A 239,453-nucleotide genomic window follows, 5' to 3' on the forward strand; every position below is an offset into this window, starting at 1 on the left:
ATCACAGATTTGTGTCTCAATTGAGATCAGGTGTATAGATCTGGGCGTGGCCATTTACAGGGGGAGGGGTTATGTTCAAATACCTGTCTCTTGACCTTTTGAGCTGAAATCTGGTGGATGATTTCTATAATTATTGACTAAATCTAAATTCACACACACCCAAGCCCCCAGAGCTGTTATTTCTGATGAAGGATAAATCAGCACTGACAGCTCAAACTCCAGCATTTAGTGTAAAAAAAAAAATCAGCTCCTGTTCAGATGAAGTCTTTCTTTCCAAACTGTAATAAAGTGAGCGAACAGCGCCCCCTACAGGACACTCAGTCAGAGCTGATGCACTAATTAGTCTTCTACAGTCCGAATTTTGGGACAAAGCCGAAACCTGGGGGTTCATTAGTCATTAATGAGGCACTGATGGAGCTGGGGTTGCCAGGTCTGATATTTTCACTCGGATTCCGAGCAGCTGTCTGGTTGAGGTTCCAGTGAAGTGAAATGAAGAGGAAGGAGAGGATCAGGTCACTTCTCAGGAAACAGGGCTACAGCACTGTAGTGTTCCTGTCACAGGGGCGGGGCTACTGTCAGAGGGGCGGGGCCACCGTCACACACCTGTGGTACCTTTCTTTGACTGGGAGCAGTGCAGGTAGAGGACTGTTAAAGATAAACACTGTCAGTGTACAGAGCTTTAATTTATTTTAACGATAGAGATTAAAGGTACAGTCTGTTTGTCTTTTCATTCTACTTTATTTAATACTTTTAAAATCAATTTCTCTTCTTTCACCTGTTCATTAAATTTCCTTCCTTCTGTTCTCTCACTTCTTTTTTCCCAATTGTTTCCTTAATTCATTCCTTTTGCCTTCATCCTTTCTTTCTATCAATTGCTTCCTTACATTTTACTTCATTTTATTTATTTTCCTTAATTTTTTCCTGTTTTTATTCATTCTTTCCACCCACTTGCTTAATTTCCTACTTTTCTGTCTTCACTCCTCTTTTCCTTCCAGCTGCTCACTTGGTTTCTTACTTTCCTTCTTTCTATTCTCACTCTTTCCTTTTTCTTTCCCTTCCAATTGTTTCTTTTTGTTCTCTTTTCTTTTCACCCATTTACTTACTTTTTTTGTCTTCATTCCTCCTATTTTGATCAATCCCTTTCCTTCCTCTTTCCTGTAACTACAAACTGACTGGCTTGTTAGAATACCTGGCAACCCTGATTGAAATCCTGTCAGTTTCAGCTTTGCCTTTCGTCTGAAAACTGCAACACACACTCTCTCTCTCTCTCTCTCACACACACACACACACACACACACACTCTGTCTCTCTCTCTCTCACACACACACACACTCACTCTGTCTCTCTCTCTCACACACAAACACACCCACAGTCTCACTCACACACTCTCTCTCTCTCTCTCCCATTCTGACACACACTCTCTCATTCTGACACACACTCTCACACACACTCTCTCACTCATTCTCTCACTCACACCCACAGTCTCTCTCACACACTCAGTCTCTCACTCACTCACACACACACTCACTGTCACACTCTCTCACACCAGGTTGTGACATGCACGAAGATGATTAAGTGCACTAACACACACCGCCACCCCTCTCTCTGTCCCAGGCTGATCTCTCTCTCTCTCTCTCTCAGCCCTGCTGCACTCCGCCCTGCACACTGCTGGAGAGGAAGTCATACTGCCACGCGCATATAAGAAGGAAGGGCTGTGAAAGTGTGTGTGGGTGTTCGTGTGTGTGAGAGTTGAGTAGAGGAGTGAAGATGGCTGAGAGTAAAATGAGCTCCAACATCAGTGGAAATCTGGGAGCTGGAGCTGGGTTCCTGGCCAAGAAGTTCCAGAAATCCATGAACAGAGCACAAGAGAAGGTAAAGGTCCACAGCTGGGCTTCTAAACTTCATGATCTCTCTCTCTCTCTCTCTCTCTCACGTCCGAGAAAAGTGTGTAGATTTCAGGGTGGTGTCTTCATGTGTATCTGCGAACTTGTGGTCACGTTCCAAGTTCCTACTTAGGCTTGTGATGATGATAAATGTATTTTTCACTTTCATATCAAAGCTTTAGTGCCCTGATGGTTTAATACGGGACCTGTGACTGACCCTGGATCTGTGTAAAGGATTTCTAATGGATCTGTAGCAGTGTATTGGGGTCTGATGGTGTTTCACCAGTGATTGAGCTTCCAGGAGTAAATGGGTCTTTGATGGTGGGTTAATGGGGACTCAAAGGACCTGTTGGGTGTATTGGTTGCTGATGGTAGCTAAATATTGATCTAATGCACCTGTAGGGGTGTATTAGTGCTCTAAATGGCTTACTGGTGATTTAATGGACATGCAGGAGTGTACTGGTCTCTCATGGTGGTGTACTTTCACATTACATGGCATTTAGCAGACACTCTTCTCTAGAGCAACACACAAGTGTACTGGTCTCTGATGGAACTGGAATGGACCTGCAGGGGTGTACTGGTCTCTGATGGTGGTGTACTGGTCTCTGATGGAACTGGAATGGACCTGCAGGGGTGTACTGGTCTCTGATGGTGGTGTACTGGTCTCTGATGGAACTGGAATGGACCTGCAGGGGTGTACTGGTCTCTGATGGAACTGGAATGGACCTGCAGGGGTGTACTGGTCTCTCATGCTGGTGTACTTTACATTACATAGCATTTGGCAGACACTCTTCTCCAGAGCAACACACAAGTGTACTGGTCTCTGATGGAACTGGAATGGACCTGCAGGGGTGTGCTGGCCTCTGATGGAACTGGAATGGACCTGCAGGGGTGTGCTGGTCTCTGATGGTGGTGTACTGGCCTCTGATGGACCTGGAATGGACCTGCAGGGGTGTGCTGGTCTCTGATGGTGGTGTACTGGCCTCTGATGGGACTGTAATGGACCTGCAGGGGTGTACTGGTCTCTGATGGAACTGGAATGGACCTGCAGGGGTGTACTGGTCTCTCATGCTGGTGTACTTTACATTACATGGCATTTGGCAGACACTCTTCTCCAGAGCAACACACAAGTGTACTGGTCTCTGATGGAACTGGAATGGACCTGCAGGGGTGTGCTGGTCTCTGATGGTGGTGTACTGGCCTCTGATGGACCTGGAATGGACCTGCAGGGGTGTGCTGGTCTCTGATGGTGGTGTACTGGTCTCTGATGGGACTGGAATGGACCTGCAGGGGTGTGCTGGTCTCTGATGGGACTGGAATGGACCTGCAGGGGTGTGCTGGTCTCTGATGGGACTGGAATGGATGTATGATTTGTGCCTGTGTTTATGCTACAAAACAAATGGGGACTGAAGCGTCAGTGTTCACGGCTGTCTGGTCCGAGTCACTCAGTTACTGACACGCTGACTAGTTTCATTCTGAGTGCGGTGATTAATCAGTCAGTGAAACCTTCAGGTTTAGAGAGAAGTTTTTAATGTTTTCATCAGCAGGAAGGAAACATTGAAACACTGAAGTGTGAACTGGTTGGAAATTCAGAACTGGTGTTGGATTTTGTTGGGGAACAGAAATGTAGTTTCAGTGGAGGTGGTTTAGGACGTAGCTTTACTGTGTGCTTTTAAAAAAATGAAATGTTTACACAGTCATGAGTGTATTAGCAAGGTGTGTAGTTTAGCTACGTGAGTAATTGTGTGTGTGTGTGTGTGTTTGCTTGCTGCTTCCTGCCGTCACCAACTTCCTCTCTCAGTTCACTTCAGTCTGTGAAGTTCACTTACTTCGTTGGCGTGAATGAGCTGTACAATATGAAGCACATAGTTAAAAAAAAACAAAAAAACACCAAAAAATCCCAACCCAAATACAACAAAAATATCGTGAGGAAAAATGATGGAAAAAACCCCAGCCAGTCCTTCAAACTCTCTCAATTGGTGCATGGAAGTGTACTAATAAAGATTAGAACATGGACAAGATGGCGTTGACTTCACAACCCCAAAAAAAGCTAAAATAGGGGAGGAAAAAGTACACCACCCAAACCACAGTGAAAGCCACATTTCACTGTGAGATCGCCATGTTTCCCATTCTGATGTTTGAACGTTGTGAACATTTGATCGAAGCTCTTGATTTGTATCTGCGTGATTTGATGCATGAAGCGATCTGCTGATTAGAGAACTGCAGCCAACAGAACAGCAGGTGGATGTATGTACGGGTGTTCCTAATAAAGCGGCCGGTGAGTGTATGTGAGTAATGCTATATAGTTTGCTAATGAATTAATCGGATGTAAAACTTCCTGTAAATAACAGGATGCATCACATTTAGACTCTGACTCACGACCTCACTGGAGTTGATGCTCGTCTAAGGCCCGGTTAGTGAGGGCTCCAGGGAACGTTGGCAAAAAATTAGCGAAACTCCATCGGGACGTTCCTTTAGAAATTAGATGGAGTTGGGATGTAAAGGTGTTCAAATTCACTTATACTCAAGCAAAACATAAATACAAGTAGGACAGTTACTGAAGTATTTTCCACCTATGGGTATGATGTATATGGTGGAGTACAAAAGTTTGTGCCCCCTAGAAAAAGGGCAACACTGGTCCAAAAAAAAAAAATCAATATGATATCCTTCATAACCGTTCACCAGCCTCTTGGACACCTTGTCATAGAGAAACAACGATTTAATATAGTGGTGGTTTGTGATGCTAAATATAATTAGCATTATATTTTGGATTGTTGTGTAGCAGGACTTGCTCAGATGTGTATAATTTGTAAAATACTGTATATGATTTTATTTTTTTTAATTTTCAGCTGGAAGCCATGGGGATGCAAAGTGGTCTTTTTTTCCCTCTCTCTCGCTCTCTCAACAGCAGTAACTTCATAGCATTGTGTTTTCGTGGCCTTGTGTCTCCTGTCCCTGTGTGACCTTGATGTTTGTGTTTCAGGTCCTTCAGAAACTCGGGAAAGCCATGGAGACGAAAGACGAGCAGTTCGAGCAGTGTGCAGTAAATATGAACAAACAGCAGGTGAGGTGTGTGTGTGTGTGTGTGTGTGTGTGAGAGAGAGAGAGAGAGAGAGAATGCTATGAGGTCCAAGATGCACACAAAGAATGAGAGGTAACACAAATCCAGTCTATCGTCTGATTTACTGAGTAACAACGCCGTGCCAAAACACGTCATGCCGTCTTAAGAAAATCAGTGTAAACTCCTCCTTGGTCCTGAAGATATTGGAGCTTTTCCTCTGACTGTTACGAAGCACTGGCAGTGGAGACTCCTTCAGTAAACATCTCCTCACAGAGAACTTCCTCACCGTATCGGTGATATTTGATGCACCGGCTGTACAACTGAATGAGCTGTTGCTATAGAAACAGCACTACAATTAGTGCATGAATATAAACCTGTGATTTGCTGCTGCACAACTGTAGAAAATTTTAATCAACACCTTCTGACCAATCAGAATCCAGAATTCAACAACACTATGGTGCTGGAAGTGGAATAAATTATATAAACTATTACACACCCGGGTCGCTGGATGATGCGCGATGTAGAAGATCAGAGCCGTTAAACTTTTCTACAGTCAGGGATCACGTTTCATAGTGTTTTGTTTTTTATTTTTTAAATATATATTAACAAACACAAACCCTTTTTAGCACATTTATTTTTAGAATATTCCAGAAATTCCATTAACGTGTTGGAATTGTATGAGAAGCACTAATATTTTCTTGGTAATAGAGATTGTAGCTCAAAGACAGTGTTTACAGAATAATGTGCTGTTTTACTTAAACTGAGAATGAAATCCTCTTATTAAGGGTTTTTTTTTTTTTTTGCACTTTAGGCCTTAATGATCAAAATTAAAATAGAAAAATGCTTGAAACGTCTTAGTAGAAATTTCATGGTATTGCAAATGTTCATTACACTATATTTAAAAAAAAAAAAGGTTTATTTTCATTATAAATATGGACAATAATATCTGGGATATTTCTTCAAGGTATAACTTTCCATATCTAATTACCCTTTATTTATTTCTTTAAATTTAGATGCTCACAAATGCAACAAAACGCAGCTCCAAATTTGTATTTCACAGATGAAAACATTTGGCTGAGAATAAAGATTAAACTCTAATGGTGTGGATGTTTAATGACCTACGCTGATGATCTTGAGGATACACCTCGTATTTAACTGATCATGTAAATCATCATTCACTAATCACAATCATCTGACGTGATAATCGCTGATCGTGCCATCATTACGTCCCGGTGTATCAGGTGATTGTTGGTTTATGAGGTGGATTTAGGTCTTGGAGCTTTGTGTGAAGTCGTGAATTCCTGTTTCATCCCGTAAATGTCATGTTTCTATTCGCAGTGTCGAACATGTTGTATGACAGGAAACTCCACCCAGAGCACAGCGCCATCTCTGCATCGCTCTCACTTTCTCTTGAACTGTAATTGTTTTTGCATTGCAAGGAATAATATCCAATCATACACTTTAAATATGAAGCTCTACACTTCACCAACCACTTTAATAGAAACTTGTTGATCCCTGTTCTTGGCTGCAGGAGTGGAACCCAGTGTGGTGTTCTGCTGTTGCATGCTGAGATGCTTTTCTGCTCACCACGGTTGTAAAGAGTGATTGAGTTACTATATCCTTCCAATCTGTCCATTTCCCTCTGACCCTCTCTTATCAACAAGGCGTTTGTTTCCACCCACAGAAGTCACTCGATTGTTGTGGTTTTTTTTTTTTTCTGCACCATTCTGTGTAAACTCTAGAGACTGTCGTGTGTGAAAACCCCAGGAGATCAGCAGTTTCTGAAATACTCGAACCAGCACCACCATCTGGCTCAAACCACAGTGAAAGGTGGTCATGCTTCACTGTGAGATCACAATTTTTCCCATTCTGATGTTTGAACATTAACTGAAGCTCTTGATTTGAGGCATCAGATTACACTGCAAAGAAATGGCCTTTCAAAAATAAGAAATAAAAGATTAAAACAAAGCATATTTGCTTGAATCAGGTGAAAAATCTGCCAATGGAACTAGTCAAATTTGACTTGGTAAGATTTCTTAAAGTAAGATGAAAAATCTAACCTGTTTTTAGATGAAATAATTCCAAAATAAGATTGGGGAACCTATTATGCGAGATCTGATTAACTCAAAATAGTTCTTATAACAAGATCGTACTTCTTACATTTAGCCATTCAAGTCATTTTTATTTATTTCATTTTAAGGGTATTTCACTTAAATTCATGACAAAGTCTTAGCAGTAAAAACTGAATTTAAGATAAATATACTAATTAGTATTGTTAAATTCTACAACTAAGCATTGCTAGCTTAAAAGATTCTCCTTTTGTGACCTGTAATTAGTAAAATACTCTAGATATGAGACCAGAGACTATCTTGAATCAAGTTGACGACACGTGTAGCATTGCAACAAGTTTATTTTTTTTCCCATTTCAACATTCAAACATTAAAACATCTCTTAAGATTCCACTTCCCCAGGACCTCAGGCACCAAAATAATAATAATAAAAAAAAAAGTCTACGCATTTTGACTTGGTGCTTACACAACGCCAAAGCAACAGTGCATTTTGGGGGCACTGACTATTCATGTGTACGAGGGGTTTACAAGATCGGGCACAAAAAAAAAAAACCACACTGAACTTAACTCCCAGCATTCCAAAAAGCCCTCACTAAAACACCTCCACTCACTCATAGGCTTTTTGAAGGCACTTGTCTGGTCTCGAGTCTGTAGAGCATCTAGAAGGAGCTCACTCTGAATGACTGAGAAAACAGTCGCAGTAAACTGAGGATCTGTAAGGTGGAGTTGAATTGTAATGAAAGATTCAAAGATTTCAGTAAAGTTCATTTATTCCCAAAACAAGCATACTTTTTTTTTTTTCTTGAAACAAGATGAACCGCATTTGACAAATGTCCAAAATGTACTTACTTGTTTAAAAAAAAAAAAACTTGTTTTATTTTCAAAGGTGCTCCAAATAAGACTTTTTCAAGACGTTTTGTCTATACAAGATTTTCAAGATGGACTGTCTAAAAACTAGCCTTTCTAGCTAAATGAGGTTTTGCTTGTTGGGCAATTATGTCTTATAATAAGGGTGGCGAGATGTTTTGACTTGAAAATAGACAAACTTCCTAAGATTTTTATTTTTTGCAGTGTAGCGTTCTGTGTAAAACAGAACAGCACGTGCATGTCTGGGTGTTCCTGATAAAGTGGCCGGTGAGTGTATTGATGACACATACAGCTGAAGGATATGATGAGAGATCGCGACGTCAGCAGTTTTGTATTGGAAACTCGTACGCTACCTGGAGGTTAACCACAGTGGGAGAATGGGGAGGGGTGATGTGTGAGAACTGGTTGCACAAAGCAAAATAACATCAAAACATGCCATTACAGGCTGAACAGCCACGCCCTGTCCCCTTGCACTTACAGTTCTCTTTGTTGAAGCCTTTATTGGGTTTGTTTCTTCATCATGGCTTTAATTTGATAAGGAGGTTCTGGCCCTCTCCCCTGGCCCGGTGTTCCTCAGATCAGGGCGAGGAGGTTCCTTCAGGTGGTGAACTTTACCCACTGCGTTAGTCTCGTGTCTCACTTAGTGTTTGTTTCTATGAAAGTCTTAACTTTGTCCCAATTGTGGTGGAAAAATCTGACCCTCCTTGTGAAGAAAGCTTTTACTGTGATATGTACAGTCTTTATATGTCTCAGCTTGACAAGAAGTTGGGGTTGGAGCATCAGGTTGGTCATGGTTTAATGTCCCTTGGAGCAGGGAGAATGAAGGGTTCTGCTCAAGGCTCTGACTGGTAGCTTGGTGGTGTAGGGCAGGGGTGTCCAAACTGATCCATAAAGGGCCGTGTGGCTGCAGGTTTTCATTCCAGCCATGCAGCAGTACACCTGACTTGGCTCATTCAATCAACTGAACTGTCTTCACACAGTCAAATACTTGCAGCCACACCCACCCTTGATTAAAGGGTGGGTGTGTCAGTTGATTGAATAAGCCAAATCAGGGTGCTGCTGCATGGCTGGAATGAAAACCTGCAGCCACACGGCCCTTTATGGATCAGGTTTGACACCCCTGGTGTAGGGGCTTAAATTCATGACAGCCTGAGTAGAAGTGAGTAGGCCAGGGCCTGAACCAGTGAGCAAGCCAGAACTTGTGCTCACAAAACCGGTTCCTAGAGCTGCAGAAGTTGAGTAAGATGTTTTCTGATTTGATTTGGTCTTGGGTGGTGTTCTTGGGGAAATGTTTCCTTGGTCTCAAGTGAGAGCTTGCAAACAATGGTTGTGCTATCTTAGAAACTTTGAAATAAGTAACTCCTGATTCTGAAAAATGGCCTGATTATTGGTGCAGTGCATGAATGAAGCCAGTTAGTTGAAGTAAAGGTTTGACCTTGAAAAGGATTCTTTGGTCTCAGTCTAGTTTTCATTTGGCCTCAACCTCATTTAAAACTTGGGTCTTTATCTCCTGGATAGTCCTGGTCTCGGCAAGCTTGACTGTTCCCTCATTTTATTTTATACACTACCACCACCATTTCAATTGGGCGGAAATGGCAATAGCGGAGCCCCTCATGCATACTTTGACCATACAATATACATCTGTACGAAAGATGTCCGTGTCCCACCACAGGGAACCTGACTGTAACTGCAAGGCAACGCATCTCAAACATCTAACCACCAGGCAACATTATCAGCTGGCATGATTTAACAGTACACTACAGGTTCTTCTGTATAAACATGTCTGATTACTTTCACTATCAGAATCAGCATGCAGTCTGTGCAAGTGTGTGCGAGAGTCATGATGCAATGAAACGGCTGTGTCTGTTAAGAATTACAGATTTATTTATTTAAAATGACTGAGCTGTGCTGGACAGAAGAGTAAAACGTTCTGGGACGGGAAGTGACTTTCAGTGAAGTTCTGCATTTAATATTCTCCAGAAATTCGATGGAGATTCTTTTGAAAACCTTTTCTTGTCCAAGTCTCTTCAAAACAGTGGGGTTTATTCTTGTTGTGTAGAAGATGAACTATATCTGTTCTACAGATGGAAGGATTTGAAATTGTAATGTTTACTTGGCTACCTGTTTCGGTTTTGTAAACCAGCTCGCTCATTACGTGGTACTTTTTGTTCCTTAATTTCCAAAAGGGTCAATCAACCACTTTTATTAATGTGCCACAAGTAGCCTATTAATTGGGGATGGAGATATATAAAATAAAAAATCCAAAATGTATACTTCTATAACTTAAACATTCGCCAGCCAGAAAGCTGAGCTCTAGGTTTGTCTTCTGAACATCTGTAATTGGATTAACGTACACTGCTCAGCCACAGTTTATTAAAAGGTGACGAGCCACATGTGTCACTTTTGCAAGACGTGTGTTTTACTGTGCTGTTCTGGGCTGAACACCATGAGAACTTTTTTTTTTAAACTCGTAAGATACCGGGGGAGATGATTTTAAGAGGGTGCCACCACCAGAAGTGTTTTTCGGTCATGTGTGGGTGTTTTTAATATTTTATGTAATTGTGTTTTAACTATTTTATCAAGTATTTGTATTCAGCTAAAATTGTTTTTGCTATGATGTAGCCTCAGGTGCTGACATGCATTTAAAAAAAAAAATCTCTTGCTCACTCTGAACATCTGTATAATGATTATTTTTTTAAAGAGATATATTTTTTGGGCTTTTTTCACCTTTATTGGATAGGACAGTGTAGAGACAGGAAATGAGCTGGAGAGAGAGAGAGACTGGGAGGGATCGGGAAATGACCTCGGGTCGGAATCGAACCCGGGTCCCCGGATTTATGGTATGGCGTACTCACACCTACGTTGCTTGGTCCGGACCAAACAAACCAAATTTCCCTTGGTCTGGACCTTTTGGGTTGGTCTGAATACAAACCACCGAACTCTGATCCGGACCAAACAAGCGGACCGAGACCGAGCTGCAAGGTCGGACTCGGTCCGGACCAAAGGAACCCTGGTGCGGATCTTTTGGAGGTGTGAAAGCAGACCGGACCTAATCTGACAGTTTTGCTTTTTTGTACCTCGGGAGCTTCCGTCGTTTGTCGAGCATTATGAGAAACAAAGTGTTGACACTCCACCGCAAAGTGCAAACACTGTTTCGGTTGTCAAGGGAACCTTACAACAGTCGTTCAGTCGTTCAGACCAGTGGTAGGCTAGACTACAGAGTACAAAAAATGAGTAGGGGGCAAACGTGGGCCGAGGAAGAAACGCGTACCCTTGTGGATATATGGGCAGATGTCCACATATCTGAGCTTTTGGAGAGAACACACAACAATGCCGACGTGTTTGCTGTATTCAGTGAGAAAATGAAGGAGAAGGGGTTCACGCGCTCCCCAGAACAATGTCAGCTAAAAGTGAAGAAACTCCGTCAGACCTACATTAAAATCAGGGACATTCTTTCAAAAAGTGGCGGTACTAGCAACGCAAAAAAGAAATTCATCTATTGCGTGAAGAGCCAGAACTGTCACATGATGTGCGCTCATCAGCGCTATCCTCCGTAGCTGCCTTGCCCTTTGTCGTCGTCGTTGATAAATTACTTGTACAACAGCATAGTAATCGCACAATTGTGAAAACAGTAAAAACTGGAAAAAACATATAGCTTTGACATTAAAAAGAATAACAGCACGGAAAGCCTCCATGACTACTTTTGAACTTAACGCTTTGTGCGTGTGTCGTCTCTGACCAATAGCTGAATGACCTCAGGGCGCGTGGCTTTGTTGACAGATTTTGGTCCGCTTACTAAAATGTACAGTGTGAAAGGGCAATTCCATGTAAATGTCAACCTCACCATGCAAAAATAAACCAACATGTAATACATCAAAACCACTCCCAGAGATCTCACCTAGGCCTGTATTTTACAGATGTGAATAAGTTGAACCAATTTGTAACCAACCTAATATGTCACTGTCAGTCTTTCTTTCTTATAATGTAAAACCCAAGCTAAAATCAACTTTGATCATGTACAATTCTATATTATTGCCACAAGCCACAGAAATGTATGCTAAAATCCACAAAACAGCAAAACAATAGCCATCCTAAATATTATTTAAGAACTTTGATAGTTTTAGCTGATATTTAGAGAGTTTTTCAAAGGGTTATGGTGGTTAAATTGCTGATTTTCTAAACATATGCCATGTCTATTTCAGACGCGTCACATCCATAACGGAATTTCGTCACATCCATAACGCTGACTTTTCCTTCCGAAACTCTGCATGAAATACAAAATATTTTAAACAAAGATTTTTTAATATTCACCTTGGACCCCTCTATCAAACGGATATCTCCATTTCGACATTAGGTTTACAATTTCACAGAGTTTGATAAAAATGTACAGTCACCCAAGAAAAGTGATACTTTTTCTGTCACATCCATAACGCATCTTTTATTGGCATTTTCTGGCATGCCCTAGATGTACTATGGGAATTGTTTTTGTTCTATCACTTCTCCAGTATGGTACAGCCTTAAAATATGCAACACCTGTTTAAATACTGGGAGACAATAAAACATGCACTGGGTCATTTGTTGCCATTTTAAGTTCAAGTGTCACGTCCATAACGCTGGAATTGCTCGAAAGCGAACCGCACCAAAATGAAAAAATAAAAGAAACATTTGGTTCGGACCAAAGCAAGTGAACTATCCTGGTCTGAATACACCCTTAGTCGACTGAGCCACGACGCCCCCATCTGTATGATTTTAATATTAAGTCATGAACTTTTTTTTACTCGCAAAATACTGGGATGTCTTTCAAAAGGTGCCACCACCAAAAGGGGTGGGTGTGTTGTGTTTTTTTTTTTTTTTTAAATTTATTTTAAAATTTTTTAAAAGCAGCTCATTCATTCACTTTTTTTTTTTTAGCCAATTACAAATACTTAATAATAAACAGTTACACACACTACCGTTCAAAAGTTTGGGGTCACTTTGAAATGTCCTTATTTTTGAAAGAAAAGCACTGTTCTTTTCAATGAAGATCATGTTAAACTAATCAGAAATCCACTCTATACATTGCTAATGTGGTAAATGACTATTCTAGCTGCAAATGTCGTCTGGTTTTTGGTGCAATATCTCCATAGGTGTATAGTGTGTGCACATGACGTCACGAGGCCACATGATATTTGTTTATCCGCCATTTTGGATGGCAAAGTCGTGCATAGAACTTAGACGAGCCCGTTTTAATTATCAAGTGTGTGGGAGTAGATCTTTCGAGGTTGGTTGGTTGGTTATATCTTGTTCAGCATTTGGTAGGGCCAAAAGGAGGGCCTGTCATTTTATAGATTCCCCACAGACGAGGAGAGACGCGCAAAATGGGTGTCCGCTGTGTGAAGAGAAAACTGGAACCCCAGTTCTACCAGCCGAATTTGTAGTTAACACTTCATATCCGATAGGTGTAATCTTCTAATTCAATACTCCTAGTACATCCGTTAAGTTGATTTTCGGATTGAATGATAGCTGCATACTTAGAAACTAGACAGTCTCTAACGTTTAAAATGGCTAGGCCGAGCCCTACTACCCTGGCATAGTCTATGACAATGTTTTATCTTTTTGGCTCATATATGCCTTTGAAAGGCCAATCCATAGTAGGGATGGCGAAAACTAAAAAAAAAAAATCTTGACCGGCCACCGAGCCTCATTAGCCGGTTAAAGTCGGTTAACCTATAAGTTTTTAAACAGGGATGCAAAACAGCAGATGCGCCTTTTTCACGGCTGAATCGCGCAGATCCGTTTTTTTTTGGGGGGGGCGTTGGAGTGTCTGAATAATTTCATCAAAGTAAATTCTGTATTAAAATTACTAAATGAGCAAATGCTGTTACAGTCCATGAAACATAGGAAGTATTAGTATGAGAAGGCAGTTGGTTAGAAAGCTGCACACATTTGTGCAGCTTCCATGCAGGCGTGCGTGGCTGTTTTTCAGACAAAAACATACATATTTACAACCCTGTCATTATCTGGAACAGAGTTTAGATTTCAAACATTCTTAAGATAAAACGTCCTGCATAGTCTCTTTATGATAAACGTCTTAATGCCACTTACCCGTGAGGTTATCAAGTAGACATTCTTCTTCGGGACCTTCCAGAGGTATAGTTGAGATCCATCCCGCAACAAAATATTTATAAGCTTCCAGGCTCTTGTAAGCTTTGAGGGCTTTGCCAGTGTAACACGATTCACGATTAATGAGAAAATTGTAAATGTCGTGGTAGGCCAGATCGGGCAAATCGCCGGCACCGCAGCTCCGAATTTCCCTGAACAAGGATTGCAGCAAGTTGTACGGATCTGCAATTCCCAACCTGGAACACTTTTCCACGTAACGCTGCCTCACGTCACCTTCAAGATGCTGAACAAACTTGGACAAGTTATCGCGCGATGTAGATGGGGTATTTTCCGAATTTTCTTGGGGATTACTGCCTGGATCCATTACGCTCGCGCAAGGTGAACTATCCTGAAGCCGTCCAATGTGGTGGAGTGGGCGGAGTACACACGTGCGGGTCACGTGACTGCACATCCTCTATAGAGGCCCATTTCCAGCAACTCTCACTCCAGTGTTCTAATGGTACAATGTGTTTGCTCATTGCCTCAGAAGGCTAATGGATGATTAGAAAACCCTTGTACAATCATGTTAGCACAGCTGAAAACAGTTGAGCTCTTTAGAGAAGCTATAAAACTGACCTTCCTTTGAGCAGATTGAGTTTCTGGAGCATCACATTTGTGGGGTCGATTAAATGCTCAAAATGGCCAGAAAAATGTCTCGACTATTTTCTATTCATTTTACAACTTATGGTGGGAAATAAAAGTGTGACTTTTCATGGAAAACACAAAATTGTCTGGGTGACCCCAAACTTTTGAACGCTAGTGTATGTTTTAAAAAAAGTTTTCGCCATGGTATCGCCTCAAGGCAAAAACTCTGAACATCTGTATGATAGATCTTCACTGAATGACTCATCAGAGACAACGTCCCTGCACATCTGGGTGTGTGCGCGCAGCTGTAGGCCAACTGTAGATACATTTTGACGTTCTCTAAAGTAATGTTCTCTCTCCTTCTAATCAAATGCGATTGTTTAACAGTGCTCATACTTGCCCTTCTCAGCACTGGGAATGTTCCCCTTCTGACTGGTGTTCTGGTGTAAGGGCCGTGTTCTGGTGTAAGGGCCGTGAGAATGCGACATTGTCACCACCTGCAGGGTTTTTTTTTTTGGAAAAATGACGTTGCACTGGAAAGTCCAGTAATTTGTGCAATATCTTAATGAAAGGGAACTGAAAGGTGTGGCCTGAGTGGAAAACGAGTGGGCTAGCCAAAAACGTCTGACTCAACATTTTTACACACAGGGCCTGCCATTTCCATAACTACTGGCACCCCCTGTAGAGACTTAAAAAAAAAAATCTGTCTCCCTCCACATTTTGAAGTCACTTCATCTCACACTGGGGGGAGAACGAGGAGAATCCAACCTTGAATTGAAAAATTTATTCAGAGGAAAACAAATCCCTCATCAAGAAATAATTTTCAACAAAAACTACATGTGCCACTGTTATTGGCACCTCTACATTTAATACTTTTGTACAACCCAAAACAGCACTGAGTCTCTCCATTGGAGATCCAGAGCAGGGCATTGAGCCCATTCCTCTTTACACAATCTCTCCAGATGATCCGGGGTCCTCGACCCTCTCTTGTGCGCGCTCTCTCCTCTTCAGCTCAGCCTACAGGTTTTCACTGGAGTTCACCTCAGGGGACCGAGATGTTCAGGGCAGAAGCTCAATTCTGTGATTCTCAATGAACCATTTCTGTGTTGATTTGGACTTTGGATCATTGTCCTGCTGGAAGATCCAATGATGACCCGGTTTGAGTTTCCTGTCAGAGGAGCCAAATTCTGATTTTAAAATCTCCTGGTGTTTCATGGAGTCCATGATGCCATGGACCCTAACAAGGTTTCGGGGCCTTTGGAGGAAAAACAGCCCCAAAACATCACAGAACCTCCACCATATTTTACAGTTGGGATCAGGTTCTTTTCATTATAGTCATCCTTCTTTTTACTCCAAACCCACCGCGAGTGTTCCCTGGGGGGGGGGGGAGCTCCATTTTTGTTCCATCAGACCAGAGAACACGGTTGTAGTGTTTTTCACAAACTTCAGGTGTTTTATGTTTGTGGTTACCTGACAAAGGATTCCCCCCCCCCCCCCCCCCCCCAAAAAAAAAAAAAACTTTCCATATAATCTGTTGGCATGGAGGTGGAGTCTGATGGGGGTTTTGGAGACTTCAAAATACCAAGATTTTTCTTTCTTGTAATTCACAAATGGCTCTGTGGGGGGTGTTTATTTTATTTTTATAAATAAAATGGCCCCTTTACCCTCACTGTATGTGGGGGCAAAATAAACTCTGCTCCTCTTCCAGGTGAGTTTGCAACCGTTCCAGCTGGTGTCCACATTTTATTTTATTTATTTTTTAAATATACAGTGGTGCTTGAAAGTTTGTGAACCCTTTAGAATGAAACCTTCAGGTTTCTGGGCTCCACAATCTCCTGGGACCTGAAGTGGGAGACCAACACGGTCACCATCAAAAAGGCTCAGCAGAGGTTGTACTTTGTGCGCCAGCTCAGGAAGCTCAACCTGCCTAAGGAGCTGCTGACACAATTCTACTCTGCCATCATTCAGTCTGTTCTCTGCTCTTCCATCACTGTTTGGTTTGGATCAGTCACCAAGCAGGACAAGAACAGACTGCAACGGACAATAAGGTCTGCAGGGAAAATTATTGGTGTCAGCCTGCCCTCCATCCAAGACCTGTACCTGTCTAGAGTCATGAAACGGGCAGGTAACATCTCTGCAGACCCATCACACCCTGGTCACAAATTGTTTAAACTTGTCCCCTCTGGGAGACGCTACAGATCACTGTACACAAAAACAACCGGACACAAGAACAGTTTTTTTTTCCCTCAGGCTGTCTCTGTGATGAACAGCTAAAACCGGACTCAAATATCAGTAACATCAACTGTAAAATATCTGCACACTCATACTGTCATTCTGTGCACACTGTATATTTATATTTACCAAGTCATCCTTGCACTATGCACCATTTTGCACCAAAAGATTCTACATGTACATAGCTTTGTTTTTTGTCTACACTTTTTTTTTTTTTTTTTTTAATATATCTGTTTGTACTAAGAGAGCTAAGTGAAACCGGAGTCAAGTTCATGTGTTCACATACCTGGCAATAAAAGTGATTCTGAATTTTCTATATTTCTGCATAAATATGACCTAAAACATCAGATTTTCACAAGTCCTAAAAGTAGATAAAGAGAACCCAGTTAAACAAATGAGACAAAAATATTATACTTGGTCATTTATTTATTGAGGAAAATGATCCAATATTACATATCTGTGAGTGGCAAAAGTATGTGACCCTCTAGGATTAGCAGTTAATTTGAAGGTGAAATTAGAGTCGGGTGTTTTCAATCAATGGGATGACAATCAGGTGTGAGTGGGCACCCTGTTTTATTTAAAGAACAGGGATCTATCAAAGTCTGATCTTCACAACACGTGTTTGTGGAAGTGCATCATGGCACGAACAAAGGAGATTTCTGAGGACCTCAGAAAAAGCGTTGTTGAAGCTCATGAGGCTGGAAAAGGTTACAAAACCATCTCTAAAGAGTTTGGACTCCACCAATCCACAGTCAGACAGACTGTGTACAAATGGAGGAAATTCAAGACCATTGTTACCCTCCCCAGGAGTGGTCGACCAACAAAGATCACTCCAAGAGCAAGGTGTGTAATAGTCAGTGAGGTCACAAAGGACCCCAGGGTAACTTCTAAGCAACTGAAGGCCTCTCTCACACTGGCTAATGTTAAATGTTCATGAGTCCACCATCAGGAGAACACTGAACAACAATGGTGTGCATGGCAGGGTTGCAAGGAGAAAGCCACTGCTCTCCAAAAAGAACATTGCTGCTCATCTGCAGTTTGCCAAAGATAACGTGAACAAGCCAGGCTATTGGAAAAATGTTTTGTGGACGGATGAGACCAAAATAGAACTTTTTGGTTTAAATGAGAAGCGCAGGGGTGATGGCGTTCCGGCGCCGCGCCGGATTTCCGGCGTACCGTGGCTGGGGAAAAAAAAAATCTAGTTCGCCCATTGTCCTGTGTCATTCTGAGATGTGCAGATAGACAGTAAAGGGAATTCGCATGATATGGAACTAGTGGGAAAAAAGTGCCGTCACGGCACGAATTAGACCCTCCGAGGGTCTAATTCGTGCCGTGACGGCACTTTTTTCCCACTAGTTCCATATCATGCAAATTCCCTTTACTGTCTATCTGCACATCTCAGAATGACACAGGACAATGGGCGAACTAGATTTTTTTTTTCCCCAGCCACGGTACGCCGGAAATCCGGCGCGGCGCCGGAACGCCATCACCCCTGGAAGCGTTATGTTTGGAGAAAGGAAAACACTGCATTCCAGCATAAGACCCTTATCCCATCTGTGAAACATGGTGGTGGTGGTAGTATCATGGTTTGGGCCTGTTTTGCTGCATCTGGGCCAGGATGGCTTGCCATCATTGATGGAGCAATGAATTCTGAATTATACCAGCAAATTCTAAAGGAAAATGTCAGGACATCTGTTCATGAACTGAATCTCAAGAGAAGGTGGGTCATGCAGCAAGACAACGACCCTAAGCACACAAGTCATTCTACCAAGGAATGATTAAAGAAGAATAAAGTTAATGTTTTGGAATGGCCAAGTCAAAGTCCTGACCTTAATCCAATGGAAATGTTGTGGAAGGACCTGAAGCGAGCAGTTCATGTGAGGAAACCCACCAACATCCCAGAGTTGAAGCTGTTCTGTACGGAGGAACGGGCTAAAATTCCTCCAAGCCGGTGTGCAGGACTGATCAACAGTTACCGCAAACGTTTAGTTGCAGTTATTGCTGCACAAGGGGGTCACACCAGATACTGAAAGCAAAGGGTCACATACTTTTGCCACTCACAGATATATAATATTGGATCATTTTCCTCAATAAATAAATGACCAAGTATAATATTTTTGTCTCATTTGTTTAACTGGGTTCTCTTTATCTACTTTTAGGACTTGTGTGAAAATCTGATGATTTTATGTCATATTTATACAGAAATATAGAAAACTCTAAAGGGTTCACAAACTTTGTGTGTGTAATTATTATTATTATTTTTAAATCCCCATTCCCTGACTTATGAAGACCAACGCATTTCTCCCTCATGTGGTGTGTGTGTCTTATCTTTACTGTGGTGGTGGTGATGGAATTTGTTCTGTGTCGCCTCATATTTGTTCCCCAGTTAATCTGGAAGTCCTCGATTATAGCTTGAAAGTGGATTTATGGTCATTTTAGTAATTGCCCTTGTACAATCAGGCTACCTAATATTAGCTAGCTTGCTAGCAGATGTTATACTTCCAGTATAATAGTTAGCCTGATGTTGGCTAGCTTGTATGAAGTATTTTGTAATACTGTCATTAGCATGATAAAGAACCTTAATGTTAGCTTCTGGCATCAAACAATGCAAACTAGCAAACTTCTCTACTGTATGCAATTGCACAAACATCATGTATAATAGCTATAATGTTTGCTAACTTGCAAGGTTTTGGATTATTTGACCAGCTGCTGGCATAAACTCACTGACAAAACACTTATGATCGTGTAGAAAAGCCGCTGTTTCTCTGGTTCCACTCATGCAGTGCCATAAAAGGGAAGCAGGGGAACTAAATTCAGCTCTGGTACCTGGTTACAGTGGAAAAGCACCCCCCCCCCTTTTTTTTTTAAATGATATCACCTGCATTTTCTGCAGAATTTTATTCTTCATTTCTTAACGTTTCTATAAATATCCAGCTTTAATAGTACATATGAAGTGAATAAGTTGATGTTGAATTTTTCTCTTTCCTGCAGACGGATGGGTCCAGGTTGTACAAGGATGTGAAGGCATACTACCACGCAGTCAAAGGTACGGCACTTTTACTGAGAAACATTACCTTTATAGCTGCTCATAAATCAGTGTTGTATTTTATATAAATGAATAGTTTCAAGGGAAACTCCAGTGTTTTTGGTGCCAAGCTCGCCACTGTGTACGAACTTCTAATAAAAGAACTACAGAAACTACAAACTCTCTCAGAATGGAGACCTGAAGCCTGATTTATGATTATAGATGAGTGGCGTTGTTCAGACTCACCTGCACATCTTCTGTACGTCTGTATGATTTTAATAGCGGTACTTTGCTAGACGACACGCGTCAGAGTCAGAGCGTCGCTGTCCGTCTGGTTTCTAGATCTGTAACTGTAAAACATTTTGGCGATTGATAAAACTTGGATGAGCGCTCTGTCTCTCTTTAAAACTTTCTGCTGTTGTCGTGATTTGCTGTCATGAACCATGTCTCAAATCAAAACCTGTAAGGTTCCGGTTCCTCTACAGCTCACGATGCTTTGCAATGAAAATGAGGCGTTTTGGTGGCGAGGCTTCCCAGAGCTTTGGGAAGTGTTCCCAAACCCATCTGCAAGGCTTCGTTTGCTGACAAATCTCAGTTGGTAGCAATGCAACCATTCTTCAGCACAAAGTACTCGAAAACCCATCGCGAGCGGTCGTGGGACCGTAGGCTGGAACATAAAGCAGAGCTTTCGGTACATTTGAAGGTAACACGAGGTTTTTAAAACTCCAAACGCTAACTGTAACCGGAAAACCAGTTGTGTAACCGGAAAACAGCTGAGGTTGTGCACAAGCGACGTTCCAAACAACTATGGGATATGTGCGGCAGCCATCTTGCATACGTGTGCAAGTACAAGTGCGAATGTTGTGCTGTTAATTGTTTAAACTGTGAGACAAACACCTTCCTACCTTTTTTTTTAATATGCACTTCATCCAAAAAAGTCATCCCCCCCCCCTTTCTTAAACATTTATTAGTATGTTAGTTTGCGCAACAATTTGGCCACTGTTAATTACACAGTATAATATTAGCTAGGTAGCTAGCTATTAAACATGGCTATTTGTATCAGTTACGCAGGAATGCAACTGAGCTCACTAGCATGCGTGTCTACTCTGTGTAATTACATAGAACCTGTAATAGCTAAAGTAAAACAAGTATAATCCATGCCTTAAGTACTAATGTTCTGTTAAATGTTTTAATCACAGGATTGGAAAACCCCGCCCCACTTTTGCGTAAGATTTCCGCATTTTAACATCTGATCACTTCGCTATTCTGCGATCTGTTGGAATGACTGACTGTCATGGAGATGTTTTAAACTCTGATATGAACTGACCCCTGTTGGCCCCGCCCACTTCTCCACATTTTGCATTAGTAGTCTCTCGTCTCAACGTGGTTTTCCTGGTGAAAGTTGCGCTGATGCAGTGTCCTCGCTTTCTGTCGCAGTAAATGGAGAATGTGTTCATTAACATGAAACCTGAAGTTCTAGTTGGCTAATGCTAGCTAACTTATATCGCTAACATCATTAATCTTAAGAATTTTCAAAGTAAAACCTCAATAGAAAACACAGGCTGAATATTTTTGACTGACCTACAACAAAGTGTCAACTTGAACACTTTACAAACCGTATGAGTAAAACCGTCGTTACAACGCGATTAAAAATGCTGAAAGACAACGTGCGTGTAAAATTTACCACTGTTTACATCTGAAATGGATCAGACGACTGACTCATACGAACACAAGCTTCATGTACACTCTCACTCCTCCGGTTTCTACTTTAGAGAAGTGAGTTGTGAAAGGACGAGATCGCTGTCGTGTGCTGCTCACAAATCGTTTTGTGTTTTAAGATGTTCCTTCCTTTTTAATAGAAAGTGTAAAGCTGGCTGATGCTGCTCCGAGTGCTCATGAACATGATTTAAAAACGAGCGTGAATTAGTTACACCTCGATTCGAGAGAAAGAAGGGAGACTCTGGAAATGTGGCTCGGTGCTCAGTGCTCGCTGAACTGAATTACTCGCATGCTCCTGACCTTCTCTTTCTCTCTCTTTTTACTACACTTTTGATAATTTAAATATGACGTGTCCAGCTCGTGGTCATTAGTGCTACAACTTCCACTCCAGTCACGTCACCCTGGTATTGGTTTTCAGTATCGGATGAAGCGGGAATGATGAAGGTCCCATCACTAGTCGTGTTTGCGCATTAACCTGCTTAATGTGCAATTTAAAATTGTGAACTGAAAACGAATAAAGGAAACGCGTGCATTTTTAAAAGGTTTTATTTGATGAAGCAATACTTCACGAAATTGAAATAGAACACCCCCCCCCCCCCCCCCCCTTCGCATTTGAGTCCCATGACCTGAGCAAATGGAGACGGTACCTTTCTGAAAGAGGAGCTCTCTGTCAGAGACTAACTTGGCTTTAATCGTCGCTCAGTGGAGAAACGGAACGGTCACAACTGTTTTGTGTGTGTGGCTTTTTTTTTTCCTATTTATTAATTTTTTTTTTAAATTAAATCGCTTCAGTGTTTGTGCAACAGAATCCTGGATACTGTCACTGTCGAGGCATGTCTGATTTTAATCACTGGATAAACCTCACTTTTGATTTCTTGATGTGTTTTGAGTTTTAAACCGGTTTACCTTCAACTTTTTGTTTCCTGATTAATTTTCCATTTAATGACCCTAAGAAATTAGTAAGCGGTGAATTCTGTCTGTGTGTTTTTTTCTGTTTTGTTCTCAGTGAGTGGAGGTGGAAGCGAGAGTGAGTTAATAATAGTTTGTGGAATGGTGTTACCCATAAATGTCAGCGTTTTTCTGATCTCTAAGAGGAGGTGTGTAAAGTACAGCAGTGTTCGTGTCTGTGGTGAGGTTTTTGATTTGACAGGAAGTGTGTGTGTGTAGTTTTTATGCAGAAGAGATGCTCTGCTGCAAACTGAAGATAAAATTCAGCTAAAGAGTCACCAGATATTCCAGAATTCCCCATTGAACATTAACACCTTTTAAATAAGTCAGGACCTTTTTTATTTATTTTTACCAAATGTGGTCATCTAAAACTTGTTGCATTAATTATAAATAAATACTCAGAAATGTCGTCTGAATTTTATAGATGGTTGGGTTAAAGGCAAGACAGTTTATCAAGAGATTAAGGCCCACTTTACACGGGGACGGTCTGAAACAAAAACGCAAAAGTCCGTTTTCGTTCTCACTTTTCCGCGTCTACACGACCGTTTTCAAGGAGGAAATCTGCGTCTATACGGTGACGCATAAATGTGTGGAATTCAATTGGATGTGCATGCCAGGCGGCTAGGTGGTGCTGTGAAAGACCTCCGCTATGTCTGCACGCATGCGCAACGTCTTCCGTCTTGTCTGATCTGCACATCTGCGCCGCGAAAACTTTGACTACTCTGGCTATGGTAAGTAAGAAAGTAAGTAAAAAAGTAAGAGCATGCTATACCCGCCTCTGTTCATTAACGGTATATGTGCAGATTCGGTATAGATGTTCGAAGGACTCCTGGACGTTTATTAAAGCTGCCAGAGCAGCTTGAAGGTCCGTTGGATCGATGTGATCAGACATGCTCTTACTTTTTTACTTTCTTACTTCCCGGGCTGGCATGTACAGTATGATGCGTATGACGTAAACGCGTACCCGACGTGAGCAGATCCGAGCAGAGTTTTGCGTATTGGGTAGTTTAGACGGATATGCAACGGGGGCTGTTTTTAACTTATCCACTCTGGAAGGCGTTTTCAATTTTTTCCGTTTTTCAGCCTCGGAAACGCCGTCCCCGTGTAGACGAAAGGCACTTCCGATAAAATATTTAGTCGTTTTTACCCGACAGTGTCCTCGTGTAAACGGGCCCTTAAAAGACTTTTTTTTTTTTTTTTTTTCCCCCAAGCATTTCATAATCAAATGGTAAAAATAAAGTAAATAATTACAGAATAAATATGAATAGAATAGAATGCCTTTATTGTCACTATACCCATGTACAATGAGATTAAAGCATCTCAATAACAGCGCAAACAGCGTGTAGAGAGTGTGTGTAAGGGGGGTAAGGTGCACAGTCCTGAGGTGTATGTGTTGTGTTCCACATTATGGAGTGAGGTATTGCTCATTGCACATTATCAAGTATTGCACGAGAGTCACATTATAAAATAAAATATTACACATTATGAAGTATTGCAAGGTAAGGTAGGTGCACAGACTTGAGGTGTACAGTATGTGTAAGGTGCACAGTCCTGAGGTGTATGTGTTGCATTTCACATTATGGAGTGAGGTATTGCACATTATAAAAGTATTGCACAGAGAGTCACCTTATAAAGTACTGCACGTTATAAATTATTGCACAAAGTCACATAGTAAAAATAAATGGACTATAAAGTCAGAGCATATCCAAGTTCAGGGCGGTTATGGCTTTTGGAAAGAAGCTGTTTTTGAAACGATTTGTCTTTGTCCTGATGCACCTGTAGCGCCTCCCTGAGGGCAACAGGTCAAACAGATCAAAGCCAGGGTGGGAGCTGTCCTTGATAATGTTCTTAGCTCTGCTAAGGCAGCAGGAGGTGTAAATGTCCATCAGGGAGGGGAGAGGGCAGCCAATGATCTTCTGTGCTGCCTTAACTACCCTCTGGAGCCTCTCCCTGTCTACAGCAGTGCAGCTGCCGTACCATACTGTAATACAGTACGTCAGCAGGCTCTCGATGGATGAGCGGTAGAAGGTCAGCAGCAGGTTGGAGTTTAGGTTGTACTTCCTGAGGACTCTCAGGAAGTGTAGCCGCTGCTGAGCCTTCTTAATGACTGCTGTAATGTTTACTGACCAGGAGATGTCGGCGGAGATGAGGACGCCGAGAAACCGGAAGGTGTGGACCCTCTCCACATACTCGTTGTTGATGTAGAGGGGGGCTAGGTCAGTGCTGTGCTTCCTGAAGTCAACAATGAGCTCTTTGGTTTTCTTGGTGTTCAGAGTGAGGTTATTCTCTGAACATCAGGCTGCCAACTTCAGGACCTCCTCTCTGTAGGCTGCCTCGTCTCCCTTTGAGATGAGTCCGACCACTGTGGTGTCGTCAGCAAACTTAACGATAAGGTTGTTGTTGTGGGTCAAACTACAGTCGTGGGTGTAGATGCAGTACAGGAGGAGGCTCAGCACACAGTCCTGTGGAGAGCCGGTGCTCAATGTGCGGGTGGAGGAGAAGTGGGGGCCAAGTCTCACAGTCTGGGGCCAGTTTGTAAGAGAGTCCTTTAACCAGGCACATGTGAGAGGGGGGAGGCAGAGAGTGTCCAGTTTTCTGATAAGGATGTCCGGGATCATTGTGTTGAAAGCAGAACTGTAATCCACAGAGTATGTGGACGTAGCTCTGCTGCTGCTCCAGGTGGTTCAGTACACAGTGTAGAGTTACGGTGATGGCGTCCTCTGTGGATCTGTTCGCACGATATGTGAAGTGGTAGGGGTTGAAGTCTGGGGGGAGGTGGTCCTTGATGTGCTGAAGAACTAGTCTCTCGAAGCACTTCATGATTACCGGGGTGAGGGCCACAGGACGGTAATCATTCAGGCTGGTGACGGGAGACTTCTTCAGCACCGGGATTATTGTAGCTGATTTTAGGCAGGGCAGGATGACTGCCTGAGCCAGGGAGAGGTTAAAGATCCTGGTGAAGGTAGGGGCGAGCTGGTGGGCACATGCTCTGAGCACCTTACCAGGTACTCCATCTGGGCCGGCAGCTTTCTTGGGGTTCACTGCCAGGAGCACCCGTCTGACATGGTGCTCCTGTACAGTGAAAGGAGTGGTGTGGGAACTGTGTGGTGGTGGGGGCAGGGCTGGAGCAGATGAGTGCTGCTGAGATGTTTCAAAGCGAGCAAAGAAGCAATTTGGCTCCTCTGCCAGCGGTGCACTCCAGTCTCCTGTTGACGCATCAGTCTCTGAAGTTCGTGATGTCTTGTATACCCCGCCACACCTCCCGTGTGTTGTTGCTGGACAGGTGGGACTCTCTATACGCAGCCTATGGTCCGCCTTGGCTTTTTTAATTTCTCTTTTTAGATCAGCTCGAGCGGCTCTGTACAGAGCTCTGTCACCTGACGTGAAGGCAGCGTCGCGAGCCCTGAGGAGTGAGCGGACCTGGCTGGTCATCCAGGGTTTCTGGTTTGGGAAAACCCGGATGTTTTTATCCACAGTCACATTTCCGATACAGAACTTGATATAGTCCAGCACCGTTCCTGAGAATGTCTCCAGCTCCTGGTGTTCAAATAAGTCCCCGTCTGTCCGTTTAAAGCAGTCCTGTAGTTTGGAGAGTGCGTTCTCAGGCCGGGTTGTGATAGTCCTTGTGGTGGGTGTGGCTCTGCGTCTGAGGGGGGTGTAGACTGGGGAGAGCAGGAGGGAAAGATGGTCTGACTGGCCGAGGTGGGGGAGGGGTATGGCTCTGTACGCGTGCTTGATAGAATAAACCTGATCCAGCGTGTTCTCCCCTCTAGTGGAACACTTAACATGTTCGTAAAAATATGTAGTTAATGTATAGGCCTCAAATATTTTAAAGAGAATTTTCCAAAAAAAATTTTTTTTTAATTAAAATCCTCCACAAAGATTAGTTTTTACTTTTATTGTGGCTTTTTTGTTCTGTTTAAAGAATTAAAAAAAGATTCAGTGTTAAATCTGATCATTTTTGCAAATATTTTAATACAAATCTGAACCTGTTGTGCACTTGATGATTTTATACTAAAATTTTTTTCCTGTGAACAGAAAAGTGACAGTGATGTTAAATACAGTAATATTTCCGCAGGTTAAGAATTTATTCTGAAATAATACTTAACAATCCCGTAAGCGCTTTATATTGGTGTTATACAGAACTATTAGCACCCTTCATGGAAATGAACACACATTTTACAGAAAATATACTAAGTAACTTTAAAAACGCACAATGGAATTCAAAACACGATATCACTTTAGATCCATGCATGTATTTGAAATTTATGATGTTGTATGTAATGCACACATCTTGAAACATCGATAAAGGACATTTATTGTTAAACTCAAGAATTAATTCACAATAAAAAAAATTCAAAGTGACAGTTGGTCCATGTTCATGAAATTACAGGTTCAGTATCGTGTATGACCTCCGTTTGCTTGCAACAAAGCGTTCACTCTTCGTGGCATAGACCTTATCAGACCATTGATCTGCCTCTGTGGGATCGCCTGCCATGCTTCCTGGAGTGCTGTTTTATCAATGTGCGTTTTTAAAGTTACTTGGTGTATATAAAATGGAGGGTTTTTTTTCTCAGTACTTTAGGTGGAAAGTTTGCAGTATTGAGTTTTTATAAAAAAAATTTGTTTACTCTTCTGCTTTGTAGCGATGCACGAAACGTCAAAACGTCTGTCTCAGACGCTGAAGGATGTGTACGAGTCGGACTGGCAGGGTGTAGGAGATCTGTCGGTTATTATGGAGGTGAGATGTCTGTGTACGCACGCACGCGCATCATTTCTGTGATGAATGATATTAAAGTGCGTGTATTTCCATGTGTCAGAGTGAGGACCTGCTGTGGAACGATTATGAAGAGAAGTTGAGCGATCAGGTGGTTCGTACGATGGAGAACTACACCAGCCAGTTCCCCGAGGTCAAAGTGCGTATCTCACTGTGTTATATTTAAGATGCCTTATGGATGGAAAATGTTTCTGGATGTTTTATCAAATTTGTCATTTGGTCTCGGATAGAAATAAACATTCGTCCGTTCACCGTCACGTTTATTCTGAACATTTAATTTTTCTGTGTAATTTTCTTTTTTAAATTAATTGAAAGCAGCAGCGCTACACTGAGTGAGTGCTCATCACATAATTTCATCAAATATCAATTTGGTTTTCAAGGGCAAACCAAACTCTTGGACTGATTGACAGGACTGTGTAGTTTCACCCCAGATATAGAAGCTGGTGTGTGTGAGAAACCTGAGGCTACATATAAATTTTTTTTTTTTTAAGCAGGTAAAAAAAAATATCGCGTCCACATGGGCAACGGATCAGTAAAATATCAGGTACATATGGCAACGCTTGCTGAAAACGATGCAATACACATGCCACACCTCTACGTGCGCTGTAAGATGGTCCCATCGGAGACACCAGAACAATAGAAGTAGGACGCATGTGCATAAACCCCTTCTTCTACCCGGCGTGAATGAGTGAGTGCTGCTTGTTCTAGTCATGTGGTTGTGACGTCATCATAAACAAATCCGTTCTACTCATCCAGACGACTTTGCAACAGCGCCGTTGCCAGATTTTTCCACTCTGGAAACCGTTCTCAAAAAATATCGTTTCGGGGCACCCAAAACGCCGGTGCCGTGTGGACGCCAGGCCGAAACGATAAATTTTATCGGATTCACCTGAATCTGTTGCCGTGTGGACGGGGCCTGAGTTGGACCCCCAACTGGAGTATCGTCTGCCCATCAGTATGGGATCGTTATAGTACACAACTACACACACCTCAATTGGAGAGGGGTTGACGACACTCGGCCAGAGCCATCTTCAACAATAATCAGGAACCATTAGAACGCAGGAGGGCGGTTCAGAGGCTGACGGTCCTCTACAGATCAGTGAATAAATTAACGCCCTGAACAGAGACTCGTACCGCACTCCGCCATCTACACGAGGAGCATCACTGAGGAGAAACCCAGCCACCTGCTTTAACAAAATATCCGCCAGTAAGGATAGTTAGAAATATTCACTCTTCCCGCAGACACTGGTGCAGTGGAACCGCCTCCCAGCGCACGTTCGAGATGAAACTGGAGACTCCTTTAAATCCACACAGTTGATCTAGATGTCATCCAAAAACCCCCGCTCAAAAGTTAATATCCTGCTCTGTTGACTTGCTCCTGCAGGTTACAGCCCATCTGTGAAGTTTATGCAGGAGCCAACCAGAACCCTTTCCAGTTTTGGACTTTAGATTAGACTCGTCTATTTCTGTTTACACTGAAACCTGCTACAGAATCTCAAATCACTTCTTCTGCACTACATGTGCTCACTACCTAGTGTTTAATGGAATAATGGTGGCGTTAAACCCGACCTAGCACACGTCACACTGCGTGAGAATCTGCAGGACAACAGGCACTTTAGTTTCAGACAGACTCTTTAATAGCTTTTTAATACACTTCCTGTTGTTCTGTTACTGTTTGTTTAGAGACTGGATTCAGGATTTATTAAAATATGGAAACGGGGGGAAAAGTTATGAAATAAGCAGCAAGGGTTAGAAAATAAATAGGAAGAAACTTTAGAGAAAATCCATTTAAAAAAAAATAGTTATTTATGATTATCTAATGAGGGACATTTGTGATGGTCTGGGTTGGGGGGGTGGAGTTTTGTCCATGATGATAACATCTAAAATCAAGTGGTCATGGGGCCCCCAAAAAATCACCTTGTAGGTCATAAACTGTCTAAGATGGAGCTCTGTACAGTATCTGCCTGTGCAGTAATGTTGAGTTTAGCTTCACACTCCTGCATCTGTTCTAAAACTGTAAATTGTTTCCCTTTTGTGAGAAGTTTCTCTCTCTCTCTCTCTCTCTCTCTCTCTCTCTCTCTCTCTCTGTGTAGGAGCGAGTTGCTAAGCGAGGCCGTAAGCTGGTGGATTATGATTCGGCTCGTCATCACCTGGAGTCGCTGCACAGCGCCAAGAAGAGAGACGAAGCCAAAATATCTAAAGTGATCTAACGTTTGTTTTTCTCTGAGAGAGTGTTGGGTGTCGAGTGTGTTGGTTATTTTATGATGTTGATGTTCCTCAGGCAGAAGAAGAGTTCAGTCGAGCACAGTGTGTGTTTGAGGACATAAACAAGGAGCTGAGGGAGGAGCTGCCCGTCCTCTATCAAAGGTCAGGGGTTAAAGTGTGTGTGAATCTTTTTGAACATGTCTGTGAAGATTCTCAATCATCCAGGTCCTAGTAAACTGTGGGTGGTGGAAATGGGCAACTGGACTTGCTTGAAAATTCTTGAAAACGTTTCACCTCTCGAGGAAGCCTTTTGGACGAGAGGTGAAACGTTTTCAAGAATTTTCAAGCAAGTCCAGTTGCCCATTTCTACCACCCACAGAATCTTTTTGAACTGACCACGCTTTGCATACGTTGCATCTTCACCTTGTGTAGAATAGAATGCCTTTGTCACTATACCCATGGACAATGAGATTAAAAGCAACTCCAATAACAGTGCAAACAGCGTGTGGGGGGGGGGGGAGGTGAGGGTGTAAGGTGCACGGTCCTGAGGCGTATGTGTAAAGTATTGCACAGAGAGAGTCACATTATAAAATAAAATATTGCACATTTATGAAGTATTGCACAGGGGGTTAGACTATAAAGTCAGAGCATATCCGAGTTCAGGGCGGTTATGGCTTTTGGAAGGGAGCTGTTTCTGAATCGATTTGTTTTTGTCTTGATGCATCTGTAGCGCCTCCCTGAGTGCAACAGGTCAAAGCCAGGGTGGGAGCTGTCCTTGATGTTCTTAGCTCTGCTAAGGCAGCGGGAGGTGTATATGTCCATCAGGGAGGGGAGAGGGCAGCCGATGATCTTCTGTGCTGCCTTTACTACTCTCTGGAGCCTCTCCCTGTCTGCAGCAGTGCAGCTGCCGTACCATACTGTAATATAGTACGTCAGCAGGCTCTTGATGAATGAGCGGTAGAAGGTCAGCAGCAGGTTGGAGTTCAGGTTGTGCTTTCTGAGGACTCTCAGGAAGTGTAGCCGCTGCTGAGCCTTCTTAATGACTGCTGTAATGTTCTCTGACCAGGAGATGTCGGCGGAGATGTGGAAGGTGTGGACCCTCTCCACATACTCCTTGTTTATGTAAAGGGGGGCTAGGTTGGTGCTGTGATTCCTGAAGTCAGTGATGAGCTCTTTGGTTTTCTTGGTGTTCAGAGTGAGGTTATTCTCTGAACATCAGGCTGCCAACTTCAGGACCTCCTCTCTGTAGGCTGCCTCGTCTCCCTTTGAGATGAGTCCGACCACTGTGGTGTCGTCAGCAAACTTAACGATAACGTTGTTGTTGTGGGTCAAACTACAGTTGTGGGTGTAGATGCAGTACAGGAGGAGGCTCAGCACACAGCCCTGTGGAGAGCCAGTGCTCAACGTGCGGGTGGAGGAGAAGTGGGGGCCAAGTCTCACAGTCTGGGGCCGGTTTGTAAGAAAGTCCTTTAACCAGGCACATGTGAGAGGGGGGAGGCAGAGAGTGTCCAGTTTACTGATAAGGATATCCGGGATTGTGTTAAAAACTGAACTGTAATACACAGAGTATGCGGACATAGCTCTGCTGCTGCTCCAGGTGATTTAGCGCAGAGTGGAGAGCTACGGCGATGGCGTCCTCTGTGGATCTGTTCGCGTGATATGCGAACTGGTAGAGGTCGAAGTCTGGGGGGAGGTGGTCCTTGATGTGCTGAAGAACTAGTCTCTCGAAACACTTCATGATTACCAGAGTGAGGGCCACAGGACGGTAATCATTCAGGCTGGTGACGGGAGACTTCTTCAGCACCGGGGTTATTGTAGCTGATTTTAGGCAGGGCAGGATGACTGCCTGAGCCAGGGAGAGGTTAAAGATCCTGGTGAAGGTAGGGGTGAGCTGGTGGGCGCACGCTCTGAGCACCTTACCAGGTACACCATCTGGGCCGGCAGCTTTCTTGGGGTTCACTGCCAGGAGCACCCGTCTGACATCGTGCTCCTGTACAGTGAATGGAGTGGTATAGGAACTGTGTGGTGGTGGGGGCAGGGCTGGAGCAGATGAGTGCTGCTGAGATGTTTCAAAGCGAGCAATGAAGCAATTTAGCTCCTCTGCCAGCGGCGCACTCCAGTCTCCTGTTGACGCATCACAGTCTCTGAAGTTCGTGATGTCTTGTATACCCCGCCACACCTCCCGTGTGTTGTTGCTGGACAGGTGGGGCTCTATACGCAGCCTATGGTCCGCCTTGGCTTTTTTAATTTCTCTTTTTAGATCAGCTTGAGCGGCTCTGTACAGAGCTCTGTCACCTGACGTGAAGGCAGCGTCGCGAGCCCTGAGGAGTGAGCGGACCTGGCTGGTCATCCAGGGTTTCTGGTTTGGGAAAACCCGGATGTTTATCCAGTCACATTTCCGATACAGAACTTGATATAGTCCAGCACCGTTCCTGAGAATGTCTCCAGCTCCTGGTGTTCAAATAAGTCCCCGTCTGTCCGTTTAAAGGAACAGTCCACCGTATTTTCCATAATGAAATGTGCTCTTACCTGAATTGAGATGAGCTGCTCCGTACCTATCCGAGCTTTGCGCGACCTCCCAGTCAGTCAGACGCGCTGTCACTCCTGTTAGCAATGTAGCTAGGCTCAGTATGGCCAATGGTATTTTTTGGGGCTGTAGTTAGATGCGACCAAACTCTTCCGCGTTTTTCCTGTTTACACAGGTTTATATGACCAGTGACATGAAACAAGTTCAGTTACACAAATTGAAACGTAGCGATTTTCTATGCTATGGAAAGTGCGCACTATAATGACAGGTGTACTAACACCTTCTGCGCGCTTCGGCAGCGCATTGATATCTGAGCTCCGTATGAATGCGCTGCCGAAGCGCGCAGAAGGTGTTAGTACACCTGTCATTATAGTACCAGGGGTGATAGCGTTCCGGCGCCGCGCCGGATTTCCGGCACGCCGTGGCTGGGGAAGAAAAAAAAAAATCTAGTTCGCCCATTTTCCTGTGTCATTCTGAGATGCGCAGATAGACAGTAAAGGGAATTCCGAATTCCCTTTACTGTCTATCTGCGCATCTCAGAATGACACAGGACAATGGGCGAACTAGATTTTTTTTTTTTCTCCCCCCAGCCACGGCGCGCCGGAAATCCGGCGCGGCACGCCGGAATGCTATCACCCCTGCAGTGCGCACTTTCCATAGCATAGAAAATCGCTACGTTTCAATTTGTGTAACTGAACTTGTTTCATGTCACTGGTCATATAAACCTATGTAAACAGGAAAAACGCGGAAGAGTTTGGTCACATCTAACTACAGCCCCCAAAAATACCATTGGCCATACTGAGCCTAGCTACATTGCTAACAGGAGTGACAGCGCGTCTGACTGACTGGGAGGTCGCGCAAAGCTCGGAGAGGTACGGAGCAGCTCGTCTCAATTCAGGTAAGAGCATATTTCATTATGGAAATACGGTGGACTGTTCCTTTAAAGCAGTCCTGTAGTTTGGAGAATGCGTTTTCAGGCCAGGTTGTGATGGTCCTTGTGGTGGGCGTGGCTCTGCGTCTGAGGGGGGTGTAGGCTGGGGAGAGCAGGAGGGAAAGATTGTCTGACTGGCCGAGGTGGGGGAGGGGTATGGCTCTGTACGTGTGCTGAAACATGGTGGTAGTATCATGTTCACTTACTCTTGTATTTAATTTTTTTTTTTCCTCTGACTAATCCCCACTTTACTTCAGTCACTCATGGTTGGTGGACGGCATCTTTTAGGGCAGCGTCATGGTGGTCCTGTTTTAGTGAACTTTTTAATAACTGCTTAGACTTTTCTTAAATAGTGGATGCTTTTCAGATCAAACAGCTGTAGGAGCTTACTGAGCGGAACTAGCCCGAGAACGACACACCTTCAAGGACACCCCCCCCCCCGCCCTTGACATTCACACCGTCAGGAATGCTGAAATGACCGAAGCAGGAAATGCCAGATTGATGTATTTTGGATAGATTTTCATTTTACTTTATGCTGTACAGTGTGGGTTTTTTTTTCTTTTGCGTGTTTTACTTGCTGCTGGAACAAAATTCCACAACTTGGGATAAATAACTGTGTTGGGATCTCTCTCTCTCTCTCTCTCACACAGCTGGTTGGTCTTCTTGCTCTCACCGTGTGTGTGTCTCTCTCTCTCTCTCTCTCTCTCTCTCTCTCTCTGATCGTGTTGCATTTCCTCCATCACATCTGCACTCAGTAAAACCGGGACTTCTCTGTGGTTTGTTCCTTCATTTTTTAACACTAACCAGGAAAACAGCAGCTCTTAATGTTTTGCACAGATTTTTATTAAGTCTGCTGGTTCCCAGTGCTGCATTGGGCTCGTTTTAACCCCATCACATCACACATCACTCTTCGTTCCTCTTGTGCTGAGAGAACCTGCCCTCAACCAGGAGCTAAAGGAGTCCCTCAAAACGGTGTTCAGACCAACGATGGTCCTCAGTTCCTGCAGTGTGGAGACACAGAGTTTCCTCCAACAGATCAAAGAATGATAAGTTTCTCTGGTCCGGAGTCATCTAATGACAGTTTTCCAGAACATTATCCTGGCCTTGTTTTGATCGCTCTTTGGTCTTCCTGGGTCCCCCCCCCCCCCCCCCCCCCTTCAGTGGTGTGGGTTTTTTTTTTTAAACATAAAGCCCCAGTTGAGTGTGTTTAGTTCACACTACAAGTTCAAAGGGGGGTGTGAATACTTGTGCACATGGTATGTCATGGTTTTATTACTTTTGTGACCTTGCACACAAAAAGCTACTGTTTTAAAATCTACACACACTTTTACTGTACCACAGTTCACACACCATGTTAAACACAGGGATCAAAACAGAGGAAAAAATGAGGATGGAGAACGATTCATAGCTTTGTGTTTTTTTTTTTAAATTACTTTTTTTTTGTGTGTGTGTGTGTGTGTTTAGTAATGTACCTGTGTTGTGTTCCATGGCTGTTTTGTCTCTGTTCTGCTCACAGTCGTATCAGCTGCTACGTCACCGTCTTCCAGAACGTCTCGAACCTCAGGGACGTCTTCTACAAAGAGATGAGTGTGGTACGACACACTTTTTTTTTTTTTTTTTTTCCCCCTCTCCCTCCCCCCCCCCCCCTTCTCTCTCTTATTTCCTGGCATCATCAGAGGTCAAAGACATGCCACTAAATGGTTGTTTCTTCTTCCAGTTAAATCATGAGATCTATAACGTGATGAAGAAGCTGGAGACGCAGCACTCCACCAAACCCTTCATCATCAAAGGCCTGAACAGGTATCGGACCATCAAACAAGAGGTCTGAGTGTGACACTGGTGCAGGGTTCGATTAATGAGTTCACTCTCATACACTCGCACTTCTATAGTGATTTAAAAAAAATAAAATAAATTAAAATCGTTGATATGGAGATGTTTATGGAGCAGTCAGAGGTGAAGCTTGAAGTTTTCCGACATCCTCAGGACTGGAGTTTACACTTTATTGTCTCAGTATCATGATAGAACAAGTTGTTGTCGTCGTCGTCTTAACATCGAGAGCAAATGAGTGTGAGGGAAGGAGTATTTATTGCTGGGAAAACAGGAACTAACTCCTTTCACAAATATTAAATGTGACTATAAATGGTTAGCTATGACTTGTCATTTTTGTTAAAACAAAGAATAGTTGGCGAAATGCTGTAGTGTAAGAGAAATGCTGTAGCCCACAAGGCTACATCCTGTTCCAGGAAAACGATCAACTTTACAGAGATGAGTTTCCTGTAATGGCACCACATGCATGGTGTTTCATTGCTCACTCACTTTAATGATTAAACTTCTAAAATAAAAATGAAGTCTCTTGTTCCGTTGCTCTGGACACTAACCCCAGGCGTTTTGTATGAAATGGGTCTCAGATTGTGTTTTTGTTTCCTCAGTACGGCGTCGAAGAAGAGGAAATCTCTGACCATCTCGGCACCCATCCCCTGTAACACGGCATTTCCTCCTGATCATCCTGGGCTGAGTAAACTCAGCGTTCCTGAAGAACTCGCACACAAAGACGCAAACGCACGCTCTGGGAACACGCTGCCAGAAATATCCGATTCGGAAGACTCTGGCTCTCTAGGAAGCGTCCCGAGCACACCCAGTCGACAGTCCGTGTGCTCCGAGAGCGAGGGCATCAAACAGCACGGGACGGACGGGAGCGCGGCGGACGGGACGGAGCAGCCGGAGAGCGAACACAGGAGTGAAGAGGAAGACGTTTCTGTGTCCTCTCAATCGGATGACACGCACACGTCTGACACTCAAGCTGAGGAGGAAGATCATGAGGGTGGAACCGAGTCTGTGTCCATGATGGGGCGTGGCGAGAAAGAAGATGGAGGAGAGAGGGGACCAGAGGTCACGAGTCAGCAAACGGATGGTTCACAACCTCCTGGATTCCTTTACAAGGTGAGCACAAGGTTAAACACTCCAGTTCTCGTGTGTGGTGCTGTTACAGTAAAATGATCAACGACGGTGTGGTGGGATGAAATGGAGTCGCTCTCACCACACTGAAGTTCTCCCGTTCCTCTTAGCCAGCATTTTACCAACAATTAATGTCACTTTTTGTTTCTAGTTCCTGTTCTGTCCCGTTAAAGCAGCAGTAAACAGTTTTTCCCCTCACAGCCTCTCGTTATCCTCTCCTCTGTCGTGATGGAACAGATAAATAAATGTCTCCTTACAGAAAACTTCACCATAACATTTTAATCCATTTATAAATCGGAGCGTCTGTCGTACGAGTCCCTGTGAATGAGCCGTTGCTATAGAAACGATAATGTATCGGTGCGAGGGCGTTAATATAAACCTACACTACTCTCAGAGCTGCCGTTCTAGAAAATTAATCAACACCAACACTTGTGGACAGCAGTTTTGGGAGAAGAAAAATTGTTAGTTTAGGAGTAAGTTCGGTTCCACGTCCTCGACAGATTCGTGTAGAGAATAAGAATAATACCGGGCCGAGAGCAGAACCCTGTGGGACGCCGTGGTGTTTGATCAAACCCTGAGGAATAAATCTCCATTAATGCTAACAAACTGAAGTGAGATCTAAACTAGGCAGATTAACTTCGTTATTGAAACGAAATAAACCGTGTGTTCGTGAGTGTTGATCAGTTCTGCCTTCGAGTCCAACAGGATCAGAACAACGACTCCTTTTTGTTTTCCAGGCTGTCGCTTTGGAGACGCAGGACTCTGACGAAGGCATCCTTTTGCTCTTCTCTAAAGGAGATGTGCTCCTCGTATTTGTTGATGAGGAAGAAGAAGAAAAGGTAGGGTGTGCGTGTGCAGATTGCACCAATGTTAAAGGGGAACTGAAGGTAATTTTTTTTTTTTTTTTTTTTTAAATAAAAATTCTATTTCTCATTTTATTAAATATTGGAATGCATTTTTGATCGCTATTTTGTCGCTGCTATAGCAAGTTGAGTGTTTGAAATATGCTCTGTAATATCAGAATAATACCATATGTCAAAGCGATGGCCGTAAACGAGATTCGTTGAGACCTGTGCGAGACATCGTAGGACGGAAGTAAAACGTACAGCGGAAATCCAAGTGACCGACCTCTGCCAACGTTCCCTGTGTCTGAAATCACTCCCTTGTTCACTACTCCCTATATAGGGAATTACTATATCGTGAGCTCATTGGTAAAATGTAAAAACGCTTTTGGACACTCATCCGTCGCGCTGGTATTTTACGTCATTACTGTCGCACAATTAAAATGTGCCAGATCAGTCGGCTGGTGGTTTTCAAAATAATAAATACACGCATGTGTTTTTGTGATAAATCCATATTATACTGAGCGCATTTCCCACATTAATCAATACAAAGTTCCTGCAGCTTTCAGTTCTTTTAAATCAAGGCTGAACACTTTTTCTTCTTTGCTGCTGCCTTTTATTAAATCACATTTGAGACTTTTGATTTCTTTCAGCGCGACCGCAATGCATGATGGGATATATTGCTTTGGTTAGTCACCATCGTTGTACACTACTTTTTGTGATGCATTGTGGGATACTTTGAGTGCACTATATAGGGTGTAAATAATCCTCACCAAGGTTTCGGACAGCACTACAAAATGGCGTCCTCACTATTTAGTGCCCTATATAGTGAGTAGGGAACAGTTTTGGACACAGGGGTTGTCAAAAGACGCGCGCGCCCTCTTTCAAATGCTGACGTAATCAAGCCGGAAGTTTTGTTTTTGATAGCAATCAGGAAAGTTTGAAAAAAGTAGGCAGTAATCGTCATTTAAACTCGTTTTTGTGCAATACTTCGTTTGGAAAACAGTTTTCAAAATGGCGGCGCTGACACTTCACGTTTCGAAGTCTTGCACAAGTCTCGTGAAGATCGTGCGGATAAGCGACGCCTGCCGTGGACCAAACGAACTAAATTCAACATGGCTAAAAACCAAATAGGCTGATAAGTATAACATTTAATTGCAATTAGTTGCCAATACGAGCCACGATATAAGGTTACTAAAACCGAAAATGTAATTGAATAACACGTTAATTAAGAAATAAAGCGAGTTTAAAAATGACTTCAGTTCTCCTTTAAAGGTGTAATTGTTGTGGGTTTTTTTTTTTTTTTTACTAGTACAGTAAATATAGAAAAATGTGTAATAAACTAGTTTATTTTTTAAAAGGAATTTTCTGCCTCCACAAACCAAGACATCCAAATGTTGTTGAATATAAATTATAAGTCTGTTCACATCTATAGTTTGGTACTGTTTGAACAGTTTGTGTCTGTAACACAAGTGACATGAGGAATGTTCCTTGCACTGGCTCACTCGTCGAGTAGGAAGTGTTCTTGGAAAATAATCCACACTGGGAATTCCGTGTGCTCAGATCCAGCAGTAACGAGGGTTATTGGCTCATCCAGCTGTAGGCCAGACCAGATCAGCGTACGCAATCACATGTCTGTCACCAGTTTACAAAACTTGTTATTCCTACAGGATTGATCAGATTTTGATCAAACTCCCATACAATGTTCCCCAGGTGGGTGTAGAAAAGTTGTCCAGATGGTGGCGCCACCGGTCATTTACAATTTTTATGGGCGACTCGTCACATTAAACGCTACTGTTCGTAAGCTGCTAGGACGTTTTCACTGAAACTCACCCAGAAGACTCTAAAGACATGTTCCGACAAGAATTGTTCACCAGGTGGTGCCACCTACCATGGATGTGGCTACACAGGGGTCATATGCAATTTCATGAAAATCCCTACTCCTGGGCGGCACGGTGGTTAGCACTGTCGCCTCACAGCAAGAAGGTCCAGGTTCGAGCCCCGTGGCCGGCGAGGGCCTTTCTGTGCGGAGTTTGCATGTTCTCCCCGTGTCCGCGTGGGTTTCCTCCGGGTGCTCCGGTTTCCCCCACAGTCCAAAGACATGCAGGTTAGGTTAACTGGTGACTCTAAATTGAGCGTAGGTGTGAATGTGAGTGTGAATGGTTGTCTGTGTCTATGTGTCAGCCCTGTGATGACCTGGCGACTTGTCCAGGGTGTACCCCGCCTTTCGCCCGTAGTCAGCTGGGATAGGATCCAGCTCGCCTGCGACCCTGTAGAACAGGATAAAGCGGCTACAGATAATGAGATGAGATGAAATCCCTACTCCTCCTACAGGATTGATCAGATTTCAAACTCTCACACAACAGCAGTGACTGGTATGAGCTCCAGTCTCATTGAAGCCATTTTTATCATTCACACTCTTGCTGTCTCTCTTGTACACATCTGAAAGATGTAAAAGCACTGCTTGCTACCTGGATGTCACCTGTCCATCAGGTTTCCAGATCTAACTTGTTCTTTACTTGCGTTAAACACCATGAGGTGCTCTGTCGGTCTTAAAACTTTACGCTGTCATCATGATCTGCGATGATAAAAAAAAAAAAAAAAAACCTGACTTTGGGTTTAACAGTATTTTATTAATCTCATTCAGGAGGTTTGAAGGCGAGTTGAGACCTGGTTAGTGTTGGTGCTCAGGAACGTTCTAGAATGGCGTACAAGGATGTGATTTGATGCAGCACAGTGGTGTAGTGGCCATCAGTCACCTCACAGTAAGAAGGTTCTGGGTTTGAGCCCAGTAGCTGATGGAGGGCTTTTTTTTTTTTTTATTATAAAGTTTCTGGTTTCCTTCAACAGTCCAAAGATGTGGAGATTAGTTCAGTTGGCAACTCTACTGTAAGCTGCCCGTAGGTGTGAGTGTGTACCTGCCACCCGATGAGGGTTTGAGTCCCTCGGTGTGCTGTAATTATCCAAACGAATTCATGGAAGTTACTTGATGGCTTCCTGGCTCTCAGACCGTCAACTGTGAGGATGGTGGACAGACAGCTGTGATTTTAGGACACAACTACAGGATCTGTGGCAACCGTCTGACCTCCACGTGCAACTATGATCCTGACCCAAGTGTTTGAAATTGTGAAACGCTTTCCAACCTCGTGTTCTTCTCCTAAGGAATGATTTCTAAGGGTGAAGGACAAAAAGAACACGTACGCTCTTCACGTAAACGTGGCCGTGTCTGAATGTGACGTGCAACATTTCAAAATATCAGCACATGGACACACTTTTTTGATATTTAATATTATTGTGGAAACTAATTAAATTAGTGTACGCTTTGGTTTCTCTCATGACCCTGTTTTTGGAGCCTCTGGATTTATCTGAGACCTCATGACCTCCACACAGATGGATTACAATAACCTTTCTGGAGAACTGTTATGGTCCAGAGTGTTTGGATGTGCCTCCTGTCAGTCACTGTGTGGACACGCCCCCAATGTCTCTTCACCACACCCCATCTCGGTCTCAGATCAGTACGCTCCCAGCACAGCCAGGTTCTTCTCCTGCGAGCAAAAAAAAACACTAAGGCCCAATCCCAATTCTAATTTCTACCCCTTCCCCTTCCCCTTGGCCCTTCCCCTTGAAACTGAGCTACAAGGGATAGGGCTTGAAATTCAACCCCTACATATTGGGATAGCCCTTCAACGATCGCATACGTCATCGCGTACCTCCGTCAGCGTTTACGTTAGCAAAACGCGACCAAATGCGTCATTGGCTGCGACCAGCCGCTACAGTCAGAGCCAGAACCAGAAATCTCTGCTGGCAGGGTGTGATTTGTTAACTAACACCACTGAATGGGATATCTTTGGCGCTTCGTGCACCACATCCAACAGAATGAGGTGTCAGAACACTCATGTAAACAATAAAAGCGAGAATAACAGAACAAAACGTACGCAGTCAAGCAACCGAAAACAATACTCACTCCCAAAGCTTTTTAGCAGCAGCTTGGATTTCAGAAATGGCTGCTCATTCTCAGCTTGAAAGCGAATCAAGCGGCGTGTTTCCTCTGGATAACAACTTTAAAACACGTAAATAATGGAGAAAATACATTTATGACAATCTTTCGCCGCGGGAACCGCCATCTTTCTGAAATCCGCATGGCATTGTGGGAAATCACTCAAACCCCTTCGTTCGGAGTCAGCTCCAGGAAAATCTCCGTTTGGAGGGGTACAGAAGCCCTTCCCCTACCCCTCCGTGTTAACTGGGATTGGGATACCCCTTCACGTGAATGCACAAAATGGAGGGGAAGGGCCAAGGGGTTGGTCCAAGGGGTGAAATGGGATTCGGCTAAATACGCAGCACGTTACTGATTTCGGTATCCATGACGATAAGGAGCAAAATCCGTGCACTAGTGTTGAGTGTGAAAATATCTCTGACTCGTGATGCATCGTATGTGTGTTTTTGTTTGTTGTAGCCGGATGGTACCGTGTGGGCGATCAGAGAACCGGATTGGATCCAGTACAGAGACCTGACGCTCCTCTCGGGCATCGTCGCGGAGACTGTGATTCAGCGACTCTACTCTGAATCCTGAGTCACGACTCGTTTGACTCCGCAGTGTCGTGTGAACTCTGGGACTCAAACACCAACACACACACACTTTCAGTTCTGCAATCGGAGAACCAGAGTTCCTTCCTCAGCCTCGTCTTCACTTTCACTTACACATTCCGACAAACTGCACATTCTTCACACTTGGTGTGTGTGTGTGTGTAGGATTATGCTAATATGTTGTGTTCAGTATTTTCAGGACCATGTTCCAGCTGATGTGATTTCAGTGTTTCAAGTGCAATCGTCATATTTCTAAAATGATGTGTTTTCAGGTGTCCCCCCCCCCCCCCCCCCCCAAACTCTTGCCTTTCTCTCGCTTGCTCACAAACATCACAATTTAAAGTTACGTTAATTATAGAGTAACTGTGAAATATCCTGGACGTTTTATAAGCATTTTTAAAGAGTACAATTTACTAAATATTCAATAAAGATTTCATGTCCTATTGTTTTTGTTTATTCACTCATTAACTCAGTTTCTCATTTGGTGTAATAGCGCCACCTCCTGGAGAACTTCTTCTCCCAGATTGTCTTTGGATGTTCAGGGGAAATGAGATTACTTCATCTCTGATAAAACAGGTTTGAGAATTATTTCACATGTAGATCTGAGATCTTTAATGTTGATCTAAATACTGTAATATCCCTGATGTTCAGAACGGGTGCAGGTTCGAATGGTCATGGTGGAGAGGTGGAGAGAGGGAGAGGTGGATGTGCTGCACTGAGAAACAGCTGAGTGGTCTAGAAAATGATTGGTGATAAATGTCGGGTAATTTCAGAGATTTCGTTCAGTTCAAGTTTATTTGTATCGTGCTTTGAACAACAGACCTCGTTACGAAGCAGCTTTACAGAAAAAGATGTGTATGAACTTAATAAATTTATTCCTAAGTCAAGTCACTTTACTTTTACAGAACATTTTAAATTGGCGTTGATCCGAAGTGCTTCCCAGTCGAGGCAAAGACAATTCAATACAGGAGAGAAATAATGAGGCGAGAGTCAAGACAACACCAGAGTCATAAAAATCAAAAGACTGTAAAATTGATCGTACAGTTTCATGATCAATCATCAAATCAAAAGAGGATACAAAACCAATACAATTAATGTGCAGTATGATATGTACAGTGTCTTGCAAAAGTATTCATCCCCCTTGGTGTTTGTCCTGTTTTGTTACAAGCTGGAATTAAAATGGATTTTTGGAGGATTAGCAGGGTTTGATTTACACAACACGCTGACCACTTTTAAAGGTGAAAATTGTTTTAATGGCAATACAAACAAGATGAAAAAACAGAAATCTGGAGTGTGCAAAAGTATTCACCCCTTTTGTATGAAACCCCTGAATAAGAGCTGCTCCAACCAATTCACTTCATAAATCACATAATTAGTTGATTGCCCACAGGTGGATCTTAATCAAAGTGTCACATGACCCTTCACATGATGTCTGTATAAATCAGCCTGTTTTGGAAGGACCCTGACTCTGCAACACTACTAAGCAAGCAACATGAAAACCAAGGAGCCTCCAAACAGGTCAGAGACAAAGTTGTGGAGAAGTGTAGATCAGGGTTGGGTTATAAAAATATCCCAAACTTTTGAATATCCCACAGAGCTCCATTAAATCCATTCTAGCAAAATGGAAAGAATATGGCACCACTCCAAACCTGACAAGAGAAGGCCCCGCCCACCAAAACTCACTGACCGGGCAAGGAGGGCATTAATCAGAGATGCAACAAAGACACCAACGATAACACTGAAGGAGCTGCAAAGATCCACAGTGGAGATGGGAGTATCTGTCCATAGGACCACTTTAAGCCATACACTCCACAGAGTGGGCGGGGCTTTATGGAAGAGTGGCCAGAAAAAAGCCATTGCTTAAGAAAACACGTTTGGAGTTTGCCCAGCAGCATGTGGCAGACTCCCCAAACACATGGAAGAAGATTCTCTGGTCAAATGAGACTAAAATTGATCTTTTTGGCCATCATGGGAAACGCCATATGTGGCGCAAACCCAACACCCTGAGAACACCATTTCTACAGTGAAGCATGGTGGTGGCAGTATCATGCTGTGGGGATGTTTTTCATCTGCAGGGACAGGAAAGCTGGTCAGGACTGAAGGAAAGATGGATGGCACTAAATACAGGGCAATTCTGGAGGAAAACCTGTTTGAGTCGGCCAGAGGTTTGAGACTGGGATGAAGGTTCACGTTCCAGCAGGACAATCACCCTAAACATACTGCTAAAGCTCCACTGGAGTGGTTTAAATCTTGGAATGGCCTAATCAAAGCCCAGACCTCAATCCAATTGAGAATCTGTGGCATAACTTGATCGCTGTACACCAATGCAACCCATCTAACTTGAAGGAGTTGGAGCAGTTGTGCCTTGAGGAATGGGCAACAATCCCAGTGGCTAGATGTGCTAAGCTAATAGAGACATACCCCAAGAGACTTGCAGCTGGAATTGCAGCAAAAGGTGGCTCTACAAAGTATTGACTTTTTTGGGGTGGGGGGGGGATACTCCAGATTTCTGTGATTTTTTTTTTTTTTTCATCTTGTTTGTGTCACAGTAAAAAAAAAAAAAAAATGTGCATCTTTAAAGTGGTCGACATGTTGTGTAAATCAAATGGTGCTAACCCTCCAAAAATCCATTTTAATTCCAGCTTGTAATGCAACAAAACAGGACAAACACCAAGGGGGATGAATACTTTTGCAAGACACTGTAGCTAAATAAGGAATCAGTAATACACAGTTTAAAAAAAAAAAACACAAGAACTAAAATTACAATTAAGAGTGAGCTTGACCAAAAAAACACCGTGGAGCAACCTTAGACTGGATTTAAAGCAAAAGAAAAAGATGGGTCTTTAAATTTTACTTAAAATCATCAGTGGTGGAGCGCGACCTAATGTGGGGTGGGGGAGTGTTCCGAAGCCTGGGGGCAGCAACAGAGAAGGTTCGATCCCCTTTAGTTTTGAGATGTGTGAAGGGAAGTGTGAGGAGGTTCTGTGAGGAGGAATCACCTGAACGACCTGGGGGCAGATTATGGACTGAAGAGATCAGTGAGGCATTGAGGAGCTAAACCATTAAGAGCTTTAAAAACAAACAATAACATTTTAAAATCAATTCTATATTTTACTGGAAGCCAGTGCAGGTGAGCGAGGACAGGAGAAATGTGTTTTTTTTTTTTTTAATTATTCCAGGGGGCGGCACGGTGGTGTAGTGGATAGCGCTGTCGCCTCACAGCAAGAAGGTCCGGGTTCGAGCCCCGTGGCCGGCGAGGGCCTTTCTGTGCGGAGTTTGCATGTTCTCCCCGTGTCCACGTGGGTTTCCTCCGGGTGCTCCGGTTTCCCCCACAGTCCAAAGACATGCAGGTTAGGTTAACTGGTGACTCTAAATTGAGCGTAGGTGTGAATGTGAGTGTGAATGGTTGTCTGTGTCTATGTGTCAGCCCTGTGATGACCTGGCGACTTGTCCAGGGTAGACCCCGAAGCCGTTTGTTTTCAGGATAATGGCTGGCTGATGAAATTATTGGCTGGCTAGCTGACTCAGCCAAAACCTTAATGGCTGCTGCAGCCACCAAAATGTTTATGGCTACAAATGGCTGATACTGTTTCTTCACGCCTATGGTCTACGTTCAATTGATTATAAGATGCAGTGTACTGGTTACACAGATACATAGGCTATTTCCACAACACAGTTTGGTTAAAAAACTGATTGTACTACAACAAATGGTGTATTTATGATAGCATTTATTGATTATAAGTTATTTATTTATTACATTTATTTATTATAAGTACTTAGATGTATTATTATTATCTCTCTCACACACACACACACACACACACACACGGGTCATTTAACGTGAAATCATATTTACCACAGGTCCCCTGGTCTCTTACTTCATTGTAAATATAAATCTAGCAAGATTGTAGTTCAATGCTAATAATAAGCTAATCTGGATTGTTCGAGGAAGGCATCTAGCTATCTACTCTCACTAGCAATAACCAGTGAAGGACTGGCAGCTATCTTACTATGATGAAAGTAGAGTGGTGGAGTACTTTTTTTTTTTTTATCAATCTCGAAGTATGTGAAACAAACAAACAAACAAAATACCTTTACACTTTCCCTCAGCAGCGGCAAAGAATGCAGCCATCTCGTCGATATCGGAGTCGATTGATGCTCTGGGTGGGTTCCCGGGTTCCCCAGTGTATCGTGGTAACGGTGTGAGGGGCGGGAAGCCAGACAGGTAGTCACAACGGCAAGCTTGTGGTGGCTCTCTGTGCTGTGATATCAGTTCTAAATCTCTACAGTGTATGCCTATACGTCTCCATTGTGTTACTACTAGTGTGTACAGTTGATCATGTTTGTGTCACTTTTCTTGTAGCTCATGATGTGGATAAACCCATTATTTGATGTACACAATTCTTAGTGGCTCAGCCAAATTTTATTAGATAGCAGCTCAAATTGGCTTACAAAATTATTAGCTGGCGGCGGCTCAAATTCTAAATGGCGGTTTTAGCGGCGCCTGGCGGCGGCTTCGGGGTCTTGTCCAGGGTGAACCCCGCCTTTCGCCCGTAGTCAGCTGGGATAGGCTCCAGCTTGCCTGCAACCCTGTAGAAGGATAAAGCGGCTAGAGATAATTATTCCAGTTAAGTCTAGCAGCTGCGTTCTGGACTATCTGTAATCTCCCAGCGCTGGTGAGGGTTAATCCCAAACATAAAGAGTTACAGTGATCCAGCCGAGAGGTGATAAAAGCGTCAGTAACTCTTTCCAGATCTTTGTGATAAACCGCTTTAATTTGGTGCTGGTTCTTAGCTGATAAAAGCTGCCCTTCACAACACTACTGATCAGGGCTGGGTTTCCCCAAAAGCCTCTTAACACTAAGAGCATCTTAACTAGGAGAGAGTGAGTGTTCATTGTGCTGCTCGCTCTACCATTTAACGATGATCTTTGTGCTGCGATGCATTTGGGAAACTCAGCACTGTTTGTCAAAGAAGTTTCTAAAAACACAGCAAGATTTTTGATTACTCTGTGCAAGTTAGCAGCTAAAGGACCGCGTTTTTCTGAATGAGGAAGCCGGTGGTGACGACAAACTCCCTCAGACGACACAAGGAGAAAAACCAGACTCTAAATGGAACTCATCCTCATCTGGGTGATTACAGATAGCGTGATTTATAAGTAACTCACTTCTATAACTGTGCCCTATACAGTCACAAAGTACAACTGTGTAACCAGGAAATTCATTACAGTTTAACAGGAAGTCTGTTTTGTTGAAGTTATAAACTGTTCAGTGGTGTAGTGGTTAGCACGGTCACCTCACAGCAAGAAGGTCTGGGTTCGAGCCCCGTGGCCGGCGAGGGCCTTTCTGTGTGGAGTTTGCATGTTCTCCCCGTGTCTGCGTGGGTTTCCTCCAGGTGCTCCGGTTTCCCCCACAGTCCAAAGACATGCAGGTTAGGTTAACGTGGGCGGGCTTGAGCTGAGGTGCCCTTGAGCGAGGTACCGAACCCCTGACTGCTCCCCGGGCGCTGTAGTGTGGCTGCCCACTGCTCTGAGTGTGTGTGCGTGTTTTCACTGCTTCAGATGGGTTAAATGCAGAGGATGAATTTCACTGTGCTTGAAGTGTGCATGTGAAAAATAAAGGTTTCTACTTCATTGGTTGATGGAGACTCGAGTGTAAAACTGTTTATGATGACTGCAGTGCTGAAGTTATCCTGGTAATTGTGGTCCTAAACCACTACAGCAGGAACTGTAAGAGTCTGGAGCGTCTTCTCAATCCGTCCTTCGACTGTCCGCGTGCCGCCGTCCTCCCCAGGAGCGATGTGATGAGACTCCAGCCAGAGAAATATTTACATCTGTGTATTTTCCTACAAACAGCCCAAAATTACATTTATGCAAATTACAAACTAAAAATGTCGCTACATTATTTGAATAATATCTAGAAACGGTTTGCTGATTGATTTGATCCTTTTCACTAAAGCTGGGTAATTAACGATGACACCATGATATCGTGATCAACTGCGCCACGATGTGTTTTAGAGATCTCATGGATATCGTACAAAACAGCTGTTTTATTTTGTACTTAATCTTTTAAAGTTTTGTCTCCTTTCCAGTGTTGAAAGTCATCATAATAAATAAAATACATTTTATTTATATAAATAAATACCTTTTTCCCCCCTAAGAGATTAAACCAATGTTTCTGGACATTATTTCAATAAATGTGTTAAATCATTTTGCTCAAACTATTGATTTATATAAAATAAACCAAAATGTTCCAGATTAACTCTAAATTGTCCTCAAACCTCTAAGTTATTACAATTTTCACACTATTTCTTAAGGTTTCTGTTGTCAATGTAAATCGTTATACAGTGGTGCTTGAAAGTTTGTGAACCCTTTAGAATTTTCTATATTTCTGTATAAATATGACCTAAAACAACATCAGATTTTCACACAAGTCCTAAAAGTTGATAAAGAGAACCCAGTTAAACAAATGAGACAAAAATATTATACTTGGTCATTTATTTATTGAGGAAAATTATCCAATATTACATATCTGTGAGTGGCAAAAGTATGTGAACCTTTGCTTTCAGTATCTGGTGTGACCCCCTTGTGCAGCAATAACTGCAACTAAACGTTTGCGGTAACTGTTGATCAGTTCTGCACACCGACTTGGAGGAATTTTAGCCCATTCCTCCGTACAGAACAGCTTCAACTCTGGGATGTTGGTGGGTTTCCTCACATGAACTGCTCGCTTCAGGTCCTTCCACAACATTTCCATTGGATTAAGGTCAGGACTTTGACTTGGCCATTCCAAAACATTAACTTTATTCTTCTTTAACCATTCTTTGGTAGAACGACTTGTGTGCTTAGGGTCGTTGTCTTGCTGCATGACCCACTTTCTCTTGAGATTCAGTTCATGGACAGATGTCCTGACATCTTTCTTTAGAATTCACTGGTATAATTCACAATTCATTGCTCCATCAATGATGGCAAGCCGTCCTGGGCCAGATGCAGCAAAACAGGCCCAAACCATGATACTACCACCACCATGTTTCACAGATGGGATAAGGTTCTTATGCTGGAATGCAGTGTTTTCCTTTCTCCAAACATAACGCTTCTCATTTAAACCAAAAAGTTCTATTTTGGTCTCATCTGTCCACAAAACATTTTTCCAATAGCCTTCTGGCTTGTCCACGTGATCTTTAGCAAACTGCAGACGAGCAGCAATGTTCTTTTTGGAGAGCAGTGGCTTTCTCCTTGCAACCCTGCCATGCACACCATTGTTGTTCAGTGTTCTCCTGATGGTGGACTCATGAACCTTAACATTAGCCAATGTGAGAGAGGCCTTCAGTTGCTTAGAAGTTACCCTGGGGTCCTTTGTGACCTCGCCGACTATTACACGCCTTGCTCTTGGAGTGATCTTTGTTGGTCAACCACTCCTGGGGAGGGTAACAATGGTCTTGAATTTCCTCCATTTGTACACAATCTGTCTGACTGTGGATTGGTGGAGTCCAAACTCTTTAGAGATGGTTTTGTAACCTTTTCCAGCCTGATGAGCATCAACAACGCTTTTTCTGACGTCTTCAGAAATCTCCTTTGTTCGTGCCATGATACACTTCCACAAACATGTGTTGTGAAGATCAGACTTTGATAGATCCCTGTTCTTTAAATAAAACAGGGTGCCCACTCACACCTGATTGTCATCCCATTGATTGAAAACACCTGACTCTAATTTCACCTTCAAATTAACTGCTAATCCTAGAGGTTCACATACTTTTGCCACTCACAGATATGTAATATTGGATCATTTTCCTCAATAAATAAATGACCAAGTATAATATTTTTGTTTCATTTGTTTAACTGGGTTCTCTTCATCAACTTTTAGGACTTGTGTGAAAATCTGATGATGTTTTTGGTCATATTTATGCAGAAATATAGAAAATTCAAGCACCACTGTAAATTCTAATATTTTTATCCACATTATTACACTTTTATTTATTCTATTTGTTATAGATTTGCCATTCATTCATATTCATGTTTACACACAGCTTTCATGTAAATGAGTGTTAGCTTTTGAAACCCTGTGCCTAATAAAGATTATTATTATTTCCACCGGGTGTCTTGGACCGGCAGTTTTGGACCCCCAAGTTTGCGTCCGATCCAAGGACCTATGAATTTTGGAGGTACTTGTATAAGATGTGTGCAGTTCCTTGAAGTGCTGCTTTGTGAATTTGTTGTGGTGTGATCTCGTTGAGCTCCAGTGTCCTCAGATGTTTTTCAAGGTCATTGGGTACTGCACCCAGAGCTCTGACCACAACTGGCACTACCGCAGCTTTCTTTTCCAGAGTCTCTCAATCTCCACTCTCAGATTATTATTATTATTATTATTATTATCTCATCCGGCTGCCAGGTGATGAGTTTATCCCATCATGTGTTGTCCATCATTGTCCACATTTCACGAAAATCGCTGCTTCTCTCTCAATTCTTCACTGATTTTTATTCTTTCTGGCATGAAGGTTAGGGTATTTAGGATGCATATAACTTCTACCCAGATTTAAGCCGGAGTGAGCTACACCATCATTGACGGTCTCATTTATTATTATTATCATTACCAATCCGTCATCAGAGATTGAAAAAGAAATGCGACACTTCTGCTTCTTCACTGGACTTTGTTTTTTTTATTTAGTTATTTTGACAGAGCGGTCTTAAAACTTTACGCCATCGTTGATTGTTGTCATGATCTGAGATTCAAATAGAAAAATCTGACCTTACGTTTAACAGTATTCATTAATCTAAGCTGGGTGATTAACGATGATATCGATATCGTGATCAGTTGTGTTATGATACATCTTAGAGAGATCATGGATGTTGTACAAACTAATAAAACTTTTTTTTTGTACTTAATCTTTTGAGTCACAGTCAGGACAGAGAATGGAGTTTCTCCACGGTTTCCAGTTTGTAAGGGTGTGAAGTTTCTCAGGCTAACATGTTAACTAGTGCACAATATGCAAATGAAGTGGGTGGGATTATGACAATCCTGAAGCCTTATTGGTTTTGAACTGGAGAGCCAATAGGAATCCTCAATGCACGCTTCTTGGCCCGCCTCCTCATAGGATTCCATGTAATTAGTGTCACTAGTAAACATTTTGGCTTTCAACCAGTTCAACAAGTTCACTTTTAGCCTCACTCGTTAAAAATGCAGAGAATTCAAAACAGATTTAAACTGTTGCTTCATAAACTATTCGAAGGCCTTTGATTGTGTTAAGCATGGCAATCTCTGGAAGGCAATGAGTAGGTTTGGTTTACCAAAGCATCTTTGGAATGGTGTGCGACAAGGTTGTATTTTATCTCCATATTGGTTTAATATCTACACAGAAGAAATCATGAGGGAAGCCATGATTAGAAACCAAACAAGCCCTTTTGATGGGATTAAATGAAATGGAGTGGAATTTGCAGAGCTTAGATATCCTGATGACAGTACTTTTATCCACAACGGTGTCTGCTCGGCAGAATAATATTACAGCTGTTAAAGAGAGGAGTGAATCAGTGGGACTCTTTTTAAATGGAAAGAAGACAAACCTTATGACAATCAATGAGGGGACAGTACTACCCCATGGTACAGTCAGTGGGGAAGTATTGGAGAGGGTTCAATTGTACCGATACTTAGGAACCCTAATAACAGCTAATGGAGATACTGGCAAGGAAGTGAGGAAAAGGTTTGCTCAAGCAACAGCAAAATTAAACAAAATGAAGCATGTCTGGAAGAATTGTAGAAAATACACTAAACGACATCCTCAGAACCTGTATTTTTCTCGTTGCGACCTGTGTATGTGAAACGTGGACCATCATGAAAAGAAGCGGAGAAGAAAATCAGTGCCTTTGAGTTGAAATGCTACAGAAAGATATTCAAAATTCCTCGGACAGCTGAAAGAATGAACACATCGGTATTAGAAATATCAGAACATTTGGTGAGTGAATTTTGTAAAGGCACAAAAGATGAAGCACTTTGGACGTCTAAAGAGACACTCAAGCATAGAGTGTGTTATTCTTGAAGGAAGGATGGAAGCCACTAGGAGGCGGAGTAGACCCAGGCAACGATGGCATCAACACAACAGAGTGGTTGAACATGCCTGTAGGGGAGACGACCCATCTGACAGGAAACAATTCAGGGCAGCTGTCAAAGCGGCCACGTCACACTCAGTGATATACCGTACTACTACTACTAGTTAATCTTTTAAAATTTTGTCTCCTTTCCAGTGTTGAAAGTCGTTATCATAAATAAAATGAAATAAAGAAATTTGCTTTTTTTCCATAAGAGATTACACCAATCCATCATCAGAGTTTCAAAAGAAATGCGACACTTCTGCTTCTTCACTGGACCTTTTGTTTTTTAGTTATTTTGACAGAGCTCTATCTGTCTTAAAACTTTAAGCCATTGTTGTGATTGTCATGATCTGCGATTCAAATAGAAAAATCTGACCTTACGTTTAACAGTATTCATTAATCTCATAACAAACGGAGTTTCAGTAGGTTTTGAAGGTGATGTGAGTTGAGACCTGGTTAGTGTTGGTGCTCAGGAACGTTCTAGAATCGTGTAGGAGGATGTGATTTGAGGTGCGGTGATAGATGGTGTAATGGCTATCACTGTCACCTCACAAGAAGAAGAAACCTTTATTTTTGTCACATGTACACTCAAGCACAGCAAAATTCCTCCTCTGCATTTAATCCATCTGAAGCAGTCAACACATGCACACACACCCAGAGCAGGGGGTGGCTATACTACAGCACCCAGGGAGCAAGTGGGGGTTAGGTGCCTTGCTCAAGGGCACTTCAGCCATTCCTGCTGGTCCAGAGAATCAAACCAGCGATCTTTTAGTCCCAAAGCTGTTTCTCTAACCTTTAGGCCATGGCTTCTCCCAATGTTAAATGGTTAAGATGGGATTAGTTTTAGTTTTCACGAGAAGAAGGTTCTGGGTTTGAGCCCAGTGTCTGATGAGGGCCTTTCTGTGTGGAGTTTGCACGTTATCTTCATGATGATGTGGGTTTCCTCTGGGTGCTCTGGTTTCCTCCATAGTTCAGAGACATGCAGTAGGTTAACTGGCTACTTGAAATTACCTGTGTGAGTGTGTGGAAAGGAACCAGCCACTCTACTGCTGTAATTCTGACCAAGTTAACCAAAACGACTGGTGAGTGGCCTAGTGGTTAGTGTGTCTGCTTCTTGATTGTGAGTTCTAGTCAAGTCAAGTTTATTTGTATAGCGCTTTTAACAATAAAAATTATCACAAAGCAGCTTTACAGAATTTGAACAACTTTAAACATGAGCTAATTTTATCCCTAATCTATCCCCAATGATGAAGCCTGTGGCGACGGTGGCAAGGAAAAACTCCCTCAGATGACATGAGGAAGAAACCTCGAGAGGAACCAGACTCAAAAGGGAACCCATCCTCATTTGGGCGACAACAGACAACATGACTATAACATTAACAGTTTTAACATGAAGGCAGTTTCGTTGATGTTATAAACTCTTCATTGATGGAAACTTGAGTGCAAAACTGTTCATGACAACTGCAGTCCTAAAGTTAGCAAGTCAACTGTAGTCCTCAGCCATAAAAGCATTACTGTAAGAGTCCAGAGCGTCCTCCAGGTGTGACTTTCAACTGTCCATATGGGGCCGTCCTCCACAGGAGCCATGTGATTGGGTCATACCAAAGGCCATTATAAAAATGGTGCCTACTGGCAAGGCACACTGCAATACAGATGTGAGTAGGGAGTCAAACTCTTGTGGTTACCAGAGGACAGGCCCCCCACCCCACTGTAACCCTAGCTATGTAATATAGGTGAGAGTCTGAGGGCTATGAAATGGAGATTGGTGCTGCCAAATGTGCCATGAATGGTGCAGGAAGGACTTTGACTCTTTTTGACAACCAAAACGTAGTTTGCTTCAAGCCCAGATTGGGTTTGATGATTTTTTTTGGAGAGGACACACCCACATCATGATGCACATGTTTTGTTGAGATGCCTGATATTTTTTAGATTAGATTAGATAGAACTTTATTGATCCCTCTGGGAGGGTTCCTTCAGGGAAATTAAGATTCCAGCAGCATCATTACAGATAAACAGAGAATAGAAAATAGAGAAAACTTCTAGATAAATTAAATTAAGTATTTACATATACAAATATAAAAATAATAAGATATGGGGAACAGAGGAGGGGGGGAGGGGCCAGCAGGAGAGGTATTGCACTTTATATTGCACATTGTCCAGTATTGCTTTTTATCAGGCTAGGCTACTGCTCCTTCCCATCCTCTGTCCTCCTGTTACCCCTCCTCCCCCCCCAGAGAGGAGTTGTACAGTCCGATGGTGTGAGGGACAAAGGAGTTTTTGAGTCTGTTCGTCCTGCACTTGGGAAGGAGCATTCTGTCCCTGAACAGGCTCCTCTGGTTGCTGATGACGGTGTGCAGAGGGTGACTGGCATCGTCCATGATGTTCAATAGTTTGTCCATAGACCTCTTCTCTGCCACCGTCACCACAGAGTCCAGCTTCATGCCGACCACAGAGTCGGCCCGCCTGATCAGTTTGTCCAGCCTGGATGTGTCCTTCTTGGATGTGCTGCCCCCCCAACACACCATGGTGTAAAACAGGACACTGGCGACCACAAACTGATAGAACATCCACAGGAGTTTCCTGCAGATGTTAAAGGGCCGCAGCCTCCTCAGGAAGTACAGCCTGCTCTGTCCCTTCCTGCGTAAGTGATTGGTGTTGCAAGTCCAGTCCAGCTTGCTGTCCAGCCACAGCCCGAGGTACTTGTAGGAATCCACAGCCTCCACCTTTTTGTTGTATCACTCAGAACCATTTTTAATAAAACAGTGATTAATTTACATTATTTTAATATGTGTAATAAGTTTAATTCTGGAGCGGTGCGGTGGTGTAGTGGTTAGCACTGTCGACTTACAGCAAGAAGGTCCGGGTTTGAGCCCCGTGGCTGGCGAGGGCGCATGTTCTCCCTGTGTCTGCGTCGGGTGTTCACACGGCACATATTTGCATCGATGCTGCACCGATGTATTTTGTTGCGATATATCTTACACCGGTGTAAATTTTGTGCAGCGTTCACACGTCACAAACCTGCTTACTAGAGAGAAGCGTGTTAGCACCGGTGCAGCCCCACTTGCATTCACACGGCAGTTTTTGTGACCGTGCTATACGATAGTAATAATGCGGAAATGAAATATGCGCATGCGTGAAAATGTACTTCCTTTTCCCGGTTGTCATGGCATCACCAAGCGCCGGGAAAACAACGTGCATGAAGACACCAGTGTTGCCAGATACTGCTGACGTTTTCCAGCCCAAAATATGTTCAAATCCGCCAAAATGCACTTAAAACCGCCCAATCTGGCAACACTGGAAGACGCGCAGTTCTGTTGTTGTTGATATTCGCCATTTTGAAAGCGCAAAATACCAGGATGCAAATTATGCAATGCCCGTATGTAATCAACTCTCCTCACGCGTAGCGAGTCTACCCCTGTAGCGTTCAGACGTTCCGTTTTATATCGGTGCTGCCCCGCAAACTAGCATTTACTCCGGAGTAAATTTCTTAAACCACCTCCCGAGCAGGGTTAGATTTGCACCGGTTTAAGCAGCTTTCAGGGGCGACACCGGTATAACTTTGTACCGTGTGAACGCTCTACCGGGGCAGCCCCGGTGCTACACCGGAGTAAAAGTTGCCGTGTGAACACCCCTTATCTGTCAGCCCTGTGATGACCTGGCGACTTGTCCAGGGTGTACCCCGCCTTTCGCCCGTAGTCAGCTGGGATAGGCTCCAGCTCGCCTGCGACCCTGTAGAACAGGATAAAGTGGCTACAGATAATGAGATGAGATGAGCTCTCTGGATGTTCTACAGAGACTCCCAGAACCCTTTGTTTGTTGCTGCAGTATGTCTTCCGGTACAGCAGGTGGCGCTGTGGTTCCTCACTCAGCCCTGGATGGATGGATGGATGGATGATGGATAGATGATGGACCTCCCCTCGGCTGTGTGTTGCATAATAACCCGAGGTTATAACCCCATCATGAGCAGGTCCTGAGCTCCAGCAGGTGGCTTTGATTTCAGTGTGGGACCTCAGGAACCCACCGCAGCGGCATGTTTACAGCTGGAGCCCGGGTTACTGCAGTGCCGAGTGAGGTTTAGTGCTTTAATGCAGGAGCTGGAGGTGTAATGGCTCCCAGGAAGACGTACATCAGTGTGGGCTACTCCTGCGTGGGGATCCTGGTGGGCTTCTCCGCCTTCCTGCTGTGGAACACCGTGTACAGACAGCCGTGGACCTCCGCCATGGGAGGATTATCCGGTAACTCATTCCCTCTCCGCGCTCACTACAGCGGCGCACTAGCTAGGGGGCGACGGGCTGCAGCCGCACACACTACCGAGGGCCCGACACGGCCGTTTGGGACAAGACTTCTGGAAATCCCTCAGTTTTCCTTTTGCTTTTATTTATCACTGATCCTCAGCGCTTCATTAACCATTTATAGCACAGTTTATTTCTCTCTCTCTTTTTATTTTGCTTTATTTCTCACCAAGGTGTTTTTTTTTTTTTGTAAAGTCACATCAGAAATAGGAGATAAACACAACTTTATTTATTAATAGAGCTGCGGCTACAATTATCGACACCTTAATGATCTTTTTTTCTGTATAAAATACTTTCAGTATGTAAATTGTGCATGAATAATTAATTAATTACTCAAACTGACACTGGGGGGGAAATATGAGTTGATTCCTGATTGGTGTATCAGATCACGTGACACCGTTCCACAATTATCGACACCCAGGTGATTTATTTATTTATAAGAATAAGAATCAGTATGTGGTATTAAGTGAACAAAAGTTTTTATTTAAATTTTTTCCATAGACTTGTATTTAGTCCAAAATATATTTTTTTTTTGTGTATGTAAATGAGGAAGTAATTCTATTTGTAAACAAATGAAGTGATTATTTAACCTGCGTCAGAAAATCTTTTTGTTCCACTTTCTAAACATTTCCGTAGATCAGATTTTGTTCATGGGGCGGCACGGTGGTGTAGTGGTTAGCGCTGTCGCCTCACAGCAAGAAGGTCCGGGTTCGAGCCCCGTGGCCGGCGAGGGCCTTTCTGTGTGGAGTTTGCATGTTCTCCCCGTGTCCGCGTGGGTTTCCTCCGGGTGCTCCGGTTTCCCCCACAGTCCAAAGACATGCAGGTTAGGTTAACTGGTGACTCTAAATTGACCGTAGGTGTGAATGTGAGTGTGAATGGTTGTCTGTGTCTATGTGTCAGCCCTGTGATGACCTGGTGACTTGTCCAGGGTGAACCCCGCCTTTCGCCCGTAGTCAGCTGGGATAGGCTCCAGCTTGCCTGCGACCCTGTAGAACAGGATAAAGCGGCTACAGATAATGAGATGAGATTTTAATCCAGGTCAAAAAAAAAAAATCACCTAGGTTGAATTTATTTTTTTTTTACCTGTAACAAACACCAAAGACACAAAGTCCAAAGTTTTTTGCTTATGCTTCAAATCTCACAAAGTACACCATTTTTATTCTATTAGAGTCCTAAAGTTGTTTTAGTCCATTCACAGAAATGCTGCTGATGAAAATAATTTGTTTGTTTGTAATGTTGTCTTGCATCATCTGACCTTTTACATAAGGACTGTTTTTATAAAGTGTTTCTTCTTTTATGACAAAGTTTTAAAATGTCAAGTCAGATTAATTTATGAAACATTTTCAGCAGCAGAATGCGACCTCGACATGAGCTCTTTAATCCACTCAGACAAGCAGTGAGGTTCTCCGCTCGCCTGGACCAGGACCTTTTTATTCCTCTGTATTTGAGTTCAGTGAAAGGAAATAGTGATTAACAAAGTTTATCAAAAAGCATATGGTATAGTTCTGATCTGTAACAAAAACGATCCAAAGCCCCATTATGGTGTGTGTGTTCTAACCCATTACCTGAACTGCAGTTTTAAGAGTTCAACTCGCCCAAATTCAGAGCTTCTGGAGGAAATAAAGTTAAATCCTGATTAATCCAATAAAACCTGAAGTATAAATTAATTTAAAGAAAATGAGTTGGACATGATGAGGAGGACAGAATCGCGCTGTGAATGAAAACAAACCGTGAGTTTGCTTTTACTGTCGTAAAATTCCCCCGAAATATTATACCACATTTGTGATGGTTAATGTGGATCATACAAAAGAAAAACACAATAAGAAGTCTGAATGAAATGAAATGAAGATTCAGCACAGATATTTATTTTATTGAGGTATCTGATCACTATTTCTCCGATTTCAATGAGTCTAATAATCTATAATTGGAGATTACGCCGTGCTTATTTTTACACACACACCTGCTGTACTCAGCTTCCCTGGAATTTCGTAAACAACACACCGGCTCACTGAGGGGATTGAACTGGTTTTGTTGGAACTTTATTGATTGTAGCTCTTGAATAATTTCTATAAAAATGATTTTTTTTTTCAACAGATATTCACCTCGTCCTATCAGACAAGCACATGGGGATTTGACCAAACATTTAGTTGTCCCGGACAGTTGGACTACCGTTAACGTTGAGCCCTGATACACGAGGAACAGAAATGGGTCTTTAGACACGATTTAGAAATATTAACAGCAGGAGAAAACTGAATACAGACAGGAAGATAATTCCAACGACCGAGAGCCTCATCATCCCCGACTCCGACCCTGATCCTGGAATGATGTGTGACCAAAAAAAAACCATGAGCAATAAATCATGAGACATTTTCTGTTGATGTGAATTGATGAAATAAAAAGTGAATGGTGATTATGATCAGGCTGAGTAATGTTAGTTTTTCCTCACTGTAATTGTGGTGTTTAGACAGCAGAGGGCGCTCTGTATAACCTGCAGTAGTGGGAATGTGTGTGACTTCAGTGTAGGCGGAAGTAATGCAGCTCCGATGCTGCAAAAACGGATATAAAATGGAGTTGTTGTGTGATGTGTGCAAATAGATTTAAGAAGAACTTGTCTCTCTCTCTCCCCCACTACACTTGACTTACCGGAGCAGTTGGGGGTTTGGTGTGTTGCTCAAGGGCGTTTGAGCGAGTCCTGCAGGTTCAGGGAATCGACCCAGTGACCTTTTGGTCCTAAAGCTGTTTCTCTAACCATTAGTCCATGGCTTCCCCTGAAACTTGGTCATTTATTTATTCAGGCAAGTGCTGCAGTATTACAGATCAGTGCGTGATTGTTGTGTCTAAACAACGCCATTACAGCTCGGAAAAACTAAGATTACACGGTCTGATGATGATCGCCGTTCATTTTTTAAAAATTAATCGATCTGAATTGTCATAAATTTGTATCGTGATTTATCGTCACATGATTTCTCTGTTGAATATCTGCAGGGTTCTTTATCTACTTTTAGGAATCTGATGATGTTTATGGAGAAATACAGAAAATTCTGAAGGGTTCACAAACTTTCAGTCCCCACCATACATAATTCCATACAGTATTATAGGCTTTTTTTTAGTAAAACAAAATGTGATCTTTCATTAAAAACACGAGTGCTGTCTTTGTTTTCTTTACAGACTGGAGGGAAAACAGAACGGTTATTTACATTTGTCTTTTTGTGTTTTCAGCATTTGTTTTCTGCGAGTGTGTTATTTCTGTTTCGATGTGTTTTCCAAGTGTGTGTTGTGTAACCTGGATGTTGTCAATGCTGAACAAATATCGCTGAGCTGAACGGTTTTCCTCTGCAGAGTGAAATGTGCACCATCATGAAACCTAGACAGGAAGTGAGAGAGTGAGAATGACACAGCAAAAACAAACTCTCTCAAACAGTAAAACTTCACTCACAAGAAATGAGTTAACCAAAAAAGCCACAACATTGTGTTTCGTATTTCTGGAAGGAGCCTCCAGTGTCGGAGGTAAAGCTGTAACTTTTTCTGACATCTTCAGGATGGTTGAGTTTGCATTTCAACGTTTAGATGGAACTATAAATGCGTAAAACATGACAGATTGTTTTTAATAAATTAAATATCATTGACAAACTGCTGTGGTGTAAAAGGGAATAAAATACTCAGGATGTGCTTTTGTAGGAATATAATCAACTGTGGGGTTGTAACAGTAACTCTGCTTCATCACACCACATTGTGGTTGATTTATTTTCCTTTAAGAGCATGACACACAGTTTTATTTCTTGTGGTATTGGTTAAAGAAGCAAATGACCAAGTCAGAGTTCAGCAGTAACTCTTCAGTCGTTATTTACGTGTGTGTGTGTGTGTGTGTGTGTGTGTGTGTGTGTAGGGGTGTTGGCGCTCTGGTGTCTCGTCACTCACATCATGTACCTGCAGGATTTCTGGAGAACGTGGCTGAAGGGTCTGAAGTTCTTTCTGTTCGTGGGCGTGTTCTTCTCCGTGCTGTCCATTGTTGCCTTCATCTCCTTCCTGTCTGTGGCCATCTCGCGTAAAGAGTGTAAGTGCAATGTGATGCTAACAGTATACACGATCATGCTCCAATCTGGCAACCCTGAGTTTTTATTACAGGTTTGATGTTCTGTTTGTCTTATCGCACGTGAACTTTGAGATCGATGCTGCAGTTTAAACCACAAATTTTTAATTCTGTCCACATTTTAGCCACTGAGGTTGTAAATTTATGCTAACAAATACATTAGCTAATAAATTATGCTAATAAAAATCTGCTAATATATAACCAAGAATAAAATACTGCAAAAAAATCTGCTAATTTAGTATAAACATCACGGATTAAAAAAAAAAACCCCTCATTAAAAACAGATCAGGATTTAAAATTTATGACTTTTTTTAATGAACTAAACATTGACTTTTTTCATTTGTTGTGTCATTTGACATTTTATGAGCAATTTGGTTATTTATGTTGTATTTTATTTTTGTTTTTAAATATCAGAGGTGGACAAAGAACCCAACTTCATTACTGAAGTCAAAGTCCAGATCTCGCTGGTCAACTGTTACTCCGATACAAATGAAAGTTGTCCAGTCAAATTTTTACTTAAGTTAAAGTACTGAAGTACTCGCTTTTAAAAATACTTAAGTATTAAAAGTACATTTTCTGTCAACACATTGTTGTATTATTGCCACAACGCTTACAAACCCTAATGCCGTGACCAAGGACAGAAATGTGAATTCACAAAATGAACGCGTGCATCATGGTGGTTTAACGTTAAGCTAGCTAGTCATTGAAGCTCCACCTGACATGCTAGCAAACTCTTTTCAAACTCAAAATCATATTGGGTAGCTAACGTTACTAGAAATAAAGATTTCTACATTCTGTTTATTTGGCAAGATTATGCTAAAACATTTCTGAAACCACTTCAGATAAGTTAACGTTATTCGTGTTAGTATAACTCCGTTTTTACGTGCTAACTAAGTGTCCAAGTTAACTAGCTATGTATTAGCATTAGCTGTGGACAAGGCGACGGCAACTTGGTGGGAAAATCTGTAGAAAGTCATGTGACTAACCAGACTGCATAGCTATTGCAACATTATCGCTAGCTCTAAAAGCGCAGACAACTTCGTTGCAAACTTTTTCGCTTGGAATAAAACATTTACATCCCTCAATATGCTTCCGCAGGTTGGATGGTGAGTTCTTGCAGGCCATGATGTGGTTCATTTTAGGCAAACGTTTAAAACAAAACGACTCTTTAATCCTTTCAGAAAACTGAAACATGGGTTCTAGGTAAAGCCATGAGTGCGTTCGTTCCGCAGAAGAACCGCCTCCTTTCATTCTGCCGTCAACTGATCGTGTTAAATAACGCTGCTGAGAAATCACTGAACTTGATTTTATACAGTCGATGGACGTGACGTGACCCTAGCGATTACTGATCGGCTCTGTGTCACCTGCGGAAAAACCAATCACGTTTTAGAAAAGAAAAAACTTCCACTTTCAGAGCTGCTTCATAGTAACGAGGACCTTGATAGAAATGTAGTGGAGTGAAAAGTACCATATCTGTCTTTCAAATGTAATGAAGTTAAAGTCATAAGTTTCCAAAGAAAAAAATACTCAAAGTACAGATACTCAAAGTGTACTTAAGTCAGGCCTGGCGCCAGGAACAGTTTACTAAGGGGGCAATTAGAAATCGCAAGGGGGCAAATATTTTTCATATAGTGTGTAGTAGTGACGGCGGTCTGACAACGTGTTTCAAACAATTAACTGCGCCAACCACAAAACCACGGCCCCGAAGTTTGCTTTAGTCCGGGAAAATCATGTGATATATTACCAGGGCAGTTGCGCTTTATCAACCCCCGTGCCCACCTGTTACCCCTCCCCTCCGATTTTCTCACAGACACGCGTTACAACCGGAAAGATGCCAAACATAAAACAACACACACAAACCTACAGGCAAGTCCTTTACATTTAAAATACATACAAATAGCTCCGCGGCATGAAAACAAAACGTCAATGCAAGTCTAAGGTACTTGGCTCGGCGGCCAAAATCATAATTAAAAAAAAAATCAACAGACCCCGCGGCTGCACCAGTAATCCTGACTCGCACCGAGTCAACGCTAACCACTTAATCCGCGATCCCAGTTTAGGCGTGTAGGGGACTAAACACTCTCTGAAGTGATGAATTTTCACCCCCGCTGCATGGGGGGTGACGTCAACGACACATATTCTTACGCTATTTGCGCACAAAGCACCATATATGAACACATACACCAACATAAACGGAGATAAACTTAGCCTACAAAGAAAGAAAATGGATTCACAATATTGTGATTGAATTCATTTAATTCGGTGGGGGAAAGACTACTCCCGTAAACTGACTGCATATTGCAGGATATTGCAGAGACAGTGCACTTGTAAGTGTAGACTACATGTAAACCCCCCGCCCACCCGCACGACCCCGCCCCTTGTCCTTATCACAGGTGTGTGTGTGCGCGGCTGTGTCAGCATTTCACACACACACCCACAATAACTAGTCCCCAGTAGTTAGGATTGATACACATGTCTAAACAGGGTTAATATTAAATTCAGGCTTTTTGAAATAATCCTACCTTAATACAGTTGAATTCTACGATTGCAACGTAAGAATCATAACAACCAATCAGATTTGTTCTACCGTGCCAGTTTTAGTGGTGATTTATGTGAAATGTATTTTTGTGCAATGCGCAACCACTTAATATTTCGTATTTGAAAATGCAAATTATTAATACGTCTATAATACATTATATTTTCATAAGAAAACAATTAAGTGATCTGAGTCTCCCTTGAGGGGGCGGGGCTGTAGCCACGAGGGGGCGATGCCCCCTTTCGCCCCCCCATGGCGCCGGGCCTGACTTAAGTACAGAACTCAAGTAAATGTACTTCGTTACTGTTCACCTCTGTATGTTTTCTTTCTTTTACCCAATTGTTTTATTTAATTTCATTATCTTGATGTAATTAAATATTTAATAAACAAGCAGTAATTAATTCATTGTCTTTATTTTAATTCTTTCTTATTTTTATGGATGTATTTTTTTATTATATTTTCAGCTTTAACCAATTTTAATTTTTTTCTTATACATTTCTATAATTATAAATTATAATTGTGGTAATTTATTTTTAGTCTTGGGATTATTATTATTATTATTATTATTATTATTATTATTATTATTATTATTATCCTTTTAAAAACTAATAAAACACTTAAAGGGAGTTGAAATGGTAGAATTGAAAGTGTGTGAGGACCAAAAAGAACGGCATGAGCTCCCGGTAATCTGTTGGTCCTCACAAGACGGTGTGTTTCCCTTTCTAAAGAAAAGGAACTTTTTTTATTTAAAAAGAAAAAAGGACCTTATAATTGTGTGTGTGTGTGTGTAGCGCTGAAGGACCCTCGCAGCCTGTACCTGTCGTGTGTGTGGAGCTTCATGAGTCTGAAGTGGGCGTTCCTCCTGAGCTTGTACTCTCGCCGATATCACAGAGAGTTCGCCGACATCGCCATCCTCAGCGACTTCTAACACACACACGTTCTCTCTCGTACATGGACACGCCTATCTCACAGGCTGATATCAGTTACGCACTTCTAGCTTCTGTTTTAATAACTCTTTGAGGATGGAGTGGTTGTCATGGTGACAAAAACAGATTAAAGGAGAACTCTGGCTTTTTAATTTTTTTTTTAATTTTAAATCCTGATCTCTCTCCACCGTATCTGTAGTGTCTGTGGTTACAGCAGGTACGAGAACATCACGTTTCCCTGTGGTGAGGGATCAGAAACTGAAAGCGTCTTCACGGCGAAGTCATTTGTAATAGAAGTCAAGGGGCAGATGTTGAATTTTCTGTGCAGGTGTTTGAGTCAGAGTGATGGATGGAGTCCTCCTTTAGCACTTTGAGTCGAACCAGAAGGTTGTTGCATCATGGCTGGAACTCTCAGGAGGCGGGGCTGAAGGACTGATGGCGTCTTTTAAGGACGTTTGTTTCAAATGACCTTTTAGTACAACATTTATAGTAACGTGTGACGTCAGGATGCCGCGTAACGAAACCAAAGAGAAGCTCGTTGGCTGATGGACGCCTCACAGATCTCACGTTTTATTTTTTGGTTAGAAAGTCACAGGGTTAGAAGATACACAATGATTTCTTGCGAACTTTTCAAAAATGTACGAAAAAAATAAGCCCAAGAATTTATTTGTGTTCCAGATCACTTTTCTGTGAAGTTCAGTCCACCATTTTATTTTATTTTATTATTTGCTGTTGCTTGATGGAGCTGCAGCATCAAGAACACATTGACATCACCTGACAGGAAGTGAGATTTTGAATGAATGGTCCTGGATAAGGTAGGCGGTACTGTTCAAATCCCCCTGAGGCAGCAGCTTCCTGTTATGACTGCGCACTCCGTCTGGGTCACTGCACGAGTTGGAGACTAGCCAAAAATTCTGTGACCAAACCCGATTGAAAACGTTCCACTTTTCTACGACGCTTTGTTCCTCTTCGAGGTCGTCAGGTCCGTTTTGTGTAAAATTGGTGGCGGAGGGATACGACCCCATGTTCAGGAATGTGCGAAGTAATCGGAACTACTTTTTACTAAACTCGTGTAGTGGTGCAGTGTGTGAAAGCTCAAGATTAAGGTCTGTAAGAACAGACTGCTCTCGTCCTGTAGTTATTATACGCAGGTGTGCGTGTGTTTATTAATATAGTCACGGAACTTAAATATCTAACTGTTCATCACTGCAATTGGAGAGCTGCAGCTGCCCCTAGACTTCCATTATAACTGAATTGGGAGTAAACTTTGATATATGATGTCATAATTACACACAATGCTTTCAGATTAAAATAAAAAAAAAAAAAAACATGCTGGAGTTGTCCTTTTAATGCAGGTTGTGTGATGTTTGTTTGTTAGATTTTATTAGCGGGACGCTGCTGTGCTTTAATTTACTTTTATATAATTGTGTGATGAATCTTTGGGGCGTGTCTGAGCCTTTACCAGTTTAAAAATGTCAGAATATGAAATGAAGGTATGAGTTTTTTTTTTTTCCCTCTTTCTCTGTCCCCACATATTTTATGAAGGGCGTGGCTACAGAGCGTCGCTGGTGACATCACTACTTCACATCACATGTGACCGTGAGTTAGATCATTAAACATGCTGTGGTTTTGATAAAGCGTGATCAGTGTGTGCATGTGTATACACGAGGTTTTACGGTAACCATGGTGACGGTCGGATGTATATGATATGCATGTGATTGCGTAGTAATCGTAAATGTAGGCGTTTGTTAGAAAAGTTTAGGTTCTGATTTTATTTTAAATAATGTATATAATATTTATGTAGAATTTGTATTTGTTTTGCGTTCATTCCTTTAAAACAGTTTCCGAATTGTAACAGTAAACAGATTTCATATTGAAGAATGATTCGTTACATTGTAATCAGATAATTAATAATTCGTTTATCTAATTAGCATAAATTATAGAACTGGCTTTTGTATATTAGTGTACACCATTTCTATAAAAATGCTCAGAATCACCCACAGAACTGTCGCTCGCTCACTCGATGTTTTTTGTTTTCTGCACCATTCTGTGTAAACTCTAGAGACTGTCGTGTGTGAAAACCCCAGGAGGAGATCAGCAGCTTCTGAAATACTCAAACCTTCATGCTCCATCTGGCTCAAACCGACACCCATACCACAGTGACAGAGTCACACTTCACTGTGAGATCAGTGTTTCTCGTTCTGATGTTTGAATATTAACTGAAGCTCTTGATTTTGTATCTGTGTGACTTGATGCATCGAGCGATCGGCTGATTAGAGAACGGCAGAAAACGGAACAGGTGGATGGGTGTTCCTAATAAAGTGGCCAGTGAGTGTATTCTGATCGGAAAAGATCTGTGTGAACGTTTTTACGTACGAGCTAAATATAGTTAGCTTAACTGAAACAGACGAGCATCAGGGTTTTACTCCGTCCCACTCACCTGGTGGTTACCGTAAAACATTGTGTATACAGTACAGGAACTAAAACTACGATCACGGCTTATCAAGACGCGGCTACGATTAATGATCTTATCCATGTGTGTTAACACGTCGCGCGTTATTTATTACAGGTGTAATGAGCTGACGATTTGGATCGAGGTGTTGATTTGATTTTAAAAGGCAACAAACATAAATCGATTTATTATATAAAAAAACCCTTTATTTTTAAATTGAAATAATTTGATAAACTGAACAGCAGGTCGACTCCAGATCGAATCGAGACAGTTCTGACTTTTTTTTTTTATCCGTATGATTCGGTCACCAGCGCGGTTCTGTACGCGATGTATCCGGGATCATGGCATTACGATAAGGGACGTGGAGATGCGTAATAAATTTTACTGTTAAGTTTCTTTTAAATTTCCTGTGTATTTGTTCTTGCATTAATCTCACCAACTGATTAAAAAAACCATGACGAGGAAACGGTGCTGACTGTTTAAACTTTGTAAGCCATTAAACACGTTACCGTAGCGAATGATCCGAAGTGAGGATTTAGCGTGTGGCTCGTATCAGTCGTAAAGCGCCGCAGGTTTCAGTCACTCACGTTTGTTTTTCTGGTTTTACGAGGAGAGCAAATGTAAATGTTTTATTGTTATTTGAATTAATCCTGTGAATAATGTTCTTGTCTTTGTAAACGTTTCTGTCTGGAGATCATGTTAATAAAAGACTTTCTTTCAGATTACACATTTGTGTCGTCATGGTGTTTTTGTACAGTTTGTTAAAATGAAATTTACACAATATGAGAATTTTAATGCTGCAGTTGAAGATATTTTAATTCCACAAATCTGTACGCAACGTCTCAAAGTGAAAAGTAAACAAGTTTTTTACCACTGCAATTTCAAAAAAGTTGGGACGCTGTGTAAACTGTGAATAAAAACAATGTGGTGATTTGGCAAATCATGGAAACCCAATATTTCGTTGAAAATAGTACAAACACAACATATCAAATACTGAAACTGAGATTTTATTGGTTTTTAATTTTTTAAATATTTGCTCATGTTGAATTTGATGTCAGCAACAGGTTTCAGAAAAGTTGGGACAGAGACACGTTTAATCACTGTGTAGCATCTTCTCTCCTTTTAACAACACTGTAAACGTTTGGGAACTGAGAAAACCAATTGCTGTAGTTTTGAAAGAGAAATGTTCTCAATCTTGCCTGATGTACAATTTCAGTTGCTCAACAATTCGCGGTCTCACATCTTTGTCGTATTTTGCACTTCATAACGCACCAAATGTTTTAAATGGGAGACGGGTCTGGACTGCTGGCAGGCCAGTTTAGCACCTGGACTCTTTTCCTACAGAGCCATGAAGTAGTAATAGGTGCAGAAAGCGGTTTGGCGTTGTCTTGCTGAAAGAAGGAAGGCCTTCCCTAAAAAAGATTTGGTCTGGATGGCAGCATATTCTTCTGAAACATGTTTATATCATTCAGCATAAATGATGCCTTCCCAGATGTACAAGCTCCCCATGTCATGTGCACTAATGCACCCTCATACCATCGCAGATGCTGCTTTTGAACTGTGCACTGATAACAAGCCGGATGGTCCCTCTCCTCTTTAGCCTGGAGGACGTGGTGTCCATGATTTCTAAAAAGAATTTCTACTTTTGATTCGTCAGACCTCGGGACAGTTTTCCACTTCGCCTCAGTCCATCGTAAAAGAGCTCAGGCCCAGAGAAGGGGGCGGGGTTTCTGGATATTGTTTATATCTGGTTTTAACTTGCATTTGTGGATGCAGTAATGAAGTGTTTTCACAGACGATGGTTTTCTGAAGTGTTCCTGAGCCCATACACTGATTTCCACTAAAGACACGTATCTGCTTTTAATGCAGTGTCTCCTGAGGGCCTGAAGATCACAGGCATCCAATGTCAGTTTGCAGCCTTGTCTCTTGCATACAGAGATTTCTCCAGATTCTCTGAATCTTTTAATGATATTATGGACCACAGATGATGTGATCCACAAATTCTTTGCAGTTTTACACTGAGAATGTTGTGTGATTCTTAAATTGTTGCACTGTTTGCCCACACAGTCTTTCACAGAGTGGTGAACCCCGCCCCATCTTTACTTCTGAGAGACTCCGCCTCTCTGGGATGCTCTTTTTTTTATACCCAATCATTTTACTGACCTGTTATCAGTTAACCTTTATTATTTTAGCATTATACAACTTTTTCAGTCTTTTGTTGCTCCTGTCCCAACTTTTCTAAAAACATGTTGCTGACATCAAATTCAGAAAGAGAGCATATATTTTTCAAAAAACAAGAATTTCTGTTTCAACATTTATGTTGTTGTCTTTGTACTATTTTCAATGAAAATATAGGGTTTCCATGATTTGGAAGTTATCACATTCTGCAGTTTACACAGCGTCCCAACATTTTTGGAACTGGGGTTATAATGTTGCACTTTTCTGTAATAATAATAATAATGACTTTTTATTTATGGCCCCATTCCAGGCCTCTCAAGGTCACTTTACACCGCCAAGGTCAAAGCTAAAATATCGGTGTAAATCACAGCAGAGTTTTTCAGAATCCAGTTGACGGATGTTCCAGAAATCACGACGTAACGTCATGAAAATAAAGTGATGAATGAAGTGATTTAAATCTTTGCTGCCTTTCAGCTGAAACTTTCCTGAGGTTTTCGATCCGCTTCAGTCTCGGCTGCATCACCTGTGCAGCGTAAAAACATCACTTTACATTCTACAGGTTTACAAACTCACTCACAGAAGGTGATTAAAAAGGGAGCGAAAGGCGGAGAATAAAATTAAAATAAAATTCACATTTAATTAAAATTTCCTATGAGGAGGTTCGTCTGAATATAAAGTGAATTTGCTTTTTTTTAATAAAAAAAATCAAGTATATCAGGGCGGCACGGTGGTGTAGTGGTTAGCGCTGTCGCCTCACAGCAAGAAGGTCCTGGGTTCGAGCCCCGTGGCCGGCGAGGGCCTTTCTGTGCGGAGTTTGCATGTTCTCCCCGTGTCCGCGTGGGTTTCCTCCGGGTGCTCCGGTTTCCCCCACAGTCCAAAGACATGCAGGTTAGGTTAACTGGTGACTCTAAATTGAGCATAGGTGTGAATGTGAGTGTGAATGGTTGTCTGTGTCTATGTGTCAGCCCTGTGATGACCTGGCGACTTGTCCAGGGTGAACCCCGCCTTTCACCCGTAGTCAGCTGGGATAGGCTCCAGCTTGCCTGCGACCCTGTAGAACAGGATAAAGCAGCTACAGATAATGTGATGTGATGTGTGTGACAAGTATATCAAAGACTTGCATCTACAGCTGCACGTCACAAATTAATAAGAAATTTTTTTACTTTAGAAAGTTTTTATACATTATTTGTGTATACAATTATTTCTCAATAAATTATACAAGTAACAGTTAAAAGTCTGCACAAAGTTAATTATTTCACAAAACATTTAAAAATGAAATGGATAAATGAGATTAGATCCAAATCTGAAATACATTTAGAAATCTAAGCAAAAGTGCAGAAAATAATTAGAATTAGAAGTGAGGAGTTTATTTGGCTTAAAAAACAAGCAAACTGGCCTTATTTGCAAATCTGTACCAACTCAAATGACACTTATTCAAATTAAATGTGCAAAGGTGAAGCTTATGTTTAGTGGGCGGGGCTAATGCTTTATGCAAATGTATTGAATTGTATGAATTCGAACAGAATCGAACCACATCACTGTCGTTCCTTTAAATCCAAACACTTTCTAATGATCTTTTTTTTTTCCTAAGGATCTTTTTCTTAAACAAAAAATAAAGTATGAATATTTAATGAGTTAAAGTCATGTGCACTAAAATAATACTGAAGTGCAGTGATGTGTATTTTTATAAAAGGAGAAATAAAGTTCTAAAAAGTAAAACTGCGGTTCAGAGCAACATCCTGCATTATAACATCAACTAGAAATAATAATAATAATAAAGTAAATGAACATATTAATCTTTTTTTTAAATCATAAAATTTTATACAAATTAATCACTGAACATTTTTAGTTTTTATGTTTTTGTCTTTGACCCATAACCTGGATGGTGTTTCAGATAAAATTAATATTAAAAAGTCTACAAAAGTGAAAGAGAACACAGTAGGAATGCCTTTAGAATCACAAAATACAATGTTTTAAATTAAAATATTTTGGATTTTATGCACAGCAAATTGGAACAATTTTATTTAGTATTATATTTTTCTTCATTTTTAATGCACTGAATTTCTGTTAATGCCATGTACAATTAGTTTAGATCTTTACTTTGGAAAAAAAGTTGCATTCAAAACAAAGTATAAAGCAATAAAAGACAACATTTAACAGTTATTCTACAAAATCGAGTCGTACATGAGCTGATAGCCGACGAGGCGCGTAGCACTGAGTTGTCTATAATCCATGTACAATGAGATTGAGTGGAATAACTGTTTTATTCTCTTCACATTCACTGGACTTTGAGAAAAGTGTATTTAAAAATTTTTTATTTTTTACAAATTCAATAAATGAAAACTTTATACAAAACGTCTGACAAAATAATTTCTGCTTAGAATGTAAACAAACCGGCAAAATGACAGGAGCAATTTGTGAAAAATGCGATAATTCTTGAAAAATAAAAAAAGACATGTTTTTATCAAATACTTTCATTCCATATTTTGTTGCTTTTTTTTTTTGCATTTTTGGGGTTTTGTTTTTGAGTAGAGTTTTTATTTTGTCCTCGGTTGGTTCAGCAACACGCTCTGCCATTTTGTTTTTCTCTACTCACGGTATATGAGCTGATATCCTAGTAGTAGAGTGGCCAATCAGAGCACATGATTGCTCATATCCAGTGAATGTGGATAGAATAATTAATGTTTTATATATATATATATATATATATATATATATATATATATATATATATATGAGTGTGATTCTAAAATGCTATACATCCAATTCCATTGTTTTGAGAAAAATCACTTTTTCTGATTATGGTAAGTGATAAAAGGAAAACCACTGTATCCTGTTTTAAAATTTATTGACTAACTCCTTAATGATGATAAACTTCAAAAATGAAATCCAGAACTAATTAACAGCTTTTAACTGAACCAAGTAATTTTTTTTGTCAAGTTGCTACATATCCACACTACGGCATTTTCCCCAAAATGCTACAGATCCCTTTCTATTTAAAATCCATTTAACTGTGTTCTTTCATGACGGATATATCTGAAATTGGATATATAATGTGCTTTAGTATCCTGAAAAGTGGGCGATATCAGCCTGGCAAAACACATGTACGTGCTTTGTGTGCACACAACGTCTGGTATTTTCCCGGCACCCGAATGCTGTATTTTCTTAACGTGTTCTTGATTAAGATTTGCTTTTGATGGCCTACGTTTCTTCCCCACTGGTGAAACCATCATGGCCTCCTCCGTTCCATTGAAATTATTCATAATTCAGCGTGAAATTGTCCAATAAATGCGAGAAATGATGAAGCAATTTCCTACTTCATGGGTGCAGCCATCTTAGAAGACTTCACACCAATGCTGGCCTCTGATTGGCCAAATGGATATGTCTGGGTTTGAGAAAAATTGGTGATGGTGCTTGTTCTGTTTTGGAAGGAAAGGCCGTAATGCAGTGTGTAAGTCAATGGCAGATATCGCGTTTTGGCGAAAACTGAATATGGTATGAATAAGAGATAATAATTGCTGATGGTTTGGTGGCGGGAGTTTCAATTTTTCAAATTTGACGTTTATCGTGTTTTGGAACCAAACTCTTCACATATATATATATATATATAAATAAATAATGTGTGTGTACAAGGAAAGTTCCAGATTTCTGGTTTTATGCTGTCGTCTCGCCTTTGCTTGATAAGATCACTTCAAAATTTCATCTTCATCATGCTCCACCGGCTCGGTTCCACGATGACAGAATGCAAAGATCTTGGGGCTGAACATTCAGTGAACATCACAGACATCAGTAGTTACACTTTTAATAAATTCAGCAAGCAGTCTTAAATATAGTTTACTCATGAAAAGTTGAGTGGAAATATTTGTTCGTGTATTTAAAAAACCATATGAGTTAATTGTTAAAAAGTACAAAAAAATCTAATATTTACACAATAAGATCACCATTACATTAAATATTTTTTTCAACCACAAATCATAAGAAGTTGGGACGGCGTGTTGAAATTGAAATTCAAACTGAAAACAATGATTTGTAAATCATCTTTGACCTCAGAGCAATAAAACAGCACATTATTTGATGTTTTACCTCATGAAATTTATTTTGTTTGTTTTTTCAAAATAAACACATTTCAATTTGGATTCTTGCAACACATTTCAGAAAACATTTTGGATCAGTAAATCATTTCCCACTTTATAATGTGTATAATGTTCCCGTTCCTTCTCCCAACACTTAAAAGCTGTTTATGGACTGAAGACTCCAAGTGCTGAAGTGTTTCAGGTGTTATTTTTGTCCCGTTCTTCCTGTAAACAGGTCTTAAGGTGTGGAACAGTTCAGGGTCGTCACTGTCATATTTTTCATTTCTAAATTCTCCACACATTCTCTATTGGGGACCGAGTGGACACGCCCTCTTCTTCCACAGCCACGCCTTTGTAATGTGAGCAGAAGGTGGTTTTGCGTTGTCTTGTTGAAATCTCCCTGGAAAAGACGTCATCTTGAAGGCAGCAGATGTTGCTCCAAAATCTCAGTGGACTTTTCCGCATTAATGCTCCATCACAGAAGTGTAAGTTACCTTTACCAAGAGCACTGACCCAACCCCATACCATGACACACCCTGGCTTTTGGACTTGTTCCTGCTAACAGTCTGGATGGTCCTTTTCATCTCCAGAGAACACGGCGTCCATTTCTTCCAAAAAAGACTTGGAATACTGATCCATCTGACCACAATACCCGTTCCCACTGTGTGATGGTCCATCCCAGATGTGTCCGAGCCCAGAGAAGTCGATGGCACTTCTGGACACCGTTAACATAAGGCTTCCTTTTTACACAGTAAAGTTTTAACTGGTGTTTGTGGATGTAACTCCATATTGTAGCTTGATAAAGGTTTTCCAAAGTAATCCCGAGCCCATGTGGTTATATCAGCTGTAGATGAATGATGGTTCTTGATGCAGTGAGGGATCGGAGCTCACAGGGGTTCAGATTAGGCTTGTGCCCTTTACACACTGAAATTCCTCCAGATTCCTTGAATCGTTTAATGATATTATGCACCGTAGAGGGTGAAATACAGTAAATCCTCGAATACTGGCCTGTATTCCATTACTGGCCGGGACTCTAATATTGGCCTGTCTCGCTGTCGGAGGAGGTAAATAATGGCCGGACTCTAATACAGGCCGGGGCTATAACCAACGATGTTTCTGAGATCATAGTGGCCTTACACAATCGTTCCGATCTGAAAGACAATTGTGATCAGTGGCGCCGCCAGGCGTATGGCCGTACGCACTAGGCGTACATTGGGGAGAGAGATATTTTTTTAAAATTATAATTGTTACCTGAATGCTTTGACAATGCAACATAATTTGAGAGAGAGAGAGACGTGTGTGTGCCGGCGCATTTGTGTGCTTCAGGAGTGGGCGTGGTGTGCGTGACCAAGAAAGCTCATTGGTCAATGCAGATATACTTTTCTTGCACCACTGAGATTCTCTCCAGTTTTGAGAAACGGAGACAGACAATCGTCAGTAGTCAGAGCTTGTGCGAGAATTTATTGAGAAGCGAGTCAAAAATGAGTAAACGAACCCTGAAACAAACGAGCTTGTTTCAGACTTTTACGAAAAAGTCCAAAAGCAGTGATCCAGGGGTGTCATCTGCTTGCCAGTCCTCTCCAGTATCAGCTAGTAACACGGCACCGGCAGCTTCTACTCCTCCGCAACCTAGCAGCAGTACGCTGCAGCTGGATGCGAGCTCAGTTCCTTTGAGGGAATTGCCTTCATCTACCTCTGAGTTTGAAACTAGCCATACATCCAGTGAATTTCATATAAGAACACCTACATCTCCCCATGTCCCTTACGATCAGAAGTAGATGGTTGCTCCACCTTGCTGACAAATGAGCCATCAGATAGCTTTACTAATGAGCCACGAGTCAGCCCGCTATCACTGACATCAGATTTATCAGACATCGGTAAACTTCAACCAGATGCCTTAAAATGTGCACCGGACTCTGTAAAGCTCAATGTCCTACAGAACCGCTTCAAACCAGACAGAGGGTGGGTGGCTCCTTCTACTCTGATTTTCGGTAAACTCAGAAAAATACCCGAGGAGTTTTTCAGCGAGTCTCTGTACCCCACGTTGCGCTACAGTGTGTGTCAGAGTCGTGCGTGCGGTAGTGCTGAGCAAGTTCACTAGATTCTAATCGAGGCTATAAAGAGTTTATTGTTTATTGTCGTGTGTAGTTCACATATGTTGTTCAAATATCAGCCTGTGTTCATGGAAGGCTATTGTTCAATTTCAAGTTAAAGTTCTATCGTTGTTTTGTGTATAAGCCTATAGATCGACTCTTCATAGAAACTGCAGCACGCAAGCGTTTTTTTAAAATTTTTTTTTTGGGGGGGGGGGGGGATTACACCGATAGTGCGTACCTTACAGTTCAACCCTGCAGGCGCCCCTGATTGTGATTACCGGTAGGTCTGGTGGTAACCAGGCAACCAAGCATCAACCTATTTTATAGGTTCAAATAGACACAAAATCTCGTTTTTATTCATTCCACTGGTAGTCTGTTTTGCTCAAATAGAAATAGAGGCCTGCCTCTAATTCTGGCCTCCTTCCAATAATGGCCTGGACCAAGATGCACTTGAGTGAAATAAAGGCCCCGGCCTATATTAGAGGATTTACGGTATCCAAATCTCTTCATATCCTTCTTTGAGGAAGATTGGTTTGTAAACATTTCAGTATTTTTTCATGCATTTGTTGACAATCTGGAGCTCCTCAGCCCGTCTTTACTCCTCAAAGACTCGGCCTTTCCTGGATACTGATTTTGTACCGAATCATGATTACAGTCACCTGTTTCAAATTACATCATTATTTAATTGTTGTACCTCATTACTCACCCTAGATTTCCCCCGTCCCAACTTTTTTTGAAATGTGTTGCAGGACTGAAATGCAGGAATGGATGGATATTAACAAATGAAATGAAGTTGAGCAACGAAACATGAAATATATCAGGTTCATTCTGTCTGCAGTAGAATACAAGTCAAAGTAAATTTAGAAATCACTGCTTTCATTTTATTTCTTCTCATTTTCTGTTCCGTCCCAATGGTTTCTAATTCAGTGTTGCATAACTAATGCAGCATCAGCAATTTTTACCTGAAATCCAAATATTAATATGGTATAGAGTGGTGTTTGTTTTCATGTTTGGGTGTTCTGATGTTTTGGTGTTCTGGTTTGTGGGTGTTCTGGTGTTACCCGGTGTAGTTCGGGGTGGTCATGCTGAGCGAGGCGAGGGCTGAGGCTGTGTCAGCATGTGCTGAATGTTTCCCCTTGGCCTGTAACCATGACTCAGCCACGGTGTGTTTCAAAGTTTTCACAGATGTCCAGTACTGACCTGACACACACACACACACACACACACAGAGAGTTTTACATCCAACACAATGTCTGTTACAGAAATCATTACACTGTTCAATCACTTGGGTGCACAAACTTTTGCACTCTACTGTATATCCCCTGTGTGTAAGCTCAGAACACACACTCACTGTGGATCTGCAGAACTCTGCACAGAGACTGAACTGCTGCAGCACACGGCTTCTTCATCAGAACATCATCTGACAGAAACACAATCTACACACACACACACACACACTCAGGCACCTCTGGACACATTCTGTCTGATGGAGCAGTGTTTAAAGTGTCGTGTGTGTGTGTGACCTTCTTCTTTAACAGAGCATTAACACACGCCTTAGACGCCTCGCACACGGCTGGGACGTCATGACCTCGCTCTAACACCACGACAACACGACCTCCGGAGAGCTCCATCAGGTTCTGAGTGAGGAGTCCGAAACCTACAACACACACACACAAACCTTTGATTATTCATTTCTCTAATTAACGCTATCCTTCACCTCAATCTAACACTAAAGGGAAAGGAAACAGATCAGATCTTTTAATAAAAATAAAATTAAAGTAAAAATGCGGTTTTCCTCATGGGGACCTGACAGACGTCCCCACAAGATCTTTAACTAAAATATTCCTATCCTGTGGCATTTGGTTCCTACCAAGAAATGAAAACATGCCCAAAGGTAACACACGCCTTACAGGTGGCATATAGTAAATCAGATTTGCGTCACAGGAAATAAAAATCCTCATGAAATTTTATGCTGTATTTTGCTGTAAAGTTCAATTCAGTAAACTGAACATGTTTACAGTCATTTTAATTTCTATCAAGTCAAGAAAGGACCTGGTCTTCCCAGGCAGTCTCCCGTCCCAGTACTAACCAGGCCCTTAAGGCACATTGGGCGGCGCTGATCTCCGTTTCTGTAGCCCTTGGCTTCTTGCCTATTACATCGTTGGGGTAACAGTGGGGGGCGGGTCCTCTGGTAACCACGAAAATTTGACTCTCCACTCACATCTGTATTGCAGCGTGCCTCACCAGATGGCAGTAGGTACCATTTTTATGATGGTCTTCGGTGTGACCTGACCACGAGAGAACTTGCAATCTCCTGATAGAAATTAAAATGACTGTAAACATGTTCAGTTTACTGAATTGAACTTTACAGCAAAATACAGCATAAAATTTCATGAGGATTTTTATTTCCTGTGACGCAAATCTGATTTACCATATACCACCTGTAAGGCGTGTGTTACCTTTGGGCTTGTTTTCATTTCTTGGTAGGAACCAAATGTCACAGGATAGGAATATTTTAGTTAAAATTTGGACACGCTAGCCACGAGGCCAGCTTGTGGTCTAATTACTATCGGCATTTTTATTTTTTTTAATTCAGCTTAAAAATAATCAGATGTGCAAAATAAAAATAAAAATTTTGGCTATTTTTAAATTGTGTTTGTTAAATTTCAAAAGGTGGGCGGCACGGTGGTGTAGTGGTTAGTGCTGTCGCCTCACAGCAAGAAGGTCCAAGTTCGAGCCCTGTGGCCGGCGAGGGCCTTTCTGTGCGGAGTTTGCATGTTCTCCCCGTGTCCGCGTGGGTTTCCTCCGGGTGCTCCGGTTTCCCCCACAGTCCAAAGACATGCAGGTTAGGTTAACTGGTGACTCTAAATTGAGCGTAGGTGTGAATGTGAGTGTGAATGGTTGTCTGTGTCTATGTGTCAGCCCTGTGATGACCTGGCGACTTGTCCAGGGTGTACCCCGCCTTTCGCCCGTAGTCAGCTGGGATAGGCTCCAGCTTGCCTGCGACCCTATAGAAGGATAAAGCGGCTAGAGATAATGAGATGAGATGAGAAATTTCAAAAGGTCACAAATTTTAAATGCAGGTTTGATTTTGTCGTTGCCATTTTGTCCAATCAGGATTCAAGAAATAATCAGGCACCGCCCCTAGTGAGAAATCAGCACTTAAAACTGAATCAGGTTCAGGTATCAGTTTGATTTATTTTACTTTTATTAACTAGATATACGGTGGTGTCATGGTCATCACTGTTGCCTCACAGCCAGCAGGTTCTGGGTTTGAGCCTAGTGGCCAATGGAGGCCTTTCTGTGTGGAGTTTGCATGTTCTCCCCGTGCCTCTGGGTGCTCCGGTTTCCCCCACAGTTCAAAGACATGCAGATTTGGCAAAATACCCAGCCACTGGGGTCAGACAAGTCAGTGCATACTTAGTGCCGGTCCCAAGGTTGGATAGATTGGGGAGGGTTGCGTCAGGAAGGTCATCTGGTGTAAAACCTTTCATAAATTGGGAAGGAGGATCTGCGATGGTGACCCCTAATGGGAGCAGCTGAAAGAAGAAGAAGAAGAACTACATTACAGGTATTTAGCAGACACTCTGATCCAGAGTGACATACAGCATACCCTGGGGAGCAGCAGGGGGGTTAGGTGCCTTGCTCAAGGGTCACTTCAGCTGTTCCTGCTGGTCTAGGGAATTGAACCAGCAACCTTTTGGTCCCAAAGGCACAACTCTAACCATTAAGCCATGGCTCCCCCAAGATACACAATTTCAAGGATTTGTAAATACACCAGTTGACGGACATTCCAAAAATAATATCCCGTGAAACCGAGTCATGTCAGGCTGAGTCACGGTTCCTCTCCCCACGTGGTGCATCACACCGACGCCATGACTTTCTCTTCCCATTTTAAACAAAACATCTCTTTTTTTAAATCTTAATGCAACATAACAGCCCCAAAGGACACGAGTGTATCAACAAAACACTTTCCCAAGCATTTACACAACTTCCTGTCACGACAAAAGCTGACTGAGTGTTGTGAAACGCTTAATTAGCATTTATTATTAATATCATGTGCCAGGTAGTGAAAGTAAGCGAGTGTGAAATAAAGCGTGAAGTTACCCTGTCACGGTTTCAGACATGACTCAGGAATGATTCACAGTACGGCTGCTTTTATATGGAATAATTAAAGGACTGTCTAAAAAGGGCATTAAACTCTAATCTTCAGATGATTAACAGAGATTTGGATATAACGAGGTTAAAATGTTGAAACATAAAAGTGATTTTAAGTTTCATTTCTGTTTGATTGAAATGAATCTTATTTAAAATGTTCCTTTTCTAGTTTTCAGACGATCCCTAAATTATTCAACAAACAATATTTTGAAAACATCTCGCTTGGCGTTTGTTCTCCGTCCTCTCCAGTGTGTGAGGATGTAAACTTTCATTTGCTTCCTGTCTTATTTCACCGTGACGGATTTTTGCTGATTTCTCCTTTCTCCTAAAGGTGATGTGTGAGACACAGCTCAGCATTTGTTTGTTTTTGTTCCACTGTTTCATATTTTTGCTGCCTTAAGAGTGACATAATAAACAAAATGGCCGACATGTGATGATGTAACTCCGCCTCCTGGGACAGGTGGAACAGAGGCATTATTACCGATGTGTTACATCACCTTTCCTTTAATCACAATTTTTAATCGTATGGGATCTGAGGATGCTAATTGTTGCAGTTTTGCAATTTGAAGTTTTGTCCATTCTTTCTTGATACACGATTTCAGCTGATCCACAGTCTGTGGCAGTGGCGGCTGGTGGGCTTTGAAATAGGGGAAGCTCAGTTTTAGGTCTACATAATACAATTTTTCAATTATTTGTTATTTGTCATGAGTCAATTTGTTGTTATGTGGGTCCGTCTCAGAAACTGCGCTCTCATTTGGGACATTATGGTCAAAAAATAAATTTTCTAATTTTACTTTTTTTTTTTTGTATTTACCTAACACTCAATGTTTCTTTTATCATGTTTAATAAGAATAAAGATAGCGTCTTGCTTTATCTGGCCTCTGCTGTGGAATTTTTTTTTTTATTACAATTCAAATGTTTTTGTAATCTTTTTTGAAAATATTGAAAAAATTTCCTCTTTTTGATTGTTTGGGTTAAAAATGCCAAGTTATGATGACTGAATTGATTATTCACTTAAATATGAATAATACGATACCATTTTGGGTATTTGATATGGCAAAATAGGACACAATGGAAAAATCAAGAACACACCGGAAAGATGAGAACAACGGAGGTGGTAAAAGAACAGCGACTGTACCGGCTGAAGGTCGTGCGGGTCTCTGCTGCGGCGTGCGAGCAACGGGACATCACTACCGCACCGGATGGAGCGCGAGGCGGGGGCGGGGCAAAATGACTGGCCGTACTTTGCCATTATAGCAGATAGATACCAGCTGTTAGCAGCTAGCACTGCAGATCCCAATAAGGCTCAAGCTAGCCTACAACCACGTTGATTGAACTACTAATGAAATAAACGAGTGAATTCACGAATGATCAAACTGATAGAATGGATGAAAGTTAACGGAGCACAACGAGTAATATTTACATTTATTTACAGAGTAATGTACAGAGACATCAATGAGAAGAAATGTGAAAAGAAATTCGGACAGCACTTTGGCACATGACTACACTTTCTCGACATCCGCTAGGGACTGACTGATCATGCTTACCGTGTTCCTCGCCGACGCCGAAGTACAGCGACCGCCCTCCTCATGTCTTTCAAACACCACCTCCAATAATCCTTTATCAGCCCGGCTTCTTGGCCCTCCCATGTCCCGTTTACCCTCAGAGATACCCGGCTTCCCCGGAAGTGGCGATTTTGTCGATTTTAACCAATAACAACTAGCCGAAATTGGCTGTTCAGAGCCGTCTCATAGACTGCAACGGATACCCGGCTGCCAGTCCATAGAGCCCATTGAAATAAGAAAGGTTACAGCCTGGCAGCAAAGGTGATTCTCGTAGCGAACTGCAAGTTCATCAGACATCACTCAGATAAGTTACAGGATGACATAGGGATAGTTATGAACGTAAATACAATCTTGGGCATATATTATGTTATGCAAGTTATTGTTTTAATGAGAATTCAATGTTGTAGACGCCGCAGTTTGGGGAGAGAATTTTAGGGGAAGTTCGGCTTCCCTTGTTGTCTCTGAGAAATCGCCCCTGGTCTGTGGTCACCGTTGTCTGATTCTCCTCATCATACATTCTCAATAGGAGACAGATCTGGACTGGCAGCAGGCCAGTCAAGCACATATACTCTGTGTCTATGAAGCCATTGCTGTTGTAGCCCGTGCAGAATGAGGCATAGCATTGTCCTGCTCAAATAAGCATGGACTTCCTGGGAAAAGATATTGCCTTGACGAATGTCTCTCTAAAATCCAAATATATTAGTACCTTCACACACATGTAGCTCACCCATGCTGTGGGCACTGATCCCCCCCATACCATCACAGATGCTGCTTTCGCACCTTGCTCTGATAATAAACTGGATGGTCATGTTCACCTTTGGCACTGAGAATTCGACATCCGGTTTTCCTGAAAACGAGCTGAAATGTGACTCATCTGATCACAGAACGTTTCCACTGTCTTTAGGTCCATCTGAGATGAGTTCCGGCCCAGAGATATCGGTGGTGTTTCTGTATAGAATTGATGAATGGCTTCCTCCTTGTGTAATACAGCTTTAGGTTGTATTTCTGGATGCAGCGGTGCACTGTGTTAAGTGACGGCGGTTTTCTGAAGTCCTCCAGGGCCCATGTGGCTGTATTTGTCACATTAGCATGACGGTTTCTCAGGCAGTGCCACCTGAGAGCTCGAAGGTCACGCCCATTCAACAGTGGTTTCTGACCCCACTCTTTACGCACTGAGATGTCTCTGAATCCCCTGAATGTTTTCACAGTATTATGGACTATAGATTTTGAAAAACCTAAAATCTTGCATTGAGAAATATTCTTTTTGAATTGACGAACAATTCTCTCAGGAATTTTGGCACAAAGCAGTGAGCCACGCCCATCCTTACTTACACAGACTGAGCCTTTGGTGCGGCTCCTTTTAAACCTAATCATATGACCAATTAACCTGCTTATTGTGGAATCTTCCAGAATGGTGTCATTTGAATATCCGATAAACTTTTCAGTCTCATTTTGTCTCTGTCCCAACTTTTACTGAGTGTGTTACAGGCATCAAATTCTAACTTCATTTATGTTTACAAAATACAATTAAGTTGGTGATGTGTGATTGATGTATGTGCTCAGTTTGTGTGTTTGTGTGTTTGATGTCTACACTGGGCGGAGACTCTCGGTCCTCCCCGTGATGCTGGATGACCATCGACAGTGTCGAACTGTGTGGATATCAAGATGATGTCGGGTGAGAACTCCTGGGCAATCGGCTTGATCACGGTCCTGCACAAAGACAGCAGTGTTAGCACACTGGGGTGTTAGTGCAGCTCACACTGACCTCTGACCTGTGACCTCACACAGTCACACATGCACCTCTATGCACAAGCTGCAGATCGTTATCTTATACCTGAATGCTGCCAAGTATTCCGCGTCTCCTACGGGTGGGTCCAGATCATATAACCATTCCACATTAACGTTAAAACCTTCTCCATCATCCAAGCCCACCTACACACACACACACACATGCACATAAATAATGTATGATGTATAAAGATGAAGTATGATGACGAATGCATTAAAAACACAATGATGTGCGCTCAGCACTCACTTCATCAGGTCGTCCTGACGCAGCACTGTTGCCATAGCGATGTAAAGAGATGTGGAGAACATCCGGGTCTCTGTAGAACATTTCCTGAGTTATGTTACAATGATGAACGTCCTAAAAATGCACAAGAGTTCTGTTTAGACAGACAGCACCGACTCAGTGTGTGGCACCGTGTGATGGACTCCAGCCTGAATTAGCGTCTGATGTATGTTGATGTACGACAGATGAACAGCTTTAATGTTTGATGTGTTTGATGAACAGCTGATGAATGTTTGAGGAACATTTGCTGTACGTTTCATTAATGTTTGAAGTATTTTCTATTAACATTTGATGAACATTATTAATGATGAATAATGAATGATGAACAATAATTTGATGTACATTTCAATAATCTTTGATGTATTTCTATTAACATTTGATTAATTTGATTATCAATAATGATGAATGATGATTTTTATTAATGTTTGATGAATGTTTGATCAACATTTGATGTGTTTCATTCATGCTTGATGCATTTTCTTTTAACATTTGATGAACATTACTAATGATGAGTGTTTGATGAACGTTTGATTAATATTATTAATGATGAACATTTGATGAATGTTTGATTAACATTATTAATGATGATGAACGTTTGATTAACATTATTAATGATGGCTGTTTGATGAACGTTTGATTAACATTAATGATGAACATTTGATGAATGTTAGTTGTACATTTCATGAACGTTATGAATGTTTGATGAATGTTTATTGTTTGTTTGTTTGAGATGTATTTGATGAACATTATGTTTGATGAAAGCTACATTAATTTTTGATGAACATTTGATCAGTGTGTGTGTGTGTGTGTGTGTGTGTGTGTCACCCAGTCCAGAATGAGAATCTTTCTGTTCTTATGTTTTTTCTGGAGCTGTTTTGCAGCGATTGCTACTGGACTAAAAGTAGCCCTAAAGAGTAGAAGAGAGAAATAATTATAAACTGTAAGGGTATGAAAGTGTGTGTGTGTGTGTGTGTGTGTGTGTACTACAGTACTTACTCTGACTTAGAGGGTGATGATTGTGAGGCCTCATGTCCGTGTGGTTGTACTATTGCAAAGCCGTTCTGTTTTGAGACACAGACATTTACACAGTCACGTTCCTTCGATATTAGAAGTAATGTGGAGATTTACAAAACCTGAACCTGAAAGGAAAAGCTTCGTAAATATTCTCAAAGTGACCTTTTTGTACAGTTCTTTCCCACATGTTCACGCCTCATTACACTTGTGCATACGAGAAAGAGTGAACTATTACTCTGTAGTAGTGTGACACATGGATAAATAAATAAATAAATAAATAAATGCATACAGTCTGAAGTTAATGATAAAAAAAAAACTTTGAGGAAAACAAACAGAAAAATCCTGAAAACTCATTGAACAAAATGTTTGCCTTGAATATTAATTAACTCTTGATTAAGCTCGAGTTTAATATCCGTTTAACCTTCAGTGATCCATCCATCCATCCATCCATTATCTGTAGCCATTAATCCTGTGCAGGGTCACGAGCTGGATCCTATCCCAGCTGACTCTGGGTGAAAGGCGGGGTACACCCTGGACAAGTCACCAGATCATCACAGGGCTGACACACAGAGACAAACAACCATTCACACTCACATTCACACCTATGGTCAATTTAGAGTCACCAATTATCCTAACCTGCATGCCTTTGGACCCCTCCTTAATCATCACCTTAATGTGGTGGAGGGGTTTGAGTGCCTCAGGGATTCTAGGAGCTATGTTGTCAGGGTAATTGCCCCTGGTAGGGTCTCCCAAGGCAAACAGGTCCTAGATGAGAGGTCAGACGAAGAGCGGTTCAAAAAGGACCCTTATGAAAGAAAAACAGGTATCCGAGTACCCTTGCCCGGACCAGGTCCCCACCCTGGAGCCAGGCCTGGGGGAGGGGCTCATCAGGGAATGACTGGTGTTCAGGCCTATATCCGTGGGGCCCAGCAGGGCCCAGCCCGAATGAGCAACACGGAACCACTCTCCTGTGGACCCACCACCCGCAGGCGGTGCCGTAAGGGTCTGGTGCACTGTGGATTGTGTGGCAGTCAAAGGCGGAGGCCCTGGCATACTGATCCTTGGCTGACAAAACTGGCTTTTGGGACATGGAATGTCACCTCTCTGGTGGGAAAGGAGCCTGAGCTTGTGCGTGAGGTTGAGCGGTACCAACTAGATATAGTTGGGCTCACCTCAACGCATAGCTTGGGCTCTGGAACCAATTTCCTGGAGAGGAGTTGGACTCTCTTCTATGCTGGAGTTACAAAGGGTGAGTGGGTGAGCGGCGCCGGGCAGGGGTGGGGCTATTGGTAGGCCCCCAGTTTGGCACGCTAACATCGGAGTTCTCCCCAGTGAATGAGAGGGTCGTTTCCCTGCACCTTTGGGTCGGGGAACGGTTGCTGACTATCATTTGCGCTTATGCGCCAAATGGTAGTTCGGAGTACCTGGCCTTCTTGGAGTCCTTGAGTGGGGTGCTAGACAGTGCACCACAAGGGGACTCCATTGTTTTACTGGGGGACTTCAATCCTCACGTGGGCAATGACAATGAGACCTGGAGGGGTGTGATTGGGAGGAACTGACTTTTGTGCCATGCACGGTTTGGCCATAATGAACACCATGTTTGAGCATAAGGGTGTCCATAAGTGCACGTGGCATGAGGACACTCTAGGCCGCAGATCGATGATTGACTTTGTAGTCATTTCATCTGATCTACGACCGTATGTCTTGGACACTCGGGTGAAGAGAGGAGCAGAGCTGTCAACTGATCACTACCTGGTGGCAAGCTGGATCAGATGGTGGGGGAGGAGGCCGGACAGACTGGGCAGGCCCAAACAAGTAGTGAGGGTATGCTGGGAACGTCTGGCAGAGGCTCTCGTCCGTCAGATCTTCAACTATCACATCCGGCAGAGCTTCAACAGCATACCAGGGGAGGATGGGGACATTGAGTCTGAGTAGACCATGTTCCGCACCTCCATTGCTGAGGCGGCCATGCAGAGCTGTGGTTGCAAGGTTGTTGGTGCCTGTTGTGGTGGTAATCCCCAATCTCCTCAATCCCAACTTCATGTTGTCTGAGGAGGATGCAGAGTCTGAGGGTGCTTGGGAGGACTCGCCTATCACCAGAGGTGGAAAAACTGGATTGACAAAGTAAAAGTCCTGCTTAGGTTTTCCTTCTGCCTGTGCTCTCAACACAGGTGATTTCACCAATTAGCTCATCAACCTGGCTTAGGGGATGTGGTAATTAGGATCAGCTGGTTCATTGAATTGGCTGGAGCAAAAATGTGGCAGGGTTTTTACTTTCTGCACCCGGGTTTTTCCACCTCTGCCTATCACAGGGGCTGAGGTTGCCGAGGTAGTTAAAAAGCTGCTCGGTGGCTGGGCTCCGGGGGTGGATGAGATTCGTCCTGAGTTCCTGAAGGCACTGGATGTTGTTAGGCTGTCTTGGCTGACACGCCTCTTCAACACTGTGTGGAGGTCAGGGACAGTGCCTCTGGATTGGCAGACTGGGGTGGTGGTCCCCTTTTTAAAAAGGGAGACCGGAGAGTGTGTTCCAACTATAGGGGGATCACACTTCTCAGCCTCCCTGGGAAAGCCTATGCTGGGGTGCTGGAGAGGAGAGTCCGGTCGATAGTCGAACCTCAGATTCAGGAGGAACAATGTGGTTTTCGTCCTGGTCGTGGAACACTGGACCAGCTCTTTACCCTTGCAAGGGTACTGGAGGGTGCATGGGAGTTTGCCCAATCAGTCTACATGTGTTTTATGGACCTGGAGAAGGCTTATGACCATGTCCCTCATGGTGCCCTGTGGGGGGTGCTTCAGGAGTATGGGGCTCAGGGCCCACTACTGCAGGCCATTCGGTCCCTGTATGACCAGAGCAGGAGTTTGGTTTGCATTGCCGGCAGTAAGTCAGACTCGTTCCTGGTGCATGTTGGACTCCGCCAGGGCTGTTCTTTGTCACTGGTTCTGTTCATAACTTTTATCGACAGAATTTCTAGATGCAGCCAAGGGGCGGAGGGTGTCTGGTTTGGTGGCATCAGGATCATGTCTCTGCTTTTTACGGATGATGTGGTCCTGTTGGCTGCATCAATCTGTGACTTACAGCATGCGCTGGGACGGTTTGCAGCTGAGTGTGAAGAGGCTGGGATGAGGATCAGCACCTCCAAGTCCGTAGCCATGGTGCTCAGCTGGAAACAGGTGGAGTGCCTACTCCAGGTCAGGGGGGAGTCGCTACCTAAAGTGGAGGAGTTTAAGTATCTCGGGGTTTTGTTCATGAGTGAGGGTAAGGGGGAATGGGAGTTGGACAGAAGGATCAGGGCAGCATCAGCAGTGAGGCAGATGCTAAACTGGTCTGTTGTGGTAAAGAGAGAGCTGAGCTAAAAGGCAAAGCTCTCAATTTACTGGTCCATCTACATTCCCACTCTCACCTATGGTCATGAGCTATGGGTAGTGACCGAAAGAATGAGATCGCAGATACAAGCAGTAGAAATGAGTTTTCTCCACAGGGTGGCTGGGCTCTCCCTTAGAGACAGGGTGAGAAGCTTGGTAATTTGGAAGAGACTCGGAGTAGAACCGCTGCTCCTCCACATCGAAAGGAGTCAGTTGAGGTGGTTTGGGCACCTTGTTAGGATGCCCCCTGGACACCTCCCAAGGGAGGTTTTCTGGGCATGCCCCACTGGGAGGAGACCCCGGGGCAGACCCAGGACACGCTGGAGAGATTACATCTCTCGGCTGGCCTGGGAATGCCTCGGTATTCCCCCGGAAGAGCTGGTGGAGGTGACTGGGGAGAGGGAAGTCTGAGCTGCTCTGCTTAGGCTGCTACCCCCACGACCTGGAGCCGGATAAGCACTAGAAGATGGATGGATGGATGGATGGATGGATGGAGGGCATGTCTTTGGACTGTGGGGGAAACCGGAGCACCCGGAGGAAACCCACACAGACACGGGGAGAACATGCAAACTCTACACAGAAAGGCCCTCATCGGCCACTGGGCTCAAACCCAGAACCTTCTTGCTGTGAAGCGACAGTGCTAACCACTACACCACTGTGCTGCCCCCCTTCAGTGACCCACATTTGAGTCATTTGACAAATCTTACCTGATGCATCTTTAAGTTTAGGGAGGTTTCTATGTTGCCTGTGTCTCATTGTGTCTTACCCTTATTCGACCCTGAGCGACGAGCAGAACGAGCTCTGTCACACAGCCTGCTGCCATCTTCACTGCGGGAGGCTGCTGAGGACTCGGAGGACTCGATCCATAAGAAGCAAAAGAGCAGTTCTGATGAAGCACCTGTACAGCCTCCATACTGCACTGTTTGCCTTTGATCCACTGGAAAAAAATAATAGTAATAACAGCTTCAAGCAGCAATTTCTGGGGTCCAAGCACCTGCTGCTAATAGCAAATACTTCTTGCCAAGCTACCCTGAATGTCTGTAGATCACGTTTTGTGATTGCAACTCAACAATAACTGTGTGATTGGCTGATGGAAGGCATTTTTTTTGTAACCCGGTGATGAGTAGAAATCTGCTTACAGATTTGGACAGAGATCCAGCACCCCTAATTTCAGCTCAATCGGACTTACAGTGACTGAGAAACAGTTATTTCAACTTAGCCCCACCCCTTTTGTATGGCCGCACACCAAACTATGCAGAACCCTCAGACCTCCTAAGTCCTAAGTCTCATATAAATCCATGTAACCAATCATGACTTCCTGTTTGAGTAAATTAGGCTCCACCTCACAAGAGCTGATTAGATTGTGGCGGCCATATCGTTTACAAATCTCAATGTTTTAGATAATTATTGTGGTTCACACTCTTCTGAGTAATTGGACCCCAATTCTGTGAAGATATGGCAAATATCCTGGGACTAATTTGCAAGAGTAGGGTTTGTATATTATGCAAATTAGCTTTCTATCTAATTTGAAATACTTTGGACCATCAGGAAAAAAGGAATTTGGCAAAATGATTTCTGAAGGACTTATAGTTCATGAGATATGAGATTAATTGTAAATCCTGTACTACAGCACCACCATCAGGCTGATCAAACTCATCTCTCTTGCCTGAGTAGCAGGAGTATTACTTACTGACCAATACCCCATTCACACTCACACTGACAACTGTTTATTTATAGCCATCATCATCATCACTGTACTTGCGACCCTGTAGAAGGATAAAGCGGCTAGAGATAATGAGATGAGATTATCTCTAGCCACTTTATCCTGTTCTACAGGGTCGCAGGCAAGCTGGAGCCTATCCCAGCTGACTACGGGCGAAAGGCGGGGTACACCCTGGACAAGTCGCCAGGTCATCACAGGGCTGACACATAGACACAGACAACCATTCACACTCACACCTACAGTCAATTTAGAGTCACCAGTTAACCTAACCTGCATGCCTTTGGACTGTGGGGGAAACCAGAGCACCCAGAGGAAACCCACGCGGACACGGGGAGAACATGCAAACTCCACACAGAAAGGCCCTCACCGGCCACGGGGCTCGAACCCGGACCTTCTTGCTGTGAGGCGACAGCGCTAACCACTACACCACCGTGATGCCAATAATAATAATAATAATAATAATAATGATAATAATAATAATAAGTGTTGCCAGGCAAAACAAACCTCACCTGATAGCACTTATGATGAATATGAAGGAAGATATCACGAAAAAAATCGGTACCCTATGGGTCCATGTGGCTGCTGCTTATAAATAAAATAGTTTTCTGATCCCATGTCCATTACAGTAAATATAGCATATATATTTACTCTATGAGGCAGTAGCCACAAAAATGAAACGCAATCCAAAAATGAGCAATGTAAAAATCACAGAAGTAAAATATACCAAGTGCCTGTACTTTATATTATTCTACTCTTACCTCTTACAGTTTTCCAAACTGAAACCTCTGAACCGAGGCTGACATACACACGCTGTCGCCATGACCCAAACTGTCATGCTCCACCCCGGACATCCACTCTGGAGATTACGGATCTCTCACACCAGCGCCGATCCGGGACAGGAATTCCTTCTCCCCTGAACTTACTTCCTGGTTTTCACTGCTGCTTATTTAAAGGCCATTCTCAGACTCTGTTTTTGCCAGAATGTTTCGTTTGCTACTCTAGCCATTTCTGTGGTGCTCTTGCTTCTCATGTTTTTTTCTTTCTAGTTACTTTTCTTGTTCATGTTTTTTTGCACTAAGGGTTTTTTCTTGTTCATGGTTTTTTACACTAGCATTTTTGTCTTTGCCTGTCTCGTGTTTTTGTCAAGTTGTTTGCTTCTTTTTGCCCTGACTATTTTTGCCATTTGTTTATTGTCCTGTTTGTTTACCTTTTTGCCACGCCCTTTCTTCTCTGGATTAAATCATCTTATTTATTGGATTACTGTCTGTGTTCTGCTTTTGGATCCTAATTCCACCACACCTCCACCAATCCTAACAGTACGTTCTGGCCAACATGGATCCAGCAGAACTCGCCCATCTGAGAACGGCCATCCAGCAGCAAGGGACTCTCCTCGGGACCCACCAACAAGACCTACAACAAATTACCCAGAACCTCGCCACCCTGTTCAACGCACTCAACCTTCTCACCACGCAGATGCAGTGCTGTCAAGCTGTGCCTACCCCTGCTCAGCTTTCTCCTACTTCAGCTCCTGCCACCACCATTTTCCATGAACCGAGGCTTCCGACACCTCAGCCCTACAATGGAGAACCAGGTACTTGCAGATCGTTTTTGTCTCAATGTTCGTTGATTCTAGAACTGCAACCTCTGGCCTTCCCCACAGAATGCTCCCAGGTAGCATATACAATAACGCTCCTCACCGGCAAGGCCAGAGAGTGGAGAACTGCAGTCTGGGATGCCAATGCACCCTTTTGTTCCAGTTTCAAGGATTTCTCCGAGGAGATGAGGCAAACTTTCGACTGCTCTCTGTCCTGCCGGGAGGCGGCCAGAGAGCTCATGGAGCTGCGGCAGGGGTCCCGGTCTATCTCGGATTACGCCATTGAGTTCCGGACGTTGACGGCTTTGTGCAGTTGGAAGGAGAACACCCAGATCGACGCATTCCTGCACGGCTTGTCTGATGCCATCAAGGAAAGTTGGTATTGCAGGAACTGCCGTCAGACCTCTCCAGCCTCATGGACCTCGCCAACCACATCAACACTCGGATCCAGCAATGGAGGAGAGAGAAGAACCACCCCAGATTCACCTCCTCTCCACCTCCCGCCGTGTCCGTTGAACTCATGCAGGTAGACCGGGTTCGGGTGTCAGCGGAGGAACGACAATGCCGGCGGAGCACAGGGGCCTGCTTCTACTGTGGTCAGCTGGGACACATCTGCTGAGCCTGCCCGCTAAAAGGACGAGCCCACCAGTGAATCAAGGGGCCCTGGTGAGCAATGCTCGAAACCAGTCCCTCGCTAATCATCCATTACTTCCTGTCATCATTATCCGTGACAACCAGCATCACCACCTCCAGGCCCTTGTCGACTCAGGGGCGGACAGGAACTTGATCTGCTCCACCACTGCCAAGCGTCTGGGAATCCTGCTACTTGCTCTTGACGTCCCTCTCACTGTCCTGACACTCAGTGGCACTGGCTTGACCAGCATCACCCACCTTACCGCCCCACTCACCCTAAGGATTTCCGGTAACCACTCAGACCATCCAACTTCACGTCATGAACAATCCCCACGTACCCATTGTTCTAGGATTACCATGGTTAATGCAGCACAACCCCCACCTTAACTGGGCTGACAACACCATCCTAGGCTGGAGCCAGTCCTGCCTAACTTCCTGTCTGAACTCTGCTCTGCCTCCCGCCAAACCACTGCAGCCTTCAGCCAGCGAGTTCCCCGACCTCTCTCACGTGCCTTTGGCATATCTGGATCTCAAACTTGTTTTTAGCAAGACCTGAGCAGTGTCCCTCCCTCCTCACAGACCCTATGACTGTGGTATCGACCTCCTACCCAGGACAGCGCCACCCAAAGGATGACTCTACTCTCTCCCATCGAAAGGCAAGCCATGGAGAAGTACATCTCCGAATCTTTGGCAGCTGGGATCATCCGTCCTTCCTCTTCCCCAGCAGGGGCTGGATTCTTCTTTGTGGAAAAGGACAAGTTGCTCTGCCCCTGCATTGACTATCGGGGTCTCAATGCCTTCACGGTCAAGAACTGCTACCCACTACCACTCATGACCACAGCCTTTGAACTACTCCAGGGAGCCAAGTTATTCACCAAGCTAGATCAACGCAATGCATACCATCTCATCAGGATCAGGGAGGGGGATGAGTGGAAGATGGCCTTTAACGCCACCACTGGTCACTACGAGTACCTCGTGGTCCTTTTCGGCCTGACAATGCGCCCGCAGTCTTCCAGGCACTCGTTAACGACATCTTAAGGGACTTCCTAAGCATCTTCATTTTTGTGTATCTTCTCCCGCTCCCTGGAGGAACATCGGGGTCACGTCTGGCAGGTCCTCCAGCGCCTGCTAGAGAACAAGTTATTCATCAAGGCGGAAAAGAGCGAATTTCACCAGAGCTCTGTCTCATTTCTGGGATTCATCATCTCCCCGGCAAGGATCCAGATGGACCCCCTCAAGCTCGAGGCAGTTGCGGATTGGCCCACCCCATCTTTGAGATGAGAGCTCCAGTGCTTCCTAGGATTTGCTAGTTTCTGCAGGCGCTTCATTTGCAATTTCAGCATGGTGGCCGGACCTCTTTCAGCCCTGACCTCAACCAAGACCCAATTCAAGTGGGGGGAGGAAGCAGAGAAAGCCTTTTCCACACTCAAGCACAGGTTTACCACAGCACCCATTCTCGCCATACCCGATCCTACCAAGCAGTTTATTGTCAAGGTCGACACTTCCGAGTCAGGGGTCAGAGCTATACTATACCAGAGGGTCAGTGACGACAAGGTCCACCCATGCTCCTTCTTCTCCCACCGGCTATCCCCAGCCGAACGGAATTCCGACATCGGGGACCGAGAACTACTGGCTGTTAAACTAGCCTTGGGGGAGTGGAGGCACTGGCTCGAGGGGTCGGAGCTCCCCTTCCTAGTCTGGACCGACCATAAGAATCTGGAATACCTCAAGTCCGCCAAACGCCTGAATTCCTGTCAAGCCCGTTGGTCTCTCTCTTCTTCTTCCGGTTCAACTTCGCGCTTTCCTATTGCCCAGGCTCCAAGAACGATAAACCCGACGCCCTGTCCAGGATGTTTTCTTCCCACCAAGAGGAATCCAAGCCACCCGAGACCATCCTTCCTCCACACTGCCTGGTGGGAGCCGCCATTCTAGAGGTTGAGATGCTCATGCAGAAAGCCCTGGAGCAGGACCCCGGTGAAGGTAACCCCAACGATACTCCTCCTAACCATCTGTTTGTTCCCTGTCCTGTGCAAACCCAGGTGCTGCAGTGGGGTCATGGCTCCAAGCTGGCCTGTCATCCAGGAGCCGCCTGAACCCTGGCACTCATCCAGCAGCACTTTTGGTGGCCATCCATCAAAGAGGATGTCCAGGAGTTTGTAGCATCCTGTGACACATGCTCCCGGAACAAGACAGCCAATCGACCCCCTGCCGGCTTGCTAAGACCCTCCTGACTCCACATTGACCGTCTCACATCGCCCTGGACTTCGTCACTGGACTCCCCAATTCAGGTGGCAACACATGCATCCTCACTGTCATTGACTGTTTCTCCAAGACCATTCATTTCATTCCTCTGCCCAAGCTCCCCTCAGCCAAAGAAACCACAGAATTACTCATCCACCACATCTTCCACCTACATGGACTACCCACCGACATCGTTTCTGACAGGGGCCCTCAGTTCACTGCACAGTTCTGGAGGGCCTTCTGCAAACTCATCGGGGCCACCTGTAGTCTCACCTTAGGCTTCCACCCACAGACCAACGGCCAGGCAGAATGGGCAAACCAGGCTTTGGAGGTTGCACTCAGGTGCATGGTGTCCAGGGATGCCAGTTCTTGGAGTAAGTACCTACCCTGGATCGAGTACACTCATAACACTTTGCCTTCATCTGCCACAGGTCTCTCACCCTTCCAGTGCTCCCTAGGTTACCAACCACCACTCTTCCCCAACCAAGAGGAGGAGGTCGCTGTACCCTCAGCCCAGACCTTCATACACCGCTGCAGGAGGATGTGGGCATTGGCCTGGATAAAACTCATTCGCTCCGCCCTAGCATCCAAGAGACAGGCCGACAAATGCCGCTCTAAGGCACCCACTCTCTGGTGGGGCAACGAGTCTTGCTCTCCACACGCCATCTGCCACTCAGAACCATCTCCCACAAGCTGGCTCCCAGGTACCTAGGATCCTAGGATCAACCCATATTCCATCAGACTGGCACTACCACTCACCATGCGACGCATCCACCCCACATTCCATGTGTCACAGCTTAAACCTCTGGTCTCTAGTTCTTTGCACTAAGGGTTTTTTCTGGTTCATGTTTTTTTACATTTGCGTTTTTGTCTTTGCCTGTCTCATGTTTTGTCAAGTTGTTTCTCGTTTTGCCCTGACTATTTTTGCCATTTGTTTATTGTCCTGTTTGTTTACCTTTTTGCCACACCCGTTCTTCTCTGGATTAAATCATCTTATTTATTGGATTACTGTCTGTGTTCTACTTTTAGATTCTAATTCCACCACATTTCCACCAATCTTAACACAAACTCTTATTTCCTAGAAATGGCCCAGTGCTAGAGCTCAGTGGAACGCACTTTCCCTCTGTAATAAGCATAAACGTGTCTGAAAGCGATTTCTTTAGTCTAGTCCATTTATTTCGAACGGTATACACTCACTGGCCATTTTAATAGGAACACGTGTATGCATATGCGCAGTGCACAATAGTAACACTTACATTCTTACAGCATGATGACCTAGTGGCTAGCACCTCGATATGAGGCAGTAGACACAACAAAAATGATTTAGACCTTTTTGGTGACCTTTACCAGATGACCCTCAAAATGTTGGAGGTTCTATTTGAGGCCAATGCCCATCTATCCTTAAAGTTTCATGAAGATTGATCCAGCCATTTTCCCGTAATATCGTTAACAAAAAAAAGAAACGCGACTGAAAACTATACCTCGCCCCCGGTGGACTCTGTCCTGGGTGAGGTAGTGATGATGATGATGATGATGATAATAATAAAGTAGAAAGATCCTGAGTGATCATAACAATTTGGGCCAGCGCTGCTAAGCACAAATTAATAAGAAAACCTCAAGCAAAAACCACAGAGTTTGGCAACTTTAGTGCTTGGGCCCCTAGTAGTAGTAGTAGTAGTAGTAATAATAATAATAGGAGATTTGACAATGTACAAAATCAGTTATGATCAAGAGCTATGAACCAAAGCACATACATCTGCACCACAGCGCCCCCAAAAGGCCAAACACTTCTACTGCTTCAGGCCAATAAATTACACAATACTGCCCCCTATCAGTAAAGTGATGGCGGGGAGAGTGTAGCTAGACAGCATCAACTGGTCGTGTGCAGGATGAGCTTGAAAGTGAAAAAGAGGAAGTGTGAAATAGTGGAGCCGAAGATTAAGTGGTGGAAACTAAGAGGTTGAACATCAGAAGGAGTTTAGGGAAGAAATGAGATGAGCATTAAGTGGTCATGGAAGTCTGCTGGAAGACTGGAATACAACTGCTGTACTACTAAGATAGGCAGCAAGGAAGGTGCGAGGGTGGTCATCGGGAAGGAGGAAGGAAGACAAGGAGACATGGTGGTGGAACAAAGAAGTGCAGGAAATTCTAAAAGAGAAGAGGCTAGCAAAGAAGAATTGGGACGAGCAGAGAGATGAGGAAAGCAGGCGGTTATACAGAGAGATGAGGCAGAAGGCAAAAAGAGCGGTAGCGAAGGTGAAAGCAGATGCATACCAGGAGTTGTACGAAAGACTGGGGACCAAAGAAGGAGAGAAAGACCTGTACAGACTAGCTAGGCAGAGAAACAGGGAAGCGAGGGATGTACAGCAGGTAAGAGTGATGAAAGATGGAGATGGAAATGTGCTGACAAACAAAGAGAGTGTATTAAGAAGGTGGAAAGAGTACTTTGAGGATTTATTAAATGAGGAGAATCCAAGAGAGAAAAGGTCAGATTCATTGGAGACAGCAAATCAGGAAGCAGAGTTGGTTAGTAAGGATGAGGTGAGGGCAGCCGTAAAAAGAATGAAGACTGGGAAAGCAGTCAGACCAGCTGGTATCCCGATTGAGGCTTGGAGATGTTTGGGTGAGACGGCTGTGGAGTTCCTAACGAGATTATTTAATAAGGTCCTAGAGAATGAGAAAATGCCAAATGAATGGAGAAAGAGTGTGCTAGTCCCAATATACAAGAATAAGGGAGATGTACAGAGCTGCAGTAATTACAGAGGAATAAAATTGATGAGCCACACCATGAAGCTATGGGAAAGGGTATTGGAGGCGAGATTGAGAAGAGAGGTAGCAATCTGTGAACAACAATACGGGTTTATGCCAAGGAAGAGAAGTACAGAGAAGGCCAGAGAAAGCTACATTGTGTGTTTGTAGACCTGGAGAAGGCATACGGTAGAGTGCCGAGAGATGAGTTATGGTATTGTATGAGAAAGTGTGGAGTGAATGAGAAGTATATTAGAGTGGTGCAAGACATGTATGAGAACAATGAAACAGCAGTGAGGTGTGCAGTTGGAACGACTGAATGGTTCAAGGTGAAGGTGGGACTCCATCAAGGATCTGCTTTGAGTCCTTTCTTGTTTGCCATAGTGATGGATAGCTTGATGGATGAAGTGAGGCAAGAGTCACCATGGAACATGATGTTTGCAGAGGATATTGTGATATGTGGTGAAAGTAGAAAGGAGGTTGAGTTGGGTTTGGAGAGATGGAGGTATGCATTGGAATGAAGAGGAATGAAGGTGAGCAGGAGCAAAACAGAATACATGTGCATCAATGAGAATGGGGATGAGAGTGTAGTGAAGATGCAAGGAGTAGACGTAAAGAACGTTAGTGAAGTCAAGTACCTGGGGTCAACTGTGCAGGAAAATGGGGGCTGCGATAGTGAGGTGAGAAAGAGAGTGCAGGCAGGGTGGAGCAGTTGGAGAAGGATTTCGGGAGTCATTTGTGATAGGAAAGTCCCAGCAAAAGTGAAAGGTAAGATGTATAAGACAGTAGTGAGACCAGCTGTGATGTACGGATTGGAGACCGGACCCTTAACGAAGAGACAGGAGGCAAAGTTGGAGGTGGCGGAGTTGAGGATGTTAAGGTTTGTGATGGGAGGTTGGACAGGATAAGGAACGAGCACATCAGAGGGACAGCACATGTGGAGAGCTTGGGAATGAAGCTAGGAGAGATGAGACTGAGATGGTCTGGGCACATCCTGAGAAGAGATGCAGGGCATGTGGGAAGGAGAATGTTGAGAATGGAGCTGCCAGGCAAACGGAAACGAGGAAGGCCAAAGAGGAGATACATGGATGTGGTGAGAGAGGACATGAAAGTGGCAGGTGTGTTAGAGAAGGATGCGGAAGACAGGGGGCAATGGAGATGAAAGAGCCGCTGTGCTGACCCCTAATCGGGAGCAGCCAGAAGAAGAAGAAGAAGAAGAAGAAGGCCCTATCAGGCAAGGTGTGTATTTTTAATGCGGTTACAGTAGTTTCATGCCACGGCGCCTCCTATTGACAAAACTTCATCACAACTAATAATAATGAACAAAATCAGAGTTAAAACTAAAAGTGCGCTGAACTGAAATGAAACCTGTGTGTTCTTTACCTTACACTGATCACTGACTCCACATTCCTGCAGTCTGTCAAAGACCTTTGGAATTCTCCCAGCATGCTTCGCGTCACAGCTGCTGTCACCACAGATACACTGCTGTTTCAGCATCTGTGGATCATATACCAGCCCTGAACACACACACACACACACACACACACAGTAAAATTAATATGTTTACACCACAGCGCTGCTGAGTTCTGGACTCTGATTGGTCAGAAGATGTTGATTAATTCTCTCTAACAGCAGCTCTGACAGTAGCGCAGGTTTATATTAATGCCCTCGTTCTGATATATTATTGTTTCCATAGTAATGGCTCGTCTCATTCACAGGGACCTGTACGCCTGATGCTCCACTAATGAACACACATTAATAAGGTGTGTAAATGTTGATGTGGTGAGATGTGGCTTTCTGTAAGGAGATGTTTAACGTTTATGGGAGGAGTCACCAGTCTCATTATTCAAAAGACAAAAAGTTGCTATCAGATTGTTGTGGTGGAAGAGAAATGTTTGTTTAACTGGAATCAGTGTATAATATTTTTACACTCGTGAAGAACACTAACGCACTTAACAAACTAACTAACAAATGAGGAACTGAAAGAATAAGAATTAAAAAGAGAAGGAAGAAAGAAAGAAAGAAAGAAAGAAAGAAAGAAAGAAAGAAAGAAAGAAAGAAAGAAAGAAAGAAAATGTTAATTAAAGACTAAATAAAAGAGAGAAAATTTAAGTTGAAAAAACAAATAAATGAGGGACTAAGAAAAGATGGAATTAAAAAGAGAAAGAAAGAAAGGAAAAGTTAATTAAGGACTAAATAAAAGAGAGAAAAGTTAAGTAGGAAAAACAAACAAATGAGGGACTCAAAGAAGAAAGAATTAAAAAGAGAAAGAAAGAAAAATTTAATTAAGGACTAAAGAAAAGAGAGAAAATGTAAGTAGGAAAACAAAAAAGCAAATAGTATCAGAACTATAAAAACGCAGATTTGTTTTCTGTTTTCATGTATCCTGTTGTTACCTGTGCTGTGGGCGTGGTCTGGGGCGGAGTCAGCAGTGCCAGGCAGGTGGTATGCGGGAGGAGGGAAGAGGGTGTGTTTGACTGGCTGGTTGGGTCTGTTGTGTATTCTGAAAGCTGGTCTGTGCTGCCTTCTCTGAGGAGGAGATGGAGAGAGATGAAGGGATGCAGGGATGAGTGCAGATGGGACTAGGTGAAGGAGATGAGTTTTAAACCTCTGTGTTGGGAGATGGCTGTGATGAATAGCTCAACTCATCGCTGTCATCTTCTCCAACTACAAAGCTCGCTTTCCCTTTCCACGCCGCTGCTGTTCTCTTCTCCGCCTCTGGATGGCGCTGTTCACAGGGGATCCCGCACAGTCTCGGCGGGATCGTCTTACAGAGAAACAAGAAAACACAATTAAACAGCCACGGAGAAAACTTTGTTTTAGTTGCTCTGCAATATTTTTATTGAATGATCCAATCAGTCAGTGCAACATGTACAATCATGCAGATACAGCTCCAGAGCTTCAGGTAATGTTCACATCAAACATCTCAGATCATTGGTTTCAGTGTTTCAGAAACTGCTGATCTTCTGGGTTTTTCATCACACAGCAGTCTGTAGAGTTTATACAGAACGGTGCGGAAAACCAACACCTGCGGGTGGAAACACCCTGTTCAAGAGACAGGACAGAGGAGATGAGCAGACTGCTCTGAGCTATCTGGAAGGTTACAGGAACTCCAACACTTTACACCCATGATGAACAAAAAACATCTCAATACATCAACGCAGATGAGCTACAGCAGCAGAAGACCACAGCAGGTTTCAGTCCCACCAGCCAAGAACACAACTCTGAGGCTACAGTGGGCACAGACTCACAAACTGGACAGAGGAAGGTTAAAAAAGTGTGTGTGTGTGTGTGTGTGTGTGTGTGTGCGTGTACTTCTCTTACTTTGTATGTGTGTGAGGGTCTCTGTGGTGTTCTGAAGCTGTGACGCTCATGAAATCCACTTGGCTGTTCTCTCAGGAGCAGAGGCTGTGACTGACATCTATCTAACGGCCTGTGCTGCCTCACACTGGCATGTACTGCAGGGGAAAACACACGCACACATGCGTGCACACACACACACGCACGCACCAGTGATGTGTTGGTGTTTACAGCCAAGTGTTTAATTCTGCAGCGGTGGTTCAACCCTACAGCAAGGTGAATAACTTTTTTTTTAAAGATTTTTTTGGGGGGCTTTTTTTTCACCTTTATTGGATAGGACAGTGTAGAGACAGGACAGGAAATGAGTGGGAGAGAGAGACGGGGAGGGATCGGGAAATGACCTCGGGTCGGAATCGAACCCGGGTCCCTGAATTTATGGTATGCCACCCGAGCCACAACACCCCCAAGGTGAATAACTTGAAAGTGAGGTGTTTAACTCTACAGTGAGGTGTTTAACTCTACAGTGAGATGTTTTATTCTGCAATGAGATGTTTAAAGTGAGGTGTTTAAATCTGTAGTGAGGTTGTTTACAGTGATGTGTTTAACTCTCCAATGAGGTGTTTAATTCTACAGTGAGGTGTTTAACTCTACAGCGAGGTGTTTAATTCTACAGTGAGACGTTTAACTCTACAGCGAGGTGTTTAACTGGTGGCACGGTGGTGTAGTGGTTAGCGCTGTCACCTCACAGCAAGAAGGTCCGGGTTCGAGCCCCGTGGCCGGCGAGGGCCTTTCTGTGTGGAGTTTGCATGTTCTCCCCGTGTCCGCGTGGGTTTCCTCCGGGTGCTCCGGTTTCCCCCACAGTCCAAAGACATGCAGGTTAGGTTAACTGGTGACTCTAAATTGAGCGTAGGTGTGAATGTGAGTGTGAGTGGTTGTCTGTGTCTATGTGTCAGCCCTGTGATGACCTGGCGACTTGTCCAGGGTGTACCCCGCCTTTCACCCGTAGTCAGCTGGGATAGGCTCCAGCTTGCCTGCGACCCTGTAGAACAGGATAAAGCGGCTACAGATAATGAGATGAGGTGTTTAACTCTCCAACGAGGTGTTTAATTCTACAATGAGGTGTTTAACTCTACAGTGACATTGTTTACAGTGAGGTGTTTAATTCTACGATGAGTTGTTTAATTCTACAGTGAGGTGTTTAACTCTGCAGTGACGTTGTTTACAGTGAGGTGTTTAACTCTCCAATGAGGTGTTTAATTCTACAGTGAGGTGTTTAACTCTCCAACAAGGTGTTTAACTGTGCAGTGATGTTGTTTACAGTGAGGTATTTAATTCTACAGTGAGGTGTTTAACTCTACAGGGAGGTGTTTAATTCTCCCGTGAGGTGTTTAATTCTACAGTGAGGTGTTTAGTTCTACAGTGAGGTGTTTAACTCTGCAGTAACATTGTTTACAGTGATGTGTTTAATTCTTCAATGATATGTTTAATTCTACAGTGAGGTGTTTAACTCTACATTGAGGTGTTTAATTCTACAGCGAGGTGTTTAACTCTCCAGCAAGGTGTTTAATTCTACAGTTAGGTGTTTAATTCTACAGTGAGGTGTTTAGTTCTACAGTGACGTGTTTAACTCTGCAGTAACATTGTTTACAGTGATGTGTTTAATTCTTCAATGATATGTTTAATTCTACAGTGAGGTGTTTAACTCTACATTGAGGTGTTTAATTCTACAGCGAGGTGCTTAACTCTCCAGCAAGGTGTTTAATTCTACAGTTAGGTGTTTAATTCTACAGTGAGGTGTTTAGTTCTACAGTGACGTGTTTAACTCTGCAGTAACATTGTTTACAGTGATATGTTTAATTCTTCAATGATATGTTTAATTCTACAGTTAGGTGTTTAATTCTACAGTGAGGTGTTTAACTCTCCCGTGAGGTGTTTAATTCTACAGCGATGTGTTTAACTCTCCAGCAAGGTGTTTAATTCTACAGTGAGGTGTTTATTTCTACAGTGAGGTGTTTAACTCTGCAGTAACATTGTTTACAGTGATGTGTTTAATTCTTCAATGATATGTTTAATTCTACAGTGAGGTGTTTAACTCTACACAGGGGTGATAGCGTTCCGTCGCCGCGCCGGATTTCCGGCGTACCGCGGTGCCGGAAAAAAAAAAATCTAGTTCGCCCATTATCCTGTGTCATTCTGAGATGCGCAGATAGACAGTAAAGGGAATTCGGAATTCCCTTTACTGTCTATCTGCGCATCTCAGAATGACACAGGATAATGGGCGAACTAGATTTTTTTTTTTCCGGCGCCGCGGTACGCCGGAAATCCGACGCGGCGCCGGAACGCTATCACCCCTGCTCTACAGTGAGGTTCTTAATTCTACAGTGAGGTGTTTACAGTGAGGGGTTTAATTCTACGATGAGTTGTTTAATTCTACAGTGATGTGTTTAACTCTGCAGTGATGTTGTTTACAGTGAGGTGTTTAACTCTCCAATGAGGTGTTTAATTCTACAGTGAGGTGTTTAATTCTAAAGTGAGGTGTTTAACTCTCCAACAAGGTGTTTAACTGTGCAGTGATGTTGTTTACAGTGAGGTGTTTAATTCTACAGTGAGGTTTTTAATTCTAAAGTGAGGTGTTTAACTCTACAGGGAGGTGTTTAATTCTCCCGTGAGGTGTTTAATTCTACAGGGAGGTGTTTAATTCTCCAGCAAGGTGTGTAATTCTACAGTGAGGTGTTTAATTCTACAGTGAGGTGTTTAGTTCTACAGTGAGGTGTTTAACTCTGCAGTAACATTGTTTACAGTGATGTGTTTAATTCTTCAATGATATGTTTAATTCTACAGTGAGGTGTTTAACTCTACACAGGGGTGATAGCGTTCCGTCGCCGCGCCGGATTTCCGGCGTACCGCGGTGCCGGAAAAAAAAAAATCTAGTTCGCCCATTATCCTGTGTCATTCTGAGATGCGCAGATAGACAGTAAAGGGAATTCGGAATTCCCTTTACTGTCTATCTGCGCATCTCAGAATGACACAGGATAATGGGCGAACTAGATTTTTTTTTTTCCGGCGCCGCGGTACGCCGGAAATCCGACGCGGCGCCGGAACGCTATCACCCCTGCTCTACAGTGAGGTTCTTAATTCTACAGTGAGGTGTTTACAGTGAGGGGTTTAATTCTACGATGAGTTGTTTAATTCTACAGTGATGTGTTTAACTCTGCAGTGATGTTGTTTACAGTGAGGTGTTTAACTCTCCAATGAGGTGTTTAATTCTACAGTGAGGTGTTTAATTCTAAAGTGAGGTGTTTAACTCTCCAACAAGGTGTTTAACTGTGCAGTGATGTTGTTTACAGTGAGGTGTTTAATTCTACAGTGAGGTTTTTAATTCTAAAGTGAGGTGTTTAACTCTACAGGGAGGTGTTTAATTCTCCCGTGAGGTGTTTAATTCTACAGGGAGGTGTTTAATTCTCCAGCAAGGTGTGTAATTCTACAGTGAGGTGTTTAATTCTACAGTGAGGTGTTTAGTTCTACAGTGAGGTGTTTAACTCTGCAGTAACATTGTTTACAGTGATGTGTTTAATTCTTCAATGATATGTTTAATTCTACAGTGAGGTGTTTAACTCTACATTGAGGTGTTTAATTCTACAGCGAGGTGTTAAACTCTCCAGCAAGGTGTTTAATTCTACAGTTAGGTGTTTAATTCTACAGTGAGGTGTTTAGTTCTACAGTGACGTGTTTAACTCTGCAGTAACATTGTTTACAGTGATATGTTTAATTCTTCAATGATATGTTTAATTTTACAGTGAGGTGTTTAACTCTTCATGGAGGTGTTTAACTCTCCCGTGAGGTGTTTAATTCTACAGCGATGTGTTTAACTCTCCAGCAAGGTGTTTAATTCTACAGTGAGGTGTTTAGTTCTACAGTGAGGTGTTTAATTCTACAGCGAGGTGTTTAACTCTCCAGCAAGGTGTTTAATTCTACAGTTAGGTGTTTAATTCTACAGTGAGGTGTTTAGTTCTACAGTGAGGTGTTTAACTCTGCAGTAACATTGTTTACAGTGATGTGTTTAATTCTTCAATGATATGTTTAATTCTACAGTGAGGTGTTTAACTCCACAGTGAGGTTCTTAATTCTACAGTGAGGTGCTTACAGTGAGGGGTTTAACTGTGCATTGAGGTGTTTTATTCTGCTGTGAGGTGTTTTATTCTGCAATGAGATGTTTAGACTGAGGTGCTTAATTCTACAGGGAGGTGTTTAACTCTGCAATGTGGTGTTTCGCTCTACACTGAGGTGTTTAACTGACCTCCTGGGAGCACAGTCAGGTGCGGACTGGTGAAGACGCTTGTGTCCACATACACATGCTTCAGTAAGATGAAGTGGCTTAACATGTTTTCATGTGAGACAGTGACAGGAGACTGGATCCACATCTTCAACGGCCCAATGAAGCTCGGGTTCGCGTCCATCTGAAACATGAGAGGAAATAAACAAGCTGCAGAAATTTCCCAATATGTTCAAAGGTCTTGTCTTTTCATTGCATTAGAGGACAGATGTGTCTTAGTTTTCCTCCTGAGGTGCTAAAAGAGTTCTGGAACTTTCCATATAGAACTTCATATGGAACATAAAGACCTTCTGAAATGTCTCCACAGAATGACACGCCCACTGAGCTGCAGGAATGATAATATTCATGGAAAATAACAGAAGTAATATGAACTGTGGAACAGTGATAAGGTTTCGAAGTACAGAAACACCTCGAACATGCAGCAGAGTGAGTGTGAAGTTGTGGTAAAAGAAAGAAAGAAAGAAAGAAAGAAAGAAAGAAAGAATGTGGCAACAAACAAAAGAAAGAAAGAAAACAAACAAAAGGGAAAGAAAGTGTCATTCTGGATTTGCTGAAAAATACAGCGCTGTGGTACAGGAACTAAAAAGGCTCCTGGAACACTGGCAGAGGAACCAAGATCAGAAGAAAGACCTTACTGCTACGATTGTTGTTGTTGTTGTTTACTTGTGTGTAGAGACTGGATCAGGAATGATGGAGTAATAAACTGATAAGTGACAGGAATTGCAGAGTGAGATTTTCATTAAGAGGTTATCTGCAGTTTGTTTCTTGTCAGCTCTCTCACATCTGTACTGTTCATGAAGGATCTACATCAACATCTGGATTACATCTGGATAAAGCTGCGCTGTGATGGTGTTCATTGTTAAAGTGGTGTAGAGAGAAACCCAAGTTCCAGACGAGTGTGAGACAGAGAAAAGACGGAGAACAGACACAGAGTGAAGGTCAGACAGAGACCTGATGGAGCGGCTGGAGTCTGTAGTCCCACAGCGCTGGTGTGTGATAACACTGATCTGAAGGTGGAGAGCACTGACATGCAGGGGAGTTCCTGCTGCTACTGACCGAGTCTAACAGCACACACACACACACACACACACACACACACACACACACACACACACACACACACAATGCTTCAAACACTTGTAAGAATATTATCAATCTGCTGGTAACGATTAATTGTGATAACTACTGTCGTGTGTGTGTGTGTGTGTGTGTGTGTGTGTGTTGGGTTTTTACCCATAGAGGAAACACTTTGTGTACTGTGAAGAGGATCCTTCCTGCTGGATGATGAAGACCTCTCCGGTTTGTGCTTCCGAACAAGTTCAGAGGCTAGAAACCACACACACACACACACACACACACACTGCAGTAAACACTAAAGAACAAAACACATGAGTTCAATGGAAAATGATTCATGGAGACTGTGTGTGTTAGTGAATATTCCCAAAAGACACGTCTGATATGTGCAGAACTCACTGATAGCAACATCACACAATAATAATAATAATAATAATAATAATAATAATAATCAGAGAAAAAGATCCAGATTATTTATTGTGATTCAGGATCTCAAAATGATCAGAAAGTGTCTGTAAATGGTGACTTTTGTTGATACTGCAGTTCACACCACCAGTGACATCATCATTTAAATAAAGCCTGTGAAAACACGACACAGTAAAATAAAACACACACACACACACACACACACACACACACACACACACACACACACACACACACACACACACACATATGGCTTGCTGTATTTTACACCCAAACTGGATTTGGGGAATTTTTTTGCTGTGACATGAGAACAGTATACGATTATTATTTCATAATATTTGTATTATAGCCGAGCCTAACAATAAGCAATACCGGACAGTGTGCAATATAAAGTGCCGTGACCTAACTATCTCATTCCATTGCATGACTAAACTGTGGCTGTGACCTAACTATCTCATTCCGTCACATGACTAAATCGTGGCCGTGCTTTAACTATCTCATTCTGTCGCATGACTAAATCGTGGTCGTGACCTCTCATTCCATCACATGACTAAATCGTGGCTGTGACCTAACTATCTCATTCCGTCACATGACTAAATCGTGGCTGTGACCTAACTATCTCATTCCGTCGCATGACTAAATCGTGAACAAGATCCCGAGATACTTTGGGTAATGACAGAAAGAACAAGATCGCGGATACAAGCGGCCGAAATGAGTTTCCTTCGCAGGGTGGCTGGGTGCTCCCTTAGAGATAGGGTGAGAAGCGCAGTCACTCGGGAGGAGCTCGGAGTAGAGCCGCTGCTCCTCCACATCGAGAGGAACCAGCTGAGGTGGCTCGGGCATCTTTTTCGGATGCCTCCTGGACACCTCCCTGGGGAGGTGTTCCAGGCATGTCCCCCCGGGAGGAGGCCCCGGGGAAGACCCAGGACACGCTGGAGGGACTATGTCTCTCGGCTGGCCTGGGAACGCCTCGGTGTTCTTCCCGAGGAGCTGGCCGAGGTGTCTGGGGAAAGGGAAGTTTGGGCTTCCATGCTTAGACTGCTGCCTCCGCGACCCGGTCCCAGATAAGCGGAAGAAGACGAGACGAGACTAAATCGTGGCTGTGACCTAACTATCTCATTCCGTCGCATGACTAAATCGTGGCCGTGACCTCTCATTCCGTCACATGACTAAATCGTGGTTGTGATTTAACTGTCACATGACTAAATCGTGGTCGTGATTTAACTGTCACATGACTAAATCGTGGCTGTGACCTAACTATCTCATTCTGTCGCATGACTAAATCGTGGCCGTGACCTCTCATTCCGTCGCATGACTAAATCGTGGTTGTGACCTCTCATTCCGTCACATGACTAAATCGCGGTTGTGATTTAACTGTCACATGACTAAATCGTGGTCGTGATTTAACTGTCACATGACTAAATCGTGGTCGTGATTTAACTATCTCATTCCGTCACATGACTAAATCGTGGCCGTGACCTATCTCATTCCGTCACATGACTAAATCGTGGCCATGCTTTAACTATCTCATTCCGTCACATGACTAAATCGTGGTCGTGACCTAACTATCTCATTCTTCTGTGTTACTAAGTCATGGCCACTCTTTCACCCGCAGTTTTCCAAATATCCCACAAATGAATGATTTCAGATTATTGTAAATCAGGGTCTCAGTATTTTGCCACTTTTCATAGTGTGTGTGTGTGTTTTACCGGTTCTCCACAGCTGCTTCCCTCTGTACTGTGGAGACGGAGGTGTGTTCAGATCCTCATCCTGTCGGTCCAGCTCAGAGCCCTGGGCCGTGTCTCTAAACAACAACCACAAGGTTTATTATACAGAGTGTGAAGAGTTCACAGTTACACCGTGTTTAAACCAATTATTTTAACAACTTTAAAACGAATCACCGTTGAGTCTTGGCTTGATTAAAACGCCGACGAGATAAAATGTACCTCTGCAGCTTCTGCTTCACCTCGTCACTGGCCATTCCACCTGTCCATCAGAGTAAATCAACTCAACAACACAGACACATGGACGATCGAGAACTTCACACAGATGAGCAGGAACTGATGGGAACAACAAGGATTCTTCTCCTCGAACATCACGTCCACACTGATTACAGCTTTATTAATGAAAGGATGATGTGATGGATCGGAGGATGACAGGATGTTTGTCCTTTTTAAAAAAATGTCACAGAAAATGAATCGACAACATCAGAGCCAGGTGTTTCAGTGAGGCTGAATGCGGGTCAGAGAGGTCAATGATGTGATATTAATGATCCCAAAATGGGTCACATGTGCTAACTATAGCAAGGGGAAGTGAAGGATTCGGTTGTTTGTGAGATTAGCCGAGCGATGCAGTCCAGACTGAGTGGCATGGTTTCTGTGGGAAAGTGTGTGACGCCACACAGCAAAAATAATACCAATACTGACAAACACTGAAATTAAAAACTGCTTCAAAAAGAACAAAAAAAAGCTGAGAAAAGATTAAAAAATTTGGTGATTTTTTTTTAATTGAAGTTTAATGTTTTTCAGTCAGTGTTGCCCACTGTCAAATTTTACTTCTGAAGGGACAAAAATTCGCAATATATTTTAAATGATATGGGAAAAAAATAAACACACACACAAAAATCATATCTAGAATCTCTGGAACTTATCGAAAACTTCCATTTTCTCAGTGTCATTATAATCTACAACCCCAATTCCAAAAAAGTTGGGACGCTGTGTAAACCGTAAATAGAAATAAAATGTGAAGATTTGTAAATCACGGAAACCCGATATTTCATTGAAAATAGTACAAAGACATCATAACAAATGTTGAAATGGAGAAATTTTCTTGTTTTTTGAAAAATATATGCTCAGTGTTCTGGATGATGCTCTTCCTCCCTGACCTAGTGAACTCGCATGAGGATGGGTTTATGATCGAGACTCTAAAGTGAGTCTATCAGTCTCTCTGGATAAGGGCGTTGGCTAAACGCGGTAAACGTAATAAATATAAACTCTACAGTATATTCCAGACATTACAGTGCAGCAATCCATACCGATTCTCTGATCTGAAGTCGGTTTAGTCGAGCTTTACATTAGATACTGATGTGTAAATTTAAGGACACCCTCAGGATCACGAGTCAGACGAATTCACAGGATTTTCTTTAACACCAAATGTCTTGTGTCAAAGCTTGTACGATTGATTTACGAATAAATCTCTTCGTATCCAGATTGATAAATGAGGCCCGATGTTACAGAATGACCCAGAGGTCATTTTTAACTAGTGAGAAGTAATAATTAGCAATTATTCCACGAAATCGAGGCGTACATGAGCTGATAGGTGACGAGGCGCGTAGCAGTGAGTTGTCTATAATCCATGTACGATGAGATTGAGTGGAATAACTGTTTTATTCTCTCCACATTCACTGGATTTTGAGAAACAGAGCATTTTTATTTTTTGCAAATTCAATAAATCTCATCTCATTATCTCTAGCCGCTTTATCCTGTTCTACAGGGTCGCAGGCGAGCTGGAGCCTATCCCAGCTGACTACGGGCGAAAGGCGGGGTACACCCTGGACAAGTCGCCAGGTCATCACAGGGCTGACACATAGACACAGACAACCATTCACACTCACATTCACACCTACGCTCAATTTAGAGTCACCAGTTAACCTAACCTGCATGTCTTTGGACTGTGGGGGAAACCGGAGCACCCGGAGGAAACCCACGCGGACACGGGGAGAACATGCAAACTCTGCACAGAAAGGCCCTCGCCGGCCACGGGGCTCGAACCCGGACCTTCTTGCTGTGAGGCGACAGCGCTAACCACTACACCACCGTGCCACCGCAAATTCAATAAATAAAAACTTTATACCAAACGTCCAACAAAATCTTTTCCGCTTAGAATGTAAACAAACTGGTGAAATGACAGAAGCAATTTGTGAAAAATGCGATAATAATAATAATAATAATAATTGAAAAAAATGTGTTCTTACCATCAACTACTTTCATTCCATATTTTGTTGCTTTTTTGTATTTTCTGGGGTTTTGTTTTCGAGTAAAGTTTTTATTTTGTTGGTTCAGCAACACACTCCGTCATTTTGTTTTTCTCTACTCATGGTATATGAGCTGATTGGCTACTCTACTACTAGGCTATCAGAGCACATGATTGCTCATATCCAGTGAATGTGGAGAGAATAATAATAGCTATGCGGAAAATTAGGATACACAATGTTAACTGTGAATATAGTTATATAAGCATTCAATCTAATTTTTAAAACTTTCTCACAAAAATACAGGCAGTAATTTGTGTCATTCATCCTTAGTTTCTGCTCAAATGACTTAAACGAAAGCCAGCATACTTTCTTCAGCAGGCTAACATTACTGTCAAGCTAAAGTACATACTAAAACGGGTTTACATAATAATAATAATAATAATAATAATAATAATAATAATAATATCAAAAGGTTTAACTAAATTATAAATTAGTTAAATGTGAATGTAAAGTTGTAGCTAATTTTTGTCTATTTTTAAATTTTCTGGTTGCTGCTTGTCTCGACAGGCACATTTACTGGAAAATTCCAGAAAATTAATCTTTATGCAACAATGAGCCTGTTTTCTTTCAGGTCCAGCATGCTGAGATCCCCCTGATCTTCTCATTATCCTCCTGAATATCTGCCCCATCGGGCTCAACGCTGCGACCGAGCTGTAAAATTAACACGCAGTTTTTGTTACACTGTAATTAACACTTCTGGAAAATCCATTAAATAAACAACACTTTCATTTGTAATGAAGTACAACTGATACATTATACATTTTATATACATACAGTACTAGTCAAAAATTTGTGCACCCCATTCTACTCATTCACAGGTTTGTTCTTTACTGTCAAGTTTATTTGTATAGCGCTTTTAACAAGAGACATTGTCGCAAAGCAGCTTTACAGAATTTGAACCACTTTAAATATGAGCTAATTTTATCCCTAATCTATCCCCAATGATGAAGCCTGCAGCGACGGTGGCAAGGAAAAACTCCCTCAGACGACATGAGGAAGAAACCTCGAGAGGAACCAGACTCAAAAGGGAACCCATCCTCATTTGGGCAACAACAGACAACATGATAATTGTTGTGATGATTTTCTACAAGACTGAAGACATCAAAACTATGAAATAACATCTGGAACACGTAGAGAATGATGTGTTAAACAAAAAAAAGTGTTAAAAAACCCAAAATGTTTTATATTTTAGATTCTTCAGCGTATGCAGCGTTTCCCTTGGTGATGCTTTTGGTATTATCTTAACCAGCTTCATGAGGTCGTCACCTGGATGCTTTTCAATTAACACGTGCCTCGTCAAAAGGTCATTAGTGGACGAGTTTCTTGCCTTCTTAATGCGTTTGAAATCAAACAGTAAATAATAAAAATATAAATAATAAAATAGCCCAATTCCATCCACAACTGTAGTAATTCATACGTTACATCAAGAACCGAACAACTAATTAAAGAGAAACGACATCCATCATGACTTTAAGACATGAAGTGACTTTTAATTAATAAAAATAAAGAAAAACTATTAAATTAGAAGGTGTTTTTTTTAATCCTCAAAAATTCTCACAACATGAATGACAGAATTTATTCACCAGGAAACTTCCTCATCCTTAAACTTTCAACAATTTTAGCCAGAACTTTAACTTAAGAGCTTTTCAAAAGTAAATGTACCCTCTTAAGTCTATGTTTGGGGGAAGTCGTGGCCTAATGGTTAGAGAAGCAGCATTGGGACCAAACGGTCTCTGGTTTGAGTCCCTGTACCAGCAGGAATGGCTGATGTGCCCTTGAGGAAGGCACCGAACCCCCAACTGCTCTCCAGGCTGCTGTGGATATGGTATACATCACTCTGGATAACAGTGTCTGCTAAATGCATGCATGCATGCATGCATGTAATGTAATGATCTCATTTCAGTTTTATTTATATTGAAGTTCCAACACGAGACGGTTCCCCTTCCAGGTTCTTTCAATTTGTTCCAACAGTTCTTGTGTTTATCAACATTTTTGCAGAGAAATAACTCAGCAAGTAATTTTGCTTCTGTTTAGAAATAAAATGAGCTTAATGTGAGCAAAATTATCTGCTAATTGAACCTGAAATTAGTAAAAATGCCCCATAAATAAGCTCAAAATCATCTATGCATTTAGAATGGGGCTCAAACTGTTTGTAAAAAAAAACATTAAAAATAAATAAAGAGGGAAAAAGTCAGAAATAAAATAATAAAATTAGCTAATAATAATAATTTAAACAGAGTAAAACTGAAGTAACAGTAATATGGCAGTAATAGTAAAGCTTGTTTGTGATGTTTAACAGCGCAGGCTCATGTTTTTGCCCCACAGTTCCATTCTCAGGTCGTATTTCTTACCTTTCACTGAGTTACTTCTTCACTCCGTCACAATCAGGACTGACAGCAGGAGGAAATAATGTGAGCTGAGAGATTTGTTGAAATACGAACAAAAACACGCCTCTCTGAGTCTCTCTCACACACACACACACACACCACATTTACAGACCACAGCGAAGGTGTTTGGTGTGTATTCCAGTAAACATCACCTCGGGCCTCGCTGACACACTGACATTTTTACTTCCTGCTCATTTTCACATGAACACATGATCATTTCTCATTTTGTTTATGTATCCTGAGAACTGTGCCTTTTTTCTTTTACTTCATTAATATTGTTTGACAATGTTACACACTCACCGGCTACCTTATTAGGAACACCCATCCATCCACCTGCTGTTCTGTTTTCTGCAGTTCTCTAATCAGCTGATTCCTCAATGCGTAAAATCACGCAGATACAAATCAAGAGCTTCAGTTCATGTTCAAACATCAGAACGGGAAACACTGATCTCACAGTGAAGTGTGACTCTCTGTCACTGTGGTATGGGTGTTGGTTTGAGCCAGATGGAGCATGAAGGTTTGAGTATTTCAGAAGCTGCTGATCTCCTCCTGGGGTTTTCACACACGACAGTCTCTAGAGTTTACACAGAATGGTGCAGAAAACAAAAAACACTGAGTGAGTGAGCGACAGTTCTGTAGGTGGAAACAAACGCCTTGTTGATCAGAGAGGGTCAGAGGGAAATGGACAGATTGGAAGGGATATAATAACTCATATAATCACTCTTTACAACCGCGGTGAGCAGAAAAGCATCTCAGCATGCAACAGAACACAGAAGAACACACCAGGTTCCACTCCTGCAGCCAAGAACAGGGAGCTTAGAACCACCAACAAGTTCCTATTAAAGTGGCCGGTGAGGTGAGTGCAGTCAGTAATTCTTAAAGACACTCACAAATATGAAAGTCTCTGAAACAAACCAGCTGCCGGAATTGTGTTTGTGTGTGTAATAATTCTGATCGATTCATATAAGGATAAGTGATCACTGAATTCACATCATTTTGCCACGCCCACTTTCAAAAGATTGTTTCTGTCGCCTCTGGTTTTACGGGGAAAGGTTATGTTGATGTGCACAGTTCACTGACAGTCAGACAGCGATACTCTCAGGTAATCCTCCGAGTTTATCTGTTGTTGTCTATTAACCGCATCTGATGTTAGCTCGCATTGCCTCGTACTTTTCTGCTATAACATGCTACGCAGAAGGTAGAAGCTAGCTGTGTTTTCAGAAGTAAATATGCACAATTCAATGTCAGAGAGTTTTCGACGTATAGATGTCGGTCCTGTACTTTGTAATGCAAGTTGTACGGTGCCCTGTGACACTCTGATCGCTTTGTGTTGTGTTCGTAACACTGCTGTTCAACCAAAATACGTAATCCTCTTCGTCCAGTGAACTGAGGATGATATACTTCTCGTACTGGATGTGTATTATTGCTGTGGTCACTGACACAAAGTAAACAAAGATGGCCGCTTCCTTGTTGTCATGGAAAATAAGGTGAATAAATCACACTTGACAAAAAGTGCTATCTACCCTCTTCTGCATACACAAGCTCATTGCAGCTTGAGATTGGCTAATGTCTCTGTGTTTGACAGGGGAGACAGAGTATGCCCCTCCCACCCAGCACAACCAGTTTTGCTCTATTGGATCCCAGCCACGGATAGCAAAAATAAATAAATAAATAAATAATCACCCTACCACGTGTACATTTTAGTAGAAACTAAAATTGTACTAAAATTGATACCTTTCTGTTTTATCCAGCATTAACTTTTTCAGCAGTTTGTGCTCCAGATGCTCTTCTGTTCTTCTGGATTAGACCATATGTTCTAGCCTTCGTGCCCTATGTAAATCAATGAGCCTTCAACACCCATGACCCTGTCGCCAGTTCACCGGTTGTCCTTTGGATCCTTGGACCCCTTTTGTTCGGTACTAACCACTGCATACCGGGAACACCCCACAAGATGTGCCATTTTGGAGATGTTCAGACTCAGTCATATCACCATCACTATTTTGTCAAAGTCACTCAGATCCTTACACTCGCCCATTTTTCCTGCTTCCAACTCATCAACTTCTTCAAGAACTGACTCTTCTCTTTCTTGTTGTCTAATAAGCCCCACCCCTCGACAGGTGCCACTGTAATGAGATAATCAACGTTATTCACTTCTTCACCTGTCATTGCTCAAAATGTGATGGCTGATCGGTGTAGATTATATAACCTGGAGTTCCGAGGCATGTTGTCCATGTAACGTTTCCTTTCAGGTGTAGATATTAACCCTGTTAGTGAATGGCAGAAATTCTAAAGTACTATAATTACTTCAGAGTAAAATAATAAATAAGACAATTTAAATAAAGTTCTCTGGTAAGTTCCAGATACTGAGAAAAAAGGACCATATTCAAACAGGACGTGAATTACAAACACACTCACTCGGTTTATCAATATTATTTCATATTTCTAAATCTCCTGATGTTACAGGAAGTGAGCGGCTCATGTAACTGAGGCCTGGTTAGAAATAACCTATTTCACAATTTAGGACACAGATCTGTTTTAGCAGGTGGCTCAGTGAACATTTCATGAAAAGTGTTTGGGCCCCTAATCGAACCTCAGCATAGCAGCTGTCTGTAACACGGGACCTTTTCATATTCATACTATTATTGTAGGGCGGCACGGTGGTGTAGTGGTTAGCGCTGTCGCCTCACAGCAAGAAGGTCCTGGGTTCGAGCCCCGTGGCCGGCGAGGGCCTTTCTGTGCGGAGTTTGCATGTTCTCCCCGTGTCCGCGTGGGTTTCCTCCGGGTGCTCCGGTTTCCCCCACAGTCCAAAGACATGCAGGTTAGGTTAACTGGTGACTCTAAATTGAGCGTAGGTGTGAATGTGAGTGTGAATGGTTGTCTGTGTCTATGTGTCAGCCCTGTGATGACCTGGCGACTTGTCCAGGGTGAACCCCGCCTTTCGCCCGTAGTCAGCTGGGATAGGCTCCAGCTTGCCTGCGACCCTGTAGAACAGGATAAAGCGGCTACAGATAATGAGAGATGAGATGAGATGAGATAAATATGGAGCTGAAGTGGTGGGAAATTTTGAGAAAAAAAAAAACCCTCAGAGTTTCCAAGATTAAAATTGTAAATTTATTAGAAAAAACCCTCAGATATTCTCAGATATCATAAAGTCATTCATTTTTTTTTAAAATGGCAGGCACAAAATTTTAGCTGGTCTTGTTGGTCACAATAATCCCGCCCCCAGTCCCTGGCGTAAGTGGTTCTTGGTTCTAGACCAGTAAAGTGCTGGTGTCGCTCTGGGAGCAGTTTTCTGGGTTCTTTGGCTGTTGAAATGCTGTTGAGATTTGGCACCGGCTCCAAACCGGCTCTGGAAATGTTTGCGATGTTCAGCTTCTCAGAAATGTTTAAAGGGCGTGTCATGTGTGAGGTCATGTGTGCACTTAGGACACACACACAGACAAATGGACAGACGGATGGACGGACAGACAGACAGACAAACAAATGGACAGATGGAGGGACAGACAGACAAAAGGACAGAAAGTCAGACAAACAGACAGGGGGCAATGCAGGAGCTGCAGCTGGTCCCTTCCAGCCATGGCTGTCAATCACTTAATTCCCAGGTGTAGCCACGCCTTCTTACGATAATTAACAATTATCCGCCTCCGGCTCAGTGAATATCGGTGAGTAATAACTGAGATGAAGTCGAGGTTGTTATTCACTGAGCCTGAGGCAGATCATTGTTTTAGTTTAAATACACAGGTAATTATTTCAAATAAATAAAAATAATTTATTTCAAACTTCAAAAGCAAAAATGGTTTACGAATTAATTTCTGAAGGAAAATAAAATATATCAGTATAGTGAAAACTATGTCCCAACAGCTAGCCGCTGTGTTCGGGGATCAGGTTGTCGAGGCCCCTGCCTTCGACTGCCGCCCAATCCACACTGCACCGGACCCCTACGGCTACCTCTGTGGGTGGGGAACCCTGGGGAGGTGTTCCAGGCATGTCCCCCCGGGAGGAGGCCCCGGGGAAGACCCAGGACACGCTGGAGGGACCATGTCTCTCGGCTGGCCTGGGAACGCCTCGGTGTTCTTCCTGAGGAGCTGCCCGAGGTGTCTGGGGAGAGGGAAGTTTGGGCTTCCATGCTCAGACTGCTGCCTCTGCGACCCGGCCCCGGATAAGCGGATGAAGACGAGACGAGTGAAAACTAACTGTTCGAATTAGACGCTGCAGATGGAAAGACAGACTAGTGACATCAAAAAATTGTTTTGTCATTGAAACACATGGAGATGGGCGGAGCTACATGTTACACTGCAGCCAGCCAGCAGGGGCGCTAGACCTGTAACGCCTTCAGTTTTTAGAGACGTCACACTGGTCGTGTTTCCCCCAGTCACTGATGTTAACTTTAATAATTCTCAAAAAAAAAAAAATCACTGACTGCAGCTTTAATCTACAAACAGCACACACACACACAGTTGTAATCATAAATGTTGTTATTTATTGTTTGATTTGTAAAACATTAGACAAAACATGACATAAAATCAATATCTAATGAAAGAAAAAAGTAAATAACAACCTTTTAATATCTGATTTACAGTTTGATTTATAAAGATAAACTGAGGTCCTGGTGTGAAGGCATGCGACTGTTTAACCTGGAAACACAGACAGCGTCCCTACGGCGTCCCGTAAGCGTCAAAAATAAAACATCAGAAAACCAACGCAGAGTGAGTCTGTTTTTCCCTTTTAAGAGTGACCCTGTCGTTATAACGTGACCTGCAGCGCGGCACGGGCACGTCAGCAGCGGTGTGTGCGAGTGTACGAGTGTGTCCAGTATAAATGCAAAGACAGGACAGGTTGAGGTGTTTGCGTTGATACTGAACGAGTTTCTCAGTGAAAGGTTGACGACAGGATCGCGGCTAAAAGGGGAAATGAGTGCGACTCGTGAGGTGATCATGTGTGTGTTTATTTTCTCGTAAATGTTTCTGTAAAGCAGCAATAAATCCAACTTACAATCAGAATTGAGAGGGGGCGGGGCCTGAGGAGGGGCCAACCAATCCCAGCAGCTATTGAACACTGTCAATCAGAGGAGTGACCACGCCCATTACAGCTTTCTCTTTCTGTGTTTGAGTGTGTGGGTCAAAGACGAAAAAACAAAACACAGAAATAAAATTTAAAAAAAGCAAAAAAAAATAAATTTACTTTTGTATTTTAAAATATGTGATATTTAAGTTATTTTAATAATGACACACACAAAAATAAATATATAAAATGATATTTAAAAGAAATTCAATAACTAAAGTGTAATAAACACCACACTTTTAAAAATCTGCCACAAATATTAATTTGTAATTTAATTGTAAATTTGATTCTTTTTTATTTTTGATATCTTGTATTTCGTGATTCTAATACTTAACCTATAAATTAAAATAAGCATTTTTAATTTGTTTATGTAATGCTTTTAAAATGCATTATTCTCCTGATTATCATTTATATTTAATTTTTTAACCTTAAACAGCCCCAGGGATACATTTGTAATTTTTCTTCCATATTGATGTTTATTATTATTTAAATCCTTTCACTGATCTCACTCATACGTACATCATTTTAGTATTAATTATTACAATGATAACGTGGGCTGTTATTTTTATTCTCGATTCATTTGTTCTGATACGTACGTATACACCGTCGTGAGAAAACTAGCGACTCCGATTAAAGTGGAATGAGGTGGAAATACGGTCGATGTGTTCATCTTTGACCCACACATCTGTAGTTATGAGTCTTGTGTCTGACTGGAGAGAAAGCTGAAGATAGAAAAACAAAAAAAAAAAGTTGAGAAATATAATAATAATAATAATAATAATAATAATAGTAGCTGTAATATTGTGTTAAGGCGAGTCTGCTGCGCTGTGGGAAACACGTTAAAGTCTGAGGTACTCGAGTCGCCCGTGTGTGAGCCACGGCAATAAATACAAACACCAATCATAAAAAATACAAAAAAAAAAAAAATCACATGCGTCTGTAGCCGAGTGAGGTAGTTCATTATGGTTACGCTTTGGACTCAAAAAAAAAGAAAAGAAATAATAATAATAATAATAATAATAATAATAGAGAACAACATCGATATAAAAATCATCCTCATTTCCATCATCATCATGATAGATTTTGCGCAGTAGCCTGGTGTTTATGAGCAGATGCTGGTGTAGTGTTGTTTGATTTGTTTCTTTGTTTGTTTGTGTTTTTTTTTTTTTTACTGTAAAACCCAAAACAAGATTATGCAAAAAAAAAAAAAAAATCTGCTGAAATTTTTTTCAACTGAAAGGTTTCCAGTTCGAGTGATAAACAAAAAACTACACACAGAAACGAGCAGCGTTTAGACGATGATGAGACACGAGAAAGAAAATACGAGTTAAAGGAACATTCCAGAGTTATTTATTTATTTATTATTTTAAATCCTAATCCCTCTCTCGGCCGTGTTTGTAGGATAGGTTTGTGTTTGAGATTAAAAAAAATTAAATAAAATAAAACCCTGTTTACGGCAAACACATTTAGAAAAACACGTCCCGTATCTGCGTAGACTCGCTCCCGTCAGAGACGGAACTATTTTTTATGGCGTATGGATACGACAACAACAAAAAAAAGAAAAGAAGGAAAGTAACTTGTCCGGGACGCTACTGTTTACTGCGCTACTCCAGCATGTGAAAGTTAAAGATAACAGATGAAAGATCAGAAGAGATTTGGGAAGAATTTCTTTCACATCTGAAGAATTTTACGGTTAAACAGACATTCGGCAGCTGCCCTCAGTGAATTTGGTGTAAACAGGATTTACATTCTTCTCTCACTGTGGTCCAATTACAATTATTTTAATTATAAATCTCTCACTCAGACGCACGACAGAGACGGCTCTACTCCCAGCGGTTTCTATGGTTACAGTTAGCTAGCTAACATAGTGCAATCTAAAAGATTAATAAAATCCGATCCTGTGTTTACACTCAGTGAGGTAACATCGCGCAATGAGATTAGATCATGGATTACTGCGGTTTAAAGAGACTAGGATTAAAAAAACAACAACACTGGACTGTTCCTTTAATGTCTGTTAGGTTAAAGGGGGCAATTATTAATAAACTAGTCCCCTAAACACACACACACACACACACACACACACACACACACCTTCCAATCTACCAGAAAGTGAGGCGTGGGCTACAGCGAGGGCTGCACAGTAAAGGGTTAAATTGATCATTATGATTGTTTTTGGCTTAACGCTGATCACTGATCAATAATTATTCTGATAATTTAATCACAACTTTATTTTTATTTATTTTTTTGCATACTTCACTATTCTGTGTAGAACCTCTTCAGAAAACTAGAACCTGGAGGAAGAACCTGTTTTTTTTCTTAATTAAAGTATAAATACACTGCCCTCTGGTGGACAACACAGTCATGACACATTCGGTTCTTTATTGCATCGAAATTCATTTCTGCTGAATATTTAAAAAAAAAAAAAAGTGTCAAATTTGGTTTTAAAAATTCAGTTTAAAAATATTTTTCTGAAATGTTTCTTTTCCTGAAATATAAACTCTTACAAAAAGATTTCTGTAAAGAGTCTTCACTTTGTTGCACGTAAACCTTTAAAGGTTCGACGCAGCAGATCAGATTCAGGAACAAACCCTTTTCCTGACTGCGGATTGGCTGAAACGGCGACCAATCAAATGTGTGCTGAAGCGCTGCGGCTGTGGAATCTTGTAAATCGAGATTGGATCAATTCAGTGCAAAATGCTGTTTGAAAAATAATAATAATTTTGCAGGTTGGATTGTTGTACTGACACGTTTTTAAAGCCTGATGAGCAAATTTCACTTTAATTCAACTTCAAAAACAAAATAACGCGTCAACAATTCCTAAAACTAATCCTTATGATAGGAATATCACTCCGTAAAATTTCCTTCCTATGTTTATTCGCATTATTTAGTCGCATTATTAATCTATTAAATAGCTGATTAAAGATCTGATCTGACGCTCTTTAGTATTGTGTAACGAGTGAAAGAGCTCGCTGTCCACAGACGCACTCTGATTGGTCGATATGTTAAAAACGCATTTAAAATCAGGGGAACTTTTGATTAATGCTGCATTCAAGAATTAGTGTAAATTAGTGAGTTTGTGATTTAATGACTGAACTGGAACATCAGGTTTGGTTTTAATTACAGAAAGAAGCATCATGAATAATTAGATGAATACTTACTGCACCTGACACGGAGTCAGCGGGGCCGGGATTAGAATCAGTGCAGTTTGTTTGTTTGTTAACAATCTAGCGTCTAGACGGTTGCACCAATTGACTTCAAATTTTCAGAGTAGGTGGGCAATGGTCCATAGATTACCTGGTTAAATTTTGGGGGTAATCAGGTCAAGGTGAGCGTATAGGAACTCCCATGTGTCCTTTCATTTGGCACCATGATCTTTGACTTTGACTGACCTTGAAAGGTCAAACTCAAGGTAATGGGTTTTCAAAGGGCTATAACTTTAAAATGGTTCATGATAGCCAGATGTTTACCATTATCATCATATAAGAAGTGCCATATGGGCTTTCAGTTGCCACCATGATCTTTGACCTTGAATAACTTTGAAATGGCAAACTCAAGGTCATGGGTTTTCATAGGACGATAACCTGACAACTGATGATTGAGAAATATTACCATTATCAGCATATAGGTATAAAATAAGTGCTGCCGGGTGAGGTTTGTTTTGCCTGGAAACATTTGTTGTCCTTAAATCATTGCTGTTTATGTTACAGATATGATTAGACAGTTAGACCATCACACAAACATATTTACATTAGTTTTGAGTTTGAAAGATACCAAAATAGAAACTAGATCCAGCTTTCCAAACGCAAAAACTTTAAACAGTAAATCACAAACAATTGAGAAGCGAGTGAACGCAGCATTAATGCACAGAGTCTGGAGGAAGCGAAACGTTTCTCTGTCGCGCGCGCGAACATCACTGCTGTTTATCTTTAATACAGCCAGGAAACAATCTGTAAACAAGATTAAAATATAAATGATCTGTGCAGCCCTACGTTTAAATGACAAATATGAATAAATGAGGAGAATACGTTTAAAAATAATCATAAAAATAATCAAGGTTCATTCATTTTAACCGACATTCAGGGATCAGATTTTCAAAGTTAAATGTTTACGTGCCTGGACTAAATTATATTTTGCAAATAGCTCTGGACTGGGTTATAAAATATCACTTTTTATATCTCTATCTCTCACACACACACACACACACACACACACACACACACACACACACACACACACACACACACATCCGAGTTTGCCACGCCCACACAGAAATATCAATATACATAGTGAATAGATAAGTGCTTAACAGTCCTGCTATATACAGCACACACACACACACACACACACACACACACAGGTAGTTTTTGTTTTCCTTATGCGCTGAGCAATCTTAATATGTTTCTAATAAAAAAGCGATGAAACATTCTGCCATCGACCCTGAGCCTAGGCGACCGAGCAGCTTCAGCCTGCCATTACCATGGTGACCCGACCACACCCTCTTTCCTTCACACACACACACACACACACACACACACACACACACACGACGTCCTCCTGCAGCGGGTGTCGGAACAGAAACGCGTCCACGAGCCATAAACAGACAAAACATTGAATCTGAAGAACTGGAGAATAAAATTTGTCTCTGAACGCATCACAGATCCTCGAGTGCCTCGTCTGGGGTTGTTCTCGTCAACTACCTCATTATCTTGAAACAATGAGCGTGTTAAAACGTGTTAACTCTGAAAGCAAGGATAACAGTTTTATAACATTCAATAACAAAACAGAAGAGAAACTCGGGTGCGATACGAGGCGTAATAACGTTATAGAGCTTCATTTAGCAACGACAGAGCAGCAAATCCATTAAAGTTGATTAAAGGGAAACTCCAGCGTTTTCACTCATCACTCTCATCTCACGCCACTGTGTCTCGTGTGTGTGTGTGTGTGTGTCCTCAGACTGAGCAAAAACATAAATAAATAAAATGTTCGCATCAAACTCACTTATAATACAAGTCAAGGGGCAGATTTTTTTTTTTGTCTCACTGAACATATTCATGAACAGCGTGGATAGAAATGAAGCGGTAAACACGCTCACTCATCAAATCACGCACATACAAATCAACAGCTTCAGTTCACTTAGGCTACGTTTACATTACGTCGAATCAGCGGATCATCAGATTAACGTTCTTAAAACGATTCGCGTTTACACTAAAACCGTTAGCCGTGCACACAGCAACACCAATACGCGGATACGCTCGGCTCCACAGGCATCCTGCGCTCCAAATCACTCCGCCCTGAACAGCGAGTGCCCTCTGGAGGGTGCGCACTCCGGCCCTGTGCAGCTCACACAGCGCACGAGTGAAGTGAACAAGCCACGATTCGGGACTGAGCCGCTGTGTGTGTGTGATCCCAGCGCATATCACTTATTACTTGCAAGTGGAAGGATGGCAAGCCTAAAGACAATCATAACTACACAATGGGCAGTATTTGCATCAGTATTTGCAGTATTTTCATACTTTTATACTCTTTAATGAAAGGTGATACAAGGCGGAAGTCTGCGCCGTTTTTCAGCAGTCGCGTCACATGACCAACGCCAGCGAATCAGGAAGGTGGATGTCACAGTGATGTTGTCCAATGAGACGCCAGCTAGAGCTCAGCACAGCGTATTCGCGTATTCTCAATGTTTACACAGCACCGGAGCTGATACGATCTAGATTGAATACGTGGACGCTGGCGGATTCCCGTTTCCCCGCTTTTTCAGGGGGGTTAATGTAAACGGACAGTGCATCCGCGAAGAAAACGAGACAGATACGGTCTAGTGTAAACGTAGCCTTAATGTTCACTTGAAACATCAGAACGGGAAACACTGTGATCTCAAAGTGTGACTCTCTTTCACTGTGGTATGGGTGTTGGTTTGAGTCAGATGGACTGGTTTGAGTATTTCAGAAGCTGCTGATCTCCTGGGGTTTTCACACACAGCAGTCTCTAGCGTTTACACAGAATGGTGCGGAAAACAAAAAACATTTTTTGAGTGAGTGAGCGACAGTTCTGTGGGTGGAAAAAACAAACGCCTTGTTGATAAGAGAGGGTCAGAGGGAAATGGCCAGATTGGAAGGATATAGTAACTCATATAATCACTCTTTACAACCGTGGTGAGCAGAAAAGCATCTCAGCATGCGACAGAACACAGAAGAACACACCGGGTTCCACTCCTGCAGCCAAGAACAGGGATCTTACACTCAACGAGTTCCTATTAAAGTGGCCACTGAGTGTATTTCAGACATGGAATGATTTTTTTAAAGGTTCTGATGGGATATGAACACCACAAACACTTGATTTTGGTTTTAACCCTGAACATTTTTTTACACAGGAAGTGAGATATCAATACGTGTTTTTTTAAACTTTGTTTGTGTACAGTATGTTGATGCTACAAATTAAAATATAAAGTAATACGCTTTTTTGTGCACCTGGCGGCCGGAGGTTCAACAGCCAGAAGTGTTTCCATGGTTACGTTTAGCTAGTTAATATAACACAATGTGACAGGTTAATTAATTACCATAGGCTGTTTCCATGGTTACATTTCAACAACCAATTGATGTACTCCCATCTGACAGGATCTGACATCATCGATCGTTCCCACGGTGTCAGTGGATAACCTGAATATTTCATGGATTCACAAAAGTCGCTCCCGTAAGAACACTATCGATGGGAAGAACACTGAGAGGTATTACAGAACATCATCGACGTATTTATACGTATATTTATATAGCGTTAAACTAACGGGTTTTCAATTTACAACAAGTTCTTTTCCTGGTTTTATTTAAACAGCCAACGTAAAGCAACCTGATAGTATCATACATACATCATCAAATGTTGTTCCCATGGTTACAATTAGCTAGCTAATGCTAAATGAGCTGACAGATCTGTAAGCTAGTTAGCAGTAAGGGTTGATTCGGATATTTACAGTTCGCTTGCTAGTTTTTAAAATCAAATATGATAAGAAAAAACAAAAAACATTTAGCCAACTAACATGTCACATTTTGAGAGGTTTGTAGATCACCGGGGCGGGTGCCATGGCAACATTTAGTGAGCTATTTGACAGATATCGCTGCCATGGTGAAATTTAACCAACAATACGATCTGACAAGTTCGAAGGACATCAGAAGTCGTTCCTGTGGCTAGTTAGCTGGAGACAGCTCGCTATTTTACTCAAAATACGATAGAGGAACCTATCAGACAACCAACTTCAATTTTTTTAAATCGCAAAAGTTGTTTATTGTGTTTATTGAGAACTAAATATAAACACATTACGGCTGCCATCAGGGTGTGATTTTTTTATTGTAGCAGTGTAATGAGGCAGGCTATCATTTTTAATATACGTTTTAAACGGTTTTTTTGCGAACATCTGCCCTTAGACTTCTATTCTAAATGAGATCAATACATCTAAATTGTTGTGTTATTATCACACACACACACACACACACACACACACACACACACACACACACACACACACACAGATCCAGTGGCGAGAGATTTAGCGTAAAAACAAACAAAAAAACAATAAACGCTGGAGGAAAACTTTCCAAAGCAGCGTCATGGCGATGTTCTCCATGTTTGGCCGGAGCTTCTACAGCAATAACGAGCGAATTAATGACGATGGTCAGGAAAATGAAATACGCGCCATGAAGCATGACAGTACACTGTTCCGAAGCTTATAATGCATCACTGTTAGCTACAACAGTGTCATAAAAAAACTATAGTCAAACCTTAAAACCCCCGAGAGGTCACACACTGATCAGAGCTTCAATTCAGCTTAAAGAGGAACTCTGTTCTATAAACACATCCTAGGTCAGAGGTAAAGATTACACGTGTAGGATCTAAGAATATAACGTTAAAGTATATATAGTCATATTTACACGTTTTTAAGTTTGAAGCACTGAGCAGTCCACACAGACCTCATCACATCATTCGGTTTCTACACGGAGGAAAAAAAAGAGGAAAGAAATCCAAAAGGCATCTTTTGTCTTTTTCACTCGGGACTGAAATTTTTAGACCTGATTCCTGATTTGATTCAGTGAGTCGGAGTGTGAGCAGAAATCGATTCTTTACGCATCTCACTGACAGATTGTGTTTTTCCACTGAGGCTTTCTGCTTTTAAAACACAATATCATGAATATACGTCATAGAAACGCAAACTCCCATCATATTTTTAATATTTGAAGCTAAATCTGACTAAACGACTCTGAGACTCTGAGTCATTTAGGGAAATTTGATTCAGCGAGTCATAACATGATTAGAAATAAATTCCTAATTCCTATTTTTTTTACTATAACTTCCTGCTTTTAAAACATATCAATTTATCAATAAAAAATATCCCCACAAAGTTTTCTAAAATATCTAGAAATATGAAGGTAAATTTGAGAAAATGACTGAATCATTTATTCAGATTTGATTCGTGTTATTAGAACCCGATTCTTCGAGCATCTTGATTATGTTTTTACACTGTGGTTTACTGCTTACCTTTAAAGCATTTTGTTGATGATTAAAAAAAAAATTATATTATGCAAATATTTGAAAGTAAATCTGAGTAAATGATTCGGAGTCGTTTAGCAAATTTGATTAAATGACTCACGTGTTGTTTGATACAGGATAAGCACGAAATAATTTCATTTATGACAATATGTATTTATGAAAGCATTCTGTACGCTCTGTGTAGCGTCTATAACAACAACAACAACAACGGCATGTTATAGCCGATGTGAACAAGAAGCCATTTTGGATTTTAATTCATTGGGAACCTGTTATGCAAAAGTAATGTCGTATAGTTAAAAAAAATTACACTGGTGAGGGTAAATAGTATGAGGTGAAAAAATATGAAAGAAACTGGAAGACTTTTACTTTAGTCTTTGTCCATAGAGAGGTGGGGATTTCTTGAGACTTCCTGATTCTATTGCATTTGATTCAGTGAGTCAAAGTGTGATTTGAAATCGATTCTTTAGGCATTGTGTGTATCTTCTTTTAAAAATATTTTAAAATATTAATACATATCATAAAAAACACAAATTTTCATAATGTGTAAATATCTGAAGGTAAATCTGACTAAATGATTCCGAGTCAATTATTAAATTTGACCAAAAGACTCCGAGTCACTTATTAAATTTGACTAAATGACTCGTGTGTTGTTTGATGTTTACGACATTCTATGTGACGTGCACGAGTACAACCCCATTATAATACGCTATGCACACGAGCACACGTCACGCACGTGAATCCATTAGTGATTCATATTAGTGTGGAATATACTATTCCAGTATAAAGGCGGATTCTTATATAAAACAAATCTGCGATGTTTGAGTAGCGTAGTATAATTAGAGAATCATTAATATTCAAATGTATTCGATTTTCTAGATATTTAAGTGAAGTAAAATTTTCTGAAACATAAACCTTTATCAGTACTCTTGACATTTTCTCTCTCTCTCTCTTTTTTTACATAAAGAATAATTTATGAATTATGCACAAACCTGATTTTGTGCATTTTTTCAGCAGCCAATCAGAGTTCTTTGGGGAGGAGCCTAAGGGTGAAGCGATGCGTTGTGATTGGTCAAGTGGCCAGACTGTGTGGACTGTGTGCATTTTAAAGGTAGGAGGTGAAGAGACAGCAGCAGCGAACCAAGCAGAGCTATTACACACACACACACACACACACACACACACACACACACACACACACACACACACACACACAGAGGTACACGTAGTGTAATACTGCAAGTTCATGATTCTGGAATAAATGCACATTGCAATCTTTAAAAACACCCTTCTGATCTGGAACTGATGATGAAGGAATGAACACACACACACACACACACACACACACACACACTCATATAAGCGCGCGCACGCGCACACACACAGCACTCCCAGGCTCTGTGTGTGTGTTTCATTGTGAATGTCCACGCCCTACACGCCCCCCTGACCTCTAGGTGACCTGCCCGCCGAACACCTCGAGGACGAGTGGTGTGAGCTGCATGCTGTGCTCGGGCTGGAAGGACAGCGTGCGGTACTGCTTCGAGTGTTCCTCACTCAGACTGCGCAGCTCCGCCAGCTTTTGGATCATTTTGGCGTAATGCAGACGGCCGCGGTGATGCACTCGGATGTACGCCTGGAGGACCTCAGAGAGACGCTCCTGTAGAGCCTCCACACGCTCGTGATCCTGCACGCCAGGGCGGTCTGCAACACACACACACACACACACTCTTAATGCACGACTATCATCTGTCGAATCAGAACAATAAATGATATCACTGTCACAGAAACGCAATTAAAGACGCGTATTAAAGGCACGTCAGTCTCTGGAAATTTTGAAAATTTCCCAAACACTTCTTGATGGTGTGACGTCTATAAAAACAAATGTGTGTGTTTATTCAACTATTTAATTCTTTCATCTAAAGTTTTTCACAATCAGATTAACAACTGTGATTAGGGAAGGTGTAATAAACATGTAATAAGTGTTAACTATTAGGTAGTTAGTAGAACAGCCAGGTTCTACAACAGCTTTTTCCCACAAGACTGTTGAACTGAATTAATCCCCCCCACCTAGGCAATATACTTCATATTCAGGCAATACACTTTATATTGTATATAGAACTTTATACACAGTTTTCTTTTATATACAGTACATATATACTTATTTATATATATTTTTTCAGGTAATTACAACCCCGATTCTAAAAAAGTTGGGACAAAGTACAAATTGTAAATAAAAACGGAATGCAATAATTTACAAATCTCAAAAACTGATATTGTATTCACAATAGAACATAGACAACATATCAAATGTCGAAAGTGAGACATTTTGAAATTTCATGCCAAATATTGTCTCATTTGAAATTTCATGACAGCAACACATCTCAAAAAAGTTGGGACAGGGGCAATAAGAGGCTGGAAAAGTTAAAGGCACAAAAAAGGAACAGCTGGAGGACCAAATTGCAACTCATTAGGTCAATTGGCAATAGGTCATTAACATGACTGGGTATAAAAAGAGCATCTTGGAGTGGCAGCGGCTCTCAGAAGTAAAGATGGGAAGAGGATCACCAATCCCCCTAATTCTGCGCCGACAAATAGTGGAGCAATATCAGAAAGGAGTTCGACAGTGTAAAATTGCAAAGAGTTTGAACATATCATCATCTACAGTGTATAATATCATCAAAAGATTCAGAGACTCTGGAAGAATCTCTGTGCGTAAGGGTCAAGGCCGGAAAACCATACTGGGTGCCCGTGATCTTCGGGCCCTTAGACGGCACTGCATCACATACAGGCATGCTTCTGTATTGGAAATCACAAAATGGCCTCAGGAATATTTCCAGAGAACATTATCTGTGAACACAATTCACCGTGCCATCCGCCGTTGCCAGCTAAAACTCTATAGTTCAAAGAAGAAGCCGTATCTAAACATGATCCAGAAGCGCAGACGTCTTCTCTGGGCCAAGGCTCATTTAAAATGGACTGTGGCAAAGTGGAAAACTGTTCTGTGGTCAGACGAATCAAAATTTGAAGTTCTTTATGGAAATCAGGGACGCCGTGTCATTTGGACTAAAGAGGAGAAGGACGACCCGAGTTGTTATCGGCGCTCAGTTCAGAAGCCTGCATCTCTGATGGTATGGGGTTGCATTAGTGCGTGTGGCATGGGCAGCTTACACATCTGGAAAGACACCATCAATGCTGAAAGGTATATCCAGGTTCTAGAGCAACATATGCTCCCATCCAGACGACGTCTCTTTCAGGGAAGACCTTGCATTTTCCAACATGACAATGCCAAACCACATACTGCATCAATTACAGCATCATGGCTGCGTAGAAGAAGGGTCCGGGTACTGAACTGGCCAGCCTGCAGTCCAGATCTTTCACCCATAGAAAACATTTGGCGCATCATAAAACGGAAGATACGACAAAAAAGACCTAAGACAGTTGAGCAACTAGAATCCTACATTAGACAAGAATGGGTTAACATTCCTATCCCTAAACTTGAGCAACTTGTCTCCTCAGTCCCCAGACGTTTACAGACTGTTGTAAAGAGAAAAGGGGATGTCTCACAGTGGGAGACATGGCCTTGTCCCAACTTTTTTGAGATGTGTTGTTGTCATGAAATTTAAAATCACCTAATTTTTCTCTTTAAATGATACATTTTCTCAGTTTAAACATTTAATATGTCATCTATGTTCTATTCTTAGTTTTTTTTTTTCTTTTTTATCAGACATCTAGTTTTTGGGTTTATTTACCTGACATGTTTCGACGTACGACTGTCGTCTTCCTCAGAGTGTCACCGGATGTTAATTGGTGACGCATCTTTTATCAGCTGATGTTTCTGAAGGCGTGGCCTTCCTGTCTGGATTGACAGGTCGGTCACGCCTTCTACTGTCTGTTTGTCCCCTGCAAGATGGCACTCCAGGTGTGGGAGAGCATGTATGCTCCCTCATCCCGGTTGATGGTCCTCGGGCTTCGCTTACGGATCTCCATGGCCTCCCTGATCCAGCGTTGATGTTTGTTATCTTCTGTGATACATGCTCTCCCACACCTGGAGTGCCATCTTGCAGGGGACAAACAGACAGTAGAAGGCGTGACCGACCTGTCAATCCGGACAGGAAGGCCACGCCTTCAGAAACATCAGCTGATAAAAGATGCGTCACCAATTAACATCCGGTGACACTCTGAGGAAGACGACAGTCGTATGTCGAAACATGTCAGGTAAACAAACCCAAAAACTAGATGTCTGATAAAAAAGAAAAAAAAAACTAACTATATTTAATATAAGACATAATGAACGTAATCGAAATATGTTCTATTCTGAATAAAATATGGAATTTTGAATCTTCCACATCATTGCATTCCATTTTTATTTACAATTTGTACTTTGTCCCTCTGGAGGGACTATGTCTCTCGGCTGGCCTGGGAACGCCTCGGTGTTCTTCCCAAGGAGCTGGCCGAGGTGTCTGGGGAAAGGGAAGTTTGGGCTTCCATGCTCAGACTGCTGCCTCCGCGACCCGGCCCCGGATAAGCGGATGAAGAAGAGACGAGACTTTGTCCCAACTTTTTTGGAATCGGGGTTGTACTTGCTGTTGTTTTGTTCTGCACTACACTGAGCCAAAGCAACGAAATCTCGTTCTGATGTGTATTGTTTGATGCAAATCTGAATGACACTAAAGAAAGTCTAAGTGTAAGGTAACTAATTGCTTAATTAACTTAAAATGTCATCATGTATTGACCCTAATTCAGCACTACACGTCCTTCCTTTCTTTCTACAAATTTCATACAGTGTTCGACTACTGAAGCTAAATAATTAATATATATTAATGTACATTATAATATACACATTGTATGTATCACTTTTAACAATTATATAAATTACAATTATATCCATACAAAATTATATATAAAGCATAAGACCTGTATAACAGTGCTTCACATTCAAGCACAACTTTATCACAAATTTAAAATATATATTTTATGAATAAAAAATGATTCAGTATATGCAGTCCTCGAAAAAAAATCTCCCAGTCTTACTGGCCCAATGGGCGAGCAGCTCACAAAACATACTCACCTGAAAAACAGTTCTACTTGCCCAGAGCTTTATTTTATTTTGGAGAGGACAGAATGCAGTTGATTTATTATTATTTTTTTTAAATAGGTGAAGCAGCATCTCATCTCATTATCTGTAGCCACTTTATCCTGTTCTACAGGGTCGCAGGCGAGCTGGAGCCTATCCCAGCTGACTACGGGCAAAAGGCGGGGTACACCCTGGACAAGTCGCCAGGTCATCACAGGGCTGACACAGACACAGACAACCATTCACACTCACATTCACACCTACGCTCAATTTAGAGTCACCAGTTAACCTAACCTGCATGTCTTTGGACTGTGGGGGAAACCGGAGCACCCGGAGGAAACCCACGCGGACACGGGGAGAACATGCAAACTCCGCACAGAAAGGCCCTCGCCGGCCACGGGGCTCGAACCTGGACCTTCTTGCTGTGAGGCGACAGCGCTAACCACTACACCACCGTGCCGCTGCAGGAAAAACTATTTTGGATAAAATAGTTACTGTCCATTACACACTGATCAACCTGTATGACTCAGCTGTGCCTTTGAATAGAGAATACATGAAAAGGGAACTGAACATTAACCGTTTACTGAAATTATCATTACAGGGGTGATTATAGTTACTATAGCTACAACTGGAATGTGCTGATTCTGTTAGAGTTTGTAATTACTGTACCATCCACTATTAGATAAAATATAAAATCTTACAACATGCTTTGAAAGTCTAGAGCAAGATATTTTGTTATGTTACAAATAATAACACTTCAGATATTGTTTTAACAATAATGAGCGTCACTGTATAAATGATCGAGTGCAGATAGCTGTGTAACTACATGTCCTTGGGGTTGATGAGACATGGAGGGTCAGGATTTAGGTCAAAGCTCTTTGAAAGTAAATGCTTTGGCTTTTACTCTCTGTTCTTCCATGTCGGGACTCTTCGGGAAAAAGAATGTATATTCCAAAATGTAGCTAATGCTGACGCTAGGCCACAAATGTGCACCGTCACTCCAGTCATTTCGAGGAATTTTGTACAGATCATAACCGCTAATAAACTCTAATTTCCGTGTATATCTATCCTTCACTTCTTTCTGACTAAGATTGTCCAAGTAATCCGGTAGTAGAGCTTTTTTAGCTGATATATCACGATTGGAGTTAATAATAAACAATATTACTGAATAATGTTCCAAGTTTGACACCTGCCCGCTTCAGCCGCGCTGCTGGAAGACGATGTCCTTGACCCTCGCTGCCCTTATCCAATCGGTATAATTACGTCATTACGTGGACCCCTCTGAGCTGAGCTTTTCCAGTACACTCGAACACACACATACTTCAACAAATTATAACCAAAAACAAGGAAATTTGAATGATTTCCTCAAAATATTTCTGTACTTGTGTATATTGTGTTGTTGAATAAAACTTTTTAATGCATTTCCTGTGAAACAAGACGAGCTACTTTAGATTGGTTCCCTGCTCTCTTAGCGCCTGTGTTGTTTAGGTTGCCGGCACCAACTTTTGTCTTCCGATCGGATGATTACCATTAAAGTTTTACTCGTCCTTGCACAGACTTTAGTCGTCTGGGACGATCGGACATGAGGTTTTTCGAGCAGTGATATGTATAATCTGTAAACTGTAATTTTTTTAGGTTTAAATATCTTTTTTGTATTTGAATTTTTTTATATACACATGAGAAGACATGAAATAATGAGAAGCAGGTTACTATGACAACCCTGCAGTAAACATGGTGTGGGGTAGTGATGGTGGTCATGGTGGTGTTGGTGATAATGATGATGGTAATGATGGTGAAGATGGTGGTGTTGGTGATGATGGTGGTGGTAATAGGGGTGATGATGATGTTGCCGGTGATGGTGGTGAGGTTGGTGATGATGGTGATGGTAATGGGGTGATGATGATGTTGCGATGGTGGTGGTGAGGTTGGTGATGGTAATAGGGGTGATGATGATGTTGCCGGTGATGGTGATGATGGTGGTGAGGTTGGTGATGATGGTGGTGGTAATAGGGGTGATGATGATGTTGCCGGTGATGGTGTTGGTGATGGTGGTGAGGATGGTGATGGTAATAGGGGTGATGATGATGTTGCTGGTGATGGTGATGATGGTGGTGTTGGTGAGGTTGGTGATGATGGTGATGGTAATGGGGTGATGATGATGTTGCCGGTGATGGTGATGATGGTGGTGTTGGTGATGACGGTGATGGTAATGGGATGGTGATGATGTGGGTGTGTGTATATTATTGCACAGGGCGTTTGACGTGTCAGTGCAGTAGTACTGGGGTAGTAGTGCTTGTAGCTAGTGCATGCTGCTTGCTACTTTCTGCTTCCAGCTACTGCTGCCGGCTAGCGCCCTTGGGGGTGAAAAGAGGAGCCGAGTGTGTAAGTCTCCTCCTGCCGGTACATAGCCTCTCTTCCGCCAAGACTCCTGCAGTGCCTCCAAGCGGCCACACACGGAAACTGGGTACCTCACGGTCTCAGGCTAAACTGTAGGGGATTTTTGGAGCTACAGTGGTCCCCAGAGGTCAAATGCACAGGCTCACATGGAGTGACACACCCTGCATTGGCCAACCACTGTCCCGCTGCCTTGTGGATAAATCGAGGATGACAAAGGCTAGGGGAGCACACCCTGAGAGAAAAGCAACGTGTGTGGCAGCGTACGACGGGTTCTCCGAAAGACTGGAGTTCCGGCAGCCTCCTGCAGCTGTGGAAGAGTGCTGGTCGTCTTGGGCTTTTCCTTGCCACCAGGTTCCACCCTCTCACAGTGAAGAAGTGCTGCTGGGACATGCGCACCCCCAACGACACTCTAAATAATGTCTCTGCGCAGGTATCCACCTCTGCCTCGGTGAGACCAGCAACCGGAAACGGAAAGTCTGGCAGCGATAGGGTGTCTGGTGACGAGAGCAAGTTTAAATGCACTGGGAGCTCCTAGTCAGATCCCTGCACGCCAGCGGCACAGGACTATTTAGAATAGAATAGCGCAGGTATTCACCTCTGCCTTGGTGAGACCAGCAACCGGAAACGGAAAGTCTGGCAGCGATAGGGTGTCTGGTGACGGGAGCAAGTTTAAATGCACTTGGCTTGTCTTGTCTTTACCATAAAAACACAAAAAAAACAGATACTTTGCGCACGACACTTAACACATAAAACCAATGTTATCACAGGGATTTAGTGCACTTGTTCTGTGACAAAAACAGCTGATCAAATTTTCCAGGAATCCTCATACAGTTCTCATCTCATCTCATTATCTGTAGCCACTTTATCCTGTTCTACAGGGTCGCAGGCAAGCCGGAGCCTATCCCAGCTGACTATGGGTGAAAGGCGGGGTACACCCTGGACAAGTCGCCAGGTCATCACAGGGCCCTCATACAGTTAAAAAAAATTACCTTTTCAGGTGTTTATTTAAAAAAGTAATTGCTTGAGGTATGTATGATTGCCTAGTTCTATTTTTTGAAAGGGCAGGGTAGCGGTACCGGCTCTGTGAAGGCAACAATTCGAAGGCCTTTGACACAGTCAACAGGGAGATCCTGTGGAAAATCCTTCTGAAGTTTGGCTGCCCACGAAGGTTTGTTAACATCCTCCAGCAGTTTCATGAAGGCATGATGGCATGTGTGACCATCGGAGGCCAGGAATCCGAGCCATTTAGGGTGTGCACTGGTGTACATCAGGGGCGCATCCTTGCTCCAGTTCTTTTTAACATTTTCTTCCTGTGTGTGACACTACTGCTCCACAAGGACATCGAGAGAGACAGTGGAATTACCTTGGACTTCAGACTTGACAGGAATCTGTTTAACATCCGAAGGCTCCAAGTGGCCACAAAAACAACATCTGAGCACATCACTGAGCTACAGTATGCCGATGACTGTGTAGTCATGGCCCATACACCAGAAGCACTGCAAGTCACCCTTGCAACTACTGCAAAGGTGTATGGCAGGATGGGGCTTTCCATAAACGTAGCCAAGACTGAAGTAATATGCCAGTGGGCCTATACTCCTCCACTCCGCTCACCAACCTTCACCGTCTCCGACAAACCACTTACAATAGTGGAATCCTTCAAATACCTGGGCAGTTTCCTCTCTGACGACTCCAGCATTGAGAGAGAGATACAAAACCGGATTAAAGATGCATCATCTTCCTTTGGCAGACTCAGAAAAAGGGTCTTCCAAAATAAAGACCTCAAACTCCACACCAAAATATCAGTCTATCTGGCAGTCGTCATCACAACTCTCCTCTACACCTGTGAGGCGTGGACCCTGTACAGTTGCCACCTCAAGATGCCTGAGGCTTTCCATATCAGATGCCTCCAATGCATCCTGGGAATTACCTGGAGTGACCGAGTGCCCAATACTGAAATTCTCCACAAGACCAACTGCGTCAGTATGGAGGCCATCATCACCGAGCACCAACTTCGCTGGCTTGGTCACGTCATCAGGATGTCGAAGGAATGCCTACCTCACAAGGTGCTGTATGGCCAGCTACATGTTGGCCACCACCTGGCAGGGGGCCAGAAAAAACGTTACAAAGACCAACTGAAGATGACTATGAAAAAGTGTGGTCTGAAACCAAGCCAGCTGGAGGACATTGCCACCCAACGCTCCATCTGGTGGCAGCTCTATCAGCAAGGGGTGCAGAAGCTCGAGGAGGACTGAGGAGACAGACGGACCAGGAGACGCTTGAAGAGACATGAAGCCAGCTCCACACCCATACCCCCAGTCAGTGCCCTTAACTGTTCTGTCTGCAGCAGGCAGTGTGGCTCATGGATTGGACTTTATAGTCACATGAGAACTCACAAGTAGCAGAGACAGGATTGTCATCATCGGATACGACGGACATCCTTAAGATAAGGTGATGATGGTGTTGGTGATGATAGTGTTGGTGATGGTGTTGATGTTGGTGATAGTGATGTTGGTGATGGTGGTGTTGGTGATGGTGGTGTTTGTGATGTTGGTGATGATGGTGTTGGTATTGGTGGTGTTGATGATGGTGATGTTGGTTATGTTGGTGTTGATGATATTGGTGATGATGGTGTTGGTGGTGATGATGTTGGTGATGATGGTGTTGGTGGTGCTGATGTTGATGATGGTGGTGTTGGTGATCATGATGATGGTGGTGTTGTTGATGTGATGTTGGTGATGATGGTGTTGGTGATGGTGTTGGTGATGATAGTGTTGGTGATGGTGATGTTGGTGATAATGATGTTGGTGATGGTGGAATTGGTGATGGTGGTGTTGATGATGCTGAGGTTGGTGTTGGTGATGTTGGTGGTGGCAGTGTTGATGATGGTGGTGTTGGTGATGATGGTGTTGGTGATGGTGGTGTTGATGGTGAGAGTGATGTTGGTGTTGGTGATGGTGGTGGTGATGGTGGTGTTGATGTTGGTGATGGTGGTATTGGCGATGATGATGGTGCTGATGGTGGTGATGATGGTGTTGGTGGTGCTGATGGTGCTGATGGTGGTGTTGTTGATGTGATGGCAGTGATGATGGTGTTGATGTGATGACAGTGATGATGGTGTTGATGTGATGGCAGTGATGATGGTGTTGATGTGATGGCAGTGCTGATGGTGTTGGTGATGGCAATGGTGGTGTTGGTGATAGTGTTGGTGATGGTGTTATGTTTAAGTAGCTGTTGTGTTGAAGCTTTATATAAAGTTAAAAAAACTAATTTAATGATTAGATTTAAATAATAACAGACAACAAAATGGGCGTCTGATGAAGCGCTACATGACTTTATATCTGATCTACGTCTGTCTCTTCTCTTACACTGATCCTGATCTTCACCACATCCAATCACACACACACACACACACACACACCCTCCTCAGGGGTAAATAAAGTGAATAAAGTGTACTGTGTGGAATATGATTGGATTTGGATATGATTAGATGCTGCAGAGGCGAGTGATGGGCAGCAGCAGTGACGCACCGGGGGACAGCAGGCAGATGGCCATCAGCAGCACGTGTTCCTCCTCATGCAGATTCAGCTTCTTCAACCCCACCTGGAACTTCACCAGTGGCTCCAGCAGCTCCAGAGAGTGGCCAGCTACACACACACACACACACACACACACGTACAGGTTTAATTCAGCATGATTAATAACAAAACTGTGGCTAAGACACTCATGACTCACATACCACTGAATAAAAAAATCTGTCTAATTAATTAATATAATATAATATAAAACAATAAATTTAATCTTGTTAAAAATACAATCATAGAATTTTATTGACTCAAATATAAAAGCAGAATGAACACACATACATGAAAAACAAACCTGAAAATATTTCAAATTAAATTCAGGTTCTTACAAGGACAAATAAAAATACAAATTTAAATAAAATAAATTTAATAGATCAATTAAATGGCTTGCTGTTCACTTCATAGCCAAATAAAATAAAGAATAAACAATAAAAATATATCAAATAAAAAAAATCTTCCTGTTCCTGTATATAACTCCTGAAATTAAATAATAAAATAAAATAAAATAAAATAAAATAAAATAAAATGGCTTTGTGCTTACATTACACCTGTATAGTGCACACGACAGAATTCACTATTATTAAGAATCCAAAACAGTTGAGCTGCTGTGCAGGACGTAAATAAAAACAGAAAGCAATGAATGAATACAGTACAAAACCAAAATATTTAATGTTTAAACTGATAAACTACTGTTTTTTTTTGTAAATGTACACTCACTGTGAATTTGATGCCTGCAACACGTTCCAAAAAAATTGGGAGATAAGCAATAAGGGACTGGGAAAGTTGTGGAATGATATTTAAAAAAAAAAAACACCAAAAAAACTCGTGTGGAACATTCTACAGGTAAACAGGGTCATTAGTAATCGGACAAGCTCAGTCATTCACAAGTAAGGGCGGGGCGAGGTTCACTAGTTTGTGTGCAAAGACTCCAAGAGTTTAAAAACGTTTCTCAGCATGCAGTTGTATTCAACTGAATATCGGGTTGAAAAGGATTTGCAAATCATTACATTCTGTTTTTATTTATGTTCTACACAGCATCCTAACTGTTTTTGGAATTAATTATAAAATCAACATCTCATCTCATCTCATTATCTCTCGCCGCTTTAATCTGTTCTACAGGGTCGCAGGCGAGCTGGATCCTATCCCAGCTGACTACAGGCGAAAGGCGGGGTTCACCCTGGACAAGTCGCCAGGTCATCACAGGGCTGACACATAGACACAGACAACCATTCACACTCACATTCACACCTACGCTCAATTTAGAGTCACCAGTTAACCTAACCTGCATGTCTTTGGACTGTGGGGGAAACCGGAGCACCCGGAGGAAACCCACGCGGACACGGGGAGAACATGCAAACTCCACACAGAAAGGCCCTCGCTGGCCACGGGGCTCGAACCCGGACCTTCTTTAAAATCAACATGTTATTTCATAATAATATATGAAAATAAATTCTGCAGGGTTCCTGCTGGGGCTCGTCACACTGGTCTTTGACAAACATAATCCATCAGTGACGAAGAGAAAATTACTAGCAGTCGTCACGGTGATTAATGTATTTGTCATCATTATCATAAGTCATGTTTTCTACTAATCCCTTCACAAATCCCTCCGTTTGCTGAAATCCAGCCCCAGTGAAGAGATGGCGGGCAGCAGGAGTGTAAACATTGAGCACGCGCTTGTGACCAATAAAAACTGACTACACATATAGACCAAATGAGCGCCAAGCTTTTGACTAATCACAGTGCATCTTAATCAGCCTGGTGTGGTGGTGTAATTATCTCTGTGTGAAATAAACAACAGTGCAGTCGAAGCTGATGAAGTTTTTTGGGCGGGGCTTCTTCAAGCACTGAAGAGGACTTAAGGGCTGAAACAGGCACAGGAGGGCACACTCAGGGCCCCGACCGTCCCTGAGCACATCAGACAGTGTCACTAATACAGGAGTCGGTTAAAAACACTCAGAGCCCTGACCGTCCCCGAGCACATCAGACAGCGTCAGTAATACAAGGGTCGGTTAAAAACACTCAGGGCCCCAACCATCCCTGAGCACATTGGACAGCTTCAGTAATACAGGGGTCGGTTAAAAACACTTAGGGCCCTGACCGTCCCCGAGCACATCAGACAGCTTCAGTAATACAGGGGTCGGTTAAAAATACTTAGGACCCTGACCATCCCCGAGCACAACAGACACCATTAGTAATACAGGGGTCAGTTAAAAACACTCAGGGCCCCAATCATCCCCGAGCACATCGGACAGCATCATTAATACAGGGGTCGGTTAAAAACACTCAGAGCCCCGACTGTCCCTGAGCACATCAGACAGTATCAGTAATACAGGGGTTGGTAAAACACACTCAGGGCCCTGACCGTCCCCGAGCACATCGGACAGCATCAGTAATACAAGAGTCGGTAAAACACACTCAGGGCCCTGACCGTCCCCGAGCACATTGGACAGCGTCGGTAATACAGGGGCCAGTTAAAAACAAAACAAAAAACACTAAAGTGAAAGTGCTGCAAGCCGGCAAGCAACTGAAGGGAGCTCTGTTTCAGGGGGCGTGGTGTGTTGAGTTACCGTGGCGAACGTATGATGTAAAACGTAGCGTTGTTCTGTGTTCGGTTTGTAAATTGACGGGAAATTCGAATTCCTTCACTGTTTTTTGTTCCAAGACCCTTCTCGACTCTGTTCAATCGTAACTCAAGTGTTGTGTTTAAATAAAGTCTAAAGGGAGTCCTAATACCGCTTTAGAATAAGTCCCTGCTAAAATAACCTTCAGGAAGCTCAAACTAAAGAGCCTTATTTTCGCTGGATGGTGCACAGGGGCCCAAAGTCAACTCTTTCTTATTAGAGTCTGGAGTGGAGCCCTAATTTTATATGGAATGGAGAGACCTCGCCGTATCTGTACAAATCTTTGAATTGTGCCAGTTTGGTTGGTATAAACCTGTATTAAGTCCACTTTGATAAGTCGGTAACGAAGGACAAATACAGACTGAAGAAAAAAAAAGAAAATGTGAAGAATATTTCTTTGACTTGATTTTTCAAGGCAAAAAGTAGAGAATATTTTTTAGACTCCAGGGGGAACGCTGATTCTGATGTAAATCAGCATGTGTTTATTCTCTGTCATCATTTCACCAAAATATTTCAGAAACAGGTCTCAGTAGATGCAACTAAAAGTAAAATGCTGGACCCTGAACACTTCCCTCAAAAACATTGTAAATAACTCAATAACTGTAAAATAAAGCGTGTTTTTGTGTTGAGTTTTTACAGTCTGATTTTGTATGTTGTAAATAATTATTTATGATTTCAAGAGTATTTTAACATTACATGCTCTCAGTGATTTTTTTGCACTTGTCATATTGTATCACATCATGATCACAAGCTTCTTCAACTACATTAACCACTCTTAGTTCAATTTATAAGCAGACAATAAAAGTCATGGACCGGAAACCTATGAGATGGCATCACTGTAATTCATCCATTATCTGTAGCCGCTTTATCCTGTTCTACAGGCAAGCTGGAGCCTATCCCAGCTGACTACGGGTGAAAGGCGGGGTACACCCTGGACAAGTCGCCAGGTCATCACAGGGCTGACACATAGACACAGACAACCATTCACACTCACATTCACACCTACGCTCAATTTAGAGTCACCAGTTAACCTAACCTGCATGTCTTTGGACTGTGGGGGAAACCGGAGCACCCGGAGGAAACCCATGCGGACACGGGGAGAACATGCAAACTCCACACAGAAAGGCCCTCACCGGCCACGGGGCTCGAACCCAGAACCTTCTTGCTATGAGGCAACAGCGCTAACCACTACACCACCGTGCCGCCGCATCACTGTGATATTATAAGAAAACATAACCTTTTTAGTTTTGAGAATTTTGTAAATTTTTGTAATATTAAAATGTTTTTTAAATGTCTAAACAATCATGTGTCACCACTGTTTTCTGAACTAGACACTAGGCGGGGCGGCACGGTGGTGTAGTGGTTAGCGCTGTCGCCTCACAGCAAGAAGGTCCTGGGTTCGAGCCCCGGGGCCGGCGAGGGCCTTTCTGTGTGGAGTTTGCATGTTCTCCCCGTGTCCGCGTGGGTTTCCTCCGGGTGCTCCGGTTTCCCCCACAGTCCAAAGACATGCAGGTTAGGTTAACTGGTGACTCTAAATTGACCGTAGGTGTGAATGTGAGTGTGAATGGTTGTCTGTGTCTATGTGTCAGCCCTGTGATGACCTGGAGACTTGTCCAGGGTGTACCCCGCCTTTCGCCCGTAGTCAGCTGGGATAGGCTCCAGCTTGCCTGCGACCCTGTAGAAGGATAAAGCGGCTACAGATAATGAGATGAATGAATGAGACACTAGGCGTCGGAGTGCTCAGAGGACGATCACACGAGCCCACAGTAAGGGTGATTGTTTCATCCCAATGTACAGGACCTCTTTCGGTCAGTCTGCTTTCTCCGCTAAGAGGGCAAAACTTTGGAACTCCCTACCAATTAATTTAAAACTAGAAACCAATAGTAATCTTTTCGACGGAGGACTCAAGAAACGGCTAAAATCTAAACAACAGTGTTCACATCAATAGCCGATCACTGTTTTACTGTCTGGTCATGTTGCCTTTGCTCAATAGTTTACACGTATTTAATTCTGAATAGACCTTTTTTTTTTCTTTTTTCTCTGTTCTTTGTAATATTTTATATTTTATTGTCCCCTTTTCTTTTACTATCATGTTTTTATTGTTATTAATATTATTATTGTCATTAATATTACAGTTATTATTCTTTATTTAAAGCTTCCCGTGGACAAGTGTTGAAAATTAGCATGTAAGCTAACACACTCAAGCAATGCATGTGGTTCGTCCAATGTAATTGTGATGTCCATATCAAATAAAATAATAATAATAATAATTATTATTATTGAAGAAAACCATTTAACAGTTATTCCATGAAATCGAGTCGTACATGAGCTGATAGGTGACGAGGCGCGTAGCACTGAGTTGTCTATAATCCATGTACGATGAGATTGAGTGGAATAACTGTTTTATTCTCTCCACATTCACTGGATTTTGAGAAACAGAGCATTTTTATTTTTTGCAAGTTTGATAAATATAAACTTTATACAAAATATCCAACAAAATCATTTCCGCTTAGCATGTAAACAAACTGGCGAAATGACAGGAGCAATTTATGAAAAATGCAATAATAATTCATGGAAAATAAAAAAAAGATACGTTCTTACCATCAAATACTTTCATTCCACATTTTGTTGCTTTTTTTTTGTATTTTTTAGGATTTTCTTCTTCTTCTTCTTCTTCTTTAGGGTTTTTTGGCGGTTGGCAAACCAACTTCAAGCTGCGTTACCGCCACCGATTGGGCTGGAGTGTGGAACAGGAGGTATTTGGGGGGAAAACAAACAAACAAAAACCTATATTCTTTCAGCTATTTCTATTTATTTTAAATACTTGATAATTTTTGGTGTTTTGTTTTCGAGTTTTTATTTCTTCCTCGGTTGGTTCAGTAACATGCTCCGCCATTTTGTTTTTCTCTGCTCACGGTATATGAGCTGATATCCTTGTAACAGTGTAGCCAATCAGCGTGTGCAATTGCTGATATCCAGTGAACGTGGAGAGAATAATCAGGAAATATTTCAATGCCAAAGATGAAGTATAAAGCCATGAAACTAATTTTATTATTATTTTCTTGTGACAAAAAATGTGCTGAGCTCCTACGTAGCTCCGCCCACTGATCAGTGTTCTATAAAAGCACAGAGAATGTTTGTACCCTTAGTGACATCACTGATGCAGTACTTGAACTCGGGTCCCCCGCAGCACCAGCTCATATCCTCCAGACTGAAGGACTGATTGGACCTCAGCATGATCACCTCAATGGCACTGGACTTCAGCAGAGCGATCTGATCTTCAGCTGTTAACTCTCTGTTACACACACACACACACACACACACACACAATATCATCCACATCGCTGTAACAGTCTACTCCAGTTTAAATCTGCACCGCTATCCCTTTCCTCACTTCTCACACAGCGCTGCTCAATTCTGGACTCTGATTGGTCAGGAGGTGATGATTCATGTTCTCTAACGGCAGCGCAGGTTTATATTAATGCGCTCATTTTATATCCGTCAGTACCAGTCAGACGTTTGTATCATTACTGACGTTTGTACACCCCTACTTTACTCATTCATAAGTTTTTCTGTATTGTGACTATTATTGTATTGAAAAACAAAATATAAAAAAATACTATCCAGCGTTTCCCTTGATGATGCTTTACACACTGCTGGCATTATCTTAACCAGCTTCACGAGGGAGTCACCTGGAATGCTTTTCAATTAACACGTGTGCCTCATCAAAACTTAATTAGTGGACGAGTTTCTTGCCTTCTTAATGTGTTTAAGATCAAACAGTAAATAGTAAATAATTTAAAAAAAATACAGTAAATAGCCAAAAAAAAAACCCTATGGAGAAAAAATCCAGGACCGTGACGTCGCCCGGTAGGACGCAGCCGGGGCCCCACCCTGGAGCCAGGCCCGGGGTTGGGGCTCGTATGCGAGCGCTTGGTGGCCGGGCCTTTGCCCATGGGGCCCGGCCGGGCTCAGCCCGAAGAGGTGACGTGGGCCCGACCTCCTGTGGGTTCACCACCCACAGAGGTAGCAGTAGGGGTTTGGTGCAATGTGGATTGGGTGGCAGTCGAAGGCAGGGGCCTCGACGACCTGATCCCCGGACACAGCGGCTGGCTGTTGGGACATGGAATGTCACTTCGCTGGGGGGAAAGGAGCCTGAGCTTGTGCGGGAGGTTGAGAGGTACCGGCTAGAGATAGTCGGGCTCACCTCCACGCATAGCTTGGGCTCTGGAACCCAGCTCCTCGAGAGGGGCTGGACTTTCCACTTCTCTGGAGTCGCCCGTGGTGAGCGGCGGCGGGCTGGTGTGGGCTTGCTTATAGCTCCCCAGCTCAGCCGCCATGTGTTGGAGTTTACCCCAGTGAACGAGAGGGTCGCCTCTCTGCGCCTTCGGATTGGGGAGAGGGCTCTTGCTGTTGTTTGTGCCTACGGGCCAAATAGCAGTATAGAGTATCCGGCCTTCTTGGAGTCCCTGGGAGAGGTACTGAGGGGTGCTCAGACTGGGGACTCCATTGTGCTACTGGGGGACTTCAATGCTCACGTGGGCGACGACAGTGACACCTGGAGGGGCGTGGTTGGGAGGAACGGCCTCCCCGATCTGAACCTGAGTGGTGTTTTGTTATTGGACTTCTGTGCTAGTCACGGTTTGTCCATAACGAACACCATGTTCGAGCATAGGGGTGTCCATAAGTGCACGTGGCACCAGGACACCTTAGGTCGGAGGTCGATGATCGACTTTGTAGTCGTTTCATCTGATCTCCGGCCCTATGTCTTGGACACTCGGGTGAAGAGAGGGGCTGAGCTGTCAACTGATCACCACCTGGTGGTGAGTTGGATCCGCTGGCGGAGGAGGAAGCTGGACAGACCTGGCAGGCCTAAACGTATGGTGAGGGTCTGCTGGGAACGTCTGGCCGAGCACTCTGTTGGGGAGGTCTTTAACTCCCACCTCCGGGAGAGCTTTTCCCAGCTTCCGAGGGAGGCGGGGGACATTGAGTCTGAGTGGACCATGTTCTCTACCTCCATTGTGGACGCAGCTGTTCGGAGCTGTGGCCGCAAGGTCTCCGGTGCCTGTCGTGGCGGCAATCCCCGAACCCGGTGGTGGACACCGGAAGTAAGGGATGCCGTCAAGCTGAAGAAGGAGTCCTATCGGGCCATGTTGACCTCCGGGACTCCTGAGGCAGCCGACGGGTATCGGCAGGCCAGGCGTGCTGCAGCACGGGCAGTTGCGGAGGCAAAAACTCGGAACTGGGAGGAGTTCGGGGAGGCCATGGAGAAGGACTATCGGTCGGCCTCGAAGAAATTCTGGCAAACCGTCCGGCGCCTCAGGAGGGGGAAGCAGTACTCTGCCAACACTGTTTACAGTGCGGGTGGGGAGCTGTTGACCTCGACTGGGGACATTGTCGGGCGGTGGAAGGAATACTTTGAGGATCTCCTCAATCCCACCGTCATGTCTTCCACTGAGGAGACTGAGGCTGATGACTCAGAGGTGGACTCGTCCATTACCCAAGCCGAAGTCACTGAGGTGGTTTGCAAGCTCCTCGGTGGCAAGGCACCGGGGGTGGATGAGATCCGCCCTGAGTATCTCAAGTCTCTGGATGTTGTGGGGCTGTCTTGGTTGACACGCCTCTGCAACATCGCGTGGCGGTCGGGGACAGTGCCTCTGGAGTGGCAGGCTGGGGTGGTGGTCCCTCTTTTTAAGAAAGGGGACCAGAGAGTGTGCTCCAATTATAGGGGAATCACACTTCTCAGCCTCCCAGGGAAAGTTTACTCCAGGGTACTGGAGATGAGAATTCGACCAATAGTCGAACCTCGGATCCAGGAGGAACAATGCGGTTTTCGTCCTGGTCGCGGAACACTGGACCAGCTCTATACCCTTCATAGGGTGCTCGAGGGTTCATGGGAGTTTGCCCAACCAGTCCACATGTGCTTTGTGGATCTGGAGAAGGCATTCGACCGTGTCCCCCGTGGTATTCTGTGGGGGGTGCTTCGGGAGTATGGGGTTCGGGGCTCTTTGCTAAGGGCTGTCCGGTCCCTGTACGAACGGAGCAGGAGTCTGGTTCGCATTGCCGGCAGTAAGTCAGACCTGTTCCCAGTGCATGTTGGACTCCGTCAGGGCTGCCCTTTGTCACCGGTTCTGTTCATAATTTTTATGGACAGAATTTCTAGGCGCAGCCAGGGGCCGGAAGGAATCCTGTTTGGGAACCACAGGATTTCATCTCTGCTTTTTGCGGATGATGTTGTCCTGTTGGCTTCTTCAAACCAGGACCTTCAGCATGCACTGGGGCGGTTTGCAGTCGAGTGTGAAGCGGCTGGGATGAGAATCAGCACCTCCAAGTCCGAGGCCATGGTTCTCGACCGGAAAAGGGTGGCTTGCCCTCTCCAGGTTGGTGGAGAAGTCCTGCCTCAAGTGGAGGAGTTTAAGTATCTCGGGATCTTGTTCACGAGTGAGGGAAGGATGGAGCGTGAGATCGACAGGCGGATCGGTGCAGCCTCCGCAGTGATACGGTCGCTTTACCGGTCCGTCGTGGTGAAGAAGGAGCTGAGCCAAAAGGCGAAGCTCTCAATTTACCGGTCGATCTACATTCCGACTCTCACCTATGGTCATGAGCTTTGGGTAATGACAGAAAGAACAAGATCGCGGATACAAGCGGCTGAAATGAGTTTCCTTCGCAGGGTGGCTGGGCGCTCCCTTAGAGATAGGGTGAGAAGCACAGTCACTCGGGAGGAGCTCGGAGTAGAGCCGCTGCTCCTCCACATCGAGAGGAACCAGCTGAGGTGGCTCGGGCATCTTTTTCGGATGCCTCCTGGACGCCTCCCTGGGGAGGTGTTCCAGGCATGTCCCCCCGGGAGGAGGCCCCGGGGAAGACCCAGGACACGCTGGAGGGACTATGTCTCTCGGCTGGCCTGGGAACGCCTCGGTGTTCTTCCCGAGGAGCTGGCCGAGGTGTCTGGGGAAAGGGAAGTTTGGGCTTCCATGCTTAGACTGCTGCCTCCGCGACCCGGTCCCGGATAAGCGGAAGAAGACGAGACGAGACAGTAAATAGCCCTATCCCATCCACAACCATAGTAATCCGTATTTGTCAAGAACCGAACAACTAAGTAAACAGAAACGACATCCATCATGACTTTAAGACCTCGTCCACACGTAGCCGGGTATCTGCTAAATCGAAGATATTTTTCTACGTTTTGGCCTGTCATCCACATGAAAACACATCAAAAACGAATATTTAAAAAAACTCCGGGCAAAGTGAAGATTTTTGAAAACTCCGTGTATGCTTTTTCGTGTAGACAGAGATAACCGGAGGTTTGCGTTTTAGAACGTCACAATCTGCGCCAAAAAAATGACAACAAATCTGCCCTGACGTCAAACGTGCAACCTTTGTTTACTGCAGAGGCCAGATTAAGCATGGACTTAAGCTAGCCGCACACTACGGCGATCCACGCGGTACCGAACCGACCCATTTCAGAGCCGACTTCCGACAGGGCACACACATATCCCCCGACTGTTGACGAGTGCAGTCGCGATTGAAGCGACACGTGACAATAGCTTTGTGATTGGCTATTGGATATAGTTACTGTTAAATCCAACACTTGAAGATGCTACAGGCTGAATTACAAATGACACAACACGGAATATGTAGCGCACTATCTAGGCTGCATGAGCTATTATTCCCAACCTTAAATAGTGCACTTATATAGGGGAGTTAAAGCGATTTGGAATTCAGCCACACAACTTGAGCAGAGTGGCTTTCCAGCCCACTGTGTCTATGGATAAAGCTTCAGTCTATGGAATTACAGTATATACCTGCATTAGGTGCTACCAACATGTATTTCTCACGCTAGAAATTGTGTTTAATGATGTCACGTGTTATATGCGAAAGATATGATTGGCTATTGCTAGCGACTCTCGCCGATCAGTCTGGCTCCCGATTAGTTTTTCGAATCGGCTGTGAGATGAGTCGGTACCATCGAAAACTAGTCTTTACGCCTGACTTGCGACTTCAGTTGGCTCGGTACGCTGAAAATCGGCGTAGTGTGCGGCTAGCTAAAGAGTAATGGATTGGAGTAGTGCCTTGAAAGCGTTAATTATTGTGCAGGTGCTATTTACATGTTTAATTTTAGAAGCCCAACTACTGCTCCAAGAGCACAGGCGATGTGATTAGGGGGTAGGATTTGGGGAAATAACCATCTACAGGTTTGGAATGCTTATGAATGTGATTGAAAACGCAGATGTTCGGTTATGTGTGGAAGGGATTTTTTTCGAAGACGAGGTGGTGTGGATAAAACATTTTTATAAACGGAGGGGGGGAAAATGTTCGGTTTTAAAAATACCCGGCTACGTGTGTACATGGCATAAGACATGAAGATCAGTAAATCTGGAAAATTGCAAGAACGTTGACTGTATCTTCAAGTGCAGTTACAAAAAACATCAAACGCTCTGATGAAACTGGCTCTCATGAGGAGCGTCCCAGGAAAGGAAGAGCAAGAAGAGTTCATTAGAGTCATCAGCGTCAGGAATCACCAATTAACATCACCTCAGATGAGAGCCGACATGAATGTTTAACAGCATTCTAGTAGGAGACACATCTCAACATCAGCTGTTTGGAGGAGACTGAGTGAATCAGACCTTCACAGTCGAACTGCTGCAAAGAAACCACAGCTGAGGGAGAACAATAATAATAAGAAGAGAATTTCTTGGGCCAAGAAACACAAGGAAGTGGATCTGTACTTTAGTCTGATGAGTCCAGATTTCAGTTTTTTGGTACAACTGGTATCTGCATGTGTGGTTCCCACCGTGACGCATGGAGGAGGAGGAGGAGGAGGAGGTGGAGGAGGTGTGATGGTGTGGAGATGCTTTACTGGTGACTCTGTTGGTGATTTATTCAAAATTGAATTTGCATTTAACCAACATCACGGCCACAGCGTTCTGCAGTGACATCATGCCATCCCAATCTGTTTTACAGTCAGTGGGACCATCATCTGTTTTTCCAACAGGACAACGACCCGAAACACACCTCCAGGGTATGTAAAGGTTATTTAACTGAGAAGGACAGTGAAGGAGAGCTGCATCAGATGACCTGGCCTCCACAATCACCTGAATTAAACCCAACAGAGATGGTCTGGGATGAAATGGACTGCAGAGAGAAAGAAAAGCAGACGACAAAGTGCTCAATGTACAGGGGAACTCCTTCAGAACTGTTGGAAAACCAGTCCATGTGACTGCCTCATGAAGCTGGGTGAGAGAATGACGAGAGGGCGCAAAAATTCACTGCTCGGGTGGAGTTCTCTGTAAAAAAAGATGTTTGTCATGTAACATTTACATCGGGCTGTATGATTTCCGTGATGTGGAGAACACAGATGGAATTATGGAATTAAGAGAGAAATATGAATTTTAAATATATACATGGAATTTCACAGAATCTGGAGATCTGGTGGAGATTATAAAAATATTTAACATATTTTGACTAATTTGTTATACCATTCAAATATGTTTACATTAGTCGTTCTTTTAACGAATATCATTCACACAACATCTGTTATCCTTCCTTGTGTACATAGGATTACATCACACGGTGAAGGGTGTCAATTGGTAGAAACACATCAGTCATGACATGTCAGGAAAGACACTTCAATAAAGACACGTCTTTACTGACCTGTCATTACTGATGCATCATTACTGATGTCTTTGATACATTGTCTGAAGATACATCAGTGAAGACGTGTCAGTGAAGATGTGCCAGTAATGATACATCAGTAAAGATGTGCCAGTAATGATACATCAGTAAAGACGTGCCAGTGAAGATGTGTCAGTAAAGACGTGTCAGTAATGATACATCAGTGAAGACGTGCCAGTAATGATACGTCAGTAAAGACGTGCCAGTAATGATACGTCAGTGAAGACGTGTCAGTAATGATACGTCAGTAAAGGCGTGTCAGTAATGATACGTCAGTAAAGGCGTGTCAGTAATGATACGTCAGTAAAGGCGTGTCAGTAATGATACGTCAGTAAAGGCGTGTCAGTAATGATACGTCAGTAAAGGCGTGTCAGTAATGATACGTCAGTAAAGGCGTGTCAGTAATGATACGTCAGTAAAGACGTGCCAGTTATGATACATCAGTGAAGACGTGTCAGGTAAGATGTGTCAGTAAAGACGTGTCAGTAATGATACATCAGTAAAGACGTGTCAGTAATGATAAATCAGTGAAGACGTGTCAGTAATGATACGTCAGTAAAGGCATGTCAGTAATGATACGTCAGTAAAGGCGTGTCAGTAATGATACGTCAGTAAAGGCGTGTCAGTAATGATACGTCAGTAAAGGCGTGTCAGTAATGATACGTCAGTGAAGACGTGTCAGTGAAGATGTGTCAGTAAAGACGTGTCAGTAATGATACATCAGTAAAGACGTGTCAGTAATGATAAATCAGTGAAGACGTGTCAGTAATGATGCATCAGTAAAGACGTGTCAGTAATGATAAATCAGTGAAGACGTGTCAGTAATGATGCATCAGTAAACGTGTCGGTGAAGATGTGTCAGTAAAGACGTGTCAGTAATGATACATCAGTAAAGACGTGTCAGTGAAGACATGAAAGTCGTCAGTAAAAATGCATCAGTAAAGACACAAGGCTTTGCGAGGTACACCTATGTAAATGATAGTAAAGCGATTAGCGTCAGTGACCCAAACAACATTTTAACTGCAAAATTCAGAATCCAACAGAATCTCAATGAAATTTATAATTTGGCACAAAACCTTTTCTGCATATTTTAGCGACACACTGATTAGTGGACAGGAAAAGACCCTGATCATGTCAAATCCAAGACTCAAGGACAAATTGGCTCCAGATAACAACACCGGGAACAAGAAAACTGTCTCATCCAAGATGTGGGCTTATGGAGGATTCTGTGGCTCTGAGTTAAAGCTGTAACTTTCGCTCTACCTGAATCCGGGGATCATCTTGGCAAATCCGATGACCTTCTGGATGCTGTAGCTGACCAGATCGGCCAGGTGAGGCAGCATGGACAAGCGAGAACCATCGTCATCCTTTGAGTCAGGACTAGAACCCTGATCCTGATACATCATCAACATACTGCTCAGATTGAGCTTACCGTCACCCGACTCTGCAGAAAGACAGGAGAGAGAGAGAGAGAGAGAGAGACAGGAGAGAGAGAGAGGGGAGAGAGAGCGGGAGGAGAGAGAGAGAAACAGGAGGGGGAGAGACAGGAGAGAGAGAGAGACAGGAGAGAGGGGGAGGAGAGAGACAGGAGAGGGGGGGAGGAAAGAAAGAGAGATGGAAGAGAGGGGGGAGGAGAGAAAGAGAGATGGGGAGGAGAGAGAGAGAGACACAGGAGAGAGAGGGGGAGGAGAGAGACGGGAGGAGAGAGAGACAGAAGAGTGAGAGAGAGACAGGAGAGAGAGGGAGGAGACAGAGAGAGAAAGGAGAGAGAGAGAGGGAGCAGACAGAGGACGGGAAGAAGAGAGGGGAGAGAGTGAGACAGGAGAGAGAGAGAAAGAGAGAGAGAAGACAGAGACAGAGGCGAGAGAGAGAGGCAGAGAAAGAGAGAGAGAGAGACAGGTGAGAGAGGCAGAGAAAGAGAGAGACAGGAGAGAGAGAGAGGACAGAGAGACAGAAGCAAGAGAGAGAGGTGGAGAGAAAGAGAGAGAACAGACAGAAAGTAGAAAGAGAGCACACAAAACAGAACAGAGAGACAGTGAAAGAGAAAGGACAGAGAGACAGAGAGATGAGACGGAGGCAATCAGGACAGAGTAACAGGAGTGAGAGAAGGGAGATTAGCTCATAAATTTAATCTCATCTCATTATCTGTAGCCGCTTTATCCTGTTCTACAGGGTCACAGGCAAGCTGGAGCCTATCCCAGCTGACTACGGGTGAAAGGCGGGGTTCACCCTGGACAAGTCGCCAGGTCATCACAGGGCTGACACATAGACACAGACAACCATTCACACTCACATTCACACCTACGCTCAATTTAGAGTCACCAGTTAACCTAACCTGCATGTCTTTGGACTGTGGGGGAAACCGGAGCACCCGGAGGAAACCCACGCGGACACGGGGAGAACATGCAAACTCCACACAGAAAGGCCCTCGCCGGCCACGGGGCTCGAACCCGGACCTTCTTGCTGTGAGGCGACAGCGCTAACCACTACACCACCGTGCCGCCCTTTAGAGACATTATAAAATAAAATAAAGCTCTGAAGGAAGTAACACGAAGTGCGTAAACTGACTCACACAACAGACTTTCACGCTGATTAGTGCATTATTTAATTTGTGTTTAAATAAGTAGTTAGTGGTATATATATGTTATTTACCAGCTGGGAGGTCCGTATCATGAAATACCGTGACCAAGGTCTTGAAAGTACTGAGCGAGACCCTCTGGGCCGAGGTCAGTATTCAAGGCCGAGGTCACGGTATTTCACCATATTGACCGACCTTAAGCTGGTAAATAATATATTTATTTTTTTCTTTACCAAATTCTAACAGAAAACGAGAGCACCCGAAAGGGAAAACCGAGCTGAGCCGCCATTTTGAATCCTCATTCACGGCTGTAATGCAAATGGCTTCCTCCTCGGTATGCAAGTGCACTTCCATGGCAGGAAAAAAACTACATTTTGCCGCCTATGTAGTCCCCTATTTATACAAATAGGAGTCATTCAGGATTCAGCCATGTTTTTGCTCAGCGTTAGCAAGTTAGGTTTTTAACTTTCTCCTGAAATGTTTTCTTTTGTTTCTTCTTCATCAGGGTAGTAAAACTCGCTTTCGCTGTGAAGACTGTCGTTATCGCTATCCATGCTGTAAAATTAATGCTATTCTCCTGAGAAATGCGAAAATAAATGTTGACAAAAAATGCTACTATGTTTGTTGTTGTTGTGAACGAGCGAGTCGCCAGAGGTCCGTAACCGGGGTCCGTAACCGGGGTCCGTACCATAGGATACGGACCCACTCGCCAGCCAATCACAGCGCAGGATTTGGACCGTGAAAAAAATTAAGCTACTTATTTAAACACAGCTGGACTCTGTGGTGATGGTGGCAGAGAAGAGGTCTATGGACAAACTACTGAACATCATAGACGATGCCAGTCACCCTCTGCACACCGCCATCAGCAACCAGAGGAGCCTGTTCAGTGACAGAATGCTCCGTCCCAAGTGCAGGACGAACAGACTCAAAAACTCCTTTGTCCCTCACGCCATCAGACTGTACAACTCCTCTCTGGGGGCAGGAGGGGTAACAGGAGGACAGAGGACGGGAAGGAGCAGTAGCCTAGCCTGACAATAAGAAATACTGGACATTGTGCAATATAATGTGCAATACCCCTCCTGCTGGACCACCCCCCCCCCCCCCCCCATATCTTATTCTTTTTTATATTTGTATATGTAAATACTTAATTTAATTTATCTAGAAGTTTTCTCTATTTTCTATTCTCTGTTTATCTGTAATGATGCTGCTAGAATTTTAATTTCCCTGAGGGAACCCTCCCAGAGGGATCAATAAAGTTCTATCTAATCTAATCTAATCTAATCTAATCTAATCTAATCTAATCTAATCTAATCTACAGCCTCTTTTTCTCATCAGAACTAAAAAAAAAACCTTGTCAGGCCACACCCACAAATGACAACCTACAAATAAAATAAACACCCCCTCAACCTGAAACTCCGGCTCGTGAAGTCAGGTAGGTGTCCTGGAGATCTCAGAGTTCAAACAAAAAATAATAATACTAACGCTGAAGTTCAGCTCCAACAACCTATCAGTGCTGCGGACTCTGTGTGTGTGTGTGTTGCCTGTTTGGAATAAAGATCACTTACTATATTAAAGGTACTTTACCTAATCAAGTGAAAGAGACAACCAAAGAGTAGATAGTGTGTGTGTGTGTGTGTGTGTGTGTGTGTGTGTGTGTGTGTGTGTGTGTGTGTGTGTGTTACCAGGTGAGTGGCGAAAGGAGTCGCAAGAAGCATCAGACAGCGAGTGCAGAGAAGCAGCTCGACTGGCACTGCGTGTAACAGGACCCTCTCTCACTGGAGGCTGCAACACACACACACACACACACACACACACATACACACACACACACACACACACCACACACACACAGGGAGAAGAAGCACTAATTGAAGCGAATGAAGCAGCAATGGATATCAGAGAGAACAGCAGGAGAATGATGAATGTGGAGGATTTACTCGGAAGCGGGAGAAGTCAGAGTACGAGTCGTCGTAGGTTTTGTGATGTGCCTCCACCAGCGTGGAGATGACAGTGCTCTGCTCCTCAGAGAGGCGGGGCTTCTGCGCTTCTCTCTGCGCCTCCTCATCCTTCCTCTTCTGGATTAGATCTTTCTTCCTCTGCACCTCCTCATCAGTCAGAATAACTGTCACATGGAAAGTGGGATGAGAACAATGAAAAAGAGACAGGAAGTAAAGCTCCAAAAACAGCACAGCCAAACCAATCAGTGAAGACTCTGACCATGCCCAACCAGACCTTGACCATGCCCAACCAGACCTTGACCATGCCAAACCAGACCTTGACCATGCCTAATCACTCTGACATACCCTACAGCACTCAACAGCTATCACGCCCAACTGCTTCCACTTAATCTGACCACATCCACCCAGTCCTACCAACCCTAACCCACCTTTACCTACACCCACACATCCTGACCACATTCAACCACTCCCACACACTGTGATCATACCTAAATACTCCTGTACACCCTGACCACACTCAATTACTCCTCACACACCCTGGCCACACTCATCGACTCCTGTACATCCTGAACACATTCAACCACTCCTCACACCCTGACCACACTCAACCACTCCCCACACACCCCGACCACACTCAACCACTCCCCACACACCCCGACCACACTCAACAACTCCCGTACACCCTGACCACACTCAAACACTAGTCACACACCCTGACCACACTCATTCACTCCCATACATCACGACCACACTCAACCACTCCCCACACACCCCGACCACACTCAACAACCACACTCAACCACTCCCCACACACCCCAACCACACTCAACAACTCCCGTACACCCTGACCACACTCAAACGCTAGTCACACACCCTGACCACACTCATTCACTCCCATACATCACGACCACACTCAACCACTCCCCACACACCCCAACCACACTCAACCACTCCCCATACACCCTGATCACACTCACCAACTCCCGTACATCCTGACCACATTCAACCACTCCCCACACACCCCAACCACACTCAACCACTCCCCATACACCCTGATCACACTCACCAACTCCCGTACATCCTGACCACATTCAACCACTCCCCACACACCCCAACCACACTCAACCACTCCCCATACACCCTGATCACACTCACCAACTCCCGTACAACCTGACAACATTCAATCACTCCCACATACCCTGACCACACTCATTGACTCCCATACATCCTGACCACATTCAACCACTACTCACACACCTTGACCACACTCAACCACTCCCGTACACCCTGACTACACTCAACCACTCCCCACACACCCCCACCACACTCAGTGACTCCCCACACACCCTGACCACAATCATCAACTCCCGTACATCCTGACCACATTCAACCACTCCTCACATACCCTGACCACACTCAACCACTCCCCATACACCCTGACCACACTCACCGACTCCCATACATCCTGACAACATTCAATCACTCCCACATACCCTGACCACACTCATTGACTCCCGTACATCCTGACAACATTCAATCACTCCCACATACCCTGACCACACTCATTGACTCCCGTACATCCTGACCACATTCAACCACTACTCACACACCCTGACCACACTCAACCACTCCCCACACACCCCGACCACACTCAACCACTCCCCACACACCCCGACCACACTCAACCACTCCCCACACACCCCGACCACACTCAACCACTCCCCACACACCCCGACCACACTCAACCACTCCCCACACACCCTGACCACACTCAACCACTCCCCACATACCCCAACCACACTCAACCACTCCCCACACACCCTGACCACACTCAATGACTCCTCACACACCCTGACCACACTCACCGACTCCCATACATACTGATGACATTCAAATCACTCCCACATACCCTGACCACACTCATCGACTCCGGTACATCCTGACCACATTCAACCACTATTCACACATCCTGACCACACTCAACCACTCCCGTACACCCTGATCACACTCAACCACTCCCCACACACCCCCACCACACTCACTGACTCCCCACACACCCTGACCACACTCATCAACTCCCGTACATCCTGACCACATTCAACCACTCCCCACACACCCTGACCACACTCATCAACTCCCATACATCCTGACCACATTCAACCACTCCTCACACACCCCACCCACACTCGAGCACTCCCCACACACTCCAACCACACTCAACCACTCCCCACACACCCTGACCACACTCAACCACATCCCATACACCCCAAACTCACTCAACCGCTCTCCACACACCCTGACCACACTCAACCACTCCCCACACACCCTGACCACACTCAACCACATCCCATACACCCCAAACTCACTCAACCGCTCTCCACACACCCTGACCACACTCAACCACTCCCCACACACCCTGACGACACTCATCAACTCCCGTACATCCTGACCACATTCAACCACTCCTCACACACCCCAACCTCACTCAACCGCTCTCCACACATCCCGACCACACTCAACCACTCCCCACACCCTGACCACACTCATCAACTCCCGTACATCCTGACCACATTCAACCACTCCTCACACACCCCACCCACACTCTAGCACTCCCCACAAACTCCAACCACACTCATCCACTCCCCACACACCCTGACCACACTCAACCATTCCCCACATCCTGACCACACTCAACCATTCCCCACACCCTGACCACACTCAACTTCTCCCCACACACCCTGACCACACTCAACCATTCCCCACACCCTGACCACACTCAACCACCCCCACACACCCCAACCACACTCAACCACTCTCCACACACCCTGACCACACTCAACCACCCCCACACACCCTGACCACAGTCAACCACTCCCCACACACCCTGACCACACTCAACCACTCCCCACACACCCTGACCACACTCAACCACCCCCACACACCCTGATCACACTCAAGCACTCCACACACACCCTGACCACACTCAACCACCCCCACACGCCCTGACCACACTCAACCACCCCCACACACCCTGACCACACTCGAGCACTCCCACACACCCTGACCACACTCAACCACTCGCCACACACCCTGACCACACTTAACCACTCGCCACATGCCCTGACCACACTCAACCACTCGCCACACGCCCTGACCACACTCAACCACTCCCCACACATCCCGACCACACTCAACTACCCCCGCACACCCTGACCACACTCAACCACCCCCGCACACCCTGACCACACTCAACCACCCCCGCACACCCTGACCACACTCAACCACCCCCGCACACCCTGACCACACTCAACCACCCCCGCACACCCTGATCACACTCAAGCACTCCCAACACACCCTGACCACATTCCACCACTCTCAACACACCCTGACCACACTCAACCACCCCCGCACACCCTGACCACACTCAACCACCCCCGCACACCCTGACCACACTCAACCACCCCCGCACACCCTGATCACACTCAAGCACTCCCAACACACCCTGACCACATTCCACCACTCTCAACACACCCTGACCACACTCAACCACCCCCGCACACCCTGACCATACTCAACCACCCCCACACACCCTGACCACACTTGAGCACTCCCCACACACCCTGACCACACTCATCCACTCCCCACACCCTGACCACACTCAAACACTCCCAAAAACTCTGTATACCAACAAACATTTCTCATATACTCAGACACTGTGCTGCCTCTCCCCCACACTTTCACTATGGCCAAAAGTTACAGCCTATTCTGACTACGTCCAATTGCTCCCACATCCAGACACTCCTCGACCACGTCCAACACACCTTGGACACTCCTGACTGTTCCCATGTCTAACAACACCCTGATCATTACGCTAATGGCATTTAGTAGATGCTCTTATCCAGAGCAATGCACAATATACAAAGAGCAGCCTGGGGAGCAGGTGGGGGTTAGGTGCTTTGCTCAAGGGCACCTCAGCCATTCCTGCTGTTCCAGGGAATTGAACTTGCAATCTTTTGGTCCCAAAGCTGCTTCTCGAACCATTAGGCCAACTTCCACATACTCTAGCCACACCCTCCCACTCCTGCAGATTCTTCGACCCTACCCACCCAATCCCACAGATTTAAAGTTTTGACTTAATTCCTTAATTTATATTCAGCTGTTTAATCTAACTATTGTGCTTTGCTTTCTGAGAAACAGAGCAGTTTTTAGCCACAGCATTTTTGGTTATCGCTTTTAGGCTACAAGTCAGGACATAATGGTAAAGGTCAAAAGATTTGCTTTTGCTCATGCTTAATTTCATCCAGGTGAACTTTAACCACCTGAAAATTTCTAACCTTGTAAGCATGAGCTGTTAGAAAACAGGATATGGCTTATGGAGGCAGTGGTATTTATTAACAGCAGCTCTGCACTATATCTGTCCTCGTTTCTGAAGCCCCTCCCCCTCTCAGCATGAGAGTAAAAATGACCCACAGATTTTCTGCGGCAAGTCACATGGGATTCCAGTTTTGACACACACATCGAGTGTACCATGCATGGGAGACGACAGTGGTGGAAGGTGTGAAATGCCAGCTGTGTTCTTACTCACACTCCTTCATCATGCCAATATCCAGACAGCGTTTGAGTCTGCAGGCCTGGCAGTGTCGCCGGTTGTCTTTAGTGATGCTGCAGCTCCCACTGAAAGGGCATGTAAAGCTGGCCTTACGCTTCATGCTGCGTCTGACACACACACACACACACACACACACCAAATATCAGTGGTTTGGGGAATCTTACTATACTACAAGACATTATAAATGTGTTCCCCCTGTAGCGTAAATTATAAATGTGTTATTTATGCTATACCAGTTTGTTTATTTATGACTTTTTACATCTAAAAATTTACAGAAAGAATCCCTGACCCTTATATGCTGTATTTTAATGTACTTTACACAGTTTTTCTAATTTAGACACTCACTGGCCACTTTATTAGGAACACCCATCCACCTGTTCTTCTGTTTTCTGCAGTTCTCTAATCAGCCAATCGCTTGATGCAATTCATCTCATCTCATTATCTGTAGCCGCTTTATCCTGTTCTACAGGGTCGCAGGTGAGCTGGAGCCTATCCCAGCTGACTACGGGTGAAAGGCGGGGTTCACCCTGGACAAGTCGCCAGGTCATCACAGGGCTGACACATAGACACAGACAACCATTCACACTCACATTCACACCTACGCTCAATTTAGAATCACCAGTTAACCTAACCTGCATGTCTTTGGACTGTGGAGGAAACCCACGCGGACACGGGGAGAACATGCAAACTCTGCACAGAAAGGCCCTCGCCGGCCACGGGGCTCGAACCCAGACCTTCTTGCTGTGAGGCGACAGCACTAACCACTACACCACCGTGCCGCCCCGCATCAAATCCCACAGATACAAATCAAGAGCTTCAGTTAATGTTCACAATGTTCAAACATCAGAATGGGAAAAATTGTGATCTCAAAGTGTGACTCTCTTTCACTGTGGTATGGGTGTTGGTTTGAGCTAGATGAGGATGAGATTTGAGTATTTCAGAAGCTGCTGATCTCCTGGGGTTTTCACACACAACAGTCTCTAGAGTTTACACAGAATGGTGCGGAAAACAAAAAACACTGAGTGAGTGAGCGACAGTTCTGTGGGTGGAAAAAACAAACGCCTTGTTGATAAGAGAGGGTCAGAGGGAAATGGACAGATTGGAAGGATATAGTAACTCATATAATCACTCTTTACAACCGCGGTGAGCAGAAAAGCATCTCAGCATGCAAGAGAACACAGAAGAACACATTAGGTTCCACTCCTGCAGCCAAGAACAGGGAGCTTACAATCAACAACAAGTTCCTATTAAAGTGGCCGCTGAGTGTATATAATATATATATATATATATATGTGTGTGTGTGTGTTTGTAGATACGTTTAGGCACAGGGAATGTGTCAGAATTCCTGTATTTACATTTACACTAAATTTACCAGTCAGGAACACAGAATCCAGAAATTTCTGACCAAATAAACCTCAGCTGCTTATATAGTTAAAGTTATTTCGGTGTGTTCAGCTGGACTTACATGTTTGTTTTAGTGTTGAGCACATTATAAATAACACAGAGAGTGGGTGGTCATCAAAAAAGCAGTAAACAAGACAAAGGTATGTGGGGGGGGGTCTGGGGGTATCCCCAGGAAAATTTTGAAAAATAAGGCCTTACAAACCACTTTTCCTGCAATCTGAGCTGTAGTAGATAAAAAATCTGTTGTCTTTTTTAGATATTTACATGAAAATATGTTTCAAATCAATAGGAGTATTGTCTGAATTCAAAATAAAATGACATTCAAGGGTATGGTTATAATTCATGATCAACAAAAATGACAAACTAAATTCACATTAAAATTAAGTTCTATTAATTATCAAAATGTTCATATATTAAATAAAATTTCTTAGGGTGACTGACCTTTTCTCCCCATGTCCTCATTAGTTGCATATGATTTCTTCAAAAAGTCTTTTGAAATATTTAAGTTTTCAAAACTGTCAGCGTGGCTCTCAAAGGCTTTCAGTCCTCTTGATCAGTAGTTAACCACATCATCACACACAGTACACAGTGCTTTTCCCGCAATGTCGAGTTTCTTAACGAAATCGCCGATGGTAACAGACACGGGTTTATGCTTGCCATCTACTGAAGTTATCGTAACTTTACGATCCAACCAATCCCACCTAAACTTGTTTTTTTAACCAGCATCGATTTCACGTACCTTCGCTTCGTCTCGCTTGTCAATTGTATTCGGCATTTTGAGTAAAAAAGCTGATATGAGGGCGGCACGGTGGTGTAGTGGTTAGCGCTGTCGCCTCACAGCGAGAAGGTCCGGGTTCGAGCCCCGTGGCCGGCGAGGGCCTTTCTGTACGGAGTTTGCATGTTCTCCCCGTGTCCACGTGGGTTTCCTCCGGGTGCTCCGGTTTCCCCCACAGTCCAAAGACATGCAGGTTAGGTTAACTGGTGACTCTAAATTGAGCGTAGGTGTGAATGTGAGTGTGAATGGTTGTCTGTGTCTATGTGTCAGCCCTGTGATGACCTGGCGACTTGTCCAGGGTGTACCCCGCCTTTCGCCCGTAGTCAGCTGGGATAGGATCCAGCTTGCCTGCGACCCTGTAGAACAGGATAAAGCAGCTACAGATAATGAGATGAGATGAGAGCTGATACGAAAGAGAAACGTATTTTTGAACAGCAGCGACGATGAACATGTGCAAGTTGCAAGTTTTGATAAAATAGAACGGATGTGGGTACTTTTGTAAGAACTGTTATGATTGGCTATCATGCTCTCGCCATCGATGTTTTGGCCAATTACATTGTAGATAACACGTATTCTACCGCGAGACTTAGCGAGACTAAAGATGGCGAAAACGTAAACATGTAACATCGTTGTAGGAATGAATTACGCTTGAGTATCATGAACATACCCCAACCCCCCTCAATAAATGAAAAAAAATTTCTCAACGGATTTGGCATAATATAAAAAGGTCGATTTTTACTCAGAAAAAGCGGAAATCCGCCGAAAAGCGGAAAACTCATCCCTGATAACATGTGATTCCTTAGAAATCATGACTGCTTCGAGTCGAATCCCTGGGCTCTCATTACGCCATTTCAGCATGATGTGAACATTTTATAATCAGTTGTTGATATATTTACTCTATATTCAAAGTAGCAGGTGACAAGTTTCTTGTCTCTTGTGGGTGTGTAGCAACTGCTGCTTTTGTCACAATACGTTACATTACAGGTGTTTTTCAGATGCTTTTATCCAGAGCGACGTACAACACACCTGGGGAGCAGCCGGGGGTTCGGTAGCCTGGGCCCGCCCATCCTAAGCGTGACGCAACACGAGGGCCTGTTGCGAGCTTAGTCTGGCCAGACAAGCTATCTACAGCTCTTCCAAGCTCCCGAAAAATCGGGAACCAATCAACTTTGAGCATCTCCAACGGCCCTGGGTAGAGGCGTGTTCAAGGCACTGACGTAGTAGAACTGCGACCGGAAGCCATAGATTGTTTACAGAATCTATGCCGGAAGCGCTTCATTCACGCTTCCGCATCTATTATGCATAGATGCTGTATTGAAAGCATTCAACGGGAAGTTCTCATTGAAACCGGAGCAAAGAGCAGCCCTGGAGGTATTTATTGAAAGGAAGGCCGTTTTCGCCTTGCTCCCGACCGGCTTCGGTAAGAGTTTAATCTACCAGTTAGCCCCGTCGCGTCACATACGTCAGAGGAAAGAGTGATGTGATTGGTTTAAGCTTTGTCACAGGCTTTTCTGGCTTCGACCAGTAGCAAACTGAGGCATTTCAAGGAGGCGGGTCAACCACGGGCTCTGGGAAACGGTTTGGCTTAATATCTTGGCCAGACCAATAGCTCGGAGAGCTTTGTCGCGTTAGCCAGACTAGGGGTTCGGTGCCTTGCTCAAGGGCACTTCAGCCATTCCTGCTGGTCCAGGGAATCAACCCGGTGACATTTTGATCCCAAAGCTGCTTCTCTAACCATTAGGCCATGTCACCTGTGGGCGTGGCCTGTCCTGCATTACTTGTATCTCCAATAAGAAATCGTAGTAGCCAAAATGTCCAGCCTACAGCCCACTATACAAGTTATTGACACCACTTTTATTTAAAAGGCACAAAGGTTTGATTGGGCACTTCAGCCCAACCTCAGGCCGCCCCATGTTAACCTAACCAGCTAAAGTTCTTGATTTCCTGAATAGGGTTCTGAAGGAGGTTTCTTGGTTCCTGAACAGGTTCCTCAACATGTCGTGTGGTGGAAACACAGAACACGACGCCTGCCGACGGTCCCTTTTAGTTTAATTCTCTTTAATAAGACGGATGCAGTTACTGAGGCAATGAAATTGAACTTGGCTGGAGCATGAAACTTTTCTGAGCTGTGTTTTAAATAATGTGTGCGCGCGCGTGTGTGTGTGTTTGTGGTTTGGTGTGTACCTGAAGAAGCCCTTGCAGCCCTCACAGGTCATGGCATTAAAGTGGAAGCCGGTAGCTTTGTCTCCACACACACCGCAGATCCGCGGAACGTTCCGGTCGTATTCATCAGGCACCTGCGTGGACGTGCTAACTGTGGACTCCATCACTACAGAGAAGAACAGATGGAGAGAGAGAGAAAGAGAGAGAGAGAGAGAAAGGGTGTTGAACATCGGGTTTACTGATTTACAGAAGCAGACTGAGGGGGCGGAGCCGACTGAGAAATTGACTGTATATAATGGGCTGAGCAGCTGGAAATCTCCTCGTCCTTCAACATGAACCAAAATCAAAACAGAACCACAAATCATAAGTGACGTGGCTTTTGCACTGTGCTGAATAATTAAAATGACTTTAATAGAATTGTAAATCACTTGAACTGAGATACACAATCACCCACGACAGCGTTCCGTACGCCGAACAAACATCAGGTGAGGGGAAAAAAACAGGACATTTTACATAATCGCGGTTATAAAACCTGGGAACATGTCACAAAACAGCTCTGTGAACACTCCGAGACCACGTGCAAACACAAGCAGCTCCGGCTAAATAAACACTCCTGGGGTGCAGGGAGCGAGTGATGTCACAGCATTCCTGCTCTCAGGGAGGAGGGAAAAAAGCCGAATTTCTTAAATGGCAGTTATTCCTGGAAATGCAGCATTAACTCCAACAGTGATCCTGTAGAAAAACTGTTACAGATATTCATGAAAATGCACACACACACACACACACACACACACACACACACACACACACACACACATCCATCAGTATGGCAGTGAGCAAGGAAAACTCATTTGCTTTGATTATCCGCGCTCCTGAATGATTGACCCGCACTTTCAACAGCCGGTGGAGAAAACTCTTAAATAATAAACCAAGCTATTAGCGTCAAACCAGGAACCGCAATCACCAACACAGAGCCGAGGCCAACGTTCAGAATTTGTCCGTTTGGAGGCTGGAAGCACTGAAATGACGAGTCTTACAGCGGTTTGCATGTGCGATTAAAAATGTCTCGCATGAGCGAAGCTGACTGAGAACATTTGGACGGACAAAGACAGATGAGTTTTTCATCATGAAGCTGTTTTTGAGCAGCTGGAAGGAGCTTGTTTGTTGGTTTATTTTATTAATGAGTCGACAGGAAAAGTCTGGAAAGTTTTGCACCTGCCAAAACGTTGCGTCTGTACAAAAAACCAACCAACCAAACAAACAAACAAACATACAAACAAACAAAAAACCCCACCCATATTAAAGCTGTACTGCCTTTCAGATTTTTCAAGTGTACATCATAAAAAGAATTTTCCCCGACACCCAATTATTTTTGTTTAGTGACCAAAAGCTACTGAATTCGAATCACAGACTTCCAATTTTATTAGTTTTTTTTTAAACAGAACAATTAATGAATTTATCTCCACGTGGCCCTAAATTCTCCGCTATTTTTTCCTGCTTCACCATGAGATACAAGATACTACATCATGCATGACGTGGTGGGTTTCCCCCGTTCACGCAAGGCATTGTGGGATACAAATTTGAAACAGGAGAGAAAAATGGAGGGCGTGAGTGTGCGAATGAAACGTGAAAGAGCGACTACAGTAACGGAAAGAAAGCGAGAAGAAAAGACGTTATGTTCTATACGAAGGAAAGGAAACACAGGACCAAACTAATAAATATCGGCGGTCGGCGAGCACCTCGGTGTGATCAGCTGTTCGTTTAGCGACAGAATGATGGAACTGTCAGTGCACGCTCAAAGGGAAACCTGTAGATGGCAGTAATGCAACACTGTGGATGCCAGCTGCCGTAAAACCCAAAAGAAGAAGAAGAAGGTAAACCTGCGCATGCGCACACGGACTTCCTCTGTCTGCTTGACTGCGCGAAGCGAGCGATTTCATGCACATTATTTGCTTTAATCCCCTCAAATTAAATAACTTCCCAGCCACAGAATGGCCTGATATTTTGTGAGATATTACAGAAATAAACAGATATCACAATCACCACATTTCAGAGCGAACTAAATTTCACCGATTTTATGAAATCAAAAGGCCGTCTCGCTTTAAAGCTGACTTTATACTGTAAGATTTTCAGTCTAAATTTGCTGCAGTAGGGAAAACACACACACACACACACACACACACACACACACACACACACACACACACACACACACTATCTACTCTTTGTTTGTCTCTTTCACTTGATTAGGTAAAGTACCTCTAATGTAGTGAGTGATCTTTGTTCCAAACAGGCAACACACACACACACACACACACACACACACACACACAGTAAAACAATTTTTCGGTTGTCTTATAACATATTTACAAAGTCCCACCCATTTCTATTTTTTTCCATTTTAATTTATTACACTTTTTGTTCAATTGTTCATGTTTTTTTTCATTTCAGTTCATTTCATTTCATTATTGTGCCCTGGTCAGAAGGTTAGTTCCCTCAGTAGGCAGCATGATTAGATCATGTGTCCGAATTACAGCATTTATGTTTACGTTGATTCTGAGGAAACGCTGGACCACCCCGGTGCCACACGGCTCTGATGGATCATGGACTTGTGGCTTTATCACGTCATACATAATTTGCAAAGAATTAAAAAAAATCTCGATTCAAACGTTGCTGAAATCGTGGCAACATGTTGCACATGTTTGTAGAAAATGAACCCTCGCATATCACTTATCATTTAGTCTCCTGCTAGTTTTGGCATGAAGGAGGAGATGAAACATGCGACTGACCAATCGGAAACGTTCATTAATCAGCAGTTGCCAAGCTTCACCCCTTAATAAAGTACTGACTCTGGAGCAGGAACTAAAACTTTTCCTGAAACGAAACTCTCGGTGGAAACTCGGCTCAAGTTCTTGATTTCCTGAAGGAGTTTTCTTGGTTCCTCAACACGTTCCTGTGGTGGAAACACAGATCCCGACGCATGCCAAAATTCCTTTTTGGTTAAATTCTCCATAATTACAGCATTATGGAATTACAGGGTTTATGTTTATGTTGAACTTGTTAATACCAGATGGGAGCTTGGACCTTTCTGACGAAGGCGGGGGGGAAATGGAAACTGATTCCATCCAGGGCAACGCCAGGATTTCACTCGATACGAGTTTATTTCAGTGTTGAGAGCAGAATAAATAAAACACGACGGTTGGAGGAGAAGTCTGAGGAGATGAACCAGTTCGAGTAGAACATCTGGGATGTTGATTTGGCATTTCCTCATGATTTTATAATGAATCCAATCACAGTTTCTCAATAAACAGGCTTTTAAAATGTTATATAAGAGGTAAAAATGGCAAGTGACAAAATCAGCGACCTTCATGACAACAAGCTCCGCCCACCCACCTGCCACAGACTCGCTGCTTGTATTAAAGCCGGCTTTACACCATGTGATGTTCTTCAGCAGACAGAAATCACACACCGTACACAATTCTTTTGTTGAGATCGGTGTCTTACAGCGCGGAACATGACGCTGGTGTTTTATTGCTCTCTCAGCGCAAGAATCTTTAATTACAGTCTCAGTGCGAGCGCTGCTACGGTGCCTACGGTAAAAATCCACCGATCTGATGACGGCAAACTCTAATTCCATCAAAAAAATTTGTTAACACTATACAATCATTGACTATTAAAATATTATGCAACTGCTTTATTCAGAACAACTGCTTTTATATTTTAGTGGGTTTTACTGTAAATATTAACAGCTGTAGAAACATCAGCAGGATTGAAACAAAGCCCCGCCCTCCCAGTTCACTCCCAGTCTAGGTAAGACTGACCAGTACAGATGAAAAGAGGGAAAAAAAGGACAAGGAAAAAAAGTCAATATTTAGCATAATTGGATGCTACATAACTTACGGGGGGGAAATTGGCTCATTTTAATTCTTTTTCCACTTTTTTTTTCCTTGATAAAATAATGGAAATAGTGGACAAAGAACAGAAAGGAAAGGAGAAAAAGAAGAAACTAGGAAAAGAAGATGAAAAAGGAAAGTAAGGAAACAAAACAAATGAAAAGCAAAGCAAAGAAAAGAAAACCCCCAAAAATATAAGCTGTAGGTTTCTAGAAAAATTAACTATTCAAAAAAAAAAAGTGAAAAGCTAAAATAAAATAGGAAACAACTCTGGACATGCCAAATTATATCTTTCTGCAAAAGACTGGAAAAAGGATAGATAGATAGATAGATAGATAGATAGATAGATAGATAGATAGATAGATAGATAGATAGATAGATAGATCAGTAAATTAATGAATTAAAAAATACAAATTTGTCAAAATGAACTTTCTCCAGTTTAAAATTTCCAAACAGGACGTTAAATTGGCTGAATTTTGATTTTAAAAACATTATTATAAACTATAATTATAAACTACAACATGACTGTGACAGTATTTTACACCACAGTGACACTCACCGCTCATTAATGTCGAAGTGAATCCGGTGTTCCACAAGGCTCTGCTTTAGGCCCGCTACTGTTTTTCCTTTACTGTAACTGCAGCCCAGAACACAACCAGTGTTTATTAATTCACAGTAAAGAAGGTGAAGGTCGCATCTCATTTCACAACATTTACTCTGTTCAAGACGTCATAAATCTATTTATTACATACTATAAAAGTAAATATTTATACACCATCGAGTCTCATTCCTGTAAACGGCTGGAGGGAAAGTTAGACAGAAACAATCATAAACCAATGATAAGATAAAAACATTTCTCCTGTGAAGAATTTAATAATAAAATATACAGTCTGCCATATTGTTTATTTTCTTGTTAAGGGTAAAATTTCTTCTTAAAAAATCTTAAATTCAAAATCACAGAACCCTGAATACAAATCTAAAAAAAAAACAAATCTAAAAGTACAGACTTGCTATAAATTAAGCCAAAGTTAAGCATCAGAGATTCCCAGGTAAAAAAAAGTCAACGCTTTCAGAGTGGTGGAGCTCGTTAGCATTTAGCTGATCACCGTCATCTCAAAACAGAAGCTGATCGAAAACGGAAGAAGATACGATTCATAGTAAAGCAACGGCATCGAAAATATTTCGCTTCTACTGATGAATCAGTCAAATTCAAATTCGGCTAAAGATCGCCAGGAAGCTAATGTTAGCGTAGCTTACGTTCGTACGTTGGGCATCAAGTGAGTCACCATCACTGCAGAAAACTCATGAATTAAACAGAACATAAAATCATTTTTATTTGTTTAAGTGCTCTGAAAGTGGAATTATTTTCCTGGAAATCCCAGATACATCACCTTTCACACAGCATAAAAAAATCTGCATTTCTTATTTCATTTTTTTTGTTTTTTTATTTATTTGTAAAAAAAACCAAAAACATTAATGTAACTTATATACTCAACCTCAAATAAAGCTCAAATATACTAAATTTATATTAAATTTTTTGTCAGCTTATGCGCTCAGGAGGTTATTAATCATTTTAAATTTACAGAAGCAGATCCGAGAGAAGTATTTTATTTGTAGTATTATTGAAATAATAATAATAATAATAATAAGTTTGAGGGATTTCCAGTGCGAGGATATGACACACTAATTCAGGTACTAGAAGAAGAAACCTTTATTTGTCACATGCACACTTCAAGCACAGTGAAATTCATCCTCTGCATTTAACCCATCTGAAGCAGCGAACACACGCACACACACTCAGAGCAGTGGGCAGCCACACTACAGCACCCGGGGAGCAGTCAGGGGTTCGGTACCTCGCTCAAGGCCACCCCACATCAACCTAACTACATGTCTGTGGACTGTGGGGGAAACCGGAGCACCCAGAGGAAACCCATGGGGAGAACATGCAAACTCCACACAGAAAGGCCCTCGCCGGCCACGGGGCTCGAACCCGGACCTTCTTGCTGTGAGGCGACAGCGCTAACCACTACACCACCGTGCCGCCCGAGCATACAGCATGTGTGAGAAATACAACATTCTTGAACAACAGTCACATGACCTCACTCGAAGACGCACTTCTCCGTGATGTACAGTTCTGTCCAAGAGTCTCAGGCACACGTAAAGAAATGCTGTTGACCAAAAATGTCTTAAAAGTTATGAAATTAAATGTTTCAACAGTAAACAGTAATCAGTGAGCCATAATAAATGAAACAAAGTCAGTATTTGGTGTGAGACGAGTTGACCCTTTGCTTAAAAAAAAAAATCCGTCTCCGGTCCAGTGAGGTCAGTTTTATGTGGAAATGATCTGTAGGTTTTCCTGAGCATCTTACAGAACCAGCCACAGTTCTTCTGGACACTTTGACTGTCACACTCACTTCTTCATTTTGCACCAAAACCCAGCAGCCTTCATTATGCTTTCTTTTTTCATCTGAAAAGTGCTCTCTTATGGAATACGCTGCTCAGATATATTGCAAACTTTTTTTTCTGTAACATTTAATTTTTTGCTGAAAAACCCCCCCCCCAAACTTTTGGAACTCTAAAATGTTTTTGTAATGTTTTGACTCGATAATAAATGTAGAAGTCATAAAATAGAAATCTATATAAAAGTTTGTATGGAAAAAAATAGGGGCGCTAAGACTTTTCCAATAACAATCCCATAATGCTGGAGAAGGTGAAATTGAAGATGTTCCGTCATTTACGTACCTGGGAAGCACTGTTAGCAGTAACGGAGGAACAGATGAAGACGTTAAAGCCAGAACAGAAAAAACAGAGCAGCATTTAAAGGAGAACTGAAGGCAATTTTTTTTATTAACAAAATTCTATTTATCTCATTTTATTAAATATACGAATGCATTTTAATCGCTATTTTGTCACTAGGGCGGCACGGTGGTGTAGTGGTTAGCGCTGTCACCTCACAGCAAGAAGGTCTGGGTTCGAGCCCTGTGGCCGGCGAGGGCCTTTCTGTGTGGAGTTTGCATGTTCTCCCCGTGTCCGCGTGGGTTTCCTCCGGGTGCTCCGGTTTCCCCCACAGTCCAAAGACATGCAGGTTAGGTTAACTGGTGACTCTAAATTGACCGTAGGTGTGAATGTGAGTGTGAATGGTTGTCTGTGTCTATGTGTCAGCCCTGTGATGACCTGGCGACTTGTCCAGGGTGAACCCCGCCTTTCACCCGTAGTCAGCTGGGATAGGATCCAGCTTGCCTGCGACCCTGTAGAACAGGATAAAGCGGCTACAGATAATGAGATGAGATGAGATTTTGTCGCTGCTATAGCAAGTTCTGAGTGTTTGAAATCTGCTCTGTAATATATCAGTCCATTTGTCAAAGCAATGGCCGTAAACGAGATTCGTTGAGACCTGTGCAAGACATCGTAGGACGGAAGTAAAATGTACAGCGGAAATCAAAGTGACCGACATCTGCCAACGTTGCCAAAAGACGCGCGCGCCCTCTTTCGAATGCTGATGTAATCAAGCCAGAAGTTTTCCCTGTATCCGAAATCGCTCCCTACTCACTATATAGGGCATTATATAGTGTGGACGCCATTTTGTAGCGCTGTCCGAAACCTTAGTGAGGATTATGTGGAAAATGCGCTCAGTATAATATGTATTTATCACAAGAATACATGCATGTTTTTACTATTATGAAAACCCACAAGCCGCCTGATCTGGCATGTTTTAATTGTGCGACAGTAATGACGTAAATACCAGCGCGACGGACTCGTCCTTATCCTGTCATCTTTCAAACTCTTCTCTACTCCACGTTGGTTCAAAGTCGTATGGAATAACCTCCATCACTGATGAAGCCGGCAAATCTCGAAATTAATCTAAATTGGAATGATATGGCGATCTGGCCGCTGTGTAAACAGTTTTCAAAATGGTGGCGCTGACACTTCACGTTTGAAGTCTCGCACAAGTCTCGTGAAGATCGCGCGGATAAGTGACGCCTGCCATGGACCAAATTAACTACATTCAACATAGCTAAAAAACAAAAAGGCTGATAAGTATAATATTTAATTGCAATTAGTTGCCAATACGAGTCACGATATAAGGTTACGAAAACTGAAAACATAATTGAATAACACGTTAATTAAGAAATAAAGCAAGTTTAAAAATGACTTCAGTTCCCCTTTAACATCTTGCAGAAGACATAGAAGTCTAGGGACATAACAACGTCAACCAAACTGCGAATTTTCAATACTAATATCAAATCTGTAACTTGGCGGACTTCAAGACCACCTTAAAGAACGTCCAAGCATTTATCAACAAGTGCCTTAGAAGGATTCTGAGAATTTGATGGTCGGAAACCGTGAGGAATGAAGCTCTATGGGAGAGAACGGGCCAAGAATCAGCTAAAAGTATCATCAGCAGAAGGAAGTGGTTATGGATCGGCCACAAACTACGAAAGCCAAAGGAAAACATCACCAAACAGGCACTGGCATGGAACCCGTCAGGAAAACGTCACCATGGAAAACCAAGGCATACCTGAAGAAGTGAGATGAAGGTGGAGATGGTGGTAGAGGGCTATAACCTGTAAAGAGTGGAGAAGATGGCCCAAAATCGTGTTCAATGGAAACTAATTGTTGATGGCTCTGCCACCACGGGGTAAAAGGGCAATGATGATGATGACGACAAGCGTCACAAGCTGAAATAGTTTTCTTCTCTCTCTCTAGCCGCTTTATCCTTCTACAGGGTCGCAGGCAAGCTGGAGCCTATCCCAGTTGACTACGGGCGAAAGGCGGGGTACACCCTGGACAAGTCGCCAGGTCATCACATAGACACAGACAACCATTCACACTCACATTCACACCTACACTCAATTTAGAGTCACCAGTTAACCTAACCTGCATGTCTTTGGACTGTGGGGGAAACCGGAGCACCCGGAGGAAACCCACGCGGACACGGGGAGAACATGCAAACTCCACACAGAAAGGCCCTCGCCGGCCCCGGGGCTCGAACCCAGGACCTTCTTGCTGTGAGGCAACAGCGCTAACCACTACACCACCGTGCCGCCCCTATAGTTTTCTTTTTCGTATCAAATTTGATGTAATGCTGGGATCAGACTGCACGGATTTAGCCAAATTTGACATGAATTTTGGGACACGTTTCCAGCATCAGGCTTGAATATGAACATCGTGAACGAAGAACACACATTATAGTGTGACATCATCAAACAGCAGTGATGTGGTCAGTGGTCTGGGATGCACTATGAGACCAGAGCAAAAGTCGAAAAGCATTTCAAAAATTTTTAGAATTTCTCGCCTAATTTGTCAGCTCCTACAACATTTTCCTTGACGTTCCTTCCGTAGCCATGATTGGCATGTTCTGGACCCTCCTCCCTGACGACATGCAATGACGTGAACGATGATTGGTCAGGGTCAAACTTGTCATGTTACCAGTCTCCCAACCATGATGATGTGATCATCTAATTGGACACCATGACACTGCGAAAGACATACAAGGCTTTCTCGAGCTCAGTAGGATATCATCTGCATATCTCCAACTCATTGTCAGTGTTTAGATGAAAGTTTGCAGGCTGCGTTTGGGGCGTGGCTCCGTGTGACTCACGTATATGATCAGCTATTTCAGCCACCTTTATTGTTCCATGTTCCATCTCTCGCCAGTCCTGACTTCTGATCAGTTCTATTGATTCCTGCCTTTCCCTGCATGACCTCGTGTTCTCACTGCCGATGTTGAAACACGGTGTGACTTCATCCGCTTCGTCATCTTCACTTTAATGTTTAAACTCTAAACCACAGCTGTTATGTGATCATGTGACCGCTTGACCCAGGTCTTCACTGCGAGGTGAGGGTATATAGAAAAACACATTGTGCAATATGGACTGTAGTGCATACGTTAAACACAGAGTGGCGGAGATTAAAGCCATGCAGTTAATGATTGGCCTGGAAGTGATCAAAACTCTGTATGGATGAGGAATGTTTCTGATTGGTCAGAAACCTCACAGCGGATTATAATGGGGTTGATAGTGAACTGACCCGTTCTGGGTTTTCCATGTGACGGTGGCTGTTGCTGCCTTTATGTGAAACCATTTATGGCGCATGCACGAGAGTCCGTTTGGTGCATGCACTTTCCGGAGCGCGCCTGAGAGTCTATGTGATGCATGCGCCAAGGCGTGCTGGTGTGACACTCCTGCACGAAATTCATACAAAAATTAATGTAGATATAAATATCTAATGCCAAATTATTATGGCATGTTACAAAAAATAAAGAAAAAATCCAAGTCCTCATCTGCAATTTAAGAGTCCGAGTCCAAGTCATCAGTGTTCAAGTCCAAGTCAAGTCATGAATCCTTAAAATTAGGGCACGAGTCGGACTCGAGTACTACAAGCCTGACTAGATCTATCAGATCAGTGCACTGATGTGTTCTGGACTGTGATTGGTCAAAAGGTGGTGATTCATGTTCTAGAAGTGCAGCCCACGTTCATGGTAATGTGTGCCTTCGTTTCTATAGTAACAGCTCACTGGGAGGGACTTTCATTTGGAAGCAGGCACTTCACTTCAAACAACCATTTTCTGTAAGGAGATATTTATGGAAGGAGTCTCCAGTGCCAGTGCTTTGTAAAGGTCAAAGGTAAAGCTAGAACTAGGTTTTCTGACATAGTGATGTGGTACAAGAGAAATAAAACACCTAGGGATGTGCTGTTCCAGGAAAATAATCACCTTCAGGATGGTAACAGTACCGCCGCTTCACCACACTCTGGTTTAAATCAGGAACAAACGAGGAGCAGGTGATGGATGTGGATCAGAACTGAACTCTGAGCAAGTTCTGGGAAACAGTGAGTGTTGGGATTGTTTTGTGAATGTGACATTAACTCACTTTCACACTCCAGTCCAAGTCCTGCTGAGGTCGTATGAGTGAGATACGGAGGGACACGTTGAAGCAGTTCAGGACACGTGAGGACAGAATGACTCACCACTTCTATCTGAAATCTATAATCACACCCTCTTCTGGAAAACAGGACAAAGTTAACGTGAGGCAAAGTGAAGCGCTCGGCCTTGAGCCATTCACTTTTATAGATTCCATATGTACGGTCGAGTGCGAAAGTTTGTGCACCCTTGGGACGAAACTCTTTAGCGCAACATGAAACAAAGGGCTTTTCTTCATGATGAGCAACAGAGCAACCATCACAACACGGGATATGAGCATAAGGAGAGAACGAAAAAGGAATGAAAAATCTCTCAAGATCCACCTTCATGCTAAAAAAAATTTTAAAAGCTTTTTTTTTTTACTTTTTGTATTTTTTAAGAAAATGTTATTTAAGTGTAAAACGGAGTTACATAGTAATTTTGCTCCATTAAGAAACAAACAAACAACAACAAAAAAAAACACTAAATTTTTTTTAAGGGGGGGGGTTACAAACTTTTGCAGCTTGTGCTGTACATATCCATGGACTAGTCTCATTTCAGAAAACGCCCACATTTCACTTTTATATTCAGTACAGGAAATAATTTTTATTTAATGCTTCTAAAGTGTAAAATGAAGAAGGTACTAGTTTATCCATTTCCATTTCAAAAACATTGGGGGGGGTTTACAAACTTTTGCACTCAGCTATACATATGCTATTTTGCACATTTAAACTCAAGCGTTTTGTGTTTTAAATGACGTTTACTAGCTAATATAACTGTATGCAGTGATATAAAAGTTGGACACTGTACATGTCCGAGTGAGACGGTCATTGCTGATTAATGTAAACAATCTGAGTGACCTTTGACCCCAATCCACATCAGAATGAGCGTCAGACTACAGCAAGGACACTGAATTAAAACACTCCGAGACACGCCTACTGCTGAAAAAACTTACAACTTCAATAAACTGGCCTCCTTTATTCACCAATGTTACTTTAAACCATTTTTACAATCTATTACATTTTCCAAAAAAATAAAATAAAATAAATAAATAAATAAATAGCCATAATATATGGTCAAGGACAGAAATGATCAACTCTGGATACATAAGAATTATGTAATAATACAACCCCGATTCCAAAAAAGTTGGGACAAAATACAAATTGTAAATAAAAACGGAATGCAATGATGTGGAAGTTTCAAAATTCCATATTTTATTCAGAATAGAACATAGATGACATATCAAATGTTTAAACTGAGAAAATGTATCATTTAAAGAGAAAAATTAGGCGATTTTAAATTTCATGACAACAACACATCTCAAAAAAGTTGGGACAAGGCCATGTTTCCCACTGTGAGACATCCCCTTTTCTCTTTACAACAGTCTGTAAACGTCTGGGGACTGAGGAGACAAGTTGCTCAAGTTTAGGGATAGGAATGTTAACCCATTCTTGTCTCATGTAGGATTCTAGTTGCTCAACTGTCTTAGGTCTTTTTTGTCGTATCTTCCATTTTATGATGCGCCAAATGTTTTCTATGGGTGAAAGATCTGGACTGCAGGCTGGCCAGTTCAGTACCCGGACCCTTCTTCTACGCAGCCATGATGCTGTAATTGATGCAGTATGTGGTTTGGCATTGTCATGTTGGAAAATGCAAGGTCTTCCCTGAAAGAGACGTCGTCTGGATGAGAGCATATGTTGCTCTAGAACCTGGATATACCTTTCAGCATTGATGGTGTCTTTCCAGATGTGTAAGCTGCCCATGCCACACGCACTAATGCAACCCCATACCATCAGAGATGCAGGCTTCTGAACTGAGCGCTGATAACAACTCGGGTCGTCCTTCTCCTCTTTAGTCCGAATGACACGGCGTCCCTGATTTCCATAAAGAACTTCAAATTTTGATTCGTCTGACCACAGAACAGTTTTCCACTTTGCCACAGTCCATTTTAAATGAGCCTTGGCCCAGAGAAGACGTCTGCGCTTCTGGATCATGTTTAGATACGGCTTCTTCTTTGAACTATAGAGTTTTAGCTGGCGACGGCGGATGGCACGGTGAACTGTGTTCACAGATAATGTTCTCTGGAAATATTCCTGAGCCCATTTTGTGATTTCCAATACAGAAGCATGCCTGTATGTGATGCAGTGCCGTCTAAGGGCCCGAAGATCACGGGCACCCAGTATGGTTTTCCGGCCTTGACCCTTACGCACAGAGATTCTTCCAGATTCTCTGAATCTTTTGATGATATTATGCACTGTAGATGATGATATGTTCAAACTCTTTGCAATTTTACACTGTCGAACTCCTTTCTGATATTGCTCCACTATTTGTCGGCGCAGAATTAGGGGGATTGGTGATCCTCTTCCCATCTTTACTTCTGAGAGCCGCTGCCACTCCAAGATGCTCTTTTTATACCCAGTCATGTTAATGACCTATTGCCAATTGACCTAATGAGTTGCAATTTGGTCCTCCAGCTGTTCCTTTTTTGTACCTTTAACTTTTCCAGCCTCTTATTGCCCCTGTCCCAACTTTTTTGAGATGTGTTGCTGTCATGAAATTTCAAATGAGCCAATATTTGGCATGAAATTTCAAAATGTCTCACTTTCGACATTTGATATGTTGTCTATGTTCTATTGTGAATACAATTATCAGTTTTTGAGATTTGTAAATTATTGCATTCAGTTTTTATTTGCAATTTGTACTTTGTCCCAACTTTTTTGGAATCGGGGTTGTAATAAAATAATATTAAAATTAGCCTTCATTATTGACTTCTCATTTATAAAGATTTCTATAATTAACATTTCATTAGCATTTATTTACATTTTGATTATTAAAGTTTTAGCATTCATTCAAAATAATTATTAATAAACATTACTTAGAATTCATTCAGAGTTTTATTATTAATATTTTATTAAACGGGGCGACACGGTGGTGTAGTGGTTAGCGCTGTCGCCTCACAGCAAGAAGGTCCGGGTTCGAGCCCCGTGGCCGGCGAGGGCCTTTCTGTGCGGTGTTTGCATGTTCTCCCCGTGTCCGCGTGGGTTTCCTCCGGGTGCTCCGGTTTCCCCCACAGTCCAAAGACATGCAGGTTAGGTTAACTGGTGACTCTAAATTGAGCGTAGGTGTGAATGTGAGTGTGAATGGTTGTCTGTGTCTATGTGTCAGCCCTGTGATGACCTGGCGACTTGTCCAGGGTGAACCCCGCCTTTCACCCGTAGTCAGCTGGGATAGGATCCAGCTCGCCTGCGACCCTGTAGAACAGGATAAAGCGGCTACAGATAATGAGATGAGAGTTTATTAAACTTTCATTCATATTTCCGTTATTAGCATTCTATTACAATTCATTCATATTTTTATTATTCAGCTTCCATCAGCATTCATTCCATTTTTTTAATCAAATTGTCATTAGCATTTATGATCATTTTAATAATTTATATTTTAATAAAGTGGGTGTGAGAATTTTGAGCCAATAAAATGGCAGGAAAACTTGAGAACCCTGGTTCTCTGAACATCTCGACACCTTTACCCTCATTAATAATGCTCAAATATTTGAATACACAAGAATATGCAAATTAGAAAGGTTCAAGTTTCAACGCCCCCGTCATCTTATATAGCGTAATTAATCTGTAATTAACATGAGCTAACGTAGCTAGCCGGTCAGCTAACTGCCTGTAATCTCACTCACATTAGTCACGATTTACATCCTCATCTTCTCACTGATTTGTTTAACATCAGCGTTACCATGACAACCACTATTTTGTTCTCTACTAATGGTAGCTAAACATATGACTAACTTAGCACAAGTTCTATAGATAAAAGTTTCTATATACAACTCGCATAACTATCTTCTACTAATTTGCATATCGAACGTGATTGGTTCATATCTGTGGGAATTAGTGACATCATAGTCGGAGTTCACAGGTAGCCCCGCCCCACAAAATAAAAAACACTTTGAGAGTTTAATATGTTTACTGCTGCACAAACACCAGTGCTGGCACTGACACACACACACACACACACACACACACACAAAACCCTCCACACTTCCTCAATAACTGTTATACCAGTTCCAATCTGTGTGTGTGTGTGTGTGTGTGTGTGTGTGTGTGTGTGTGTGTGTGTAAACCAGTTGGGTCAGTTCAGGTCCAGAACACACATTACATTCTGGTGTCCTTAAATGAACCCTTCAGCAAAGACCTCGCCAGACTGCACTACAGTCTCTCTCTCTTTTCCTCCGAAACACACACATGGGCCTCCGCTAAGATACACTCAGAAAAGATATTTTCCACCAAACGTCTCGGTTTTTCCTGGAACTCGTGGTTAAATACATCTGCTGGAGAACGTGAATCACGTGGAGATGATAGAACGCTTCAAGTCACACACACGTCAATCAAAGCTTTAGTGACACGCTGACCTTGTCCTTCACCACCTATACACACACACACACACACACACACACACACCGTATTTACGTAACGTTATCTCTGTGCTATAAAAATGCAGAGCAGCTCTGCACAGGAGGGACATAATAATAATAATAATAATAATAATAATAATAATAATAAGCACCTTCCTCAAGGACATAGCCACTTTATGATTTTGAAAAAAAAAGAAAATAAATGATAAAAGGAACAAAAACAAAGCAACAAGTTTACAGTCTTCAAAACCCTGTTATTTAATTTAATTTACTTTAATTTAATTTCAGATCAATAAACTAAAACTCAAATTATACAACTGTAGACTTTTACTTTCAATAACATTTAAAATATTAAAAAAATGAAATTTAAATTTTCCTTGTTTTTGATCCTGATTTGTTTACATGTATAATAAATAATAACAATGACAAGTTTTCTTTCCTTAAAGCAATTTTTTCAAACCCGAAATGACGCAGTGTAAAATAAATAGAACTTAACAATAAGATGGAGACGGAGAAGATGGCGACGCGCAAGGACGCAGCGGCTCTGAGCTCTCGGATTCGGTGTATAGTTTTCGTAATGGCATGGATGTTTTTGTGTGTACGAGTGTGTGTGAGTGAGATAAAACAAATCTACACCCCAGCTATGTTGAGGAAGGTGTGATTCTCGTGTTGTGTGGACATTACGCCAGATTACCAGCGGCTCCACAACATTCCGCTGGACATAGCGAGATCGCTGGGCACACCCTGGATTGCTGTCGGGCCAAAGAGACGCCGGAGGCGGCGCGGAGAGCGGAGGCAGAAACGGGGCTGCAGGGGCGGCCTACTAGCACGGCTAAGAAAACAGCCCTACAAACCCCCGCTACCAAGCATCTTTCTCACAAATGCAAGGCCCATCATCCACAAAATTGACAAACTGGAGTTACTGATGGCACATAACCGGAACATTCGTGACTGCAGTGTGATGATTATCACGGAAACCTGGCTACATCCGCTCATCCCGGACTAGGCCGTTCAGCTAACCGGCCGCTCCATGCACCGCTTCGACAGGAATAAAAGCTCCGGTAAGAGCAGAGGACGGGGGCTCTGTATTCATGTTCATATGGACTGGTGTACAAACAGTAGGGTCATACACACACACATTGCTCTCCTGACCTGGAAGTAATGACTGTGCAGTGTAGACCCTTTTACATGCCCAGAGAGCTGACAACGGTGATCATTGCTGCTGTGTATATCCCACCAGGTGCTAATGTTAGCACACCACTCTCTCAGCTGTACGCCACCGTTAATAAACAAATGCAGGCCCATCCAGAGGGAGCTTTTATTGTTGCTGGGGACTTCAACCAAGCTTGCCTTAAGACTGTGCTCCCTAATTTCGTACAGTACGTACAGTGCTCCACCAGAGGGAAGAACACATTAGACCATGTTTATTCCAACCTGAAGCAAGCCTACAGAGCAGTACCCCTCCCTCACCTGGGCTTGTCAGACCATCTCTCACTGCTCTTGGTCCCTGCATACACCTCCCTCAGGAAGAAATCCAAACCTGTCACAGGGCAATTCCATGTAAATGTCAACCTCACCATGCAAAAATAAAGCAGCATGTAATACATCAAAACCACTCCCAGAGATATCACCTAGGCCTGTATTTTACAGATGTGAATAAGTTGAACCAATTTGTAACCAACCTAATATGTCACTGTCAGTCTTTCTTTCTTATAATGTAAACCCCAAGCTAAAATCAACTTTGATGATGTACAATTCTATATTATTGCCACAAGCCACAGAAATGTATGCTAAAATCCACAAAACAGCAAAACAATAGCCATCCTAAATATTATTTAAGAACTTTGATAGTTTTAGCTGATATTTAGAGAGTTTTTCAAAGGGTTATGGTGGTTAAATTGCTGATTTTCTAAACATATGCCATGTCTATTTCAGACGCGTCACATCCATAACGCTGACTTTTCCTTCCGAAACTCTGCATGAAATACAAAATATTTTAAACAAAGATTTTTTAATATTCACCTTGGACCCCTCTATCAAATGGATATCTCCATTTCGACATTAGGTTTACAATTTCACAGAGTTTGATAAAAATGTACAGTCACCCAAGAAAAGTGATACTTTTTCTGTCACATCCATAACGCATCTTTTATTGGCATTTTCTGGCATGCCCTAGATGTACTATGGGAATTGTTCTTGTTCTATCACTTCTCCAGTATGGTACAGCCTTAAAATATGCAACACCTGTTTAAATACTGGGAGACGATAAAACATGCACTGGGTCATTTGTTGCCATTTTGAGTTCAAGTGTCACGTCCATAACGCTGGAATTGCTCCACAAAGAACATTAAAACCTGGCCTGAAGGAGCACTCTCCCAGCTTCAAGATTGCTCTGAGCGCACTGAGTGGAGCATATTTGAACATCTTGACCTACAGGAGCACACAGAGACTTTACACACTGACAGTGTTACTGTGGTGAAGCGCATCCGGATCTACCCCAACCAAAAACCATGGATGATCTCGGATGTCCGGACACTCCTGAGAACCTGAAACTATGCCTTCAAGTCAGGTGGCAGAGAACAGTACAGTGTGGCGAGGGCAGAGCTGCAGAGAGGCATCAAAGCTGCTAAGGCTGCTCATAAGAGGAAAGTGGAGGACCATCTCACCAACAATAACCCGCAGCTGGTGTGGCAGGGGCTACAGAGCATCACCAGCTACAAAGGCTCCACACCCATCACCACCATTGCTGACACATCGCTGACTGAGGAATTAAACAGTTTCTTCTCTCACTTCGAAGCAGAGGCTCCACACACAGCTGCACGACCACCACAGACCTCCAGTCACAGCACACTCACACTCCAGGAACACCAGGTGAGGCAGGTGCTGAAGACTGTGAATATCAGGAAAGCAGCCGGACCAGATGGTGTACTCGGAAAAGTACTCTGCGCCTGTGCTGACCAGCTGGGGAGAGTCCTGACCAGGTTGTTCAACCTCTCACTGTCACAGGCTACTATCCCCCAGTGCCTGAAATCAGCTACCATCATCCCTGTCCCAAAGACTCCTGCCCCAAAGTGTCCCAATGACTACAGACCTATTGCCTTAACATCAGTAGTCATGAAATGCTTTGAGAGGCTCATCCTTCACCACATCAAGGACTGTCTCCCCTCAAACCTGGACCCACATCAGTTCGCCTACAGAGCTAACAGATCGACGGAGGACGCCATCGCTATAGCTCTGCACACAGCACTCAGCCACCTCGAGCAGCCAGGGAACTACGTCAGGATGCTGTTCATAGACTTCAGTTCGGCATTTAACACCATTATTCCTGACATCTTGGTGGAAAAGCTGACTAACATCGCTCTCTCTCCCTCCACCTGTGCCTGGATCAAGGACTTCCTGACTGATCGCCCTCAAACGGTTAAGGTAGGCACCACCTGCTCCTCCACCCTGACCCTCAGCACAGGCTCTCCTCAGGGCTATGTGCTGAGCCCTCTCCTGTATTCCCTGTATACACATGACTGCACACCCATCCACCCCTCCAATACCATCATTAAATTTGCGGATGACACCACGGTCATCAGCCTTATCAGCAGAGGGGATGAGACTGCGTACAGGGATGAGGTCAATATGCTGGCAGGCTGGTGTTCTGCACACAACCTGCTGCTCATCTCGTCTCATCTTCTTCCGCTTTATCCGGGACCGGGTCGCGGAGGCAGCAGTCTAAGCATGGAAGCCCAAACTTCCCTCTCCCCAGACACCTCGGTCAGCTCCTCGGGATGAACACCGAGGCGTTCCCAGGCCAGCCGAGAGACATAGTCCCTCCAGCGTGTCCTGGGTCTTCCGCGGGGCCTCCTCCCAGGGGGACATGCCTGGAACACCTCCCCAGGGAGGCGTCCAGGAGGCATCCGAAAAAGATGGCCGAGCCACCTCAGCTGGTTCCTCTCGATGTGGAGGAGCAGCGGCTCTACTCTGAGCTCCTCCCGAGTGACTGTGCTTCTCACCCTATCTCTAAGGGAGCGCCCAGCCACCCTGCGAAGGAAACTCATTTCGGCCGCTTGTATCCACGATCTTGTTCTTTCGGTCATTACCCAAAGCTCATGACCATAGGTGAGAGTCGGAACATAGATCGACCGGTAAATTGAGAGCTTCGCCTTTTGGCTCAGCTCCTTCTTCACCACGACGGACCGGTAAAGCGACCGCATCACTGCGGAGGCTGCACCGATCCGCCTGTCAATCTCACGCTCCATCCTTCCCTCACTCGTGAACAAGATCCCGAGATACTTAAACTGCTCCACTTGAGGCAGGACTTCTCCACCAACCTGGAGAGGGCAAGCCACCCTTTTCCGGTCGAGAACCATGGCCTCGGACTTGGAGGTGCTGATTCTCATCCCAGCCGCTTCACACTCGACTGCAAACCGCCCCAGTGCATGCTGGAGGTCCTGGTTTGAAGAAGCCAACAGGACAACATCATCCACAAAAAGCAGAGATGAATCCTGTGGTTCCCAAACAGGATTCCTTCCGGCCCCTGGCTGCGCCTAGAAATTCTGTTCATAAAAATTATGAACAGAACCGGTGACAAAGGGCAACCCTGCTGGAGTCCAACATGCACTGGGAACAGGTCTGACTTACTGCCGGCAATGCGAACCAGACTCCTGCTCCGTTCGTACAGGGACCGGACAGCTCTTAGCAAAGAGCCCTGAACCCCATACTCCCGAAGCATCCCCCACAGAATACCACGGGGGACATGGTCGAATGCCTTCTCCAGATCCACAAAGCACATGTGGACTGGTTGGGCAAACTCCCATGAACCCTCGAGCACCCTATGAAGGGTATAGAGCTGGTCCAGTGTTCCGCAACCAGGACGAAAACCGCATTGTTCCTCCTGGATCCGAGGTTCGACTATTGGTCGAATTCTCCTCTCCAGTACCCTAGAGTAAACTTTCCCCGGGAGGCTGAGAAGTGTGATTTCCCTATAATTGGAGCACACTCTCTGGTCCCCTTTCTTAAAAAGAGGGACCACCACCCCAGTCTGCCACTCCAGAGGCACTGTCCCCAACCGCCACGCAATGTTGCAGAGGCGTGTCAACCAAGACAGCCCCACAACATCCAGAGACTTGAGATACTCAGGACGGATCTCATCCACCCCCGGTGCCTTGCCACCGAGGAGCTTGCAAACCACCTCAGTGACTTCGGCTTGGGTAATGGACGAGTCCACCTCTGAGTAATCAGCCTCAGTCTCCTCAATGGAAGACATGATGGTGGGATTGAGGAGATCCTCAAAGTATTCCTTCCACCGCCCGACAATGTCCCCAGTCGAGGTCAACAGCTCCCCACCCGCACTGTAAACAGTGTTGGCAGAGTACTGCTTCCCCCTCCTGAGGCGCCGGACGGTTTGCCAGAATTTCTTCGAGGCCAACCGATAGTCCTTCTCCATGGCCTCCCCGAACTCCTCCCAGTTCCGAGTTTTTGCCTCCGCAACTGCCCGAGCTGCAGCACGCCTGGCCTGCCGATACCCGTCAGCTGCCTCAGGGGTCCCGGAGGTCAACATGGCCCAATAGGACTCCTTCTTCAGCTTGAAGGCATCCCTTACTTCCGGTGTCCACCACTGGGTTCAGGGATTGCCGCCACGACAGGCACCAGAGACCTTGCGGCCACAGCTCAGAACAGCAGCGTCCACAATGGAGGTAGAGAACATGGTCCACTCAGACTCAATGTCCCCCGCCTCCCTCAGAAGCTGGGAAAAGCTCTCCCGGAGGTGGGAGTTAAAGACCTCCCCAACAGAGTGCTCGGCCAGACATTCCCAGCAGACCGTCACCTTATGTTTGGGCCCGCCAGGTCTGTCCAGCTTCCTCTTCCGCCAGCGGATCCAACTCACCACCAGGTGGTGATCAGTTGACAGCTCAGCCCCTCTCTTCACCCGAGTGTCCAAGACATAGGGCCGGAGATCAGATGAAACGACAACAAAGTCGATCATCGACCTCCGACCTAAGGTGTCCTGGTGCCACGTGCACTTATGGACACCCCTATGCTCGAACATGGTGCTCGTTATGGACAAACCGTGACTAGCACAAAAGTCCAATAACAAAACACCACTCGGGTTCAGATCGGGGAGGCCGTTCCTCCCAACCATGCCCCTCCAGGTGTCACTGTCGCCGCGCACGTGAGCATTGAAGTCCCCCAGTAACACAATGGAGTCCCCAGTCTGAGCACCCCTCAGTACCTCTCCCAGGGACTCCAAGAAGGCCGGATACTCTATACTGCTATTCGGCCTGTAGGCACAAACAGCAAGAGCCCTCTCCCCAATCTGAAGGCGCAGAGAGGCGACCCTCTCGTTCACTGGGGTAAACTCCAACACATGGTGGCTGAGCTGGGGAGCTATAAGCAAGCCCACACCAGCCCGCCACTGCTCACCATGGGTTACTCCAGAGAAGTGGAGAGTCCAGCCCCTCTCGAGGAGCTGGGTTCCAGAGCCCAAGCTGTGCGTGGAGGTGAGCCCGACTATCTCTAGCCGGTACCTCTCAACCTCCCGCACAAGCTCAGGCTCTTTCCCCCCCAGCGAAGTGACATTCCATGTCCCAACAGCTAGCCGCTGTGTCCGGGGATCAGGTCGTCAAGGCCCCTGCCTTCGACTGCCACCCAATCCACACTGCACCAGTCCCCTACTGCTACCTCTGTGGGTGGTGAACCCACAGGAGGTCGGGCCCACGTCACCTCTTCGGGCTGAGCCCGGCCGGGCCCCATGGGCAAAGGCCCAGCCACCAAGCGCTTGCATACGAGCCTCAACCCCAGGCCTGGCTCCAGGGTGGGGCCCCGGCTGCGCCATACCAGGCGACGTCACGGTCCTTGATGGTTTCTCCATAAGGGTTTTGGTGAACCTGCTGCTCAACACCAGCAAAACTAAGGAGATGGTGATTGACTTCAGGAAACACAGGGGGGATCCAGCCCCACTGAGCATCAACGGGGACTGTGTCCAGTGGGTGTCCTCCTTCAGGTTCCTTGGGACACATATAGCCGAGGACCTCTCCTGGACTGCCAACACATTCGTGGTGGTAAAAAAGGCCCGACAGTGACTCCACTTCCTAAGGATACTCAGAAGGAACCATCTGGAGGAGAAACTGCTAGTGGCCTTTTACTGCAGCACCATCGAGAGCGTCCTGACGTACTGCATTACAGCTTGGTACGCCAACTGCTCTGTGGCAGAAAGAAAGAACCTGCAGAGGGTCATTAAAACTGCACAACACATCACTGGCAGTCCCCTACCCTCGCTAGAAGACATCGCTAGCACACGGTGTCTCAGGAGAGCGAGGGCAATCATTGCTGACTCCTCACACCCGGGACAGCACCTGTTTACCCTCATGCCCTCTGGCAGGAGATACAGGTACCTCAAAAGCAGGACAAACAGACTTAAAAACAGTTTCTTTCCCTGGGCCATCAGGTCCCTGAACTCATAAGAGAGTGTATAATAGTGTAATGTGTAAATGATGTACAGTGGTGCTTGAAAATATGTAAATATGTAAATATGGAATTAAAAATTTACAAACATCTGTATATTGTGACTCTCCACTGTCCATCACTGTATATACTGTAACATATATAGTGCTGCTTAAAAGTTTGTGAACCCTTTAGAATTGTCTATATTTCTGCATAAAAATGACCTAAAACATCATCAGATTTTCACACCAGTCCTAAAAGTAGATAAAGAGAACCCAGTTAAACAAATGAGACAAAAATATTATACTTGGTCATTTATTTATTGAGGAAAATGATCCAATATTACATATCTGTCAGTGGCAAAAGTATGTGAACCTCTAGGATTAACAGTTAATTTGAAGGTGAAATTAGAGTCAGGTGTTTTCAATCAATGGGATGACAATCAGGTGTGAGTGGGCACCCTGTTTTATTTAAAGAACAAGGATCTATCAACGTCTGATCTTCACAACACGTTTGTGGAAGTGTATCATAGCACGAACAAAGGAGATTTCTGAGGACCTCAGAAAAAGCGTTGTTGATGCTCATCAGGCTGGAAAAGGTTACAAAACCATCTCTAAAGAGTTTGGACTCTACCAATCCACAGTCAGACAGATTGTGTACAAATGGAGGAAATTCAAGACCATTGTTACCCTCCCTAGGAGTGGTCGACCAGCAAAGATCACTCCAAGAGCAAGGTGTCTAATAGTTAGTTTTTTTTTTTTTTCTTTTTTATCAGACATCTAATTTATTGGGTTTGTTTACCTGACATGTTTCGACGTACAACTTCCGTCTTCCTCAGAGTGTCACCGGATGTTAATTGGTGACGCATCTTTTATGTCTGATAAAAAAGAAAAAAAAAAAAAAAAAAAAAAAAAAAAAAAAAACTAACTATATTTAATATAAGACATAATGAACGTAATCGAAAGGTGTCTAATAGTCGGTGAGGTCACAAAGGAGCCCAGGGTAACTTCTAAGCAACTGAAGGCCTCTCTCACATTGGCTAATGTTCATGAGTCCACCATCAGGAGAACACTGAACAACAACGGTGTGCATGGCAGGGTTGCAAGGAGAAAGCCACTGCTCTCCAAAAAGAACATTGCTGCTCATCTGCAGTTTGCTAAAGATCATGTGGACAAGCCAGAAGGCTATTGGAAAAATGTTTTGTGGATGAATGAGACCAAAATAGAACTTTTTGGTTTAAATGAGAAGCGTTATGTTTGGAGAAAGGAAAACACTATATTCCAGCATAAGAACCTTATCCCATCTGTGAAACATGGTGGTGGTAGTATCATGGTTTGGGCCTGTTTTGCTGCATCTGGGCCAGGACAGCTTGCCATCATTGATGGAACAATGAATTCTGAATTATACCAGCGAATTCTAAAGGAAAATGTCAGGACATCTGTCCATGAACTGAATCTCAAGAGAAGGTGGGTCATGCAGCAAGACAACGACTCTAAGCACACAAGTCATTCTATCAAAGAATGGTTAAAGAAGAATAAAGTTAATGTTTTGGAATGGCCAAGTCAAAGTCCTGACCTTAATCCAATGGAAATGTTGTGGAAGGACCTGAAGCGAGCAGTTCATGTGAGGAAACCCACCAACATCCCAGAGTTGAAGCTGTTCTGTATGGAGGAACGGGCTAAAATTCCTCCAAGCCGGTGTGCAGGACTGATCAACAGTTACCAGAAACATTTAGTTGCAGTTATTGCTGCACAAGGGGTCACACCAGATACTGAAAGCAAAGGTTCACATACTTTTGCCACTCACAGATATGTAATATTGGATCATTTTCCTCAATAAATAAATGACCAAGTATAATATTTTTGTCTCATTTGTTTAACTGGGTTCTCTTTATCTACTTTTAGGACTTGTGTGAAAATCTGATGACGTTTTAGGTCATATTTATGCAGAAATATAGAAACTTCTCAAGGGTTCACAAACTTTCAAGCACCACTGTAAATATGCATTCCTTTCTTATTTCTATTTTACTCCTTTCTTATTCTTATTTTACTGTTTTATTTTAATATTTTACTGTTTTTATTTATTTTTTATATTTATTATGTACCGGACGGAGAAGCACTGCAATTTCATTGTATAGACCCTTTTCAGTCATGTGACCTTCGTAAACGCGACCACCATTTTGGACATGTAGCGGACTTCGGCTCGAATTGGTTTGAATGCGAGGAAGGCGACAAACGGAGAAGATACAAGAAAAAGGAGCGAGATGCAGAAAATACCTTCGCTATCCAGCGACGTAGGGCATTTACAGGGCGAGCAGAGGGAGAAATAACAACAGTAACGACACATTAGCAACGCCGTACAGAAATAACGGTTTATGGCACAGACCCTTTCGGTTCTCGCTCATCTAGCTGCTACAATGACTGCTTAGACTGCAACAATAATACCTAACACACATTTAAGTATCCGTCGTAAAGACGTGAAACTCGTCGAGTGACGAGTGTGTTCATTGATAAGCTAACACAATCTAAAAGTAGACATACCATCACACTGCCCTGGCGCTGTGTACAGTTTACCTTCTATGGTTTGTGCACTCACTATTTGCCATTACTTTCTCCAACCGTTGTTACAGATTACAGGGAACGGCCTGGATTTAAGAGACAAATACATGTTCCTCTTGTTTTGAACACTTATTTGTAGGCAATGCTTAATTTGTAAAGTGGGAGGTCCCGGAGCGCAGAGGATGAGCGGCTCCGGTGCGGAAAAAAAGAGGGGGGGAGGGGGGCGCGGCGCTGCGCTGCGCTTCTGGGCATGTTTTGTAATAACACTGCAAATTAAGTTCATCTGCAGATATTTTGTGGATGTCGTTTCATGAGAGAAATCACCAACAAGACAGATATCAAAATCAGACATTAACACTAAATACACTTGCATTTTTTTATTTAATTATTTGGTTTTTTTTTGTTACATAGTCAAAAGAGGTGTCGGATCACCGGATCCAGTGTAAATAGCTGCCGGAGCCAACGCCCGAGGTTCCGGAGCGCGCTCCGGCTTGCTCCCCCTCAAATTAAGCGCTGTTTGTAGGACACTGCCTCTGATCTGTCCTACAGTCTACCAACAGCAAAGGAACACAACGCTAGCTAATGTCGTTAGCTAATAGCTACTACAGAAGAACAGAGGCTACAATGGGTTATTTTAGCCTATTTGGTTACACACTCGCCGCCACAGAATGTTAACAGCAATGTAATGCCTTTTCTGGCTAATTTTATTCGTCTTACCTCCAACAAAGTGGTCACTGCACAAGCGCTGGTATGCCGAGGGCTGCCAATCTGTCCTGTTTATGGCCGCTATTCATCTTTTCCATCGGGATCCGATAAAATGATAAACCTTGCCTTGTTTGTTGATGGTTACTACATCCAGGTGCACAACAATATAGTGGCATGATGGAAGTCTTGCTGAAAATAAACACTTTCTTTGCTGCCGTTCCTCAATGCTGGCTGTGGTAAACTACTGGTAGTACATGTCCAAAATGGCGGCCGCGTTTGTCGTGACGTCACGTGAAAAGGGTCTATACCTGATGTGCAATGACAATAAAGATTCTATTCTATTCTATTAAAATAAAAATAATGTATAATTACTGGACAGCTGTAAAATGTTTATGCCGTAAATGTCAGTTTTAATTAATAAATAAACAAATGCTTTTTTTACAGCACTGCAGCAACATTATTTATATTAAATTTAAAAAATTAAAATAAAAAGTTTTGGCTCAATTATATTAAAAAGTATAAAGAAAGCTATCAAAAATAAACTGAAATATTTATTTGAATAAACTGAGCTCTTAATAAGCTCGTTTCTGTTTCCGGTTGAGAGTACATTGTGCGCATTCTGGCTGCTGCTTCTCACTGGAGCTTTTTATTTTCTCTATTTTATTTTATTTTACTATTTATTTGTGTGTGTGTGTGTGTGTGTGTAGTTTGATGTTTGTTTTTGTTTGAGTGTTTTAGTCCGCCGGTTGTGGTGTAGCTCCAGACCCCGTTTTGGGCGCTGGTTCCCTCCAGGCATTGGATCGCTGTGGGTGGTGCCCGTGTTCCTTGCTATGGACTGCAGTGAGCTCGTTGCTCATTTTAACATCATGGTTGTCCAGTGCTCTGTGCAGCAGTGCTCTAGTGCTTGGCGTCGTCGCTGCGGCTGTGCAGGCGGTTTGGGACATACCAGCGCTCTGCATGGCGGTGCGTTTGTGCTCGCTTTGTGGATCCATGGCGTGGTGTTCCGAGTGATATTGCACGGTGGCGGTGCAGCGGCTGTACTGGCGGTGTGGGACTTGTTTTCGTGCACCTTTTGGTGGGACTGTGGCTGCTACACCATTGGAATGACATCCTGACCTTCATTTGGTGGACTTTTTTTCCCCCTATAATTGTAAAGCGACCTTGGGTTTTGAGAAAGACGCCATGTAAATTGAAATTATTATTATTATTATTATTATTATTATTAATAATAATAAAATATAAAAAAGTAAAAGTTTAATAAAATAAAACTATTAAGATAGATAGATAGATAGATAGATAGATAGATAGATAGATAGATAGATAGATAGATAGATAGGGGCGGCACAGTGGTGTAGTGGTTAGCGCTGTCGCCTCACAGCAAGAAGGTCCTGGGTTCGAGCCCCGTGGCCGGCGAGGGCCCTTCTGTGCGGAGTTTGCATGTTCTCCCCGTGTCCGCGTGGGTTTCCTCCGGGTGCTCCGGTTTCCCCCACAGTCCAAAGACATGCAGGTTAGGTTAACTGGTGACTCTAAATTGAGCGTAGGTGTGAATGTGAGTGTGAATGGTTGTCTGTGTCTATGTGTCAGCCCTGTGATGACCTGGCGACTTGTCCAGGGTGAACCCCGCCTTTCGCCCGTAGTCAGCTGGGATAGGCTCCAGCTCGCCTGCGACCCTGTAGAAGGATAAAGCGGCTAGAGATAATGAGATGAGATGAGATTATATATATATATATATATATATATTACATAAAGTTATATAATACAGTTACATATTAATTATATTCATACATATTAATTAGCTGTGATACAGAAATGATATTTTCATGAGTTGAATTTCAGGAAATGCCATTAAAATGTACATTTTGAAATCTTTTTGTTTGTTTGTTATAATAGAAATATCATAGAATTTGCAGAAAATGTCTAAAGCCAGTTTAAATACAGTGACTAAAGCCTTAAACATTCCTGTTCTTATTGAATAAGTTCATAAATAATAAATTTGATAAAATGTGGGCTGGGAAACCCATCAGATAGGTCTGAATTCAGGAAAACTGCCCATGAGCCAATCACAGAACAGTGCAGAGCTCCATCAGCCAATCACTGAATAGCGTACAGGTCCACCAGCCAATCACAGAACAGCGCAGCGCTCAACCAGCTAATCAGAGAACAGCGCAGAGCTTCACCAGCCAATCAGAGAACAGAGCAGAGCTCCACCAGCCAATCAGAGAACAGCACAGAGCTCCATGAGCCAATCAGAGAACAGCGCAAAGCTCCACCAGCCAATCAGAGAACAGCGCAGAGCTCCACCAGCCAATCACAGAACAGCGCAGAGCTCCACCAGCCAATCACAGAACAGCACACAGCTCCATGAGCCAATAAGAGAACAGCGCAGAGCTCCACGAGCCAATCAGTAAACAGCACAGAGCTCCACGAGCCAATCAGTGAACAGCACAGAGCTCCACGAGCCAATCAGAGAACAGCACAGAGCTCCACGAGCCAATCAAAGAACAGCACAGAGCTCCACGAGCCAATCAGAGAACAGCACAGAGCTCCACGAGCCAATCAGTGAACAGCACAGAGCTCCACCAGCCAATCAGAGAACAGCGCAGCGCTCCATGAGCCAATCAGAGAACAGCGCAGAGCTCCACCAGCCAATCAGAGAACAGCGCAGAGCTCCACCAGCCAATCAGAGAACAACACAGAGCTCCACGAGCCAATCAGAGAACAGCGCAGAGCTCCACCAGCCAATCACAGAACAGCACACAGCTCCACGAGCCAATCAGAGAACAGCGCAGAGCTCCACGAGCCAATCAGTGAACAGCACAGAGCTCCACGAGCCAATCAGAGAACAGCACAGAGCTCCACCAGCCAATCAGAGAACAGCGCAGAGCTCCACGAGCCAATCAGAGAACAGCGCAGAGCTCCACCAGCCAATCAGAGAACAGCGCAGAGATCCACCAGCCAATCAGAGAACAACACAGAGCTCCACGAGCCAATCAGAGAACAGCGCAGAGCTCCACCAGCCAATCAGAAAACTGCACAGAACTCCACCAGCCAATCACAGAACAGCGCAGAGCTCCACCAGCCAATCATAGAACAGCACACAGCTCCACGAGCCAATCAGAGAACAGCGCAGAGCTCCACGAGCCAATCAGTGAACAGCACAGAGCTCCACGAGCCAATCACAGAACAGCGCAGAGCTCCACGAGCCAATCAGAGAACAGCGCAGAGCTCCACGAGCCAATCAGAGAACAGCACAGAGCTCCACCAGCCAATCATAGAACAGCGCAGAGCTCCACCAGCCAATCAGAGAACAGCACAGAGCTCCACCAGCCAATCAGAGAACTGCACAGAGCTCCACCAGCCAATCACAGAACAGCGCAGAGCTCCACCAGCCAATCATAGAACAGCACACAGCTCCACGAGCCAATCAGAGAACAGTGCAGAGCTCCACGAGCCAATCAGTGAACAGCGCAGAGCTCCACGAGACAATCAGAGAACAGCACAGAGCTCCACGATCCAATCAGAGAACAGCGAAGAGCTTCACCAGCCAATCAGAGAACAGCGAAGGCTCCACCAGCCAGTCACAGAACAGCACAGAGCTCCACCAGCCAATCACAGAACAGCACAGAGCTCCACCAGCCAATCAGAGAACAGCACAGAGCTCCACGAGCATATCACAGAACATCACAGAGCTCCACGAGCCAATCACAGAACAGCGAAGAGCTCCACGAGCCAATCAGAGAACAGCACTGCATGTTTTGCAGACATTAAATGTAACTATAAACAGATAAAAATTACGATGTGTGTATTTTTTTAATAAATATAAATCTGTAAGCAGACTGCTGTGGTGTAAGAGGAATAAAACATTCAGGATGTTATTTTATAGGAAAATAATCCGCGAGGGCGTGGGATCAGTGACTCCGCTCCATCACACCACACCGGTGTGGATTATTTTCCAACAGCAGCACGACACACACAGTGTTTATTCCTGAGTGCTGACAGTTGCTCTGTAGATTAGATTAGATTAGATTAGATTAGATTAGATTAGATTAGATTAGATTAGATTAGATTAGATTAGATTTATTTGATCCCTTTGGGAGGGTTCCCTCAGGGAAATTAAAATTCCAGCAGCACCAATACAGTATAAACAGAAAATAGAAAATAGAGAAAACTTCTAGATAAATTAAGTAGTTACATATACAAATATAAAAAATAAGATATGAAAAAAAAGTCCAGCAGGAGAGGTATTGCACATTATACTGCACATTGTCCAGTTAAATATGTACTGATTTCTGTAAGCTCCACCCACCTCCTGTCACGCCGTGTCTCACCACCCTGGTGTGGATTATTTTCCTGTAACAGCACACCCCGTCATGTGTTACTCCTTATGTAATGGTCCCGCCTTAATCACCCTGAGCTAAACGCCTGGACTTAACAGTTATAGAGGTGGCTGAGGAACTCGCAGTGTACTCCGGCGTCACTCCGAGACTCAGCGTGTGTTAGCGAGGACATTATTCCCCTCGTGTGTTTACTCCCATCTTCTGCTGTAACTCAAGCACACACACACGAGCAGAGAGCGTGAGTGACTCCTCCTTCCTCTCTTTCCCCTACTTCCGTACAGGGTCCCTCTATTCCGTGAAAACACACACACATACACACACACACACACACACCTTCCCCTTAGACGGGCCTCCGTACAGTGCTCCAGTCAAGGCCTCACAGCTTTCTACAGTTACATAAATGGCACACACACGCCCACACACATGCATACATTCCTCCTCCTGAAATGAACACGACCACAATAACGACCCAAACATGAGGCCACATTTCAATTACATCATTAAACGAGCTACATCAGACTGTAACCATGACGCTGAATCATTTCCCTCCACATTGTGGTTATTTAATAGATTTATATTTTATTTCAAAACATTTTTTCCTCGTGAGAATGTCTCGGAGCGCCGCGGGACATCTGCAGAGCATCAAGACGTTTTAGCTGCGAGTTCAAAAAAACAAAACAAAAACAAAAAACAAGAATTCGAACAGGAAATAACAGGAGTTCATTTTTCATCAGTGTCTGAGGAAGTGGTCTGATTACCATAACGACAGTCATCACCTGGGAAAAAAACAAACAAACCTCATATTGGAATTCCTGTACTGGAACTCGGGCCGGTGGCTCACAAGTTGTGATTTTCATTTTCTGAATTAAGTTGAATGTAGCATAAAACAGACTTCATCATCACCACCACCATGAGGGTAACAGTATCCAGGTATCAACCTGACGAGTAATCACTGCTCATTTACTCAGAAAGAAGCTCCGATAGCAAAATCGATACCAGATGACGCTAGCGTACATAGTAGCTCGAACAAACAGACAACATGAGGAAACAACAGCGATGTGGATGCATTTCACGTATTTATTTAATAACCAAAGCAAAGTGAAAATAAATATCAGCAGCATTTTCCTACAACACAAGTGATAAAACTCAGCCTGAGGACATCATCACTATCTAAACAAGATAAAATGTCTCCAGGTGACAAAAGACGAGAAGAAATAATGCTTACAGCTCTTAGATGGTGAGGGACTCGACAATGGGTGAATCGACAACGGGGAACCCGACTACAAGGGATTCAGCAACTAGGTACCCAATAATGAGGAATTCGACAACGAAGGACTCAACAACGAGGGACTCAACAACGAGGGATTCGACAACGAAGGACTCAACAATGAGGGACCTAACAACGAGGGATTCGACAACGAAGGACTCAACAATGAGGGACCCAACAACGAGGGATTCAACAACGAAGGACTCAACAATGAGGGACCCAACAACGAGGGATTCAACAACGAAGGACTCAACAATGAGGGACCCAACAACGAGGGATTCGACAATGAAGGACTCAACAATGAGGGACCCAACAACAAGGGATTCGACAACGAAGGACTCAACAATGAGGGACCTAACAACGAGGGATTCGACAACGAAGGACTCAACAATGAGGGACCTAACAACGAGGGATTCGACAACGAAGGACTCAACAATGAGGGACCCAACAACGAGGGATTCGACAACGAAGGACTCAACAATGAGGGACCCAACAACGAGGGATTCGACAACGAAGGACTCAACAATGAGGGACCCAACAACGAGGGATTCGACAACGAAGGACTCAACAATGAGGGACCTAACAACGAGGGATTCGACAACGAAGGACTCAACAATGAGGGACCCAACAACGAGGGATTCGACAACGAAGGACTCAACAATGAGGGACCCAACAACGAGGGATTCGACCACAAAGCACTCAACAATGAGGGACCCAACAACGAGGGATTCGACAACGAAGCACTCAACAATGAGGGACCCAACAACGAGGGATTCGACAACGAAGGACTCAACAATGAGGGACCCAACAACGAGGGATTCGACAATGAAGGACTCAACAATGAGGGACCCAACAACGAGGGATTCGACAACGAAGGACTCAACAATGAGGGACCCAACAACGAGGGATTCAACAACGAAGGACTCAACAATGAGGGACCCAACAACGAGGGATTCGACAACGAAGCACTCAACAATGAGGGACCCAACAATGAGGGATTCGACAACGAAGGACTCAACAATGAGGGACCCAACAACGAGGGATTCGACAACGAAGGACTCAACAATGAGGGACCCAACAACGAGGGATTCGACAACGAAGGACTCAACAATGAGGGACCCAACAACGAGGGATTCGACAACGAAGCACTCAACAATGAGGGACCCAACAATGAGGGATTCGACAACGAAGGACTCAACAATGAGGGACCCAACAACGAGGGATTCGACAACGAGAGACTCAGCAACAAGGGAATCAACAACAAGGGACTCAACAATGAGGGATTCAATAACGAGGGACTTGACAATGAGGAACCCAACAACAAAGGAATAAACAAAGAGGGACCCAACAACAAGGGAATCAACAACAAAGGAATAAACAAAGAGGGACCCAACAATGAAGGAATAAACAACAAGGGACTCAACAACGAGGGACTCAACAACGAGGGACCCAACAATGAAGGAATAAACAGTGAGGGACCCAATAACGAGGGAACCAACAACAAAGGAATAAACATAGAGGGACCCAATAACGAGGGACCCAACAACAAGGGACCCAACAACAAGGGACTCCGACGCAATGAAAAGAGACACTTTTCCGATTTCCTTCTCCGCTGCAGCCCGACTCCATCCAAACTAATTGATGTAGCTCACTAATTCGTTAGAAAGAGCTCAAGCCCAGCCTCGACATTCGCTCCATCCTCCCACTCTGTGTGTTTCAGTTACGACCTGCTGGTTGGTGCTGCTGTTGTGCTTTAAGATGTTTATCTTAAAAAAATTATCTGGAACTAAAACCTCTGTGATTTTTTCCCACAGCTTAGTCATGCTAGCACGTTTCTGGCTCTACCATTCACAAAACTCAACTCTGGAGAAGTCACAGCCCTGCTGGTTTACTTTTCATGATTATTTGTGGTGAAAACGTCACTGCTGGATTTACTGATGTTGATTAAATGCTTTAAGATCATAGACACGAGACAGCAAGACACGCCCACTGCTTCAGGAAGTTGTGCATAATAATAAAGAAGAAAATAACTACACCCCCATCCTTCGCCACTGGGAGATACTTCACTCTTCATTTGCATCGAGTTAAACACTGCTACCATATTTTCCCCATCATTCGCCCCGCCCACTTTTCTTCACTAACACTTGCTCCACCTCCTGTTGCTATAAATTACCATCTTTCACCAAAAAGTCAACAACATTCAGCCACACTGTTCCACCATAATATTGCTGGTCTGGATGTAGGATTAACCAGGAACCAAAACCCAAACATCTGGAACTTTTGGTACTGGACCCGCGTCTGGTGGAAAAAGAACAGTTCTGGTTTACAGGTGCCAAAACATCTGGCACTTTGGACAAAGACCAAAGTTAATCCTGTACAATTCACAATGAATAATCAGACCACAGCCTGCAGTAGAGATGTGTACAGAAGTATCACACACACACACTTAAGCTTTAAGGTTTGGACGCAGCAGAAGCTGCTCTAGAGCCTGCGATCAACACTGAGCTAATGCAACTCAACTGTAGTGTGTGTGTGTGTGTGTGTGTGTGTGTGTGTGTGTGTGTGTGTGTGTGTTCCTATAACTCACATCCTGAAGCGTTTTATTTCTCTTACATCACAGCAATCTGCCACTGATGACAATTCTTGAGAATTAAAAAAAAAACAAATGCCATACTTTTTATCCGTTTATAGTTACATTTAGATTAAAGCTAGCTCTTGTTCTCATGTACGCTATCGCAGGTGTAAACAAACGTTCCCTCACCAGCTTCTCTTTTTTTCTCTCATGTTCCTGAGACGCTGAGTTCCAGCTTCACCTCTGACTCTTACAAAGCGCTGACACTGGAGCCTCCTTCCACAAACATTACAGAAAACTTCACATCAACTGTTTATTTCATTCATTATCGGTTTAGCGTCTGCTCTACGAGTCTCTGTGAATGAGACGAGCCGTTACTATGGAAACGATAACGATCAGTCCGAGTGCATGAATATAAACCTACACTACTGTCTGAGCCGCTGTTCTAGAAAACTAATCAACACCTCGTGACCAATCAGAGTCCAGAACTCATCAGCGCTGTGGTGCAAAGTGTAAAACTCTGACGTCTTACTGATATAATGATTATGGAGATGTTTATCACTGATGAATGGTTTGTTATTAAGTATTCGTGTTATTATTTACTTATTAAAGTAAATAAGTCCAAGTTTATTATTGCGGGTGTTGGAATTAATGCTGCTCTCTTTTCATCATTTAATTAAAAGTTTAATAATAATAATAATAATAATTAAAGCCGCAAGCGGCCTCGACGGGCCCTCGCGCCAGCGGCCAAGGGGGGCGGGGGCATGCGTCCCCGCGAAATACCTTCCACAGCTTCCTCGGCAAGAGACATTACTCCCACAATGGCGACAAAGCACAGAATTGGACACATGGCAAGAATAGGGTCTCGCACTGTACGGTGCTCGGGGCCTAATAATAATAGCGAAAGTGCACAAAATTTGGCGTATATGTCAGGTGAGCTATGAAGAGTTTGCGTATGAAGTTTGATGACAATTGAGTAAATAGAAGATGAGATATAGATTTTTGAAGAATAAATTTTTTGGTTTTTCCCATGTCAGTAGGTGGCGCTATGCTGTACATGAGCGATTATGAGTTGGAGAAATAAGTGTCTACAACAGCAACGTACTATCACAAGGTAGTGGTGTGAAGGAAAAGCATTATGGAATTATTTCCCAAAAACCCGTTTTGGAGCAATTGCGTCGGCCAAAAACAGCGGCCCCCATGGACGAAAATTCCCAAAATGTGGTATACATGACATGGGAGGTAGTAAGAGGGTGGCCGTGAAGTTTGACCAAATTTGAGGAAAGATTGGATTTTTTGCCCAAAAATAGCGCCCCCAGTGGCGAAAGTGCATAAAATTTGGCGTACATGTCAGGTGAGCTATGAAGAGTTTGCGTATGAAGTTTGATGACAATTGAGTAAATAGAAGATGAGATATAGATTTTTGAAGAATAAATGTTTTGGTTTTTCCCATGTCAGTAGGTGGCGCTATGCTGTACATGAGCGATTATGAGTTGGAAAAATAAGTGTCTCCAACAGCAACGTACTATCACAAGGTAGTGGAGTGAAGGAAAAGCATTATGCAATTATTAACCAAAAACCCGTTTTGGAGCAATTGCGTCGGCCAAAAACAGCGCCCCCCATGGACGAAAATTTCCAAAATGTGGTACACATGACATGGGAGGTAGAAAGAGGGTGGCCATGAAGTTTGACCAAATTTGAGGAAAGATTGGAATTTTTGCCCAAAAATAGCGCCCCCAGTGGTGAAATATCACAGAAATTGGGTAACATGTCAGAAGCCCAATGAGTGATTTGCGTGTGAAGTATGAGCAGTTTTGAGCAATCAGAAGATTTGTTATGAATTTTTAAGCATGTAAAATTTTGCATCGAAAATTGATTGACGTATAACTTCTGAACGGTTTATCCTACATGAAACGTATTTAGTAACTTTTGTCAGCCATGTCTGTAGATGATGTGTATCAATTTTGGTGACATTCCTATGAACGGTCTAGGAGGAGTTGCGCCGTGTTCGTGGCCATGCATTTCGCACAAAAGTGAAATTACCTCACTTCCTGTTGGGCGTGGCTAAGGCATTGGCATTACATTTTTGTCCGGCTTAGTGAGATACATACGCGTACCAAATGGCATGCCACTACTACAAACTACATGGCACCCAGGCACCTTAATGCGGGAGGCCAAAATCACAACGACTTAGGGGGCGCTATAGAGGCCCTGAGCCCCGGCCAAGTTTGGGCTTCTGGTTCTGAGTAGCGGTGGCAATTCTCGGAACTGGTGCCAAATTTCGTGCGTTTTCGCCCATGGCAAGTGCCCCGAAAATGGCCCAACAGCGGAGAAAAATAAAGAAGAAGAAGAAGACGGAAGAAGAAGAAGAAGAAGAAGACGGAAGAATAATTAAAGCCGCAAGCGGCCTCGACGGGCCCTCGCGCCAGCGGCCAAGGGGGGCGGGGGCATGCGTCCCCGCGAAATACCGTAAAGAGTTTGCTTGCCAAGTTTGACAAATCAGAAGCTGCAATATCATTTTTGCCATAACCAGCACCCCCAGGGGCGAAAGTGCACAAAATTTGGCGTATGTGTCAGGTGAGCTATGAAGAGTTTGCGTATGAAGTTTGATGACAATTGAGAAAATAGAAGATGAGATATAGATTTTTGAAGAATAAATTTTTTGGTTTTTCCCATGTCAGTAGGTGGCGCTATGCCGTACATGAGCGATTATGAGTTGGAGAAAAAAGTGTCTACAACAGCAACGCACTATCACAAGGTAGTGGTGTGAAGGAAAAGCATTATGGAATTATTTACCCAAAACCCGTTTTGGAGCAATTGCGTCGGCCAAAAACAGCGCCCCCCATGGACGAAAATTCCCAAAATGTGGTATACATGACATGGGAGGTAGTAAGAGGGTGGCCGTGAAGTTTGACCAAATTTGAGGAAAGATTGGATTTTTTGCCCAAAAATAGCGCCCCCAGTGGCGAAATATCACAGAAATTGGGTAAGATGTCAGAAGCCCAATGAGTGATTTGCGTGTGAAGTATGAGCAGTTTTGAGCAATTAGAAGATTTGTTATGAATTTTTAAGCATGTAAAATTTTGCATTGAAAATTGATTGACGTATAACTTCTGACCGGATTATGCTACGTGAAACGTATTTAGTAACTTTTGTCAGCCATGTCTGTAGATGATGTGCATCAATTTTGGTGACATTCCTATGAACGGTCTAGGAGGAGTTGCGCCGTCTTCGAGGCCATGCATTTCGCACAAAAGTGAAATTACCTCACTTCCTGTTGGGCGTGGCTAATGCATTGGTATTACATTTTTGTCCGGCTTAGTGAGCTACATATGCGTACCAAATGGCATGCCACTACTACAAACTACATGGCAACCAGGCACCTTAATGCGGGAGGCCAAAATCACAACGAGTTAGGGGGCGCTATAGAGGCCCTGAGGCCCGCCTGGATCTGGGCTTCTGGTTCTCAGTAGCGGTGGCAGTCTAAGAAAAAGGAGCCAAATTTCGTGCGTTGTCGACCATGGCAAGCGCCCCAATAAGGGTCTTGTAAAGAGTTTGCTTGGCAAGTTTGACAAATCAGAAGCTGCAATATCATTTTTGCCATAACCAGCACCCCCAGGGGCAAAAGTGCACAAAATTTGGCGTAGACGTCAGGTGAGCTATGAAGAGTTTGCGTATGAAGTTTGATGACAATTGAGTAAATAGAAGATGAGATATAGATTTTTGAAGAATAAATTTTTTGGTTTTTCACATGTCAGTAGGTGGCGCTATGCTGTACATGAGCGATTATGAGTTGGAAAAATAAGTGTCTACAACAGCAACGTACTATCACAAGGTAGTGGAGTGAAGGAAAAGCGTAATGGAATTATTTACCAAAAACCCGTTTTGGAGCAATTGCGTCGGCCAAAAACAGCGCCCCCCATGGACGAAAATTTCCAAAACGGGGTATACATGACATGGGAGGTAGTAAGGGGGTGGCCGCGAAGTTTGACCAAATTTGAGGAAAGATTGGAATTTTTGCCCAAAAATAGCGCCCCCAGTGGCGAAATATCACAGAAATTGGGTAACATGTCAGAAGCCCAATGAGTGATTTGCGTGTGAAGTATGAGCAGTTTTGAGCAATCAGAAGATTTGTTATGAATTTTTAAGCATGTAAAATTTTGCATTGAAAATTGATTGACGTAAAACTTCTGAACGGTTTATCCTACGTGAAACGTATTTCGTAACTTTTGTCAGCCATGTCTGTAGATGATGTGTATCAATTTTGGTGACACTCCTATGAACGGTCTAGGAGGAGTTGCGCCGTCTTCGTGGCCATGCATTTCGCACAAAAGTGAAATTACCTCACTTCCTGTTGGGCGTGGCTAATGCATTGGCATTACATTTTTGTCCGGCTTAGTGAGATACATATGCGTACCAAATGGCATACCACTACTACAAACTACACGGCACCCAGGCACCTTAAAGCGGGAGGCCAAAATCACAACGACTTAGGGGGCGCTATAGAGGCCCTGAGCCCCGGCCAAGTTTGGGCTTTTGGTTCTGAGTAGCGGTGGCAATTCTCGGAACTGGCGCCAAATTTGGTGCGTTTTCGCCCATGGCAAGCGCCCCGAAAATGGCCCAACAGCGGAGAAAAATAAAGAAGAAGAAGAAGAAGAAGAAGACGGAAGAATAATTAAAGCCGCAAGCGGCCTCGACGGGCCCTCGCGCCAGCGGCCAAGGGGGGCGGGGGCATGCGTCCCCGTGAAAAACCTTCCACAGCTTCTTCGGCAAGAGACATTACTCCCACAATGGCGACAAAGCACAGAATTGGACACATGGCAACAATAGGGTCTCGCACTGTACGGTGCTCGGGGGGCGCTATAGAGGCCCTGAGGCCCGCCTGGATCTGGGCTTCTGGTTCTCAGTAGCGGTGGCAGTCTAAGAAAAAGGAGCCAAATTTCGTGCGTTGTCGACCATGGCAAGCGCCCCAATAAGGGTCTTGTAAAGAGTTTGCTTGCCAAGTTTGACAAATCAGAAGCTGCAATATCATTTTTGCCATAACCAGCACCCCCAGGGGCGAAAGTGCACAAAATTTGGCGTATATGTCAGGTGAGCTATGAAGAGTTTGCGTATGAAGTTTGATGACAATTGAGTAAATAGAAGAAGAGATATAGATTTTTGACGAAAAAATTTTTTGGTTTTCCCATGTCAGTAGGTGGCGCTATGCTGTACATGAGCGATTATGAGTTGGAAAAATAAGTGTCTACAACAGCAACGTACTTTCACAAGGTAGTGGTGTGAAGGAAAAGCATTATGGAATAATTTACCAGAAACCCGTTTTGGAGCAATTGCGTCGGCCAAAAACAGCGGCCCCCATGGACTAAAATTCCCAAAATGAGGTATACATGACATGGGAGGCAGGAGGAGGGTGGCCGTGAAGTTTGACCAAATTTGAGGAAAGGTTGGATTTTTTGCCCAAAAATAGCGCCCCCAGTGGCGAAAGTGCACAAAATTTGGCGTAGATGTCAGGTGAGCTATGAAGAGTTTGCGTATGAAGTTTGATGACAATTGAGTAAGTAGAAGATGATATAGATTTTTGAAGAATAAATTTTTTGGTTTTTCCCATGTCAGTAGGTGGCGCTATGCTGTACATGAGCGATGATGAGTTGGAAAAATAAGTGTCTACAACAGCAACGTACTATCACAAGGTAGTGGTGTGAAGGAAAAGCATTATGGAATTATTTACCAAAAACCCGTTTTGGAGCAATTGCGTTGGCCAAAAACAGCGCCCCCCATGGACGAAAATTTCCAAAATGTGGTATACATGACATGGGAGGTAGAAAGAGGGTGGCCGTGAAGTTTGACCAAATTTGAGTAAAGATTGGAATTTTTGCCCAAAAATAGCGCCCCCAGTGGCGAAATATCACAGAAATTGGGTAACATGTCAGAAGCCCAATGACTGATTTGCGTGTGAAGTATGAGCAGTTTTGAGCAATCAGAAGATATGTAATGAATTTTTAAGCATGTAAAATTTTGCATCGAAAATTGATTGACGTATAACTTCTGAACGGTTCATCCTACGTGAAACGTATTTAGTAACTTTTGTCAGCCATGTCTGTAGATGATGTGTATCAATTTTGGTGACATTCGTACGAACGGTCTCGGAGGAGTTGCACCGTCTTCGAGGCCATGCATTTCGCACAAAAGTGAAATTACCTCACTTCCTGTTGGGCGTGGCTAATGCATTGGCATTACATTTTTGTCCGGCTTAGTGAGATACATATGCCTACCAAATGGCATGCCACTACTACAAACTACATGGCACCCAGGCACCTTAATGCGGGAGGCCAAAATCACAACGACTTAGGGGGCGCTATAGAGGCCCTGAGCCCCGGCCAAGTTTGGGCTTCTGGTTCTGAGTAGCAGTGGCAATTCTCGGAACTGGCGCCAAATTTCGTGCGTTTTCGCCCATGGCAAGCGCCCCGAAAATGGCCCAACAGCGGAGAAAAATAAAGAAGAAGACGGAAGAATAATAATAGTGAACTCTTACAAGAACAATAGGGCCTTCGCCCATAGGGCTCGGGCCCTAATAATAGTGAACTCTTACAAGAACAATAGGGCCTTCGCCCATAGGGCTCGGGCCCTAATAATGAGACTGTTAATAACGGTGTAGCTCACTCCGGCCCCGTCTAGTCCAGAAGGAACGATCTAAAGTGGGCCACCTTGCGCAATAAATGTTGAAGCTATATACACTATATACAAGCTACAGTGGTGCTTGAAAGTTTGTGAACCCTTTAGAATTTTCTCTATTTCTGCATAAAAATGACCTAAAACATCATCAGATTTTCACACAAGTCCTAAAAGTAGATAAAGAGAACCCAGTTAAACACATGAGACAAAAATATTATACTTGGTCATTTATTTATTGAGGAAAATGATCCAATATTACATATCTGTGAGTGGCAAAAGTATGTGAACCTCTAGGATTAGCGGTTAATTTAAAGGTGAAATTAGACTCAGGTGTTTTCAATCAATGGGATGACAATCAGGTGTGAGTGGGCACCCTGTTTTATTTAAAGAACAGGGATCTATCAAAGTCTGATCTTCACAACACATGTTTGTGGAAGTGTATCATGGCACGAACAAAGGAGATTTCTGAGGACCTCAGAAAAAGCATTGTTGATGCTCATCAGGCTGGAAAAGGTTACAAAACCATCTCTAAAGAGTTTGGACTCCACCAATCCACAGTCAGACAGATTGTGTACAAATGGAGGAAATACAAGACCATTGTTACCCTCCCCAGGAGTGGTCGACCAGCAAAGATCACTCCAAGAGCAAGGCGTGTAATAGTTGGTGAGGTCACAAAAGACCCCAGGGTAACTTCTAAGCAACTGAAGGCCTCTCTCACATTGGCTAATGTTAAGGTTCATGAGTCCACCATCAGGAGAACACTGAACAACAATGGTGCGCATGGCAGGGTTGCAAGGGGAAAGCCACTGCTCTCCAAAAAGAACATTGCTGCTTGTCTGCAATTTGCAAAAGATCATGTGGACAAGCCAGAAAGTTATTGGAAAAATGTTTTGTGGATGGATGAGACCGAAATAGAACTTTTTGGTTTAAATGAGAAGCGTTATGTTTGGAGAAAGGAAAGCACTGCATTCCAGCATCAGAACCTTATCCCATATGTGAAACATGGTGGTGGTAGTATCATGGTTTGGGCCTGTTTTACTGCATCTGGGCCAGGATGGCTTGCCATCATTGATGGAACAATGAATTCTGAATTATACCAGCGAATTCTAAAGGAAAATGTCATGACATCTGTCCATGAACTGAATCTCAAGAGAAGGTGGGTCATGCAGCAAGACAACAACCCTAAGCACACAAGTCGTTCTACCAAAGAATGGTTAAAGAAGAATAAAGTTAATGTTTTGGAATGGCCAAGTCAAAGTCCTGACCTTAATCCAATGGAAATGTTGTGGAAGGACCTGAAGCGAGCAGTTCATGTGAGGAAACCCACCAACATCCCAGAGTTGAAGCTGTTCTGTACGGAGGAATGAGCTAAAATTCCTCCAAGCCGGTGTGCAGGACTGATCAACAGTTACCGCAAACGTTTAGTTGCAGTTATTGCTGCACAAGGGGGTCACACCAGATACTGAAAGCAAAGGTTCACATACTTTTGCCACTCACAGATATGTAATATTGGATCATTTTCCTCAATAAATAAATGACCAAGTAGAATATTTTTGTCTCATTTGTTTAACTGGTTTCTCTTTATCTACTTTTAGGACTTGTGTGAAAATCTGATGATGTTTTAGGTCATATTTATGCAGAAATATAGAAAATTCTAAAGGGTTCACAAACTTTCAAGCACCACTGTATATATAAAAGCGATATCCACCCAAGGAATACCGACCTATTTACCAGAAAGAATCCAAAACGGCGAGGAATTGACCGAGAAGTGATTTTTGTTGAACTGCTCATTAAGGCTTAATTAGTCCATTCTTCTTCTTCTTCTTCTGGCTGCTCCCGATTAGGGGTCGCCACAGCGGATCTTTCGTCTCCATTGCTCCCTGTCTTCTGCATCCTTCTCTACCACACCTGCCACTTTCATGTCCTCTCTCACCACATCCATGTATCTCCTCTTTGGCCTTCCTTGTTTTCATTTGCCTGGCAGCTCCATCCTCAACATTCTCCTTCCCAGGATGTGCCCATACCATCTCAGTCTCATCTCTCTTAGCTTAATTCCCAAGCTCTCCACATGTGCTGTCCCTCTGATGTGCTCGTTCCTTATCCTGTCCAACCTCCCATCGCAAACCTTAACATCCTCAACTCCGCCATCTCCAACTTTGCCTCCTGTCTCTTCGTTAAGGGTACGGTCTCCAATCCATACATCACAGCTGGTCTCACTACTGTCTTATACATCTTACCTTTCACTTCTGCTGGGACTTTCCTATCACAAATGACTCCCGAAATCCTTCTCCAACTGCTCCACCCTGCCTGCACTCTCTTTCTCACCTCACTATCGCAGCCCCCATTTTCCTGCACAGTTGACCCCAGGTACTTGAATTCACCAACGTTCTTTACGTCTGCTCCTTGCATCTTCACTACACTCTCATCCCCATTCTCATTGATGCACATGTATTCTGTTTTGCTCCTGCTCACCTTCATTCCTCTTCCTTCCAATGCATCCCTCCATCTCTCCAAACCCAACTCAACCTCCTTTCTACTTTCACCACATATCACAATATTATCCGCAAACATCATGTTCCATGGTGACTCTTGCCTCACTTCATCCATCAAGCTATCCATCACTATGGCAAACAAGAAAGGACTCAAAGCAGATCCTTGATGAAGTCCCACCTTCACCTTGAACCATTCAGTCGTTCCAACTCCACACCTCACTGCTGTTTCACTGTTCTCATAAATGTCTTGCGCTCTGATATACTTCTCATTCACGCCACACTTTCTCATACAATACCATAACTCATCTCTTGGCACTCTATCGTATGCGTTCTCCAGGTTTACAAACACACAATGTAGCTTTCTCTGGCCTTCTCTGTACTTCTCCATTAACATTCTTAAAGCAAAAATTGCATCCAATGTGCTCTTCCTTAATTAGTCCATAACTTCATTAATAATTGTAATGAAGCAAATCTGGGTAGAAGTTCTATGCACCCTAGGTTCCCCTACCTTCATTCCAGAAAGAATCAAAATCGGTGAAGAATTGAGGGAGAAGAAGTGAGCTGTGTGGAAACTGCTCGTTAGGGATTGATTAATTACCCCATATCTTCATTATTACTTGCAATTATGCAAATTTGTGTAGAAGCTATATGCACCCCAGGCAGACCTACCTTCCTGCCAAAAAATCTCTGAAGAATTGAGAGAGAAGAAGCGATTTTCGTGAAATGTAGACGACATCAGATGGACAACAGACGACACATGATGGCTTAAACTCATCATCTATTGGCCGGATGAGATAATAATAATAATGGAGTTAAAATGTAATGTTTGTCTTTAATGATCGGTAAAATGTTTATCGCCATCATCAAGAAATGCTCGATCAAGTAGCTGATAAACATTTCGCCAATCATGAAAGACAAACATTACATTTTAACTCCATTCTTGTTTTTATATTATTACTGAACTTCGAAAAAAAATTCTAACAGTTTATTGATTCAAGCTAATTATTTACTTATTTAACCTGCAATACTGATTAAAATAAGGACAATCGCTTTCCTGCTCAATAAAACGTAAATATAAAGAGGAAATAAAGTTGACTACACTTACAGTTTAAGGCCATGTTAACGTTAACTTTAAACACAGTGGACATTGCGGAGTTGTGTTTGTGGAAATAAAACTACTCTCCTAATTACCTTCACCAGCTGTGTTGGAGGAGGTTGTGTTCTCGCCCCTGTTTGTTTGTTCTCAACGTAACTCAAAAAGTAGTGAACGGATTTGGATGAAATTTGGTGGACAGCTTTAGTGTTATCCAAGGATCAAGTGATAATATGCGGCTTGACAGAGGTATGAACTCAATCAATCAATCAATAAGATGACACATATTTGCATAATTTGTATACTATTTGAATATTCATATTAAAAACTCTCTGTACTGTGGGTCTGTGAAAATTTCGAGAAAAACGTAAATAGTGTAATGTACATTTTTTGATAGCAGTGTGACTACATTATGTTCTTTATGTAGAAATAAACATCAGCTCTTGTAACGAAAACTCGCAAGTAAATAAATCTCATAAGGTGCTTTCAGACTGGAGGACCTGCTCCTGCTTTATTGCGTCTCCACACTGCAGGAACTGACGACCACTGTAGCTCTTAGAATGCTGTTATGAGGGACTTTTTTAGCTCCTGGTTCAGGGTAGGTTCTCTCCCATCACAAGAGGAACTGTGCGTGATGTAAGCAATATGGTGATTGGTTGAAAATGAGCCACTGCAGAATCCATCCATCCATTATCTGTAGCCGCTTTATCCTGTTCTACAGGGTCACAGGCAAGCTGGATCCTATCCCAGCTGACTATGGTTGAGAGGCGGGGTACACCCTGGACAAGGCGCCAGATCATCGCAGGGCTGACACAAACAACCATTCACACCTACGGTCAATTTAGAGTCCCCAGTTAACCTAACCTGCATGTCTTTGGACTGTGGGGGAAACCGGAGCACCTGGAGGAAACCCACGCGGACACGGGGAGAACATGCAAACTCTGCACAGAAAGGCCCTCGCCAGCCACGGGGCTCGAACCCGGACCTTCTTGCTGTGAGGCGACAGTGCTAACCACTACACCACCATGCTGTTCATAAATGCAGAATCACTTTTAAAAATATGTCTAAAACGTTAGCCATGTAAGCAACAGCTTTTAACATTTTTTTTAAATGCTAAACACAGACAAATGGACTGACAGTGAAGTCCAGGCTTATAGTGTATGTATGCAATGGAGGAAGTACAGTGAGATTTTGATGCATCTGCTAACGTCATGCTAGCAATCAGAGTTACGTCACTTCAGCGCTTCAACTGACGGTGTGAATACAAGAATTAGAAGGACACTCAGTAGAGTTCATACCTCCACCAAGTCACATATTATCAACATCAAAATCAGAAAATTTCATCCGAAGATAATATTAAAGCTGTCCACCAAATTTCATCCAAATCTGTTCACTGCTTTTTGAGTTACATTGGGAAAAGACAAATAATTTCTGGATCCACTTATGTATCTGGATTTACTTCAAAATCCAATCAATTGTTCTTTGGCCCATGGCCCACCTTTCCTCCAAATTTCAACCAAATCCGTTCAATACTTTTTGAGTTACACTGGGAACAACAAACAAACAAAAACAAACAGAGACAAAAACATAACCTCCTCCAACAAAACTGGTGAAGGTTAAAAAAGAAAGCCCCTGAAGGTGTGTCGTTGTTGGGGAGACCCCCAGTAGTTGTAGTTCCTCTCAATAAATCCCTTCTAACTGTTTGGTCTGACAGGAGCTCATTTCTGTAGCTATAACGAAGCAGATCTCTGAACATTCCACCGGGTCGAGGGTTTAGATCTTTATACATCACCTCCACCTCGGTGGAGTATTTACGTCCAGAAATAATATTAAATATTTTATATTAAATCATATAAAAAAAACATCTAACACGAAATCAACGTTAATTTGGTCTGTAGGGCGGGGTGTTTATTTTATGTTCAGATCTTGGAAATAAAAACAAATCTTTGCTTTTTGCTTTGAAGTCTCAGAAGTGTCAGAAGTCTGTTTTCTTTTGATCATAAAATTCATCTTAATGTGAGGATTATTTACAGAAAAACAAAAACAAAATTTAATTACAGAGTAAATTTTGTCTCATTGACTGACAAGTGATCCATCCATCATCCACAATCGCTTATCCTGTACAGGGTCGCAGGCAAGCTGGAGCCTATCCCAGCTGACTACGGGCGAAAGGCGGGGTTCACCCTGGACAAGTCGCCAGGTCATCACAGGGCTGACACATAGACACAGACAACCATTCACACTCACATTCACACCTACGCTCAATTTAGAGTCACCAGTTAACCTAACCTGCATGTCTTTGGACTGTGGGGGAAACCGGAGCACCCGGAGGAAACCCACGCGGACACGGGGAGAACATGCAAACTCCGCACAGAAAGGCCCTCGCTGGCCACGGGGCTCAAACCCGGACCTTCTTGCTGTGAGGCGACAGCGCTAACCACTACACCACCGTGCCGCAATTTCAGTGGGAAAAGTGTCGGGTCTGGGTTTAGTAAGAGAAAGAAGGCTGAACTGCTTCATCAAGATTAACACACAACATCAATACAGAGCTGTCAGAAGGGAAGTTCGGAGAGAGACAGAGAGAGAGAGAGTGAAAGAAAGAGAGAGGGAGAGTGTGAGAGAGTGAGAAAAAGAGAGAGTGAGTGTGAGAGAGAGAGAGAGAGAGAGAGAGAGAGAGAGGAGAGAGAATGTGAGAGAGTGAGAGAAAGACAGGGAGAGTGTGAGAGAGTGAGAGAAGAGAGTGTGAGAGAGAGAGTGAGAGAAAAAGAGTGAGAGTGTGAGAGAGTGTGAAAGTGTGAGAGAGTGAAAGAGAGTGAGAGAAAGAGTGAAAGAAAGAGGGAGAGAGTGTGAGAGAGTGAGAAAAAGAGAGAGTGAGAGAGTGTGAGTGAGAGAAAGAGAGAGTGTGAGAGAGAGTGTGAGAGAGACCTATATGATGTCGCAGCTGCAAATGGCTGCAGGAAGCTGCAGTGCTCTCTCTCTCTCTCTCACCCACACACACTTGCATTCTTACCCGAGTTCTTTTGCATTCCTTTTCACATCACTTTGTGCGTGCGCGCTTCTCTCGTTTCCGTGAAGTCTCTCTCTCTCTCTTTCCCGCGTGCACACGCCTTAATGTACCCCCCCTCCCCCCGGTAGTGTAACCCCCCAGTAGTGTAACCCCGGTAGTGTAACCCCCCTGGTAGTGTAACCCCCCGGTAGTGTAACCCCCCCTCGCCCCGGTAGTGTAACCCCCCAGTAGTGTAACCCCCCCTCCCCCCGGTAGTGTAACCCCGGTAGTGTAACCCCCCGGTAGTGTAAAACCCCCCGGTAGTGTAACCCCGGTAGTGTAACCCCCCCCGGTAGTGTAACCCCCCCTCGCCCCGGTAGTGTAACCCCCCGGTAGTGTAACCCCCCCTTGCCCCGGTAGTGTAACCCCCCGGTAGTGTAACCCCGGTAGTGTAACCCCCCGGTAGTGTAACCCCCCCCCCTTCCCCCCGGTAGTGTAACCCCCCGGTAGTGTAACCCCCCGGTTGTGTAACCCCCCGGTAGTGTAACCCCCCCGGTAGTGTAACCCCGGTAGTGTAACCCCCCGGTAGTGTAACCCCCCCCCTTCCCTCCGGTAGTGTAACCCCGGTAGTGTAACCCCCCCCCTTCCCCCCGGTAGTGTAACCCCGGTAGTGTAACCCCCCCCCCTTCCCCCCGGTAGTGTGACAGTGTGGAAGTTCCTCGTGTTGATGGTGAAGTTCGGACACCACTCAGCGCGTGCTGTGAAATTCAGCGCAATAATGAGCGACACGCGCGCGCACTCAAACAGGATTATTATTATTATTATTATTATTATTATTATTATTATTTAGAGTTTGTTGATCAGTGTGTGTGTGTGTGTGCAGTCGCCCTGTTGTTCCTGTCTCGTGCCTCCACTTTAGTCCAGTCCGGTTCGGTTCGGTTCCGTACCGTGCTCTGTCTCTCTGTGCGCTGGGCAGGGCTTCTCTCTCTCTCTCTCTCTCTCTCTCTCTCTCTCCGCTTCCCTCAAACTTTTATCCTCTTTTTTCTCCAGTAACCGTGCGCGCGCGCGCGTGTGTGTTTATCTCATTCCTACGGCGAGAAGTTGGCGCGCGGACACACACACTGCGCTGCGCGCGCTCCCCGAGCTCTGCTTTGCTTCCTTCTCGCGACATAAAATAAAACAGCGCGCGCCCCTTCTTTCCGGATGCACTCTGAGCCCGCATTCACACGCGCGCGCGCTGAACTCGGACCCCGGTGAGAGAGAGGGAGGGGCTCGGCTGGGATGAAGCCCCGCCTTCCGGCTCCCGCGCGCACTATAACCGGCCCAAGCGCGCGCTCCTGTGTGCTGTGTGTTTGGATTATTATTATTATTATTATTATTATTATTATTATTATTATTATAGGATCAAGTGCGACACATCACGCGCACTGCTCACTCACGTACCTATGTTTGGGACCACTCCCCCTACACACACACACTCCCCTACACACTGTCACACACACTCCCCCTACACACACACACACACACACACTCCCCCTACACACACACACTCCCCCTACACACACACACTCCCCTACACACTGTCACACACACTCCCCCTACACACACACACTCCCCTACACACTGTCACACACACTCCCCCTACACACACACACACACACTCCCCCTACACACACACACTCCCCTACACACACACACTCCCCTACACACTGTCACACACACTCCCCCTACACACACACACACACACTCCCCCTACACACACACACTCCCCTACACACACACACTCCCCTACACACTGTCACACACACTCCCCCTACACACACACACACACACTCCCCCTACACACACACACTCCCCCTACACACACACACTCCCCTACACACTGTCACACACACTCCCCCTACACACACACACACACACACACTCCCCCTACACACACACACTCCCCCTACACACACACACACACACACACACACACTCCCCCTACACACACACACTCCCCCTACACACTGTCACACACACACACACTCCCCCTACACACACACACACACACACACACTCCCCCTACACACACACACACACACACTCCCCCTACACACACACACTCCCCTACACACTGTCACACACACTCCCCCTACACACACACACACACACACACTCCCCCTACACACACACACTCCCCCTACACACTGTCACACACACACACACTCCCCCTACACACACACACACACACACACACACACACTCCCCCTACACACACACACACACACACACACTCCCCCTACACACACACACTCCCCTACACACTGTCACACACACTCCCCCTACACACACACACACACACACACTCCCCCTACACACACACACTCCCCCTACACACACACACTCCCCTACACACTGTCACACACACTCCCCCTACACACACACACACACACACACACTCCCCCTACACACACACACTCCCCCTACACACTGTCACACACACACACACTCCCCCTACACACACACACACACACACACACACTCCCCCTACACACTGTCACACACACACACTCCCCCTACACACACACACTCTCTCTCTCACACACACTCCCCCTACACACACACACTCTCTCTCTCACACACACTCCCCCTACACACTGTCACACACACACTCCCCCTACACACACACACTCCCCCTACACACTGTCACACACACACACTGTCACACACACACACACACACACACACACACACACACACACACACACACACACACACACACTCCCCCTACACACACACACACACACACACTCCCCCTACACACACACTCTCTCTCTCACACACACACACACACACACTCTCTCACACACATACACACTCCCCCTACACACACACATACACACACTCTCTCACACACACACATACACACTCTCACACACACATACACACACTCTGTCTCACACACTCACACACATATATACACACAAGGGGTGTGTCGTGACGTCACGCAGTGAAGAGGTAAACAACTCGCGCTGTCCGCGTGAGAAACCGAAAAATTAATTAATTAAAACCTAATAAAATAAATAAGCGTTTTTGTTTATTATTATTATTATTATTATTATTATTATTATTATTATTATTATTATTTGCGGACTCTGGGGAGAAACCAAAGGTTTTCGCTTTAGGATTCGGTGTAATATATCAATATACAGCATAAATAATAAACAAATAAATAAATAAATAAATAAGTTTAATAAACATGTGGGAGTCACGGGATATCCGGTTGCCAGATCCGCGGATTCTCCTCACCTCAAGCCTCACTCAACTGTCCTGTTTATACACACTGTGTACATTCGATTATTCACTTCATCCAGAATCACTAGTACTGTAATTAGATAGAAATGGAAATCACAGCATGGTGCTATAATAATAATAATAATAATAATAATAATAATAATAGGTGGCACGGTGGTGTAGTGGTTAGCGCTGTCACCTCACAGCAAGAAGGTCCGGGTTCGAGCCCCGTGGCCAGCGAGGGCCTTTCTGTGTGGAGTTTGCATGTTCTCCCCGTGTCCACGTGGGTTTCCTCCGGGTGCTCCGGTTTCCCCCACAGTCCAAAGACATGCAGGTTAGGTTAACTGGTGACTCTAAATTGAGCGTAGGTGTGAATGTGAGTGTGAATGGTTGTCTGTGTCTATGTGTCAGCCCTGTGATGACCTGGCAACTTGTCCAGGGTGTACCCCGCCTTTCGCCCGTAGTCAGCTGGGATAGGATCCAGCTTGCCTGCGACCCTGTAGAACAGGATAAAGCGGCTACAGATAATGAGATGATAATAATAATAATACAAGGAGAGAGAAAAGGCTGAAAAGTAGCAGGATCTCAGAGGAGACATGGCACGTCTGTGGGACATCAGGACGTGTGTTGTCCCAGTGGTTGTTGGCCTGCTAGGCATGGTGGCCAATAACCTCGCCAAACATTTGGAGAAGATTGGCATCACAATAAAGATAGAAATCCTGCAGTAAGCTGCATCACTGAATTCTGCAAAAATCTTTGGAAATGTGCTCGAGGCCTACGGATATTAGTTATAACTTTCTCTCAGTATATGAACAAATGAGTAATGCCTATCAAAGCTGAGAAAGTTCCAATAATAATAATAATAATAATAATAATAATAATAATAATAAGCCCTGTGATGACCTGGCGACTTGTCCAGGGTGTACCCCGCCTTTCGCCCGTAGTCAGCTGGGATAGGCTCCAGCTTGCCTGCGACCCTGTAGAGGGATAAAGCGGCTAGAGATAATGAGATGAGATGAGATAATAATAATAATAATAATAATAATAATAATATGATTGCAGGGGATATCACTGTCACCTCACAGTAAGAAGGTTCTGAGTTTGAATCTCATGGTCAACTCTGTGTGGAGTTTGCATGTTCTCCTCGTGCCTGTGTGGGTTTCCTCCAACAGTCCAAAGACATGGATTCAGTCAACAGGATGCTTTAAATCCCCCAGAGGTGTGAATGTGATCGTTGGTCGTCTCTGTGTAGCCCTGTGATAGATTGGTGACCTGCTGCCTCAGGGTGAAACACCCCCCACCACCACCTGAAGCTCCAGCTTCACCCCCGATTCTGATGGATAAGTGGGATAGATAATGGATGGATGGCTTAATAATAATAATAATAATAATAATAATAATAATAATAATAACAACCAAACCTGAGTTCTGTAAGTGACTTCAAATCAACATGGCTGCTCACAGCACCAGCATGGAAAATGATCTAATTCAGAGTTCTGACCTCCCACTTGCTGAATAATGCATGCGAAAGGAATAAAAACACACTGGAGTGGTGTGATGAAGCAGGGTTCCTCTGTTTCCACCCTCCCTGAAGATAATTATTTCTGAAGTTGATATTCCCCAACTGTTTTATTCCTCTTAAGCCAGTATCTCACTGGGCTGCAACAGCCTGCGACTAGTTGGAGACACAACATTTGCGATAAAATATGAGAATTAGTGATAATTTTCACTTGGAATCACACTGAATTGATATTCGCATATTTTACTGCAATTGTTGTGTCTTCAACTAGCCGCAGGCTGTCACAGCCCAGTGAGATATTGGGTCACACTTCCTGTCTCAAATCACACTTCCTGTCTCATGGAAACTGACTTGAGATGGGTCCGCGACGGCTTTGCAACACCAGCGACGCATTTGCGGCTATTTTGAGAGAAATTTTGTCGCGCAAATTTTTTGAACGTGTTCAAAATTTCAGCAGCGAAGGAGTGACACTTTGTGACTCATGCAAGGAAATTGAGAAGCCCCGCCAATGTTTCAAGACACTTTTGAAACTCTCTCACGAATGACGTTCGCAATATTTGTCTCAAGCTGTCGCAGCCCAGTGAGATACAACCCTTACACTGCAGCCCAGTTTTCACCTGCAGCATCTGTGTAACAGTACACATTCTTTTTCTGATAAAATCCTACAAATTTCTGACACAACAGACTCATCAAACTGACCTTTTGTGTAAAATAATAAATCCACCATTGTTATACGAGTAGATTAAACACTGAGTTGCCAGATCTGCATCACAAAAGCAATACACTAAATGTTAGGTTTATCATCATCTCTATGACTACCAAATGCATTAAATAAGGAATAAAACATACTCTGTGTGTGTGTGTGTGTGTGTGTGTGTGTGTGTGTGTGTGTGTGTGTGTGTGTGTGTGTGTGTGTGTGTGTGTTGCGATAAGTGAAAACGGGAACTGACTTTAAATGTAAATATAAACGGACAGAAAGTATGCCATTATTGTTTAACACTATATATACAGTAAATATTGTAATTGCAGGAAATCCCCCACAATGTAAGAGGAATAAAAGACTTAGGGACATGCTGTTATAGGAAAACAATCAACTTCAGTGCGGTAACAGTAACTCCGCTTCATCACACCAAACCTTTGTGGGTTATTTTTCTATAACAGAGCATACAGTAAATCTGACCACGCCCCTTGTGTATAAATATGACAGCGCACCGTATCTGAGTTGTTCTTTATTAATAGGACACATTTTGAGTTTAGATGTTGAGAATTGTGTTGTTTTTAAGCAGATCTGGCAACCCTAAGGGGATGTTTTGAACGTGTGCTGATGTGGGTCAGTGCACCGATGGGCTTCTCTTTCACATGGGTGTGTCCATGCCTTGTGCAATAATGCAGTCCTGGAGGTATGCATCTGTTTGGGGGGGGCTAGGAGGTATGTATGCATCTGTTTGGGGGGGGGCTAGTAGTGTGTGTGTGTGTGTGTGTGTGTACCCTTGCATGAGCCCCATGATGTGGATCAAAGAAGAAAATTGCTTACATGCATCCAAGCATGAATTTATGTACATATGTGTGTGTGTGTGTATGCATATATATATATATATATATATATTTACACACACACACACACACACACACACACACACACACACACGTGTGTGTGTGTGTGTGTGTGTGTGTGTGTGTGGTGGGGTAACGCCAAGGGCAGAGCTGCTCAGTTTGGTGTGAATGTCAGAGCACGAGGTGAAGGGAAGAGAAAAAAAAAACAGAAAGGCCTGATGTGTTGGAATGAGAGGAAGAGGCCACGCTGAGGCGTGCAGCGAGCTACGAGTTGGTATTGTGTATGAGGGGGGAGGGGAGGCACTTTCTGTTATCCTGTTTCCATCTGTCCACCACTCACCAATGTGTGTGTGTGTGTGTGTGTGTGTGTGTGAGAGAGAGAATGTGTGCGATTGTCTGGAGGCGTGTATGGCTGTGTTTATGATCCCGGGACACCTATTATTACTCGAATCATTCCGACCCCTAAACACGTCGTTTTAAACTTGTAAATACTTTATATATGATAATAAATAGCTTATTGCATTATTAATTATGGCGGCATGGTGGTGTAGTGGTTAGCGCTGTCGCCTCACAGCAAGAAGGTTCTGGGTTCGAGCCCCGTGGCTGGCGAGGGCCTTTCTGTGCGGAGTTTGCATGTTCTCCCCGTGTCCGCGTGGGTTTCCTCCGGGTGCTCCGGTTTCCCCCACAGTCCAAAGACATGCAGGTTAGGTTAACTGGTGACTCTAAATTGACCGTAGGTGTGAATGTGAGTGTGAATGGTTGTCTGTGTCTATTGCCGGTTTTCCACTACAAACGCGGCTGAGTTGGGCTGAGCCGTGCCGTGCTGAGTCGGGCTGAGTGGGGCTGTTGGAGTTGCATTTCGACTACAACCGCGCTGAACCGTGCTGGCTGGAAGTGGGTGGACACATTGGGTGGAGTTAGCGAAAGTGGGTGGACGTCACGTGATGTCGTTAAGCAGCGCAAACAGTGACATCAATGATCTTTTAAGCGGTAGTCTCACAACCCGAATAGTAAACAATAAACATGGAGGACATGGAGTCGTTAGTGTTGCTGGTCTTGGTGCTGTGGGTTGTTGTCACCGACAACTCCAACAGATACTGGCAAGAGCGTATAGATGAGGCGAGGCGCATAAGGCTTCATAATTCTCGTAATTCGTAATTATTCTTCTTCCGGGTTTACGGTGTTTACAGATCCCAGCGCGCTCGCGGGGCGTGTGTGGGCATGTGAGGACACTCCTCACCAATCAGTGCACAGGGGAGTGTCTGCTCACGCCCCCAGCCTCACTCGGCACGGCTTGGCTCGCTTCAGCCCCACTCCAAAACCGTGCGAGTTTTGGGGGCTAAGCAGGGCTGAAGCGAGCTGAGTCGTGCTGTTTTTTGGTAGTCGAAACGCGAGCCGTGTCGGGCTGAAGTGAGCTGAAGCGAGCTGAAGTGAGCTGAAAAAGGGTAGTGGAAAAGGGCCATATGTGTCAGCCCTGTGATGACCTGGCGACTTGTCCAGGGTGAACCCCGCCTTTCGCCCGTAGTCAGCTGGGATAGGCTCCAGCTTGCCTGCGACCCTGTAGAACAGGATAAAGCGGCTACAGATAATGAGATGAGATTAGATTATTAATTATTAGAAATACTAAAAAATAGTGTAGAAACATTGCTATATTAACGCTAGCAAGTGACAAGTCAGTCACATCGCGTGTAGTTTGTGTGCTAGCTCACGCCAGGTATTATCGGCCATCATATTTCAGCATTACCATGATAACCACAGTATACCCATCACTAGGACTGGGTATCGTTTGAGATTTTTCCGATACTAGTGATAAAATGATATTTTTAAAATGCCGCCTGAACAGATATGCAAAAAAAAAGCCACAAAATGAACGAAAAAACATCCCTCCATCATCCATAACTGCTTATTCTGTACAGGGTCGCGGACGAGCTGGAACCTATCCCAGTTGACTACACTCAACACGGGTGTAATGTTAACTAGCGATGCCACATGAGGTGCGGTGATGCTCACGTTACCTGTAATGTTTGTTTTGGAGGACCGGAGATCAAATATTTTAATAAACTGATAATATTTTATTCAACTGAGTTGTCTTTATTAGAAAGAATGGAGTGATGCGAATAAAAAGGTTTGTTGAGTTTCATTTCAATTAAAAAAATCATTTTGCTGCACTGGCTCAGACTAACCCTGGATTTTATGTGGCACAATGAGTTTATACGTGCAATCACTCATTAATCATTAATAATATACACTCACTGGCCACTTTATTAGGAACACCCATACATACAGTGTCTTGCAAAAGTATTCACCCCCCTTGGTGTTTGTCCTGTTTTGTTGCATTACAAGCTAGAATGAAAATGGATTTTTGGAGGGTTAGCACCATTTGATTTATACAACATGCCAACCACTTTAAAGGTGAAAATTGTTGTTTTACTGTGACACAAAAAATATTTAAGATTAAAAAAAAGAAAACAGAAATCTGGAGTGTGCATAGGTATTCACCCCCCAAAGTCAATACTTTGTAGAGCCACCTTTTGCTGCAATTCCAGCTGAAAGTCTCTTGGGGTATGTCTCTATTAGCTTCGCACATCTGGCCACTGGGATTTTTGCCCGTTCCTCAAGGCAAAACTGCTCCAACTCCTTCAAGTTAGATGGGTTGTGTTGGTGTACAGCAATCTTCAAGTTATGCCACAGATTCTCAATTGGATTGAGGTCTGGGCTTTGATTAGGCCATTCCAAGACCTTTAAATGTTTCCCTTTAAACCACTCCAGTGTAGCTTTAGCAGTATGTTTAGGGTGATTGTCCTGCTGGAACGTGAACCTTCATCCCAGTCTCAAACCTCTGGCTGACTCAAACAGGTTTTCCTCCAGAATTGCCCTGTATTTAGTGCCATCCATCTTTCCTTCAGTCCTGACCAGCTTTCCTGTCCCTGCAGATGAAAAACATCCCCACAGCATGATGCTGCCACCACCATGCTTCACTGTAGGAATGGTGTTCTCAGGGTGTTGGGTTTGCGCCACATATGGCGTTTCCCATGATGGCCAAAAAGATCAATTTTAGTCTCATTTGACCAGAGAATCTTCTTCCATGTGTTTGGGGAGTCTGCCACATGCTGTTGGGCAAACTCCAAACGTGTTTTCTTAAGCAATGGCTTTTTTTCTGGCCACTCTTCCATAAAGCCCCACCCACTCTATGGAATGTACAGCTTAAAGTGGTCCTATGGACAGATACTCCCATCTCCGCTGTGGATCTTTGCAGCTCCTTCAGTGTTATCATTGGTGTCTTTGTTGCATCTCTGATTAATGCCCTCCTTGCCCGGTCTGTGAGTTTTGGTGGGCGGGGCCTTCACTTGTCAGGTTTGTAGTGGTGCCATATTCTTTCCATTTTGCTATAATGGGTTTAATGGAGCTCTGTGGGATATTCAAAGTTTGGAATATATTTTTTATAACCCAACCCTGATCTATACTTCTCCACAACTTTGTCTCTGACCTGTTTGGAGGCTCCTTGGTTTTCATGTTGCTTGCTTAGTAGTGTTGCAGAGTCAGGGTCCTTCCAGAACAGGCTGATTTATACAGACATCATGTGACACTTTGATTGCACACAGGTGGATCTTAATCAACTAATTGTGTGACTTATGAAGTGAATTGGTTGGACCAGCTCTTATTCAGGGGTTTCATACAAAAGGGGGTGAATACTTATGCACATCCCAGATTTCTGTTTTTTCATCTTAATTATTGTTTGTGTCACAATAAAACAACAATTTTCACCTTTAAAGTGGTCGGCATGAGGTGTAAATCAAATGGTGCTAACCCTCCAAAAATCCATTTTAATTTCAGCTTGTAATGCGACAAAACAGGATGAATACTCTTGCAAGACACTGTACATCCACCTGCTGTTTTCTGCAGTTCTCTAATCAGTCGATCGCTTGGTACATCAAATCACAGAGATACAAATCAAGAGCTTCAGTTAATGTTCACAATGTTCAAACATCAGAATGGGGAAAATTGTGATCTCACAGTGAAGTGTGACTTTCTTTCTTTCACTGTGGTATGGGTGTTGGTTTGAGCCAGATGGGTATTTTTGGTTTGAGTATTTCAGAAACTGCTGATCTCCTGGGGTTTTCACACACAACAGTCTCTAGAGTTTACACAGAATGGTGCGGAAAACAAAAAACATCGAGTGAGTTTATCTCTGGGGGAAGAGGAGTGCATGGCTCATTGATGGCTTTTTTAAGACTCTGGCTCATCGTCAGTAAAAGTGGGGGACACAAACTTAATTCGTTATATACAAAAGTTCGTAGTAAAATAGTTTGTTATAGTGCGGGTGCAGTGTGTAATGTAATATCACACTTCTACCGAGTCGTACACCCCACTACTACAATCATCATGTGTGGAAATCTCAATTTCTGGATTTTTAGTGATTCTTTTTTTTTTTATATGTATATATTATGATTTTATGACTGTACTTCTTCTGTCAGACTTTTGTGTAATATTGTACTTGTAGTGACTCTTGCACACTACTGTACTGACTCCACACTGTCTCCTCACGCTGCCATACGTTACATATCTTGCAATGTAGACGACTATAATCTTGGTACAATCTGACACAGTTGCCCAGGTCATGCAGTTTGTAGACGCTCCCTTACTTTTGCCATCCCTATGAAGCTCTGGTGACCTGCATTTCTGAAAGATTAGCTTCAACAAGCTTTAAAGGAACAGTCCACCGTACTTCCATAATGAAATATGCTCTTATCTGAATTGAGACGAGCTGCTCCGTACCTATCCGAGCTTTGCGCGACCTCCCAGTCAGTCAGACGCAGTCAGACGCGCTGTCACTCCTGTTAGCAATGTAGCTAGGCTCAGTATGGCCAATGGTATTTTTTGGGGCTGTAGTTAGATGCGACCAAACTCTTCCGCGTTTTTCCTGTTTACACAGGTTTATATGACCAGTGATATGAAACAAGTTCAGTTACACAAATTGAAACGTAGCGATTTTCTATGCTATGGAAAGTCCGCACTATAATGACAGGCGTACTAACACCTTCTGCGCGCTTTGGCAGCGCATTGATATCTGAGCTCCGTATCAATGCGCTGCCGAAGCGCGCAGAAGGTGTTAGTACGCCTCGGTACTCAACCCTACTCATCATGAACATGATCTTAATTAGCATGCTAATTAGCTCGATATCGTAGCAATCAAATATTTCCAGTTACTGTATGATATAACCATTTTCTGATCATTTGCATGTCGGATGTGATTGGTCCCAAAACCCTTTGAGCGTGTGATTTAGTGACATCACAAGTTGAGGTTATATGTAGCTCCGCCCCCAAATCTGAAGCTTTTAATAAGACAATAAAATCGATTTGCAGATGTTTGTAAGTCTGATGTAAGTGTTTAACATTTAAATTAAAAATAATAATAATAATGTAATTAGACAATCAAATGATTTTGAAATAAAAATGTTTGCCAATGGTAGAAATACAGTATAATGATTGAGAAAGTTGTAGTTTAATTTAGTGTTTAAATTTTGCTATATAAATGGAAATTGTTCTTCTTTTTCTATTATTATTATTATCTCATTATCTCTAGCTGCTTTATCCTTCTACAGGGTCGCAGGCAAGCTGGAGCCTATCCCAGCTGACTACGGGTGAAAGGCGGGGTACACCCTGGACAAGTCGCCAGGTCATCACAGGGCTGACACATAGACACAGACAACCATTCACACTCACATTCACACCTACGCTCAATTTAGAGTCACCAGTTAACCTAACCTGCATGTCTTTGGACTGTGGGGGAAACCGGAGCACCCGGAGGAAACCCACGCGGCCACGGGGAGAACATGCAAACTCCGCACAGAAAGGCCCTCGCCGGCCACGGGGCTCGAACCCGGACCTTCTTGCTGTGAGGCGACAGTGCTAACCACTACACCACCGTGCCGCCCATTATTATTATTATTATTATTGTCTTTCTTTTTTTTTTAACAAAGACAGTGTACATGCCACATAAACAACTTGATACAAGCAACCATTAAAAAATAATATAAAAATCATTATATCAGATTTATACATGAGTCCAAACCTAATCGACTTTATTTAAATAACTTATGTTCATTATATTTGATATCCGTGTTGCTTAGGCGTCATTTCAGGGAAGAGTGTGATGGTTTTATTTTGCCGTTTGTGCTGAAGGACATGTTTTTTTCATCCTCGGAAGAGGTGACAGTTAAAATTCAATGCTGTTTAATTTCAGTATATTAAGTCTGTGTGTATGTGTGTGTGTGGTTACTTAAATTACAGTACAACACTGTGACTCAGCTATTTCTGCCACATTTTTTAATTCAGGGAATGTTTTTGAACCTAATGTTAATGAAAAAACCCAAAATAAAATCATTTTGTTTTTAACGGTGATTTATTGGTGCACAGTGGGCAGCTGAATGGATTACTGACATGAGATTGTTGACATTTTTGATATCTATTTAAAGATACAGCAACAAAAAACATGCCATATTGAGGTCACATGACTACACAACGAATCTCACTTCAGCACGTAAATTAGCTCCGCCTCCAGCTTGAACAGAACTGCTTAACACTGAACACTTATTAATATTTTCACTGCAAATGCAATTCACCACTAAGGCATAAGAGTGCGCTAAATATTACAGAAAGCTCCTTTAAGACGACGAAGATGATAAGTTTTAATGAATTTATTTCAAGCTGCAGTCGGTGATGTTGACGTCAGAGCACTCATGCCTTCATTTCTGTGTGATTAATTCTGTTCAGTACGTGGACGGACGTGTTGCGACAGAGTTACAAAGAATAACTTTTGAAAACGTTACGTGTAAAATCACGGGATGGGAATGATATTTAAACAAGGTTTTTGTGTGTTAGTCATCCTAGATGAGCTGTTTGACTGAGCAGATTGTCTTTAAAGATACAATATGTAATATTCAGCCTGTGAAGTGAATCAGCTAAAGGAGGAACTAATTTCAGGGCCAGAAAAAAGTAAACAAACCTGAAATGAATAAACTAGCAACATGCGCGGTAAGCCAAACATTCTGAACCACTGTTTTAAAATGTCCCTGTAAAACTAGAGGATTATTAAAGAACCACAAAATATTACAAACTGCACCTTTAATATAAAACATTATGTCCTTTTTGGGGTCTGGATTAAAGAATGATGTTATTGATGAACTCAAATCAAACATAATAAAATGACTGACTGTATTTTGTGCTTGCAGTGGTTCAGTGTGTGATGTTGAGGTCATTAGCAACTGCTAATTAACCTCATGATGATATAGGATCACATTAAAGCGGCGATTTGTAACTCCACTAATACTATGTGGCGCTTGAGGGGATTCCACAGGCATTTCTTTAGAAAAAAAGCCATACAAACCTTGCACATTTTATCAACAACTTGAAATCAAAACAGGTCTTTTTTATGCTCTTAGTTTGTGTAAGTGGTCAGGGTGTTAAAATTTTTATTTTTTCACCATTAGCATTACGTTAGTTGCTAGCTATGACATTAGATCAACATGTCGGCCATATTGGAAGGTCCATTATGTTTTGATGTGATAAATGCAACTGTAATTCATTTTATAATGAAGAGATTTTTTTTCAAAATATTTTTTGTTAAAAATGTCATATTTAACAATTATTCATTGAAGGTGAAGTGAATATCGGTGAATAATATTTGAGATGAAGTTATTATTCACCGATATTCACTGAGCCTGAGGCAGATAATTGCTTTAGTATAAATACACGAGTGATTATTAAAAAAAAAATAAAAATTATGTAGGGCGGCACGGTGGTGTAGTGGTTAGCGCTGTCGCCTCACAGCAAGAAGGTCCTGGGTTTGAGCCCCGGGGCCGGCGAGGGCCTTTCTGTGTGGAGTTTGCATGTTGTCCACGTGGGTTTCCTCCGGGTGCTCCGGTTTCCCCCACAGTCTAAAGACATGCAGGTTAGGTTAACTGGTGACTCTAAATTGACCGTAGGTATGAATGGTTGTCTATGTATCAGCCCTGTGATGACCTGGCGACTTGTCCAGGGTGTACCCCGCCTTTCGCCCGTAGTCAGCTGGGATAGGCTCCAGCTTGCCTGCGACCCTGTAGAAGGATAAAGCGGCTAGAGATAATGAGATGAGATGAAAAATTATGTAAATGTAATAACTTTGCGGTGCAGAATTATGTCACTTCTCCACGCCGAGTCACATAAAATTCTTTGTTTTGAAATCGATAAAATAAATCACACTCCCACCTTACCTTTGAATAGTTTTAGACCAAAGTTCGGAGCATCTTTAGTGCTTTTAGGAACAGCATTTTCTTTCGTCATTTGTAATTCTTCCTCACTTACGATGACGAAGCGATCAGCCGCCATTTTGCCGAGTCGCTCGAGGTGATTATCGAGTAATAATCAGAATTTCTCAACGAATCAGAGCGCAGGATTTCCTATATTCACCTGCATATTTATATTAAATTTCTGTTAGTGGTGTAAATGTGAAAATATTTTCACTGGAATCTGCCAATAAAGCAGCAAAAAGAGACAAAATCATCATAATCCAGGCTGAATGTGGGTGTTTTACTGCTATAGGCACTTTAATCTATAACATAATGAGTTAAAAGTTATGTAAACAACAAATAAATAGATAAATGAAGTAAAGCTCACATGATGGCACATGCAGGAAAAACTCTGATCTTGTGTTGGTTAAATGAAGCAATTTGCTTTGTTTTTTTCAGGACCTGTTCTCTCGCTGATCCTGATCAGAAGGTAAATTTGTTTGTGAATAAACAAACTTTTTTTCCTCCTCTGTCCATCTCCTGTGTGCGTGTTCAGCATGTGTATATGAACCAACAGGCCGTGAACCGTGCCGAGAACGCAAACAGCATGCTGGAATGTACAGGGAAAACAGCTTTACAATGGGATTGCATCACTGTGGGTTAAAGGTCAAGGCTGGCCAGCCAATCATCACGCAGCCTGGAAGTGTGTGGAGTGGAATGTGAAGAAACTAACCGAACTGGTGCATGTCTGTCATCACCCTCTTCAGCAGAAAGAGCTGGAGAAGAGCTGCTCACGCTGGTTTAATCATTAGTGTTTAGAGGGAAAGAAGCAAACAGAGAATGTGTTTTATTCTTTTTTCTTTTCATAGCTCCCTTCTTGTAGTGGATTTACTGCCTCGGGAACTAAAGCCACAGCTGTACATTGAAAAATAAAAGTCCAGGAAAAGAGAAAAGAATGTCGCTTGTGGAGTTTGATTGTTCATTTGAAGTCTTTGAACAGAAATAGCACAGAAAACATCCTTCACAGGTCACGACTACAAACACACAGCTGGTCACGTGATCACTCAGGCGTACACACAGTGACATCAATATAACACTCCAAAGGTTATTATTTTAATTCCTAAGTGTTTTATTTGTTTTATAGCACAGAAAAGTGTCCGCAATTACAATTTTTTAAAATTAAATCCATTTATAGTTACAGTTAGTCATGTAACACCCATTAAATGATTCAGTTCCAGCTCTCGCTTACGTTACAGCAGTTATAAACAGTCTTTCCTTCATCATCCTGTCTACTGAAAATAATAAGCTCTTTAACTCTTTATCTGTTACAAAGCGCTGACACTGGAGACTCCTTCCATAAACGTTAAAGTAAACATTTCCTTCAATGGAGCGTTCACTGTGCACGTCCCTGTGAACAAGCTGTTACTATAGAAATGATAACGAAAACTAGATAGAGACTGGGACTAAAGTCACAGTAATTTGAGCTAGCTGACCTTTATCAACTGAAGGTCAAGGTGAAGGTCATTTTGCTGAACAAAATAAAAAAAAAACTGATTGAAAAAAATCATGAAAATTGACAGAGTTATAAGTGATTGAAAAAAAATCCCATTTTTCATGGATCATTCTGATTCAGTGATCCAGATCAGCACCAAAAGTCATAGCAATGTGGTTCAGCCCAGAGGCATTCTTCATGTGAAATTTGGTGATGACTGTTTGAAAACTGAGGGAGAAATAGTGTCCTAAATAATGTTAGGAATAATAATAATAATAATAAAGTAGAAATGGGCGGCACGGTGGTGTAGTGGTTAGTGCTGTCGCCTCACAGCAAGAAGGTCCGGGTTCGAGCCCCGTGGCTGGCGAGGGCCTTTCTGTGCGGAGTTTGCATGTTCTCCCCGTGTCCGCGTGGGTTTCTTCCGGGTGCTCCGGTTTCCCCCACAGTCCAAAGACATGCAGGTTTGGTTAACTGGTGACTCCAAATTGACCGTAGGTGCGAATGTGAATGGTTGTCTGTGTCTATGTGTCAGCCCTGTGATAACCTGGCGACTTGTCCAGGGTGTACCCCGCCTTTCGCCCGTAGTCAGCTGGGATAGGCTCCAGCTTGCCTGCGACCCTGTAGAACAGGATAAAGCGGCTAGCGATAATGAGATGAGATGAGATAATGAGATGAGATGAGATAAAGTAGAAATATCCTGAGCGAGATTAACAATTTGCACCAGTGCAAATTAACGAGAGCTACTGTTATAGAAAACTAATCAACACCTTCTGACCAATCAGAGTCCAGAATTCAACAACACTTTTGGATAAATTAGTATTGCATCCAACAAACCAAATATGTCGTTCACTAACAAATCGATTCAACTCTTTGTTTGAGGTGAATGTTCGGAGCCGCATTAGAGGAGTTACCTGTTACCCATGTGCTTCGTGCCTCGTGGCACACTTGGCCTTCACAGAGCACTTCCACTTCTTCCTGTCAGCTGCTCACAACTGTTTGCACTTCGTTCCAGGACTTCCAATCTCTCTAGATTTCCTCTCTCTCTTTCTCCACTGTCCATCTCCAGGTTGCCTTTGGTCTCCCGTTTTTCCTTTTGCCTTCTGGGGCCCAGGTCTTTGCCAAGTTGCAGTCGTTGTTCCGATCCTGCCTCATTACGTGACCTATCATCTTCTATCAACTTTCTTTAGGGGAAGCCATGACCAAATGGTAAGAGAAACAGCTTTGAGACAAAAGGGTTGTTGGTTTGATACCATAAACCAGCAGGATTGGCTCAAGTGCCCTTGAGCAAGACACCTAACCCCCAACTGCTCTGGCAAGTCAAGTGTGATGGCCTACCTTGTGTCTGATTAGCCAAAGAAAAACTCATGATGTAATTATTAGTTTGGGCAAGAAGCCAGCCATAATAAAATCATCTTCCATCTCCAACACTTTATCTCCTCACTCAATGGTTTCAGACTTGCTCTCTCTACTAATTCATCTGTGCTTACGTGATCTTGCCCAGGTATTTTGGGTATTCTTCATAGGCACTTGTTGTGAAACACATCAACCATTTTGTTATCTCCCTTGTTCATTTTCCACATCTCACAACCATACAATAGGACTGGGATCACGAGTGTCTTATACAATCTCAACTCAAGATGTTGCTCAAGCTCCATATCCGCTTTAGTCGTATAAATGCATCCCTGGTTTTTGAAAGCCTGTTCTTAAGGTCTTTCATACCACCTCCTTCTTCACATGCTGTAGCTCGGAGGGAAGTAAATTCCAAAAACATCTTTGATGTCCTGCCTTGTCTTTATTTGCATCACTTTAGTTTTCTCAGTGTTGATCTGGCTTCTTCATCTAGTCTTGTTGTTTGGTTGAGGAGAGTACGGATATATCATCCGCAAAGTCTAGGTCATCGAGTTTCGGTGTTAACTTCCATCTTATGACTTTCTTACCATTGCCAACTGTCCTCCTCATCACCCAATCCATCATGATTAAAAATATAAACCCAGACATGTTACATCCTTGTTTCAGTCTGGTTTTGACACTGAACCAGTCTCCTACTTCTCCTCTAGAGCACTGAAAATCTTCACTATTCTGTCTGGTATTCCACACTTTCTCATGATGATCCAGTGGTGTTCGTCATGAATAGAACTGAAAGCCTTGTCAAAGTCATATGTTGCTTGCCACTTATTTACTTGTTCGATGATGTTATGAAGTATGAAGACCTGCTCTGTTGTGCCCCTGCCTTTCCTGTATCCTGCCTGTTCCTTCCTCAGCCTGTTATCTACTCCGCCTCTTATCCAATCAATAATAACCCTGCCAAGTAGCTGCTTTCCCACCATGGAGAGTAGAGTGATGCCTCTTGAATTCTTTGTGATTCCCTTTCTTTGCCAGCTTGATGATAAGTCCTTTCTTCCAACTATCTGGGATTTTCTCATCTCTCCATATTGCCTTTGGTAGTTGATGAATGTTAATTGCTGAAAAGTCAACGTCTGCCTCCAGTAGCTTTGCCATGATGGAATCAATTCCTGGTGATTTTCCATTTTGTACAGTTTTTATACAACCCCGAATCCAAAAAAGTTGGGACAAAGTACAAATTATAAATAAAAACGGAATGCAATAATGTGGAAGTTTCAAAATTCCATATTTTATTCAGAATAGAACATAGATGACATATCAAATGTTTAAACTGAGAAAATGTATCACTGAAAGAGAAAAATTAGGTGATTTTAAATTTCATGACAACAACACATCTCAAAAAAGTTGGGACAAGGCCATGTTTACCACTGTGAGACATCCCCTTTTCTCTTTACAACAGTCTGTAAACGTCTGGGGACTGAGGAGACAAGTTGCTCAAGTTTAGGGATAGGAATGTTAACCCATTCTTGTCTAATGTAGGATTCTAGTTGCTCAACTGTCTTAGGTCTTTTTTGTCGTATCTTCCGTTTTATGATGCACCAAATGTTTTCTATGGGTGAAAGATCTGGACTGCAGGCTGGCCAGTTCAGTACCCGGACCCTTCTTCTACGCAGCCATGATGCTGTAATTGATGCAGTATATGGTTTGGCATCGTCATGTTGGGAAATGCAAGGTCTTCCCTGAAAGAGACGTCGTCTGGATGGGAGCATATGTTGCTCTAGAACCTGGATATACCTTTCAACATTGATGGTGTCTTTCCAGATGTGTAAGCTGCCCATGCCACATGCACTAATGCAACCCCATACCATCAGAGATGCAGGCTTCTGAACTGAGCGCTGATAACAACTTGGTTCGTCCTTCTCCTCTTTAGTCCAAATGACACGGCGTCCCTGATTTCCATAAAGAACTTCAAATTTTGATTCGTCTGACCACAGAACAGTTTTCCACTTTGCCACAGTCCATTTTAAATGAGCCTTGGCCCAAAGAAGACGTCTGCGCTTCTGGATCATGTTTAGATACGGCTTCTTCTTTGAACTATAGAGTTTTAGCTGGCAAAGGCGGATGGCACGGTGAATTGTGTTCACAGATAATGTTCTCTGGAAATATTCCTGAGCCCATTTTGTGATTTCCAATACAGAAGCATGCCTGTATGTGATGCAGTGCCGTCTAAGGGCCCGAAGATCACGGGCACCCAGTATGGTTTTCCGGCCTTGACCCTTACGCACAGAGATTCTTCCAGATTCTCTGAATCTTTTGATGATATTATGCACTGTAGATGATGATATGTTCAAACTCTTTGTAATTTTACACTGTCGAACTCCTTTCTGATATTGCTCCACTATTTGTCGGTGCAGAATTAGGGGGATTGGTGATCTTCTTCCCATCTTTACTTCTGAGAGCCGCTGCCACTCCAAGATGCTCTTTTTATACCCAGTCATGTTAATGACCTATTGCCAATTGACCTAATGAGTTGCAATTTGGTCCTCCAGCTGTTCCTTTTTTGTACCTTTAACTTTTCCAGCCTCTTATTGCCCCTGTCCCAACTTTTTTGAGATGTGCTGCTGTCACGAAATTTCAAATGAGCCAATATTTGGCATGAAATTTCAAAATGTCTCACTTTTGATATTTGATATGTTGTCTATGTTCTATTGTGAATACAATATCAGTTTTTGAGATTTGTAAATTATTGCATTCCATTTTTATTTACAATTTGTACTTTGTCCCAACTTTTTTGGAATCAGGGTTGTAACTGTTCTTACTTCTCCTGTAGATGGCTCACTGACTGAAATGTCCTCAATCATTTCATCTCGTCCACATTCATCATTGTCAGTTATTGGATTATCTGGGTCTTCTCTATCTAGCACCTCTTTAAAGTATTCTGTCCATCCTTTTTGTCACTGATGTGGTTCCCATTTTTGTCTGTAGCTGCTGTCTATAACTTTGCCTCAGTCTTTCACTGCGTAGTGTCTTTTTCAGCCCATATAAAGTTTTTATGTGTTGACTTCTTACAGTCTCTTCTGCTTTACTTTCTATCCATTTCTTTTTGTCTGCTCTCTCTTAGCTGTTTTTTTTTTACTCTCTCTGAATGTGCTTCGGGTTTTCTTGTTGATTTTCTCCCATTCGTCTACCAGCCTTCATGAATTTTTGCTGATCTATGGTTTCTTTCTCTTTTGTGGCGTACCGGGCAGGTGTTGGTGTGGAAAACGCCATCCTCTACCTGCTACACCGAGCCCACTCGCATCTGGATAAAGGAAATGGCACAGTGAGGATCCTCTTCTTGGACTTCTCGAGTGCCTTCAACACCATCCAGCCCCTATTGCTTCAGGACAAACTGAACAGGATGCGAGTGGACCCCTGCCTGGTTACCTGGATCTCCAGCTACCTCACTGACAGGCTGCAGTATGTCAGGCTGAAGGACATCACCTATGACACTGTAATTAGCAGCACTGGAGCACCCCAGGGCACGGTGCTGGCCCCTCTTCTCTTCACCCTGTACACCGCGGACTTCTGCTACAACTTGGAGCTGTGTCACATTCAGAAGTTTGCCGATGACGCAGCCATCGTTGGGTGTATCAGTGACGACAGAGAGGAGGAGTATAGGAGCTTGGTGAGGGACTTTGCTGTGTGGTGCAACAGGAACCATCTGCAGCTCAACACCTCAAAGACCAAGGAGCTGGTCATTGACTTTGGGCAGTCCAGACCAAGGTCACGACCAGTTCTGATCGAGGGAGTCAAGGTGGAGGCTGTGGATTCCTACAAGTACCTCGGGCTTTGGCTGGACAACAAGCTGGACTGGACTTGCAACACCAAACACTTATACAGGAAGGGACAGAGCAGGCTATCCTTCCTTAGGAGGCTGCGGTCCTTTAACATCTGCAGGAAACTCCTGTGGATGTTCTATCAGTCTGTGGTCACCAGTGTCCTGTTTTACACCGTGGTGTGCTGGGGGGGCAGCACATCCAAGAAGGACACATCCAGGCTGGACAAACTGATCAGGCGGGCCGGCTCTGTGGTCGGCATGAAGCTGGACTCTCTGGTGATGGTGGCAGAGAAGAGGTCTATGGACAAACTATTGAACATCATGGACGATGCCAGTCACCCTCTGCACACCGTCATCAGCAACCAGAGGAGCCTGTTCAGTGACAGAATGCTCCTTCCCAAGTGCAGGACGAACAGACTCAAAAACTCCTTTGTCCCTCACGTCATCAGACTGTACAACTCCTCTCTGGGGGGGAGGAAGGGTTACAGGAGGACAGAGGACAGGAAGGAGCAGTAGCCTAGCCTAACAATAAGCAATACCAGACAATGTGCAATATAATGTGCAACATCTTTCCTGCTGCGCCCCCTCCCTTCCTCATATCTTATTCTTTTATATTTGTTTATGGGTCATTCCGTGTGAAATCATCACCGACTCGGATTCTCATTATTTTTTTTGCAAGTACCTACATATGTCTGATGAACACATGCAAAATATTTCTGCTAAAGTCCAAGTAGTTTTTTAGATATCATTTTTTTAAAATCAGGGTACCCACAATCCTATTTTTCACTCGCGAATGCATTTTGAGCTTTTTTTTTCATTTTTGAAAGGCATTATCTCAGCTAAAAATGCAGATATAAAGCTCAAATTTGGAATACACCCTATTTGGGCACCCCAAATACAGTAGTACATTTCAAAAATGGGATACAGAGCTAATTTTTCATTCTGTAGCATCACAAAAATGGCAGTTTGTCCATTCTCCCAAAAAATTACAAAATTTCAAAGAGCTGTACTAAAGAAGGGACTCAATGGATAATCTTCATATTGTAGAATACACATATATGGGGTACTAGTTATATGTGTGTAAAACATTGTGGTCATAACTTGAAGGGTTTTTGAATTATTGAGTCTTGAAAATTGAACATGAGCGTAGAATGTCAAAAATAGGCCTCCAGTCTCTTTATGATTTGACCAGGTGGGCAAGTGCTCAGCCACTTCATAATTTTTTTGTGGAGAGCATATTGATATACCAACTTTATGTCAAAATTTTTTTATCTAGCTCAAATGCCTTCATAGTGAAAAAAATTTGCAAAGTAGGGTACCACAACATGGCAAGAACCAATTCTGAACCTGTATTTGCATATTCAGAAAGCAATATATCAGCTCTGAATGGAAGCATAAAGCTCAAATTTGGTATTTACAATATTTGGCACCCCAAAATAATGGATCAACTTTGAAAGACAGATTACTGAGCTTATTTTTTCTTTCATGGCATCATAAATTTAGCAATTCAGTCATCATCGCAATATTCAATTGATATTATAGAAACAATATTGTTTAATTACAAAAAACAGCAGAAATACAAAGTTTTTAACAGTACTTGACAGTACTTAAAATTCTTCAGCTTCAAATCCATATCCAAAGCACTGATCAATATATATATATATATATATATATATATATATATATATATATATATATATATATATATATATGTGTGTGTGTGTGTGTGTGTGTGTGTGTGTGTATCATGTGTCTAATGGGAAGATTTTTCCAAGAATTTCACAGTAGTTTTCAACTTTTGAATTTCAGGAAAATATCTTTAACTTTTTTAAAGTCTGTTTCAGCAAGCTTGTATCACCTGCCACTCACGTCAGCTATCAGTGGTGCTTCTACGGGGCACATAATATGCTGGAATTCTTACAGCTGAGGGAATGTACAACTGGGCAGCCAGCAATGTGGACAAAACACATTTTTTCTTTGTCACAACTCAGAATATTCAGGACAGTGCTTCATCTTTTTCACTTGACAAGTGCTTCAGCTCAACAAAGAAGGTGGCAGGTACTCGATCACATCACTCCTTCATACCCCAATCTGCTAATAAAATGGAAATGAGGAGAGTATCTGGAGATGATATGTACACTTCAGTTTACATAGGGTCAGAAATTGAACAGTCAACCAGCCAGCAGACACAAGATCAGCCTGCCACTCTCTCTGTTGATGTTAATCTTTACCAACCTGGAAGATACATTGCCTGTATTTATGATAATAGTTGGTATATAGGAAACATCATGCAAAGGAATGATGATGAACAGGATGTTTATGTTAACTTTATGAAAGAACACAGAGGAAACAAATTTTCTTGGCCTCCAGAAAACCAAAAGGACGAGTGCTGGGTGCCATTCCAGCATATTATGTGCCCCATAGAAGCACCACTGATAGCTGACGCTAGTGGCAGGCGATACAAGCTTGCTGAAACAGACTTAAAAAAAGTTAAAGATATTTTCCTGAAATTCAAAAGTTGAAAACTACTGTGAAATTCTTGGAAAAATCTTCCCATTAGACACATGATATACATGTACATATAATACATATATACAGTAGGTATAGAAATATATATATCATCTCATTATCTCTAGCCGCTTTATCCTTCTACAGGGTCGCAGGCAAGCTGGAGCCTATCTCAGCTGACTACGGGCGAAAGGCGGGGTACACCCTGGACAAGTCGCCAGGTCATCACAGGGCTGACACATAGACACAGACAACCATTCACACTCACATTCACACCTATGCTCAATTTAGAGTCACCAGTTAACCTAACCTGCATGTCTTTGGACTGTGGGGGAAACCGGAGCACCCGGAGGAAACCCACGCGGACATGGGGAGAACATGCAAACTCCACACAGAAAGGCCCTCGCCGGCCCCGGGGCTCGAACCCAGGACCTTCTTGCTGTGAGGCGACAGCGCTAACCACTACACCACCGTGCCGTGCGCATATATATATATATATATTGATCAGTGCTTTGGATATGGATTTGAAGCTGAAGAATTTTAAGTACTGTCAAGTACTGTTAAAAACTTTAGACACATGATATACATGTACATGTATATATAATACATATATACAGTAGGTATAGAAATATATATATATATATATATATAGGATGGGTGCTGTGGAAAGCTACAGGAAGGAGCTTCCATGACATGCTCATTGTCAGTGGTGATATAAATGCCAAAGTGGGAAATGACAACAGGTTTTATGAAAGCGTTATGGGCAAACATGGACTACACTAAGGTCACACATAGCCAGTTGATCCATGAGAAGCATGGCTGGGGCCTACCATGGCCATTCTGGCAGATTTTGGAGGTGATCCCGTGCATAAAATTGGGTGGAGTAAATATGCAAATGAAGCCACGGTAGCCGTGAGGATAGCGATGGAAGACGCCGGTAAAACCAGTGGCAGCAGTGACGTACAACGATTTAGATTAGATAAAATTTTATTGATCCCTTTGGGCGGGTTCCCTCAGGGAAATTAAGATTCCAGCAGCATCATTACAGATAAACAGAGAAAAGAAATAGAGAAAACTTCTAGATAAATTAAAATAAATGAAATATTTACATATGGGTCATTCCGTGTGAAATCATCAGATTTTCCAAAATCTTACCAGGTCACTGACTCGGATTCTCATGATTTTTTTTTTTTACAAGTACCCACATTTGCAAAGTAGGGTACCACAACATGGCGAGAACCAATTTTGAACCTGTATTTGCATATTCAGAAAGCAATATATCAGTTCTGAATGCAAGCATAAAGCTCAAATTTGGTATTTACAATATTTGGCACCCAAAAATAATGGATCAACTTTGAAAGACAGATTACTGAGCTTATTTTTTCTTTCATGGCATCATAAATTTAGCAATTCAATCATCATCGCAATATTCAATTGATATTATAGAAACAATATGCCTGGTAAAAAGAAAGGGTTTTTATTCTACAATTAGCATAAAATAAACATTAATAACCATCATCAGATTTACTTTGTATAATTACAAAAAACTGCAGAAATACAAAGTTTTTAACAGTACTTGACAGTACTTAAAATTCTTCAGCTTCAAATCCATATCCAAAGCACTGATCTATATATATATATATATATATATATATATATATATATATATATATATATATATATATATTTCTATACCTACTGTATATATGTATTATATATACATGTACATGTATATCATGTGTCTAATGGGAAGATTTTTCCAAGAATTTCACAGTAGTTTTCAACTTTTGAATTTCAGGAAAATATCTTTAACTTTTTTTAAGTCTGTTTCAGCAAGCTTGTATCGCCTGCCACTAGCGTCAGCTATCAGTGGTGCTTCTATGGGGCACATAATATGCTGGAATGGCACCCAGCACTCGTCCTTTTGGTTTTCTGGAGGCCAAGAAAATTTGTTTCCTCTGTGTTCTTTCATAAAGTTAACATAAACATCCTGTTCATCATCATTCCTTTGCATGATGTTTCCTATATACCAACTATTATCATAAATACAAGCAATGTATCTTCCAGGTTGGTAAAGATTAACATCAACAGACAGAGTGGCAGGCTGATCTTGTGTCTGCTGGCTGGTTGACTGTTCAATTTCTGACCCTATGTAAACTGAAGTGTACATATCATCTCCAGATACTCTCCTCATTTCCATTTTATTAGCAGATTGGGGTATGAAGGAGTGATGTGATCGAGTACTTGCCACCTTCTTTGTTGAGCTGAAGCGCTTGTCAAGTGAAAAAGATGAAGCACTGTCCTGAATATTCTGAGTTGTGACAAAGAAAAAATGTGTTTTGTCCACATTGCTGGCTGTCCAGTTGTACATTCCCTCAGCTGTAAGAATTCCAGCATATTATGTGCCCCGTAGAAGCACCACTGATAGCTGACGTGAGTGGCAGGTGATACAAGCTTGCTGAAACAGACTTTAAAAAAGTTAAAGATATTTTCCTGAAATTCAAAAGTTGAAAACTACTGTGAAATTCTTGGAAAAATCTTCCCATTAGACACATGATATACATACACACACACACACACACACACACACATATATATATATTGATCAGTGCTTTGGAGCTTTGGATATGGATTTGAAGCTGAAGAATTTTAAGTACTGTCAAGTACTGTTAAAAACTTTGTATTTCTGCAGTTTTTTGTAATTATACAAAGTAAATCTGATGATGGTTATTAATGTTTATTTTATGCTAATTGTAGAATAAAAACCCTTTCTTTTTACCAGGCATATTGTTTCTATAATATCAATTGAATATTGCGATGATGATTGAATTGCTAAATTTATGATGCCATGAAAGAAAAAATAAGCTCAGTAATCTGTCTTTCAAAGTTGATCCATTATTTTTGGGTGCCAAATATTGTAAATACCAAATTTGAGCTTTATGCTTCCATTCAGAACTGATATATTGCTTTCTGAATATGCAAATACAGGTTCAGAATTGGTTCTCGCCATGTTGTGGTACCCTACTTTGCAAATTTTTTTCACTATGAAGGCATTTGAGCTAGATAAAAAAATTTTGACATAAAGTTGGTATATCAATATGCTCTCCACAAAAAAATTATGAAGTGGCTGAGCACTTGCCCACCTGGTCAAATCATAAAGAGACTGGAGGCCTATTTTTGACATTCTACAATCATGTTCAATTTTCAAGACTCAATAATTCAAAAACCCTTCAAGTTATGACCACAATGTTTTACACACATATAACTAGTACCCCATATATGTGTATTCTACAATATGAAGATTATCCATTGAGTCCCTTCTTTAGTACAGCTCTTTGAAATTTTGTAATTTTTTGGGAGAATGGACAAACTGCCATTTTTGTGATGCTACAGAATGAAAAATTAGCTCTGTATCCCATTTTTGAAATGTACTACTGTATTTGGGGTGCCCAAATAGGGTGTATTCCAAATTTGAGCTTTATATCTGCATTTTTAGCTGAGATAATGCCTTTTAAAAATGAAAAAAAAAAGCTCAAAATGCATTCACGAGTGTAAAATAGGATTGTGAGTACCCTGATTTAAAAAAAATGATATCTAAAAAACTACTTGGACTTTAGCAGAAATATTTTGCATGTGTTCATCAGACATATGTGGGTACTTGTAAAAAAAAAAAAATCATGAGAATCCGAGTCAGTGACCTGGTAAGATTTTGGAAAATCTGATGATTTCACACGGAATGACCCATATGTAAATACTTCATTTATTTTAATTTATCTAGAAGTTTTCTCTATTTCTTTTCTCTGTTTATCTGTAATGATGCTGCTGGAATCTTAATTTCCCTGAGGGAACCCGCCCAAAGGGATCAATAAAATTTTATCTAATCTAAATCGTTGTACGTCACTGCTGCCACTGGTTTTACCGGTGTCTTCCATCGCTATCCTCACGGCTACCGTGGCTTCATTTGCATATTTACTCCACCCAATTTTATGCACGGGATCACCTCCAAAATCTGCCAGAATGGCCATGGTAGGCCCCAGCCATGCTTCTCATGGATCAACTGGCTATGTGTGACCTTAGTGTAGTCCATGTTTGCCCATAACGCTTTCATAAAACCTGTTGTCATTTCCCACTTTGGCATTCATATCACCACTGACAATGACCATGTCATGTAAGCTCCTTCCTGTAGCTTTCCACAGCACCCATCCTTCGAGCTCTAGACCTATATTAGAAGAGTCATATACAGTATTGAATGAATGTGTTCATGTTTTTTTCTGATTCTTTAGTGCTGTTAATCAGACACAGTGCAATCATGATCATGACCCTATTAATATTTGATTTGTTTTGGCACAGAAGAATGTTTTACAGAGAGTTCTGTTCAGAATAATAACCGAGTATTATTGTTGGGAGTTCCGGATCTTTTTAGTGAGTCGATTCAGTTCATAAAAGAGTCGACTCTTTCAGCTCCAAAAAGATTTTTGAAATCCTTTAAACCGGGCAATTTTGACCAGTGATGGTTCACTTTTTGCCCAACTGTGGTTGAAATTATTTAATAAAATCTTCTCGACTTTCAAACTGACAAATTTGCATTACTAGAAAGAAAGACAAGTTACTGAAGATGCAGTGTATTATTATAGCTTTATCAAAATATCAGCATTAAAATAATTTATTTAACGTAAATTACGTGCAAAAAATGATACCAAAGAAAGGGTTTAAAAAATTGTTTCAAACATAAAACGAGTTACAATTTTTGTCTGTTTATCGTAGGAACAGCATTACAAGCATCAGCTTCCGCCCTTTTCAAAATGGCGGTCATGTTGACGTATTGGATTAACTAGCAACACATGCTAGCAACATTCTACAGGCGAAACGCTTGTGAGCAGCGCCATCTGTCGGTTATTCCGTGAAACGACTTGTAATCTGTCCAATGCTCCAAACTGAACAGGAGTGTTATTCCACAGTTCACTGTAAACAACTTACAGACTGTTATTATAAATAAAAATACAACAAATATAGTGTATAAAATTAATATATGTCAGATACATACACCAGAAAATGTCCCGGAAATGTATATCGAGGACAGGATGCGCCAGCTAGCCAGCGCGCTAACGTTACCGAGTTAAATTTTGTGATTCGAGCTCTAATATGTATTAAAGGCATCTGTGTATTTTAACTGATCTCTAAAAACCGACGATTTAACAGTGTCAATATTTATTAACTAAATTTAAAAATAATTCGCGGACGGGATGTATTAGATTTATAAGGAACACTTCCGATACTGCTTGCACGTGCGCGGTCCCATGGTGTAATGGTTAGCACTCTGGACTTTGAATCCAGCGATCCGAGTTCAAATCTCGGTGGGACCTCGTCCTTTTCTCCACCTTTCTGTTTTACTTTACAGAAATATATTATTACTAAATTAAAAGCAAAAACTATAACTTGATTATTAAAATTTGTAGTGTGTTTATGGAGCAAGTTATAGATGTCTGGTTAAGAATAAATAGATTTAAATTTCACCTTATTCAGCATTTTACATGAATTAATGATGAATAAACACAGATACTGCAGGATGTCACTGTCAGCTGTAGGCCTATAAACACTGAGCTGTGAAACATTAATGTATTTACTGGACATGTGAAAGAAAATACTGCTCCATCCATCCATAAAGAGACACGAAGAAATCTTGATTTCAATCTTTAATTTCAGAATCATTCCTCTTCCCAGCAAATATATAATGTATGGTATAAAACACGTCATTTTGTGCTATTTTAGTAAAATAATTAACAACAGAGTGGTGAGATGAAGCAGAGGTACTGTTATGACCTCCTGGGGATTATTTTCCTGAAAGATTTTATTCCTCTTGGACCACAGTGATTTTTTTTTTTTATGTATGAAATTTTTTTTATCTTTTTATCCATTTATTGTTGCATTTAATTGTAGAATGTCCATGAAACAGGTTAGTTCCTTTTCTCACTTATGTTACAGCAGCTAGAAACAGTCGTTCCTTCACCAGCCTCTCTTTATTTATCTCTCTTGAAGTTAATAAGCAAAAAGAAAAAAAAGAATGCAGATTGTTACGCATATTACCAAGTAATCACAAAGAAGCGTAAAAACATAGACTCCTCTGTCCTGAAGATATCAGAATGCCAAAAGTTAGGGCTTTACCTCTGACAGTGACAATAATGGAGATTCCTTCCATACATGTTAAATAAATGTCTCTTTACAGAAAATTTTTACACACACACACACACACACACACACACACACACACACACACACACACACACACACACACACACCAGTGCATCTCAAACAATTGGAATATCATGAAAAAGTGTAATATTTTCTCTCAGTTGTAGTTAAGACAGTGAAAACTTAATATATCTTCAACTCATTACACATAAACTAAAATGTTTGAAGTATTTTTTTAAATTTTAGTTTGGATAATTATGACCAACAGAACAAAAAAAAAAATATGAAAACCCATCTCAAATTATTAGAATATTTAATTTGGAGTTTGAGTAAAACAGTATAAATCCCATGTATCTCTTGGTCTAGTTCAGTTCACACAATCACAATCATGCGGAAGACTGCTGACTCAACAGTTGTCCAGAAGCCAATCACTGACACCCTCCACAAGGAGGATAAGCCATAGAAGGTCATTGCTGAAAAGGCTGGCTGGAAAAGGTGCACAAGCAATAGGGATGAGTGCAGCCTTGAGAGGATTGTCAAGAAAAGCCGATTCAAGAACTTGGGAGAGCTTCACAAGGAGTTGACTGAGGCTGGTGTCAGTGCATCAAGAGCCACCACACACAGACATCTTCAGGAGAAGGGGCTACAACTGTCGCATTCCTAATATCAAGCCCCTCCTGAACCAGCGAGAATGTCAGAAGTGTCTTATCTGGGCTAATGAGAGAAAGAACTGGACTGTTGCTCAGTGGTCCAAAGTCCTCTTTTCAGTAAATTTTGTATTTCATTTGGAAATCATGGTTCTAGAGTCTGGAGGAAGAGTGGAGAGGCACAGAATCCAAGGTGTTTGAAGTCCAGTGTGAAGTTTCCAAAGTCTGGAATGATTTGGGGTGCCATGTCATCTGCTGGTGTTGGTCCACTGTGTTTTATCAAGTCCAAAGTCAACACAGCATCTACCAGGAGATTTTAGAGCATTTCATGCTTCCATTTGCTGACAAGCT

The 239,453-nt window shown here is 43.1% G+C and overlaps 4 protein-coding genes and 1 non-coding gene across 15 annotated transcripts; 3 read left to right on the forward strand and 2 right to left on the reverse strand.

Annotated features, from left to right (window-relative positions):
- The first annotated feature begins 618 nt into the window (after positions 1–618).
- On the forward strand, positions 619–41,797 carry bin2b (bridging integrator 2b). 2 transcript variants are annotated; one of them, XM_060920188.1, is made up of 13 exons: positions 619–708; positions 1,642–1,872; positions 4,867–4,947; positions 19,830–19,884; positions 27,177–27,271; positions 27,351–27,446; positions 29,401–29,508; positions 29,589–29,674; positions 34,487–34,562; positions 34,688–34,770; positions 35,400–35,910; positions 36,663–36,764; positions 41,224–41,797. In XM_060920188.1, exons 2-13 carry the CDS (start codon positions 1,768–1,770, stop codon positions 41,338–41,340), a joined length of 1,515 nt encoding a protein of 504 aa, XP_060776171.1. In that variant the 5' UTR covers positions 619–708; positions 1,642–1,767; the 3' UTR covers positions 41,341–41,797. The 2 variants fall into 2 exon arrangements, with proteins under 2 accessions (XP_060776171.1, XP_060776172.1); XM_060920189.1 differs by lacking the exon at positions 619–708 and having other exon boundaries at positions 1,617–1,872.
- Positions 41,798–55,316: 13,519 nt separating this feature from the next.
- Positions 55,317–66,457, forward strand: slc48a1b (solute carrier family 48 member 1b). Of its 2 annotated transcripts, XR_009654597.1 has the most exons (4): positions 55,317–55,669; positions 59,613–59,780; positions 63,144–64,877; positions 65,341–66,457. XR_009654597.1 is itself a non-coding variant. In XM_060920190.1 (3 exons), exons 1-3 carry the CDS (start codon positions 55,540–55,542, stop codon positions 63,278–63,280), a joined length of 435 nt encoding a protein of 144 aa, XP_060776173.1. In that variant the 5' UTR covers positions 55,317–55,539; the 3' UTR covers positions 63,281–66,457. The 2 variants fall into 2 exon arrangements, 1 of the variants encoding a protein (XP_060776173.1); XM_060920190.1 differs by having other exon boundaries at positions 63,144–66,457.
- Positions 66,458–70,618: 4,161 nt separating this feature from the next.
- On the reverse strand, positions 70,619–111,345 carry hdac7b (histone deacetylase 7b). 6 transcript variants are annotated; one of them, XM_060920195.1, is made up of 20 exons: positions 111,041–111,345; positions 106,267–106,306; positions 106,030–106,124; positions 104,054–104,146; positions 103,772–103,881; positions 102,785–102,944; positions 98,512–98,645; positions 97,796–97,954; positions 97,584–97,716; positions 96,571–96,704; positions 87,015–87,185; positions 82,868–82,932; positions 82,697–82,778; positions 81,836–81,946; positions 81,635–81,732; positions 81,392–81,510; positions 75,601–75,734; positions 75,429–75,513; positions 75,139–75,277; positions 70,619–71,667 (listed from the first exon to the last, which is right to left on the reverse strand). In XM_060920195.1, exons 1-20 carry the CDS (start codon positions 111,063–111,065, stop codon positions 71,595–71,597), a joined length of 2,160 nt encoding a protein of 719 aa, XP_060776178.1. In that variant the 5' UTR covers positions 111,066–111,345; the 3' UTR covers positions 70,619–71,594. The 6 variants fall into 6 exon arrangements, with proteins under 6 accessions (XP_060776178.1, XP_060776175.1, XP_060776176.1 ...); XM_060920192.1 differs by having other exon boundaries at positions 106,222–106,306; XM_060920193.1 differs by lacking the exon at positions 111,041–111,345 and adding an exon at positions 110,705–110,764 and having other exon boundaries at positions 106,222–106,306.
- A 4,858-nt stretch (positions 111,346–116,203) lies between these two features.
- vdrb (vitamin D receptor b) lies at positions 116,204–209,718 on the reverse strand. Of its 4 annotated transcripts, XM_060920200.1 has the most exons (11): positions 209,434–209,718; positions 165,615–165,692; positions 161,184–161,328; positions 156,797–156,927; positions 152,191–152,375; positions 151,936–152,035; positions 148,939–149,119; positions 141,147–141,298; positions 135,329–135,445; positions 125,779–126,031; positions 116,204–116,523 (listed from the first exon to the last, which is right to left on the reverse strand). In XM_060920200.1, exons 2-10 carry the CDS (start codon positions 165,619–165,621, stop codon positions 125,781–125,783), a joined length of 1,269 nt encoding a protein of 422 aa, XP_060776183.1. In that variant the 5' UTR covers positions 165,622–165,692; positions 209,434–209,718; the 3' UTR covers positions 116,204–116,523; positions 125,779–125,780. The 4 variants fall into 4 exon arrangements, with proteins under 4 accessions (XP_060776183.1, XP_060776182.1, XP_060776181.1 ...); XM_060920199.1 differs by lacking the exon at positions 209,434–209,718 and adding an exon at positions 191,374–191,694 and having other exon boundaries at positions 116,204–126,031; XM_060920198.1 differs by lacking the exon at positions 209,434–209,718 and adding an exon at positions 187,080–187,164 and having other exon boundaries at positions 116,204–126,031.
- A 27,839-nt stretch (positions 209,719–237,557) lies between these two features.
- On the forward strand, positions 237,558–237,629 carry trnaq-uug (transfer RNA glutamine (anticodon UUG)). The gene has a single exon. It is a non-coding gene; the product is annotated as a tRNA-Gln (tRNA).
- The last annotated feature ends 1,824 nt before the right edge of the window (positions 237,630–239,453 follow it).

Source organism: Neoarius graeffei, chromosome 4, assembly GCF_027579695.1.
Source record: "Neoarius graeffei isolate fNeoGra1 chromosome 4, fNeoGra1.pri, whole genome shotgun sequence".
Taxonomy (NCBI): Eukaryota; Metazoa; Chordata; class Actinopteri; order Siluriformes; family Ariidae; genus Neoarius; species Neoarius graeffei.

Bases quoted from the DNA above. Each gene is read 5' to 3' on its own strand.
- bin2b (XM_060920188.1), top strand. From the start codon at position 1,768: ATGGCTGAGAGTAAAATGAGCTCCAACATCAGTGGAAATCTGGGAGCT. The intron at 27,272-27,350 runs GTGAGATGTCTG...TCCATGTGTCAG, and splicing joins ATCTGTCGGTTATTATGGAG to AGTGAGGACCTGCTGTGGAA. The intron at 29,509-29,588 runs GTGATCTAACGT...GATGTTCCTCAG, and splicing joins ACGAAGCCAAAATATCTAAA to GCAGAAGAAGAGTTCAGTCG.
- slc48a1b (XM_060920190.1), top strand. From the start codon at position 55,540: ATGGCTCCCAGGAAGACGTACATCAGTGTGGGCTACTCCTGCGTGGGG. The intron at 55,670-59,612 runs GTAACTCATTCC...GTGTGTGTGTAG, and splicing joins CGCCATGGGAGGATTATCCG to GGGTGTTGGCGCTCTGGTGT. The intron at 59,781-63,143 runs GTAAGTGCAATG...GTGTGTGTGTAG, and splicing joins GGCCATCTCGCGTAAAGAGT to CGCTGAAGGACCCTCGCAGC.
- hdac7b (XM_060920192.1), bottom strand. From the start codon at position 111,065: ATGGGTGTTCCTAATAAGGTAGCCG. The intron at 104,147-106,029 runs GTAAAACACACA...TGTGGTTTCTAG, and splicing joins GAAGCAGCTGTGGAGAACCG to CCTCTGAACTTGTTCGGAAG. The intron at 75,735-81,391 runs GTAGACATCAAA...TGTGTGTTGTAG, and splicing joins ACCGAGAGTCTCCGCCCAGT to GTTTCGGACTCCTCACTCAG.
- vdrb (XM_060920200.1), bottom strand. The intron at 156,928-161,183 runs GTACACACCAAA...TGTGTGTGTCAG, and splicing joins GGCTGCAAGGGCTTCTTCAG to ACGCAGCATGAAGCGTAAGG. The intron at 152,376-156,796 runs GTGAGTAAGAAC...TCCATGTGACAG, and splicing joins TATTGGCATGATGAAGGAGT to TTATTCTGACTGATGAGGAG.